Source organism: Seriola aureovittata, chromosome 4 (genome assembly GCF_021018895.1).
Source record: "Seriola aureovittata isolate HTS-2021-v1 ecotype China chromosome 4, ASM2101889v1, whole genome shotgun sequence".
NCBI lineage: Eukaryota > Metazoa > Chordata > Actinopteri > Carangiformes > Carangidae > Seriola > Seriola aureovittata.
The window spans coordinates 19,538,431-19,779,503 of record NC_079367.1 but is presented as its reverse complement, the minus strand read 5'-3'; the positions used below and the strand labels follow the sequence as shown (position 1 = coordinate 19,779,503).

The 241,073-nt window shown below is 39.6% G+C and overlaps 9 protein-coding genes and 1 long non-coding RNA gene across 28 annotated transcripts; 7 read left to right on the top strand and 3 right to left on the bottom strand.

The window, feature by feature from the left end:
• The first annotated feature begins 16,206 nt into the window (after positions 1-16,206).
• Positions 16,207-68,651, top strand: zgc:77784 (uncharacterized protein LOC402947 homolog). 3 transcript variants are annotated; one of them, XM_056374932.1, is made up of 26 exons: positions 16,207-16,906; positions 26,953-27,279; positions 37,210-37,367; positions 38,864-38,984; positions 39,087-39,225; positions 40,935-41,062; positions 45,256-45,380; positions 47,560-47,731; positions 48,163-48,368; positions 50,432-50,513; positions 50,721-50,889; positions 54,332-54,498; positions 54,842-54,963; positions 55,143-55,359; positions 56,228-56,346; positions 57,972-58,149; positions 59,585-59,803; positions 60,828-60,870; positions 60,962-61,098; positions 61,189-61,473; positions 63,017-63,152; positions 64,407-64,726; positions 64,945-65,061; positions 65,263-65,442; positions 65,790-65,911; positions 67,986-68,651. In XM_056374932.1, the coding sequence occupies exons 1-26, from the start codon at positions 16,852-16,854 to the stop codon at positions 67,995-67,997; spliced, it is 4,056 nt and encodes a 1,351-aa protein (XP_056230907.1). In that variant the 5' UTR covers positions 16,207-16,851; the 3' UTR covers positions 67,998-68,651. The 3 variants fall into 3 exon arrangements, with proteins under 3 accessions (XP_056230907.1, XP_056230908.1, XP_056230905.1); XM_056374933.1 differs by having other exon boundaries at positions 61,186-61,473; positions 65,281-65,442; XM_056374930.1 differs by having other exon boundaries at positions 61,186-61,473.
• A 1,901-nt stretch (positions 68,652-70,552) lies between these two features.
• LOC130168021 (uncharacterized) lies at positions 70,553-73,105 on the top strand. 2 transcript variants are annotated; one of them, XR_008827373.1, is made up of 3 exons: positions 70,553-71,166; positions 72,355-72,414; positions 72,537-73,105. It is a non-coding gene; the product is annotated as an uncharacterized LOC130168021 (long non-coding RNA). The 2 variants fall into 2 exon arrangements; XR_008827372.1 differs by having other exon boundaries at positions 72,355-73,105.
• Positions 73,106-74,016: 911 nt separating this feature from the next.
• Positions 74,017-77,069, top strand: lim2.3 (lens intrinsic membrane protein 2.3). 2 transcript variants are annotated; one of them, XM_056374076.1, is made up of 5 exons: positions 74,017-74,299; positions 74,950-75,142; positions 75,716-75,865; positions 75,951-76,085; positions 76,170-77,069. In XM_056374076.1, the coding sequence occupies exons 2-5, from the start codon at positions 74,968-74,970 to the stop codon at positions 76,229-76,231; spliced, it is 522 nt and encodes a 173-aa protein (XP_056230051.1). In that variant the 5' UTR covers positions 74,017-74,299; positions 74,950-74,967; the 3' UTR covers positions 76,232-77,069. The 2 variants fall into 2 exon arrangements, with proteins under 2 accessions (XP_056230051.1, XP_056230052.1); XM_056374077.1 differs by lacking the exon at positions 74,017-74,299 and having other exon boundaries at positions 74,591-75,142.
• A 112-nt stretch (positions 77,070-77,181) lies between these two features.
• On the bottom strand, positions 77,182-83,165 carry hspa8b (heat shock protein family A (Hsp70) member 8b). The gene is made up of 9 exons (XM_056374075.1): positions 82,973-83,165; positions 80,279-80,496; positions 79,997-80,202; positions 79,542-79,694; positions 78,791-79,346; positions 78,506-78,708; positions 78,188-78,386; positions 77,858-78,090; positions 77,182-77,739 (listed from the first exon to the last, which is right to left on the bottom strand). Exons 2-9 carry the CDS (start codon positions 80,481-80,483, stop codon positions 77,542-77,544), a joined length of 1,953 nt encoding a protein of 650 aa, XP_056230050.1. The 5' UTR covers positions 80,484-80,496; positions 82,973-83,165; the 3' UTR covers positions 77,182-77,541.
• Positions 83,166-88,587: 5,422 nt separating this feature from the next.
• On the top strand, positions 88,588-92,241 carry si:dkey-4p15.5 (zona pellucida-like domain-containing protein 1). The gene is made up of 10 exons (XM_056374228.1): positions 88,588-88,598; positions 89,067-89,182; positions 89,279-89,505; positions 89,935-90,119; positions 90,244-90,316; positions 90,398-90,495; positions 90,581-90,661; positions 90,787-90,958; positions 91,092-91,191; positions 92,105-92,241. The coding sequence occupies exons 2-10, from the start codon at positions 89,083-89,085 to the stop codon at positions 92,239-92,241; spliced, it is 1,173 nt and encodes a 390-aa protein (XP_056230203.1). The 5' UTR covers positions 88,588-88,598; positions 89,067-89,082.
• A 3,253-nt stretch (positions 92,242-95,494) lies between these two features.
• sytl2b (synaptotagmin-like 2b) lies at positions 95,495-116,549 on the bottom strand. Its single transcript, XM_056374847.1, is given in 21 exon segments — positions 95,495-97,586; positions 100,831-101,036; positions 101,129-101,231; positions 101,683-101,767; positions 101,969-102,130; positions 102,265-102,367; positions 103,317-103,486; positions 104,255-104,371; positions 104,466-104,560; positions 104,666-104,716; positions 104,806-104,919; positions 105,873-108,368; positions 109,387-109,598; positions 109,676-110,114; positions 110,236-110,338; positions 110,457-110,505; positions 111,775-111,886; positions 112,356-112,519; positions 114,261-114,324; positions 114,327-114,445; positions 116,318-116,549. Coding segments are annotated over 20 exon segments (5,028 nt in total). The 5' UTR covers positions 114,361-114,445; positions 116,318-116,549; the 3' UTR covers positions 95,495-97,437.
• A 1,296-nt stretch (positions 116,550-117,845) lies between these two features.
• picalmb (phosphatidylinositol binding clathrin assembly protein b) lies at positions 117,846-138,070 on the bottom strand. Of its 14 annotated transcripts, XM_056374127.1 has the most exons (23): positions 136,968-138,067; positions 131,646-131,788; positions 131,435-131,510; positions 131,216-131,318; positions 130,296-130,389; positions 130,006-130,117; positions 129,780-129,886; positions 129,633-129,674; positions 128,411-128,496; positions 128,143-128,266; positions 127,889-128,022; positions 127,259-127,359; positions 126,933-127,085; positions 126,416-126,499; positions 125,038-125,130; positions 124,707-124,817; positions 122,846-122,962; positions 122,716-122,746; positions 122,514-122,613; positions 122,263-122,322; positions 120,847-120,951; positions 120,344-120,449; positions 117,846-119,299 (listed from the first exon to the last, which is right to left on the bottom strand). In XM_056374127.1, exons 1-22 carry the CDS (start codon positions 137,095-137,097, stop codon positions 120,357-120,359), a joined length of 2,199 nt encoding a protein of 732 aa, XP_056230102.1. In that variant the 5' UTR covers positions 137,098-138,067; the 3' UTR covers positions 117,846-119,299; positions 120,344-120,356. The 14 variants fall into 14 exon arrangements, with proteins under 14 accessions (XP_056230102.1, XP_056230104.1, XP_056230107.1 ...); XM_056374129.1 differs by lacking the exon at positions 120,344-120,449 and having other exon boundaries at positions 120,799-120,951; positions 136,968-138,068; XM_056374132.1 differs by lacking the exon at positions 120,344-120,449.
• A 6,946-nt stretch (positions 138,071-145,016) lies between these two features.
• On the top strand, positions 145,017-152,329 carry zpld1b (zona pellucida-like domain containing 1b). The gene is made up of 10 exons (XM_056374514.1): positions 145,017-145,303; positions 146,663-146,883; positions 147,000-147,181; positions 147,585-147,657; positions 148,440-148,537; positions 148,895-148,975; positions 149,203-149,374; positions 149,466-149,571; positions 150,292-150,321; positions 150,556-152,329. The coding sequence occupies exons 1-10, from the start codon at positions 145,165-145,167 to the stop codon at positions 150,726-150,728; spliced, it is 1,275 nt and encodes a 424-aa protein (XP_056230489.1). The 5' UTR covers positions 145,017-145,164; the 3' UTR covers positions 150,729-152,329.
• A 2,248-nt stretch (positions 152,330-154,577) lies between these two features.
• si:ch211-229d2.5 (zona pellucida-like domain-containing protein 1) lies at positions 154,578-160,024 on the top strand. Its single transcript, XM_056374869.1, has 10 exons — positions 154,578-154,674; positions 155,062-155,282; positions 155,699-155,883; positions 155,986-156,058; positions 156,197-156,294; positions 157,829-157,909; positions 158,233-158,401; positions 158,495-158,597; positions 159,406-159,426; positions 159,593-160,024. The coding sequence occupies exons 1-10, from the start codon at positions 154,578-154,580 to the stop codon at positions 159,727-159,729; spliced, it is 1,185 nt and encodes a 394-aa protein (XP_056230844.1). The 3' UTR covers positions 159,730-160,024.
• Positions 160,025-193,349: 33,325 nt separating this feature from the next.
• On the top strand, positions 193,350-232,293 carry LOC130168353 (CD166 antigen homolog A-like). 2 transcript variants are annotated; one of them, XM_056375142.1, is made up of 16 exons: positions 193,350-193,645; positions 220,269-220,366; positions 220,606-220,822; positions 220,980-221,044; positions 221,465-221,552; positions 221,811-221,984; positions 223,504-223,628; positions 223,778-223,910; positions 224,259-224,371; positions 224,468-224,594; positions 224,819-224,940; positions 228,136-228,268; positions 229,078-229,107; positions 229,576-229,687; positions 230,394-230,529; positions 230,627-232,293. In XM_056375142.1, the coding sequence occupies exons 1-15, from the start codon at positions 193,585-193,587 to the stop codon at positions 230,494-230,496; spliced, it is 1,701 nt and encodes a 566-aa protein (XP_056231117.1). In that variant the 5' UTR covers positions 193,350-193,584; the 3' UTR covers positions 230,497-230,529; positions 230,627-232,293. The 2 variants fall into 2 exon arrangements, with proteins under 2 accessions (XP_056231117.1, XP_056231118.1); XM_056375143.1 differs by lacking the exon at positions 229,078-229,107.
• Positions 232,294-241,073: the final 8,780 nt, after the last annotated feature.

The window sequence follows — 241,073 nt, the reverse complement described above, 5'->3', positions numbered from 1 at the left end:
ACTGATAAAAAAGTCCAATTATGAATGAATGGTTTTGCTTCTACCAGTAGTTTAAAGCGTCATATTTATAAATTCTTCATATGTTTTCTATGCAAAAGCCTTGATCTGTAAAGTATCTACAGATTGCCTAAATGATTGCTGTGGAGTAAAAAGTGCCACATATCCCTGTGAAATGTTGTTGAGTAGAAGCATAAAGTGGCATGAAAATGAAATACTCAAAGTACAAGTAACTAAATTTGTACAATGCTTGAGTAAAAGTACTTAGTTACTTTCCATCACTGTCATAAGCAGTGACAAAGGGAGTGGGTCTGCCAAAAATGCTTTTAAGTAATTTCTCTCTTATTTCTTTGAAGTATTTGAGCTCTTTTTTTTTTTGGCATGGGCTATTTTATGACATTTAGCAGAGCGTCAGGCTCTTCTACTATTTTTCATTCTTTTTTCTCCTAAAACTGGCACAAACTGCTCACTTACTTTATGGGAGAGATGAGACGGGGGCTTGACTTTATACACTCCCATGAAGTTCACAATTGCTGTGGTGGTTTTGCATGTTTGAATTGTACTGACTGGTGTCCTGTTTGCTCTTTCCTTCCTAGTTGCATGTGTGGCACATAGGATAATTATGTAATATTATTTATTAATTTAAAGGCCCATTGTATGTTGTTTATATGTATATATGTTTTATATTTTTACAGACACATGTATTTCAGGCATGAGGCCACCTGTGAGGCTATATAAGCTGTGGGCGAGCTGCAATCTTCAGTTGGCAGTTAACGTTTAAATAAAGCAAATGAAGACCAGCTCACCCACAGAGCCTTTGTTGTTTGTCCTCACAGGCACTCATTTTTTTTTAAAGCGTGTCACCCCTGGAGTACAGAACTTCATGAGCGTAACACATGCAAAAAACTTGTGTGCGTATATGCTATTCAGAGTTTTATGTTATTATGATTCCTCTTGTTGTCCATAAGGGGTATTAGTTTAACCTGCCAGTCGGTGGGGCACTGGCAATTAAATATTCATGTGGAATCGGCCATCACGTAATACATTGATGAATATGTTCAGTATTCACTCTGCTGCTACGTGCTTCACTTTGTTCAGCAGCTAGTTGTTTACTTTGTCTGTCTGTAAGTAGTGCACATTGGGTTTGTAGAGCAGCTCTTTCACTGACAAGAGCTGCCTGCTGTGGTGGGAATGAACTAAAACAGTAAAATTGTGTCCCAGAAAACCATAAAAAAAGAGCTGAAAGACTCTGGAAACTTAGTGGGTGATAATTCTTTGTGGGTTTGACCCTTTTCAATTGAACACAAAGTAATTTCATTGTTAATATAAAATATAGACTAGAGCAGCTTTAAATAAATTCTTACTTTACAACAAAGAATGATAGCAGGATGTCACATTTCTTATTTACCTGTTTTGGTCCCTTAGAGGCCTCACGCCAGGTCTGTTAGAACAGTTTCTGTAAAAATAGCCTGATAGCTTACTCTGTTACTCTGAAGTCAGCCACAAGGTCAACGCAGTAATTTTTGTTTCAGAGAATAAAACTAATACTCAAAGTCAATGGTGCCTTTTATGTCCTCTGGAAACATTAAAATGATCAAAAACTCCCCAATGACAACACTCAAATAAACTCAGGTCCAAATAAATGTAATGTCAACTCAATTACCATGCATTACCTGATGTATTACAAAGTCTAATTCAGAGCAGAAATGACTTTTACAGGTAAAAGTCTCACAGGAAAACACTGTGCAGCCACTTATGCTGGAGAACAGAAGCTGCTGTGGGATTTTACATTGTAATGTAAGTCTGAGGTCCTGGCTCAGCTCACAATAAATGGGTCATCAGGTGAAATATTAATGTAGGTGGGGCGATGTGTTGTATTTTTAATGCAACATAATGGATTTATTACATGATATTAAGCTTCACATGTTTTCTGAGAGCCGAGGTTCACAATTAAACACGCAGGAAGCCACCGAACCTCATTCACACACATGAAGACACGAACGTAAGGCGTGTGTGTGTGTGTGTGTGTGTTGTTGTGTTTTTTATTTGCTTCAATAGAGTTACTGTCTGACAGGCAGTTATACCACTGACTTATTTATGTTGTTCCCATATTGTGGAGCCTGCTGTCCCCTGTCTTCTTCTATTGTTGTCTGATTTTAAGGTTAAACCTGGTTAAGTTTTATTTTGGTAAAAAAATGTGTGTGTTGTTTTATTCAAACAGAAGTCAAATTGGATTCAGGACTATTCAGTGATATGAGCTGTGAAACTTTTTAAAACATAATTTTATGAAGGCAAACTGTGTATTTCAGTAATGCTGTATCAATAAAATACAAATGTGTAAGTGCAAGGGAAGAAGCCTAAAGTGAATTATTAAGGGGAATTTTTCATTTATTTATTGTTTTAGTATATGTGTATCGTATGTGTGTGTTTGCTATTCCTTTGGGGGGGGGGGGTGTTGAGGACTTAGTGTTTAAGAGGAAACTATTATATACTGTTAAGCATTTTTTCAAATTATTTCTGAGTACATGTTTAATTTTTATGGGTTACAGTAATATTATTAGTGGATAACACACTTGCGATGCACTTACAAAAAAACAAGTCCCTTGGGAAATTACAATGTAAATAGTTTTTAAATCACGACGACTTATTATTTACTCAGTTGTTAGGAAATCCTATCTTCATGAAGGTTATAATGTTTTGGGTTTTGTTTGAAACTGTTTTAGAGAGGTGTGAACTTTTATTTTATTTTATTGTGTTCTAGTGACAGGTGTTTCTATTATTTTGTCTACGCTATTTATATCAATGAGGGCAGGACACATTAAAAAAAAAAGACACTCCTGTCTGAATGGTGCAATACACCTCTCTTGACTGAACACTATGACCTTAATGAAAGGGAGGAATTACAGGACTGATGTATTTGACTAAAGGTGTACCTAATGAACTGAGTGTATGTTTAAAAAAATACTGAATGCGATTAACATTTCATCATGCTATGTAGGAAAGCAGGAAATGTGTATAAATGGAAATGAACACTGAAAATGAAGACCAGTTTAGTCTTCTCTGTCGGGTGTAAGGACCTCCAGTCAAGACAAACACTGCAATAATGCAGAAAAATAACATGAATGTTTATTTCTGTAGCCTTAAATACACAAGTGCAATTGACCAACTTTTGAAACTGAAGACACTTGGATGATTTTGTATGTTTTTTGAAGCAGTTTTTATCCACAGTAATGTGTCTAGATTAACCTGAGCTGACATTAGATTCCCGGCCTAAATTATTATCCCAGTCCAACCCTGGCTGTACAGCAGGTGCTCCGTCTGTACCTTGTAATTATTTAATATCTACTGGGTAAGTAAAAAAGTTGGCTTACAGTGTTAATGGTAATTCTAAGTCCCCAATCCCCAGAGTGCAAATTTGTTTCATGTCAAGTGTTTTTTTGTTTATCAAAATGTGATTTTGATATCTTTATTTGTGTGCGAGTGTGTGTGTGTGTGTGTGTGTGTGTGTGTATGAACGTGTAAATCTTGGACACTTGAACATGAGAAACTTGATGTCACTGCTGTGTGTGAATAATTGATTGCTTGAGCGTGAAAGAGGCACCGATATGAAACTGCACAGCTTGCATGTTTGGGCCTTTCCAAAACCTTTCTCCTTCAATAAGCTACATTTTCTGTAGGTCAGGTACATTTTCAGAAATGAATTCAGCAGAAAATGTTAAAGAGTACCTGTGCTTTCACGAAGCGCACACATGATAAATTGCTGCACAAAAGACTGCACTGAAATGACAGAATTTAATCTTCGCTGGCATTTGGTTGGAAAAATGTTTCTGTGGTAGATTTCTTCAGTATCGCTCTGATTTGTGTCACTTTAAGCAGCTATCTATATGAGGAAAAACACTCCCCACTGTCTTCTTGAATACATCCATTGTTAAAGCTGGCGGAGACGCTGTTATCTTGCTGCCAGATGGTGGAAGATCAGCCTTGATAGTCTACTCCTAGATAGTATGACAGGGCTTCTTTGTGGTGACCATTCGCTGTTGTTGCACTTTGTTCCACTATATCATACTCCACTGTCATACTCCTCTCTGCAGAAAAATTGCCTGTTGTAACTGATATACTGTTATACACAACATTATTAGCTTGTTAATCCTGATGCTGCAGTGTGTAATTAACGTTTTACTCTTGTAGCTGCTCGAGGTGGACGTAGTTATAACTAGATATATATAGATTATTTTAGTGATACATTCACTTTCCCCTGAAGTTGTAGAGAAGTAGAGGTGTAAAGTAGCAGAAAGTAGTACCCGAGTACACTAGTGGAGTAAATGTGCTTAGTTACCCTCCAACACTGTGTATTTCACATGTATTTCATAAAACAACATGATGATGGATTACTGGTATTTCTACCAAATGCAAGGAGTTCAGATTTGTGTATTCTTTTGTGCCACCTAGTGGTGCACTCCTGAAGCACTGGAGCAGTCTTTGCCTTCACTCATCACCTCTACCTGCTTTCTTTTATTTTTAGGTTTTGGTGGGGGTGTAGCAGTCGGTTGGCTGCGAGAGAAAGCTGTGGACAGGTCAGCAGTCCCTCACAGGGCTAATACAGACTGACAGACAATCATTCACACTCATGCTTGTATATCTGCTGGCAGTTTTTTTTTTCAGTCTCAGCTCCTGACCTGCGTGTCTCTGGACTGAGGGAGGAAACACCCAGGAGAGCATGGTGAGAAAATGCAATGCCCTCTGAGAAAAGGCGACAGCAGGGAATCAGGCCTGTGACTCTTAATGTCAAAAAATAAATGTCAGTTTGTATACATTTTTACCAACCTAGACCTTAATGTAAGATCAGTAGACTAAAGGGGGAATTGATTGTAATAATTAAAAACAGGACAGGCCTTGTACAATGATCTAGAATCACATTTTTATTACACACTGAGGTGATTGGAGCTCTTATTTCCAGTCTCAGTTTCTGACAGTATCAGCTCTGTCTTTGGTAGCTCTGGTGGCTGCATCTTCATCTAGTTTAAAGAACAACTTTATCGTTACATTGTGTAGAATAACAGTTGTGGAAGAAGTGCCAATTCAACAGTCAACAAGTGACCTCTGTCAATAACATAACATATATAACATAAGACATGAGGTACAATGACAAATAACCAATACAGTAAAAGATACAGAGAAGCACCTTGTGTCACTCCTTAACTCTCATCTACTCCATCCCCCGTGAGTCTTTCTCTAAATTCCACAGCACATGCAGGAGATTTCAAAACTGCAAATTGTAAAGTGAATAAAGAAGCAAAAATAAGACTGACATAAGAAGAGTTATATCATAGCTCTAGCTGTGTTAAGTGCCTCCTTTCTAGCCTTGATTATAACCTGGCCTGCCCTGTTCACCCTGGCAACAGAGAGCTGATAAAATCTCTATCCAAGAGAGATTGTACTGATGAATAGAAAGAATGTACTGTCTATGAATATAGTTAAATCTTGTGGTTAGCGTCTCAGAGAGACATTTTGTTATTTGTTCCTAAAAACTTCTAACTGACACATTATACAGTACAAAAATCTAATCAAATCACAGCGAGTTCAGTCTGGAGAAACAGTTATATTCATCATAACATAAGTTTAATGAGTAATAATTCGATGTATGAAGGTCAGGTTTGTGAGTTTATGATTTAGGTTTTGTTAAGAACGAGATTCGTTCCTCCAAACTCTGGCCCAGTCTATAAATGATCCATTACTGGATGAGTAATAAGATGCCTTTCATTGAAAATACTTACAGCCTGTACAGTAGAATGTGATTGTAAATATAGAAAAAAAGAGTCGAAGGACAAATTGTATGTTTTCCTCAGATCCTGAAACCTGTATCATTCATAATGTCTCTTAAGCTGTATCCCTGAACTATTGAATTATTACCATTGAGGAGAGTTAAAGTAGGCTATTGTCCTCCAGAATTAATAAACTGTTAAAAAAATATTGTTTTTTTTTATCAAGCCAATTGAATATCCAATTAAATATCTATTTTCTGTATATAAAGCATTGCATAGGCTGTTATTTGACTGTATTTAAGTTTGCATATTGTGATGGAAAGGCCTGTTAACAAAATGTGGTTCAATTAAATTAGGGCTACTTTGTTCCTTTTCATTTAGCACCATGCTGATTACATATTTTCATCACCACTTGATCTCATCAATCTCATAAATGGTGTGAAACAAGTTTTCACCCAAATTACACAGCCCCGTCATCTGTAAGCACAAGGGCTCATCACACTTACGGTTTTAAGTCATAGTCTTTTATATTTTCACTGTCCTTGTTGATTTTTTCGAAAACTCCATGTTTAATTAAAAATAATAAGTATTGTACTCACCACTGCTTTAATTTGATTTCTTTCTTCCAAAGTAAGGCTTGCTGGGAAGTCCTAAACTGACCAATGAGCTTGCTCTCTGTCATTTGTGATCACCTGCGTGAGTTACGTCAGTTTTTTTCTCTACCTTTTAGCCAGAAGCGAGATTTCTTCAGCGAATGGACGATCCAGTTAGCACTGTAATATTTAGCAGGCCCAAAAAAAGCAACGCTCAGAAGAGGAAGGATAGAAGAGAGCAAGATGAGTTTTCTGCTGAAATTACGACATTAGATAACTTTTTACTCTCCACGTTTCTTACTGACACATTGTGTAAGCTTTGTAATGATTTGTTAATGTTTGTTGGCTGAAGCGAGCCCATTTTGGACAAGAAAAATTTGCACTTAGGCCAATCACAATTATGTTACCCTACTTGGGTCAATCCACCTGGTACACTAGTTGAGATTTCAAAGGATAAATGAAAACTTTGACCTGCTGGGGACGCTAGAGGAAATGTCAGAGTATCATATACATTCATCTTCTGGGGACCGTGAATATCTGTACCAGATGTAATGGAAATACCTTAATAGTTGAGATAATTATCATGCACTTTATTTCCAAAGCTGCTTTCAGGGCTAAAAATACCAACTGCATCAGGCTGAATTTTGGGAAAAATGTATAACATGCACAGATGTGCAGCTACAGTGGGAATAAAATACTGTCTTAGCTGTGAACATTATACATCGTTAGCAGTCAGTAAGCAGCTTCAATAAAGCGCTACAACAAGCAGATACAGAAGATTTTCGGTCTGTGATACTCAAACACAGAGCAGAAAATGTGTCTCATAAGCCACTTAATGCGAAATACTAGGGGAAAATTAGGAGTTTAAGAGTCTAATTAAAGTTTCTAGAACATTTTATGCTCCACGGTAACACGGGACTTCAAAACCCCGTGACGAATTCACAGCAAATATGGCAACAGGAGTGCTTTACTCATGCCATGCAGAATCAGATTCACAGTTTAGTGCCACTGATCATGGATTTTCACTTTTACCATCTGTAATGTTGTTGACTTGCTCTATTATGATGTGCCAGATTCTTCATGCACTAATGTTTGGTTGTGTTGCCAAATACCGTACCATTTTCAGAGCACGGTCAGTTTGATTTTACTTTTCTGTGAATCAGTTTTGGCCCGTTGCCATCCTGCCATTTCATATGAGAAAAGAATAAAGGCAGTAATGATAGTGTTGTTTTGAAGGATGTGAAAAATTGCGAAAGTTGACATTTAGATGAGAGACGTTAAAATCCACCTACACCAAGTCTCAGCAAACATAGATGACAGTTACTTCACTGACCTTGTCGAAAAATCATGTCCTGTGGTGAATACAGCTGCCAGACGCTTTGAATTTATCCTGCATGAGAAAACTTTGACACTTATTCTCACATAAAGATATCAGAAAGAAAACCTCACACGGGAATATTGGTGAGGTTTTGAGCTATAGAAGACTTAAATTAGAGATATGCATTTGCTCAAACGCCAAACAAACAAAAGAATGAATTATTTTTTTCCCTCAGTGAAGTGAAAATTTAACTTGCATATCTCGTAATTGACTTCTTTTAAATGAATTCCTCTCTGTTATAAAGGCCTTATTTTCCCACAAAGAATGTGCTGGAAACGCCTGTGTTTAAAGGTGACAGGAGTTTGAGGAATTCTCACTGTGAAATTGGAGCTATTAGTTTGCTGTGGACACTGACTGCTTCCTTCCTACATTTCCATTAAAAATGTAGGAGTCACGCTGACACGCTCATACTGTGCAGCAGAGCGCTGTGACAGTCGGGCCTGTGAATGATCTCGGAGGCTGTTTGTCTGTGAGGTTGGACGTCTGCCACATGTTTGGCGATACGAGCCCTCTGTGTAATGGGCTCTCTTGTCATTTATCAGTCTTTACCGTCATTACAGAGGAGATTAGATTTGGACGAGCATAAGGGATATGAAAATGACCTCGTCTGAGCCTGAGATATGCATCAAAGATTTATTTTTTTCAGGAAGAGATTATACAATTCTGCTTGTGCAGCACAATAACACATACTCTAAACCACTGTGTATGAGTTTCGATCTGCATTTCTACATTATAAAATTCCCTTTTTAGTCAGAAAACACTGATTCCTCACCACAAGATCATGCTGAGAATCTGCCCCAAACTCATCCTGCTTCTCTCCAAAGGCTTAAAACAGTTGTGATTCTGGTTTAATCTTAATTACCAATTTACTTCACACTAGCATTGCATCTGTTTTATGCTCTCCCCATGATACTGTACATGACGACAGTTTTGTAGCTCAGCACGACAGACAGACCGCCTGAAACAAAACACAGCTGTTTTCTGAAGATTTGCCTAAAATTTAGCCCAAGTCCATGTGGCAGCAAAATGTTTTCTTCTGCAGACAAGACAAACTGGATTAGGATTTACAGACAACACAAAGGAACATGAAAAGATGTTTAAAATATCTGGGAAATCACAGCTGAGCCTCGCCAATGTCATTGTACACCTCAGATGAGACTCTTTCTTTTTTAAATTGATAACAGCAGCCTGGAGAGGGTGCTCTGACGCACAAACTCATGATGAATTTCTTTCAAAAGAAGGAGAGAGAAAGCTGAGAGAGATAATGAAAAAAATGGAGCGTATGTACAAAAAGATTGTTTGCCATTTATGATGATATAATCCTGAATAATATGATACAGTGATACAGCGTTGTTGCTCCAGCAACAGTGTTGTGTTTGGTGAAAACACAGCTTCTTCCTCAGATGCTGTTTTAGTGTTTGATCTTTAGACTGATGAACAGTGGACAGATACATGAAAGATCTGCCATCAGTAGATGCAGGGAATACTAAACAAATTGCACTCAGAGTACTGTAGGTAAACAATTTGCTCCACCTCAACCAACCGCAACAGTAAAGGTGCAGGGTGAGTGAAAGATAAGACTGCGCTGTGGTGAATGAACACATCACACTTTGAAGACAAGCACAATAAAACATCAATATAACAATCAGAAAAATAGAAAGACTCGTTAATTCCCAACTACATCCAGTAATCTGAACATTATTAAAAACAAACAGTTCATCAATACAAGAATTTTCCAACTGGACACAGATTATCAGTGTTGTCTAACACCACATACCAACAGCTGAGAAGCTTAAACCACCTAAAAAATGACACAAAACTGTTAGCAGATTATTACAATCGTTGCTGAATTATTTTCTATGTTGTTGAAGATTTATCATTTAATTGACTAATTGTTGCAACCCTACTGTTTCGGTATTGATACTGAAATTCTGGTATTGGCAGTGATAGGCCTATTCAAACAACACATCCTGAACCAGGCAGTGAGCCAGGCAGAGCTGAATTTCTAGATGAATTGATGACAGAAAACAGAATTAATGATTTGAAAAACACCAAATATTCACTCTTTACATCTTCTCATCCAGTTGCTACCTTTTGTTTCTCTTATTCCACACTGACACATCGTAAATTCTGTATCAACTCATTCCAACTTTTCATTGAAGCTATGTGATAATTGCACTTTGTGAAATATTCAAACCCAGAACTCCATATTTCAGCCTTAAAGGTTTTGTAGCTTTTGAAAATCTGAGAACTTCAAGAGAATTTGAAATTAAGTTCAGTGGATTTGGAGCAAAGTTTAGCTGCACAGCACAAGTTTATACTTGTTTATACTCCATTATAGGTTTCAGTTGAATACCTGTGGGTTGAATTGTTGCTAAGACAAAGACAAATAACTTGAATGCAGCTTTGTGACATTGTGACATTTTTTTTTTCTCTGTTTTGTGATCATTTTTGGTCAAACAGATCAGTTTCATCCATAATGAAAATAATGTTATAGTTGCAGCCCTCCTGTTTTCTGTCTGTACATGTGTTTTCATGCTAATCTGGACTCACGCAGTTGTTTTTGCCTGTGAACAGTGTTGTCTTATGTTATGATTGTTCCTTGTTGTGCTTTAGATACACTGTATATCGCTGACTGGTAGATGCATTTTTTGGATAAGATATTTGATGCCTGGGGTGATGTTGGTGGTTGACCTACAAGCTAAAACTCAATTTAAAACCTGTATCAGTGCTGACTTGCACAGTTCCGCTCTCCCCCATTAAAGATGTAGTTATAGCTTCAGGCCAGCAGAGGGCTCGTCTGAGCCACTGATGGAATCAGCTGCTGCTCTGACCACTCTGTTCAATCTGAAATGATCCTTTTCCCCTTAGTAATTCAAGTACTACAAAGTACTAAGTACTACTTTCTTAAGCATTGTTGAATGAGGTCACAACAAATGTTCACATGCCATTGTGTGGGGTATGCTACATGCTGCACAGATGAAAGTGCACACAGTAAATGTACTGAAGAACATGTGCACAGAACGTCTCTGTGCACGTACACAACCTCTGCGAATGAACTCTGCTTCAACTCTGTTTTGGCCGTAGCAGATGCTAAACATATTTGATGTCTTCATCACAGAAACATGGAGAAGAGGCAAGACTTCAGGCCTGTGACGTAATCTTGTAGAATAGATAAATGGGCTCTCAAGCATAAGTGGCAATTACATGAGAGATCTATTTGTACCAAGCAATCAGTGGCTGAAGAAGTGGAAACTGAGAAGTCATTTTTGTTTCTCCATCATTTCTGCAAATATCAGAATCACTGGGTGTTGTTGTTAAGTGGAGCTCATCTCTTCGAAATTCAGTGTTTCGCAATCCCACAAAACAAGTTACATTTTAATTGCCATCTGATAAAATTCAGTTTTTTTTCCCCAAAATAAAAAACACAACTCACCAAACAAAGTTCTACATTCTCTAAAATCAGAAAACACAGCTGCCTGAAACTACACACATTATCATTATATGAATTACACAGCCACACACAGTAGTGGGATGCTGACAGATCACTGAAACTTGGCAGAAATGAAAAGTTGATGATGAATTCAGTCATTTAAAGTTGAGTTGCATCCATTCCTGAGGAAATTTATGATATATTGTGTTTGATATCACGTTTGTTGCTTTCTGCATCATTAAACACAAGCCTTTTAAAAAGGGTTGATATGACATTACTAAACTGTGGAACCCCACAAGCTTTTCCTATCTTAATTTTGAGTTACTAAATCACAATTTTCACTTTTATCTCATTTTAATTTACTATCTCACAACTTTCCATGAGCATTTTTATGTTTTTTTTTTTTTTTTTATCGTGATTATTTTTTTCCTCTTTTTATGGCCAGAATGGGATTCTACACTTTACAAATGTCAAGCACAATAAACTCGAAAATATTACGTTATGAAAAAAACACTTTCCAATGAAAATAGAAGGTACTCTTTTTCCACACTTTGACCATGACAAATAAATTTTACTTCTTATTTTGTATTTTTGGCATTATATAATTTGAATTTAGAATGATAACTTTTATCCTATATTTTTTATCGACACATTTATGATTTTTCTTCTAAATCCCACATTAATGACCTATCACATAAGTTTGATTTAAGGACTTTTTATTTAATAATTTTGACTTGGCTATGATTTGGAATTAGTTTCCATAAATATTTCTCATATTTATGTCTTACTTTCTGATCATTTTTAACTTTCTATGAGCATTTTTATGTTTTTATCATGACTAACTTTTCAAAAATGTTTTCGTCTTTTCCTGGCAGTAATTAGCTTCCATAATTTACAAATGTAGAGTGCAATAAACTACTCAAACCTTTCATCCGCACTAGTAACTGTCTTGAGAGCATGAACCATCATTTGGGAGAAAAGTACATGTCAAATGAGTAGAGAGGAACTGTAATATTTATCACACAGTGTACTGTACTGTAAGCATCCTCATACAGGCTCATTATATCAGTTTATCAGATGCAGCAGGAGTCGGGGCTCCTCCAGGGCTCTTCCAGCTCTGTGCACAGCTCAGTACAAACAACTCTTAGACAATGTGACACCGCCATTTAAGAGCATGACAAAAGAGGACCCTCTGCTGGCAAAGGGTTAGGTCCTGGAACATAAAAAAGAAAAACAAAAAAGAAAAAGCTGAACCTTTAAGCCAAATGTTGCAGCGATAAGAGCTGCTTACCTTTGCATTCTGGTGCACTGGATGTAAATGCCTTGCTGCTGTTGGCCCTGTGTGCTACTGTGACACTCAGCCTATAAATAAACTCTGGCGTCCTCCTGGCTATCTGAAGGTCCTTTGCACTTGCTTATACACACATGCACACACTCACCACGGGGAAACAAAAGCCCTGCTCCTGTGACTAATGAAATCTGCTGACAAGGTATCTTAGCAGGTCAGCAGCTCAGACCCACGACCATGTAAAGAGAGATAACAGGAGCTCAATTAGTGACGGCAGACAAGTCCTCAGAGGTTTTCAGCTTTTATCACTGCCACAAGTTCTTCTTTTGTGAAATATTTGGGAGTTTTTTTCTTCAGTGATTGTTGCAGCTTTACTGTGAGAGTAAAGCAATATGGAGAGTGTCATAATGAGATGGAGCCAGACGGTGATCAGAGACACATAAGGTCAGAGCCAGGGGGGTGAGAGGCCAACAGCTGAATCTCACATTCTTCACCGTAGTCAGACAGACTGCCACATCACACCATCTGTACCTCCCTGCACTGTCAACACACACACTAACACACACGCTAACCTACCTACAGCAAGCAGAAAAAAAGTGCAAGTGTCACCCTAAATCCTGTTAGATCCTAAAACAGAAAAAAGACTAAAGGAGGACAAAAATAATTTAGCTGCATCATTTGCTAAGAGCTGAAAACGTTTTCAGGACTTGTTGTAGTTCGATATCCCCTCATAAAACTACAACCGTGTCATTTTTACACCTTGGCTTTTGTTCAAATTAAAACAAATGAAGTGTAATGTGTTAATTAGTGAGCTTTAGAGAAGCTGACAGGGGGAATTCTTTACTGTTGGACTAAACTAAAAAATATCACAAAAAGGTTTTTGGCTTGGTTGAGGTGGAAAAGTTGATGAACTCATTGAAGTAAAATGCAACAAAGTGCAGTGGAAACAGCCTTAATGAACAAATAATGACACACATGTTTTGTGACTTATTATAAATCTCCACTGAAGCTTCCTCTTCCCTTAAGAGACCAAATAAAGTGGCAGACAAGAACATCACATCTGTGCGGAGCGATGAGGAGACTGCAATGTTACTCAAAGTAATACAAGAAACAAACATAAATGTTTCACTTCCATCATGTTTTCTACATGATATTGGCATGTTTTTAATTACACCACCTTGCTGCATCCTCTTCTGCAATGGTTTGATGGCACCCAAATGGAGAATTAGTCTCACCAGCTGCTGATCTAAATGAACTTTCAATATTTGCATAATGGTAAGGGATGGAAACGCACATTAATTCTTATTTTCTTTTGGAAATTCGGTTCAATTTTCATTTTCATTTGGATGGAAGCTAATGTTGAACTCTTTTTTCTGCATTAATCTAATGAGGTCTTTCTATGCATAATACTAGACTGATTGACTGTCACATTTGCTCCTGCCTGTGCAACATCCCATGGCTGGAAGGACTTAATTGAATGTTTAATGGCACCATGTAATGCACTAATGACTGAAGTTGAACAAAAGCCTGGTTCTTAAAAAAGCTTTCAGTTTGATGCAAGGTGCAAAATCAAGTTCTACTGGAGGACAGAACAGTTGCAAAACTGTGCAGTAAAAAAAAAGAAAGGGTGCCCATCATTAAGCAATGGAGGTAAAATGTCCTTTTTTACTGTTTTTGCATGTCCAGAAAGGAAGCACAACTCTACCTACTTCAAAGCAGAGGCCACTGAGAGATTTTCTACTGATGGTTTCTCTGAGGTTTAGTTGTAAATAAGACCACTGTTCCCATCTGACACCTCCAAGACTCCAGCCCCTCTCCATTTGAGATGCTTCTATTTTATGCCCTGTCCAGCCTTTGTGGCCCTTAATAATGTCCACACTTCCACGGAAACTGAGATTGAAGCCATTGTGGGGCCCTCTTTGTGTCACGCCTTGCTACAGACATCTGGACTCTTCTGTTGCCCAATTTCCAGTCCTATTCAAGGGGGACAAAGGAGAGAAGGCGTCTGACCGTCCAGAAGTCACTCTCTATCATGTTGGGTCCTCGCAGCCTGACATGGAGACAATGGAGTGGAGAGAGAAGAAGCAACAACACAGAGGAACAGGTCTGGTCTGCGTTGGAGGAGGGGGAGTGAATGAAACAGAGCTTGCAACCCCCCTGGGACCCGTGTGTGTCCGCAGCTCCCCGAGAGGAAGACCCGACCCAGCCCAGGCACCAGAGGCTCCAGTAGGGCCAGATTGTGGAGGAGTGGTTGTGAAACAACAGCTGCTTAATAAATCACCACAGAATCAGATGGTGGATGTTAAATAGCAGGACTGCAAAGATCTTGAGTGGTGAGGACGTAAGAGCGAGGTAACGCTCTCCAGCAGAAGCAGCAACAGCGGCGAGGACGATGATGAAACTGCAGAAGTAATGATTGTGTTGTGGGGTCGATATTGCTTCGCAGTGCAATTATCAATAAATCAGCGGCCATTGTCAGTGTCGAGTGTCAGAAAGTTTATTTATGCAGCACAAAATGAGAAAAGTGTCTCAGAAGGCCTCACAATTCTCGAATATTAGATCCTTGATTCTGAGAAGGGAAATCTTCCCTCACACAGGAAGCACCAATCATTGTTTAGCTCTGTTTCTTACTGCTTATTTTGCACTATGACTAGATTTACACACATAACACAAGAATCACGCTGCAGACTGATGAAAACGTCGTGGTGACGGGTGCAGTGTTGAGGAGATACTATCATGGCTGTGGTTTGGTTATGAAATACTCATGACAGTTGTTGTGCTGTTTCCAGGTAACCCGACACAAGAGAGCCGAGTCGGGGGCTGGACATTGCTGAAGAGGTATGTGATATGGAAACACTCATACCTGTTCTGAGAGTTCAGAAATTTGAGTTCAGTGAAAAATGGGAAAAGTGGCCTGCTTATGAAACCCATCACAAAGACACTGGTAACACCACTTTATAAAGAGTGAGAATATCACAGCTTGGGAAATAAGCTTGAAAAGAATTGCTCTTATGGTCTCCACAAACACGAAGTTTAAGTTTAAACCTAACCCAGTGTTTCCCAAGCTCTCTGGCTCCTGGTCTACTTGTAATGCCCCCATTGCAGATGAGGGTCTTTGTATGAATTGAGAGCAGTTCAACAAAGCTGTGACTTTGTTTTATTTGTTGAATTTCTTTTTCAGATGAGAAAAAAAGCAAAAATTCAAGGAATAACAGACGGAACAGTTTTCCTGGTTTTGGTCTCCCAACCCCCCAATTTGGAATATTTTGAAGTCTTACTTCAATGATAGATAATATCACATTTCTTTTACTTTGTGGTGTCCTTTGCCATCAGGGGTTTTGCTCAAGCAGATTTTATACTTGAACCTCTTCATAAAATAAAGAACGAATAATAATAAGTTAAACAAATTATTGAATACCCATTCATTAAAACACTTTCAGCAACTTGCATTGATTTGTTTCAATAATTTGCAGTCTTTTTAATGAGCGATTTTTAAAACTCAAATTCAATTTTCCAACACTAAAATGCAAAAACATCATCCATAAGCCAAAACTTGAGCCTCACTTTAACTCCTGTAACAGCTCCGACCCTGCTCTAATTGTAACTCTAATCCAGAAGTAACTATATAAGTTTTATCTCATCCCACTGTCCTGTGAGGACGGAACATACACAGAGATGAAGTAAGGACACACGCAGGGCGCAGATGTCGTGTCTGTCTCTTTAAAACACTGACTCCTGGAGGTTGGCGAGGATTTGTTGCGGATAGCAGGGAGTGCGCAGCTCGGGCTCGGCATGTGCAGCGCTACACATTCGCACAAACTGACGCTGCAACCTGCAACTGGCCGGATCTGAGTAGAGAGGGGAGAATTATTTTATTTATGACCGGGCTAAATATAGTTAAACCTCTTTTTTTGTTTTCAGCAGCAGCAGCAGAAGAAGCAGCAGCAGCAGGACATCTCAGAAAGAAGTCTGTCTGTCTGTGTGTGTGTGTGAGAGAAAGAGAGAGAGAGAGAGAGAGAGAGAGAGAGAGAGAGAGAGAGAGAGAGAGAGAGAGAGAAAGAGAGTGTGTATCTGCGTGTGTGGCCATGCGGGGACGAAGAAGTGATGCTGCTGAGTTTTGTTATTAGGTTTCTCCGGGGCGGTGCTGCCGCTGCTGCCGCTGATCCTGCTGCTGTCATGGGTTTCTGGGAGTGACATCAAAGTTTTTTCGGGGTGATTTTACTCGCTTGAAATATTCCAGCTGAGGCTCAAGCTCCAAACCAGCTCAGTTTACCTGCTCTCTAGTCAGATCTCGGCGCTGTTCTGTGACTGGAGGTCTGATTTTAATTGATAATCTGACACTGAGTGGACTGTCGAGAGACCGCTGACTACAGAGGATTTGACACCGGGAGAGTGTGGAGATGAACTTTGGAAATTTACTACTTGTGACTGTCTCATTCATTACCATCGCTTCAGGTAAAATATGAATATAAATATGCCCCTCTCTCTCTCTCTCTATCTCTCTCTCTCTCTCTCTCTCTCTCTCTCTCTCTCTCTCTCTGTCTCTCTCTCTCGCTCTCCCTATCACGCACACACTCATAGGGCATATGGCGTGACTGCCTCACAGTGTATTTCACTTGTCTTATCGTGTTTTCTGTCCCTCCAGATGGATGTAAATGTTGTGTTTAGCTGTATTTCAGACACGTTTCCCTGGCAGCTGTGGGGAGTGAACGCATCAAAACAACACACAAAACTGATAGTAGGGAAATGTCACACGTGCATTAATTTGTAATGTTTAAATACCATCGGTGAATGCCAAGAAGATGCACATTTCCTCAGTCAGATCTAAAGGTGGCCCCACGTTAGGCAGCTGAAGAGGTCAAACGAGGCTTCACTGTGGCAAAAGTGAAACCATTAAACTCTCACTTAAAGCTCAGAAACTCTCAGGGGCAGTGTCATAGTCTGACAAGCCCCCACTCTCCAAAAATGTTTATGGAGATGCACATGTTATTACAAAATGCTTTTAAAAGCTCATTGTTGATTACCTTTGAGAACGGGATTACACATTTTAACCATTGCTCTAATAACAGTTTAAATTTTCAAACCTTAATCCAAAGCCCAAATAAAAGCATGGCTCAGAAAAACAATTTATGGAGTGCAGATTGTTTTTTTTTTGTGTTTTTTTTGCATTCTCAGATTAATTGACACAACTTTAACATGAAAAAAATTTAGTACATTGTAGTTGGTGATGCATTTAAGGTCTGAATGGCGTGCTTCAGTGTAGCACAATAAACTGAACATGCAGTACAGATGCTGATATTTCAGAGTTATAAAAATCTGAAAACAATAGCCTATATACATTTTTTTTACACAAACACAACATACTCAACATTTTGGGTTAAAGGTACCCTGTAGAGTTTTTGAGCACTTTTTTCTGAGTGCATTTTGTTTCTATAATACATGTGCATGAGTGTGTGGTGGTGTGATTTATGTTGTACTGGTGGTTTTGCTCATGCTACTGCTGATTGAGAGTTGTTAGGATTAACACGCCAACAAAGGCAGTAAAGAAGGAGACGACTAGCAAGTAAACACAATATAAGTTACAAAATAGTATATATTATTAAAAGGCTGATATGGCTAACTTGCCTGTCTATATATCCAGCAAAACCATTAGCATTCATTTGGAGTCGTGTTTCTGGATATCTGGCAAATGTAAGTCCAATATTCAATCTCTTTTCAGCTTTTTTTTTGTCTCCACCAAATCGCGGGTGAATTATCTGACTCTTTAGCTGCTAAATGCTCTACTATATTCACGACCGACATGGTGACATTGTCTGTCTGCTAATTTGTGCTGGGCAGGCGGCGTAGAGTGAGTTTTTAGAGCAGTGAGAGTGAACCAAAACATTAAGGCTGGTGGGAGGAAAACCAAAACAATGAGCCCAAAGATGGTAAAATGCCTGATAAAGCTGAGCGGTACTTTCTCTGTGAGATCGTCACTCTACGAGAGACCCCTGTCACATAGAAGTAGAAGTAGTAATCCATTGTTAATATGAAAATATTGATTATAGCAGCTTTAAGAATTGATATGCGTTGAGCCGGACATTTTACAGTTGAAAAATAAACTTATCTTATGTTTCACATTTCTGCACACTGGACTGAAATGGACTATTTCATATGTTTGATTATAGGATTGATTACCGGGGTGAAATTAATTATTTTAATGTATTTTGATTAATGTACTGAATACTAGAACGAAAAAGGAGTTTTGATGCGTTGGAATAACTGGAGTGAAAAGCGCTATTTTCATGTATTTTGATTACGTTTGAATACCAGTGTGAAACAGACCATAGTATGGTTTGAAATGTGTTGGTACACTGACATGAAACAAACTGCTTCATATATTCTGATTATTGAATTTATAGGAGCTTGTCTTGTCTGTGTGTGTGTTCTAGTCTTTGTCCTGTTTATCTTACAATGTTATGTGTTACGTTGTATTGGTTGCACTGTCACTATGTAAAGTCTGTTTTTATGGACCCCAGGAAGAATCGCTGCTGCAAAGCTGTAGCTACTAAATTAAACTAAACTAAACCTCTCGATGTTAAAGGTACTTTTCAACACCCACACCATCTGCCTACATCTGTTTATCTGGAGTGAGTACTTCCTCTCATTCCCACCTCGATTATACAGCTCAATCTCGGGGGTGATGTGCCTTTTCATAAAAATACTTGAGAGAAGAGGATTCAAATGGGCTTCATGACCTCTGTGGGAGCTGTGTTCAAAGACAAATGCTCACTTGTAGATTTTATTCAGTAGTTTTTATATAAAAGAGGAAATGTGAGAGTTATGGTGACACATGGTAGTGTGTCCAACCTCTGTGTGATTGTGAACAGTCACCTTCAAAAGCTGCATTCAATTTGACATAGCCGCCCCCTCACACACACTGACATACACACTCAAAGAAACACACACATAGGCCTACACCAAATCTCAATTAATACACCATCAGTCTAGACCCTAATATATCTTATTGAATTTTCAGTTATCTCGAGCTGCATTCAGCTGTGGAACTAATTGATGCTAAACAACCTTTAGCTGGTGATTTGTGTCCTCTCTGTCCTCCTGCTCATTACTTAGTGACAAATATGGCTGGAGGCTGACTAAAGCCTCTTGCAGTCCCTCTTGATGAAATGACCACGCAAGATGATGAAACCGCTGCAGAACCTGGTCAGTCGTCTGATGTGCCACAGCCTTGAGTCATGTCGCCGGATGTTGATGATGTCCCACTTCTGGTACAGTCGCTGATGACATCATTTAGAGATTAGACGACAGGCGAGGAGGACAGTTGCCAAACAAAGGCTCCAAAAGCCCAGACTGATGCCAGAAGAAAATAAAACCTGACTTCTCTGCTTTGAAATTTAGTTTGCTGTGGCATGTTATCGCCCTCCCGCAGAGATTACTTGGCAATGTCACAAGAGCTCCTTGGATGTTTTTGGCCTTTTTAAGTATGTAAATGAATTGAAATCGAAAAAGACACGAGTAAATCTCAGCAAACAGCCCTACAGACAAGCTGCCAGCCGTCTACTGCCGTCTCACTTGTAAAGTGAGAGCATGAAAAACAAGTTAGTCTCTGAGCTTTCTCTGAGCAGGTAGATAGTTGTGTTCCTCCGCAGACATCAAGCTGTGAGCTCAGACAGGTTCAGGTATGAGTCTGGCTGTCGCTAAAAGGAACAGAGATCTGAAGCAAAACAGGACGTCCCTCTGTGGCTTTGTTGTTTTCACACATTAGCGTGACAGCAGTACATTTCTGCCCCCGGGGAGGATGCAGGGTTAATATTTGTAAATACTAATTAATGAAAGCGGCCCCCGTCATGGCATGCAACAGCTAGGAGCCAAGAAACGCCAAATATAGCCTGAATCAACAGGGTTTTACAAGACGTGATCTTGATCACCCCTTCAGCTTTTACCCCGGTAACTCTGTGTGTTAGATGAGGCAGAAATGTAGGAGATGCCACGAGCGAGCATGTGGGCGTGTGTCAGTTTGCAATTAGGACCAATGCAATAACTTGTCTATCAGAGCTGCGTGCGGCACTAATGGGCTTTCATTTGACTGTGGTTGCTTGCTTTCTCTGGAATTTTTTTTTTCATCCGCTTTGTGAGTAAATGGAGAAATTCTCACAGATCAGATGCAATCATGACAATTACCACATCTAATCGACCGTACACACATGATCAGATCATAATGAGTCTGCAGCTCTAATTCTGTTAATACCCCTGAAAAGAAAACAAAGAGTACCACACACTGTTCATCACTGACTGTTGACCATGTTTTTGAAGTGCATATAGATATACATTACCATACATACAGGCTATAGGCTCGTACCTGGAAAAAAGAGCCGCCATTCCAAAAGACACCAGCAGCACTACCTGGTCTGCATACAAATTAAAGCTGCTTTAATCAATTTTTATAACAGCAATGTATTAAACGACTGTTGAAATAAATGGGTTGCTTGTCGTGCGTATCTCCCTTTGGCTTCACACAGCTCTATAGCAAGTTTCAGCTCATTGTTTAGCTGCCAGGTCCAAGACTTCAGTGTTTTGGTTCACTCTCACCTTTCTTGTAGCATTGCTTTTTGACAGCAGCAGGGAATTGTTTTCAACAACAACAAAAAACTCTTACAGCCCTCTGCTCAGCACCAAACAACAGACCGACACAGTTGGCATCTATCTGGTGACCATAGTGGAGCATTTAGCAGCTGAAGAGTCAGATATTTCCCTCAGGAGATGGAGGAGACCAAAAACAGAGCTAAAATAGAGTGAATATTGGACTTTCAAAATTAATGATTGTAACTGGCCGGTAACTGCTGGGTGTGTACATAAGTGATTTTTTGCTAACAAGATCTGATGTTATGCCAATGTTATATTTACAACTTGTTTCCGCTGCACCCCAAGTCAAAAGATCAGTTACTGCAGAGTAAGTGAGCTCTTTCAAATATACCATAAATAAATAAAATAGACATTAAAGGCAATCTAAAAATGGAAAAAACGTCGAATAATCACAAAACTCCAAAATGCACATCAATATACAGATATATCAACTTGAGAACTGTATCTTAACAAGAACACCCTAAATCGACAGGGAGATCGACATGTAGGCCTAGTAATGAAAGGGAAGGATCTTTAAACACTGGAAGGATAACTTCAAGTGAATGAAAAGAGGAAACAATAAAAAAAAAAATTGGTAAATGATTAATAGATAGAAAAGAAAGAAAATGTGTATCAATGAGTAGAGCTGTTCAATTTAATTTACTGTATTTCTCTCTGAAAAGCAGCTCTGCCTGTCTCCCTGACACGCTCATTTGTACACAGGATGGCCTTGAGTGTATTCTACAGCCATGATAACCTTGCATGAGGCCAGCACACTCCCGTTCACAAAGTCCCCTCTATTGTACGACAGCTCAAGGTTGACTGCCATTCACTCTTATGGATTATCTTAGTTCCATTTTGCTCCTCGCGCTGAAGGTCTTTGAGCTTTCTAAAAGATGTCTTTAAAAAGGTTTAACTTATTTGTCTACTCAGACACAGCTTCAGCACAAATATGATGCCTAGCTCATGACTAAGAGAGTGTAACAGTGATTTGTAACCGTCAATGCAAGGCTCTCGGATAAATTCACGTGTTGAATTGGACAGTTTACTGCCTGTTGTGTTTAAGAAATCTGTTGAACAGTGCAGTGCTGGGATTGTTGAGCTGATATCGCATCTTTTGTTTTTGTTTTTTTTATCTGGCTGTATCTGTTCATTGTAAATCACTGGTTTTGTGTTGTACTGTCTCGTCACTAGAAGCAGTCAGTTATTCTGAAGTCTCTAAAATAATAATTTCATAACGCTGAATGTACAGCAAATTGAAGACATTCTTTACGTTGAAAATGCTGTAACTTGCTGCAACACATCGAAGGAAGCTTTGAATTCTGTGAACCGAAACAACAGCTTAAATTAACTGAAGCACTAGTTTGTGAAACATCTCTTCCTGTGTTTATGTAATTTGTTCTGAAACTCTACTACTATACGACATCAGTGGCTGATGTCCTCCCCTGCTTGTTCATGCCTTGTAAATGTGAAAGTCATTTCACACCAGAATGCCCCAGATTAATAATTTTCACACAAATCAAGGCGCACTCTAAATTCCCATGTGCACTTGGATATCTCTGAGGAGCCACTGTGGGCTCTAATGGGTTGTGTTTATGATCCGACTAAAACATACCTTTATAGAGGTCCCTATTACAGCCCGTGGTGTTTATTTTTCCCATGTCACAAACGGGAGCTGACAGAGTTTCTTTTTGCTGAAAGGTGCTCTCAACCACTGCACCACAATCTTCCTGTCATGAAGCAAACATTACTGTGAAAATATTCCTTCTCAAAAGGAAAATGTGTTGCTGTCGCGCTCAAGGTGGCTAAGACTTTTTACTGATTGCATACTTGTCACAGGAGTGGGTTGTTGCTTGTCACTTTGGCCACCTGAAGCTGTTTGCTTTTCTTTTTCCTTTTTTTTTGACAAGGCTATTTTCTCTGCAATACATCAGCATGGCACCACATCGATTCTCCTGCATGATAACTGGAGCTTTAATAAGAGCCCATTAATTTTCATTCATAATCCCCAGTAACCAAAACTGTTTCTAATACACTTTAAATTCTCAACTGTGTCTGCATAGTTGGAGTCATTAAATATTATTACTCTTAATATTTTCCAGCGCGTCTCTCACACTCCACATATAAAACGAATACAAGAGAATTTGTCATGGTGACATTTGATATTGTGCTATTCAGACCAGCTCCAAGCAGCCAGGACTTCACAGTACGTGCTGACACACACAGAGTACAAGGACGGCTGGATTTCATAAACACTGGGAAGGGAACGTTACACAACAGAGTGCCTCTACAAATGTGTATAATAACAGGATTCAAATTACTCATTGTTAATTGTTAATGGTGTTGTTAATGGTAGATTGATGGTTTTATTGTGTGGTTGAAGTGATGAGATAACGACTCATTTTAGCCTGTGTTCCCATTAGTGAATATGATGTAGGAGTCCGTAACATAAGTTTCTTTTTCTTTTTCCTTGTAGACTTTGGGGACACAAAAAGGAGCTGGTCAGAATAATCAATAACTATAAGAGACAAAGAACTGTTTTAAACAATGCAGGTAGATTACATGCAGTTGTCTCATGAGAGAGCCATCTGAGTGTATCAGGGATTACACAGATCTGCAACTGGTCTACTACGTTAGTTAGTTATGTTTTATTTATTCAAGAAAATCTCATTTGTAAGAGAGACCAGGGTGTGTATTTAGCAAACTAGATTTGAAATATAAAAGTAAAAATCCTTCACTTTCACTCCTATACTCGAAGTGAAGATTGAATACTGCATTAGCTGAAGCAATGTGATTTCGTATTTGCATTATTTGCATTTGAACTTTTGACAGGATGTTACACCATTTTTGTTTTTCTTTTTTTTTTCCGCATTTATCAGGGCTACAAACAAACAGCAAGAATAAATCTGGCATTGATGTTATTTGTAATTACTGTCTAAGCATCCTCATCAGCATTGTGGTGCTAAATTCTCCTAAGTATATGATTTCTACCAGAGGAAGACGAGGTACGTCAGAGGTCCAGCAGAATGTCTTGCAGCTGAATTTTGTTTGCATTTCAGCCAATTTCCTATTATTTAATCTCTATTTACAGAACACAAATAAAATGAAAAATTATAATTATATGTGTTCTTGCAGAATAACGCTGAGTGTAGTATATAGGATCAGTCTATGTCTGGCTATTCCTTCCCTGAACATGCATGTGATCAATCACAAGATTATTATTTCTCGCACACTTGCTGTAAGCGTATGCTATTTTTTCGGAGCAAGTCACTTGATAAATGTGTCTTATTTTTTTCACTCAGCTAAGAACGTCTTTACTCTTGAATTGGTAGTTTAGAGCGTCTTTAAGTGTGATTCTTAGAAGTTTGATAAATACGGGAATTGACACAAAACAATCATCACACACACACTAAAGTCAAATGTTAAAATTAGATCACAGTCAAAGAGACATTGCACTGATTTTACACACAGATATTAGTTTACCTGACAAGAACAGGAGGGGTACCACTGTGACAACAACTGTAATTTCTCATATGGCTTTCTAACATTTCAGCAACATGTCAGGTCAGAGAAAATAACCCACTACACAGACTACACATTTACAACATTATCACACTGTGTCATGAACTTTGAACATGGAGTTTTCATATTTCATATTCACATATTGAACTTACTTCAATAAACAGTTTCCAGCTGTAAAAACTGTGGGACATTTTCCTCGTTCCAATCCTCTGATACAACCCACCCCCAATTATAAGATATGCCCTCTGTAAACTGTTAAAAATCACTGTTAAATACATAAATAACTACCTGTTTCATATTGTGACAATGCTATGGTAAAGGTTTGGTTAGTTTCCATCATTAAAAGTAATAAAAACCTAAATTTATCAGGCCTTATTGTCATTACACAGTGTTACTAACCCTCCTGCGACTACCATCTACCATAAGCCCCATATGACGTGATCCAGGAGCCAAACTTAGGACTAGAAACTAAAGTCAGGACTTCTTGGCCTGTGCTGCATCCATTTTTTTTTTAAAGTATATTTTTGGGGCTTTTTATGCCTTTATTAAACAGTACAGTAGAGAGACAGGAAATGGGGAGGCAGAGAGAGGGGGAATGACATGCAGTAAAGGGCCGTCCGATGCAGGATTTGAACCAGGGCCGACTGCAGCGAGGACTGTAGCCTCTACTCATGGGGCGCCTGCTCAACCCACTGCGCCACTTGACGCCCCTGTGCTGCATCAATTTTGACCATTTTGTTTTTTAATCTGTATCTCACAAGTCTCTGGTTTTCATGGAAACACAATACTGTTCCACTGGAGTTGTTCTTTGAAGAGGTCAACTCTCTCTCAGTGTTTGTTTTTGTGGTAAAATCCAGTTAAGATTGAACAGGATGGGCGCTCACTGTGATGTAACTCCATTACATGAATTGGGATTTAAAACTGCCAGTGAATCCTTTGCATGCTTTAAAAACACGGTTCACCACCAGGACATCACAGGACTGTAGGGACACTGAATAATTTTCCTGTGGACAAACATTCAGATGTGTCAGCCTAAAGTACATTATGATATCTTTCAGCATTCAGGCATATAGCATGAAAAGATTTACAGTACGCTTGTTCTGTTCCTGTAAACAAAGTGTGCTTTTACGTCAGAAACTAACTGGAGGAGCTGTGGCACACTTTAACGGCTCGATTCATATTCATCCTCATCGTGCATTAGTGTTTTGAGCTGTCCTGGTTTGTGACCCCCGGGGTGTTAGCTCAGAGCGTTCATATTGCTCTTTAGATGTTAGCTTCAGGTTTATGCCATGATGGCGACTCCTGGCCGCGAGGATCAAATCAGTTCATGAAAAGACATAAATCTGCTCACAGCTGAAAAGTGCGGGGTTTATCCTGATGCCTCAGATTTACGTATAATGTAACGGCAACATGTGCAACAACAATGTGTGTCATTAGGTTACTCCTGACTGCTCCTCTCCGATGATAATGGAGGACTTTCATACCGTCTACATTATGTGCTGAAAATAATGCCTCAGACGGAGCAGCATAATAATCAGTGGCACAGTGACCATTTCATTTCCTTTCCTTTCCTTTCCTTTTTTTTTCTTTTTATTTGAGAGTGAGAGAGACGCCATCTGTTCCTCAGAACCAAACTAAAAGCCGCGGCATTTTGAATTATTCATTTTTCTAACTGTAACACATTGTTAGAGACATTTGGTCTTGCTCTAAAAGCTTACCTTAGGTCTTGAAGCAGTGTGCCTTTCCCTCACAGCTGAGGGAAGATAGTAATGGATCCCTGGAGAGAGGGATATGGGAGTTATCTATATCTCTCTGCCTCACTCATTCTCTCAGCTTGGGTCTCTCTTCCCTTAAATGCATAGGTCTGCCTGTCTTATTCCCACCTTTCCACCAGCTATCATCTCTGCCTCTGCAACAGTCCTGATTGACACAGAGATTGGCCATTACCACATCACATGGGTGATTGCATCCTTGGCACAGGTGGTGTCTTTTGTGAAAGTACTCTGCTTTATACTCTGTACTCTTTAGCAGAAAGCACCAGCAACCACCATGTTTTGCTTTTTGCAGGATATTGAAGGAACAAATGGGTGTTACAGGTTGTTATTGGAATGTGTGATGTTTTGCACCGACTTCAGAGTCAACCTTCAAAGAGAGTTTACCCATGATTCACTGCTTCGCTACACACAAATTTATCTAACACGCTGTCCGTGTCTTTGTCCGGCATCTCCAAAGAAAGATGTTGTTGCCTTTTAAATGGCTTTGTTGCTGTCTGCACTGTTACAAAGAGATTATGTGTGTTCGTGAATGATAGGTGGTCACCCTCATAGATAACATCTGTCCACATTTCCACGTTACAGGGTCCCGAGCACGGTTTGAGGACAGCACGCCACGGATAGTGGAGGACCCCTCGGATTTGATCGTCTCCAAGGGGGAGCCTGCCACCCTCAACTGCAAGGCAGAGGGCCGACCCACTCCCAGTATTGAGTGGTATAAAGATGGTGAGCGCGTGGAGACAGACAAAGATGACCCCCGCTCTCACCGCATGCTCCTGCCCAGTGGCTCCCTCTTCTTCCTGCGCATCGTCCATGGACGACGGAGCAAACCAGATGAAGGCGTCTACACCTGTGTGGCCCGCAACTACCTGGGAGAGGCCATTAGTCATAATGCTTCACTGGAAGTTGCAAGTAAGTCTCTATGTTATTGATCACTGTCCAAAAAGTGTGTGTGTTGTGTTCTTTTGCACTATAGATATATTGATGCATGTGTGTGTACGGTATACAGATGCTTCACTGTGTGTCCCAGATCTTTTCGCAGCCCTGTGGCACCTTTATGGAGGTCCACTGGAGAGTTGGCTGTGCTTAAAAATAATGACATGGAACAACCAAACTGTAGGAAGCAACCCCAAAAACAGATGGTGGTGTAGGTGGAGATAAATTCAGTAATAAGTGCTAGCCTGTGGATTTGTTCCTAATTTTAGCTTACTGCGAAAATAAATGAATAGATTTTGTCCTTGTTTTATTATATAAGGTTTTTAATTGCAGCTTTAGAAGTCACCATAAAAAACTTTTAGAGTGGGCTGTCCTGCCGTTGCCATCTTGGCAGTGCCTGACATCTGACTAACTCCTGGTCAATCCAAAAATTAACAAAGAGGTGGGGCGCACGTGGAGCTGAGACATTGTGCATGCTGTTTTGTGGCAAGCATACGCTCACTCACGTGGCACACCCTGAATTATGTATAACTTTCAAAAGCCCTAATACAATTTAAACAGGTGAGTTATATAAAAATTCACCTCCCTGTACATTTGTCATGAAGAAGGAAATTATCTGTAAAGACCGAAACTGTAAACAGCTGTAAACATGTTAATTTCTGCTGTAAAGTTTTAACGTGAGAGTGTATGAGGATTGAATCGCTTTTGGAGCCAGCGCCAAGTGGCCGTTCAAGGAACTGAAGTTTTCGGCACCTCGCCTTGGAGGTTGCTGCTCGTGTGAAATGAGCTCCCCCGTGGCTTCGCTCTTTAATCTTTGTTGACTCTCGCTCCCTAATTTGCTGTCATATTTCTACTTAATGTAATAAGGGCAAAAAGAGACCTAAATAATAATATTAATACAACAAAGGAACATTTAGGATGTCTCTTTTCATATTTTAGTCCAATATAACTATTGCTCATGACTGAAGTGGATTGGGTATCTGCCATGACGTGACCAATTCACATTAAATACTGTTTTTTAATGTATGGTAAATACATTTTGAATTTGGGAAATCTACTAGAACCAATAAAAGACCGGTATTTAATCAGATTCTGTTTTCCAAAACTTCGCTGTAACTGAACAGAAGAAACTCAAACACTCTTTGTATCATAGTGGATCCATTATGCTATGCACTTCACCAACACAGCTGTATTCTGTATATTATGTTCAGACTCAAAAACAAGTGCTTGAGATGATTTTTGTTAAACTCAAGTGTTTTGGAAAGCAGTAGGAGGCTCGTGCTTCTTGTCCTAATCGCTGTCTTTGTTGCCAGAGTCTTAATAATGGAGGTGGTGGTGAGTGTTTTCATGACTAATAGAGAAAAATATGAGAATAACACACAGGCTCACAAATGACTTGTACCTGCTTGACAATACTAATGATATCATGAGGAATTCATGTTTCATTTTATTTCATGTTTATTTAGATTACTCAATAAAAACATTGAAACTATGTATCATATTGTTCAATTCTAAAATTTAATTCAGACGTTTTAACAAATTCAATTAGGACAAATTACAATTGAAGATTTTTCCCCACAAAAAAGTACATATTTCAGGTTTCCTGCTTTTTCTTGTAATTTATATATTTTTTTAATAATTTTGAGGTTTGGACTGTTGGTCGGGCAGAACAAGTACTGTAAAAGTGTCATTTTGATGTCTGGGTAATTGTGATGGCATTCATCGCTATTTTCTGAAAAGTAAACATTCAATCCATAATGAAAATGATAGTTGTATGGTTTTCAATACATGGGCTTTTACTTGTAATTGAGTATTTTTACAGTGTTGTGTTTGTACATTTAATTCGATCTGAGTACTTCTTCTACCACTGGTTGGGGACAGCCATCTTGAATGTTTCTAAAGATAGCACAGACACTGTGACTGAGACCACCACACCTCTCTGTGTGTACCATCAAGATCATGTGTGTAAGCATACCAGGTATAGCTGTGTTTTCTTTGTATAGACATGTTGCTGAAGAGTACACCGGGGGATTATGTGCTTTCTCATGTCTTGGTGAGCGCACTGAGATAAAAACCTTCCACTATTAGCCGTGTGTATTATTTTCCCTCCTTTGGTCTAGGACACGTGCCATTGTCTTCCTTCCTTCCTAATTGTGCCAGTGTGGTTCGGCCCTGGGCTGAACTGCAGCTCTCTTTGGCATGAGGAAATGGATTAGTCAGTGGGTTGATTAGGGGAAGGAGCATAACAGATTAGCAAGGTCGAATTGTCCTTGTTAAAAAAAACACATAACAGCAATTTGAGCATGGTCTTATCTTCCACCATACTGAGGCTTCCTTACTGACAGTGTGTGTAAGTGCTCATGGCTGGCTGACCTCATCTGTAGCTCGTGTCCAAAAATAGGGACATCCTCCTCACATACACTGTATATTGGGAACCATAAGCAGCTGCAACTAATGCAAATATCCGAGCTGGGACAAGATACTGTCACATTGCCTCTTTCAAATTGTTGATAATGAAATTTCTCTTCGCGTGGAGCTGCAGATTACAGTACAGTCATTTTAGTAAAGGGATGACTCACCTGCAAGCACTGAGTGACTAAAAGTATTAATAAGTGTCTGTTTTGTTCTAATCTCATCGCCTCCGGCCAGTGAGGGCATATGCTAAGACAGCATGGTGGTGGTCTTAGACCCCCCCCCCCTCCCCTCTGTGTGAGGTTGTGCTGACTGTGGGGTAAATAGTGACCCAATTAGCTCTGGCAGGGAGGTGGGGGAGTATGCAGTGTTAATGAGCGGCCAGTTTTAAGCTGGTGGTCTTGCAGAAGTGTGTGTGTGTGTGTGTGTGTGTGTGTGTGTGTGTGTGTGTGTGTGTGTGTGTGTGTGTGTGTGTGTGTGTGTGTTGGTGGTGGCTGTGTGTGAGGCAGGAGTCTGAGGGACAACAGGTGGGAGGAGGAAAAGCTTAAAGCCCCCACTGAGTAGTAATTAATACCAATGCATCTGTTGGACTGTTAGTGCAGCTCTGAGTAGGACACCGGCACTAACCTGGTTTTAACCACATTAATTACTCATTAATTGTCAGTGAAGGATGCATAATGTATTGTGCTGCATGACAAAGAGTTTTCTCTGCAGTGTCCTTACAGACTTGCTCTTCACTCTATCCATGCTAAGCTGGAATTGCATCTGTGGAGATACACGTCTCTTCAGACCTACGTGGCCTGTGAGTCACATTGCTCTCGCAGCATTACAGCTCATTTCACAGTCAAGAGTGATATCAGAGCTGAAACATGTTGAGTGAATGCCAGGCGCTCATATGAACAGTGCTGCTGACTATTGTAATAAATACATTTTTCACAGGTAAAAGTACAAAAAATTGTCTGGGTTGCAAGTAGTAATGTGAATTTGAGTTAACATTCAAGGCCAGGATATGTGTATGTTCTGGAAGCAATAGTGATTAGCTTTGGCGATTAGCATTAGTGGTCCACAGACTTACATAAATATGATTAACATAAGCGATTCACACCGTCAGAGTCAGTGCAGTACAGCAAAATGTTTACTTAATGCATCCAGTAGTACTCCAGTAGTAACTGTGTTTTTATTTTATAGCTTTTGCTATTACCTATAAACTGTGTTTTATTTATTTAGACTGTGTAAAATTTAAGAATATTGCAGTAAGCTGATATAACCCTGTCCGCCTGTGGAGAATTACTCCGGTAGGTTGGAAAGCTAAGTTTATTGCCCAGCCAGCAAAGACTAGGTAACAGGGCGAACTAAGCTTCACGATAGAGCTCTACATTTTATGTTAAGGTGATTCCAGGCCTGTTCCCAGACAAGAGCGATAGCAGAGCTGAAGCTTCACAGGGAACCTCTGTAATGAAATGTGCAATTGAATTGCACCAGTCTGGACCCAGTGTTTCATTCTGAGCCTGTACCATATGCAGAGGAGCCAATCTGCACACTTCCCAAATCTCAACATAGTATGGACCTTTGTGGCTGATTTGATAAAAAAAAATCCTATTGGGAACTTTGCTCTATTTTTTTATTGCAAAGGTTGGGCGCACATTTCAGCCCAGTTCTGCCACAGGTGATCTTCTACAGCACAGGAAAATAAATTCCTCTTTCAACGCACTAATATCATTGTCTACACACCTTTCTTTTACTGATAGCTTTCTGGGAAATGAATGATTTGGGAACACAAACTACAACACCTTAATAGATTAATGTCATCATATTGATTGTCTTGTCACTGATGAATCAACGCACAATTTGAAATGCTCTGAGACTTACTGGTACATCCAGAGTAATAAGGTTAGAAATGTTTTGTTAAAGCACAACCTTGCGTATCTAAAGAGACATAGAGCCAAGTCAGTTCTTATGGTAGCTGAAGTAAAACTCACCATTGCTGACAACAATCCCCTTTTGTTTTTTTTTTTTAAAGTAAATTTTTTTGGGCTTTTTATGCCTTTATTGGACAGGATAGTAGAGAGACAGGAAATGGGGAGGCAGAGAGGGGGAATGACATGCAGTAAAGGCCGTCCGATGCGGGACTCGAACCGGGGCCAGCTGCAGCGAGGACTGTAGCCTCTACACATGGAGCGCCTGCTTAGACCACTACACCACACGACGCCCCATCCCCTTTTGTTTTAAGCCACAAATTTAGTTTAGCTTTATTAGTCCAACAGTGTGTATCTGACCAACAGTCTAAAACTTTTTTTTCTTATTCAGTACTATAGAAAATAAACCATCACTGCTCAATTATGTTGAGATAGCCATATTGAATACATGTAACACTACTATTGACCTGCGCAGGACAACAAATTCAATTTAACTTGATTATTGGTACATTCATGACAGTGTAACTCGTCCCCCTAATGTTTTAGCTAACATTACCCCATTTAAGGTGGGACAGGTTGTGTTTCCTATTATTTCCCAAAAAGCTGTAAGCAAAGAGAAGACACCTGTAGACAATGGCAGTTCAGTGAAAGGAATAAACAGAGTCACGCCCATAATTTAGGCACAATACTTACTATGGGGTTAAGAATAAGGTGGATGTACCTTTTGTATCTCTAATAATAGAGGAAATTATAACTGAGACAAATGCTCACTTCACCTCTGAGTCATAGAGGTTTGTGTCACAACATAATTTCTCAAAAGGATTCAAAAACCTGGATAGATTTCTTGGTTCAGTACAGTCAGTGCACATTTGCAGTTGGAGAGATTTAATGCCTAAATGCTTGTTGCGAGCAGCCCAAGGTCCACAAGTTATGTTTTTTGTATACCCACTGTTGCTCCCTTCTGGACTACCTCATGGTAAGGAGCTTGCTTTGCTCAGATATGCCAGCAGCAAGTATTATTCTGTCTTTTTCTGTCCCTTTTTTTTTTTTTTTTTTTTTTTTTTTTAACACCAAGCTGCCAGTGATCAGCTGACTTGCCTGGCTGTTGAAAAACCAGAATAATGAGACAGTAGGAGTGGAACAGAATATATCCCTCTATTCCTATAAACAGTGTGTTTTGTTTTGCTTTTACAGAAAACAAAAAAAAAAAGTAGGGAAACAAGAGAAGTGTCTTTTTCAAATTCGTGGACGTCTGCCTGTCTCGGTGAGGAGACGGTCACATGGTGTTGCGGGATTAGAATAAAGTAGGACAAATAAAAAATAAAACTTGCTTAAAAGGCTTTAGAGCCAGATGTTCCTCTTACTCCTGATGAGGGATTACGAAGGAATCAAAGTTCTGGTTGCAGCTTGTTTCTTGGCTTCTTCTGCTCTGCGTTCTCTTTTCACTGGAGACAATCTGCAGATATATATCATCCCTGATGAATTTGATTTAGCGTAGTTGTTTCTGGGTGCATTGAAATTGTCAGCCAAAATTTCACTCTGCTATTGTGCAAACCATCACAGCTATGGTTTATATGAGCCCTGTCAAGCCTTTCTAATAATGCAGAATTTGTTGTCCTCATGCAATGTCTGTTTGTAATTGAAACATCATTACATTTTCGGAAAGTGGAGGAATTTATGGCCAAAAGTTTCTCATAAAGGCCATTTGCCCTGGAGTCACTTCTTATCCTCCATCAACACAATCAGACAATGGATGGATTAAAGCAATCTCTCTTCTCTGTAGGCAAAGCCTCCATTAGCTGTGACAGGGCAGTATCATGGCAATGGGATTAGACCACCTCCCTAACGGGTTTATTGCTCTCAGAAATAAAAGAACAATAGGAGCCAGACACTGGGTTGTCTCAGGCTCTCAAAAATGAGCACTTCCACTGTCCTTTAACCTCTCCGTCCAGCCTCCTACCTGTCAGCCGTGAAAACGCTGAGCTTGGTAACTGTTCGTACATCTGTCCAGCCCACGCTGTCTGCTCCCCACACTCACTGTCACCTCAAGTTTAGCACAAAAGCTTTTTTTCCCTAACCTGTCAGTCACACTCACCCGTCATGTTTCTTTCAACTTGCTGGTTATGTAAATGGTCTGTGAACTGTTAAGTAATTTGCCCTGTGGCTGTTTGATTTTCAGCAAAGTCATAATCAATTAAGAAAAAAAAAAAGCGCCGTGCACAACATTAATCAGCCCTATACATACAATACAAAGTACGGATGGAGTACATAGAATTTTCTGGTGATTAATCTCTTCTCCTCCCTCTGCTCATTTTTCCAAAAACACTAACAGATGGCCTTTCTGCAGCTCCTCTCTACTTAACACTAGAGATAAATGTCACTTAAAAATCGAGTGATGAATATTCTCGGTGAGATTAAATCTCCTAATCTGTATATCCCTGTAATATTAAAGTTATGAAAATGAATGGGCACTCTCGGAATAGCGCCCACAGAAATAATGATGAAACCACTGAAAGTAATTTAGCCCTGGGTTGCCATTATTTAAGCTCACAGGAAGTGCCTTGGGGACTGTAAGGCAGGGCCAAACCTCAGCCGCCCTGAAGTAACCATGCTCCTTGTCTGAGCCCAGTGTGGACAGACGGAAGCGAGAGCGCGGAGCCTGGTTTAGGAGATTACTTGGCAAACCTAGTTGTGTTATGTTTGAGAAGTAAAGCTAGGGACAGTGGCCCTCATAGGGGGGTTGGGGTTTCTGACGAGACTGGTTGATCATCATCACATACAAACATCCGTGGGAAACTCTGTTTGGCATGGGGGGCTTTAAAGTCGGAGCAAGGAAGGATCACATTAACTTGAACACAGCTTCAAAGAAAATTTTGGAGCTAGTGTTGCGTAGTGTTTGGGGATATATTCTGCTCGCTGGCATGTGTTTCAACCCTCAAATGTCCCACTTTCTGAGAGTCTGTGCCTGGGGATCTGGGTTTCAAATGCTAAAGGTGTGTGCGTGCATGTGCATGTGTGTCTGTTTGTATCTGTGGGTGTATGTGTGTGCATTTCAGGGATTAGCTCTCTGCCCATAACTTTTTCACTTCAGTCACCATGGCAGTGAAACAAAGGTCTCTGTGCGCCCATCTAACCAGGCCTTACAGACGGAGGTCTAAAAATAATGCAGTGCTTTCAATTAGCCCTTCAGCTCTGCAAAGCATTTGAAACAGGCAGCCAAGTGAACAGGGTCGGTGTTATTTGGTGAACAGACCTTTGAGAGCAGGGTGAGTGCCTTTACTGGTTTTCGTTTCACCCATGTCTTTGTTATAGCTCCCGCAAAGGCTCCTAATTGTCCTGGATCTTTAGGGTGTTTTACTTCTCTGTGATATCAACACTATGCCTACAAGCTTCCCCAACCTCAGGTTTGTTCCTCCGATGTCACATAATCACCTTCTATGAGACGTATTACAGTGTTTGACTATGAATAATAATTAAAATATCACTGCAGCATAATGAGAGATTTAATAATGTCAGAGGTAAGAAGTTCTGAATGAGTCTTCATTTTGTAAAAGATTCCTCACTTTTCCTTAACCTAAATGTCAGGGCGTTAAAAAAAGAAAAGAAAAGAAAAACCCTGTTCTTCCATGTGGGAAAGAGAAGCCTTTCACTTAATTTCAATAAAGTTTCGTGTAAGAAAGCAATAAGTGTGATCGATCAACTTAATGTCACAGAGCGAGTTTAAAAAAAAAGGGGGAATCATGTATGGATTGACTGATGTCCAATTCAGACCTGAAAGAAAGGTTTTCTATTCATAGCCATTTACCCAAGACAATGATGGCCGTCAAATAAATGTGAGGAAGGATTTTCCCTCTTTAAATAGCTGTGATGAAGTCACTTCAGAAGAGCCTTGTGGGTATGAATATTGTACTAAAGGCCAAGGCTGCCATGTTGACACAGACCTGTATCAGCCAACTGGTGGATAATTAATGTGGCATAGATTTAGTTATATGTACTCATAGTAATTGGCTTAGAAGTAAGTGCTTAGTTAAGTTGATTTAAGGTGGATTACAGTAATGTCCCAATGAGACTAACTAGATTACACCAAGGTTTGCTAGTTACTCTTGCTATGCCTGTCGAGGCTTCTGTTCTAGCACGGTAAGTATGCAGTTCATAACGATAACGTTTCAAATTCGTAGTCATTTTTTTTAAACAATGGGTCTTTGGTTTATTTCTGATATTATTATTATTTCTCTTGTTAAATCAAAGCAGATGTTTTGTCTGCTAAAAGGAGAACTGTCACTAGCAAAATTGATCAACTATAGCTCACGTTAGCTAATGCTAACTCTGCAACTTGGTGGAAAGCTTTGTCTCTAGCTGACTTGTTGTATCATGCTAACTTACACTAGAACAGATAAACACACAGTTTGATCCATTCCTTTGAGTTTTTTCCATGAATTTTTGAATTTGGAAAGTATATAAAAAAAGACACTTCCCTCCAAACTCTTGACTGGCCTGCCATGTCTAATTTTGGTTTTTAACCAATGATTGGATGATTGCTTTTTGGGGTTGGGGTTTAGTGATCATTCAACCAATGATTAATAAGTGTGTAAGAGGGTTAATGTTTAGTTTGTTGCCACATTGACAGAAAAGCAGATGATCGTTCATCTTTGTATCTGTGAAAGTTCGCTAAAATATTCATGAAAGTGAAAAAGGAGATTGCATTGATTGATTATGCTGCAATGATAAACTTCGGTTGAGAAAAAAAAGAGCCTGTAGGCAACAGGATGTGGTCCAACATGACGACTGAAGCTGTTCATGTGTGTATGTGTGTGTGTTTGAAAATGTGAGCCTGTCAGCATTCAAGTATGAGTTTCCATTGTGCATGAGGTCTCATGAGAAGGATCCAGTTCACAGTTCACACTGAGGCTTTCATCTGTCAATCACAGCAAAAGATTAGAAGATATCAAAGGTTGCTGTGTCAAACTTCTCATCCTGTCGTCATCCACAGGGTGGCGGGAGTGCAAACGTCAGGGTTCACACAGGGTTAGACTTTGCTCATTCAGTGCTGATGTGATTTGAGTCCAAGCTGTGCTGCAGATTCGTAAGATAGCGTTTGAAATCAAAGATACAATCCTTTCATTAATGCAGAAGCCATTTTTTCCCCCTCACACATGAGCTAAATTATGAATGCACTGTTATTTGTTTACTCCATGTTGGACTGAGAGATGTGCATTATTCATCTGCTCTGACAGGAGAGACAGCAGAGTAGGACACAGGCCTGGGAAAACATTAAAACAGAGCACAGTCTAACAAGGATGTTGCCAGGGTTTTGAGCAGTCATGCACATACAAACACAATAATCGACGTTCTCTCAATAAGCGTGTTTTCAGCCAACTCTCAGCAAGAAGGGGGCTCGCTCAAGAAAACATGCCTAAATGATTTCCAAGACAAGTTGGTGTTTCTTTTGATGATAGCTGGTCATCTGTCTGTGCTGCTGCTTGCCGACCTGTGGGTCTGATTTCCAGGCTTTGTTTTAAATACATCAGGCAGACAGGGCTTCTGAAGCTAATTAGATTTCTTTGTGTTTTCATCTTAGTCCTGAGAGATGATTTCCGGCAGGCCCCGAGCGATGTGGTGGTGGCTGCTGGTGAGCCTGCTGTGTTAGAGTGTGTGCCTCCACGTGGACACCCCGAACCCACCGTGTCCTGGAAACGCAACAACGTCCGAGTCAGCACCAAGGATGAACGCATCTCTGTGAGTTCAACAAAAACACTGAGCAAGGACTCTCATGTGTCCTTTTCAAAAATAATGAGCAAATAAAAAAATATTAAACTTTGCTTTACCCTCTGGTGGCTCAGCTTTACAAGCTCATTTCCTCGTTAACTTGTAGTATTTACAATACCAGTCAAAAGTTTGTTTTTTATTGTTTTCAAAGATAGACCACAGTTTAATTCTAAAAGCAACATTTTGGGTAAATCTGTTTGAAATGATGCGCAAAACCTAGTACAGTGCATTGAGCATTTTAATCAGTGTAAGTGTCATATAGCCTGTGTGATTGTGTTTTTTCTAACTGTAAATAACAATGTTTAATGTAGTAGGTCAGTCAATATTCTGTATTTTTCTCATAATTAATAAACCCCATGAAAAGACCAAAACTACTAATGACCTGAAACTATATTAGCAAGTGTTATCTTTGTAGCCAAAGCTTGAGCTTGTTTCTCTGTGCCAGACAGAAACTATTAAAATTACATTAGTGAGCTTTGCTGAAAGCATTTAGAGACTGACTAAAGCATTGTTGGTTTTGATCTTTTCATGGGAGTTGCTGACAGTAACAAAAACATAGAATCTCACATCCTTATCTTTTAAGCAGAGAGCAAGAGGTTAGCCTTTTATTTCCACTTTTATTGTTTTGTTTTTCATTATTTTGAGGACAGTAGCTGATTTACAACATTTTAGTTTTTAACAAGTATTACATGAACTATAATGTAAAGCATCAATGGTAAGGGCCTTTCTCCAGAACGTTTTTATAAACCCACAATTTATTACCAACATTCTGCAGTCCTGGGGAAAGGCAGAGGCACACATTTACAATGGCAACGTTTCAAAGTGTTTCAATAGCCCATAATTCAATGCAATTGGTTTTCTCTAGCCTGGAAAATGTCTCTGATTCTGCTTGTCACTTTTGTTCTCTCCTCTCGCGTAAAAACCAACAGATGGACACGATCTCTGGTTGTTTTTGACAGGCATTTTTCATATTATTGAGATCTTTTACTTAAAGTAAAAAAAAAAACAACACCACACTATACAAATACTGCATTATAAGTAGAAGTAATGCATTCTAAATGTTAGTGTTTATGTGCATAAAGTAGCAAAAAGTTGTCAATAAAGAAAACTGGCCGCTGTGAGTGTCACAATATTAAATCTACACATCACATACTGATGCATTCAAGCATAAATAGCATATTACTTTTTTGGTTGGTAGAGGTGGAGATAATAGGCTATAAATTAGCATAAAATAAAAATATTCAAGTTAAGTACAAGTACCTTGATACCGGAGTAAATGTACTTACATTCCACCACTCTAAAAAAGCATACCACAGTGACTCATTCACTGTTTTGACTGTGAGCGATGAATGATTTATAAAATTTTTTCCATTAAAGGTTGGGATGATAGCATTGAGTTGTATCCATCTGGTGTCTTCATTCGGGGCACCCTGAACACTGAAGCTGTCACTATGCTGTTTTTCCAGATGCGTGGGGGCAAACTTATGATCTCTCACACCAGAAAGAGCGACGCTGGCATGTATGTTTGTGTGGGCACAAATATGGTTGGAGAGAGAGACAGCGATCCCGCCGAGCTGGTGGTGTACGGTGAGTTCCCGATGTTCATGCAGTAAATCTTTGTGCAGCAGTATCACATCTTTTAAAAGGTGCATAGGCTGGACATGTCTGAAAATTTCTCTCCTACTGCAGAGCGTCCTGTGCTGGTACGAAGGCCGGTGAACCAAGTGGTCATGGAGGAAGAGACGGTCGACTTCCTGTGTGAGGTCCATGGAGATCCTGCTCCCACTGTGCGATGGCGCCGAGAAGAAGGAGAGCTTCCCCGCGGGAGGTGAGAGTCACGGACATGAGCACAGACAAACAGAGAGTCAGACTGGTGATGCACATACAGGGACTGAATAAGAAACAGCTTTACCAGAGCCGAGTTGTGTGTTGAATTATTAGCACATGTGACCCAGAAAACATGTGGAGTAATTGTTCATTAATTCATGTCTTTCTATCAGTCTGCTAATATAAATTCATAAATGGAGGCAACCAAAGAGGATTCATTAGTTGGCAGAATCCTCCTGGGACCCGTTTCATCATGTTTTCCATCTGAACTCAATATGATGTATATTTAGCTAAGCCTATTAAATAATTACATTTTTTCACACAAAAAGTAATCACTTATATATTACTGCCAATAATTATATTATGTATGTGGGGTAGAAATTGCTGCTACACATTGTATGTCAAGCTGGAGTACTATCATTTATTTTTCATTATAATAAGCCATATGGTTTTGTATGTTTGAGTCCAATCATGGTTCCTAGATGGCATCAGCATTAATGCCTAAAAATATAGTTTGGTATTAATTAAATGTAACAAGGAGCGGTTTAGTTCTAAGGTAGTGGTTATTCTTCTAAAGGAATTTAGTTTTGGTTGGAAGCTAGAGCCAGTAGCTGATTAGCTTAGCTTAGCATAAAGACTGGAAACAGGGGGAACAAAATCTGCCTACAAGCACCTCTAAAGCTCATTAATGAGCATGTCTGTGCAAAAACTACAATGTAAAAAGGACATTTTGCCGAGTGTTCTAGACCCTTGACTATTAATTAACCTCTATCAATTACTTAAATATGTTAATTACTTAATGTTATGTACAGCTGAGAATTATTGACAAACTGTGATGTGTAAAAAATGTATGCATTCAGTAAATACTTCCAGGCCTTTCTGGATTCTATGTGGTATTAAAAAGATCTTGAAAAGTCTTTAACTGATCTCGTTGCGTGCTGCAGAAACCTTATATAAAGACGTTTACTTTTGTAGCGAGATTGTAAAGTATGACTGTGCCCATGTATCAGAGACCTAACAGATAAATGTAGGTATTGAACAGTCTCGCCAAAACCTGCTCAAGGTACAGAAAAAACAGTCATGGTGAGTTTATTTGTTCACCTTGAGAACAGCTAATTGAGATGATGAAAATCTTATGCAATTGTTGTTTTTCAAGTTTGTCGTGTCATTTATCTGTTTCTTCTCTATTATTTCTTTCATCCTTTTCTTCTATTGTGTATAAGTCCATGAAATAAAGTGAATTTAACTGATTTGATTCATTTTGTACCTTGCATGGATGGAGACAGCTGATTTAGCTCTTTGTACTCTGGTTGAACTTGGTTATTTAAATAATTCTTCTCTGCAAAGTCCATTTATCTAATCTACAGTTTAGAAATAAAATATTATTCCTCCAAAATCTAGTGAGAAATCCTCCAATGGGTTAAGATAATCTTACTTGTTTCTAATTGATTTTCAACTGTTTCAAGAATTTTCCTGGAACCAGCAGCAATATCTAAGGCAGACAGGACACATTGTTCTACTCGTTTCAAGATAATGTCACCTGATTGGAAAAAAAAATCTTTGCAACAGGCTGATTGACAAGGAAAGAAATGATATTATCTTGTACCACTGGCAGATTTTCCTCACTTTGTGTAGATTAACATGGCCATTTATTTTTTTGCTATGCTTCTCTGTTAGATCTTTCATTATCTCTCTTTTTCTCATTCCCAGGTTTGAAATTCGCAACGGCAACAGCCTCCGTTTGTTCCGCGTGAAAGAGCAGGATGAAGGGACGTATACCTGCACATCTGAGAACAGTGTGGGCAAGACAGAGGCCTCAGCCATGTTGCAGGTCCACGGTAAGAAACACATCATGCATACTGTATATGACAAACCCCCAACCCCACCCCACACACACACATACTTAGGCATGCATAAAAAAGCTCTCATACATAAGGTAACATACAGTCACATGGCAACAGCCTCATTCAAAAACCTGTCCCCATTTCCTGTCCAATTCTCTGTGTTTTTATATCAGTGTGTCTCTGTGAGTCCCTGTCCAGTGGTGCTGCCAGGAGCTTATGCTAACCCGTATGGATTACGCCATTTGACAGATGTTTGGGAGATGTGTGCTTTAACTCACTGCCAGAGAGCAGTCCCAGTATTAATAAGACATGACTCTCTCCCACTCTCTTCCTGCCTCTTTATCTCTCTCCTCTTCGCCGGCTCGCTCCCTCTACCCTTCTTTCCTCTCACTGTGTGTGTGTTGTGGTTTAAATTGTCTCAGATGACTTCATGAAATCCAAACCGAGCAGTTTCCCATTCACTCTGCTTCTTCTTATTCTTTTTTCTCTTTTTTTTTTTTTTTTGCTCTTTTCCATTTTTCATGTTATCACCAGTTTTGTTTTGTAGCTCAGCATTTCATCCATCTCATTAATTTTCCATCTCTCTCCATCATGTTTCAAACCCTATCATCATTCCAGTTGGCCCGTTCCGTAAGTTCACTTTCCATCTAATTCTTCTGTAAAAAAAAAAAAAAAAAAGACATTTGTGCTCAGTAATTTAGAGAAAAATAAGTGCTCTTTTCTGTATGGTATTCCTAATGGTTTTTAAACCAACAATCAATGCCTAATGGTGTAAATAAGTTTTTCCATTAGGTACTGACATGTTGACAACATGCCTGTTGCTGTAGTAAGGCATTAAGTAAGCCTCAGACAGTGACTTAATGTACACCAGATTAAGGACTATCTAACACACATCTGCTGTGTCGAGGGGAGTGTGTCAGGATATTGTGACACCATGCAAATCCCTCTCTTGTTTGTAGCTACAGCAGTTTAAAATGCTGCTGAAAGACTTTTTATTACGTCGTCACTTCAAAATAAGGGCATGGTTTGACCTCAGGTTACATTGCTATCACTCTATTATTATTCGTGCTATTATTATTATTACTACTATTAATCATTTTGATAGTTACACACATGTGCTATTATATACAGAACAACAATACAAGTTATTATCAAAGGAGCACTCCACCCAATCATTATTTCTCTATGATGACCTTGTGGGAATAATAGACAGAGAAGATGAAAATAATGATCAAAATTGATGCAGGCGGAGAGATTCTGACTTTTAGTCCGTAGAAGTTAAATTCCAAAAATACTGGATCCTGCATTTCATGTAATGCAATTGCATAGATTTATTTTGTTACACCTTCTATGAATGGTACACAGCCACATCTTTCTTCCATGCCCCCAGCTCCTTCAGAGCTGCAGAAGAAGATATTAAATCATACAATGTTTACAAGGCGTATTACTACTGCTCAGAGCTATGTATAAAATGTGTGTAGTGCTCCCTTAATAATAGTACTAGTAGTAGTAATAGCAGTAGTTGTTGTTGTAGCATCTCTTGTGTTAATTTTTACTATTATGATATTGTTACATTTTTGTCCATCTTTGGATATTTTTTTATTTTATTCATTTATCTTTGTTTAAAAACCTCAAGTTTAAGAATCTTTGTTTCAACAACGTCCTGGCCAGATTAAGCAGTGATAACAGCAGGTTATTGTTACACACTTATGTGCAACATAAAAGCGGTGCCGTTACCGCTCCGCTCCACAAAGCAAACCTCACACAGCTACAAAACTGCTGTTGCCTCATTTATTGCACAAAAGTGTGTCTTAAATGAAATGCCAGGAGGTTTTACATTCAGCATGAACTCAGGCCAGACAAATATAGAAGTGTGAATAACCCACCAAAAAGAAACACCTGACCCGAACTGCCTGCCAAAATAAACAGGAGAAAATGTGCATGAAAGGAAATGTTAAGCTCATGTTTTTGGTACATGTGAAGTTGCAGCAAGTTGCAGCAGACTGGACTACCATGTGTTGGAAACTAATTTTGGCAAAAAAAAAAAAAAAAAAGAAATCATGATTTCAGTAAAATCTGTCATCTTTTATTACAAAATACAGTAGTACGAATGTGGGGGCCAGAGTAAGATGGCTTTCCACCTTTGTCTTACCCTCAGGGTGTAATGAATGACCTAAAAAAGAGGAAATAATGATCACAGTGAAAGCTTCACACAGTAATTACAGTGTGCTGAGAAAAGAGGCAGAATATGCTGAGATATCAGATTGTGCAGAATTAGTTTTACGAAACACTACACTGATTACAATAACCGCCACAGCTTCCTGGACTTACTCGCTGTTTTGGTTACTTGAAAAGGAAAGGGGAGTTCACTGATGCTGCGTATGTTCAGTGACAGTGACTTAGATTAACAGACAGCCGCTCCCCTTACAGGAGGGTGTTGACCATTCTGATCAGCTAATGTCCAAAAACAGCAGATAAACAGTAAATCAGATTCAAAATCCATGGAGAATGATGATTCTTCCCACTTCAGACACCAATTTCAATCATAATGTCTCCTGTTGGGAAAGAAATCCAAGACCCCATTGTAAATAGAAATTATTGTCTACATGTAACTCGTTCATATGCAGCTATTTTACACACCAGGTAACTATTAACACAGAATATATCACGTGATCAAAATTTGAATACAAATTATGAAATCATAAATAAAGTTGCCAGCAAGAGTCAAACAGAAGAGGTGCCTTGAAGACTGAGAGCTGTCTGAAATAACAGAATACATGAGACCAATCTAATTCTAAAATACAATAAGTGTACGAGACTAACGCCACAGATTTGTTTGATGACATTACAGCATCTCAAAATAAACAAAAAAATCATCATCAGAACCCTGTGATGATGATGAAGCTGTGAGACATCTTCAGTGTTTGGGAACATGCTCTCGTTGAGAACATTAAGACATGAAACAGATGACTCAGTTTTCTTGTGTATCGAGCCAAATATGTGTGTGTGTGCTCCTGTGTGCATCTGCCTGTGCGTATGCACTGATTTATGAGTATGAATCAAGGCTATGGACGGTCTTCATCTGATGGCAAGTGTGAGCCAGATATTCAGACATGAGGTAGAGGGCAGTGGTCAGTGTAAATCCACAGAGGCGATGTGATGATGCGGATAGCACAGTGATCTGACCCGAGCTGGAAATTGGCAGCTCTGCTCAGACCTTTCCCAAAATAACTGAGTAAATGTCATCATGAAGGCGCTGCCTTGTGCTGTGATGATTAGTTTTTTCAGAGGACACAGAGGTGATGCCCCTCATTAAAGATGAGAGGGCGATGAGAGTGTAGTGACACATCTAAAGCTCAAAAGGTTAAAGAGAAAACTCTTAAATCTTGCTTGTTAAGAGCTAATGAGTACTTTGTTGACACAGCTGAGCAGTGGTGGAAAGTAACTGAGCACATTTACTTAAGTATTGTACTCAAGTTCAGGTTTCATGTACTTTTTTTCATGCCATTTTATACTTTTACTCAGAGTCAAAATATTGTTTTTGTTACAGCTGTTGTTACCTGTTACTTTTGATAATTAGGTAGATTTTTACATAAAAAACATACATTATGATGAAATTATGAAATACAATAAATTGTTAAAGATTAAACCAGTAATTCCCACAGAAAAGCAATATCTAGTTGAGACTCCTTGTCACATTTCAAATGTCTTTGAGGTATTTTTTACTCTTTAAATGACTTACATGGTTTAATTTAGATAGTTTGTTCCACGCCCAAAGTAAAATCATCAAATATTTCTCAACCGCCCCTCCCGCTGTCATCTCACGACCCCTCAAGTTTATCCTGTGGCCCTTTGGAGGGGCCCAGTCCCTAGGTTGGTAACCACTAGACCATTATCTAAGCGTGTATGAAGTAGTTAAAACTAGCTCCATCTCAGCGAGCTACAACAGTAAAGTGCTGCTTTCACAGCGGTGCGTCAGTGATCTATCTGAGCATGTATTATAGAATAATTCATCGCTTACTGTCTTTTACTTTTGATACTTTGATCATGATACTTTTGGTAATTTTACTTAAATGAATACTTCTTTCACCTCTTAAAGGTGTTGATTGCACAACTGAAAGACAGAATTGAAAAAGCAGGAGTTTTCATTCTTTAACTGTGTGGTGACATTTCTTTCCCTCTTCCAGTTCCCCCTCAGATTGCCTCAAAGCCCCGAGACCAGATTACCACACAGGGGAGGAGCGTCACTTTCCAATGCGGCACCACAGGAAACCCTCCACCTGCCATCTTCTGGCAGAAAGAGGGCAGCCAGGTAAAAGGCTGGAGCAGGGAACGAGACAAAGGAAAATATTGCAGCAACAGAATACATTTGCTCTTTAACAAGCCTTAGGTAGTTATTTATGTGTGATTAGGGGATTTTTTGAACCCTACTGATACTGTATTATTTATAATATCAATAACAAGAGATTCACACATTCTTTGTTTTAAAGGCGAGAATGATTCACCGCAACATGAGCAGGTTTTGTCTGAGTTAGGCTAATCATACTTTTTCTGACACTTCTTTCTCTCCAAGTGAAACAGGCGAGAGACGAACAAAAGAGAGCAGCACATTTGCATTTGGCTCACAGACATGAGTACAGATAAAATGTTGGAAGGCATTGCAGCAATGCGTTGGCGAGAAATGTTTCTGCTGCTAGCGACCGCGGTGTAAGAGAACAGTGACGGGGGTGGGTGGGTGGGGGATGAGAAGAAACGAGGGGTGGCAGGAAGTACACCAGGTGTGGAAAGTGCGTCTTCGGGGCAAACCTGCAGACAAACGCTGTCCTCCTTCCACATTGTACACAACTATAAATACCCTGTTGCTCAGCAGCAGCTGGGATCACTGAGTTGGAGGAGCAGCTTCAGATGTTTTTAGGATGTTGTCGGAGAGCAAACAGGAAGTTCAGCTGCAGATTTTGTGAATAAGCTTCGGTCTGCAGGATAGTTGATGCATTCCTTGGCTGTTTGTGGAGCTTTTTTGCTGTATTTGGGGGATTATCTGTAGCCTTATAACCTTGGTCCCTCCACTGACGTCTAAGCCTCTTAGAGGAATGAAATGGATGGCTGAATGGATTGATGTGTATCCCTTCCCCCTTGTTCACATCCATCTCGCTTACAGAAAAACAGAATGGGGCAGCTATAAAATGTCTGTTAGTGAGCATCATCCCAAAAACAACAAAACAACCCATCTCCTCCATTTCTGACCTTTGTCGCTGCTACGCTAGTGGTGATGTTGCTCTGTCAGTCTACTGTGAGACTGAAATATCTCCACAGCTATGGATTGGCACACAATTATTCACAATTACAGGTGTCATGAAATTTGGTAAATATTCAGGTTTCGGTTTGTCCAGGTTTGTTTCATGGTAACTAACAATTGTTACAGTAGCATGATGCTAAAATAAGATGGTGAACATGGTAAACATTGTACCTGCTAACATTAGCATTAGCATTGTCACTGTGAACATGTTAGCATGCTCACATTAGCAATAAGGTCATTACAGCCTTCTGAGCTGTTAACATTTAGACTGTAGTTGTTTGGCTTTGTTTAGAAGTTGATGGGATGTCCCCTGGATAATTATATTAGCATGTAACTGAAACAGTCAATTAATCAGTTAGTTGATCACAAGAAAATTAATCAGCAACAACACTGATAATCCATTATTATTTCACCAGAAAAAATAATATGCAGAGACAGATAAAATAACATGCAGATTAATCAGTAATGAAAATAATCATTAATTTTAGTCCTGCTTTAACATCTTTTTTGATAGTTGATTAATCATTCAAGTTATTTATCAAACCAAAACACCAAACATTTGTAGCTTCCATCTGTCAATGTCAAGATTTTGCTTTTGCTCTCTGGGTTTTGGATTGTTGTTTGGACACCAACTTGGGTATTGGGAAGCATTTTTCAGATGTGGAAATAGCACCTGACAGTCATGCTGTATGTGAGCCGGAACTGGACTGAGGAACCAGGCAAATTAAGCCAGAGGATACACAAATATGTGGCCCAAATGTTTGCCAGAATAAATTTTTTTTCAACCTGATAAGGATATTACAGTTCATCCTGAGTGGAATATAAACTTCTGAACCAAACTTCAAAGCCATATCAATCCAATAGTTGAGAGTCTGGACCATGCCTAAAAATGCCAAAAATTTGTTGCTTTGATATTCTCAAATGTGAGGCTCTAGGTTTTGGGGTTTTGTTTTTTTTTCTGTTTTATATGAGTGCAAATTAAATATATTTTGGTTTTGGACAAAACAAGCATTTTAGAGACGGTGCTTTGGGCTGCGAAAGGGATTTTTTTCACTGACATTTTATAGACTTAATTGAATAACTGAATAATGAAAACTAATCACCAGATTAATTGACAACAAACACAAATATTGCAGCTGGTAAACTGATTGCTGATGTCATATTAATAATCTGTTGTATGTGTTTGTGTGTTTAGATGTTGTTGTTCCCTGGCCAGCCTCCATCGCAGTCCGGTCGTTACTCTGTCTCCATGAGCGGAGAGCTGACCATCACTGACGTCCACCCCGAGGACTCTGGTTTCTACATCTGCCAGGCCATCAGTGTAGCAGGAAGTGTGTTGACTAAGGCGCTGCTTGAGGTGGAGGGAGGTGAGACTCCAGTCCACAGTCACGTTTGAACCTGGGAGAGAATTATTCTTTATTCTGTACCATCAGCTAATGAGGGGAAAACATATTAATTACTTAGTAGGTGCACAGCAATAAGGCTCATAAAGACCCAGAAAGAAGAGACCCTGTGCTGGATGAACAATGAATTTCAGGCTTAATGTTCTCTCTCAGGGAGCTTGTAAGCTTTTTTTTGTTTTGCTCTTTATGCAGCCTTTGTTTTCTGCCGACTAAGCATCTGAATATTCTCACCCTTTGCACTCTAATGGCTGGCAACTTTATGATCTCATTTTCTATAGGCCTCTTGTATGCCTTGCAGATATGTCTTTCTCCACTTTTCTTCACTGTATGGCTAAGTGGAAGAGAGGAGGCACCCCTATCATAATATTCTGCTTCCTCTCCACTCTAATCGGCAGGCCCTTCAGGTCGTGTACCGCCGATCATTCGCCAAGGCCCGTCCAATCAGACCGTGTCTCAGGGTGCTACAGCGCAACTGCACTGCCGTGTAATTGGAGGGCCCTCAGTCAAGATTTCATGGGAGAAAGATGGAGAGAGACTTCAGGGAAATAAACCTCGACTGACCTTGATGGATAATGGCACTTTGCAAATCACAGACATAAAGGTGTGTGTGTGGGTGGGTTTGTGTTGAGTGAGTATAATTTATTGGCGAGGGCATGAAAAGGATAAGTTTCCTTAAACTGAAGGAAAAACTGACAGTGACTGATGGAAATGACAAAAAAACTATGGAGAATAGTGTTTACTTTCTGTCTGATCTCTGACCCTCTTTTACTTTCTCCACACCCCACATGACAATTATTTTTTTTTTCTTTCTCATTTCTATTATAAATTCAGCTTTCGTTTGTAAAATTAAGGTGAGACTGAGTTTCAAAGACTGATCTCTCCAAGGCAGAGCATATCTCTCCAGCACAATTATGTGCTCATGCGGTGTGTAATTGTAATGTTAATGAAGGTGCTTGTTTGTAAATGCTAATGTGTTCTGCTTTGATGGAAGAGCAGTCAGCAGCCCCTTTGTGCTATAACCCCACCTGGAGGTCAGTGGGTGCACACAGGACGAAGCAAAAGCAGCATCGTTTTCGTTAATTGACTGGCCATAGATGATGAATTGTTTAACCGCATTTTAATTAAATCTGCTGGCCGGACTATGCTTATTCACTTCCCTCGTTCATCCTGTTTCCCAGCAGTGGTGCTCAGCAAACTTGGAGCATTAAGATTTGGTCCAGTGCACCACTGAGGCGGGGGAAATCTGCCATGCCAATGTGCTCAATGGAACAGAAGACATGCATTAGTGTGGCATCAAGGGGATGACAAGGGGGGAAAAAAAGAGAGGAAATGGAGATGACGAGTGAGGGACTAAAAATATTTACCCTGCTGATGCCCCTACCCTCCATCAATATTTCAGCAGTAGCTGGAGTCATTTAAGGAAGTTCACCTGCCCACACGCTGTGCTGTCTGTCAGCCAGAGGTCAACACTGCAGTGGATGATCTCATATGGTCTGATGATAGTTCCAGCAGACTGGCTCTCAGCCAGGACAGGGCTGGAGCAAACACCAAGAGTGTCAGTGAAGCATGTGGGTGCATGCAGTTCATAATGTAAACAGGAGGGTAGGTAGAGTGTGGCGCGGTGCCTTGTGGTTTGTAGAAGTGTAGTTCTTAGAGCTCCTGAGGCTGACGTGAGTACTACTGAGGGGAAATATTGTATATAATGCATGGATTGCATTTGATTTTAAGGATGGTGGCAAATCAGACAGCAGTGACTGAAAAAGTATTTAGATCCTTTGCTTAAAGCTGCTATAGTCAATATTTTTACATTAACGTTAGAAAAAATTACTTTGTATATGTGAATGTTGTCACCACAGAGAATTATCGCCTGACTCTGTGGTTCCCCTTAGTTCTGTTAAGTGTTTCAGCATCTTTTTTTAGCTCAGTGTTTTTTCGGTTTTCTGTCCCGTGACTTTTTTGGTTTAGTTCCACTGCTCTCATGCTCTGTTTCCTGATGCAGAAGCTAGACATTTGGTAGAGACCAAAACAAGAGCATGTTGTCCAGGTGGCACAGGACTCTGAAGGATGATAATCTTGCTCTGCATCTGTTTTTTAACATGTTCACCATATTGACTGCTAAATAAATTAAATTATATATACAGAGAAGGTAAGCTGAACATGTCAAATGTATCTTACAGGGAAGCAAACATTTCAACAAACATGAAGTATAAAGTTTCCAATAAATTAATAAAGATTTCATACTTTTTTAAATTGAGCTTCTCTGTCCCATTTTCCCACTTACTTGTACAAAATGACATACAGTACATGTTTGTCCTGGTTGAGGTGAAGCTAGTTTTAACTATAATTAACTACATGTATATATCATTGGGTAATTTATTCTATATTCTTCAACATGTTTTGTACAGTATTTACAGTTTTAATCTGTAATGAAATTTGTGACTGTTGCTGTTGGGTTAAATATACAGCATTACCCGCTGTGCAGTGGAGTACCTCAAAATTGTATTTATGTGTAGTACTCAGAGTAAATGTACACTGCCACGCAAATCGAGAGTCTAATAAGTAATAACATGATTTTGCTCTAAACATTCTTTCAGTCATTTACATAGATCCCAAAACAGCCTTCAAAAATTAAAAACTGCTTCAAAAATGTCTGCTGCTTGACAGGACTCGGACTCGGGGATGTACACATGCATCGTATCCAGCGCCACAGGGGAGACGAGCTGGAGTGGGATGTTGACTGTCAGAGGTACTCACACCAAAACTCTCCACACTCTGTCTCTCTGTTACACTTCACACTCTGTCACTCTTACACTGCACCTCCTGTGCTCAAGAAGCTACGCACTCATGTAGCCAAAGTCCTTCACAAGACCACACAGAACAAAATCCACTCCAGTTTCAGCGTTGGCCCCACTGTTGTATTTTAACAGCTCTGTTTTCTCGTTTTCTGTAACAGAAGATGGAGTTCCTCCAGTATCCAGGGCTTCTGAGTTCATTCAGCTTCCAGGGCCTCCGCAGAAACCTGTAGTGACTGAGGTGACCAAAAACACCGTCACCCTCACCTGGCAGTCCAACCCACATGAAGGCGGGGCCGCTGTCACCTCCTACATTATCGAAGCTTTCAGGTATGCAGTGACACACATATTCTTATTCCTATTACTATACTCAAGTCGAGTACCATTTTTCAAAGTATAACTGATTTGAAAATATTTCCAGTGATTTTGAGTTTGTAGATATAATGAAGGTCGAACGGCATATTGTAAAATGCTGACAATTATATATATATTTATTCATATGCGAGCCTGGTTGCCCATTTAATGTCTGAAACAGAGTCAGAAAAACTGTGTTGTCTTTCACAAGGCAATGGAAATGCTCAGTAGACATACAGTAAAAACATACAGATTGACTTCAAATATATGCACAGAGTTAATAGTGAATGATGGTATGGCTGTATAGGGAGTGGCGAAGTGCAAATACAGCATGTGCATTTGTTAGAGCACAAGTCCTTCACTGCTTGTTTGTCAATGAATAATTTGAATGATAGTGTTAATAGTAAGCTTTATTTATAGAGCATCTGTTCTAACAATGTTACAAGTTTGCTGCACAAGTGAAAAAAGTAAGTATGAGTAGAAACATCAGCAACGATAAACTCGCATGATAAGAATACATAAAATGAGGGAAGTGAAGATACAATAAAGCACAATACAATACAATAAAGTATAGATATATGTTTTAAAAGTAAAAGCAGGTTATTCCAGAGTCACAGAGGACCTCAGGTTATGAACAAGCCTATATGGGGGTCAAAAGGTCACTAATGTAAGATGCCGCAAGACCATGAAAAGCTTTATAATACTATATAATATGCTACAATTTTTCTACGGGATATCTTATTCACAAATAAATTGTCTTTTAGATGTGAAATTGGTTTTTTAGCCGTCTGGTTGTTTTGCTACTTTGCTAGCCATGGAAGCGTAAAAAATACATTAATTTTTCTTTTTTATTTATGTAACTTTTACCAAATTTTACTGCAGCCTGAGATAAAGTTCAGCACAGACAGCCTCCGCTTAATTTTCCACCCCCTTGATGAAGGTCTCACTATCTGTAGCTATTTCAACTGTATCCACACTCTCTCAGTTTTATTTGTTAGTTCAGACTATTCCCGGATAATGAAGTCTCCTTCATTTAGAGTCATTAGAGTTCGGGAATGACTCATCTCCGCCTGAGGGAGAGACAGTTCTGTTAAGTGACGTCCTGAAGTGAAACCGTGACACTCACTGCATCAGTGTTTAGCTGTGGGATCCCGAGGAGAGCCATAGCAGCTCTAACAACCAACCAGAGGCTTTAGTGAGACAGACAATGAGTGAAAGAGGAGACAATTACTGCAGTGGTCAGCTCAGCAGCTCTGTCCTGTCCTGGGGCAATTGAAGGAAGGAATGCCAGCCCAGTTGGAGAGTTCACTCATTACAGAAGCAGGAGAGAGGGTGCAGACCAAGTGTATAGAAACAAAAACACACAAAAGTCTAGTGAGCTCTGTGTGGGGAGAAAGCTCAGTGTGGTAGTCTTACATGCACAGCTGATGATCATGATCCGCTTGCTGTTGCACGCTCCACCACCGACAAATTGATTGCAAATGTTTGTTTTCGGGCATCAGCAGCAAGAAAGAAAGAAATATAAACCAATGTTTTTCTGTAATAGTATCTCTTCCTGTATACAGAACATAATACGTAAATTTCTCTTTTTGATTTAAAAGAAAAGAAATCTTGATGGAGGATTTATGTAAAAGTTGCCACTGCAGCTTGCACTCCAAAACTACATTTGTAGCTTTTAAAAAAAAAAGCAAGACGACTCTATTTACAAAACCATTTCTCCAGAGAACATTTGGTGAGAAAGGTTGTGGAGGAGAAAACATAGATGATAGGAAAATGCTGTGGCCTGCTTGTTGTAATTACTTCACCATTTTCTTCTCCATGGAGTTTATGAAAATGTTAAATTGTGCTCATGCTGTTTGATAGTCCCCGTCCCTGCACAGCATCGGGCTGTTTATCCTTGCTGGACTCATTCAGAAGCCGTCAATATAACCTGCTGCTATAAAAAGAAGGAGAACTTGTCATTGTTCTGTCTGCAAGCTGAGACTGACCATGTCCAACAAACTGCTAAGATGTATGGCAATGTGTTTTCTATTGTTGTTAGATTCCCTTGCATTTCTGACTGTTCTGGTTATTTAAAGGAGCTGTGCGACATTTTTTTGCTCACTTTCTTGCCGAGTAGATGAGAAGATTGATATCTGTTCGTTCAATGAGAAGCTACACCCAGGTGATGGTTAGCGTAGCATAAATACTGAGTGAAACCACAAATTTTCATTCTTACACTTCAGTTTTTGTACAGATCAAATGAACACGATTGAACATCAATCAGTGAGCTTTAAAAAAAAAAAACTGGCAGGCAGATTTACTTACTTTTGGACAGAGTCCGGCTAACTGTTTCCCTCCGCCTCCAGTCTCTATGCTAAACTAAGCTAACTGTTTGTAGTGTCATAGTTATTAGCTTACAGATTTATCTAACTCTCAGCAAGAAAGCCAATAATCGTATAAAAAGTATATATGTATAATATGAAATGAGTGTATTTGCCAAAAGTATTGTTTAAAGATCCTAAATAATGTTGAAACAATGAATTGATTAGGCAAATAGTCAAACGATGCAAAAAATGATTGCCAGCAATTTTTAAATAATTTATTAGGAAAAAATATCAATAATGTTTGTGAGGCTTGGCTGTTTTCCTGTTTTAAAAAATATATCATTTTAATTGACATGAAAATGTAATATATCTAGGATTGGACTCCTGGTTGACCTTTTGCTGTGGGAAATTGCGATGGGCATTTTTCACCACTGACCAAATAATTTATCAAATAATTGAAAAAAAATAACTTAATTATTAGTGCAAATAACCTTTAGTTGCAGCCCTAACCCCAATTTATTTATCAGCTTAGCTTGAGATATCACACTTTGTTTCTCATAGTCACAAAGTTTAAAAAAAAAATGTTTTTGAGACTTAATAAATGTGACGACTGTCGCTGTGACTGCCATATTGCCTATGTCTTGCCCAGCATGTAAAATTCAGATCTCTCTTTCTGACATTGTCTGTTCCACTTTCATCTATCTGTGCTATCAGTTTATCAGCAGTGGGCTAAGAGTTGTGATCAAACCTATTACCTTGTTATCTCAAAATTACATGATAATGAAGCTGTGCTTTCAAGATAACAGGAGTGAATGAATATTCACACAAAGAAGGAGGGCAGCACGTTTGCCTATTGAGAAAGCACTTATAGACTGACTGTCAGCTGTGTGTTTGATTAGCAGTGTCATTTTAAAGGCAGCAAACACCCTCCAGATAAAGATCTTTACCTTCAAGTGTGACACCATTATCGGACCTTCTCAAAACCCTTCAAACATTAAGTCATGATCAAAGTTGCTCGTTAAAACAGAAAATAAATAAATTGATATTTTGATATAATGAAATATTTTCATTGCCTTGTTTCTTACGACAAAATGTCACTTATTTTCCTGCAGCCAGTCAGTGGGCAGCACCTGGCAAACGGTGGCGGACCATGTGAAGCAGGAGAGGCACACAGTTGTCGGACTCTTCCCCAACACTGTTTATCTCTTTATTGTCCGAGCAGTCAACTCTTATGGCCTCAGTGACCCCAGCCCGATCTCTGAGCCTGTCAGGACGCAGGGTGAGTTACATAAGCAAAGATAATCCTTCCCTTCTGTATTATATGAGTCCTACTGTGCAATCTTGATTTCAGTTTCTATTTTTACAGAAAGAAATTAAAGATACTGAATATAGTGCTGAGGCAAAGATAATGTGCTACATGGGTTAGAAAAACTTGTTTCGCATGTGCAGTCTCAAAACATATTGCTTGCTCAGTGTGATGCTCGTCTGCCCTGAGCAATGTTGAACTTCATCAAAAAGCTTTTCCTTTTCTTTTTTTTTTTTTTTCTTTTTTTTTTTTGCGGGATAGCTTCAGTTCAGCTGTTTAATCGGCCCGGACTGAACAGGTTGCTTTGTTGTTTCAGATGGGAGTCCTACAGAACAGGGTGTGGACCACAGACAGGTGCAGAGAGAGTTAGGAGAGGTGTCTGCCTACCTGCAGAAGCCTGTGGTTCTCTCTCCTACCAGTGCCAGGATTTCTTGGACTGTGAGTTGAATACTTGGCTGATGAAAAAGCCCAAACATTAACTTCAAAAACTCCTCCAAACATGACTTGTCACAAACAGATTAACTTGAAGTACAAACACAGCCAGTTCCACCTTTGATTACTGATTTAAATGTGAAATGTGTTTTTGTATTTTTTTCTGTCTTGCCAACATTTATCAGGTCGCCCGTCAGTCTCGGTATGTCCAGGGTTACCGTATATTCTACCGGACTATCGGCAATTCCTGGTTGGTCCAGGATGTGGAGGACACGTCTGACCACAGTACCATCTTATTAGATCTGCATAGCAGTACAGAGTATGAGGTCAAGATACGCCCTTACTTCAATGAGCTACAGGGACATGACAGCCTAATGGTTCTGCTGCGTACCCCTGAAGAGGGTAAGAAAAGCTTATCAATTACTTTGTCATTAGCTCAGAAATGTAGAAATTTTCCTTTGGTAATTAAGAACTCTATTAAAGGGATTCAAGTTTTCAGACTGACTGGGTAAAATGTGTAACAGATAAATAGATGCCTTTGACATAGACCTGCACTCTGCACTCTATGGTAAAACGTACTAGCATATGAAATGTATTATTACAGCTGTCTATTGACTTTTTGTTAATGATTACCTTGAAATATATAAATTCACAATTTACTACATTTAAATATGTGATTCAAGAGTATAACTACACCAAAAAATTAAATCCACTAGCTAAGATGGTGGCTACTGCTACTCTGCTAAGCTAGGCTAGTTAGCCTCACTTTTAGCGTATAACAGACCACATTACCAAGAAGTTAGTTCATCAAAATGTATATATTTCAATGCCAACCTTAAACTTTGAGTTTTTTGTGAATAATTCTCTCTCAAGGAATTTAAGCCTTAAATAATAACAATGAGAAAAATAAAATATTTTTAAGTAGAGTTAAATGAAATTCTAAATAATAACTTCCTATTCATTTCCTGGAAATAACTACACAATTTGGTACATAATAGAGAGACAATGTTCAGTGAGTACACTTGTTTCCAATAATAAACAAGAAAATAAGTATTTATTTTGGTTTAAATGAAACTTCTTTTTTAACTTCATTTCCATTTTCTCGAAAAGGAAATTGTGCCAAATCACCAAATCATTCATTTGGGAAACGTCTTGGAAATTATTCAGATATTACTCACCTGTAAAACAGAGCATTATTTAGTCGTAATATATTGATATTTATTAATAATAATAATACTAATATAATTGTTCTTCTTTTCTCTTTCTCCAGTTTCAAGTGCTCCTCCACAGGCTGTATCAGTGGTGCAGCTCACCAACAGCTCAAGTATTAGCGTGTCCTGGGAGCCTCCACCTCATAATATTCAGAGTGGCATCATTCGAGAGTACAAGGTGAGACGACAGCTATCAGGCACATAATGACACCAGACTCCTGAGATGAGTGTTTATTCTCTGATGCGTATTTCTTCCTTTAGAACCAGTGACGCAGCTGTAGGCCGCAAAAATATAAGTGGGACAAATTGTTCTTTTAATCTATGGTGTTTGTATTTTTACGCAGTAATTACTCTGTGTTGCTCAAATTTGTTATTTTGATGAAAAACACTGTTTTTAATTAACAATTAGTAATTACTCATCACCTCTTATCTGCTGCCAGGACAAGAGCTGCTGCCACCAAGAGAGACAGAATTTTGTCATCAGATTCTCGGCTGAGCGCTGACTGTCTCTGTCATCTGTTTGCTCTGTGAAAAAACACTCATTTCTGATTATCTGTCTCTTAGCTTGAGCACAACACTGATTACTAATCATCAGGCTGCTATTCTTGGGAAGAAAAAACACCAGAATCGAACACGCAGTTCTATTGTTTTGTTTTTTCTTCCCATCTGTGTCTGCATGTTCGGCTCGTCAGCCAAAGGCAGGGATCACACTTAATCCACTTAAACGTTCAATTTTCGTAGAACTACACACAGTATTTTGTGCAAGCCTTCAAAGGCTTAGATGTGAAAAATTAAATGTCGAGTCTGTTGTAAGGTATTACCGGATATGTTTCCATTACGGCTCACCGTTTTCGATTAAAAAAAAGAACTTCACAAAAGACTAATTAAAAAGAAAGTTTACTCATTGTAGATTGTGCCGATTATACCTCAGGTGGAGAGAAGAACATTTACTCAGGAACTGTTGTAAATACTGAGGCACTTCTTCTTCTACACTATATTTTAAATGGAAGTATTCTACTCTTTACACCCCCCTACTGTTTTGGTGTGACCAGTAGTTTATATTGGCTAAGGTTAGCACCCTTAAGATAGATACTACTGAATAACCATTACTGAGTCAAACACGCTTCCTGAGATCTGCTGAAACTGTCAGTTCATTTAAATCAGGGCTTAAAACATTACTCTTTACTGCAGCTTACCAATATATTACATGCGTAACATCTTTTTAATCTTGTGTCATGTCAGCAGAGACTCAACTACAACAACTACCTCAGCTTACATCTTTTAACCTTTAAGTACTCATCTACCTAGCTTGTTTTTAATGTCTTTTATCATTATATATACATATATATATATACATTTAACTGGAAAAACAATTGGTAATGAGTTACAGGGGCTTGTTTTGAAGTGAGTAAAATTGAGGATGTATGCGAGAATATTTTAACATTATTGTGTTGCTGCTTTTACTTCAGAAATCTGAATATTTCTTCCACTGCAGGGTTATTTAAAATCCAACACGCATGAAGTCACGTACCGTATTTGCAACATCAGGATTTTAAATCTGGCTTTCAACTGTCATTGCATTGACATCCCATTCTCTTTCATCTCTGCTGCATCTTTGCTGTCATTCTCCAACTTGTACTTCCAGATAAAGCTTCAATGCCAAAAAATGAAAAGTACCCAGTTGGTCTTTTTTATAGTAACAGGACACATCTTATCACAGTGCGTGCAGGATAAATTAACATCTTTATGTGTTTACGTGTTTTAAACTTCACAAGTAAACCCTGTACGTCTGGTGTCAATCAGGTCTGGTGTCTGGGCAGCGACGTGGATCAGGAGAACCAGATAAACCGAACAGTGGATGGAGCGGTTCTGTCCATCCTGCTGACAGGCCTGCTGCCTGATGTCCACTACTCCGTCATGGTGGCTGCTGTGACCAGCCTGGGTGTGGGCGCTCAAAGCCCGCCTGTCAGCCTGCTTCTCAGTGAGTCACTCAAACTGTTACAGCGACTGCAGATAGAGAAATATGGCAAGATGTGCTCTCAGTCGGCTGAGTTTACGCACAGGTGGAATATGTGAATGTCGCTTGTGCTGTGCGAGTGACTTTACGACTGAGGCGTCATCAGCACCGTTGTTTTGAGTGTCAAAATGTAAAATGGGTTCGTCAGGAAGTGAAGCAGAGAAGTTTATTAAAACTGATCAACAACTTTTCAGATAATAGATAATATTTGGAGTATGAGCAGCATTCCATTCCTTTGGCTTTTATCATTTAAAAGTAAAAGATCTTGTTAGTTACATAGTTATCCAGACCGGTAGTGGCCCAGAGGAGGGGTGTTGCTCTTTGTGTTTTATGGGATATTTTCCTTCTCACTTTAGCTTTTACTGCATTCTGTATGGACTAATTTAACATTTGGAGAAACATATTGTTTATTTGCTTTCTTGTTAGATGAAAACATTCATATCACTCATGACTATACAGTAAATATGAAGCTACAGTTAGCAGGCAGTTAGCTTAGCTTAGCTTAGCTTAAAGACTGGAAACAGGGGGAAACGGCTTGTTTGGCTCTGTCCAAAGCTAACAAAATCAAACGCCTCTAAAGCTCACTCATTGAAACCTTATATATTGGTGGTCTAAGCCGTACAGAAACCAAAGTGTAAAACAACAGGTTTAATGGGGGATGTGTGCTGGACGGTGATAACAATTTGCTCCCAGCTAAGAAAAAGTCCAGTACCACTCCCTGTAAAAACACAAGTGAAGGCAGAGCACTGAAATCAAGCTTGTATTGGCTGATTGGCTCCAGCTGTTCCCAATATGCTTTAAAGTGATTGGCTCATTCACAGCTATGTAGCTAATCACTCTCATTCAGCTGTACATTACAGACATTATAAAAATCACACATACTGTTACTCTGACTAGCGCACTCATGCCGGCACTGTTTGCTGCTGCAGCTCCCTCCGCTGCTACAACCTGCTCTTTATGTGGTTTATCAAACCACGGGATTCCCATAATGCTTTGTGAATCCTTCTGTATATGTTCTGAAGAAAATGACAAGAGGGGGGTATATTTGTATCTCACCCTGCTACGCTCACTGGATCTTCATCAAGTCAGCTTTAGACACAGGCTAGCTCTCTTCTCCTGTTTCCGGTCTGAATGCTAAGCTAAGCTAACTGGCCACTGGTGACAACTTTGAGAGAGAGATATCAATCTTGTCATCTAACTCTCAGCAAGAAAGTAAATGTTTCCCAAAATGTTGAAATATTCCTTTAAATTGTCACTAGATCGTTGTTGCATAATCTAAAAGATACAGGAGGAAAGACACGAGCTAAAGTCATTTTTTCACAATAAAGATGACAGAGCACAGCTTTCTGCTTTGTCTGTGAATCATGTGGCTGCGCTGACTTGTCTGTTTTTCTGTCAGCTCTCCCACAGGACAAGACTACAACGCCCGTGAAGAAAGGTGGTAATCTCAGCATATCTGAGCAGATCACAAGCGTCGTCCGCCAGCCGGCCTTCATCGCAGGACTGGGCGTGGCCGCGTGGTTGGTGCTGATGGGCTTCAGCGGTTGGCTGTACTGTCGCCACCGCAGGAGGAAGCAGCTGGGACACTATACCACATCCTTCGCGTACACTCCAGCAGGTGAGTGGGAGAAGAAGCTATGACTTGTATCACGACACGTGCAGGGTGTTCAAAGTTTTAAATGGAAGGTTTAAAATCAAATGTGACTTGTTTTTAGAGATTATCCGCACCTCTGTGTATCTTTGATGTCAGATAGGTTGATTCTTAAAGAATGAACTGTAAAAAGTAAAAAATGTTCAAATGATGCGACCCAGAATGATTTTTAAAGACTGTCAGATGCACTCTGTCACATCTTATTCAGTATGTATCTTTTGTTCATGAAAGAGAGAAGTCACAAAAAAATTAAATCTTCAGCGCTTGTAGAACAAACCATCAGATTTAATTTTCGACAAGTGACAGTGACAAACTTCCTTATGGACGACTGGGGATATCTCCAGCAGCGATGAATGTTTTCAATTTTACTTTGTATTTTGCAAAGCAACGCCTGCACTTTCATCACATGCTCGGTTAATTAAAATGTATTTGTCCCCACTGGGCAGTTCTGATGGCAGGAATAAAGCAAAACACTGAAGCATATGTAAACAGTAACCACTACATACAGTTTATTTTAGAATATGCCCTTTGGCACATAAGCACGTAAACACATCAGTTGTTTACTGACATTGAGAGATATTTGTTCATGTTCATAAATACTCAATGGATGGCCCAAGGCCTTAAGAAAAACATATTAAATCAGATTTTTCCATAAATATTTCACAGTGACTATTGCTGCCGTACTAATGACTAAAGATTGTGTTATATCACATTTTAGTATTGATTCTATTATCATGTTAATATAGATGGTATCGATCTCCAGATACAGCAGTAAAAGCAAGAAAGAGCTGCATCAATTCATCAAATGGCATCTGCAATTTTATGTATTGCAGGCATATTTTGTTATATCGATTAAAATCTGCACTCTTGTGTGGGATAAACTGTCAGTCCAAAATGTATTCATCCTTCTGTGAATCTTTTGAAATCAATGTCAAAGGTGTTTCTTTTCTGCTCTAAAACATGATTTAGAACTAAATTCTTCTTCTTCCAGTTGGCTTCGCTCACAGTGAAGGATCTGGCATCATAAATGGAGGGTAAGATGAAGATCAGGATTTAATTTAGATAATATTTGCCACTGTGCGTTTTATGTAAAAAGCAGTGATATAATCTCACCTCTCTTTCCAGGCCAGGCTTGTTGGGATCAAATATGGGTAACTACCCCTGGCTGGCCGACTCTTGGCCCACTCCAAACCTCACTCATAACAACAAAGACTCAGTCAACTGCTGCTCTGGCAAACTGGACTCAGACAGATATTATAACAGTAAGAGCTCCCTGACTCTGAGTTGTTGATGAAATAGCATATTTTAGAATACTGAATAATAATGTAACACAGTCTTTTGCTGTTCAGCAGTTGGTATCATCAACTACCCAAACCAGTCAGAGAAACGCAGCACGGCGTCCAACGACAGTCCCATCTACAGCACCATCAACACAGTTGCTGAGGACGACCTGCTGGCATACTACGACACCTACTCCAGCACGTCCTACAACCAGGGTCCAGACCCGTACAGCAGCAACCCAGGGCTCTCAAACAGTGGGCTCGTGGGTCTGGAGCAGGACCTGGACCAGTGGACCATCCAGTCTGGTCAGTCTGGGTCTGAATATGCCAAGCTCCAGTACACCAAGAAAAGCAACGGTAAGGGGTAGTATACTACCTATGTAGTACATCTTATTTTTCAAGACAAAAGGGTCATTCACCTGATCCGAAACAGCTGGATTATGTAGGAGTATTGTTACCATTGTTACCTGTAGTTAAGTGTACATTGTACACACCATAGTATTTAAAACAATGGTTTTACGTTTGATGCATGTTGATACAGTTTGTATGGTTGGCTGCCAAACGTTGTTATGGCTTTGGTTAAATTCAAAGATTGCTGCTCCAGGAATAAAAAAAAAGTTACAGTGCAATACTTTGACCAGCATCGATTCATAAAGACATACAGCTTGTATGCCTCCTCCCACCTGTGCATTTTCATCATTGTCAAAACAAAATACAAATAATTACAAAAAATACTTCACACCAAGATGCCACAAACCCCAGCATTAAACAGACGAATTACACATCTACAAGATAAAAGCTGAGGACACAGATAAAGGAAAGCACTCACCTGCCCATTTAGATTTTTCACACAAGAAAAAAAAATTGATGTGAAACATCTAAAAATGCAGGTGACAAAGGTGGCATGTTAAAAACGATGGAAACAGATTCTTACAATTAACAGAAACACCAGCAAGGTCCAAACAACACAATCGGGAACTGGCAGGCAGAAAACAGGCACATGGCACAAAGACAAGCTGGCAGAGAACAACTGGAAACGAACCAGTATATATACTAGGAAGCGAATGAGGAAATGGGGGACAGGTGAGCAGGTGGTGGGAGGAGGGTCAGGTCAGGTCATTCTAAGGGCAGGAAAGGCGGGCAGATGGGAATGGCAGGGTCTGAGACCACAGCAGAATTAGAACATGTATGCACAAACAACTGGACTGACTGAGTGAAAGGATGAATGAGCAGAATGAAACTCAAAACCATGGCACATTTGAAGGTATCAAAACTTCCAGCTGCTCTCAGGGTGTAATCAAATACAATGATGTCAAAGTTACAGATTACAAATTAAGAGTTATTGTGGTCTCTTTAGTTATACAATCTGTTTCACACTGTTGAGGATATTTGCATGGCATCAATTGATGAAAACATAACGATTCAAAAAATTGATAACTTTTTGGGAAATGTATTTATTTAATTTTATTCTAGAAAAATCCTAAATATGTTTGCCATTTTATATCGCTCTGTGTTTCTTCTTAGTCTTGTCTCAATGCCTTTTTCTGTTGAAATGTGCTAAACTAATAAACATGCCTTGATTTTAGTGGTAACATACAGTGAATAGTAATCTAAAAGAATGGAAAGACTAAGTGCTTAAGCAGGTTCACATGCAATTATTCTAGGGAACCTGAAGGTGCTTCTTGAAGATGAAAAATTGTTTGTTTTTACTGACTAAAAAGAGCTATCTATCAGGCACTTATTGGCAAAGCCATGAGGAGAAGTGTTTTAAAAGCCTGAAAGAGGTTGAGCACATTTATTACTTAACAACGGCCATCGCTTTCAAGCTCAGGGGTCAGGGTGGAGACGAAAAAAAAAAAAAAAAACTCCACTATATGACACACTGTGTTTGTCTTTATAGACAAACTGGTAAAGCAGAAGTCCACTGGATCCTCGTCCAAGTCGCCTCCTCTCACCTGGGTGGATGTTCTGTCCCTCCCTCTTCCTGCCAAAGACAAGGGTCATACAAAGGCAGACAAACGAGAGGAGCAGCACAGGTGAGGCTTGTCACTACAATCTGAGCTCTACATCAAGGGCCCTTTTTCCCCTCCTCCAAGAGCTTTTTGTACTGCCTAATATTCATTCAGTCAGTTTATTATTAGCATCAAGGCCTCTGACTTCACCTACATGACAGAGAGAGTTAAGGAAGATGAATATCAAACCTGCCCTGTAACTCTGCCAAGGCTGTCAAACAAAACTTGAGTGAAGTTTTGAGTCTGGTGAGTTTTCGAATTAACAGCAGTTGAGTCCGCAGGCATTGAGTCGATTGGGCTTGGGGGTTATGGAGGGGAGCGTCTCCTCTAACAGGTTCTGACAGATTAGATTGTGGACATAACAGGGTGGGATCGGAGGGCTGTTCTGACTGTGCTGTGTCGTTTGTAATAACATTAGCCACCATCTGACAGTCTGGATTAGTACTTTTCCATTTCCAATGACACATCCGTGATTAAATTAGCCCCGACAGCACTGAAGTGACAACAGAAAGCACAGAGGTGGTTCTCATCTTCTGAAAGTCTGCTTTTTTTTCCTTTTTTTTTTTTTTTTTTAAAATCATATTTAATATTTTTAGCCATGTTAGGTATGTCTCTGTGGACGGCAGTGATGATTTGTCTGTCCACACTGAAAGACTGAAATATCTGTAACTGTCATAATTTGCTCATTGGGGTCCACAGTGGGTGAATCTTACTCACCTGTGTGAGCTCCTTTTTCAGGAGGTTAACAATTGTGTTTTTTTAATTTTTTCATGAAATGTCTCAACAACTGCCGTGAAATTTGGTACACACATTCACTTCCCCCTCAGGCCAATTTATAATCTCTTTGGTGAAGCCCTAATTAGCACCTATTTAGCACCTTCATCAATGTCACTTTAAATTTGTCCAATACTTATTATGATCAAACACCTCCAAACCAATTGACTTTATGATTCAGATCTAGTGCTACTTATCAAATGTTAGCACACTAAACTAAGGTAGTGAACGGGGTACAACAGCATTATACCTGCTAAACATCAGCTTGTTGGCATTGTCATTGCGAGTATGTTAGCATGCTGATGTTAGCATTTAGCTCTGCCGAAGTACAGCCTCACAGAGCTGTTAGCCTGGCTGTAGACTCTTAGTCCTGTTCTTGAATGATGTTTCTGCTTGAATTAATGCAGGTGTTATCATTTTATGTTTGCCAGTAGGTTTCACGTGTTCAGTGTTTCCCTCAGAGACACACACTCACGCTGCCGTTACTCACTGTCCGTCCTTTAGCTCTGAGGAGGAGGATGACGACTGGTGTCCTCCGCTGCCTGCCAGAACCTACCTGATGGACACATCCAGGGAGGAAGTGTCCAGCCTGCCCTCCAAACCAGACGCAGCAACACTGCTGACATCCCCCCAGCGAGACACACACAAGCCCAGCGGCAGCCCGCGGCTACAGCACTTTGACCTCTTGGCCCGTCACCACTCGAGTTCCCAGGTCTCCCAGTCCAACCCAGATCTGTTCACCAACACCAAGGCCCGGGATGGCAGTGAGGTGTACCACACCAACCAATGGGCAGACAATTTCAAGGGGGAAAGTCTTGACAAAGGTCAGTTTGAATTCAGTTTAATGTGGTACATCTTTGGAAATTGCTTCCCAAGAGGCAGCGCACAACCACACAGTGTCATGTATAATTTAGTTTATGATATCACCTCACAAAAAGTATTTGTACACGAAAATCATGTCGCATTTATTCAAAGCGCAGCTCAGTGTTCCTTAGTTTCCTCTAAGTGTCCTGAGGATGACATCAGTGTGCTTCCTTGTCAGGACAATCTCCTGCTCCAGCTGGCGAGTCGAACCCCGCAGCCCAGGCACACAGATCCAGGAGTAAGAAGAAAACGCCCAAGGAAGGACAACTCAAGCGAGAGCTACAGAGCCAAGCAGGTATGACACACTGTAACACATCTGACGTTGTGTTTAGGGTAAAAAAAATTAAATGGGGATATTACCTTTCATAAGACTCTTTTGATATCAATCAATGATATCAATCTTCTCTTGTAACTTGCAGCAAAACTGTCAAACTATTCTTTTCCTGTAGTTTTTCTCTCTGTGGTGCATTAATTATCAATGATCAATCATATGCAGAACTCCCCCCTCCACCAGCCCCTCCTTCTACAGACGACTCCCTGCAGCTCTGGGCAGATGTTTTGACCCGCAGCCGAAGGGACAGTGAAAGCAAAGAGGGCAGTGACTCGCCTACTCTCCAGAGGAGGGGAGAACATTTCTCCCAACAAAAGAGAGGAACTACAAAGTGGTTATCACAGGGTTAGTACGATATGTCATATTCACCTCTGTAACATCATTCAGTATCTGTCAACAGACTAAAAAAGATAATCTGTGAAAAAAGAACAATTTCCCTCCCTGCAACACATGCCATCTTGCCTCAACAGCTGGATCTCAAATAGATGTGTATTAATATTATTGTGATGCTTTATATAAATCCCTTTGAGCTTAGAAAGAACCAAATGCCACCAGTGTACGAACGCATATTATCCCGTAGTAATAGCTCTGCTTTTAGTAGCAGGGGGTCTATTTTCAGTCTGCCGCATCACTTAGGATTTAACCTATATAAATACAGCTGTAACTTTGAGTGATTTGTTTGTCATCTGCAGATGAGAATGTAATCCCATATGGACAGTCCAGCTTCCTGCCCAAGGTCCAGATGTCAGGCTACGGGTCCCTGGGTGGAGGAGTCTTTCCGCGACCCTCCACTGCCGGCCGCAGGAGAGATGAGGTTTGTGTAGACATACAGTAGGAACAGCTGAAGAGACACTGTCTGCATGGTGAGGGTCACAGACAGTTCATCAATAAACTGAGAGCAGTTTTAGCAGCTTGTCAACTTCCTTGAGACAGTGAATGGTTTCCTATGGCTTTTGAACAAAGGCCAATATTTAGTTATCCCACACTCAAGAAGAGTTTCCAACTGTCTCCAAGATGAATCTCCTGTCACAAAACAGGGGATTGCAAGATTATTTGGGCTGCTGTTCAAAACTCTCTAAGTTTTCTTGTGTGTGTAAATGTAGAGTATGCACATGAACAAGGGCGGTGTTTTAAAATAGGCACGTATTCTTTAATATATGAAGATGAAATAAATCATTAAAGCAAAGCTGCACTACACCCAAAGTCTGTCTGTTGAAATGAATCTCACTTCCTGTCCGCTTGAAAGATGGTAAAATGCTTGAAATTTGCTCAGTGACAGGAGGAGGAAAGTGTAATGAGCTCGATTTCAAGGAGGCTGGTGACGTAATGTTTTCACAGCTGAAGAAAAGAGGTCAGGATGTCAGTAGAAACCTTACAAGCCAGCTATGCATCCATTTATATGTTGAGTATGTCAGGTATCACTTTAAAGCTCATTTTGAAAGGATGGTTCAGCACCTCTTTTTGAGATATTTGTCACTTTACTGTTTTTTCATTTATGTGAAGAGTTAGTTATACAATAACAACATTTATCAAATAGATACAGTATAATCTCAGCTACACAGGAAAGTAGGATTACTTCTCTACTGCATTAAAGCGTGACCCATATTTAAGCACTGCAATATTATCACTCCAATATTATCACAGACAGTTTTTACTCTTCTCCACTGCATATTGATTTTGGCATACAGTATATGTCAGTTGATAAGTATCAAGAAATTGCAGAAAAGAACCATTACATAAGTCAAGTTAATTGCAAATTAAGCATATTAAAGCACGTTTCTGTCCAAGTACTGTTAAAGTGAATATTAGGAGTTGGTTCATGGAAATAAAAAGCTGGTGGTGCTAATTCTCCAGTCAGCTGCCATTAAACCATTTCAGAAGAAGAGGACACACATGAGACATGACATAATTCATGGTCAAACCCTCAAACGGACAAAACAATGTGGAAAACATGATATGACATTCATGTTTGTTTCATATATTAATTTGAGGAAGGCAGCAATCTCTTCATTGCTCTAGATACATTACGTCTGATGTTTTCGTCTCTCCAGTGGAGCAGAAACTTCAGGGGAAGTTTACTTACATGCTTCATATATGTAATGATTTATTCAACTTTGATATTTCGATTTTTTTTTTCAAATTATTGGTGTTTCCACCCAGGTTTTTCATGCAGAAATTGAAAGTGTGCATAAAAGCAGGTGATAGAAAAGCATTGACAAAAACAAAAAAAAAATTTAATTTAAAAAAAGAATCGACCCATATCAGAAATGTGGTAATGCTTTATTTTAAAAGGTCTTGAAATTACAATTTAGTTTGGTACTAATAACAGAAAAAGTTTGACAGTGTTATGTTGGTTTGATTTGTTGTGTTGAGTTTATTATTGACATCCAGATGAATTTCCAGGACAGAAATTTAATTTATACTGCAGTGAATATTTATTAGTCATTCATTTATTATTGGAAACTTAATTCTTAATTTATGCTTGTATGTTTTTCTCTAGAAACATTCCACATGATTACCTCTCCTGTTATTCCCTGAATAAAAGCCTCAAAGTTGAGCTATAAATAACTGGAGGTGCACCAACTGATCACTCTCTATTTGACCTGTTATAAGAACAAAATATGTGGTTCATTCCAGGAAAATTCTTAGAAGATTATTTGGAATAAACTTGAACCTGTAGAATAAAGCATTACCAAAAATGCTGCTGGCTCAGTGTGTGTATATGAATAAAAATATTGATCAGCCTAAAAAACAATCCATCATCGATCAGGCTCTACACTATTAAACAACCTCCGTGTTTCTGTAGCTAACCTGTGTTTAAATGACGCTGTCAGTAAAGTCACCTGCACCTGTTCAATTACTGTCTGTGTTGTGTGTTTTCTTTCCAGAACCTCATGTAGACGGAAGCTGATCTCCTTTTTACCCTCTGATTTCCTGTGTTTGCAAACCATCACTCTGTTGCCATGGTATCTTATGAAAAGCTGAAGACAAAAGGGAAAGCATCAAGGCTTGCCATCTGCCTTTTCACCAACTATTTGTATTCTTTTTTTTTTTATTTTATTTGAATGATTTAATCTTTATTTTTTGTGATTCCCTTCAACCCTCGTTCATGTATATAGACATCTTTACAATTTTTTAAAAGATGTGTTCAGATATATTACTAAAAATGGATCCGAGGGGGGGCGAAAGTATTGTATTTTTAGGCAATGGGAAGTAAATGTAACTATTACATCATTGTACAGCAGATTATTGAATGTATCTTCTGTTTACTCCTGACCCATGAAACCACGATGTGTGTGTGTTTAATGACAGACCAAAAAAGACAAGAGGTAGAAAATTTGTCAATAACCCATCATGTTGGTCTGGGTGTGTGTTTGTGTGTGTGTGTGTGTATCTGGGTGTGTGTGTGTGTGTGTGTGTGTGTGTGTAGTGTTTGTGTGTGTTACTGTTTTTTATCTCTCATCTCTGTGTGACTGTGTACTGTGGTATCCCTGTAGATCACCAGTGTGTTGTCAAGCTTTTTAAACTGACCAATAAAACATTTGTTACAAAAATGCTTCTGTCCATGTGTAAATTATAATGAATATTACATGAGGATGACTAAAGCATTTTTAGCCATGGCAGTGTCAGAACAGTTTGTCACTCCATCACTTTTGGACTGACATATCTCAAAAATGAATAGTTGGATAACCATGAAATTTATTTCAATCATTCTGTATCTTAATCAGAATGATCTGTAATTATCCGATTTTTTTAATCTACTGCCACCAGCTGACCTAAAGTTCACTGTGGGAAAAAAAAAGAATTTGTGCACATGATTCAATATTTCATGCTCGCTAATTAATATTTGTTGCATATGATTTACTTAATTATCCTCTTAATTTAGTATTTTATAATTTGCCTCTGCCTTTGGCATGGCACATTCACTCAGCCAAAAGTTAGAAGTAAGCTAATAAGACATTTATGAACCACTGGAAAACCCTGAGGCTGAGTTTTTACAAACTACACGACATCCGCTCTAAGTTCTTATGGCGAAACCGTCTGTGATCTTGTAAAATACACCTAATGGCTAGCAAAAATAATATGTTGTATTTAACAACCAAAATCTGAAGTGTATCCACATATAGGTCCAAGTTTAAAATAAAACTATTAAATCCAGTCAAAGTGAGTGAAGAGAAGAAGACAAGACTGAAGGTGATAAATTATGTTAAATCAAACTGTTCTCAAACCCAGTGCCATCAGCTGCAGCTGATACTGTGTATTTAGTGCTGATTAGCAAATGTTAGCATGCTAACATAATAAACTAATTTGGTGAACATGGTCAACATTATACCGGCTAAGCATTAGCATGTCAATATTGTCAGTGTGAGCAGTGTTAAGACACTAGCGTTAGCATTTATCACAAAGCGTGGCTATGACTAAGTACCTGCTGCCAACATGAGTTTTAGTTTTGTTATGTAAAATAGAATAAATATTTTAGAATTATGTGTCATTTAGCTCAGGATTTGTTTTACAAAATTTGCAGATATTTGTGATGAGATCAAAGTGAACAACAGCTGTCTGGTCCTCTTTGGTGAAATGAAAGTTGGCATATGTGTGTTGGATAATTCAGATGCCTCTCCAGAACAGGAGTAGCAACAGAACACAAAGACTGAGAGGACAAAAAGAAGACAGAGGAGTGAGCTCAAATTTTTCCATCAGAGCCAAACGTCCCTGAGGTCTGAATGAAGTCAGAGTGTGTTGTCTCATGTTTCCAGTAAAATGACTTCTCTGATACGAGATACTGAGCATGATTTGATGGTTTCTTCAGATAGCAGTATTGTGAGAAGGCATGTTTGTGAATATCGCTTGATGAGGGGAGGTAGCCTTCATCTTACTGTACAATTCTTGAAATTTGACAACTCTGGGATTTGAAAGGCTGTTTTCATGTCTGCACCTTCATCTGCTGAATGTGCCTGGTGTGGAAACTGAGTTGGACTCTACTGCCACTGGCAAACACCCACTGGGTCCCACCATGCCAGGAGGATAATGGTAATCCGATGCAATTTGGAGGGCTTCTACAATTTTATGCTTTTAGGCCTGTAGTGTGGATTATGGTCCCTGAGGTTTACACTACCACCACCACCCTCCTGCACGCACTCAGCCTCAGCTCAACCAGCCAGTGTGTTACTGAGGCCACGTCACACATGTCCACAAATGTACTCCACTGGAAATTTTTCCACATCAAACTGTAGATTGCATATTGGACTCCCATACTAGTTGTAATATTGTTCTTACACATCATAAACTCAGATTTAAGGTTAGCAGAGAGTAACTTTCCCCTCTCTGCAGATGAACAGCTTTCTTGTAATGGATATTGGTAGGACCCAGTTGCAGCACCACACACACACACCACAGGTACGATTGGTAATGATCTTTAATTATGAACCAGCAGAGAGAACACACAGGTGGGTATTAGGGGTAGAGGAAGGGGTCCGGGGCTGGAGAGCCGTGGGTCAGGTGAGTGGAGCGAGGTGACTGAGCTGGCACGCGCGCGCACACACACACACACACACACACACACACACACGCACACACACACACACACACACACGGGAAAGTTCGTGGACCCGAAAGCTGGGGCTGGCGGTGCAGTGCGTTAGGGAGCAGGCTGGAGACGTGGTTGAAGAAGCACGAGGACCAGAACCAGGTGAGCAGTCAGCGGGGCAGACGAACCAGGAAGGAGCAGGCAGGCCGGGTAATCATAGCCAGACGAAGGATCTGGAAACCAGCAGGGAAGAGCTCCCGTTGCGATGCTGGAGATGGAGAACGCCAAACAGCCACAGGGGACAGGCAGACGGGGACAAGGAAGCGCACAGGCAGAACTTGTGGTCGGGGACAGAAGGCTGAGGCTTTTACAGGGGCATAGAGACGGGGCAGGATGGTCAGGGACGAGCAGAGTTAATACAGGGAAGTCAGTCCAGAGAAGAAGTCTTGCATGATACTAAGAACAATCTGGCAAAGAGCGAGTGAACCGGGGATGCATATATCCTGTCCTGATTGGAGATGGAGTGCAGCTGGGGGCAACAGGTGAGGACAGTGAGGCTGATTAGAAGGTGTGGCAGAGTGGAGAGTGAAACAGAGGCAGGGTGAGTGGGAAAACACAGAGGTATAGCAGGCTGTGACATTTCTAGTGTCAAATTCTGCACATACATCATCCTGTACAGAGAAGCTCAAACGTCCAAGTGAGGCAACAAAAAGCAAAACACAGTTTGGAGTGGAGGGGGGCCTCAAAATCTGCATAATATGATGAACTAAATCACAAAAATCATCTACAAGAGTGATTTCCATCCATGGTTACAGTACATGTGCCTCAGGGGGTAGCTCCGTGTGCAGTTGCAAAGTGGTACACGGAAGATGGTTGAGTAAGTAAACTAATTTTAAAAAAGGTGAAATTATGGGTAATGCTTTATTTTACAGGTCCGTATATTCAAATGTATTTCAAAACAATCTCCTAAGACATTTCCTTGAAATAACCATACAATTTAGTACAAACTACAGGTAAAAAAAAAATCCAAAATCTAAAATATGATTTTATGAAATGCAGTGGCAAATAAAAAAGCTCGAAAAAAACCCCTTCAATTTATATACTGCATTCTACATCAGTAAAGGATGACTAAAAAAGGAAAGTTGTATTTGGAGTGAGATAAAAGGACACAGATAACTATCATGTCAGACTGAGCAGGTAAAATCCATAATCAACATTTACAGAACATGAATATATGAATGAGTAGAAATAGTTCTGTGGCAAAAAAAAAAACCTATTCGTGAGAGAAAATCGAAACACTTATTCAACCTTTGCTGCAAGACTAAATAAAAGGCACCACCTAGTGGTCGTAACTGAGACAACATGATGCCCAGTGACACCTTGTATTTTATTTATGGTTTTTACTAAATGCTCTTGAACTCAAAAGTGCTGCACTTGGTGTGAAATCAGATGTAAATTAGCAGGAGATACACTGACTGATATCTATAATAAAGAAAAGTAGGGTTACTTCACAAAGGGGACAGAGACATATTGTTTCAGGGTTTAATTTAAAACCATTATTTTAGAACAGCATGAAAAGACAACAGGAAACAACAGATAACTAATAGCGTGTGTCAGCTGGTCAGTTGCATTAATTACGTTAACGATGTCACAGCAGACATTTTGACTGGTCATAGTACATAAAACACAGGTGTTACTGATAACCTGAACGATCTTTGGTTGTGTTCAAGGTCCCAGTGAGCCAGTGGTAAACAAATCCAGCTCTCCAACCAAAATATTTGTCCTCTGAGGTAAGCTGAAGTTTTCACTTTTATAGTTTTAATTAAAATTTTTGCGTTGTTTGTCATAAATCTTTTTTATCCTCTAGATAACAATATACACAATAAAACTAAAACTGCAATAATTGCTGCAGTTTGCCTTGACGTGTGACAGTAAACCAGCATGTACGATACCAACACCCTGAAACTGAAGGAGCTACATGGAATTCTGTGAAATTAAACCTGCGCTGCGATAAAGGTTATTGAACATCAACACAAAGTGGTCTGAACAAGGAGACCTAAGTAAAATGAATTCTTTTTAAGCACTGGTCTAAAAGCTTCAGAGGAACTGATATTGTTATTGTAGTACCCTTTTACTGTTCCACACAAGTTTCATCAGACTTTACATACACATACTTTCATTTATTAACTCACTCCTGTTAAAAGAGTTACTTGCATTTTTGCAATACGTGCACCACAACCCTGTACAATTCATGATAGCAATATATGTGAAACTGCAGGTTTGTCCAGCTCTTGTTTGTATGCAATAGCCCAAAGTTTATATTTGTTTAGCTTGATATCTTTTACTTTTGTCTGTATCTGTATTGTCCTGTAGCTTTGTCTGGGCTGTGTATAAGTATATTGAGAATTACTGAGAAATGGGGTCAAGTTCCCTGTATGTGTCACATGTTTGGCCAATAAAGTTCTGATTGATTTCAGCTGAGTAATCAGCGGACATGCCTGGTATTTATGAGCTGATGATGGTTTTAAAGTAAAACTGAAAGCTTAAAGGGGCAAATGTTCCAGACTTTTTTTTGGATTAACTCTGTTCTTGAATGTGCGCTCTTTCCGATTTATTCTCAACTTTTCATAACTGAATATACCAGTAGCTTTGATCATGTTGTTTTCCTCTCTTTAATCTCCTGCTCTCTCTTCAACAAAGATAAATGACTTTTATTGCAGCTTTTTCACCAAAACTGTACAAACCCAGAACTCTATTAGCCACCCACCTACCAGCTCATCATCCTCTGCTCCGTCAGAGTAACCATATGCATTGTGTCCTGTGATTAAATGCTGTTGGCTGTGTTCAAGTTCACCATTATACGTGTTTTATTCTATAAATGTCTGAGCAGTTTTTCATCTGTTAATAAATGAATTCCTCTGGCTGTGCCAATTAAATGAAGGGTACTTAAAAATATGAGACTAAATCTAAAATTGATGGATGAACACACAATTTGTCTTCTCACAGTTATTATGAGGGATGGAAAGACATTAAAAGCACATTTCTCTGAGTGCAGATCCTTCATCATTTCTACCACATGCCTGAAAAAAAAGAAATGTTGGATTCACTTTATGTAGATGAGCACATTGTGCAATTTGAATTACAGAAATATGTATACAAGCTGGCACAGAGATTTGTATTTAAAGGCAGAAATGACCTGATATTTACTGAAAATAGTGTTGCTTTACCATTAGCTTAACAAGCAGGATTTACCAGAAACACATGAACTGGAATATAATTAAGAAATGAGTTTTTACATTTTTACCATTTTAAATAATCTCTGTTAAATGAATTTTTCCACAATACTATGGGTAAGCCTATTTCAGGCTGTGAGTTTACTGTGGGTGGTTGTGCAGCATTTTGAATTAAAAGCCCTGTGTCATCAGTATTACTGAGATGTGCACAGCGCTTTAACAGTTTTGTATTTTCAGCAGATTCCCTAAAACACAAAACTCATCCTCTGTGATTGGTTGTGGCTCAGCATGCCCCATTGTTCCATCAGCCCGTTTGTTCGCTTGGTTTCCTACGCACAAACAAAACTTTCCTGCTACCCTGGGCAATATTGGGCTCCTCTGTGCTTTGACAACCCGAAATATTGGAATCTCTGACTTTTTCTGAAGGGGAAAAAAGATAAAGGTATGTAATTAATATGAAAACATAATGTGTGAAATGTTATGTGCATACATTATGACATTCTGTATTTCACAGAGATAAAAACTGATTTTTTTCTGCATTTGGTGATTAACTGCTTGAACCCTGATTTTCCTTAAAATAGCTTTAAAATAGTGTGAAAACCCAATTTTTAAAAAATAAAATATTAAAACAATGTACCATGTTTTTACACCATTGACTCTAGTTGGAAAATATATACCTCAAAGATTGTGCATTATTTTATACACATTCTCGTGTTCTTTTTTTCCCCCATTCTTGAGCATGCCATATGTGGTGTTTTTAGAAACCCTACTTTCTTGGTTAGAATTTAACATAAATATCTGGGTTTGAAAAATGTTTGTCAGCACAACAAAAAGTGTTAGAGGTTAATGACTTGTCAGACTGAGCTGACTGCTAATGAGTAATGTTCCTATAAACAGATCTGTCTAGCTCCAGCATAACATTTGTGGCATCCTGCCAAATGTTTTTAGATATTGTTTTATTCATGTCTAGTGCTGTGCTCTGTAACAGGAAGTACCCACTGTAATTGGTTCAGCTGGGGCCAAATGTGACGGGGCCCTGACCTGCACTGTTTTCTCTCTCTCTCTCTCTCTCTCTCCCCCTCTCTCTGTCAGTCAGTGTTTTTTGTCAGGATGTACAGCTTCATGGGAGGTGGGTTGTTCTGTGCCGGAGTTGGGAACATACTCCTCATTGTCTCCACGGCAACCGACTACTGGATGCAATACCGTCACTCCAGCAATTATATGCACCAGGGCCTGTGGCGGTACTGTGTGCCTGGGAAATGCATGACACACACAGACAGCATTGGTAAGACTCGTTTGCGTCTTCCACAGCATGTGAGCAGGCAGGCAGATCCTCATTCATATTTATTAAGTCGCTGACAATCAGCCCGTGACCTCGGCACTAACCCTGATCAGCACTGGGGTTACTTCCCTTTGGGGAATTTTTGGGGTGTTTCATGTGCAGACTCAAGTGTAAAGAAGTTGGAAATTTATGTTACTGTCATGTAAATGTTCCCAAGAAATCCCAGATGTTTTTTTTTTGTAGAAATGCTGCATTAACGCAAGTGATTTTTACACAGAAATTGACTCTCCAGAGGAAAGGAACAGTGCGTATTTTTTTAAGTCTATCCCTATTTTACTCCTGTTAGACACAAAAGTTTCATTTTCAGTCATTTTTCCTTTGTTTGAAGCAACAACAGGGGGTACTAAGCCATTTCCAAACACTAGATGGCAAACTAGAGCTGTCTCCTAGATGAGGAAAAGCATGAATAAACATAACTTGACTTGGGTATATGACTCTGAATTCTTTTAGTACTGGGCCTTCTTTTAAGCCAGCTCTCTCAGGTCTCAGACCTCCCTTGTATATTCTCACCCACAGCGTATTGGGATGCCACCCGGGCCTTCATGATTCTTTCCCTGCTGGCTTGTTTCATTGGCATTGTGATCGGAGTCATGGCCTTCATCCACTACTCCTCCTTTGACGGGTTTGATAAGACATTTGCAGCCGGCATCCTCTTCTTCATCTCCTGTAAGCTCCTCACCTCATTACATACATGCAAGTCTATCGTTAAGATGTTTATCATTTAAACCTCATGATTTAATTTTTTTTGCAGGCTTCTTTGTGTTGCTGGCCATGGCTGTCTACACTGGAGTGACAGTGAACTACTATGGTAAACGCTATGGCAGCTGGCGGTTCTCCTGGTCCTATATAATGGGCTGGGTGGCAGTGGTGCTCACATTCTTCTCAGGTATGCATCCTACCACCAAGACTTGTTGTTGTTTACACTACACATTGTACCTCTTCTCTTGATAATCATATTGCTTTCTTCCAGGTATCTTCTACATGTGTGCCTACCGGATGCATGAATGCCCAAGAAACTCTAACTCACGCTGACCTGCCAAAGACTGCCAAACACAACACTGGTCCATAATATACGACCGAGAGGAACCAATATCCCAATGAACTTTCCAACTTCCTGTTAAACTAAATATTCATGATGAAGCAAAATAAATAAGAAAAACAATGGCTTTGTTGTCTACTTTGTCTCTCTGCATTAATAAGACTTTAAAATATCGATGTACAATACTATCTGTGACACCAGTATCGGGCCTCATGTGACTGTACTTGACATCAGCAAGTGAATTTGTTAGTTTAAGACTAGTTACTGTTTAGAGTCATATATCTGTGTATGGAAGATGTAATTATTTCCATTTGTAGCAGTAAAACTGGGGTGTTTTTTTACAAAGTTATGAGTAAAGAGCTAAATGACACACACGTGATCATTTAATTTCATGATGTTCTACCAACAACATCATCAATGTCCTATTTAAAAACTAAGTGAACCTGAACTCAACAAAGACAATCTTTATCACTTGATGAAGTGCTTAATAAATCTTTATCACTGTTGAGGGAGTATTGTAGCAGATGTTACAGACAAGTGTGTGGGTTAGCTTTCAGAAGTTTAAGGACACAATGAAGTGGTCAAAAATTATTAAACAAAATGCATTTAAACGTCTGTATTGCAATCTTATTAAAAAATCAATTTAGTTCTCTTTATAGATAGGTAAAACTATACTTTCTGACAGATAACATTTTTACTGCAAAATCCACTCCACTTTACAATCTTATTATTATTATTTTTTTTTTTTTTTTTTACGTGTCTTTTCAGGACAATACTAGTTGTAAATAAAATATAGACTAACTAAGTCTAACTGAAGGAGGACCACATGACTGTATTAATTCGGATCTTCTCTCATCCCTCTTCCTGTCTCAACACCTAAAATCAACAGCAGTGTATATTGTCATCGTAGCTGCTGTAAGGTGATGAAAAGAAAAGGTATGAGTCCAAAATGCAAAACGCTTTTATTTATTCTTTAGTTTCAAAGTATTGCACAACATCCATCATTTCGGCCACAAAATCAGCTCATGAAGAAAAAAATCCTGCTGTGGTAATGCAATCATGGACTGGTTTAACAAAATGCAACATAGACTCCTGGAAAAACTGGCAATCAAAAAAGCTACAATGGAAGTGCTGCCCTAAGTCTGGCATAAAAATATGATCAGATAGATCCCAATAGAGGCGTGGTAAATGGTTCTGAGTATAACAATTTAGATAACTGTGATATTATGAACATGATCACCCTCCACACTAACCTCGAAAGAAGAAAGAGAACAAGCTCATGCAAGTCTAGGCAACCTCTAGTTTAGTCGACCTCCTCGATGGTGGGGCCGGAGGATGCTCCTCCTCCGGGAGAACCACCAGCTCCGGGGAAACCGCCTGGCATCCCTCCTGGCATTCCCCCCGGCATCCCACCTGCACTCTGGTACAGCTTGGTCATGATGGGGTTACACACCTTCTCCAGTTCTTTCTGCTGGTGCTCAAACTCATCCTTTTCTGCAGACTGAGAAGAGAAAGAAGGGACATTTCAGTATCAATCTGATGTCAGTCTGACAATTATCTTAACACTTAAGCTGTCAAAGTTTACAACCACAAAACTGGACTACACTTCTGACCTATACCTGGTTTTTATCGAGCCAGCTGATGACCTCATTACACTTGTCCAGAATCTTCTGTTTGTCCTCATCGCTAATCTTGTCCTTCAGCTTCTCATCTTCCACAGTAGACTTCATGTTGAAGGCGTAAGACTCTAGACCGTTCTTGGCAGCCACCTTCTCTCTCTGCACATCATCCTCAGCCTTGTACTTCTCCGCTTCCTGGACCATACGCTCGATGTCCTCCTTGCTAAGGCGACCTGAGCAGCAGCAGTGCATGAATGAATGCATGAATTTAATAATGTACTAATCTCACATTTATGATTGATTAGATACATTGATTACTTTATATGTTACCTTTGTCGTTAGTGATTGTGATCTTGTTCTCCTTCCCAGTGCTCTTGTCCACCGCAGACACGTTCATGATGCCATTAGCGTCAATATCAAAAGTCACCTCAATCTGAGGAACCCCTCGGGGAGCAGGGGGGATTCCAGTCAGCTCAAATTTCCCCAAAAGGTTGTTGTCTTTGGTCATGGCCCTTTCACCCTCAAACACCTGTGAAAATAACATCAGGTCAACCCATCAATGAAGATTTGTTTGAAATTTAAGATGTTCTCCAAAATAATTAAGTGTTCTTTTTAGCTAAATAGAGGAAAAAGCAGTGGTGGTCATACCTGAATGAGCACACCAGGCTGGTTATCTGAATAGGTGGTAAAAGTCTGGGTCTGCTTTGTGGGGATGGTGGTGTTCCTCTTGATGAGAGTAGTCATGACTCCTCCAGCAGTCTCAATGCCCAGAGACAAGGGGGTGACATCAAGCAGCAGCAGGTCCTGCACATTCTCAGACTTGTCACCTGACAGGATGGCTGCCTGCACAGCTGCAAAACAAATGGATAAATGTGTAGCTTTTTATTATTACAAGTTAGAACCATTATATTTATGGCCAAACAGGGACCACACCTGCACCATAGGCTACTGCTTCATCTGGGTTAATGCTCTTATTGAGGTCCTTCCCGTTGAAAAAGTCCTGCAGAAGCTTCTGGATCTTGGGAATACGAGTGGAGCCTCCCACCAAGACAATATCATGGATTTGAGCCTTGTCCATCTTGGCATCTCGGAGAGCCTTTTCCACAGGCTCCAGGGTTCCTCGGAACAGGTCTGCATTCAGCTCTTCAAACCGGGCTCTGGTGATTGAGGTGTAGAAGTCGATGCCCTCGTACAGAGAATCAATTTCAATGCTGGCCTGGGTGCTGGATGACAAGGTGCGCTTGGCCCTCTCACAAGCCGTGCGCAGACGACGCACCGCCCTCTTGTTGTCGCTGATGTCTTTCTTGTACTTGCGTTTGAACTCAGAGATGAAGTGGTTGACCATGCGGTTGTCAAAGTCTTCTCCGCCCAAGTGTGTGTCGCCTGCTGTGGACTTCACCTCAAAGATGCCGTCTTCAATGGTCAAGATGGAGACATCAAATGTGCCGCCGCCCAGGTCAAAGATGAGGACGTTTCTTTCAGCTCCAACCTGTAATTTGAAATGATTTAACCGTAATTTGACAAGAGTATTGGATACATCCACTTCTCAAACTTCATGTTGAAAGTCTACATTACTTCAGTAGTTATAAGTAAGTACATAGTACAGGTTGGACGCACTGTAACAAAAATCCTTAATAATTAAAACTTTACCTTGCTGAAACCTTTACCCTAATAATTATTTTACCTTTTTGTCCAGGCCATAAGCAATAGCAGCAGCAGTCGGCTCATTGATGATACGAAGCACATTAAGCCCAGAAATGGTCCCAGCATCTTTGGTAGCCTGGCGCTGAGAGTCATTGAAGTACGCAGGCACAGTCACTACAGCATTTGTTACAGTCTGCGAAAAGGAAATGGTTGCATGTCACAACAATTAATGGGAAATTAATAACATTTTGAACAGTAGTTATGCATTTTTTCATTGTATTAAGTTAAATTGGATTTTACAGATCTGTAGTTTAAAACAGCAGAACTGGTAAACAAGACACAAATAGAGCAATGTCCTCTTTATATCTTGCAGTCAAAATAATGGGACTTGAGTTGGTTAAGGTGTGTATTACTCATGCAAACCTCCATGTCTTTAATCAAAATATAAAAAATTGTAAAAATGTATTTTGTAAAAACTAAAGCACACAGGTGTACCTTGCCAAGGTAAGCCTCTGCAATCTCCTTCATTTTCAGCAGCACCATGGAGGAGATCTCCTCTGGGTAGAAGGTCTTGGTCTCACCCTTATACTCCACTTTTACTTTGGGGCGTGAAGCATCATTAATGACTGTAAAGGGCCAGTGTTTCATGTCTGACTGGACAACAGTGTCATCAAAGCGACGTCCAATAAGACGCTTTGCATCTGAGAAGCAAAAGGATACCATTAATAACCAGAAACAACTAATCATACTTGATTTTTCTAGAAAAAAAAGTCATACCAAATACTGTGTTGGTGGGGTTCAGTGCCACCTGATTCTTGGCTGCATCGCCAATCAGCCTCTCAGTGTCGGTAAAGGCTACATAACTGGGCGTGGTCCTGTTTCCCTGGTCATTGGCAATGATTTCCACCTTGCCGTGCTGGAACACTCCTACACAGGAGTAGGTAGTGCCCAGGTCAATACCAACTGCTGGTCCCTTAGACATGGTTCCTGAGAATCTGAAAGTAATCAGTAGTTAATCATACACTGGCACTGAACTGAAAATCTGGATGTATGACACGAGTAACTTAAGCTCTCCTTGACTGCTATGGTGGCTACTATGATGCACATTTGTTGTATTGGGTAATGAGGCTATTATCAGAGTCTGAGCTGCTCAAGCAGAAGTGGAAAAAAGCTGCCTCAGTGAAGTGAGGGTCCACAGCACCTGTTTTCAAGCCTCCCCACTTTTGACAGCTTGGCAACGGCTGCCTTTATTATGGCAACAACAGAAAACAGGGAGGCAACAGCCTTTTCTAGGAAGCAGGTTTTCAGTAGCCTGATTGATAAGCTGATCACCTTTCTTTGATGAATCGATGATCAAATGCATAACTGGTCTGATTCATGCTCCTCCGGTGTGCGCATTTGCTGCTGCTCTTATATGATGGTAAACTGAATATATTTGGGTTTGAGACAAAACAAGCAACTATAACATGTAAACTTGAGCTCTAGGACCTTGCTACTTTCTATTTTATTATAAATATTTATATATTAAATGCTGTTCAAAACCATGATAAAAACCATATCAACCCTGGAAAAGGAGCTGATGATTTGTTCCTAAATTGACTCAGCAACAAAATTGTCACGATGACTCAGTGAGCAGTATTTTCTTGGAACTGTTTTTACTGTTGCTACAGTAGCAGAAGATCAATATACTGTAATGTTAGCCTACTGTTAAGCCACATTGGAGGTCACTACACCTAAAGTAGGAAATGGTTCTCATGTTGGTGTGATGGGCCTTGCTAGGAGGGAACAGAGACATTGTAAGGGGGTGCACATGACAGGGGGTAAGAAGTTTGGATTTCTGTACTTCGATTCAGGAAGTAAAGTGCATATCAGAGTGAAACAATTAGTCATATAATCAATTAGTCAATTGGAAAAGACTAGCAGGAAATGAATCAGCAATTATTTGAATAATCGTTCAAATGTTTTCTCGTTCCAGGTTTCTCAAATATGAGTATTTGCTGCTTTCCCCTGTCTTTGGGGGTTGAAAAAACAAAAAACAAAAACAAAAACAAAAGAAACAGACATTTGAAGACATCAATTTAGGCTGACGGGACTTGTGATGAGCTGTTTTTTAAAACTATCAATTTAACATTTTATAGTCTAAATGGTTATTTAATTTATAGATAATGAAAATATTCCTTTTTGACAGGGAAGATAATGGAGAAATTTAAGGAAATTGACCTTTTTGTCATGTACTTGATAATTTTTTTTACATAACATTTATTTGTCAAAGTCCACATACAAAAAACATTTTTCTCATACAAAGACAAGAGGTTTACTAGATTCAGCTCATTTCCATTGTCAGTCCCTGGGTAGGTAAACACAAACTTATACAACTGATTAATTTAGAACATTCAAGTTCAAAATACAGTGAATACTAAATTAAATAACAGATCCAAGTGTACAGACAAATTTAAGTCATGACACCCAATACTATGCAATATATATAAATAATCATTCCCGCTCAGCCCCAATTTCCAGCAAACCTTAACCTTTATTGGTAGGCTACACTTATTTTATAAGATTATCATAGGTTTTATTTATGTAAAAATGTATCTGAAAAGTAACTAGTAACTTTACCTGTCAAATACATGTGGTGCAGTAAAAAGTACAATGTCATCATAAATGCCTAAGCACCTTAAAAATTTAACTTTAGTACTTGAGTAAATGCACCTAGTGACTTTCATTATTACACAGGACAAAATATAGGCATCTTTGAGTCTTTTTTGTGTAGGTTTGTGCAAAATCTGACTTACATTTCTATTTTGCAAGACAGACACTAATGAGAAATATGCAAGTTCATAGTCTTGATAGTGTTAACACAGTTCAACTTGGTTAGTATGTGTTTAAAATAATTTGGCTCAGAGGGCAAGGGAGTGCATCCTGCATCATTAGCTTTAGCTGTCAACAGCAGCTCCAGTACAGGAGGGCGTGTCACCTATGATTTCAGGAGGGTGGGAATTTTCTGGGTCATTCCTTTCACTTCCTTGTAACTTGCACGCAAAATTTCAAGACGCCATGAAACCTCTTCTGCAGACGTGCATTACTTCATGTGGCATATTAGCAACTTTGCGAACCAAATCCTGAACCAGCGTGTTAACAGCGTCATTTCATACATGTTGTTTGCCATGTTATCTGTTTAACTGTTTTGTTATTGTTGTATGTAAAATGTTAATGAAATGCCAAACAGGTTAAAATGCATAATGACGTTACAATAATTTAGTTCACAGCATCAATTAGTACGAGAAGTTGGTAACGATAGACGATAACTAGCTCAAGTTTAAATAACGTAACTGTAGCAGCCGTTAACACTTACGTCGCACATGTTAACGTTAATTAACGTTAATTAAGTTAATGTAATGTTAAAGTAGTTGACAACCTCTGTGCAGTCAAAGTTATAGCCTAATACATCGTCCACCTAGCTATACTCACCTCCGTTAAATTCAGAATCTGTCGTTTTATCGGGTTAAAGTTACAGTGGCTGTTCCTAATACTGGAGGTTGGCCTCTCCCTGAGCGACTCTCTCGCTGTCCCCCTCTCTCTGTCAGTGTGACGGGTCCCGGCTCCCCGCTGTCAGTCGCTGTGTGGGAGCGGCCGCGCCTCCTCAACATCATTCCCACTCAGAACTCTCTGGAACACAGGAGGAGCGATGCCGGCCAATCCTCTCCCATCAGTCTCTCTGCCTCTCTCAACGGTCCAATTAAAAAATCGGTCTGTGCATTTCCACAGCAGTTGCTACCAGGAATATGCATAAATGGATTTTGAGAAAATGAGCCCCTGCAGTGCAAATGTAAAAGGTTCCCACCCCTCTGTGCAGGAGCCCCAGACTGAAAGTGTTTGTCATGATAATTGCTCATCTCTTTTTGGTCATTTAGTGGTCATTTATGTCTCTTTTGTGTTTGGTGTGCGTCATTTTGTGGTTGTTTTTGTCTCTTTTTGGTTGTTTTGCACATCTCTGTGGTCATTTTTCATGTGATTTTTGGTTGTTGTAGCCTAAGTCTCTGTAGTTGTTTTGCATATCTTTTTCATCGTTATGTCTTTCTGTGGTTATTTTTGGTTGTTTTTGTATGTTTTTGACTGTTCTGCATCACTATGAGAGAAAAGTAAGGCTTATTCTAGTGGTTCGTGACATGGGGAGCCCCTTAAGTAGTCCCAAGTCCCATTGCTGGAATAATCTGCTGTGGGGCCCCAGGAAAAAATTAGCTGTTCTGTCCCAATGATCCTGTTTTCCTGTGGCTCTCTGTTCAGTGTGTTTTTGTCTGATTGAACACTACATTATACCCAGATTTTCTGTGTGGTACTTTAATTAAACACAATTGAAAAAAAAAACAATGGATACTACTCCATTTTACTGGATACATAGGACTCTGAGCAGGGGAGTTATTCTAAAAAAGTAGGCTGCTTAATGCATGAATGCATTTGAAATGGAGAAGCCTTTATTTTACAGCGTGCTCCTGTTCATTTTACTTGAAAAAAGGATCTGAGGCTGTCTTCCACCACTGAAGAAGAAGAATTAAAATGTTATATAACTGTTTGCAGTCAGTGAAAGTACCAGCATACTAAAGAAAGAGCAGATTAAACCACACCCATAAGTGCCAGGTGAAAACCCAGTGAGTCATTTTAGAAGCATAAAGGCTCTGATATGTTGGTTAATAACTGTAAAACACATAATCTGATGAGCAACAACAAATATTTATGTGAGAATAGAAACTGAGATCAGGGTGTGGAAATAAAAGTGGGTCACAGATCATCAAGTTTTGTATCAAATACTGGGATTGGTTTATCATTTAAAGTACAGTACATTCAAAAGTTGTGTCCTGATGTGACCTTTAATAAAAGAGGCTTCTCCTGTGTTACTGTCACAATATATGATCCAGCTCAGGTGTTGCATGTGTTTGAGCGTGTGACTCAGAGCATGGTCTAATTACAGTCAATAGGCTTTGAAAAGAAATCTATTGTAAGGTTAAACTAAACAATTTGATACTTTCCAGTTAATTTGACCCTGAGAAGGTGCAATGGATAAAAAAGGAAGGAAATGATAGGATCAGATAAGATAGATCTAAAAAGTATAAAAGTAAAATGTATACATATGATATGTTTACGCGTGCATATATAAAAAGTAAAAATTAATAGAAAATAACATCGGCAAAAAAACTAAACAATACATGTAACACATGATAGAAACTGTCCCCTGAAATTTACTTTTAACATATTGTGTGGTCAAAAACGGAGGGATCAGAAGGATCAGATAAATTGTGCAGTGACAGGTCTGAACATCATCATTTATTTTGGCACTTAAGTTACCAGCTATGCTCGCTTGTCAACTTTTGAACTCTCAGGTTATTACATGTCTCTACGGGCTAAGGCTAAAATCAAATGCTGACAAATCCATTATGTTAATTTAGAGTGGCAATAAAAAACATGATTAAAAATTTTATGAAAACATTGGCCCTTCACTGTGTGTTATGTAATTTAGGCTGTGAAGGCGGAGCCGGCCCAAGCCTTTATGGGGTCCTAAGCATAATTGGATTTAATCAAGGGCGTATGGTTTGGTCTCAACATTGGTAGAAACAAAACAAAGAGATTTACTTTTTAATGTAGTCAACAAGACGGTTTATTAACATATAAGGTCTAAATTTACATTAAGAAATGCCCATACGAAAATGTGATATATGTAAATGTGTTGAATCTCCATATATGAAATATATGTACATATGAAGTAAAATCATATATATACATACAGTATAGCATATATATGTAAAAATTACATGTTAAACCTGTTAGAAATTGAAACAATATCATATATTGTCATATATGTCTAGCTAATAGAAACATGTATTTGTCTGTTTACATTATATGTTTATATTATAGACATACGTTGCATAAATATATATCCAACCCAAAGCCTGTCAGTACATGTTCATTATATACAGTCAATATAAAAGATAGATATGTATAGTTAGATTTAATAAGAAACAATTAAGAAAATCATATAGAACATATAGAATTTTAATCAGCATGTTGTTATAAAAAAAAAAAGCTGCATTTTACTAAATAAATAGAATAAATAAAAAGCCATAGTATAGTAAGGCAAAAAAAAGTCATAGCATTTTAACACATTACAGTCGACTGTTAACCTGATGTGCATGTCTTTGGAAAATCGTGCTGCCACATCAAAAAGTCATAGTATAGTAAGACATTAGAATGTCATAGTATAGTAAATCATAAAAATATCATTGTACAGTGAGGCATAAAAACTCATTCTATAGTAAGACGCCCCCCACCCCCAGGCCTGGTGGCCATGAAGCCCTAAGCAGCCGCTTAGTTTGATTATGCCTTGGGCCGGCCTTGGGTCTGAATATCATAATGTATTTTGGCACTCAAGTTACCAGCTATGTTCACTTGTCACCTTCTGAACTCTCAGGTTATTACATGTCTGTACAGGCTAAGACTGAAATCAAATGCTGACAATTCCATTTTGTTCATTTAGGGTGGTATTAAAAAATATGATTAATAATTTTATGAAAACATTAGCTCTTCACCGTGTGTTATGTAATTTAGGCTGCAAACTATATTTTTCACAATTGTGTTCCCATGAGTCCCTTTAGTGGATTCACCATTGAACTGCCTTTACTGTTGCATCCCTATAGACAAGAAACTAGTTTTGCCCCCTGAGACACATGACTACCATTCTTGTTTCAATGTAAACATCAATACACACCTTTGTTCCCACTTAGAGTGTATGATGTCTATTATTCCTCACATTTCTGTGAATCACATTCCTGGACACATGAGAGTGTTATGTACAGGCATGTGTTATGTACTGACATTGTTACCAGGATGCCTGTTGAAAAAGAGGAAGGATAGCATGCTTCAAAAAATGATTCAAAGTATGGGAAAATTGCAATTACTGAAAGTGTTAAAAGCCCAATTAACAATAATTGTTTGTGGTATTTTGTGTATTTTCAAGTGTGTACAGTATATGTGTTCCCAAGCTCAAGAATGAAGCTCCATGCACAAAATAGTCTGGGAGAAGCCAATATTTTTTTCATGAGCCAATTCCATTCACTGAATGAAGACCATTCTATAAGGCTGAAAGCTTAAAAAGCTTGTAAGTGGACTGAGTTAAGATTATTTTGGTTACAGATAAAGGTCTGTGTGTTTAATGATTTTAATAATTATGTAATTCTCTGCCACTGAATGTGGTTTCTTGCTGGTAGCAGTGGTGGTGATGGTCGTTTCAGCCGTCATTGCATTTATAATCCAAGAGGTTATAATATGTCCTCTAAGCAGCACTACTTCCTCAGAGCAGCCTGGATGCCACAGTGACTCCCTATTGGGAAGAGACAAGATGGTCGGCTGGACCATTACCATGCTAACTTAGATAGATAGATAGATAGATAGATAGATAGATAGATAGATAGATAGATAGATAGATAGATAGATAGATAGATAGATAGATAGATAGATAGATAGATAGATAGATATTAGGCAGTTCTTGTTCTTAAGTTGAAGAAAAGACGTAATAGAAATATAAGCAAAACAAGAGTTAACATTGGTGTTGCTTTCCACGGAGACAGCTCTTGGCGAGTAAAGGAACAAATTGATGCAGAACTCGCAATTTTTCTTCTAAAGTAAATAGCTGTTGCTGGGTGACCTAAACATACCTTTGGCATTTCTGCTCTATAATTTCTTGTTACTTAATAATCTACACACCTTAATATGATGATACTGATTTATCTGTGATAAGCCGGGCCCCAGAATCAATGCATCACGGCAAAACTCACAATACATGCTGCTGGTTTGTTTGGCAACACTATCTTTCCGAGGCAACACAGTGTCACCGATACAGCGGCATCTTATCTGTGGTCTCTTCTGATGAAAATTTTTAATGCTCCATGTCTACATGTCAGCCTATTTTTTTTTAATACAAAGTGAGGTTAAGTTCATCCTCAAACTTCATCTCTGTCAGAATGAAAATCATCTGTTTTCCCATTCAAGACCTGCAGCAAACACTAACTGTATCCGCTCCTTTCTAAGACAGAACATTTGTGTTTTTGATCTTGGGTCCTGACCTAAATGTGTTCACAATTCCCCAGGGTGACCACATTTAGTGCTTGTGGGTCCAAGTTTTGAAAAAATGCGCCTTCAGTAACACTGATGGCATGGCTTGCAGACAAATGCTTATTTAGACAACAAAAGAGAGATTAAAACTGGCATTTGAAATCGGATACATCTAAAGTAATCCAACAGGCACCTTTTTCAGGCTGTACCCTCATGGTGTATTGTGGTGGTACTCTTTAGGGACGAGTTACTCAGGAGGCCCTTTCGTGTTATGATGCTTCACAAAAGACTTTGGATTTCTTTCAGATAGGTGTGTCCTCTCTTTGCAGACTGTACAAAATAGCACTGAAATTTTCTATTTACAGTTTACAGCCTGAGGTCATAACAAAAACTGATTCATTACAAAACAAGACTTTTATCACATTAAAAGATCTCAAAAGGTAAAACTTGTGATCAGATCACTGATCCTGGTCTTTCATAGGCCGATGAAAAATTGTTACTTGAAACTTGTTTTGTTGATTTTACATAAAATGTAAGAGCTAAGCATTTCAAATGCAATGTATTTTTTAAAATGTACAATTTCCAACCTTTTGTTGAAATATTTAATTATCATTAACTTCTAATACCTTAAGTATATTAAGCTGATAAAACGTGTGTAGTTAAGACAAATTCCTCTTTGCATATATATGTAAAGTGTTATTATCACACACACTCCATTACTTAACACCAGAAAAAAAGTCTTGAGGTAGGGAACTGACAGTTACATTAACATAAGGGGAGCTGGAACCACTTGTCATGCCAAACCGCATGAAGTTTATTTTACATTAATTCTTATTAAAATTCAAAAATTATACAGTACATAAAATATGAAAATGTTAAAAGCGCATCTCATATTACACTATTGTCTGAGATGTTCCCCTCACACACCCCTTGGAGGGCGACAGTATAAATGGAGAGATCTGGGAGTGAATAGACACAAAATGAAGACTTACAGGTGAGTCCCTAGATTAACTTTATCAACTCTTTTTCCCACTAGTTTAATACTTTTGGTCATATTTATTTATTTATTCTATACTGTATGAAAGAGCCTATACTTTATTAAAAAAAAAAAAAATTTTCTTTCCATGTCAATGATGGAGAAAGTGCCTGGTTATTTCTTACTTTCTTGACATGCAAAATGCAGTGTGATATGTTTATGTCCTGTGCAAACCTGTGCAACTGAATGTAAGGGTATCAGTTATTTTATGTTGAAGAACATGGAGCATGTCTTTTTGTTTTTCTTTCAAGTGACTGCTTACTGTATGATGCATGATGAGGTTTAAGTTACTCCATTATCTTTGTAAGCTTTTTCCTCATCTTCACAAGGGTAGATAAAAAAAAAATGTTTTTTTTTTCAAAGCACTTTCCCTTGAAAGAAGACAGTGAATGCATTGGTTGCCATTGTTTTGCTGTTTTCTCACAGGTCCACACTCAGAACAATGAGGCTGGTCATCCTTGTGTGCCAGCTTGGCCTAATTCTGAGGACAGAGGCCCAGATACCAGATGATTGCATTACCAGTAATACAAACAGACCTCCAGGTTTGTGACATACACATCAACAACATCTGTATTTACTGTTATTTTCACACATATACTGCAGTTTGATTTATATCCTCCCTTTTTGATCTCTCCTAGAAAACTCTGACATAACTGTGGTCTGTGGCACTGAGCATATGGACCTGAGCATCTACATTTGCCCAGTGTACCAAGCTCTTTACAATGAGTCTTTGATGGTCCTCAATAATGAGTTAAACAAACCTGAGTGTTTTGGGACTGCTGACTGGAGCGTTGACCCACCAGTCTTAAAATTCAAAATCCCCATAAGTCAAACTGCCATCTCCGCCTGCAATAGTGACTTTAAGGTATTCTTGACAATAGCTCTACCTATTATTTTCATGTTTACATCAGTTTAGCAACCATGCCTCCTAGAAATTGCATTTTTATATTCAACCGATTTGCAGCAAACTCTTCTGTTATTGAAAGAAGGGAAATAATTACGTTGTTATTCAACATAATATTGAAAACTGTTGAGTTGTATAGGTAGTGTAGTGTGTAGGGTTGAATTGGTGCATATCTATCCTCAAATTTACTGGAAGACCTCATGCTATGACAGTAAAGAAGATTTTCCATTACATAGGAATGTTAAAATAGTTCAGAATCTCTAGTGAATAGAGTGTAATGTGGTAAAAGTCTGTGTTTTGGTATTAAAACCAGACTTCCTGCATCAAACCATAAATCAGAAAACTGATTTGAACTGTTTTCACCAAAATATATGTTTTCTTTTTCAATAGATAATCAATGAGGTTGGGAGTGGAGAGTTTTCCGACTTCTCAAATGTCCAGTTCGTCAACATTTCTGGCATCGTTACCTCCGTAGACCCCTCTGCGGGTATGATCACCTATCGCCCACAGATCCTGTACAAGTTCTCCTGTCGTTACCCAATGCAGTATCTCCTGAACAATACTGAACTGGGCGTGTGAGTATGCCAAGTGACACCCTCAATAACACCTGCACTGTGGAATAAGCAGGACTGAACCACATTTTTACTCATCCAAGTTTTTTTTTAACACATAATGTTAATTCTGTTTCATTCAATACAGATCAGGTGTCAATTTTGCCATACGAGACAACAATGGTAGCTTCATCAGCACGCTGAGTATGCAGCTCTACGAAGTAAGACCTGCTCTAGCTTTTAGAAATGGGCTGAGAGTATTCTTTAACATTTTATAACTTGATTTTGTTCTTACTTTTCAGGATGAACAATACCAAAAGACCCTAAATATCCCACAAACAGGACTCAACCTGAAGACCAAGATTTATGTTGCAGTTAAAGCTACGAATCTAACAGACAGGTATTTAGGTTTTGCCAGCTTACAGTAAACCACAAGTTCTATTAAAAAGAAAAAACATTTAAAATCCACCTGTCTGTCCTGGAAGGTTCAACGTGCTGCTGGACAGATGCTACGCAACAACAAGTCCGTATCCCTTCCTTAACACCTATTATGATCTTTTTGTTGGGTGAGTCTCATGTTTGTAACCACAGTATATAATACCTTCCACTTACTCTGACACTCAACTCCAAACTAGCGCTTTGTACTTCCCCATGTGCAGTAACACTACCTGTCTCTTTTTTTTTACCCAAGGTGTACACGTGACGCACAAACTAAGGTGGAGCTCAATGGGGCGTCTCAGAAGGCATACTTCTCCTTTGAGGCCTTCAGATTTGTTGAGCACAAGAATCTGACAATTTCCACTTTCTACCTGCACTGCGTCACCAGACTCTGTGAGGTGTCTTCATGTAGCGCATTACTGCCTGTGAGTAAACTTTTTTGGTAAATTCACCAGACTTCCTTTATGAGTTCCTAACATAATTTTAAGATATCACAAATCGGTACATCATGTATGTAAATCGTACTGAGTTTGGTTCGTCTTTACTAATTTTCAACAGAACTGCGGTTCCCAAAGCAGGAGAAAGAGAGAGACTCCGCCTGTGTCAGCCAACACTACAGTCACCTCGCCCGTCATACTTGTGGGCAAACAAAGCAGTGGTGCGTCTTTAACGCAAAATACAACAAACATATCCTTTTATTCTATCATCAGAATATAAAGTAAACAATATAATCTCAAAATAAAATCTTGATTTGCTCAGTTGATTAAATCTGACTAAAACTTATGATAAATAAAATTAACCAGGGCCACAATGACCATTTTAATATCTTAATATCCTTATATGAGTAGTTTTACATTCTGGGGATACTTATTCATTTTTCTTGCTGAGAGTTAGATGAGAGGATCAATACCTCTCTCATACCTGTACATTAGAGCCAAAAGGTGGTTAGCTTAGTTTAGCTTAGCATAAAGACTGGAAATAGGAAAACCACAAAATGTAATTTATACACTTGCATGGATTAAACAAAGGATATATTTTAGACATGTGAATCAGTGAGCTTTAAAGGTGCTGTAGGGGGCATTGTTTTTAACCTTTGGACTGAGCCAGGCTAGCTATTTCAGCCTGTTTCCAGTCTTTACGCTAAACTAAGCTAAGCTAACTGGCTGCTAAACTGATGGAAATGGGAGTGGTATCAATTGTCTCAGGAACAGTGAATAAATGCATTTTTCAAAATACAAACTTTTCTTTGATCAGTTATGTTATTAAAGACAATAAAAGAATCCTGTCAATTACTGACCATTGTTTTGGCTAAATCTTTCAGGAGATTCTCCAACTTTCTTGGCTTCTCATGGTAAGAATCTTCATTATGAGTATGTGACGTGTATCTGTCATTCTCTGTGATTGTTTGTCTATATGAATACAGCGTAATGGCCTGGGTAAAATTGTTTTTGATGGACTACCTTGTTGGTTCATATTCATTCAGTAACTGGCAACATTATTAATTACTGTTAATTAACGATGTATATTCTCGTGTGATATCTTTATTCTTTTCTTCATCCCTGCTCTTGCAGGTTTGGCATCTGAGAGCAACTACAGCAGTCCTGTGGTGGCTGTGATTGTATGCATCGTCATCCTAGCTATTATCCTCGTCGCCATGGCTGCATACTTTGCATTATACATCAAGCGGAGAAAACCAGTCATCCAGTAACATCCACAGACTGAGAGTGGTGTCCCTTCACTTATTTCACAAACTGACAGTTTTCCATTTCACATACAAAGCATTATAACACAGTGGTCAGCGATTATCTAGGCAAGCAACTTTATAATCATTTCGAATCACATAGTTTATAAATGTGGAGATGAGGGCACAGAATCTGTTATAATAATTGTGTATTATTGTATTATTATATGATTAAACGTTAGCTTTAATCATGTTGTCAGTCATATTGAAGTATTAACTATTGGTGGTATCTTTTGTAATCAGTTAGAAATGGCTCACTTTTCAATTGTTTTCAATGAGAATGATGAAGAAAGTAGTCATGCTTTATTGTTTGACAAAACACATCATTAAACTCTCAGTTTTAACTTCGTCTCTTATGGCTGAACAGACTGAATGAGAGAAAGCAAACAGGTTGGTGTAAATGATGAATAACTGGGTAATATAAGTGAAGTTGGAAACTTGTGTCGATTATACTGATCTAAACAACAGTTTCTGCTGTACTGTGTCAGTTGTAATTACTGTACATTGAAATATGTGATTAATGTAGAAGACTAATAATTTGAATGTACTGCACTGTACATGTGCTTGATAGCCAGAGTTTGTCCCAAAAGACCCAGGTTATCTGTGTGTCATTTTGACTAGTCATTGATTTGGTCATTTCCATTATTGAAGCATTGAACGAAAATAGAAATTTTAATAGCCCTGAAGTGGCTCTTAATTTTATCCAATCTTGATGCCCTGTCTCATAGAGAAGCCCTGTGTCAAAATCTAGTTTTAAGACTTTGAATATCAATCAACTCCATTATCCTTAAATCTGCAGGAACAGATTTTTTTTTTCCATTTGGGGGCAGCAAAATCAAGTTGTGAACATTGACATATCACAGATCAGATAGGACCCACACGCAAACTCATAGGGCAGAGACAGGATTAAGGCAAAACAAGTGAATTTACTAAAAAACAGTCTGTTCCAGAGTTCAAATCCAAAAATCAGTCCAACCAAAGAGAGGTACAGAGGGATCAGGCAAAAACTCACGATATATTAACCACGACAGGTCAAAATCTGGAAAAGGTTATATATATATATACAGCTCTGGAAAAAATTAAGAGACCACTGCAAATTTTTCTGAAATCAGCATCTCTACATGTGACAGCCATTCCATTCCAGTGTTGAATTCCAATACAAGCACACCTCATTTTACTTAATGAGGTACTGATTAGGTGATCACCTGAACCAAATCTTATTAAATGAGGAAAAGTATAAAAACCACTGCTGTGGTCATCACTATCCTCTTGCAATAGGACCAGCTGGATGGCAAAAACAGTGCTAGTAGTACCTCAAAAGTAATTGGAATCAAAAAAAATAACAATTGGCCGTGCCAAAAGAGTTGAAAAGAAAAGTTTTGAGTGAGGAAAAGACGGGTTCAATTCTGGCTTTACTGGCATAGGGATACAGTGAGTGTCAGGTTGGTTCCATCCTAAAAATTTCTAACCGGGATGACCGTCAACTTGTTCGAATGTCACTCAGCAACCATAGGATGACATCAAGTGGCCTACAGAAAGAATGGTAAATGGCAGCTGGGGTGAAGTGCACAGCGAGAACGGTTCGAAACAGGCTCCTAGGGGCTGGGCTCAAGTCGCAAAAGACCATAAGGATTGGACCATAGAGGACTAGAGTAAGGTCATCTTCTCTGACGAGTCCAGTTTTCAGCTTTGCCCAACACCTGGTCGTCTAATGGTTAGACAGAGACCTGGAGAGGCCTACAAGCCAAAGTGTCTCGCATCCATTGTGAAATTTGGTGGAGGATCGGTGATGATCTGGGGGTGCTTCAGCAAGGCTGGAATCGGGCAGACTCGTCTTTGCGAAGGACGCATGAATCAAGCCACGAAGAAGGTTATCCTGGAAAAAAACTTGCTTTCTTCTGCTCTGACAATGTTATGATCATTTTGTTATTCCACCAAATATTGATTTCTGAACTCTTCCTAAGTTAAAACATTAGTATTGTGTTGTTTATAAATGAATATGAACTAGTTTTCTTTGCATTATTTGAGGTCTGAAAACACTGCATCTTTTTTGTTATTTTGACCATTTGTCATTTTCTGCAAATAAATGCTCTAAATGACAATATTTTTTGGGGAATTTGGGAGAAATGTTGGCAGTATTTGATAGAATAAAACAAAACTGTTCATTTTACTCAAACACATACCTATAAATAGTAACATCATAGAAACTGATAATTTTGCAGTGGTCTCTTAATTTATTCCAGAGCTGTATATACACTGTTGCCCATAAAGTTGGAATAATTTTGTTTTCAGACACAATCCTCTGTTTATTCCTATTTAAATGCATCAGTAATCACTTTTGACCAGGTGCAATGATTACATTATGTGTCCCAATTACCCAGGTGAAATGAAATCACATTGTCACAATCATTTGATGGAAAGAGGTAAAAAATATTTTATTCCAACTTTATGAGCAACAGTGTATATACACAAACTACAATCTGGCAAACAACAATGGCAAAGTGACTGGTACATATACTGAGGAGTAAATGAGCAAATGAGCAGCAGGTGTGTAGCAGAACGAGCAGGCTGGGAGACAATGCAGAGGGAGTGCTAGTGGGTGGAGACTGAGGGCAGGTGCTGACTGGAGAATGAGCAGAGGGGTTTGTGCAGGATAGACAGCAGGAGGGTGGGGGTCAAGAGGGGCAGGAAGCTCCAGCAGAGTCCAGACTTTGTTGTAGTGTCCCCTGTCTTTATAATCAAAAGGATCAGAGCTGGTTCATAGCTTCCATTTATGAATCCAGTAAGAATCGTATTACAATGTTGTCCTATTCACATCACCTCAACTTTTGCAATAAATGAATGCGTTTCAGTGAGTTACCATTATACTTCACATCTCAAAAATCACAAGCTACTGGGGATGCTACATCTAATATTGAAATAGCCATGTCAGATGGTGCTACAGTCACCTTGCCTGCCACCCTCATCCATCTTCTTTGCAGGTGTATCATCTGTGAACTTACAGCAGGACTGTAGTGGCTGTAAGTGCCTGCAATGTCATCTTAACTATTTGTTTTTCCATCTGAAAACCAATTATTCAGTAAAATCCTCGGAGGGAAAGAGATATTACATGTAGTGATTGAAAAAATTTGACCTGCGCCAGCCACTTTCCACTCCAAAACTTCCTCTAACATTAATGAGAATTTGTAGAACAATAAAAAAGAGAGACTTGTAAAAGATGTTCAGTATTTAATTTCTTTAATCCCACTTGTGGTTAATACATTTAAGTGCAATAGTCCATCATACGTCAGATATGCTGTCAAATTACATTTATTACAATACTGTCAACATATGTGTTAGTCTAAGAAACTAAGGTTTTCAGAAGATAGAGATGCTTCAGTGAATAAAAGGCTGTAATAACAGTGTGAGGTGACACAAGATAAATACAATATAGGAAGATTGGTTTCTTAAAGGTCCAGTGCAATAAAAATACATTACCCAGTGTTTTAGTATTACTTAACAAAGGACATGCCAAAATAAAGTTACCTACGGGAGATCTAGACCAAAGCTATATGGTGCTGGGCTTTAAAAAAAAAAGAAGAAAAAGAAATACTTGAGAAAATAAATACTAAATCCTGAAATGTAGAATCTGATAGACTGATTTAAGTACACAGAAATGTTCTTTTTCTATTTAAAAATAAAGTCACCCTGAACCTTTTCAACCATCATTATTGTGGACATTTGAGTGAAATCCCTTGAGAAAATATAATAAATAAACATCAATAATGTTTCAGTGCAACAGCGCATTTTTGCTGTTGGCCATCACATTTCTTACTGCTGCTGTTTGTTAATATTAGCCTTGCAGAAAGCTAACTGTGATCACTGTATGTCTTGATAATTTGGCTTTTAAGGTATTCAGGTAGTGAAGAGCTGTGCTGCATGCTGGGAGCAAGTAAGACATTGCTTTAGAAATCAGAGTAGATACTTACACCTCTGGAGAGCCAAGAGTGTGAATCCTGATTCTGTTGCAACATAAGCTTTTATTCAAAAGAACAATATGTAATTTAAACACTATAATGGTTCAGCTTTCACCTTTTTCAAGGCTTTCAAACATGAATGCCACTAGACAAAGAGCAAGAGTGTAGTATATAGGGCATCGTAATCAAGAAAAAAAAAAGAGAATTACTACCTCGCAGCCAACCACTCAAGTTGCAGAAAATATGGTCACAGTCTCCCCTCCCTGAGTTTAGATAGATAGATACTTTATTCATCCCCTAGGGGAAATTCATGTGTCCATTATCTCATTGTTGATAATAATAACAACAGTTAATAATAAATAAACAATTATAATTAAATCAGTCCATTTCCTTTGGCCAAGTTGTTGTATAGCCTGATGGCAGTGGGAACAAAGGATCTGCTGAACCTCTCTGTTCTGCAGCATAGTGAGATGAGACGTTTGCTGCAGCTGTAGCTGCTTCTCTGTCCTGCCAGAATGTTGTGGAGAGGATGGTTGGTATTGTCCAAGATACGTGGCACAGAGGCATAAAGATGCTTAGTGTGGATATTAATTATAGCTATACTTTTCTATGAACAGATGCTCTCCCAGAATTACTTGTATTTCTTGTGTTTTGTTACCTTTGTTATATGAAAGTCAGTTTTGAAAGGTTTTTATTGGGTGTTTATTGCAGTGTGATTGCTGTATGGTTTCTTGATTACATTTCGCTGAGTGCCTCTGTGCTGTTTTTTTGTTCAGTGACATTCTTGCTTGAAAACCCTTTAAATGGCTAAAACATGTACCTGTAGATGTCTTTAATTTCTTTTTTACTTTGTTTCCTTTTGATAGTCACAGTTGTGTGTCACTCTCCAGAGGTGTTAGTTTCTTTTGTAATATTATTTCCCCTTTTCCTGAAACACCTGTAGAGTTTCAACAAAGATCTGAAAGTGTTCACAATGCCACACTGTTTAAGAAATCACTTTGTCAGGTGGCTCCACAGGTTGCTGTAAAATTACAGCCACAGGGTTGAGTCCTAATTTTTCACTCCAGTGTCTTCAGTTTATTTTTCATCATATTTTTTAAATCTAAATTTAAATCAGAGCACTGGATTGTTAAAGCAATTATTTTAATGTGTTTTTACCTTTCAAACATAATATTGCCTTTGCACTTGCCAGGTGTTTTACCTTTGCTTATTTGAAAGCAGTTTTTGCAGAGTTCACCATTCGTAATGGGAGTACATCCTCCACCCATTCATTAGGGGTAGCCATCATGCGCTCCCACAGGGCCACCTCATAGGGAGTTGAGTCCATCCAATCCACCAGTGCTCCATAACTTTTGCCTACAGGGAGAAATAAAATCATTAAGTCTATTTACTGATAACCTGTGTTTTTTAATACTTGGCCATTCATACAGATTTTGGAATTTTGTTAATGTGTATATGTTTAGCTTTGAACTCATTTTAGACATCATTGCAATTCATTTTTACTTTCATAGCTTTTATTCTGTTTTATATTTACCATTTCATAATGGAAGTGAATGGGAAGAAGAGTTCAAGTTACTGATATGTCAACTTGTCTCTCTTCTACATACTATGATCTACAATCGTTAATCAAACCTTAAACAGGTCACAGTATGATCACAGTTGTATGTGATCAGTCTTGTTCAGGTTTCTGATTTCTTTCATACTCTTTGTTTTGTGAATTTATATTTTACACAGTTTTATGTTCTTTTAGATCAATTGATGTTTATTGGCCCAGTCAGAGACTGATCGAGGTATCAAATGTAGCTGCTGTTTAAGTTTTCCAAACAAGAAAAAATGTGTTGAGTAGCTCTCAGCCCTCAGTCGCTGTTATTTTTCACACATTATACATTTAAATGTGAATCTATGTCACTGAGAATGTAAACATCAAAACAAAATTAACCGGATGAAAGAGTTTATCTTCAATTTCCCATTCACTGCCACTACAGCTGAAATCTTTCTGCACAAGCACAGCTGTAAACTGCAGTATTTGAATATCATGTACACACGACATAACAGCATACTCAGCCACCGTTGTTGCAACTTAAGCTGTAAAAAATCTAAGTGATAAGATATTTGCTTTGTGAGATATGATTGTCTATATAAGAAGCATCATGTATCCTTGCCTTACCTAAATGGTTGTACAGCCAGTGAACACCTGCACAGTTGTTTGGCTGATTAGCTAAATAGTCCATTTACTGGACTCAAAATGATCCCACAATGCAACATAAAGAAAGTGTACCAACCAGGAGCTGACTACCATCATGTGTCCAAAAAGATTTACAGTTGCAATCAAAATTATTCAACCCCCATTGCATTTTAGGTTTATTGGCAAAATTTAAAAATGTTCAGGTGTTTGCAATAAACAAATTACACAAGAACAGTTTAAATAGTTAAATAAAACTAATATTACAAGGATTTTATTCAAATTCAACACTAAATCCTACTTTCAATGACTACTGCAGTCTCAAAAATATTCAACCCCCTGAACAGAATTCCTCATAAGAGCACACATTAGCAAATCAGGTGTGGTCTCAAGCACACCTGATGCAACCAATCAAGGGCTTCATTAGTTGCATCACGTGTGCTTGAGATAGAACACCTCAAATACCTGGACTGTTGACGGTGATGTTTCATTGCATGTTAGAAATATGGCTAAGTCAAGAGAATTGTCCAAAACGTTCAGAGAAGAGATCATTGCCTTGCACAAACAAGGAAAAGGATACAAAAAGATAGCAAAGGCACTGAATGTTCCTAGAGATACAGTTGGAAGCATAGTTCGCAATTTTAAAGTTAAAGGTGGCTACACTACCTGGATGTGGCAGAAAGAGGAAGCTATCAACGGCTGCCACCAGAGTCCTGAGGAGGCAGGTGGTCAAAAACCCTCGACTGACTGCAAAAGACCTGCAGCAAGACTTGGTGGCAGCAGGCACTGAGGTTTCAGTTTCCACAGTAAGGCGCATACTAAACGCTGAAGGGCTCCATGCCCGAACTCCAAGATGTACACCACTACTGACCCAAAAGCACAAGAAAAGTCGGCTCCAATTTGCTTAAAAAAATATAAATAAGCCAAAGAGGTTTTGGGATTCTGTTCTGTGGAGCAATGAAACAAAACTGGAACTTTTCGGGCCTATGGATCAGCGGTATGTCTGGAGGAGGAAGAATGAAGCATATGCTGAAAAGAACACCCTGCCTACAGTGAAGCATGGCGGTGGCTCAGTGATGCTCTGGGGCTGCTTCGCTTCCTCTGGCACTGGAAACTTGCAGCGTGTGGAGGGCAAGATGGATTCAATCAAGTATCAGGAAATCCTGAGAGAAAATATCATGCCGTCTGTGAGGAAGCTGAAGCTTCTTGAACCCAACTGAAAATCTCTGGTGGGATTTGAAAAAAGTGGTTGCAGCACGTAAACCTAAGAATATTAGTGAACTGAAGGCCTTTGCCCATGAGGAATGGGCTAAGATTCCTCAGGAACGCTGCCAGAAGCTGGTGTCTGGCTATGCATCACGTTTGCATCAGGTCATAACAGCAAAAGGGTGCTCTACTAAGTACTAAAGATGCTTGTCATGAAGGGGTTGAATAATTTTGAGACTGCAGTAGTCATTAAAAGTGGCATTTTGTGTTGAATTTGGAGAAACCACTTGTAATATTAGTTGTGTTGAGCTATTTAAATTGTTCTTGTTTGATTTGTTTGTTGCAAACAGCTGCTAGTTTGTACATTTTGCCAATAAACCTAATTTGCAGTGGGGGTTGAATAATTTTGATTGCAACTGTAGGTAAAGCTTAAATGATCAGTTGATGTACAGAAATTAAATTTGTTTGAGGCAATATTCAAGCAAAAATGCCAAATGTCGCCTAGTTCCAGCTTCTAAATTGTGATGCTGCTGCTTTTCTGCACTGTTAGTTGGACAAAACCAGCAATTTGAAGACTTCACCTTGGGCTTTAGGAAAGGGTGATGGGACGTGATCAACATTTTTGCTGACTAAAAACTCTTATAAATGATGTTCTGGAGATATCCCTGCAAATTAATCTCAACACTGCAGAGTATAGGGAGTAATTCCTGAAAACTGCAAACGTTCACATTTATTACATTTTCTTATTGGTTACAGCAGAGACAGGTAAATGAGCACTGGCGTGTATGAAATAGAAATAAATACCTACAAAATGGAACTGTAGAAAAAACAATGCCACCACTCAGCAGGAACAATATTTTAGGCATATGAAACAGTGAATGTGTCATAATGCAACTCTGTTATTATGAACTCCTCTACTGTACTCAGATTTTATTTGTCTTTTTAATGAGTTTTCTTTTCTTCTTGGCAGGCAGAAAATAATTTTAATCTGACACACAATATGTCGGATCAAAATCTCTGTATAGCAGGTAGTGAATGCAGGTTAAGTGAATGATTTGACGGCTCAGTGGTCACTGATGCTCCACAAAGAAAAGTCTCAGTTTCAAACCACACTATGGCTGCCTGACGGATTTTCACCAGAAGTGCAGTTTTCTAGTTTATATATAAACCAATATGATGCTCAAGAACTGGATGGAGCCCTTCCACCAATACCTGTTCCAGCTCCGAGCCTCAGGCCCCCCAGCAGGTTGCTCGCTAGCCTGTCTCGGTCCCAGACAGTGAGCTCCACACAGGCTTCCGATAGATCAGCCTCTCTGATGCCATCGTACACCATCGTGTGGTTAAACACTGGATCCACTGTCCTCCGCAGCACGCGTGTCTTCTGCCGACTCTTCCTGCTTGTGTCTGGCAGCACAAAGCTTGAGATAACGAGGAAAAAAGGAAATATGCTGACTGATACAGCAGAAAACTTAAAACTGATCCTTACTTGTGTAGAACATATTGAGCGTACCACTTCACATATGGGTCAATGGTGGCCCGGATCAGAGGCAGGTTCTTGCATTCCTTCACCCAAATGTGAATCTCTCCGGTGTTGGGACCATCTTTAGCTACACCTATAAAGAAGAAATGACACACAAAATGTTTATGCCCCAGGAAGTCAAAGCTCAGTAACTACATTTTGCTTGATCAAAACTGAGTCAACATGTGAATCTGACCTTCATATAAACTGTTATCATGCCATAGGCATTTGTGCTTTCTAGTTAAACCAGAGTGAGTCAAGAGGCAGTAACAATACTCTGACTGTTTAATTACTGCATTCTGGCTTTGTTTTCCTTTCCAGGCTGCAATAAATACACTCTGGCTTACTGCACTAAATAAATGCACTAAATGTGTATTTCCCTAGCTTTGACCAGTCATTTAAAACGGCATCTTAGTAATTCAGTTTGTGATTCCACTAAACTAAATAAGCACAATTTATAACATATCATCCAAATCAATATTTACCTGCCTAGCTAAAGAAAAAGTAGTTCAATTCTTATTAACGTAAGACTGTTGTGTGCAGACCTTCACTGTGGGTGATCTGTGGCAGGAAACGTACGGCGAGCCTCATCTCTCCTCGCCCATTCGATGGCACTGGAGTGGGTGTAGTCTGAAAAGTTTTACAGAGGATACTTTATATAAACAGTGCATCCAAAAATCCATCATGAAGCTCCAAGATTCCTTTGTACACAGGTTACACAATGACTACAGTGCATGTGATATAATCAGCTCAAATAGACTCCAGGCAGGCTGACCACATTCTTAGATAAACCGTGGATAAAGCAGCCCGTATGGGTGTTTTTCTTCTTACCCTTGCTTTCAGGGCTAAGTCATTCATCTGGGTGTGGTCAAAGTCCCACTTGGAGAGGTCCACGTCTACCTCGCCGAGGAAACTGTTCCTGCCAAAAGTGTCGTTATGCCAAACGGAGAGAATGAGCGTCTGAGTTCTGAGGTACTCCATGCGAACACGATACTGTAAGGACAGAGAAGAGGGAGCTGCTTTTGTTTGCTGATTGTCAGGCACGCTAGGTATTAAACATGACAGTGTGAGAAAGTATCTGTGTGTGTTTAGTACAACTGGCATTATGTGCATCTATGGATACTAACTCTGAGGATTTCATTGAAAGTTGGATTTAGCGTCTTCTTTTTTACAGATGTTTTCCTCTTTCCCAGATTAGCTTTGTCGGGTACCAGGTAGCTTTTGACATACCTTAAAAAGCACAAACACATTACAAAATCTCCTTATGAAGTGTGGCCTCTTTGTAATTTATAGTACAACACATATGTACAATAAAATATAACTAAGCCATACATCATTAGATTATGTTCTGAAGATGTTATTCACCAGTGTGCAGACATATTATTATTGATTTATCCCCTGCAAATATTCCGTGGTTGCTGATGTCAGACACTTGAGTTCAGTTTTTTAGGTTACTTAGAGAATAAAAGAAAGGAATGGAAAGCAGCACACTCATAACTCTTACTTCTTACACCAGTGAAGTAACTTAAAGCCCTTGAAAACCAATAATTTCCCTGTAACATAAAATATTTGAGGAAAAAAAATATCCTTTATTATTATTTATTAAGAGTTTAACCTTAAAAAACTCAGCTCACCTGCTTCATTGGTACTATGTATGATAGCGACCAAACGACTGACCAAGTGTCATCAGATTTTAACTCAAATGTCCTTAATTCTTGATAGTTGCCCGAAAGTAAATAACATTATCTTTTTACTAATGAGCCCTTCCCACTTCAAACGAGCAAACTGTGTGTGAGGTGACCATGAGCTTGACCTTTGACCTTTAACCACCAAAATTTAATCATTCATTCATTCTTGGAATGTGAACGTTTGTGCCAAATTTAGAGATATCCTGTTTACAAGAATAGGACAGATGGATGATTGGACGGATTTGTAGCTGTAGTCGGATTGGTTAGTTGAATTGTAGCCTCATTCTGATTGGTCGATTTGTCGCCTTGTTCTGATCTGATCGATTGGTGAGTGTGAGAACTCTCCCTTCCTGTGTTTGACGTCTGCCCACAGGCCAGCACTTCTTTAGAATAGGTGTGTGTTTTTCTTCAGGTCATCAGTTTTCAGAGAATGAATGCTACATACAGTATGAAAACATTAATCTGAGATGGATTGCAGGTACAGTACTCACGGATCCGAGCGACCCCTCTTTGGGTCGACTGCAGCCAAGTCTCGGCACTCAGCCACGAAGATGTGAAACTCCCTGAGCCTCTGAATGTAGTTGATGGAAAATTGGATATTTCCCTGAACCTCCACATTCCCAAAGTCCCCGCTGTACATGGTCATTACACTTCCACTCAACTACAAACACACACAAACAAGCAACCAAACATTTTATTTTACCAGTGATATATGCATTACCAACTGCAATCACTACAGAACAGTGATTTGTGAAAAGTGAATCTGTCTGTTAGAGATAGATGTGAAGGACAGAACTTTTAGTCAGAGTTTGGTGCAGTGGCGGGGCAGTTAACAAGACGTACATTTGCAAAACCAACAAGTTAGTCCTCATCCTCACAGGCTTTTCTCATGCAAAAAAAACACTGCTTGAAAACAGTTGGGGAGAAATGCAATTGAAGTGGCTGTTTTTTCCCCAATGGTCACAAGGGGCAACAATGAGCCCATCCCACAATCAAAAACACACTTGGACAACAACAAAGACAAGATTCATGCTTTATCTGAAATGTTTTCAAACAGTGTTTTTAGTAAAGACTTTAAGGATGAGGACAAACTGGTTTTGCAAGTGTACATCTTGTTAACCTCAGCACACAGTCGATTACTGAAGCTTTTCTAAAGGAGACCTCCAGGACTGTCCCAAACATGGCTAGTGCCTACGATGAGTCTGATGGTGTTGGAAACATTGTTTATACTCTTATAAACTGAGAGGGGCATAACATGTGTCTTGTGGACTGAAACAGTGATATTACTCCTAACAAAAAACAAACTATGGGTTAATATCAGTCACAAATTAGGCTTAAAAACCAACAAGCAGTGCAGTTTAAGAGAGGAGTGTCTGACTGTGAAGCGTGCTAATGTGTTAGCAATGCATGCTACTGTGTGTGAACATACAGAAGACACAGACGCCATGCCAGAGGAGCTGGTGAGGTTAGTCATCGAGGTGCCCGTCATTAGTCTTCCTCTATGGTAACTATCCTCGCAGGTGGAGTCAGTGTCCCTGCCAGCATCCTGCAACACAGACAGCAGGCACAGAAAGCTCTGTGCACAGGGATGCAGAGCACGCTTTGACCTACTGGACTAAAAGATGCAGGGGTTGTTTTACCTCTTTCTGCAAGAACGAAGGAACTGATTTGCTCATCTTCTTCAGGTGGTCTGGATCCGAAAATAAAGATGAGGAAGGTGACGGGATGGACGATACTAAAGAGAGGTTGATTGGAAAGCAAAATATACTCTAAATATACTCTTTACTAGAATGCCAGTAGCAAAAAACATCCATAATGAAAAGGATTGGGCAATTTTTACCATCACTAATGCGTCTGAGGTCAGAAGTTGGGTCTTGTCTTCTTTCTTGGCCTGTGAGAAACAATCAAAGGAATCTCTGTCACGCAAAACTATCAGTGCATTTGGGAAAATTTTGACTTTGAAGTTGTTGACATGCTCACGTGGTGATAAAGATGCTGTGATGTCCTCCATACTTTTAGCCAGATTTTTAGGCCGAGCCTCTGCTCGCCTCAATGCTTTCCTTATAGGGTTTTGGCCCTCATCATCATTTTCGCCTGCAGCATGTATTGGGGGAAGAAAAGCTGTGATTAACTTGGTTTGTTTGTTGGCTTAAAGACAGTTTTCCATGCTCAAATTAGTTGATGCAGCAGTGCGTCTAGCTATTGACATGACGGGCTAACATAAAATCCTGCACGTAGTAATGTAAATACCAAGTTTGAGGGATATATACAGGTATAGCCCTTGATTCAAAAGCATTAAAACAACTATGAAATAAAGGCACTGAAGTTGCAGTTCGGTGAGACATCTGTTTTTCTTCGTGTGGTGCCTGTAAAGTTAGAGCTATGTATCGCCCAGCCCACAGATTAAACATAGGCAGGTGAGCGCAGGTACACACACTGTTTACAGAGATTTGCTTCAGCCAACACAGATAATCCCACACGAACATGATATCAAGGATACTGCTGGATACAACCCAAAGTGATCTATGACTATGTAAACATTATTTATTATGTAATTATGAAATTTTATCGAAAATCGGTTTACTGTTGACTGTATAGGAGATTTATGCGGCCTTTAATGTTTGACTTTAACTCGTTTTATTCTCAATATTTACTGCTGATTTGATTTTTTTTTTTTTAAATCTAATTTACTGAAAACGTCTGCTTGTGTTTTAATATTCAGTATCTTAATTCTTCAAGATAAATGAAACAGCTTTACTGATTGGAAACAAGTTCATCTACTTTGAAAGATCTTTGCAAAATATTCCTCTTTTTCTAAAAATAAAATTTAAATTCATCTGTCATTTAAATGCCAACCTTTAATGTCCTGTTTTCTGCCCGACGACCACATCTTTAGATAAAAATGACAGTTTCAAGAGCAGCTCATATTCAAGTGTTAGCTAGTTAAGGTAGCAGGAACAGCATGAGATTTGTATTATCGTATTATTATTTGTATTATTATTTGTATTACACTGTCAAAAAAAACAAAATCAGAGGTTGGCGCTCACGGTTTGAACTATTCCTCGAGTTGGACCAGGTTTCCGACGTGCTGCTCACAGACGACTCCTGGCCGGTGTCTGAACTGCTGTAGTTCGCCCACAGGGGGCGCTGACTCAACTTGTTGCCCTTCCTAGTGTAACGTTCCTCCGAGCTCACTGGTGTGCTGGCTCTCACTGGTCCGCTCATGTCAAATTCATACCCGGACTTGCCCTCTGACCCCTCGTCCTTCACAGCTGGGGCGAGAGAGGTGTGGACGCTGGTCTTATCCGTCATGCCCAGGTAATGCCGGTAGTCTCTTGGAACAAATGCACGTGCGCGTGGAGCCAGAGTCTCGGTGTCTTCGGTGTGCTGCCGTTGCTTCCTGCTCTGGGAGTGGACAGGGCTCACATCCATTTTAAGCTTGCCTTGATCTTTTTCATCAGAGACAGTCAACGAAAACATGCTAGTGGCGCGACGCAAAGAATTTCCCCGACTGCTTGAATTGCTAAAGCTGTCTTTTCTGTTCTTCGCAGAACGAGCCTCTTTTCCTGAACTGCTTTGTGGTTTCGTGGGTTTCTCCTCTCTACCAGAGTCTTTTGAGCTCCTTCTGGACTCTGTTGTGTAGTTAGACAGGTTGTTTTTGCTGTCGTTCATTGCTCTGGTCCCTGACCCCATCTGTCTATCATGTGGCGACTTGGATCTACTCTGCGGAGGTGGAGATGATTTCATGGCAGCTGGTCTTGTTTTCTCAACGGCGGAGGACAAGCGGTAAATCTCTGGGTCACCACTCTTTGACTCCTGAGATGGAAGCTGGCCACTTATTGACTCTTTCCTTTTAGGGCTTTTGGGTTTGTCAAACGAAAACGTTCCCTTGGTATCTGACGTGGCCTCGTCCCAGAAATCGCGCAGGGTGTTGAACTGAGTTCGGCTAGTGCTGAGGCTCGAGGGCGACTTTTCTATTCTCTGATTCAAAGGAAGAACAGTGAAATTATGATTTCTGTCTTCCTCGTCGCTGCCTGAATAATTTCCAATTGACCTCAGATCGTACTCTGACTTTGTAAATCTTTTATTCAGTTTTGCCTGATTTGCACCTCGGGCGACTTTACCTTCCCCGAGAGTTTTAAGTTTGCCGGTGTAAAACATGGGCCTGTTCCTATCCTGCTCCCAGAAAGATTTGAGCTGCTTGATCCTCTCTGCTGTAGTAGCTCTGTCTTTATTAGACACGTCCTCTTTTTTTTTTGAAGACATGCTTGATTGCATGCTTTTGTCCTCACTGTCTCTCCTCTTTACGTCTTCACTTGAACCTCTGCGAAGCTGTGCTTTAGAGGTGATTTGCGCATCATTCCCACTTTGCTTGTAGTCCATATACGGGCTGTTTCTGGAGAAATACGGCTTCTCAGAGTCTGGAGTGTCCCTTGTCTGGACATATGTATCCAGCTGAGACACGTGCACAGCTTTTGACAGCTCTTCCTGTAGTGGGGTTTCTCTTGGTTGGGAAATACTGTCAGGTCCTGGGTTTGGTTTGACTGAAGGGACGCTCTCGGACTCTGGACTCAGTCTGGACTGGGTGGTTGTCCTTCGCTGTGGACTGAGTCTGGTTACACATAAAATCTCAGTGTCTGAGCCTTTCCTGTCAGACACTTGGGGGCTGGATAGCAACTTTAAATAATCTGAGTTGTATGTTGCGTCATTATTGTTCCTGTGTGATAAAGTATTCATCACCAGACAGTCTACCTGCTCGTTATTACTTAAGTGAACATTGTCTCCGGTATTTTCCTGTGGACTGATTACCGGTTGTTGTTCTCTTTCATTCCCATGATTTGAGGCGTACTTATCATAAATCCCCCTCCCACTGTATATTCCAGAGGGCATATCAGACACTGTGTGGGGCTTGTTCGCGTTCTCCTCGTCTTTCTCTGCTGAGAGGTAAACAAGTTTTGGTCCTTCGTCGCTGGGTGTGATCGATTTGCTGATAAGTATTTTAGGGCCCATGTTGCTTTTCTCCCAGAATGACTTCAGATGAGAGATTTTGGGTGGTTGGCTTTCATCATCATTGTCGTTCACTTCCTGCAACCGCATTCTTTCTCTGGTATCCTTCTGCACCTCCTCTCGTGTTTCAGTCAATTCCTTGTTGCCTGTTTTGTCTGTTGCTCTGAACTCCTTAGCCTCAGTAGTCTGTCTTTGTAAATGGCTTCTCTTCATTTCAAGCATGTCTTTCTTTCTATCACCTATAAAATCCCCAGCATCTTTTCTTACCGAATCTTCACTTCTTAACTTGCTGATTTCTACGTGTTTGTCAGAGCTCTTTGTGGCCTCTGGACCGTCGTCTGTATTCAGCCAATCACTGCTGTCTGTGCTGCGGCTGAACCAGTCCAGCACCTTGGTGATGGAGTCCTCCTCATCACCAGTGGGACTGGTCGTCTGAGTGGATAACTTGAACGCGTTTTTCTGATTTGATTTCTTCAGTGCTTGCTGATCAGACTTATCAATGAAGTTGAGATCGTAAGATACAGGAAGATCTGGATCTGAAAAGAGAGGTATGAAGAGAGATGTAAATACTCGTCAGAATATAGTCAGAAAGCTAGTACCCTCAGTCTCCTTTTTATTCTTTAATTAAAAAAAACAAAACATAATCAACAGCTCATAGACAAACTTAATATATCATGTAAAACACCTATTATTTTAACACTGTATTCGTCACTTCCATCCTACTAGAAATATTGAGATAAATGGGGACTTTTACTTTTTTAGCTGCACTTATGTCTGTCTCTCGGTTGGTTGAAATATCTCAATAATTATTGGATGTATTGCCATGAAATTTTGTACAGGCATTCAGAGGATAAGTCCTACAGGCTTTGGTGACGTCTTGTCTTTCCATCTAGCACCATCCAATATTTTTGTTTTAATGACCAAATACCTTCAGAACTAATGACATTCTAATTATACTCAGTGGTATGTTATGTTTAGAGCTAATTAGCAAATGATAGCATGGTAACACTCAAATTTAACATAAGCATATCAGTTGTGAGCATTGCTAGCGTGATGACATTTGCATATTTTGCTCTACCGGAGCCACAGAGCCGCTAGCATGACTGTTCTTCACTGGCTGCATCCGTCTGCATACACCCATGGGCAGTGAATAAAGCATTACACTAATGTTTAAAGGTAACACGTGAATCAGTGAGTATTTCCATCAGCTACCTCTATGCAAATATATTGACAAGGACGTGACAAGATTACATAATTATTTAAGCACTAGTCAAACATTATTTCAGTGGTTTCCCCCTTGAGGACCACGGTCCCAAGGCAAATCCGGGGTCACTAGGGACAAGAAAGAAAACCCACTTTCACCAATCAGACTTCTAAAAAATCCTTAAAATGCAACAACCTGAGAGGAAAACGTCACAGTTTTAGGTTGAACTGCTCACAGATCATACGTAGCTTCATATTTGGGACCACTGCCTTAGATGACACTGAATAACTAGTTAAAACATACCTTTAACTAGAGTATGTACAGTCAAGTCTCTTCATTACTGAACTTACCCACAGTGCTTTGAGTCAAACTCAGCTCCTCCTGCCTCGTTGCTGTTCCCACACTGCTGCTGTGTTCTCTGCCCGAGTCCTGAATGCTGCTGGTGTGCAGGACGACAGCATTCGCCCCTGCATGTTCTCTTTGGGTCTGATCGTCTCTTTCATCGCTCTTCTGTGGGGTTTCTCTCTCAGTTGACACTTCACCTCTGACGTATGTGACTGATCTGAAATTGCACAAGTAGTTTTAATGAGTTTTGATTGAAGATTTGCGTAAAAGACTTGCAAGGAATTTTCCACTGACCTGTCTCTTGTTATGGAAGGTGGGTTCCTCTCTTTCTCCAGACTAGAATTAGAGGAAACGTGAGATACAGCAGGCAGTGGCTGCTGGGAGGTTTCATCTGTAAAGCTGGAAGGCTGAGCAGGCTGAGACGCCGGCTTAGACACCAGAGCTGCACTTTTCTGAGGCATTTCATCCTGACTTTTCAGGCAGGACTGGGTAGAGCTCCCACTGGACCCACGCTGGATGCTTCGTCTTGGGGCAGGAATGATCCCCGCCGGCCCTAGCTGAGCGTCTAACCCCAGGCCATTGGTTTCTGTATGGCTGCTACGACGTCTTGAGAGAAACGTCCTCTTCTTTGGCACTGGTTTGAACCCTACAGAGGAGCCCTCTGATGTCATGGAGCCCCCTGAAGTCTGACTGGCATCCCCTGCTGGGTGATTCTTCAGTGGAGATATGGGATCTGAGGGAAACACAGAAGAGCATAATTTCTGCACTGCTATTACTTCACACATTTATTTTCTGAGAATCATGTTGTTATTCCCTATTTCGCTGCCTTGTCAGTTTTAAATTTTAATTCAAACCTGTCTCAGATGTCTCCTGATCCCGACCAGTCGACATGTCGCCATTATTCTCAGGTGGCTCAACAACAATAAGGGATGCACGGTTGAAAGGGTTGTGCCTTGGCTTGAAGGAAAATATAAATAAAAGGAATGTTTTAAATCACAATGACTGCAATGTAACTGTAACAAGTTTGCACAAAAGAAAGGGAAAAAATACACCAAAAAAAGAAACATATACCTACCGTTCTTGGAGAGCGGATGGCTGAATTTAGATTCTCTTTTTCAGCGTCACTGGAGAAAAAAATTGAAATGTTTAGTCGGGAACAGTCAATTTAAAAGAAATACAAACTAGAGATCATCAGGTGAGGTTACACAGATGAAGAACGTTGTGTATGCTGCTTAACAGTATAGTCTAACTGTGTGCATGACTGGGGCTTGCTGGCTTGTAAATAACGCTGATATCAAGAAGAAAAATATTTACCCGAGTAAACGAACTCCAAAAGTATGAGAGAACACTCAGTAAGATAAACTCACAATAAAATAGCTGGTCATTTCTCAATACAATACAAGAAAACAAATATTTAATTAATTAATTGATTGGATTGAAAATATATTTTTTGCAGTAATTCAATTATCAGACAGCAAATAGAGTTTCATTCTCGGGTCTATTGTGTGTTTGGGGAATTTGTAGCCCTCTGTGGAAGCTTGGCCAAGCCAAATATTGACCATACTGTTATATAAGGGAATTAAATGTGTCCCTGCTATGACACGAAGTTACTCCACTACACATACATTCTGTAATGTTTGCTAAGTTATAGTCTTAATAAAGAAAGCATCGTCCGCTGGAGTAAGCTGTGCACTGTGAACGTGTTCATAATTTTGCAATAATCAAGTTACTCTCAACAAAGTATAAAAATATCATCACAGGCAAAAGTGCGACTGGTATTACCCAAATCAGTACCACAGGACAGTAATATCCTGACTCTCATTTCAGAAATAACCTCGACACTGACATCAACAGTCACTTCTCATTCAGTAATTAGCCGAGGGCTCTATCGAGTTAAACACTAAGCTAAACTTTTGATCTGTTCTCCCTCGTATGTCAGACCACATCCTGAACTGCTCAGAAGTGTAGCTGCTGCCGGGCTGTAAAACAAGACGTATTCCCAGTCAGCACCACCTATGTTTGCACAGGCTGAGTCACAAGACACCACACACACTGCGCACACACATACACACTGATAGACTGTTAGAGAGAGAGAGAGAGAGAGAGAGAGAGAGAGAGAGAGAGAGGAGCTGCTTGGGGAGTTTGCTATACTTTGTGAACTAAGTCTTCACTGTGAGAGATTTCAAGGGAACAGTCATACAAGAGTTGAATAAGTGTGGTCAGATATGTGTTGGTCCAATCAATGACTTGTTTACATGTAGATGTGACTCGCCACCTTTTGAAGTCTCCAAACCTTACATTGTGGCAGGCTTGAGAAGAACATGGGAATAAGACAATGAAGAGGTTATAGACACACCGCTGGGTAAATCTATGTATGAGAAATCACTGTGTACTTTATCTCCTGTGGCTGCAGTGCCTCCAAACATCTGGCAGGCTTTGGTGGAGCGACGACGTCCAAACCTCGACTGCTGGGCGTTTTGGATCTTTCGATTCTGAGAGACCCCTCTGCAGGAGAAAGGGGAAAGCTGAGCTGAGCTAAGCTAGTTGTTTCCTTTTTTTTCACCTGTTATCCAGCAGTGGGTTGTGTCCTCTGAGGGGTTTTTAGGATTCCACAGTTGGCAACGGTCTGCTGCAAAAGGATTAAATGTTTGCCCGGGGTGAAACTAACATTTATATATCACGTTTTTTTCACAAAATGTGCCAATTTACACTGGTCTTCTTCTCTGCTGTAACATGCGTGAGGTCCACTGTGCAGGCATGAGCAGAGGCTCAGAGGGGGTCGGAGTCAAACTTTAGTTTTGCCCGGGGCAACATTTTAACCTTCTGGGCAGAAAACAGGCATCTGTGGAATCATGAAAATACCTCTGAAGATTGAACCGGCTGCTGGATAACATTTGTGACTGAACCATGACAAGCTGAAGTTACGAATGTGCTCAAAAGAAAGCCCTTTGTCAACAGTGGAGAATACACACACCTAAACCAGAAGCCTTCCTCTGTTTCATGGAGGCCAGGATGATTTCCGAGCCGTGGATTTTGTCCATGTGTCTGCGAGACTTGGCCTCGTAAAACCACTCTCCGGTCAGGTATTTCAGATGGCTTTCTGACTGTGAGCTGCTGTTCAGTATTTTCTCCAGTTTCCTGTTGGGAAAACACAAAGGAAACATGTACAAAAGCTTAAGTGAAGAGGTTTTTCTGTAGAGTCATTTATAGTTCTTTCATTCACTATGTTAATCCTACCGGAGTGCCATTTCATTCTGAATGAAAGTTATAAGAAAAAAAAAAAAAAAGAAGAAAAAACTTAACATGATATTGTGCCTCTCCAGCACAGTGGCTGCAGAGACACAAGAAGACGCTCTATTGTTAATGAACAAATACAAGACAACACTCGCTTTAAGCTGCACTCAATGGAGAATCTGACACCGTTTTTATTCAGTTTGAGCAGCACTAATCTCCAAATATGAGGTGAAATATAAAACCAAGGACAGAGAAAGAAGAGACAAATCACCACGGGGTGTTTTTGAAGTTGTTAGAGCCACATTCACAAATGAGTTTCTGTTCAACTGATAGTTTTGTTTAAGATTTATGTTGGAAAAGGGACCAAAATAGTAGCCAAGAAGATTAGGTTTCATTTTGTCCTATGATTTTAACAAAACATTATGTTATTATGTTTTATACTGTTTTTAATCATCTACTTTTTTATAGTACCAATTTTTTTTCCTGCTTCACCACTTCTAGTTGTCACTGCTTCATCATCAGCTTAATATAACGTTTGCACATGATCTGTCAAAGAAAAGGAATTCGGAAAACATTTCCATCAAGTTAAAATTGAATTAAAGAGGAAAAAAAGGAAATTCCTGCGTCTTTAAATGACCGCTCCAACGCATCTTTCCTCTGGATACTGAACCACAACAGTCATGTGAAAAAAGGGTAGCACATTATTACAGGCCGTTGGCTTAATCCTTTTACACTAGACTGGTCGGGACACAGCGAGCATTCAGCCTCCCGCTGATGAAAAAGCCGGCCGGCCAATTCCATTAAACTCACAATGAGAAGCACATTGTTTCATGACATTCTTGACTCTTGAAATTGAAATGAAGCACATCCTCAAAAGAGGAAACGTTTGGGTTTTTTTTTTTTTTTTTTTTTAGTTAGTTTATATGCATTATGAGTGGGAATGAAGAAGTTTTTTTTGGGGGGGGGGATCAAAGCAGACACGAGATCTGTTGTTTGTCTTAACGTGCCCTGAACATACACTGTGAGGAATGTCTGACGCCTCCCAAAGGTTCGACGAAGAGCTTGGGAACAGCCGACTGTAACTTTAAACTGCGGTATTTAACGTTTATCTTTAAATCCAAGCTGAGACGAGGCGGATCAGGATTTTCTAGCTGCTGAATTCAACTGTGTGGTCATCGGGCTCTTCACAGGTGAGGTGTCTCTCACCATCACGCCTTTAAGGGTTTCTATTCCTGTCTGTCAGAGCAGCATGATCCCCTCTTCTGTGTCGACTTCAACTTGGCTGTAATCTAATTGCTCATCTCACATTGAGGCTTTTAAGCGATGGAGGCAACTTGTGTATCCGTCCAAGCTGTTATTGTGTTATTCTATTATGGCCAGACAAGTATCATCTTCACTGGCATGTTTACTGCCCCACAAAGGCCTCGTGTCACAAAACAGGCAATGGAAAGACATGGGGGTTCTTATTAAATCGTTAAAATGACATTAGATGAATAACATGACATTAGTTCAAATGCTGGCATTCAACATTTCAGCTCATGTAAAATAACTCGAGGAGAAAAGAAACATTCGCTGAAGGATTTCAGAATAAGATTCTTCTGTACTTTGACTGAAGCCGGCCTGAAAGAGTCGCATATTTCTATACCTGACTCTTTCCTCCTCAGCCTTCTTCAGTTCGGCGTCCCTCCTCAGCACCGTCATTATCATCCCTGCTCCTCCTCCGTCAGGTGGCTCAGGTCAATCATGGTTCCTCCTCCTCCTCCTGCTTCTCTCAGCGGGCAGATGTGGGAATGTTTGGCAGCAGGTAACAACCACCAGCTGGGTTTGTCACTGTCAGACAAAACACATGGCAACAAATTCACATTGTTTCATCCTAAAAAGACAAAAAACAAACATGATGTTGCTCCCAGGTTTCCATAGTTTACAGCTATAACACTACCAAAGGACAAAGAGAAGGGAAATGGCCTTTTTGGAAAACTTTGGAGGAATTTTTCTTTTCTAAAAATGTGCACCGTAAATTTTAACAGTCATAAACTGCTGTTTGGTGAGTTGTGTGATTGTGGATTATGAATGCAGTGGCACCCAATAGCTCCATTTACACCAAAAACATCTGCAATACTTGAAGCAATTCCACCAAATGAGCTGTGATCATCACGTAATTAAATAGATTTACTCAATTATTGTACTTAAGTAAAACTTTTGAGCACTTCAATTGAGTATTTTCCTGTTGCTGTATTCTTCTACTGCACTGAATGTGAAAAAGGTAACATTATTCAACATTTCACACAAAAAGCAAAGATAAGAGAAAAGTAAAAACAAAAAAAAGTTTCCTCACGACCCCAAGGATTTATCTTGTGACAATTAGGGGGGGGGGGGGCTGAGCCCTAGATGGGAAAGCACTGGTCTAAACTAGCTAACTGTATCTAACATGGTTAAAACCAGCTCCACCTCCAGCAGCTACACCACTAAAATGTTGCTTTTATTAAAATCTAATGTCATGAAATATGATGTATCAGTACTTAATTATTTCCAGTGCAGGACTTTTAATTGTAATAGAGTATTTTTACAATGTTCCGTAGGTACTTTTACCAATGTGAAGGATCTGAATACTCTCCCCATGCATAAAGTACTGAAATGTATCATGTGTCCTCCTTTTGCATGTTTACTCAGGAAACTGGTTATTCACACAGCAGGTAAGAAAGACACTCACTGACTGTCTGAGCTACAGCTGTCACGATATCAGATATTCACTTCATGATTATCGTGGCCAAAACAATTTACGATAACGATATTATTGTGATTTCTTTAGAAAATTTGAATAAAATCAAAATCAGTATCAGTCAAATTCATCTTTAACTTTGTTTACTGTGTGTTTTTTCTCTTTTTTTTGGCAAATCAATTACACTCAAATATGAGGCCTAACATCTCCTATCACAATATTATCATATTTGTATCATCAACACGATATCAGTATTTCATTCTTTAAATATGATGGTTACCATCAATACCAGTATATCATGACACCTCTAGTTAAAGCATTTTTTAAGCTTAAGATACACTTTGACTTTGTCAACAGTAAAATGATAAAATGTAGTCTTTTCATGCATGTTATTGTTCAGCTGCAGATTCTGAGATACAAGTGAATAACAATTGAAGACACAAGACTGAAAACTTTCCTTTGTCTTTAAGTTGTTTTTCTCTGATTACCAAATGTAATTTGATTTATTTGATAGAACTGCTTCCTAAAGTTAAAAAAGTGGCTTTAGAGGAAGCACACATTGCAGTCTTTTTTTCTTTTTTTCCCCCAATGTCCAGAATTAACGATTTCAAATCTCTACATTGAATCGTGAGAATAGAAAATTATCTAAAGTAAGGGTTACTAATCATTAAATCATGTAACTGATGGTATTTTCTGGTTTCCTTTCCAGCGTAGACTTCAGAGTTTCTATGAGCATATGTACAATGTAAGCAAACTTGAATAAAAGTGACACAAGTTTACCTGCTCGCTCCTACATTTCTTACTCTCAGGAGCCTCGGAGGCGACTTGCTGCGTCTTTAGGTACAGTTTACTTTCTGACTACGAGTGTTTGACATGTGGCCTACCTTACAGGACACCTGCAGGCTCCTATTAAAACGCTCCTGTGTTTCCCATCTGGCTGTAGTTAGAAGATAAAAATGCAGGGGCTTAAGCAAAGTGTTTACCTCCTCCACAGGTCTGTAGCTGCTGCTGGATGAGCTGGAGTCTCCGGACAGGACAGGCGGTGAGGAGACGGGAGGAGGCGGACTCAGTGCGCATACAGTCTATGGGAGGAACTGACCTGTGCATCACACGGCGAGAGGCGAAAGCAGCTTTTCCCACTTTACCGTTTATCCATCGTTTAGGTTTGAGACTATTGTAGATGTTTATGGATTAAAACTGTACCTGTGTATCACATCAAACTGAGGTGGGTCTGTGTAATTTAAAGACAGGGCGTGTTGATACATCAGTGTTGTAATAGCAGGGAGCGTCCAGCAGGTGTCCTCAGTTTCCACATGTTGATAATAGTTTATTTGACAAAAGGGTGTGAACAAGAGTCAGTGATGTGAACATCCCCCTCAGGCAGGCAAGACCAGGTGAGCCTGAGGTTATTTCCAACAGTCAGGGACGGATTATTAGAAAATGGGCCCCAGGGCACAGAGAGGTAAAAGGCCCCATGCCCCACCCACATAGAACCCCCAGTCTGAAAGTTTGTGTCTCTTTATGGTCGTTTTGCATCTCTATGTCTCTTTGTGGTCATTTTGTCCGTTACTGAGCTCTCTGACTTCCTAACCAGAAATATTAACTAATCGTACAGAGGCTCTGACCCTGGGGTCCCATGACCCTTCGGTCCCCTAGGCCTGTGTTCATTAGACCCATTCAGAAATCCGTCCATGTATACTTCAATTACAAGTTCACAATACAGCACTTTTCTCCATCTCCTCTGCATCATTTAAAGCCTTGAAACTGGAGTAGATGGGAAATATTCCCACTGCGACCCTGATGTCATTCCATGATTTTCTGGGAACCTACATCAATTTAACAGCTGATTATCCAACCTGGTTTGCTATTCATCCACCCAGACAGCAGACACACAAAAATAGCTGGAAACCAGGCTGTGGCAGTGGCTGGAAAATCCATTCTAGCATATAATGCTCTCCCCTAAATCATTGTTAAGGGATGTGTTAACTACAGGATGAGTAAACCATGAATCATGCTGCCGGATCATTACTTTAGGTTACATATACTAGGATGGTGGATTAGCATTTTTTGCTTGTGACCACATAAAATAGTGCAGTGTACTTGTGACCGGTCATCACATTATGGTCTTTAGTGTTGACATTGTTCAACTAAGTGGGATTATCTTTCTCAGATGCTTCACTTGGATTTTTATTGGCTTGAGGTTGTGAATGACAGGAAATGAATCCAGACAGTCTTGTGTTTAAGCCCCTCAGATATGATTTCCAGCTTTTTCTTGAAATTACACTGAAGTGAATATTTTGAGCTTCTGCACTGTTGGTCAGGGAAAACAAGGACTGTAGATAATTGTGATTGGCATTTTTAACCATTTCCTGGTGCCCTAACAATTTACTGAGTAATCAAGAAAATTGATTTTTATAAAAGTGTATCTTTTAGGTTTTCATGATGTATTAAATCTGCCTCTTTGCCTCCAGTTAAACAACAAGTTATTATTATTCACCGTGACAAAACATATGCAACAGTTTGTGGAAGCTGCTCTTTATTTGTAAAAGAAAGAAAAGACTTCAGTCATTGTCTGCTACACGTTCTAATTACATAAAGAAAAATATCTGCGGAGACAAACGCAGAGAGTATCCTGAATCAAACTTAGGTAGAGTCAAATTTGATTGAATTGCTTTCATATTTCATACATCTTTCACTTTTGCACTCAAAGAACAGTCAGTTTTTATATACACAGAGCGCCGATCAACAGCGCTCCTCCACTCCAACCCGGTCCTCTGGTTCTTTTATACAATTAAATTTACATCAATTCTGTGACCCATTCTCCCATTAGCGTAGCGACTAGCTAACCAGCAAGCAGACACACTCCATCCTCTCATAAACCCCCCCCTCCCCTCCCCCAACTCCCACTGAGGAACTGTAGTGTGGAAAGATGTGTGCAACATGAAGACAACTCTTTCACATTCAGAGTAACGGCAGCCTTGAATACGGTCAGTGAGTCAATGGCATGCCAAGCTTAAAGCAAATGGAGCCCACCACCCAGTGCGACGATTCAGATTCGTGGATGAAGTGTTTCTCAACAAGACAGGAAACTGATCCATTGCAAAAAACCCTAGGCACAGAATCGACTATATACTGTTTACTGACTCATACTCTAACCCCTGCACTTGAAGTACAATGGAGATTGTGAAATCTTTCATCTAGTAAAAAAATTTCTTAACACAAAACTCAGAATATTTAGTGCTCTATCATTCCGCTTAATAGGTGTAATTTATATAACAGCTATTTTTAACTCTACCTCTCAATGATAGTCAGAGATCCTTGTTTAATGCTGAAGCACTCCCACAGGTGTTCAATGTACTGTAGATTTTACATTATTATTTTCCCCAATCTTAAACCAATAATCATAAATAAATACAAACAACACACAAGGAATGTCTACTGTAAACACGGTAAAAAAGACAAAAACTAAACAGGTGTAAACGTCATTAGCATCACTACTTAGTGACAGTTAAATAACTGTAGGGAATGGATGACTGATGATCGGATCAAGAAAGGGAAGGACTGCTCTCCTTTTTCTTCCACCGCCTCACTGCTGAACATCAAGCCTTTACATCCAACCACAGTATTTTCCAAATACATAACATCAAAGTTTCTCAGCACCCAAAACTATCTTTACAGATTACACTGTAAAATGGATAAGGAATCCTCTTAAGGGGGTTAGACAGCAGCATCACTCGACGTCTCGGACAAGTTACAGAATAATGGGTGTGAGCTATCGCCAAACGTCATTTGGACATGGTTACCATGGTTTCTGACAGTCGTTGTACCATTGTGTTCTTGACATGTCTGTATTTGGGGGTGTGTGAATGTTTCTCTGAAGAGTTAGACTGCAACGAGGACAAAGCTTTGCTGCTAAGTGCTTCATCTTCCGAGAGACACTTTTCTTCAAATTACATGAACTGCATCTGCAAGAAGGGCAACACACAATGTTAGCGAAAGGATAAAATGTGAATGGAAGTAATTGTCAAGTAAACCGACCGTTCACTAAAACCCTCCTCAGAACAGCACTGTCCATGTAGAGCTTATAGATGTGACATACATGATACATATTTTTTTTTTTTTGGCTCAGTGAGACTTTGACTTTCTGAGGATATCATTATCTCTGATGTCAATTCCAAATAGTCCATAATTAATAAGTCCAAAAAGGCGTTCCTTATAACTTCAGAAGTTGCCTGAGAATCATCACGTTTACTAGTTTTCTTCAGTATTAAAGTTCAATCACTGATAATTCACTGATAATTGTCACTACACCCAATGGTACATAGCAAACAGGAACTGTTAATAGTTAATAATAATATTAAAAGTAAAACATGAAAATATTAACAAGTATAAGCTAAGCAGCCAAACAGGATCACGTTAGAATGAAATATGATTTTACATTTTCATTCTTACAAGAAGAAAGACGTTTTTAAAAAAAATGTATTTCCATGACTTGTACATAAATCAATTGGTCAGGATGGAGACTTTGTGTTTGTCGGCCTTAGCCTCAGTCTCTCAGCATACTTAAAACAGCTTAATGAGCTGAAAACATTAAATAAATTCAGGGAAGTAACATTAGCTTAATTAACTATATGTAATAAAATCATTTCAGCCGGTAGTTAACACAGTAACTTAGGGAGCCAGAGCTTAGCGAACGGTCAATTAGTTAAATTCAGCAATGGCCACAACGTTCAGAGAAAAACAGGTTTGAGCAATATGTGATGACAGTGGAAGAACAAAGGGTCAGAATGAGTCTGGCTATGTGTTAAAGATGTGGTCAACCCATCAAATCCAGCAAGAAATCCAAGCAACAAAGGCCAAGATTAAACAGAATAAATAAGAAAGATACATGTAGCACATAATCAGATGAATAACACATCAAGTATGCAAAGATAAAAAGAAACAAAAGGGCATTAGCACTGGGCATGCAACGCATGCAGGTGCATCCGCAAGCAAAGACCATGCTGTACCTAAAGAGATGCTCTACAAGAAATCCTTGAGAGAGAGGTGTGCAAACGGGTCCTGTCCAGGGGCTCGGAGAGGACTCTGGCTGGAAGGACTAGAGGCTGCGGAGGGCTATTTCAGGAAGAAATACAGGAAGTAGGAGGACCAGAGGAGAAGTCAGAGAGTCAGTACAGAGACTGTAGGAGGGATGAAATTAGTTTGGAGAAGCTGTGATGTATGAAAGAAGGGTTAATAAAAAGTAGATGTTGGGGAAAAACAGGGAGTCAGAATGATGGAGATGATTCACAGTTTTGTCCCTTTCAGCTCAACAGAGTGAAGGGTCCATTGTTAAAACTGTCATCATCTTCAGCAGTGTTCACACTGACAACAAGGCTTACACAGTGACTAACTATGGTACACGTCACAGCACAAGGGATACACCTATTTACTCAACCTGATAACTGTGCAAATATATACTGACTTCATTGTGCATCAGCTCGGTGCAGTAGTCAGACTGCCGCGCACCCACCTGAGCACTAGACACAGAGCCAAAGGGGTTGGGTGGCCTCATCACAGGCTGGGTGTACATCATAGTTGGCGGATTCATCATCCCCATGGAGCCCATTTGTGGAGGCTGCAACGTGTTGCAGAGAGATCAGAGAAGTTGCTTCAGTTATACAGTAGTTCAGTCGTTTGCTTTACAGATTTACTATTGACAAAGCAATTTCACCTTCAGGTTCATTTTGTACTTGTTCTGGAGCTTTCAATTATATCACATGATCTTCATCAGTTTACCCAGTTGTGGAGGAATTTCTTCATTTTGCTTCCACGTTGGCATTTCATGACAATTGTGCAAACTCCATCTACTGATGAGGCTAATGTGTTGTGATGAAAAGCTCCAGAACTGCTATTAAATTGACCTTGAGGGGAGATTGTACTCGACTAGACTACTGTTTCCACGGTCAATTAATTCATTTTGAAGCTTAAAAGCACTACTATATGTGTAGTATTTAGCATCTTAAAATATTTTTTGTATGACCACTGGGGGGAACCAAACTCAAGTGGCTTTTGTTCAACTAAAATTAGTCATTTGTAACTATTCTAACCATGGGTGGATCAGCAAAACAACAGTGGTACATAATCACTTCAGTTTCTGTTACTGGAAATGAAAAAAGTTTTTTATTTTAATTTCAAAAGAAAAAATAATAAAAGACAGCCTTGTGCCTGCCACTACTATGAAATATTTATAAGCTGAGCATGCTCGAAATAACAACTATTGAAAATCCTCCAGTGTTCATTTTATTTATGAAACCTGAGAGAATATTCATAATGGCAAAACAACAGCTCACTTGACCTAGTTTAACTACATTTCATTAATTCTCTAAATGATAAGGAGCATGTAAAAAACAAAAGGCATTTACTTAACATGAACCATGGCCGCCATTAATTAATTACCAGGGGGCCCTGGGGCAAAAATTTGCTGGGGCCCCTACAGACCCCACACACCAGATTAAGTTAGGAACATGCACCATATGAGCGCCATATGAGCCAAATTCAAATCAGCATGAAAGATCATTCTTGACCTTGAGAATATAGTTTGACAAAACAAATCCCAATTCTTATTAGCCTCCTCTTATGCTTTCAACTACATGATACTGGTCTTCATCAGAGAACTGAGTTACAAAATGATGTGAAAACATAACAGCTACTAAGTTCACATTTCAACATTTCCATCTCCATGACAACTGTCTGCTGATGAAGACTGTGCAATAATGGTTGAAAGCTCAGGAAAAGGTAATTCAACCAAATATGAACTATTTGAAAATAATTAAATGTAATGTAATGAAATATCTGATTAATTTTTGACTTCAGAACAAAGGAGGAGTGAACAGAAGCTTAAATGCTACTAAAGCTGCACACTCTGTGTATTTGCTGTAATACTGACCATTCCATATCCCATCATGCCTGTGGGTGTGGTGGCAGGGAAGGCCATGATTGACGGCGGCTAAGGAGACACACAAACAGGCCAGTGAGAATTTATAACACGAATGACCTGATAACAGCTGTGTGTATAACAAATGTGTAGAAAAGAGCATCACATTACAACAACCACAGTCATTTGGCAGTAAAATAAGACGAGGATGAAGCAGAAACAGGTTGTCGTGAGCACTACACTGAAAGGTCTGTGTGTATCACCATGGAGACGGGGTTCCAGGTCGTGGTTGGCGCCGCCTTGGGCTGCCAGTTGGTGCCACCGGTCATTCTCTTCTCCCCCGGCTGGCTCCAGTGGATGTCACTGTAGATTAAGACAGTGGATGTTAGCACCAGCTTGTATGTGCCCTGAAAGCACAGAGCTGCTGCTGTTTCTGTAACAACTGAGCGACGATCCACCACTTACTTTTTCATTGTGCCGTTTCCAATGCCAAGGTCTATAAAGGAAATTCAAATAGGAGGAGTTGGATGTCGTTTTGTGCCTTTGTAAACACTTGCTTTAATTAGTGCAGCTTAAAGCAAAGCAGCATACTCACTGCCGACAAGGTTAGCCAGGGAGGAGTCAAGGTCATCTGACACCAGCTTCTCTGGCTGCTGACTGGACGGCTGGTTGGAGCCGGCAAGAGTCGGTTTCAGGATGCCCCCAGTAATATCTGACAAGACAAACAGAGCCACTATGATTCGTCGGCTGACTCAAACTATTTTCATAACTGAATAACATATCTAAGGATTCGCTGATGGACTGTTGGTTTGACAGAACATATATAATATATAAAAATATATAATAATATATATTCATAATAATATAAAACACGATCAGCTGGCCATGTAATAAAGTACATATTGGGGAAAACGAGTGCTCACCATGATGACTCACTAGGAGGACAGGATGACTGAGCACAGGAGCTTCCTCAAAAGAGGAGACATAAAACACCCAGTAGCCAGACGCTTTTAGAGGCCCAACATTCACTGATGGATTTTTCTTTTATTGGAATTGATCAGGTCAGTTTAGACCCAGTGGGGGTGACATTTACCTTTTTAGGAAGCCAAAAGAGGCATTCTAGATTTACAATCTGAATGACTGAATATTTTAGCTTCAGAGAGTTTTTAAAGTCATTTTTACAATCACATAATAAAGTTTTTTTTAGTGTTTAACTGGTTTAACTATCTTTTAACTGTATTAGCAGTTTAAAATACTCAATGTTTTATATTACATTCTTCGGTATTATATTATTTTTGTGATGGCAGTTTGACAGTGACAAAAAACAAAACAAACAAAAAAAAAATATATATATATATTTATAATTTTATTTTTTTTTAATTTTATTTTGAAACTTCTGGGCTGAAGGCTGGCCATTCTGCGTGTCTAGCTCTCATTGGATAACTGATAAAGAAATTCTTGCAGAGTGTATGTAAGCTGTGTTTTTTACACATTGTGTGAAAATCCCTATTGAACCGGTGAAAAAAACTGGTGAAATAAAGACATTTCTTCCAGGTAAACCAGCAGTGTTGCCAAATTACATTGAACACACTGCCTTGGGCAGTGTGAAATTATGACGTGCATATTTTACAATTTTATAAACAAAACAATGAATAAATAAATCCATAAAGTACTTGGCAGATAAATCCATAATGAAAGTAATCATTAGCTGCAGCCCTACAAAACAGCTAAACCTTTTATAAGTCACTAACATCAGAAAGAATTCTCTTAGTGGGGTGAGAAAATTTAACTGCTATGCAGCAACAAAAAAAAAAAATTAAAAGCTTTTTTTGATTTAATCTCTAAAGTAAATTTTTCAAGATTTTTTTCTGGTTTCTCATTTTCTCTCAGTGTTGGTCAAAGACAAGAACATAGTGGTATTCTGTACTTTTGGGCTGCTTGCAGATACTAACAGAGTGTAGTAAAAATAGCGCAGAGAAGAAAACCGCCAGTTCTTGCACCGGTGACTTACAAGATTGGGTCGAGTCGTAGCAAGTGTTTCAGCTGTATCTGATGTCAGGACCAGACACAGCTCTCTGAAACAAATTACTGCTATCATGATTTCCCTGGTATTGCTTCAGTCAACCATAGCTAGAGGTGATCCATCAAAAGCTGGTGAAAAACGCAGTGAACCATCCTACAAAAGGCCTTTAGATACTGTTGCCTCCTTGTCTTTAAACCTTTCACGTTTGTCTTGTTTTCTACACGACTCCTTTTTTCAGCTGAGTGACTTATATTTGATTTTCTTTCGTGCCGAACACAGAGGTCAGCTTCATGCAAGAACAACCTTTAATTCATCATCTGCACATTACAATAAGGCTTGCTAAAATAAATAAATAAATAAATAAATAAATAAACACAGAAACTTATTGCACAGGTATGGCATGTTTGCTTATGTGTGAATGTGAAATCCTCACCATCAGAACTGACGCTGTTGCTGCCTGTGGCTTTGGCTCCAAAAACTGACTCAAAGTCCACTTGGAGTCCCCCTGCTGACTGTTGCGGAGGGCCCTGTGGTGTTGAGTATCCTTCATCAGAGGTAAGAAAGATGACAGATGCAGTTACAGAGTTGCATAATATGAAATTACTGAAAACTAGCCACTGCTTGGACTTTTGGTTTCTGCAGTGGCCTGTGTAAGTACAGTGTCCATATATCAATCACTGGATACTTCTGCCGAATACCACAGGCTTCTCTACAGAATAGAAAACTAGCATTGATCTACTGCTGTATGTTCTTCAGTACTCTACCTCTGAATAGACCTGCTACAGTAGAGGGCTCAGAGGGGAAGGGAGCCTGGTGTGGGAGGTGCTGGGCAATGGACACTGGACCACAGAAGGAGTCTGACACGCCACAGGAAGCAAGAAGAGGACGACAAAGAAGAGAAAGAAAAAGAGCAAAAGGAGAAGACATTTCAAGACCAGGCCAGAGAGACAGGTGGGAAATGACAGCAATACAGGCAGGAAGAAGACAGCCAACAACAACAACAACAACAAAACTCTTGTAGTTGTGTAATACTAAGTGTTTGAAACAATTTAAGAGTTGTAGAAGGATAAAACAGTGCAGAGCATCATAGCAACCCTGAGGCAGTGACTGAAGGAATTAGTTTGACATTTTGGGGAATATGCTTTTTTGCTTACTTTCCAATTGATACCAATCTCCTTTCTGTACAGTAAACAGGAAGCTAGCTAAAGGAGGCATTAAGACCAAAAACAGCCCTGCGTTAAAACAATGTTGCTTCAAGTAGAGCCAGGTACAACGTTTATGCTGGAGCTGTCCTGGTTGAGGCTTTTGCATTGTAACCCCAAATAAATAAGGGTCACACTGGTCGCATGAAAAAAATGGCAACAGGTAACAGCGGTAAGCAGATAGTCTGGCTCTGTCAAATATGAAAGAAAAATATACCTACAAGCACTTCTGAAAAAAAAAAAAAAAAAATCACTAAAAGCTGCCTTTCCAGAAAAAGTTCCAGGAACTTTTCCTGGGGTAAAAGTTCCTCTACTGCATTGACACTTGCATTTTCCACAGCGAGGCCAAAGCCCTGGGAAAATTAAACCAATTAATCCACTGAGGTGTCAAAAGCGCGACAATCACCTTTCATGTGATTTGTACAAAAGAGGACAACAAAGCCTCAACTTTGCTGTTGTCCATCGGTTGCAAAATCCCTTGGGCAGTTCCAGCCCGATTATGGTCGGCCACAAAATACTACTGCCCGGTGTATGACAATACTACAGAAAATGCTAGCATACTAATTACACTGGTGCTGGTTGCTGGGTAATGGTACCGAATGGTACAGAATTGGCAAGGTGCTGTTAGGCAGTTTTTTCTTTACCTCTGGACAGAACCAAAGGTTTCCAGTCTTTATGCTAAGCTAAGCTAGCCGGCTTCTGGCTGCAGCTTCATATTTACTATACAGACACTGGAGTGGCGTCAATCTTCTCATCCAACTCTTGGCAGGAAGGCCAATGCGCACATTTCCTAAAATGTCAAACCTTTCCTTTAATATGAGTTTATGTCCACATCGCTATCATAAATATCAAAAAAATGGGGCCCTGGGGGTATTTCACAGGATCCTATGTTTGCCAGGGCTCAGGAAACATAGGCTGAGATGGTGAGCCATCATAGTACCTGAGATGGAGTGTTCTATCCGCACTGTGCGTTTGTAATTGGTTGAAACGGATGAGTTTGTGTCAATAAAGGGATTGTAACGATCTGGAGAATCAAAAATAGTGTTGGTAAAAGAAAAACAGGTTTATACTTAAAGCTCTACGGCATGTTTGAATTACAATACAACACCAAACTGTTCATTAAAAGAGACGACGAAAGGTAACTGTAAAGCAACATGGGCGTATGGCCGCTACGGTGGGACATGGAGGGTCCTAGTTTAATACAGAAGAGGGGATAAGGTTTGCTTTCACTATAAAAAAAAACAAAAAAAAACATAATTTGAGCTTGGTATGAACTGCAATGGTGTGCATTTTACAGAGAGACATAACAAAGATAATTTAGACATCTGCACAGACAGATAATCAACACTGAAACTACAGCAGCACAGAAACATGCAAACTAATCATGCGTATACGCGACTACAGAGAAATGAAGAAGAGCAACAGGACTTTTGAGGAGAAACAAAATGAGTCATTACCACCAAACATTTCATGACCAGGTGTCCTAGAGGGAAAGCTAACACCGTCTGAAGACACGACAGGTAAGTGAGTGGCATCGACAACGAGTTTTGAGAGGAAAGGGTTGAGGTTTGGCATGGAATCATCTCCAGCTTCAGCAGAGGTGAAAGGATCTAGGCAGGCAGAGGAAAGAGAGACAGAACAGAAGAAGACAGAAGAGAGTGGAGAGGAAGAGGTGGGCATCAGAGTCAGACAACAACAAGAGAAGGAGAGCATGCAGAACAGGTCTCCCAAGTCCAGAAAACACAGAAGTTGGGTTGGAGGTGTCGAAGAGGCAGGTCCTTACCTGCCCACGCTGTTGCCACTGGAAGCCCTGTTGAGCCCGATTGCATGGAGGGCTGGAAAGTTGACTGCAGGTCAAAAAGGTCACTCTCCATCTTCACCGCACTGCAGGGAGGGAAACCAACAGACAGATAAGTTTTCACCACTTTACAAGCACCCCCTTTCTGTGCACACGCCCGAAAACCCTTTGTGAAAGAGTGAAATACACTTTGTATTGATATATTCTTTGTGTTTTACAGGCACTCTTATTACAAAAGAACGTTTCACAGCTTATTTTTTTTAACTTAAAATGTGGTGTCATAATGTCAGCTATGATTAGTGAAATGAATATCTTTGGGTTTCTCAGTAGAACAAACAGTTTGTTTGTACTGAAATAATAACAGGTATTATATATCACTTTTTTCAATTAAGCAAGGAAATAATTGGCAAATTAAAAGATTATGAAAATAACTACGACAACTAAAGCAACTTAAATGGAAATAAATGTGTAAAACTGGATTTTAGGGGAGTAAAGAAACAGTCAAACAAACGACGATATTAAAAAAAGGAAACGCCTTATAGGAGCATTCTTCAACGGTCTTTTCTGTGTTTTTTTTAAACTAAACAAGTGATATACAGTAAATCCAGGCAGTACCCATTCGAGCAGCTGGGTGTGGAGAAGAGGTCGATGGCTGGTGCTGTGCTGATCGTGCCTCCGGTGGTGGAGATAGGTGATGTATCAGTGGTAGCGAAGGAGGGCCTCTTGGAGAGCTCCTTAAGCCTCTGTTCCTGGATAATTCAGGAGTTCCAGCTCAAATATACACGCAACAAAGAAACTGCAGACATGTTTATTCAATGTATATATAGTGTAAAGTTTTTTTGTTTTTTTTCCCAAATAGAATTATGAACCTTCAGAGCTTTGAGTCGGGCCTGTTCCTCTTCGAGAGCTGCCTGCTTCTCCCGCTCATCCACTTTAGTGAAAGACATCCCCGTGCTGGCCAGCGATGAGACTGCATTTGACAGAGTGCTGGCCCTGGAGGGAAAAACACAAATTCACACTAGATGCAGCTTTTGCTGATCTAATAACGCTTCATAATCTTGCAGCAATATGGACGGAAATAAAAGCAGACTCTGAGACTGAAAGGAAAAGATGAGAGTGATGGGAGGATTATTGTACCTGCTGGCTGCAGTGGAGTCTTTGACCTTCTTGCCCTCTAAAGAGGCCAAGTGCTGCTCCAGAGCTTCGAGAAGGCTACTGGGAGCCTGCCGTGATAGAAAACACAGAGTCAGCAAGTTCCTGAGTCACAGGGAGTGTAGTCTATATGGACATCAAGACCATAATGGACAGTGGTGGGCAACCAAGATAGAGCAGAAAACACTACACACCATGAGATACACCACACCATTCAATCTAGGGAGTATGTAGACAGCCAATTTACACCTTTGATCGGGAGGTTTAATTTTGCTCCACAAAAGGTGAACTACAAGCTTTGGGCTATTAGTTACCCACCACTGATCGATGACTGCATTCCAGCCCAAAAGCTACTTTGGATGAGAGTAACATCTGTGTGGGATGACGTACTGCACCACGGCACTTTCAACAACCCGGGCGTTGTTGAATTGGTCGTGTCTAAGCACAACGGGGAAGCCATTTTTACAGTAAGATGAGCTACACTGGATTTACACCTCAATAATGAGACCAAAGTGAACAGTATTTTACCACAGCGAGAGTTTTTTCCTTCAACTGTTTTTCACCACGATGTAGGAGACAGAGTCAGAGCAGAGGCATGCAAAAAGACAACACTGAGGCAAGTCACGGACATAGAAGAGTGAAATGATAGTACTTACACAAACTGTGAACTAAAGTGGAAAGATAAGGGGAAAATACAGAATATAAAGGTGGTGACAGTCAGAGGGGAACGCAATTTAGATCGGGGGTTAAAAACATCGATGTAAAATCGGTCCCCACAGCACAACAGCATGTGCAGCTTCTTTTAAATTAGGACACATGTAACTGTCACTGTGCACATTTACTCAGGGGCTTGCCATTGTAAAACTTAGTGTGGACTTTACACCTTTATTTACTGTAAAAAGAAGGAGAAGAAGAAGAAGAAGAAGAAGAAGAAGAAGAAGAAGAAGGTAAGGATAAGAAGAGGAAGAAGAAGAAACAAAACAGGAGAAGAAGAGACCACCTCCTCTGGCGAACATGCGCTCGAGAAGGAAATCATGCAATGCGTCTTGTTTTAAAGAACATCTGTGTTGGATGTACTATACTGTCGTTGGACAAAGACAACACTGATGGAAAAAAGAGCAGTTAGAGTTGGAAGTAAGAGAAAGAAAGCAAGGAAAGACTTCCTATTGAGAGCAGAAATCCTGTGTTTTCAGATGGCTCTGCTTACCTGTGAAAGGTCTGGAATGTCGCCTCGATCGATTCCCACCTGCTGTAAGACAGAAACCCCAGGAAACCCAGTTAAACCCAGCACACAGTTCACTCACTCACAGTGGCATATGTGGAAAAAGAAAGACAAATATTTAGTGTAAGTTACCTCTGCTACTTTGAGGAACTCTGATATCCGAGTCATTCGGGTGAGAAACTTCTTGTAAATGTCCAAACCTTCTTTACACTGAGTCTTCTTCATGTCAAAGTATTTCTCTGTTTGGTGTCAAATATAAAAAGATTTCATTTCCAATGGAAAACCACAAAATATTGGGACAAAATTAACCAAGGACACAGAGAAGGTAGAAACTGAAAGTGATCCTTGAAGGTCTTACCAAGCAGGTTGATGATGCCTTCATTGTAAGCAGCAAAAAGCCGGATGGAGTCTTTGAAGAGGAGCATGAAGGCTGCATTGATGACTCCATTAGTCAGCTCGTTGGCATTGACCTGAGGGAAAGCAATCAGCCAAGACATTTATCTCGAAGCTTCTCCAAAGTGATTTGTTGCCATACAAAAAAACACAGCGCTACTATACGTGGACTCAGGTAATGCATCTGACTTTGTTTGCAGCGAACTCGGCACAATCTGCACACGCGAGCTGCAGGAGGCTTCACCTTAAACTCACATTGAAATCGAGAAGAGCGTCCATCTGGTTCTGAATAATGGGGATAGTCTTGAGTAGCTTCTCTGTATTCATGGTCCTCATTACGCCGTCCACTCTTTGTGGACACATGGGGAGTTGAAGCAGGGGAGGGCACAGAGGAGGGAGGGAAGACGGGAAAGCAAACAGTGAAGCTCTTAACACATGATAACAAAGTCATTCTTGGTTTACACTGATTGTAGGGCTGCAACTAACAATTATTTTCATTACCGATTCATCTGCCAATTATTCTCCTGATTAATTGTCTTCTTTGTAAAATTGGGAAAAATAAGCCTTCATAATTTCCCACAGCCCAAGGTCAGGTCTTCAAATGTCTTGTTGTGTCCGACCAGCAGTCCAAAGTCCCTAAGATACTGAGTGTCCTATCATGTCTGACAAAGTAAATCATTAAATCCTCACAGGTGTGGAGCTGGAACCAGCAAAGGTTTGGCATTTAAGCATAAAATGGCAAAAATGATTATCTTATCAAAATTTGAAAAAAAGTGTGTATATACATACATACATATGTGTGTGTGTGTGTGTGTGTGTGTGTGTGTGTGTGTGTGTGTGTGTGTGTATATATATATATATATATATAGACAGTAGGGTTTAAAAAATTTTGATAGTCACATAATTGGTTCATTTCTCTATGTGAGGATTTGATGTATTTTCAGTTTTTTGGGACAGTAGTTAAAAATCAAGTTATTTAAAGACTTTATTTTGAGCTCTGGGGAATAGTGATGGCTATTTTCATTAACCTATGCCATTTTTCAGACTAAATTATTCATTTATTAATCATAAGAATTTGAGAAATAACATAAGTCTTTCTTTTTCACATATATAAATATAGAAAATACATATTTACAATTTTAATTTTGTAGAATCCAAACACTGTTTGTCCTTACCCGCGTTTCACTTTAGTGAAGTCAAAGGCAACCTGTCTGTATGAAACAGCTTTCTCATTCAGGTATCGACTATACCTCCTGATAAATGTGGACATGTCATAACCTGGGGAAAAAAATTGATAGTAGGAACTTATGAAAAATCATTTCTTTTTTAAATTGTGTATGAATTCATAAAGGCTTAGAAGTGAATTCAACAACAGCCACAAACCCAACTGTTACCTTGTAACCCACTTTTGTCCAAAAAATTACTGAGGTTGAAAAGTGTATTCCTTGAAGCCAAGTACTGGACAAAACGCTGCAAGAGGGAGAAAAAAAAAAAACACAACGAAAACAAGGTGTTGATTAATAATACATTCGTAATCTGCGGTGAGGTTATTTAACTCTTTTGTAATTTCTGATATGGTTAAACCACTTTGCTGAAGCTTCTCACCTCGTTGCCATAGACCATGAGGTGGTGTGTGGTGATGAGTGACTTAAACACAACCACCCAGCTGGTGTTGGTGGTCCTCTCAAACAGCGAGTCCGCCAGTTGGGGAATGTTGACGTTCATCTCGTTGGTGCAGTGGATCAAATCTGAAACAGGAAGATAAGTTCATGAGACCACGAGGTTCAGCTGATCATCATCAGGCAGTGGATTTGTAATAATCTAAATAATAATATGGTGCTATGTGGTGATGTGTAATTAGCGAAGGCTGCAATACAGGGTCACCAATATTAAACAAGCTGCTTTAAATATCAAAGCTACAAAAACAATGTGTCTGAAGAAAAAATTCGATTGACAGAAAATGAATCAGCAACTATTAAGATAATTGAAAAATGTCCTGCTTCCAAGCCTTCCATCCATCCATCCATTCATCACCTTAGGATCAGGGAAATCATGATGGACATTTTGTACTTTTTTCTGACATTTTATAAACCAAACGGTTAACCCATCAGTCGAGAAAATAACCTGCAAGTTAATCAACAAAGAAAATAATCATTAATGTGGCCCTAAATACAGATGTGATACACTGTAGCTTGAAAGCTGCATCATCATGATATGATTAAATTAACAACACAGCGTTGTCCATTCACGAGTGTCAGACTGTGCTGCTTTCTGATTTACTGACACGGTAAGATGATTTTTCTGATGTATTTTCAATGCCAACAAACATTTTTTAAACTTTTAGTAAATGCTTTTCATCCATAAGGACAGAGTTAGTCATAGATAACCCCATGTACTGCGAATTTATTGTCAAACAGGCCTCATGTTGAGGTGGTGAGCAGACAAACACCTGCTGCTGCCTACTACTAGTGTTTGGAAGAAATACAGTCTCTGATGTGACTCATGCTTCTGTGCAGTTTGTTAACCTGTAAGCAGCGTCAACATATCCACAGATGACTGTTCATTACTATATTTAAGTGGATGCTGAATGAAAAACAGTTTCAAATGCTTTAAAAAAAAAAAAAAAGAAAGAATATCCATCTAAAGAACATCACATTTCTCCAAAAACCAACATACGACATCATAATCAGTTTAGCGGAAAATTTATACCACATATGCCAAAGACTTGCTATTCAAATGCTAGTATTTGTTGTTGTTCTTTGTTTTATACAATTGTAAACTAAATATCTGTTGGACTGTTGGTATTTCAAAAGTATAAAAAAAAAACCAACAAAGAAAAAACCACATTTCTATATCTTATTTAGTCGAAATATTTTGATGGTTCTGGCTATGGATGCCCCCCCCCCCCCCCCCACTTTTCTATATATTTTATTGTCCAAATGTCCAATGGCTACAAAGTAATCAACTAAATAAAACAAAATGAATCGACACATTAATTGATAATGAAAATAATCCTCAATGGAATCCTTACTAGGCCTGTACACTAAATAACTGGAGGTATGACAATGCTATTATTCTATTCAAAATACTCTATAACACTGAGTAAAATGGGGCAACAGGATGTTTAATTAGGATGTTTTCTAGATAAAAACATAATAAATAAAATCACCATCTTACAGAGCCAAAGCAAACAGGGATCTCAGCAGCAGCAGTCGAAACTGAAACTCTTCATTGTAATTCATAATTTGCAGCATAACATCCTTGCAACAGACTGACATAAGGTGCAGAGCATTGAGATGTTAGCCACACATGCTCTGTCCCACTTCCTCTGCTCATATGCTCATCTTACATCCATGTGCTGGTTGAATGATGTTTGTCAAAGAAGCCGAGCCCATCAGTGCTAATGACCCCACCATTCACAGCACTGATCAGACTGACGGGGTAAATTGGGCCTCTCTTTCTGTCCTATATTTGACTTTTTCAAAAGGCAGGGGGACTCTAAGTAGGACAGGATAACCTTCCAGAGAAGCAGCAGCAGCAAGCATGGGTGGCTGAGCTGCCCAGAGAAGACGACGATGGAGAGGACACGATCAGGGAGGAGGAGGAGGAGGATGAGGAGGAGGAGGAGGAGGAATATGGGGGAGGAGGATGAACTGACAGCACTGTCATATTGCTAAATATTCATACTGGGTGACGTTCTTGATTTCTTATTGAATCAAGTCATAAGACACAAATGAATTAATGTAACAGCCATGACAATGGGTTATGTTGCTAAATTATCAATTACAACATTTTTCTTTTTCTTTTTTAGATATTGTTTGACATGATATGAGCCATTGCAGTATTGGATATTGTTGGAAAGCTATGGACTGGCCACTGCCATTAATCCTTGTATATTTCAGCTCTTTCTAACATTGTCATATTTGTTGTTTTAGATTATTTTTGTGTGTGTAAATGACTAAAGTATGAGCACGTCTGTTTTAAAACTCTCTTGCCTGAAATGATCAAATCACAGTGACTTAATTCAACTACTTTAAGAGTATTTGATAATATATTTTCAGTTAAGAATACATTCTGATTTTTTCTGATATCCAAACCAAAGTAATGAACTGTGTTTCATATGATGTAATACATAGATAATACCAAGCTCTTCACACATGTCAAATAAATGTCAAAAACTAAATTTAGAGACAACTGTGAAATACTGTCACTCTGCTTAAAGTTGATCGGCTGATATCGGAACTTTTTAAACGCCCTGATAACGGTATCGGCCCAAAAAAATCAAATATCAGTCGGGCTCTATTTACAACATCGATTTATCACCCAGCAGCAAAAGTGACTGATTATCAAAAACTGTCAAGAGCCAAAAGCTGACATCAGTTTCATAATCTTGTTTGCTTAATTTTTCATAGTTCATTGGACTCAAAAATGTTGCCGAAATTTGCTAATTTTTAGGCCAATTTTTGTATGACTGCTTGTATTCAGACCAACTTTAACACTTAAGGACATGGTTTCATTTATAAAATGTGTTTATGTATTTCTCAAAGTAAGTTAACGAGTTAAGTATTGTTTTGGTATAAAAACTGCCCTGGTATGATATTGGCACTAGTATCAATAAGTAATACACTTAGTCAATTGATCAAACAACAGAATGTTGATTCAGCAACTATTTTGATAATCGATTAGTCATCTATGTAACTTTTCAAGTAAAAATGCCAAACATTCCCTTTTTACAGCTTCTTGGATGCGAGAATGTCGCATTTTTCACCAAATTATTGATCATTTTCATTAATGTGATCCATGTCTCTTATTAGAATTTTTTCTGTGTCCGTGTCCAAAAATATTCACCACAAATATCCACAATCACAGGTGAAGACATTTGATTTCTTGAAACGTTTCTTCCACAAAGTATCATGACGTGTCTGGAGCCTGGAACATTATACACTGATTCAGTATCCATCTTTTTCCTGGATCATTACTGAACTCTAATGATGAGGCAGTGCCTTCATAATACCACTTTCACTATGGCCTTCATGCATTTGCAATTTGCTAGTAAACAGAAAACCTTTTCTAGAACTGCAATGATTAGTCGATCGACAGAGGATTAATTGGTAAACATTTTGATAATTGAATAATTGTTTCAGTCATTTTTTAAAGCACAAAATTCAAATATTTGCCGTTTCCAGCTTTTCAAATGTAATGATTTGATGCTTTTTAGTCATATACAATAATAAAGTGAGTATCTTTGGGTTTCGGACTGTTAGTTGGGCAGAAGCCTTTGAAGACGTCACCTTAGTCTGTGGGCATTTAATAAACTAAATCATTCATTAAAAAAATTATCGGATGATTGATCGATAATGAAAGATCTTTGGCCACTGCCCTGATTCTTTCTATGAAATTGGGGCACCCTCGTTGTCGTTCCCCATCTGCCGCTCTTCATTTCCAGTATTGTCATCTCTCTAATAAAATGCAGATAATCCCCCCAGAAATATACTAAATAATACAAAAATAATTGTTCCTACTGTATCTGAACTGGGACAAGGAGATAATGCTGGGGAAACATTAAGCCCACCAAAAAGAATCCATCTAAACTTATAATACAAACTTGCTGCTGAGTCTTCCTCCTCCTGGCTGTCACTCAAACCGGGAAAAGCCTCCCTTATGTTTCAACATAAAGCAAGAGGACACCATGTGATTATCTATGAGCTTGTAGGCTGTCTGTTCTGTGTGCACTGAGACACCTCAGTCACGTTGGATTCCTGGCTGAATGGTGATGAGCCAACGGGGTGTCACTCTGCCAACTTCCACTCATCTCGCCTCGGGGGAGTCACCAGAGTGGCACAACAGGTGCGAAGCCTGCAACTATAACATCAGGCCAAAAACATTCAACGCAATGAACCAAAATTAACCAGTTAAGAAATCCATATTTTTGCTATAATTCATCTCACAGACCATGTTCACGGGTCCGGAGCCTGAGGACACCGTATCCACCTTTTTCCTGGAATGCTACTGAACTCTTTTGATGATGCAGGGCCTTCATATAAAACCACTTTCATTGCTGCCATCAGGCATCTCCAAGTGCAGATCGATATGTAGAAAATCTACCTCTGCATCTCTGAGTACAGACAGACACTGACTCCTCTGACTATGAGTGCATCAGACATGGATTTAAGCTCTAACGCTTATGTCTGGGTGTAGATGTAGCAGCCTGTTGTCATGCCCTGAGCACTCCTCACCCACTAACTAACTAACTATTTTTTTGCCAATACATTGTGTCCTGAAGCATCATGACCCCACCAGGAGAAACAGCAGCAGGTATCAGATTACTCAATCACTTCACTCCAGTGCAGGAACTGAGCTGAGACAGACACTTGTCCGGCTGCAGGTGCACCACCAAGATGGGAGATGAAATTGGATTGCAAGCATTCCTGTAAATGTTGATTCAGGGCCTGTAAGTGCAGGGGCCCACCTGCTAACACTGGCTTTTAAAGCTTACCTGTCAAATACATATTCCCGACTTGCTGCTACGTGGACTAAACACTGAAGCTGTAAGTCAGTGGGTAAATAAATATGAGAAACAGAAAGACAAGAGAGCGGATTGGACAAAACCAGACAGCTAGACAAGCTAGTTTGGCAGCAACTAAGGGCAAAAAATAAACATTACATTTTATATAAGCATTCATAAAGGCTGCTACAGCTTCAAAACCTTCCTAATTATGTACAGCACTATGTCAACAAGGCCTGTCCTCGATGTTAAAACAATATAATCTCCCTGACATGAACCAGCAGTAGCATATAGCCTATCCTGAGGCTTTGAGGCCTGTAGCTCCACCATCGCCATAACTCAGCCCGTTTAGCGGCATTTCACTGAGAGGGAGCCTGCCGTGATATCACTTGAAAACTCGTGTGCTGTTTAGAGATACTCACAATCCAAATGTTTCTTTTTCGGGCCCATTATTTCGTGAGTGGTGGCCTTGCAAACAGTTTTCGACACGGCGGATCCCGTTACACTGTGCTGGGCTGCAGTTATCCTGTCCGTAATGCTCTGCCCCGACATCTTCGCTCACTCAATGCAACAAAAGACTTTAAAAAATGTGAGCTTCGCCTCGGGTTATCTTCGGATGTGAGCTTCAAAATAAAAAATAAAATAAAACCTCCACCTCCTCCGCAACCTTACCGGAGCCCCCCTTTCTTTCCCACCTTGGTGGAAATAAAAATCAAACCTAGGCTATGGCAGACGCGGACCAGAGGAGGGCGGAATAAAGAGAAGCGGAATCTAACAACAACAATCAAAAAATGTTAATTTGTTTCTTTCTTGTTGCGCCGCTCGCTTCCGTCCAAATGCATTCAGATTTCAGGGATGCAAAGTCCACTCGCTGACTCATCCGACCCGGGTCTCTGTGTCGCTCTCATCCCGATGTGGCACACCGGATCCCTGCGTCTCCTCTCCTGCCTGCCTCCGCCGCTCCTCCAGTCGCCGCCGCCGCTGCTACTGCCGCCGCCGCCGCTCCACCTCCTCTTCCTCTTCCTCTTCCTCCTTCTCCTCCTGCCGCTGCCGCCGCTGCTCGCTGTGAAAGAAAAAGAGCACTGAGGTGGGGAAATGGCGGGCCTCGCTTTGCTTAACTCCGAGGTGTAAAAGGCTCAAAATACAGCTCTGCAGACCCTGAATCAGATAGTACACAGCTGACTTCCTATAAGCCCCGCTGCGGTGCAGGTGTAGCTACACCAACTGACCGCAGTCCAGCTGGGAGGGAGAAAATTCACAAATGCTAAATCACGGGAGGTCTGTGTTGTTTGAGGAGTGGACACTGATAAGAGCACAGGGAAAAGCAGCAACAGGCCACAGGCCTGACAGAGTGAAGAACAAACAAGACTTTTTGGATGCCTTGATTGTCAGTGCCATATTTATTCAGGGGAAACTTGAATTTTTTTTTTGATACTGTGTCTTTCCTAAATGTATACAGTCCAAAAGATAAATGTTGATCTTTGCAGATTATGACATTTTTATAATAAAAAAATAAATACCTATAAACCAGATTTCTGACATGTTTATGGCCTAATTTCCTCAGAGCAAAAGCCTTAAATATTTTGGTGTGACAGTGTTCAAAGGATAAATTCACCCTGACCAAGTCTGGTTTCCCACCCAGGTAAAGTGGGCAACTGCCCCAGGGCCCAAGACCCCCATGGGCAACAAATCCCCCTGGTTTACTGCATGTCTCTTGGCTTTTTGTCATTTGTAGAGGGGGTCCTATATCTATATCGAAATCTACTTTTAAGACCTTAACTAGTTCAGTTTGACAGAACAATGCCAACTCAAGGTCCACATATTGCAAGCTTTTCCCCCAAGCTTTCAACTATTATCTCACAGTCTTCTTCACCAGATGGAGTCTGTTCATTTGTCGTGGAGACGGATCTGTTGAAATGCCAACTCATTGTCTGTCATTATATCATATAATTTTACTTAATAACTCAATTTATCCAGGAAGGGGATATGACACGACTGAAAGCACAATAGAAACCAAGTCAATGGACCAAGAATGAAGATATATTGTTTTTATAGAGTGTATTTTCCTAAATTAATCTGAGCTGTCAATACTGGATTAACCAGTCAGGAGCTTTTTAACTGGAAAGTTCTGGGGTTACAGTAAATTGAGACTTCTTATGGACAGTAGTCTATAATATTTAGAAATATTGGCAGTAACCTTTACCATAATACAGTATCCTTCCAAAATGTAAGTTATTATTCCAGTCAGGCTAATATAACTTCAGACTGAGTATCAACAAGAGATTTTACATGTTTAACGCCTGGTTTCCTTAGAGAAAATGCTTTTGGTATGACAGTGTTCAAAGTACAAATTCACCCTGACACAGAAAAATGTCCAAAGGTTATTTAAAATAAAGGCTGACACAGTGTATTACAGTGCATTGAGTTCTGAGACTATGTGTTTTTTTTGTTGTTTTTTTTCAAACTTTGTGATGTGACACATGAATATTGTTAAAAATATGAATAAGAAAAAATAGTTATGAAAGATACAAATCCAAGATAAAACGCCTGTATACATATGATTCTCTCATAGAGACATTTGGAGAGTGAACTCTAATCCAAAGGAGGCACAAAGAAGTGATGAATTTTCCTGTGTTATTCAAATGTGTTTTTATTTCAGTAAAGCTTTGCTCACAGAAGACAACTTGATTGTACTTCAGACATCACATATGAAAAATGTCAATTCACCATGGATTTTATGTAGATGCACTTCAGCAAGTCCAAGCTGCTTTGTTTTTATAAAACTCAAAGGTTCTGGGGACTTATGGAGACCTCTCATGAATATAAGTCTATAAAACTCCACATTCACTCTTTCCAATAATGTATTCAGTCTAAAATATCAAAAAGAGATGGATTTTTTCTTTGTTTTGAATATAAAATAAAGGTTATTGATTCCTTTTAGCAGCTAAACTGTTGAAGGGATAAATCACCCTGAGATTTCCCAAAATGATTTAGTGGAGGCCAAAATAATGGCAAACAACTGCCTTTAAAACAGCACACTTCAGTCTACAGGATAAAAACGTCAAGAATTTAACAAGTAGTGTGTAGCTTTTAGTTCTCGCTGAAAAGTTCAGTGGATATGTTGAGGCATACTGTCAACTACAAGTCATTTACTTAAGTAAAATGTGTAAGTTGCACTTTAATATGCTTAAAGCGAAGTAGTTCATTGTTTATTTCAACAGGTAATATGAACATGAAAATGTCAAGCATTCAAATTTTAAAGAAAGACAAAGACCACAGGGGGGCAGCACAATGCCATGATTATCTCCAAACATGAAGTCTACCACAATTCTCCCCTATATGTTATCAGCTAGAACTATGATACTTTAGGTTTTAATGTAGCTGAATCTCAGTTTTTGACTTACTATGTGAAAATCCTGGACAAATAAGTAAAATCTGAAGTAAAATCATTTAGTTCTTCCCCAGTCTGAGGCTTTGTTTTACTGCCTCACCACTGATTTACACCCAGCTCAGTCTGAAATCACAGCTGCCAACGTATTAACTGTAATCTCAGTTGACTAATCTAGTATTTTGAGGCAGCAACACGTGAGGTCTTGGCCTGATTTATGAGTCTTATAAACAGTAAAAAATAAAGTGTTAATTTGAGTTTTTATTAGTCTACACAAACAAAGACATTTGCCTTATTCTCTTGGATTCTTCAGTCCAGTTATGTGGCCACAAAACCTCTTTGACAAGGTCACGGTATTGAAAAGCAGTTCTCCTCACATGTTGTTCTCTTAATAAAGGGTTGGGTTTCATACATAAACAATAAGTGAGCCTGTTGTTTTTTCCCTTCTCACCTGGGAATTTTCACAGCTTTTCAGCCCAACAAAAGGCACAGGCAGACGCCTCTGCAAACATATACACACTTCAAAAACAATGGTGGTTCATTTATTTTTGATTTCAGAAGAGATCGCCTTGAGAAACTCTTTTTTCTTTTATTAACCTGCATCAGTAGTGCATTATAAATTAAATTCTTATATTTACTATTTACTTCATTTTTTTCAAATTTATGTGCACCACTTAAGTCTATGATACGAATATCATCTGTGGCGAGAAATAAACAATATTTTTACCCACATGCATTATAAATATGCTCTTCTGCTGTGGTAAAAAAAAAAAAAAAAGATAGAAAAAAAGAAGTGTTTTCTGACTTTTCGAAACATTACTCACTGAGGATCAAATCGCAGCAGGGCCTTTGATGAGGGCTCCACTTTCCTGCCTGTGATAAAACTGGAGCGTCAGATTACAGCCGCACTCTCACGGGTTTTGTGATGCAGCCCAGATTGTGTGATTTAGATGTCTGTTTGTTGAGTCTGGATGTTTCAGGTTGATCAGATAAAGACGGCTATATCAGGCAGATCTGAGTGTGGCGGTTGGTCCTGCGCCATTAAAGTCGACGACCTGCAGGAAACATTCACAAAGCTCCAGAGAGTTGCACAGAGACGCGTGGTATTATAACTTAAGATAAAGACAGCTTTCCTGCAACATTACAGCTGGTAGATAAGGTCTAGCATAAGGTGAAAGACAGCAGCTGCCTTTTTGTTATTATTTTAATGCCAAATTAAAAGGTTATGTTTAATGAAAATGATAATGAAGAAAAGTAACAGGGTACACAGCACGCTGAACATTGTTTTGGAATCATGTGTGTGTGTGTGTGTGTGTGTGTATGATTTCCAGTCTAACTTTATATCTTAAAGAAAGTCATGTGACTGAAACACAAGCACAGAAGTGGAGAACGTGGCTATACAGTGGCTAAATAGGTCATTTGCTGGGTGGGATTTGTAAAATAAGCAGGATAGCAATGGGTTCAGCATATGTATTCATTTCATGTATATATGGCCATCTGATCCCGTCTGCTCTCAATGGGACTTGTCTGCTTGTAAGAGCTTCATATTTGATTTCAGCCCTACCTCATCAGAGGGGCAGGTGAGCAGGAGTGAATAGCAAATACCTACAGCCAGCTGTGTTTCCCAGGGCTCTGCAGGGCCAGCAGGTGCCTGAACGGCCCCAAGTGCGGATCTGAGACTGACACATGAGGCCAAAGGCCAGGATGAGTCTGAACACAGTGACGCACAGGAGATGTGTTGGATGAGGGCAACTCTGCCATTGGTGGGGAGGGAACAATAATCCAACATATAATGTTCTGATGTGCTCATAAATATCTCTGAATGTGTAAAATGTTCCAGATTTTTTCCCCCTCAAAGACAGAAACAATGTGACTGCAGCTCAAAACACTGATATATATTTACTTATTAAATGTGGTTCGATTTTCAACCCTTGTGTTTTGTCGACATGACTTACCCATTTGGGCTCCTGTGATCACCACTGTATGTACAAAAAAATAATAATAATTGCAAATTCCATCCACTTTTTTTTCAATAATAATAATAATCCTTCACTTTGCCACAAACTGGGTCTTCACAATTGATGAAGGCCATAAAATAAAGCAATGACCATGAAACAGTGGTTCTTAGGGGCCCCCAAGAGTCCTTGAGGGGGTTCCAGGGGGTTCTCAGTGAAAAGGGGAATAATTTATTTTCACTATAATTCCATCCTTAAGTAACACAGTGACAGAATGTATGACTATTTGGGTCATGGGTTTAAACGCTTTCTCTAATGAAACATCTAAAGGCAAAAATGTTATCTGACGGAGGACCCTGGTACAAAATGAAATGGGGGTCCATGTTCTAATTTGTGTCAGTTTAGGGGTCCTTCATATGAAAAAGTTTGAGAACCACAGCCATGAATCATTGTCATTGCACCAGTTACCCTAGAGAACCTCCCTGTAACCCCTAATGTATTGTAATGTAGAGCGGCAGCCAATAATGCTTTTCATAATCAATATATCAGAATTTTTTTTAAATATCCAATTCATTTATCAATAAAATGTCAGAAAAAATATAATGTTTAAAAATGCCAACCATTCTTTCTTGAGGCCCAAGTTCACATTGCTTTTGTTGAGTCACAAACTCAAAGATGTTGATTTTATTATATTGAAAACTGGGAAACAAGCAAATACTGTATTTACATTTGAAGGGCTGGAACAAGTCAGTTTTTGATATTTTCTGATTCAGAAAATGACTTGAAGGGTTTTTCAGTTACCAACTAACCAGTCAACAGCTCTGGAGTATTGGTTGGGTTCTTGGTGCCAGAGGGAATAATGAAGCTTCGATAGTCAGACCATGGAAGTAAGGTGTCATCTTTTGTTGTACACTTCTGATACATGACATCAGTTCAAAAAGTTTATCTGCAGTTGTCCTGAAATTAGGCAAAGTCGTTAAGTGTGAATCTGATGTGAAGGAACCCCAAACAGAAGATTAGAGTTAAGCTTCAAAACAACTGAGATGGGAACGCAGGGCCTCCTTAACCTTGTAGGTGATCCCCACGGCAAAAAAGAGCCGTGGGCCCTTTTGAATAATTCCACATCTGGTTACTTAGTGTATATGCACAGAGAAACACATGAAGACAGTGGTGCACAGAAATATGTTAATCTGTACATCTAAAATTTCATGACAAATAGTCAAACTCTGTCTGCTGAAGAATATCATTTGATATGGCTGACAGCTCCAGAACAGCTGCTAAATGAACCTTGTGTTGAAATTGTTGTGAGTGCACCCAATCAAAACAGGCAGTGTTTGTATTTGCTGCTTGGTATATTCTGACTTTCTGGTGAAGAAAGAAACCAAAAATAGAACATAAGTTGGAGGTTCTGTCATCAGCCAGAGAAATACAAACTAGACTTTTATTGATTGAAACCACAAGTCAGTGACACAGAAATTGCATTAATTTCTTCTTGGGGCCTTGCTCATAATCTCATTATTTTCTAACAGCAGGTTAGAAAAAAAAAAAACTCCAGTACTTTAAAAGATAAATCTGCCACTGGTCTATATTTTTTTCATCTCATTAACAAATTGCATGAAAACATCGAGATGAATTGATCCCACAGTAAAAGATTACCTGCAAATACACAGCAAAGGGTCACACTGGGCGACATATTCCTTCCCTGTGACAAACTGTCGTTTACTTTAACCGGTCCCCTATACGCCATCCTGTACTCACTCATTAGAGCACCAAATGTGTATTAATCCACAACTGGAAATAGTCCCTTACATATGCTCTATTTACACCTGTATGAGTAATGTTTGCTAAAAACTACAGAGCAGAGCTGTTTAAGGATTTATTTTTGCCCTTTTAAAAATGAAACTGTTATATTGGTGATTGATTTTTAAAGATTAATATCTACAGTGGTAGCCAATGGACTGAGTGTGGTCGCAAGTATTTAGCATTTATTCTGCAAGTATTAGGAGATGGACTTTGGTCTTTTTATGTGATTTACACCTATTTGGTAGTATATTAAGGATACCTAGCTAAAGCTAACACAGTCAAATACAGCAGCTCTATAATAAATTCCACCTTTATGGAGATTATAATGTTCAGTTTGTGTTCAAACTGTTTTAATTCTATGGTCATTTTGGAGGCTGCAGTGTTGACAGTGAAAAAAAGGCCCCAGCATCACACTTTACACCTCTTTAACTTTACAGATCAGTTTAGAGGTCAAAGAACTTTAAATCTGTAGAAGATGAAGACGTTCTCTGTTCTGATACAAGTTGAACATTAATGTAACTCGTCTTTGGTTAGATGGACCGCAGTAACATCAAGGTTAAAATTGTATAAAACAGACTCAACAGATTTTACCTTCTGTAAGGCTGAACACACCACACTGTAGCTGTATACATCGCTGAATACCTTTACTCTAAGTGATGCCTTGTGCATCAAAATTACCCACACACAGCCCTGCATCAGACATGAGTTGACTTTTATGTTCATGTGAATGTGGGCTGCAGCGGCAGCCGATGACAGCTTAATTCCCGGGCAGGGCCCCCCCCTGCTGAGGCCCACCGTTTGTGCAAGCTGACAGACGGAGATCAGACTGAGGAGAGATGAGTGGGAACCCTCCAAGTACGCTCGGGTTTCTGGGCAATGTGAAAAGATTTGTCCAGGCCATTCAGATCTGACGGAGTTTCCCATGTTCTGCACTGCAGCGGGTTTTTGTTGAAGTGTTTGGATAAAGAGATCCTCTATCTTTTTCATCTTCGCACCCACAACAGATAAACCTAAGGCTGACATTGTGTTTAGTTTAGGCCCTTGATGCCACCAAAACTACACAGCACAATGTTGAACTTTTCTCTCGTCACAAACCAGGCTAAGAGGAGTTCCAAACAATTACTTTGGAAAAGGCAGGAAACAGGTAAACAAGTGTAGAAAAAATAGAAGTGACGGTAGAGAGAGGGGAGTGGGATGAAATGAGCTGGAAAGAGGGGTGACCTCACTTTAAAAGGGGTTGGCTAATAGAGGTTTTGGGACAACATGAGCGACTGAGGTATAAGGGGGCAGAGGGAGCAGAATAAGAAGGATTGGGGGACCTGGGGAAAGAAGGTTGTACTACTTTGATAGAGGTCAGAGTGTGCAGCAGGCGAGGCAGGGGAGCACTGTTTTCAAACATCTAATTTTGAGATAAGTGCCGTTTTTTAACACATACCTGAGGAATGTGGTTAATGCAATGTTGACCTTCTGAAGATGACAGTGAGCAAACCTCTCTTAGGTGCTGAAATGACACGAGTGCTCTTTATCCTCCTGCTGATGAGTAACGCTTCTTCAGTCTCCTCACAGTTTAATGGATACAACTGTGACGCCAACTACCACAGCAGGTTTCCGGGTGAGAGGACTACATATAACTCTTTTCAGACTGTATATTCTTTGCATTTTACATTCTGACTGCAGATATTGAACATAATGCTTCTGTCAATAGTGGTAAGTGTTGGAAACAGCTTGCTCTGGTATTTTGGCACATGCTGTGCACATAACCTCCCTGTAGTGATGTGATACATGCAGCATTTTACTTTAAAACATAAATTCATAAAGTGTGATTACTTGATTTTACATTTAACTATCAAACTGGCTCCACAAGGCTTTGCTGCAATTATTTTATGCTTATATATTGAATGCATCGATGTTGAAACACTCATTTAAAAGATGATTCTTTATGAAGAGTACTATTTTTGATACTTTGAATACATTTTTCTGATAATACCCTTAAGTAAATTTGCAATGCATGGCTTTTATTTTTTATGGATTTCTACATTGTGGCATTGGTACTTTGTATTTACGCATAAGTAAAGATTCTGAATACTTCCTCCACCTCTCTTCAGAGGGTAGACAGAATAATGTAAACTCTTCATGGATAAGGAGAAACTCTTATCCTGAGAAGTGTGTACTAGTTTTCATTGTCTACTACTAATACTACTATATGACTACTGAAGTCTTGTTTTAAATGAGTCAGCTTGCTCCTTCAAAGCTAAGAGTCCTGGGCCTCTTTTCATCAAGCTGCTAAAAGTTTATTAAAATTATATAAAATTATTATAATTAATTATATTAATTATTTTACTACTTGAAAATATTCTTAGATTTAAGATAGGTCTATTAAGTTGGTTCAGAGCAGATCCCAGATGGCTGCAGCACAAATAAATCAATACTGGTTTGGCTGATCAGTTTCCATGCACCTTTATTGTCTGCACTTGTTTTATGATGAAAACCAGCTGCAGTATTTCTTTCCCGCTCCAGTTTTATATTTCTCTTGCTTCCATTTCAGACATGGTGGCAAGGATATTAACAGTTTTACACAAACACATTTTACTTTTTTTTTTTAAATAAAAGCATATCTCCCAGAGGTAAAAGAATGAACAATATGGTAGAAGTAGGGTAAATTGTTGTCTCTGATTAGCTATTTGTGCTCTGAGCATACATATGATTAATCATGTTATCACTTGAGACTTGCTCTTTAAATGTTACTTTTACACTTTGGTGTGAGTAAGTTGCTGGGTAAGTGGGTCTTACTGTTCACACGAAGTGGAGAACTGAGTGATAAATATAGGCTTTGGGATTTCATTCCCACCATCTAATCAGACACTATTTGATACCTGAATGGCAGGTGAATACTGGTGTGATGGTAAATAAGCAGGGCTAATTGTCCAGGGTACCTATGGCAACTGACCTTCCTTCCTCTCCGTTCCTGCAGGTGAGCGGGACATCAGTGTGTACTGTGGGGTTCAAACCATCACCTTGAAGATCAACTTCTGCCCGGTGCTTTTCTCCGGCTACACTGACGCAGATTTGGCCCTGAACGGTCGCCACGGTGACGCCCAATGCCGAGGCTTCATTAACAACAACACCTTCCCCACAGCTGTCCTGTTCAGCATCAGCCTCAGCACTCTGGAGGCCTGCGGTAACAGCTTGGTGGTAAAGAATACACAAACACCAGAACATGCCGTTAATATGTATACTGGGTAACTTCGTAATGTTGTTTATTGACTTGTGAGAAACAAAGTGGCTGTCTGAAATGTTTCTCTCTGCAGGTCAGCACAGCGTACGGTGCCAATGCCTATGGGAACATGTCTCTGGTGCAAATTGGGAATGTCTCAGGCTACATCGACACCCCTGACCCGGCATCTATAATCAGCTACCTGCCCGGTTTGTTGTATAAATTCAGCTGCAGCTACCCGCTGGAGTACCTGGTCAATAACTCACAGCTGGCATCGTAAGTTGTTGCCAAAAAATCTCTCAGTGTCCAAAAGAGAGTTTGACCTTCCAGGAGTTACTCAGTGGATTTGATGTTTTGTTTTATTTATGTAATCAAGAGCGCTGTTCATTGTTTTCCTAAACTGTGTTGAAGTAAATCCCCTCGTTTAAAAGCCTGAGTGGGTTTGTATGTTATAATATTGTGAGAATCTTTAATTTTAGGATATACATATTTCTAAGGACTTAGTTGCTAAATTACATCATCTCAACTGTCTTTCAGTCACGTAAATACTATAAAATAAATATAATATAACTTTACATCATCAACCCCTGTTTTCAAAATGTTGAACAATGTCAAGTACAGCAAACTACACTAAAAAGATAAAAACAGCATTGAAATAAATGTGTTGAACTCTTCACAGCTCCTCTGCTGCTGTATCTGTCAAGGACAGCAACGGTACATTTGTGAGCACGTTGAGTATGATCCTGTATAATGTGAGTTCACCGCCATGGGCAGCTTGTTATATACTATCACTTTCATTGCAATTCATAAACTATGAAACTTTTAATTACAAGGTTCAGAGGGATATTCGAAGGAAATTGAGTTCATGATCTTTGGGATCATCATTTCACCAGATTTATTCCTATAAGACTGGTAATAATTCATATGTTTCTTATTGTCAACAACTCTCATGAAAAATTAATGAAAATTGAGTTGAAAATTGAGTTCATGATCTTTGAATCATGTTTGTGTTTCCTGTTAATGAATCAGACAATTTCTTGACCAGATTTACTGGTATAAGTCTGGTGATATTTCATATTTTTCTGTCAACAAATCCCCTGAAAAGACCAAAAAGAACAATTAACTGAGTGAACATATAGGCACTTTGCCTCAAGCCCACATACACTGTCCTGTCCTGCTGCCATCAAAACTCACAAGAGCATCAAATGTGTATTAATTCGCTATGGAAAATAGTTCCCAACAAACAACAGCACTATTTTCTCCTGTTTTTTTCTATAAATGAAAGTATAGTTACCTGCTTTTAAATGTTAGTGGGTTTGGGGCCGAGTGCTGCAGACAGGGAAGGAAGTAATTAACTATTGAGAGGTAGACGTTGTAGATTTCATTCCTTTCATTGAATTTGTTTGACAATAGCGTAAATCTAGAATACCACCAGCCTTTTATTACTTAAAGCTCATTATGTCAGAACTGTGCTGCTTTCAAGTTCCCAGCTTCATGTTTTGAGTGAAAACTTAAGCTTTTTCTTTCTCCACAGGATTCAACATACAATCAACCTCTCTCTATTCCCATGGCTGGACTGGCTCTGAAAACCAGAGTATTTGCTGCTGTGAAAGCCACAAACTTAGACAAACGGTACCAGATAACGTCTGATCATTCACTACTGAACTTTGATTTTCTCCTAACTTTCAAACGACATGAATCTGTACAGAAATTTCGCTCACGCAGCAGATATTTTGCTGTTACAACAACATCTTCAGTGACGCAGGGATGATGTTTTTGTTAATCACAGCATCTTTCCCATCGTCATTTATACAGAATTAGTCCTTATGTTTTGTTCTATGTTCTATGTTTTCCTACATTCATCATGCCATTATGTTATTATTCTAAGTGAAGGCGCCAGCTTGCAGCAGAAAAAGCCTGGTTTGTATTTTCCCATGGGCAGTTAGATCTCTATCCTTCATCCCATCTTACAGTTTTGTCCCTCCGCAGGTGGAACATCTTGATGGACTACTGTTACACAACCCCCTCAGGGAATCCTAATGATGAACTCCGCTATGACCTTTTCTTTGGGTAATCTTGCTTTTTCTCCCCTCACGATAATGACTTGATAAACCACAAAAGGGAGTCATTAGCTATTCTGGTCCTCCAAATGGCTTATCCTCATGAATGCCACTTTTTTTCTTCTCAGTGAGCGCTTAAGCATGCATACAGACATCAAATCTGTCAATTTCACAGTGTGCATGTAATACATATGTTCATGTATGTGTGTGTGTGTGTATCTGTCTCTTTTCACACAGCTGCTATAAAGACCCGCAGACGACGGTTTTCGAGAATGGGAAGAGTCAGATGGGCCGTTTCTCCTTTGAGGTTTTCCGTTTTGTTAAACACAGACACCAGAAGATGTCGACCGTGTTTTTACACTGCGTCACCAAGCTTTGCCGGGCAGACGACTGCATAATGCTCATGCCAGTAGGTGTAAAAATCATGAATCTCAGTATTTGGACTTCCTGTGTGTCTCCTGACCTTAATGAGGACTGCAATCTGATGATGTGATTGGCAGATTTGTGGGCGACGGCGCAGGCGGGATGGAGAGGAGAGCCTTGATTCCCGACCGGCTGCATCTGGGAATGCCGTCATCACCGCTGGACCAATCATCACCAGGAGTGGTATGAAGGATAAACTGCCTCATAAAATAATATTCAGACATTTTGGAGATACAATTATTCACTTTCTTGCTGAGAGTTAGATACCACTCTTAGTTTGTCTGTAAAATGTGAAGCTACATCCAGCAGCTGCTTTGCTTTTTTTAATATGTACAAAAAACCCCACAAAGAATAAAACTGTCATATTGTGGTTGGTCAGGCACAGTGACATTGTAACTGTTGCACTTGAAATAGCTATTTGTAAGCCAACATTAGCCATGACAGCTGTTTACTTACCAGTCTTGAAGAGAGCTTCAGCCATTGTTGTGTTTACAACATAAGAGGTAGTGTTACTTCTTCATGGCAGACTGGATGCTAAAGTGACTCAGTATTGGAAAGTGAAGAGACAGTCTGACTGGGGAGGGGGCTAGCTGGATAGCATTCTAACTTCAAAGAAGTGATAGAAGCAAAACAGAAAAACAAAACAAAAAGAGATAAGATTGGCATTGCTTTCCACTGCTGGGGACATTTTTTATTATTTCAATATGTTAATAAGCAAGTGATCTGATTTTCTTAGTTTTGGACACAGTCTGTATTTCTAGTCTTTATGCTAAGCTAAGCTAACCAGCTGCTTGCTGTATCTTCTTATTTAACAGACAGCCCCGTTAAGTTAGATAGATAGAACAGTGAATCCACAGAGCTGTAGAAATGACTCTAATAAACACTTTTGAAATTATCTTTCAGATGAAACTCCTGTGAACAACTCCCAACTTGGTAAGCTCCCTTCCGCAATGTTACGAAACATAAAAAGGTTTAAAATATCATCTGTGACTAAAGCTAGCAGACACCTCCTATGGAAATGGATGATTGAAGGCAGCAACACAAACGTGTCATTTCTTTTTCTAAAAAAAGAAAAAAAAGTAAAAAAGAGCTCAGGTCATATTAAACCCACGTCAAACAACATGTCTGTTTTAAGCTTCTGCTTTTGTTCATCTTTCCACCCACCAGCATCTGGAGACTCCTTCCATACAATGAACCCTGTGACCAGTGCTCTGATCTCAGGTGTGGTTATCCTGGGTGGAGTCAGCGTGGGCTTCGTCCTGCTGTCACTTCACCTCCTGCAGAAGTCCCGCCTCCCAGCGTCCACGGTCTCAGGTGTTTGGAACCCCAGCTTTAAATGAATAAACATCTGTATGAAATAAAATCTTTGAGTAATACCTTCTGTTACAGCCCATGATTTACAGGGTAATTTTATTGTACGAGTCAGGTAGTTTAAAATAAGATGCTTATCAGTTCCTACTTGTACTGAAATGTAGGTACAGTAGAAGAAAACATGACTTTGGGTAACAAGAGAGTAAGATAAGATAGATAAGATAAGATAAGTTAAGTTAAGATAAGATAAGATATACTTTATTGTCGCTGTGGGGATATTTGTGTTGGGCACAAGTGCTACATACAGCTGCATACAGGCTAGATACAAAATAGGTACAATCTCCATGACACAGAGTAAGCATAATGCACAAATGTGTGAATGTGTCCCTAGAGTATACACTATTCCTAGATGATAAAAAAACAGAGTGGAAAGTGGAACATATCTAAAAGAATGACAACAATAAAAAGGTGAAAAATGAGTGTGAAAAAGAGGAAATGTTGATAAATTACATATCCAAATGAAATAAAACAAGTTGAATAATATTACACTGAGAAGTAATAATTGGACGTTTTAGAGGAAAGTAGAAATTCATTATTCTAGAGAGCAGGAAACAGCTACACATTACAATAATGACTGTTAATGAGAGAAACTACAATTTGTATTTTTCATCACAGAGTAAGGATAAGGACTGTGGACTGCAGTATAATGTGCAGCTGTTCTGTCTTTATTACATATACTTTAAAAGTCTTGTCATTTTCCCCAAGTTCAGTTTTGTTTCCCTGTGGGTGCCTAGTATTTACAGAGACACTTAATGTAATAATGTATTTCTCCTTTCCGCTAAAATGCTCAATTGTTGTTCCATGTTCCACAGAGTCTTGTTTTCTTCCACTGTACCTACATTTAAAAATCAGTAGCAACTGGTCAGTATTGTTTGTACCTCATTCATACAATGAAATTACACTGTAATTTAATGCCCTGTATTATAAAATTCTACTCACTACTACTACTGACAGTATGTTGGGTTACATAGACTTAAACACACCGACACTTTGCATGTGTTTCTATTGTGTGGCTGTTACAGTGTGCATGTGTGCTTTCCTCTATACACACATTATTAAATTCATATTGTATTGTTTTAGGTCTTGTATATTTATTACCTTCAATACCTCATCATATTGTTTCGTCAATAACAGTTCAACAAACAACAGTTTTTTACATTTCCTTTTACACCATGAGTTAATGAAAAAAGCAAAATTAGAGTGAAATCAAAATATATGTTTTGTGTGTTTTTTGTTTTAATGTCAAAATGTATAGCTGTTTGTAGTAGTATAACCTTGTACAATAATAAAACAACAAATAAGCATTATGCAGTGTTTAAAAACAAAACAAGAAAGTTGATTTATTGTTGTATGTTTTAATTCAGTTTCAAGCTTTGAGAAGTTTGAGAAATATGTTTAGGGTATGTACATTCTTTGTATCTGGCTGTAAAACACTTTGTAAAACATGTAAACTTTATTAAAGAATATTTGAACATGTTAAGAAATTTTCGATTAGAAGATTGACACCACTCTGGTGACTGTACGCTGGCTATGAATCTCCAAAGTGTAAAAACAGGAAGTTGTGGTTCTACAGAGGGTTACAACAGTTATACCATGCTAACATGCTAATTGGTGAGGCAAATCTGGTTAGCTTTTGGACAGAGCCAACTTAGCTGTTTCTCTCTTTCTACAGCCTTTATGCAAAACTGTCCTCGCTGTTGCTACATATTTATCACAAAGATACAAGAGTGAAGTCAATTCTCTCATCTAACTCTGAACAAGAAGCTAATATTTCCCAAAATGTTAAACTTTTCCTCTAAACAGGTATTTTAAAAGAAATCAAGATCAGTTGAAAAAAAGGATCTCAACTTGGTCCTCTTGTTCAGGAACGTCAAAGATTTGAAATCAAAAGTCAAACGTTTGAAAGCTCTTGAATAGAGTAAGTAGACCTTGAGTTGAAGTTGTTTTATCAGCTGTTGTTTCGAAGGTCAAGAACAATCCCACTGAACTGAACTCTTATATTAAAATCACGACTGGTTTCGTGGATTTAAAGATGTGTCTGAAAATTGTATAATTGACCTATTCACCATTTTTGTTAAGCAGATCTTTGCTGTCGAGTGAAAAACACGTGGTGATTGTGAATTTTTCTCATTAGCTGAGTTGTACCTTAATGGGTGGAGGAAACCTTCTAGTTCATAAACTAAATGTACCACTGAAAAACTTGGTGGCTCATCTGAAAAATGCATATCCACAAATTTAGCTCATGAAAATAATTTGTATGTACAACTTTTCTTTGGTCTTATCTGTGAAAGTTTTCCAAATGTCGTGGCCTCGTGGGTGTCCAGTCTCCAGGAAAATGAACAAAAATACCAGGCACTGCCAGAGCTCATTTGATCACTGCCAGAATTAATCTTTCAATTTTTGCCGTATTGATTTTCTTTTCCGATGACCTATATAAATGTCTGTTGGCGGCAGCTGAGTATCACGTGTCCTCCTCTGCGGTTGTTTTTGTGACCCGCGCGGCTCTGTTGCATTCACTGCTCTTTATCACCCTAATCCCTCATTTCAACAGCCATTTTGTGATGTATTCAGCATCACAATGCAATCATCCCCCCTCTCAGTTTACTATCAGTGATAATTGATTAAACCCCCCACCCCCCCATGGAAATGAGGCTGGGATTTGGCTTTGAAAGTTGAAGCCAAGTTCAGGTGAGTCAAGAGCAAAGAAAACTTATTTTGTAAAGACCTTGAGGAACACATATATGTGGGTGTGTGTGGGCGAGAGGTCAGAACGTCTCTCAGCATATTTAAGAGCACACATCATGACAATAACAACGTGTCCTGCATTTGACAGTGTAGTTTCGTGCGTATGACAAAAGGTTGTCGGAGACGCCCATCCTCCAACTTGACCCCAATCAGAGCTTTCTCTTCCCAGGTGGCTCACCTGACAAGATCAGGTTTCTAACTGTCCTTCAATCATCTTCTTTCAGTTAAACTTCTACATTAACACAATTTTAAATGATGCTCCAAATAAATGGGAATTTCCAGTTTTACTCTTAAGCACAAATATTCTGACATAGATCTTGTAGTTACGCACGGCTTAAACATGATGAATGTCAGTCACGTTTTCAGTGTGACTAAAATGTTTGCTGCCAGTAACGTGACTAAATTATGAGCATCAAAAGCTCTTTTGTGCCAATCTGTCAAATTAAGGGTCATCCCAGTTACATTAAACCAACAAACACCTCAGAAGACAACAGGGCCTCTTTCCTCTATTGTGCGTGAGGTCTCAGCTGAATAGAAACCATACATACCGTTACTTTATTAAGTTTCATATTAGTAGGCAAAGGGGGCTGCATTTCACACACAGAGTCACAAAGCCTTATGGACATTGTTTAAGCATGTAACTTTGAAGGGCACTGTGTTTGGTTTCATCATTTGCCTCCAGGAAAGGACCACGGTACCTCAGCCACAAAAACTGAATTGTTCACACAAACTGAGACAGCCCCACCAAAGTGACATTGACCCTGTTTCCATCCAATCCTAAAACAGTGATGTGACCACACAGCGCTCGTGTTCACCATATATAAAACAGCCCACTGCTCTCTTATCCTAAACCAGCAAAGGGACTGAGGAGGTAAGATCCTGGCTAAGATAACAGAAAAGTTTCCTTGATTGACAGCTCTGGATTAAGCATCTAATTTTTTTTACATTAAAATTACCTCAATGGATTTTTTTTCTTCTACATTGTGCTGGATTTTTTTTTTATTTTTAGTTTTTGCTGTGTTTGACATCTGTTGTGTTTGCCTCAGCTTTTTCACAGAGGCCAGAGCAGGGAGATGGCTTTATTCAACTTCCTTATCTTGACCTCCCTGTGTATTGCGGGCCGAGAGGCCCTCAGCGTATCTGACTGCGGAGTGTTTGCCAGAAGACCAGGTAAGATGACTGTGACCTTCAGTCTCACATTCTGGTTTCAGGCTGAAGGGGTCGTATTGATTTTAGTTCAGATGTAGACCTTTAGGAAGGCCGTATTGATTTTAGTTTTCATCCAGATATTTAATTAGCACACTCGGTAGAGTATACAGCGGAAACATAGATGTTTAAACAGACTTGTTTAAACAATTTAGTTCTGGTGCAACTATTTTTTTTAAATATAATCTTTTACCTTTTTTATTGTATTTTTCTTTACTATAATATGTGCCCATGAATTGTACATTGTGTAGTTTGTATGTTGAGCTAGGTTCTGAATTGCTAAATTCTATTCATATGAATGAAAATCATTTCAATATGTTTCAATGATAACGTCAACTTCATCGTCATCAGAATACACTGATATTACCGTGGTGTGTGGCACATCTGCCATTGAGCTGGCTATCCAAATCTGCCCGGCTATCTACACCGGATACAACGCGAGCTTACTAATCCTGAACCGCATCCGGGACAATACGGACTGTCAGGGGACGCTGGACACCTCGGTGGCACCTCCTGTGGTCAGATTCAGCTTCCCCATCAGAGTAGGAAACGCCTGCGGGAGTAATTTCTTGGTGAGTATTGCATCAAGTATCCTGATTTCAAGTCTCGAGGGATTGTGATCATGGAGCTTGTTAACCTTTAGCTGAGGAGGGTTAGAGCAGATTAAGGAAACTGAAAGGGTGTCTGAATACCGTGTTCTTCGCCCCAGCAAGAGGAGGCGGAAAAGAAAAACGTTCAGGGTAGAAATAAGAGGATTTCAGCCAGAAATACAGCAAATAAGATGAATCACTCCGCTCTTGACTTCATGTAACACACATAGACGCACTCCCACCAGCCTCCTTTCTGAGGGGAATGAGAAAGTTAAGAGACTTGTTCCACTTTCTTGTTGTGATTTCATCACTGCTGCCTGCTGTGCCGAGAGACGTTGGCCACCATTTATATTTAACTATTTCTTAAATAATTATGTTTCTCTTAAATAATTCCTCAGACCACGAGCGCACCAGGGACCGGAATATTCTCAGACTTCTCCAACATCCAGACCGTCAACGTCAGTGGGGTGGTACGATCCTTTGACCCCACTATCGGGACAATCACCTACAATGCAGAGCTCAAGTATTACTACTCATGTGCTTATCCACTGGAGTACCTCATCAACAACACCCAGGTGGATGTGTAAGTGCACAGTTAAAATATGTGGGTTGAAAACATACATCAACACCTCTTGCATTTCACTCTTGCATGAGAAGCGCGGTTTGATTCCTTTTCTCCTCGCAGGTCATCCTCCTCCATTGCTCTGAAAGACAACAATGGGAGCTTCATCAGTACTCTCAGCATGACCTTGTACCAGGTGCCACCTTACACCTGTCTCACACACTCATTTCCACCTGGGGCCAATGTAAATTGTAACTCTAGGAGATTAATTTTATGTAACAGCTTGTATAATTTTGGATCTCAATTTTCAATTGTTCTTCTCTTCCTCTGCCAGGATCAAAATTACACCACGCCCCTCGCTATGCCACCTCTGGGTGTCGAACTGAGAACAGACATCTACGTGCAGGTGGTTGCAGCCAACCTGACATCACAGTAAGAACCATTATCATTATATCACATCTGCGGCTTTTTCTTTGTCTGCTTCAGACCGGGAGCTGTATTTATCAAACTTTGAAGTATTACATTAACTAAGTACATTCACTCAAGTACTGCATACAACTGCTCTACTGCATTTCAGAGGGAAATGTTGTACTTTTTACTCCGCATATTATGAACTCTAGATACAAATTTACATCACAACATTACAACAAAAACATCAGCTTGTGAAATACAATATTATTATTATATTATTATATTATAAAGAATGAACCAGAAGTTGTGAACTCAGAGTTGTGACCTTTTGTCATGTTTCATGTGTCTATAATTTGTTAGCAGTTCTACAAAAGAGATATTCACCCTTTTTTAATGTAAGGAACAGTTTGAGGTCCAAAGAGGTCAAATTATTCAATGCTTCACAAAAAGAAGCAAATTAGATAAAAATTGAAAGATTTTCACAAGCCCTCAGATTTCTCTTAAGACCCTTGGAGGGCTCGAGCTCTAGCTTGAAAACCAGTGGACTAAAATACCAAACTTTATATAAGGAATTTAAAATTCCACATTGACTAGCTACTACAGTAAATGGTGGTTATACACTAATACATCAGTTTTAGTAATGTAACTGTAATATAACTGTAAAATGATAAATCACTCACAAAGGACCTTTTTCTTTTACTTTGATAGTTTAAGTGTATTTTGCTGATCAGACGTAAGAAGTGATAAGAAGTTCTTATTTTAGTGGTAGGAAGAAGACACATTTATAGTTTACTATACTATACTAGTTTACTTATTGATTTGTTATTCTGCACATTTTTTTAATATCATTTTATTTGTGTGAAATGCTTAATATCTGCAGTAGTAGCCTATTTAACACGAATTTAACATCAATCTTTTTCTTTTTGAGGATATAGAAATAAAGATGAAATGATGGGAAATTGTCTAAAATGGGAACAAAAGGAAAACCCAACTGAAGCAGTAAAAAAAAAAAAAAATCAGATACTATAATATGGACAGTTTAGTATCACACTGACACATGCAGACAATGGAGAAGCAGGGAAAGAGAGAAGGGGAAGCTTTATTCTTTATTCTTCACTTCAGCTAATCTATTATTCATCATGACCATCCTGATATTTTGTACATTCCCTCCAAGGCATGTCTTAGTTAGTGTGTGATCACCTCTGTTTCCATACTGCAGTCATCTGTGATAAGCTCCTGACCAACTTAAGCAACCTCTGGAAACCGCCATCAGCCTCAAGCGTTTTTAAGTCATAACAAATTTGATGGACATCTTTTATTCTGAAGTCTGTGAGGAGGAATAAGTCTAAAATTTCTCTTTTGGCAGTTTGATAATTACAGGTGTTGGATGTTGGTAATGCATAAGAATCCTGATTGAATGGATAAATAAATAGACCTTTTCGACCTCCTAGTCTCCAACCACATTACTCTGTCTTGATAGATTGTAAATTTGAGGATTCCACCTGTGACCTGGAGTCTCTGACTCGGTGCTGGGGACCTCATTCTTTCTCCACAGGTACTTTGTTCTTCTGGACCGATGCTACGCCTCAGTGTCTCCGCAGCCCACAAACTCCACCTCCTTTAACCTGTTTGTCTCGTAAGTCAGAACAACACTTAATACTTTTTTTTGGCAGAAAAGTGTGAGCTGCCTACTTTTTGTAACTTGTGAATTTCTTCCAGTCCATCGAGGCCTGATAATGTTTTCTCGGTCCAGCAGTCGAGCTTTAAACTTAAATCTTTACACATATCTGCAGGTTTCCCTCTCCTCCAATGTAATAAGTAAATCAGAGCTACATCCAAATCCAAAGGGAGCCCTAGACTAGATTTTGTCTCCCTGTCTTTCTATCATTAATACACTGCCTGTATGTATCCGTGTGATGTGCAAATGGGGCAGTTGTGAGGTTCGCCTTTTATTGAAAGGTGCTCCATAGATCAGCTGACCACCATGCTGGAAAACGGGGATAGCCAACAGGCCCGCTTCCACTTCCCTGCGTTCCGCTTCATTGAGCAGCAGAATGAGACCATCTCCACCTACTATCTGCACTGCATTACCCGGCTCTGCGAGAGAAGCACTTGCAGCACCTTCAAGGTACGAAGGCCTCCGCATGTATTTCAAACCCAAATCTCCAGCTCCAGCCAGATCCTCGTCAACTCATGTGTCTCCAACTGGTCTGATCCACAGCAATGCAACAGGAAGAGGAGGAGTGTGGAGACCACTGTCGTCCAGGAGAGCATCACTGAGCCGTCTGTGCTCACAGTGGCTATAAGGGCCAAGACAGAGAACCGTATGTACCTTCTTTTTGTGCAAAGTAGAGTCAGACAAATGATCCCTACACTGTGGTGATGGCTCCCTGTAGCTTTAACAAGGCAATGCTTCTTTCTAACAGAGATCTTCCTCATTGAAACCACTGACATGACATTATGTACCTCTATACAAACATCACTCGGGTGGCTGTGATCTACAAAACTTAAGTTTGACATTTTGAGAAATGTGCTTATTCACTTTCTTGCTGAGAGATGGATGAAAAGATTGACACCACTCTCATATCTGTCAGCTAAAATGGAAGTTAAAGGTAACAGCCGGCTAGCTTGGCTCAGTATAAAAAGCAACAGGAGGAAACAGCAAACCTTCCTCCTCCATGATCAACACATTATCATCTTGTTTGATTAATCTATGCAAAAATCAGTAGTAGTATAAATGTTGAATACGAGGGTTAAAGTACAGAGTTACCGAGGCAAAGTTGTGGTTTCACATGGGGGTGTCGGTAGGCCTTTTGTCCCCAGTCTTAATGCTAAGCTAAGCTAACTGTGCAGGCTGTTTCTTCATACTTAACACACAGATATGACAGTTTACAGAAAGGTTAGAAAAATATCCTGACTCCTGTCTTTAAACTTTTTTTTTTTTTTAATGATCAGGCACCTGTATAATAGTGTGTAATAGTTTCAACAAATGTGTAGTTTTACGCGACTCATCACATGTCTCCGACTTTTCTTTTTTGCTTTTAATCTCTAATAATAATATCCAAAATATGAATATATGAAATGAGAATATCACTCATAATGAAATACTGACTGTTTCTGTCTTCCTTGCAGCCATTCTCTCCAAAGAAGAGGGTAAGTATGTTATTTACTCACTTGACTGCCATGAGAACAGCCATTCACAAAGTTTCTTCTAATTCGATTCCTCCAGAAATGAAAAAACATTTCTTATCTGCATCAAGTCATAACGTCTTCTATTTTGTCTGTTGAAATAAATGGTGTCACTCTCATTTGTGCACAGCGCTGTCTGGTGGCCAGTCTGATGGCATGGGCGCGTCTGTTGGCCTGGGAATTGCCGTGGCCGTCCTCATTGTGATAGGGCTGGCAGCCATTTTGATGGCGGCATCTTTTTATCGAAAACTGAAGCAGCTAAGCTAGCAGCAGCCCGCAACGTTGATAAACAGGGGTCAGCACAGGCTAAATGACATAATGAGTTTGACAGTATGACATTCACATACTGGTGGAGGTGCATAATGAATGTATGTAGGACTCTGCTGTACTGAACCAGACTATTGATTAGAGCACTTAATGTTTCTTTCCAATCCTTCACAGACTCTTACAAGTTATGGAAGGTGAAGTCTCAATAATGGTGGTATTGTGGTGGAAAGAAAGAAAGAAAGAAAGAAAGAAAGAAAGAGAGAAATTGAGCTGTCATCTTAAAGAATAGTTTCACATTTTGGGAATGGATTAAGAAAACAAGATACAGGATGTTAATTACTGAGACTTAAGATACAACAGTCATGAAGGTGGCATCAACCTTCTCAAATGACTTTTGTCAAGAAAACAAAAATGCACAATTTCCACAATGTTGAACTATTCCTATAACTTTGCAAAGCACGTAAAATGATGGTAATATATTAGAATATTTGCATTTTTGTCTCACATTAAATTTGGTTTACTGTCAGCATGTAAATATTCTTTGATTCAAGTACTCAGACTTCTTGTTTATTTGACATGCAGTCCATGAATAAACATGAACCTGAATGACATAGATGGAGGATTACTCACACTGTAACAGTTTCTACTTGTGATGGTTTTACAAGCAGCATACTTTATTTTGTGACATGTTGCATGATGTATGTAGAAACATGTCTGTAATTAATTAAATTTTAGATGTAAAATGAGTGTGACATTGCCCTGCATTCTGCTGGTCATACTGACGACATGGTTTACTGTAAAAAAGAAAAAAAAAAAGGTATCGTATTAAATGTAATGATACCAAAAGAATGAGCAGGTAAATTTAGTTGTTTATTTACAGAATTTACTTGTTATGTATGAGGTTTTCAAGCCTGCATAATATCAGGGGAATTTACTTAGTTGTTATCCTTGTACTAATGTATAATATACTGTGGCAACTTTTCTGAGAAAGTTTGTATGCTGCTGTGTATATTTGTGCCATTATTTTCTTGTCACGCACGAATCATTACTATTAAAACTTGCAGGATATGAAACAAGAGGGTTATGTCTTCCAACAGCAGACACTCCACATGCTCCATGCTACAACCCTATATGTTAGAGAGCATTTCACAGTCCACATGAAACAAACATACAAGAAGGCTTTGGTTATCTACAGTTCAGTCTGGGGATTTAAAGGAAATGAAAAGGATTAATTCATCAGTCTGAGTATAACTGGAACACACACTTCTGTGTTGTTTTATAACTGAAGGAATACAGATTGTACAAAAAGTGGAGCTGTTCAATATGAATATCAGTGTTTCAAATTCATACTTCCTGGAGATTCCTTCACTTTGAGGTTTGGTGTGCTTTGCTGTAGAAGCACAGAGGACTTATGAAAGTTTGTGTTGAGGTTTATGGAGTGATGTTTTTGTAATGATCCTCCACTAGAGGGTGTCTAATCACCATTTTTTTAAATCTGATATTTTCAGCACTCTCTCAACTGTGTACCTGCCCACAGTGCGTTTAATTAATTCATGTTGTGGATAGGTCAGCAGCTAGAAATGTAGTGCATGAGAATCAAGATATCAGTTTCCAATCAGGATCAGGACTTTTTTTTTCTTTTGCGTATTTCTCCTCAAAGCTAAGTTGTATCAGCCGTCTGAAGGGTTGGAAAGTTCATGGGCTGCCTGTATTTCTGGTTTATGTGGTCATGAGAAGGTAAGATTGATGTTTTTCTGAGTGACCCAGCGAAAAAGCGGGATGTCTCCTCATGTACACCCTAAAATGAACAAGCAAAGCAATCAGCTGGCTTGACAAATGATCTAATTACAAGTTCCTGTCTTGTTAAGTAGGCCATGACAAACTCCACGACAAGACGACCCACTTTGAAAAATAAGGGGGATAAATCAGCTGAGCTGGAAGTTAGTGCTCCATTAGGACTGCAGTAACTGTATGTTGTGGACAAATCACCCTTTGTGAGTTCCCTGTAATTTAATTAAAAAAACAGGGATAAACGCATGCTCTGTTGCTCTCTAATGGTGTGGACATTAACCTTTGGATCCAGCTGCTTTGCCCTCTAAAATGTTAATAGCCGTGGGGGAAACGGAGTGAAGAGCAGCTAGAAATTTGTATTGCAGTTGCTGCATGTTGCTCCTGACAGTGCATATTTATTGTATCTTATCATATTTAAAGTCAACTCATGTTGTGATACATCTTTGTACGCAGCACTTGTATTGCTGCTATTAAAACTGTTTATTTCAGACTATTTTCTGCAAAAGGCATGAAATCTCTATATGAGAATGAAACTGTGGTCTTTTTTTTTTATTTTTTATCAGCCTCAACGTTTTGGTCGGTTTTTGGCCTCAGCTGAAAGAGTAATTGTCCTGTCATTTAAATTCTAATTAATATGCATATGAGTCTTTCTGTGGGCTATACATTAGCTTTAGTGGACAGCAAAATCATGAAAAATTGATGGACCAGCTGTAATTTAGGGCAGGCATATGAACAATAAGACTCATGGAATATGATGACTTTGAATAAACTGTGACAGTGTGACAGTTGTGCTAATAGGCTGATGTGATGTGCTAATGTGCCAAAAAAAAAAAAAAAAAAAAATAGCTGATATGGGTTCAAGGCAGGTAAATGTGAAAAACTTAACAAAGGTACTCTGCTGGAAGGTCCGGCTGTTCCATTAACCTTTTGTAATGACTGAAGCTTGGAAACTGTGAGCAGAGTGTAATGTCATGTTCACGTCATATCAGAAAAAGCAGAAGAACGAGAGACCAGGGCAACATGTCTTTGCTTCATCCTGCTTCTATTTTACAGAGTAGTTCAACATTTTAAGAAATACATTTATTTAATTTTTTGCCAAAAGTTATGTCAATGAGATGATGGACACTACTGTCATATCTGTCTGTTAGCTGAACCTAAAGCTAAACTAGAGACACTGTTAACTTATCTTAGCATAGCATAAACAGTGGAAACAGCTAGCCTTGGTTCCAGCTCACCGATTAACACGTTATATCTCGTTTAGTTTAGTTATTCAGAGGTGCTGCTCGTCACATTTTGCTACCTTTGCACAGAGCCTCAATTCCACGCCTCATGCTAAGCTTAACTTGGCTATAGGCTAGTTTTCTCCCCCAATCTCCATTTCCATTGTGCTGAGCTTCTAGTTAACTATTTCCTAGCTTCAGCTAATGGACGGATATGATAGTTGTGTTGATCTATTCATCTACAGTAACTCTCAGCAAGAAAGTGAATAAGTGTATCCATTCAAGCTGTAATTGCGACAAGGAAAGTCAGACTTTTCTGACAGCTCTAAGTTTGAACAATATCAACCATGGATGTCTTATATTGGCAAAAGTCTGTTCTATTTAATTAAACCAAGATTTAAAGGTCTGTTTACAGGTCTTGTAAACCTAGTATAACACATTCAAATCTCCAACTGAACTGTCAGTGGTCAAGTTGAATTATGGGCAATGTAGGTACCAGGTTTTGACATGGTAGAAGAATTAATGGGAAAAAAAAGATGATATCTCTGGTTCTGCTGAATCAATTTTTATGCTTTTTTAGACTATCCATCATGAATCAGAAAATGTAAAACTGACATAACTGTCGAGTTATTTGATGAATGTTGAATGTTCACAAGTCCTTTAACTATGGGAATCTTTCCTGTCCTTACTTGCATTCCCACATGACAGGAATGTAGCAAGAGCCAGACTACCTGTTTCCCAAGATAAACTGACTGTCTCCTAACTCTTGGCAAGAAACTGAATAACTGTCTTTGCCCAAAATGTTTACTATTCCTACCTTGCGGCCATCAAAATGGTGGATACTGGAGCTTGAAAAAAATATCCTACTAGTTATTTCAACAAGAGCTTGATGAGATTTTCTCAGTCAGCACTTGGTGTTTATGTGATACAGTATGAATGCAGCGTATGCTCAAGCGTAGGTACAGTATCAGTGTATGCGAAGGGGTTGTATTAGCATTGGCCCAATTAGTATTGAGAGTGGGACTAGACAAGGGGTGAAGGTAGGACAGCAAAAAGCATTGTTGAGGGTGTTTCACCAAACTCTCTGTGCTGGTGTTCACGTGACTGTAAATGTCTTACAAGGGAAGATTATTTCCAATCATTGATCACTGTAAAATGTAAGACAAAAATACAAATCAAAGGAAGGGAAGACAGCTTGAGCCTCTCATGAAAACAGTTTGATTGGCATGTAGCTTGAAGCATAATGTATGATGTGCGAATATGAACGCTTGAGCCTGTGATAATCATTGATTTTCTAAAGTAAATCAGTTGCCATGGAGATTCGGAGTCAGACTTTAAGGAAAAACTTGACTGGTATAATTTCAGAGATAGAGAGTAAACTTAGGGCCAATCAGACTCCACAGAGTTCAGCTCAGTTAAATGCCAACAATGAAATTAGCTGTGATAATACACTGGAACAAGAGCATCAAAAGTGTGACTCACTTTTATTAAAATTAGCAGCAAGATACTTTTTCGAACCATTTTGTGTACATTATGTGGATCTGACAAGCTCCCCCCTGAAATCAGGAACCCTGATTGCCACTTGTCAAGGTTTGCGAGGTAAGTTGGACCCAAATGCAGCCAACACATGGGAGACGGTGCAGGCAGGTTTATTTAACCAGAAATCCAGACATGAACAGACGTGAACAAACCCTGAACTAAACAGACAAAGGGAAGCACAAGGACTATATAGACAAGGGAGGCAAGGGTGATTGAACACAGGTGAAACACATTAGGGCGGGGGCAGACAATCACCACAGACACAGGACCAAGACAGGAAGCAAAAACACTGACACACATGGAAACCAATTACAAAATAAAACAGGTGCAAAAGTTCAAAACAAAACTAACAAAAATTGTCTGCCATAGCAAACCATGACACCACTAAAACGAGCAGGAGAATCTGGAAAAAAACGTCAGGACACAAAGTGCTGATGAAACTAAAAAGGGAAAGAGAGGTTAGACATGCTTTGTGACTGGTATAATAAATAAGTCAATAACCAAAAAATACACACTGCTTTGCAAAAAGTAAAGAGCCTCTAATAAATGGGCTTAGTGCCTATGTGTTTCAACTCATAGTCTTCACCAGGGCACGTAAAAAGTGTCTGTGCATTACATGTAACATTTTTTTATTTTTTATTATTTTAGATATCTTTGATGAAAAAACATTTTATAAACTTTTTTTTATGACAGAGTAAACTCTAATTGCCTTATGTTCATTTTCCGATGAGAAATATTGGCTGTACTGTGGGGTCTATTGGGAAATAGAACAATTTTACATCAGCCACTAATAGACTCAGTCTATTGACTTTTTTTTTTTTTTTTTTTTTTTATTGTTAAACAAATTCAAGATAAGATGAGTATTTTCTGTGTGGCCAAAGCCTGATGTAGATTATGCCTCTGTGCTAAAGAGACTTGCTGCCGCCACCTTTATGTCTCTGCTGGAATATGGCAATGTTATATACACTGTTATATGCATCTTTGCAATACTTACACACACTGTATACTAACCCCTTAGCCCTTACTCACTATTGCTCGTCGTATGCTCAGATTGGATGGTCTGCCCTCTCCACCTGTAGACTCAACCTCTGGCATATTCTTATTTATAAAGCTATTCTTGGTTTGCTTCCATCTTACCCACACATATCCTTCAAAGAAGTATGGAAGGTTACTGTCATTGCTCCCAGGACTTTTTCTACTATCTGTCCCTAAAGCCCGCACTGAATTGGGAAAAAGGGCATTTAAATATGCTGCTTCCTCTGCTTGGAATCAGTTGCAAAATTACCTGAATCTCAGAGAGCTGGTCTCACTGGATGCATTTAAAGTATTTCAAAAGGCTTGAAGGCAGGTACATCTGGCTGAAGATGTTTTGACTCATATTTCTCCTGTTTGATCCCTGATACTAATGACTTGTGACACATTTTTGATGAATATTTTTTTTTTTTCATATTTTATGATTCTGTAATTGATTCTTTATTTTCACTGTAAATTGTTATATGTGTGTCTTGGCCAGGACAAGCTTGTAAAAGAGATTTTTAATCTCAATTAGACTTTTCCTGATTAAACAGAGGTTAAATAAAATAAATAAACATACACTGTCCTGTTGCTAAAAATACTAATTGTTGCTCCAAATGTGTATTTGTTTGAGTAACATTTGTTTAAAAAGAAGTACAGTCGTTTTACTTTGCCTCTTTAAAAATAAAAGTATGTATTGATCACCCGTTTTTAAAGCTATTGTCTTCAGTATTAAACAGAAGTCAGAAAGTATTGACAGATGGACTAACTCACTGCGGTTGTTTTTTTTCTTTTCAGGAGATTTGTTGACAATAACAAATAAATATTACATTACCAGCCTTATCCTTTCACATTTAAATCTGAATTCATTATTGGTTGGTCACAATGAGCTGTGGCCACCTGATGCCCAATATTCTCAAAGCGTTTACTTCTGGTTTGGCCTTCACCAACTCCTGAGGGAAACATCTGGCTCTTTAGCTGCTAAATGCTTCACTATGTTCACCAGTTAATTGCTAAGTTTGTCTGCCAGAAAACAGCTGCCTGCTACAGATGAAAACTGGGCTTTGGGCTGTAAAAAACAAAAAATAGCTACATGATGTTAAAATGCTGTGTAGAGCTGAAGGAAGCAGCAGAGTTGGGTGATGATTCTCTGACTCCTCACATTACAGAGCCATTTGATCCACTGAACTTTGTTATAAATATACTGTTGTTTATGTCTCCAGGACCTAATTACACAATGCATCCGGTAAAATTACAAGTAGCTGCAGGTCTCAGGTATGCTGACTGAGGAAAAACAGATTAGAGAATTTGGTCTTCATGCAAACTTGAGTCAGAGCGGAGACAGCTAAAATGTCAAATCCCCCCAAGGCAGAGTAATCCCATTCTGGATGAGCAGCTTCGGTCTTTCTCCAAACTTGCAGATAAAATCCTCTCAAAGGTTTTTCCAGGATTTCTAGATTATCAGAGGATGCATCCCTTGCACCTGGGTGAGTGCAAAAAAAAAAACACTGGAATTCATCTAAGAAGAGCTGGTCACCCAAGAGAAAAGTATTAAATATCTTGTGCCTGACCACTTCAGACTCCCTGAAAGTGTCTGAGAACTCACTCTGCAAGTTGAGTTTAGTCGAGTTTAAAAGTCTCTGAGAGAGGACCCAATGTCTATTATTGTCCTCCTTTTAGAATTATGGCAATTTATATTCGGGATCTTTTCTTTGCCTGAATTTGGATTTTCCATTGTTGCATCTTGAATAAATTGCCTGAAAGTGAAAAAGACCAGCATCACCTTGTCCCACTTCATCTTAACTTATTTGTCAAGCTGTCTATCATCCATTCAACAGGGGACTACTTGTTAATGATTGATGCGGCACCTCTTAATGTGATGGATGAATCGCCTGCTGCATGATGGGATGGGGGTGAGTCACCCACCCCACCCCCTCCCCCACTACTCTCCATGTAAGGGAGACACACGCCTTGTGTCCATCGTTGGAGGAACAAAGGCACATTCAATTTAAGCCCCATCAATAATGTACAGCTGAGGAGGCCTTTTGCTATGGGAGCTGATGTAAAAAGTCAGTCCATTGTTGAGGTGACGCAATGATTTTGACTGGTTTATTATTATCTGGATGTGTACACTGAGTCATGTATGGTATGGATGGTATGGATTTTATTTATTGTTGCATGGCAGCATCACTGTGATGTCTGAGAGTCCTCTTGAGCTGCTTTGTTTCTCTGGAGGCTGCAGCCCAGGCGCTGGAGAATATGTCAAAAGGAAGATAAGAAGAATGCCACAGTTTTTGATTTATCACCCATGTCATGTATTTGCACATGCTGTCTATAAAAATGAAATGTTTGCATTAAGTAGAAGCTGGACTGAAGCTGGATTGTATATAAAAGCTGACATTCTTAGAGTTTGTTTTTTGCATTTATATGAAAACACCTAAAAGACACAGCATGATAACAGTAAAGGAAGAGGTAATAAAGGAAGCAAAGAAAAAGAATCTCTGAACTATCAAGTAATAAAATAGTGAAATAAGTTCGCTGAAACACAGGATTATCAAAATAAGCCTTAGACAAACGAAGATACAATCACTGATCATGTCTTTACAGAGTGAAGGAGTGTAAAAGCGTAATGACAACCAGAAATGTCCCATGTGAGGATCTCATACACAGCATCCAATGGGTAGTGTGAAGGTCAGGGTCATAGGGTGGGGAAAAACTGAGATGTGCTTTAAAGTAATCAATATCCATCCTAAAATGGAAAGAGAAAGGGCACCAGTGATGCAATTGTTGGACATGATGTTATCTGTTTTGTAACAGTTAAAAATGATTGCACAAACAGAAAGAGAAGAGAAATGTGCTCTGATCTAAATGGGAAGTGAGGGAAGCAGGACTCACATGTTCTAAGTTTTCAGATAAAAATGCTTTAAAGTTCCTCTCCAGACATGTTTTAAACTGTATGCAAAATACTCTGCTATGATTAATATTTTGTTTAGCATGGGATTCCCACATAAAAAGTGTGTGTGTGGGGGGGGGGGGGGGGGGGGAATGGAAGACTCTATTCTGATTGGTTAGTTGATTTACAGCTGTATTCTGATTGGTTGGTTTGTTTGTACTGAAGCACAAATGTCAACATCATGGTAGAGCAAGATGAAAGTCAGTAGGCTTCATCTTCCAGGGATCTTGAGCGTCTGTACCAAGTTGATATTTCAGTCTGGACCAAAGTGATGGAGCAACCAACTAACTTTGCCATTGCTAGAGCCCTATCACTAGTGTGGCTGAAAATGAGAGACTGCATAACGTGACGCTGGTCCAAGTGGCCTGGCATTTGTGGCAATCATATTATTGTTACCTTCAACAAGGCCCTCACGTTTGTCTGTATTAAACTGCAACATTTGTTCAAAGGTCATGTAGACAGTGAAGGAGAGTCTCATCTGTGTTTTAGGTATGGATCAAAAGATACAGTTGTATTTTCTGTGTAAGAGTTGAAGGTGAGGTTATGTCTTTAAGTTAAGTGTCCCAAGGGTAAGACATTACAGGAAAACATAAATGGACCTAAAGGGGAACCCTGCAGAGGCTTTTTCTTTTTTTGACTCTGAGAGGATCAAGAATTTCCATTACCAACAGAGAAAGTCAAACTGCTTTAAAGCTGTTTGATGCCACTGCAGCGTCAGGGAAAGTCATATGATCAGTGGTGTCAAAAGTCACACTAAGGTCTGGAAGGATCAAATCAGATGTGTTTCTTCCATCAGTTCCTAAAAGACAGCCATTTAGTGCTTTCATAAGTGAGTTTAAAAGCAAGTCTGAAACTTCTCAAAATGATTATTTCACTTCCTGAATGAAATCAGCTGATTGGCAATTAACTTTTCAAGGACTACACATAAAGTTATCTCTGTCTCTTTAAAGAGTAGATGAAGACTTTCACACTAGTCAGACGCTTGGGTGTTGACTTGGAATAATATGTCTAATAGGCATCCTGGTGGATATCTTTGTTGAATGTCATTCCAGCATTTCTCTCCCCATATTTTCTGCGTTGCAATAATTTATAAAAATCTTCAGATCTTTTTATTGTTCATCAGTTAGAAGCGAACACCCGTCACACCTGTTCACACGAAGGAATCTGTCACCCATTTAGCCCATTTAACCTGACACCACCATGGTACTCAGAGGGCAAGAGGACACGCCGCACTTACACAAACAACTGCATCCCCTCATACAATACAAATGCCCTTCGACACCACTCGCTGAGATGGGCAGCTTTTCCTCAAATCCATCTGTGGCCATTGGGGAGCCTGTGGGGATCATGGTTCATAATTCATAGAAGGAGCCAGACATCCGGGGAGACACAACCCCAGGCTGAAAGGGATGGGGCGGGGTTGCAAGGATGAACCAACCTGTTTCATTATGCATTGGATCTCTGACTGACTGAAAAAGCAAAACTGTGAGAGCAAACCCAGGATCTGTGATTTTTTCCGAAAAGCGCTGTGAATTTGGGTTATTAGCTGAGTCAGATGCGCACACACTGTGACACTGTCGGCTGGCAGAATACACAGAATATACAATAATTGCATGAATTCCTATGTGAAGTAGACTCCACTTGGTGTTTGCATGGGTCAGAGATTAAGCTGGATGAGCTAGAGAACTCCTGGGATGTAAAGCAGTGACAAACACAACTGCACTAAAGGTTTTGATAAATCCCCTTGTGAAGACAGACTCCCACTTCTCTGTTAAATCCTGCAGAGCTGCATTCTCAAGAGTTAAGAGTGATGACAAATGCTAATAGGATGCTGGAGCCAGAATTAAATTTCTCTATTTCTACTAAAGTCATGTTTTAGGTGAGGTTATTATTGTTTTATAAGGTGTAGTTGTCTCTAATGTCCCATGTCTTGGTGTTGCAAATTTAATGCTGCATAAGTGTAAAAGACAAATGTCCTCTACAGTGGAGAGTAGAGTTGTATTAAATTGTAATCCATTTGTTTTCTTCACCCAGATAGTACAGGTTGCATGGTACAGTAGCATAGCAAGAGAGATCCAGAGCTCTGCAAACCAGACGCGTCCAGACATAGAAATTAGTCTCTTTTTTGTTTTAGGCCATTTTATTCCTTAAACCTTCGGACTTTGGGTTCTCAGGTTTGGTAATTTCATTAAGAAATTCCTCTCTATCTGTCGCCGACACTGTGCCAGGTGTCTGTCTATATGCATAAAGTGTTGCAAGTGGATACATGATACCCAGTGGGAGCAGGAAAACAAACCAAGTGTAGCTGACATGTTGTATTAGCCTTGTTGCTAATGGTCAGCTATAGCTTCTGCTCTCAGGTTGCGTTTGAGCCTCAAATTTGGCTGCATTTGTTATTTATGAGTTGCGTTCAGTTGAGTTGGCTTTTAAAGCTGCTATAATCAATATCCACAATTAACAATGGACCAAATGACTACTACCACAAGAGAATTATCACCACTTTCCCTCAGCCCTGTGCTGTGATTTAATATCATTTAGCTCATTATTTTGGTCTTACATGCCTGTAACTTTACTGGTTCAGTCTCTCTTCAGCGATTGTTTTCAGTCACAGCAGGCAGCTGTTTTCTGCAAAAAAGCTTTTATACCCGTCTTTACCCTCCCTGCTCTGCACAAAACAGTAGACAGATACAGCTAGCGACTAGCTGGTGAACATATCGGAGGGCGTGTGCAGACCTCCAGGGAGCTCAGCCTCACAACCAGAAGGCCTCATTTTTGGATTCCACCCTGCTGGAGTGCCCTTGAGCAAGACAGTGACCGTGCCTGCTCTAAAAGCCCCACTCTGATGCTGACGATCACATCATTATCAGACTGCTTTAGATAATTGAAAGCGACGCAAAGCTGCTTGCATCCCGTCGACAAATTCCTCCAAGATTTCAACTGATTGATTGATCATTTAAAATGTTGAGAAATATTTTTAAAGTATGTTAGTAAGGACGGATACGATAAAGATATTATTGTACTGTGTCTATCCTTGACAACAGTGAGGTCATAAACAGCAGACATAATGGCTAACATCACATTTCCATTATGGAGGGATGTTTGCTTCATCAAAAACACGCTACAAAACTATCTCACACATTAAAATATATTTTCCACCTTTAGTGTAGCAGAATGATGAACTGCGTTTCATGCTCTTCATTTGTCTCGTCTGTCTTCATCAGCGTTTTTTTTAAATATTCTCTCATTTTCCTCTCTGATAGAGTGTGAAAGAGTGATTTCTCATTTTAAGGTGCAAACATTCACTGACTTTCCTTTGTCTTGCCCTCTTACTTCTTACTGCAGCATCTGGCTCCTTTTGTCCCACTCTGACGAACTCTTCCTGTTCAGTTTTGTATCGTTTGAAACATTTAACAATGAATTAATTACACTGACCATGATGCATCTTCTCTTAGTTGTTTTTCTCCCTCCATTGGAAATAGCTGCTTGCTGATTGGGCTGTGAATACAATAATATGACTTTTACCCCCCCCCCCCCCCCCCCCCCCTTCATATTGTATGTGTGCATTATAATTATGCACATATTCATGTTTATATAATTACGGAAATCCAACTTCCTTTGTTTGCTGTTTATTTTCTCTTTTCATCTTTCTTATACTATGTGTACAGTACGTGTCTGCTCCTGTGGGTGCATGTGCATTTGATTTTGCAAAAGTAAACACTCCAAGTTGAACATGACCTCTTTGAAGTCACTGTTCACTTTACTATGGGAAATTATGGCATGTTGATTTGTGTGTTTGCGTGTGTGAGTGCGTGGCAGAACATTTGCAAAGATTTCCTACTATTGAGTTCAGTGTTTGAATGGCAGCAGCAGTTACATCAATAGGAACATATTGGAGAAATGTCTGATTTTCTCTGTGTATAGTTTATGATCTTTCTTGCTCCACAGCCACATGAAACCTGCATAATGTGACTAAGTGCCTCTGCTTTGCTAAAATACTTTCCCATGATGAATGCATGGTCAGTGTATTGTAACACTTTGCAACACATTTACAAATAGCACTCACTGACGGTGACAGCCATACCATAGGAAACCATGTCTACAGTCTAATGCACTACATGGTTATCCTGCTGAAATTTCCATCTCTTACGGTCATTAATCTGTTTCATTCATAAGTAATAACTTCCTCTTTTTACTACAACCGTAAAGCAGCACTTATCATAAAATCTATATGCTGTCAAGATGGCTGTAATGTAAACTACTGAAGAAGAGAGACACTCTTGTGGTTAGCACTCCAGAAAGTAATCAATAAGTACAAGGAACTTAGATTTATTACAATAAAAGTGTCATTTAAAAAAAAAAAACACATCTGTATAAAATAGGACCTGGGTATATTTGCAAAACCTGACTCAATAAAAAAAATATATTTTTCATGAGTTCTACATAAATTTATAGTGTCATTTTCTCATTCAGTTCATGCTCAATCTGCTGTAAACTTAATAAACAATCTCGCTTTTGCATGTTTATACGAGGACTGTTTTAGAATTAACTGGAGGCAAAAATGACTAAGTATGTGCTTCACTACCTCCTGTTCCTTACCCTTTTAAAATGCTGAAATAGTGCAATGTCCCTGTGGGAGTTTCTGAGGAGGGAACCCAAAACACAGCAGCTTCAGTTCACAGAGAGCTGCTCCCATGACACATTTGTACTGGAGAAGGGGATTTATCCTGTTTTGGGGGAAGCAAGATCTGAGATCTCAGCATCTGCTCTCCAGCTTGGCACTGTGAGTGCTGGAGGCAAGGCACATCACCACCGTTTGATTAAAGATTTATACCCTTTCAGACATGTTTTCTCTCATTTTTAGCAAACCTTATCTGCTGCATTTTGCTGAGAGCTATTTAAGGTGAGGGAGTGGCTCCTGTCTGAATTGTTTTGCTACAGTTCTTCAGCATCTAGAATCCCAAACAACAGAGGTTTGGATTTTTAATAAATGTATTCAGATCGAGTTAAATATGCAGTAATAACGGATATAATGGGGCGATATTAGAGGTATTTACATTTTCTCATATTGAAACAGAGCAAAAATCATTACATTTTGAAAATTCTATTGATTTTCAGCCTTGGATTATCTCCAGTTAATGCATGACTGGACCGGAGTTGAACTTCATTCACCCTCTATTCTAAACAAATGTTTAAAAGCCTCCATTCAGCAGATTTGCATTTGAATCGGGGATGGCTCTGCACTGTCAGTAAATCATGGTCCTACTATTCTGGCTGTTGTACTAGTGGATTTTCTACCCTCAAATTCATTTAATAAACATACAATTTTGAAAAAACACCCCAAAGAACAATATTATATTCTGAGAGACGGCGGTGCATTTGAAAACAAATTGATAAAAGGTGAATAATATGACCCTTAACAAGCAAAATCCCAAACAGACACATTTGAGGATGCACCTTGCATTCCCGGCAGCATTTGGTTGTTTATTTACCTGATTACCTTGAAGTACAGACCAAAGAAAAGCCAGCTGATGTCGCGTCCGGGTAATTCTGTGATACAGTTTAATGACACAACATGTTAAATGTCAAACGTGTTAGTGTGTGCTTCTCCATTTAAGAGAAACTGCTTCAATAAACAAGTATACACACCGACACTTGAGACTACAGCGTGAGATTTTCACTGTAAACATGTTGTAAATATGGTGTGTCTGAAATGTTTACTGGGCACCAACCAGTGCGTAAAGGGGAAGAAGTGCAGGCAGTAGGAGGGAGCTGATTTCAGTTTAGGAGGGTGTGACAATATTGAAATTTGGATGCCCACTATCTACCCCAACCACCTCCTGGTGGCTCACTGCCAGTAGTAAATGTAGTGTTTGATTCATTCATCCTTTTTCCCAGGTTTAGTCAACAGCAGTAATGCACAATATTATTATTGCAATATGATTCCCCTGTCTTTATGTACCAATATAACAATGCAAATAAATTACACCATAACTAATTTTATTTCAATAAATCAGCAAGGCCGTCACTTTGTGTTGAAGTGTCCCCAGTGGAATTGACACCTATGAATATCAGAAATGTAATACGCAATATCAGTCGATCAGTCGCTTTGGTCCAGACTGAAATGTGTCTGAATGGATCGACATATTCATGGTTCCCAGAGGATGAATCCTACTTACACTGGTGAGCACATGAATTTGAAAAAGTTGAACCATCACAAACTCTGAATGCAGCAGCAAATATAAATCCTGTAGACTTGTTTCTGTTCCCTTAAGATCATCAACGTCAAATCCCTAACAACATTACTGCGCTTTGTAATTATAGAATATTTTTTCATACAAAATATTATATTACATATAATATTTATGATATTTTATGTGTTTTATTGATTTATTATGTCCCTTTTAAAAACAGAATCATTATCCCTTTATTTCTTTCTTTATTTATATCTTGTACTTACATATACAGGTATGTCCCAGAAAAGGTCCCCATTATGTGGAACATAAGTGCACCGCATTTGCTGGCTGTAATCTTGTGTTACTAGATACACGGCTGGCACAGGCCATAATGTGTTTTGAAAACAGGGGACTGACTTGTCTCAAATGGAAAAACTAGCTCTGTTCTTGCTGTTGATTTCTCTGCACCTGTCCCTACATTGTTACCGCTCTAAATTTACATATAAGGATGTATGAAACAAGTCAGGGCGAAATTCAGTTTGAAAATATGAACTGAGGTAAAAGAATCAGAGGCAGAAAATGGCAAGTATAAATTATAGCTCTAGATAACAAAACACCACTTAGAAACATTAAACATCACAGACTGATGATATATGAGAGGAGTAATCTTGCTTTAAAGGCTGTTGGTTCGTATGCACCTGAGCGGGCTGTTTTCTACCGAGGGTGTCAGTCTGTCTGTGCCCTGCAGCCTTGGACAACACCAGTGACTTTTAATTGGTCTCTCTGTCAGAGAATCAAAATGCAGAGCTTGCTCTCAGCCCTTTAATTCTCCACTGGTTTGCAGGAGTAAAAGCTTTAAGAAGTTCCACTTTCTTATAAAGTCATAATATGTAAATGAGGGAGCACAGGATGTGTATGTCATGGCAACATTTCCTTATTAGATGTAAAATTGGTTCTGCTGATGTTTTGTAGAGAACTTCAGGGATCAAGGTGACTGAATAAGCTCTTGTTCATCAATATTTCGTCAAAGAGCAACACAGAGCCATAAGATCATTTCCACAAAGAGGGATATAAAGAAATATGAGATGAAATATTAAATGAAGTAGTTTCTGCAGGCTTCGTGATTAACCTGTGGCTCAGAGTGCTTAATTTTTTTTTTTTTTTTTTTTTTTGACTCATCTCAAGTGAGTGAGTAAGGGATGAGTGTGGAAGTTGTGGACGCCGATTCATTACTTGGGAAACTTGATGTACTTGCTCACAAGCACATCATTGTTGCTCTGAGGTCTCTGGAAATAGAGGTCTCCTCTTTGAATTGTAAAGGGTACCGGCTGTCAGGATTCAGGGTAAAGGCTGGGGAGTCGACCTCTGACCCCTGTAAGAGGAATGCGGCCGGTGTCAGCGGGGGCGACTTGTTTGGAGGGAGAAAACGTGCCAGAAGGCCATGTGGGAGCCTCAGTAGTTAATACCAGAGAGATCACCCTGGGGATCATTTAATGGAGATAATATAACATGACAATCAAGGAACTTTTGTTTTGTTACAACCTGCCTTAAATTTGTAGTTTTGGCCAAGATTTTCTGCAGGGTTACAACATTTTACTCTCAAACCTTTTTTGTTACTCAATAACATTTTATTCACTAAACCAACCCCCAGTTTCATATAGTCATCTAAAGCAAAATTAGCCTACAGTCTATTACATGAGAGAAGTCTTTTACATTTAATGGGTCAAACCTAATCGGGAAAGTAGATCTGTACAATATAAAGGATGTTTACAATAGACTTTTTGAGCAATAATTTTTTTAAAAATCAGCTGCAGACAAACTGCTAAAAATGTATCTGCAGGGCACAATTTGTAATAACACTCTGCTTTGACTAACAATTTTATATTTGATAGAGTTTTTCCACAAAGATGGCTGGTCTCTCCTCTTTGCTGGAGTTGCTCTGGGTGAGAGGCGGAGGGCCGGGGTGGGCTTCTTGGTGTCCCCCAGGCTCTCTACCTGTACGTTGGAGTTTACCCCGGTGGACGAAAGGGTTGCGTCCCTGCGCCTTCGGGTCGGGGATCGGGTTCTGACTGTTGTCGTCGCTTATGCGCCGAACAGCAGTTCAGACTACCCGCCCTTTTTGGAGTCCTTGGGACGGGTGCTGGAAAGTGCCCCGAAAGGGGACTCCATTGTCCTACTGGGAGACTTCAATGCTCACGTGGGCAATGACAGCGTGACCTGGAAGGGTGTGGTGGGGAGGAACGGCCTGCCCGATCTGAACCCGAGCGGCGTTCAGTTATTGGACTTCTGTGCTAGTCACAGCTTGGCCATAACTAACACCATGTTCAAACATAAGGATGTCCACAGGTGCACTTGGCACCAGGACACCCTAGGTCGCAGGTCTATGATCGACTTTGTAGTCGTATCATCAGACCTGCGGCCGCATGTTTTGGACACTCGGGTAAAGAGAGGAGCAGAGTTGTCAACCGACCACCACCTGGTGATGAGTTGGATCAGATGGCGGGGGAAGACGCTGCGCAGACCTGGCAGGCCCAAACGGGTTGTGAGGGTCTGCTGGGAAAACCTGGCGGAAGAACCCGTCAAGATGATTTTCAACGCACACCTCCGGCAGAGTTTCGACCACATCCCTAGGGCAGTGGGGGACATTGAGTCCGAATGGGCCTTGTTCCGCTCTGCTATTGTTGAGGCGGCTGTTGCAAGCTGCGGCCGCAAGGTAGCTGGGGCCAGTCGTGGCGGTAACCCCCGTACCTGCTGGTGGACACCGGCGGTGGGGGAAGCCGTCAGGCTGAAGAAGGAGGCCTACAGGGCGTGGTTGGCCTGTGGGTCTCAGGAATCAGCTGACTGGTACCGGCGGGCCAAGCGGAGTGCAGCTGCGGCAGTTGCTGAGGCAAAAACTCGGACGTGGGAGGAGTTCGCTGAGACAATGGAGGAAGACTATCGATCGGCTCCAAAAAGGTTCTGGCAAACCGTCCGACGCCTCAGGGGGGGAAGGCGGCAACTCGCTCACACTGTTTACAGTGGGGGCGGGGAGCTGCTGACGTCAACTGAGGATATAGTGGGACGGTGGAAGGAATACTTTGAGGAGCTCCTCAATCCCACCAACACGTATTCCGTAAAGGAAACAGAGCCAAGAGACCTGGGGATGGATGATCTAATCTCTGGGGCAGAAGTCGCCGACGTAGTGAAACAACTGCACGGTGGCAGAGCCCCGGGGGTTGATGAGATCCGCCCTGGGTATCTCAAGGCTCTGGATGTTGTAGGACTGTCTTGGTTGACACGCCTCTGCAACATTGCGTGGACATCGGGGGCAGTGCCTTTGGAGTGGCAAACCGGGGTGGTGGTCCCCATCTTTAAGAAGGGAGACCAGAGGGTGTGTTCCAACTACCGTGGAATTACACTCCTCAGCCTCCCTGGTAAGGTCTATGCCAGGGTACTGGAAAAGAGGGTCCGATCGATAGTTGAACCTCAGATCGAGGAGGAGCAATGTGGTTTTCGTCCTGGGCGTGGAACTGTGGACCAGCTCTTTACCCTCGCTAGGGTGCTGGAGGGAGCATGGGAGTTTGCCAATCCAGTCCACATGTGTTTTGTGGATTTGGAGAAGGCTTACGACTGTGTTCCCAGGGGCACCCTGTGGGGGGCACTCCGGGAGTATGGGGTGGATGGCCCCTTGTTAGTGGCCATTAAATCCCTGTACCAAAGGAGTGTGAGTCTGGTTCGCGTAGCCGGCAGTAAGTCGGACCTGTTCCCGGTGAGGGTTGGACTCCGCCAGGGCTGCCCTTTGTCACCGGTTCTGTTCATAACTTTTATGGACAGAATTTCTAGGCGCAGCCGGGTGGTGGACGGGTTTGGTTTTGGTGGCGGGAGGATCTCGTCTCTGCTTTTTGCGGATGATGTGGTCCTCCTAGCTTCATCGAACGCCGACCTTCAGCTCTCGCTTGGGCGGTTCACGGCCGAGTGTGAAACGGCTGGGATGAAAATCAGCACCTCCAAGTCTGAGGCCATGGTTCTCAGCCGGAAACGGGTGGATTGCCCGCTTCAGGTCGGGGGGAGGCTTTGCCTCAGGTGGAGGAGTTTAAGTATCTCGGGATCTTGTTCACGAGTGAGGGTAGGATGGAGCGGGAGATCGACAGGCGGATTGGGGCGGCGTCAGCAGTGATGCGGACGCTGAATCGGTCCGTTGTGGGGAAGAGGGAGCTAAGCCGGAAGGCGAAGCTCTCAATTTTCCGGTCGATCTACGTTCCGATCCTCACCTATGGTCATGAGCTTTGGGTAATGACCGAAAGAACGAGATCGCGAGTACAAGCGGCCGAAATGAGTTTCCTCCGCAGGGTGGCCGGGCTCAGCCTTAGAGATAGGGTGAGGAGCTCGGTCATCTGGGAGGGACTCGGAGTAGAGCCGCTGCTCCTCCATGTCGAGAGGAGCCAGTTGAGGTGGTTCGGGCATCTAGTGAGGATGCCTCCCGGACGCCTCCCTGGGGAGGTGTTTCGGGCATGTCCCACCGGGAGGAGACCTCGAGGTCGACCAAGGACACGCTGGAGGGATTATATCTCTCGGCCGGCCTTGGAACGCCTCGGGATTCTCCCGGAGGAACTGGTGGAAGTGGCTGGGGAGAGGGCCGTCTGGACCTCTCTGTTGAGGCTGCTGCCCCCGCGACCCGGATCCGGATAAGCGGGAGACGACGAGACGAAACGACGAGGGTTTTTCCACAAAGATGGTCAATTACCAAGTTAAAATTTTGTACAATTACATCCAATCTTTCTACCTCACTGACAAAAAAAAGAATGTGCAAATATTAATCATTTCAAAAGTTAAACTGCTGGCCACAAGATGTTGCCTACTTCAATAAAGAAAAAAAAAAAAATTATTTTCTGTGTGTAATCACATCCAAGCTCCCAGACTGGTTGTGATGTCAAAACATGATTTTGTTCTTACTTGTCATAAACTGAGATTAAAGGTGAGCACAGAGAAACTTTCCCCCTTCAGCAGATTCATTTCAAAAGACCTTTCTAGTGTCAAACTCTGCACATACATAATTCTGCACTTGAAGGTCAAAGCAAGTGAGGTAACAATAAGAAGAACACATCTGAGTGGAGGGAGACTTTTAGAGCTTTCTTTTCACTTCTCCTGAGAATCACATTTACATGCTTCTATTTTGCTTTGCCCGATGTGAGGGAAAAATTATTTGTTTTTTTCCACTCAAAGAGGTGCAGCGCTATGATTGGGATGGATGGTGGATGCAGAGAGTGCAGGACTTTGGTGCTGAGGATCAGAGTAACCTTCGCGTAACTTTAACCAAGCACTCTGAGTTGCCTAAACATCACCATAAAAATAGGGAAAACAGATGAAACACGTCTTTTGCAGATATGTCCATGAAAAACGTTTCCCCATTATTTTAGAAACACAAATCTCTGCAGGATCATGTTTTTCTCTCAAAACATACAGTACATGCTATTGAAAATTTATTGCATGCAAATGTAATTTCTTGGACACAGGGTGGTGTTTAAAGGTGTACTTCAGTTTAGTCTTGCTTTGTCATAAAGCTGATGGACTGATTTATGAAAAAAATGGTTGAAATTGATGCTGCAGAAACTGAAATATTCTGCGTTCTAGTCCCTCATATGGGTCAGATTCCAGAAACAGTGGATCACTTTCCATGATGCAACGGTTGCATGCTTTATTAGACCCTTCAGAAAGTTTAGAAAGAGCCATCCAATACCACCTACGACCCCCACCCCCCACCCCCATGTTAAGTAAAGTTTTCTTGATGTGTTAAATTGGTGAAATATCCCTTTAAATATAATATGAGCCTGGTGGTTGGTTGACAGTTTGTCTGATCTTCTACAGGGAAAGTTACAGGCCCTCAGATTAATGGTGATCAAAACAGGACTCAGTTTTTTTTAATTGTTTGGGTCATTTTGGGAAATAGGATTATTTGTTGTCTTTTCTAGAGTTAGAGGAGAAGACATCTGTTGTCCAGACATCACATGGGATCTTTTCATTTAACTCTAAGGAAGAAATAAATGAGCATATTTCCTAAAATGTCAAACTGTACCTTTAAATTTTTTATTACACTAGTGTAAAATTTTGAGCAAGAAAGTTCAAAGCAGATTTTTTTCCTGTCAGCAGAATCTCTTTAAAGATGTTTAAACGTGTGGCAGGTGCTGCATACAGAGGAATTGTAGTACACATATGTATCTATCTCACACCTCACACTCTTCCCCCTGTATTCTATGTAGAACACAGACCAACCATTACCTTTGTTATTTTGGTTAATATCACACATTGGACATTACCGAGAGCAGAGGCGCTGGCAGGTGAGAACAGGTCATCATGCTGTCCACGTATTAGACCAGATTAATGGTTTGTTGTCTTCGTGGCAGTTGCCAAGGCTGCTGGAAGATGAATGAAATGTGACTTGTTTCTACAGAAAATGGACACCAAAATACACAAAGATGGAAACCTAAATAGGTTGTCTAATTAGAGATAGCAGTGGGCAGTCCTTCTCATTATCAATCCATACAGCCTCCCGACGTGAAAACAGCTTTGACGTCGGTGAGTAATTGCATTACCCCTCACCTCTATCTACCCTATATGCAATGCAGCAATTTGCAATAGGAGTGCCTATTTCCCCACACGAGCAGAGAGTAAGAAAGGCCATTTCCATGTTACAAGCACATATTCAAGCGAAAATACTGGTATTTCTTTAATATTATAAGCCACTTACACTAACATATAGTTTAGCTGCTAGCTTTTTTTTGGATATTTGAATGTGTTCTTAATACTTTTCAGGCAATGTTTGATTTCCATTTATTACCAAAGGGGAACTGATAGTCTCAGTCTGATATTTGATGTCTGATAGTCATCTGCAGGGAAAAGTGCTGCATTAAGTAGTATAAAATCAGTATGAAATCAAATCAGAATATGACAAATATTCACTTGCAATAGATTTGGATGAATATCCAGTCTCCGCTCACATAACACAAGACCATATTCTACAGCCATGCTAACAGCTATGTGAGGCTGTATATAGGCAAAATGGTGGTTTGAGCTAAAGGCTGTTTTCACAATGATGATGCTACAATGCTGATATAATATTCAACCTCTTCAGAGTTTAAGTTTAGAATCTTAGCATGCTAACATTTGCTGATTAGCTTTAAATGCAAAGTATACTTGAGGCTGATGTTTTGTGGGTATTTAGCCATTAGCCAATTAATTCAAGTCATTACAGTTCATCCTGAGGGAAACATGAATATCTCTATCAAATATTAATTGCAATTCATCCAGCAGTTTAATCAAAACCACAAATATCATCCTCATGGTTGTGCTAGAGGAAAATTCAGAAGATCTTCAGAGCAGGGTTCCTGATCTGCTGACGATTAATGTCTGTACAAAATTTTGTCAAAATCTATCCAGTATTTCTCATGGCATGGCTAAAAGGCATCAAATCCTCACACTGGAAAAGCTGGAACCAGTGAATTTTTGGTTTTTGACTCAAATGATTAATCAATTATCAAAACAGTGGCCAACTGATTTTTTGTTCATCTATTAATCAACCTGTTGTTTAAGCTGTAGTTCACCAAGTGACATGTCAAATCCTAGATATCAGAGGGTCCTTGAACGCACCAATGGACAGTCAGTATCTGATGCAAACGTATCTTTCACAAAATCAGAGGTGGCAAGTTGTTCACAGTGATGGATTACCCATGTCCCATGTTAGTTTCAAACCTCTGCAAGCTAATTTTGATAGGGCACTGAAATGAATGGAAAATAATGGCTGGCAAGAAGAAGGAAATCAATCTACAACCTTATGGTTTGCGCTGGGAAATAGCCAGTAATGAAAAGTATACACAGTCTGTGGCTAATGAAATGGAAGAGGCAAAACTGCTATTATGATCCTTTAAAGGCCTCTATAATAATATGGTACCTGCAGCGGAAACTCATTCAGCATCAATAATATTAGCTTTGATATTAAATACTTTGCGGTATGCATGTTTGGAGGTGTGGCAGGTTCACAGGAGGTGTATGCAACCCATTAACCATGAGAGAAACCCAGTCTGGAGATGGCTAATCTTGTTTTACTTTGCAAATGCATTTGCTTGCACTTAATTGCAGCTGCAAGCAGCCTCTGAGTGGACGACGATACAAATTTGAGCGATTGTTTCGGCTTCTTTTGACCCTTTATGAATGTTGGGGTTAATCTGGTTAAATTACTGCCAAATAAATTAGATTATGAAAATTTGGTTATCACAGAAATACCACTGATGTAAATCAGGGACGAAGGAAAAGAGGGTTTTCATTTAACAGCTGTTACGGGCAGCGCAAAGGCACATACAGCTTTTGATGGATATGTCAAAATAATATCCCTCACAGGAAGGATTTTTAAAAATAGGACCGTTGGGTCTTTTTTTTCTTTTTTTTTAGGGCCGAATGGTTTTCTTACAATGACTTTCTTACAATGAGGTTTGAATTGTTGACTCAGATGCTGCAGAAACTTTCTCTGCAGCGCATGATAAGCTACACCTCCTGATTCAGCCTGACAGCAGCCCAACAAGCTAATAATGGTTCACATAGACATTTACGTTTCTCTAAATGTTTTCCATTTAAGTAATACAAAGCTCGTTTTTGAATGGCAGAATGTGTCGGGTTGACTGAAATGTTCATATAATGTTTTTCCACCGTGGGCCTCACAGAAAATCCTTTCAATTAGACTTAAAGCTGCACTAGTCAATATTTCTTACATCAATGGATAGTGGATTGGAAAATTATGTTTAATGTGAAAGGTGTCACACAAGTGACCAGCAAAGACTTATTACCTGATTCTGCAGTTCACCTCAGCTCTGCAGTGTTTTAGCATCTTTAAACCAATAACCGAAACAGGTTATTCTTTTGGTTTTCCACCCCTCAAATTTTTGGTTTAGTCTCTTCAAGCATGTTTCCAGGCGCTGCAGACAGTTGTTTGTCAGTTTGTTTCTCAGGCAGTTGTTTTCAGTGACGAAGCTCTAAAAACTGACTTTACACCTGCACAGCACAAAACCGCAGGCAGAGTTAGCTAATAGCAGAACGATGATGATGATTGAGATTGATTATTGGACTTTCATTGGTCAGGAGGCCCGAAGCGTGACTCCAAATAAACACTAATGTTCCTCTGTGTCTGCTGGATGTGTAAATAGGCAACTGTTTGCTAACAAGTTCACAAATAACACAAATCACTCAATGCTGCTTATGCATGGTACAATTTTTCCAGTATGAGTTGCACTTTTTGATTGAGAAAATAGATTAGATACAGAAAGAACAGAAATTCAACTCGAGTTCACTTTTTATTTGTTACTTATTTAACTCGGAATCAAATCAGTGGCTGTTGATCAATTATAATATTTTGACATTTAAAACTGGCCAAATGAACTGTTTAGAAATTACAGGCATTCATCACAGCCCTCAAAGTATTTCTAATAAACACAACCTGTGTCTAGAATTATGAGGTTTTTCTGCCACTTACTTTACTTTTTAAAAGGATATTTAGAGCCAATCAGCCTCAGTAATAAGAGGTCATGAAATTCAGAGCTGTCTCACCAGAGCAGGTTTGGGTTGAATGGCGCAGCTAGCTAATCTCCATATGAAATGCATACAACAAAGGGGAAAATTAGCTGCAAAGAGTAATTGTTTAGAATGAGGCATGGAGAAAGTAAGCACAGGAGAATGGAGGCGGCAGAGCAGGGACCAACAGCTTTAGTAATGAACTACCCTGTAAATGTCCCATGAGTTCACACACACAAGCTGTTTTTGCCCAAAGCAATATATTAAAAAAAATAGTCAGAGCTTGCAAGATTAATTCCATGTTGATTTCCTAAATAGGATCAGATTGAGGCGTTGAACATGCAGAATCAAACCTGGAGCCTGGAGAATTTCAATGAAAAAGCTGATTTAAGTCTTTCTTGTCTATAATTTTTTTTTTTTTCACCATTTAATGCCATAAGCAGGCCTTTGTCATGGGAATCATTTGATCTTAATATTTTTTATCACATGGCAGTAAATAAATCCACAAAAATTCACAACTAGATTAACCAAAACAGCACAATATCATAATAAGTAGGACCCCAAAGCCAACACAAGTCAAATAGGTCTGTTACCCGAGGGATGTCACGGTCATTTAAATGTAAACACGAACAACAGAGCAAAACATGTAGACGCTAAACAGAGGCAATGTATACAAGGACCGATTTTAGATATGTGCTTTTTTTTTGTAATCCATGACATGGCCTCAGGCAGGTTTTGGGTCATTTGCATTCTTTCAAGCAGTCCTGCAACAAAACAATGCCAAACACCGTGCCCTCCTCCGACAGCGAGCTTCCACAGCAGCCAGCTCTGCAGCAATCCGCTGCCTCTCTCTGCAGCTGAAGTTGCATTGTCATGGACACGGCATGAGGTGGAGGGAAAACTGGTCAGAAACAGAGAGAGATTGTTATGGTAACATCTGTTTGTTTGGAGGTGTGGTGTAAATGTAGGTGTGGCTAATTGCACTATGTTCTCCTTAGGTCACCGCCAGTGAGCATAAACTCTACGGCTTGTTATTTAGAGCTTGCAGGCGTTGAAGTGATAATGTCAGCCCGGCTTGGGCCGACAAACAGACCACTGCTCCTGTCCCAGACTGGTATAAACCCTTCAGGGCAAAGATGCTCCAATCCCTCCACATTCCAGAGACAGGGGGCTTTAGTCGACCCACCTCTGCAGTGCAACCGCCTGTGTTTAAACAGTCTTAATCAGATCTATGTGTTGGACTGTTGAGGGAAGGGCTGGATCCGCATTGTTGCCTTAAACAATGACCGGCTTTGCGGCTGCGGTGTGGGGTGACACCTGTAAGGTGCTCCTTTCACACAATGCAAACAAGGTTTAAGGAAGTCAGTAAGTAAGCAAACTTTATTTATGTGACGCTTTTCAAAACAGGAGCAACCAAGAGCTCTCCAGACAGGGGCCAAAGAAAGGACATGAAGATTGACGATATGCCAAAATGTGGGAGCATTTAAACCAGAAAAAATAAAGGTGTCATCACATTATAAAGCCAAAGTGATTACAGTTAAATGCTGTTTTCAATTTGAAATCATTTAGCTCTAAATAATCTTTCATTAAGTTTAATTTGTTTTAATTTGTTACCATTATTTCAATCCTCGGAAATGCAATATGTTGTGATTCAGCTCTGTCTGCAAAATGATTGGCTGGTTGTTTGGTTTCTGTTAGTGGCAATTCAAACTGACTGATTTGATGACTGCAGGGTGTGGAAGATGTTTCATCTAGGGACTTGCTGAAGATATCCAGCAAGCACCTAGCAATCAGGAAAGTCTGAGGAGTAATCAACCAGCGTCTGATGACAGAAATGTTTTGGAATCACAGAAATCTGGTAAAGTAGCCGACTGCAACCTCAAATTAAGGGCAAAAACAATGAGCAGTATAACTGTTTCACCTCTGAGCAACTTGATGCAATCAGGAAATTCAGCAAATAAATGCACGTGTATCATCAATGCATGCAGCATGTTTATTTGCGAGTGACTGTCACCAACTGCAGGGACCTGCTCAAGGATCATGAGCAGCGGTGCATTCAGAAATCTGACACCCTCTCAGAATAAAAGACAGCCCAGAATTTATGCTCATCTCTGCTGGAGTTGAGCATAAATTCAGAGAAGGTCGGGGAGCTACAGATGTTTATTTCCTTTGCTGCAAACTAGCTTAATTGGAGATAAATGCAGGCAATTTTGGATACCATACTTATTTCATACTAAACTGAAACAAATCAAGAGGGGGCTTGATCAGCAAAAGCCATAAAAAGATAAAAGCACGAAGCCTCTGCTTTCAGGTAGACATTTAATCCAATAAAATGTACTAACAAGAAAAAGCTTGAAGACATCAGCACCCAGGAGTTTGTTATGTGTCTGTCAAGGTGCAATATGTCTGGTCAGTGGTTAGACACAAAGAAAATTCCATTTGCTATCTACCACTCGCAGTTGTATCAATTTTTAAAACCACCAAGTTTTATTTTTGTACATTGGTCTGATTTTATATTCCCTAAAATGTTTGCACAAACAAACCTACACGCGTTTAGATTGATTACTGACCATTTGCTAGTCTAGACTTTTATCATCAATGGGCTCAAATGACGTGAATGTCTTGTGAATTTTCTCCCAACACTACAGTTCCCTTCAGCTCTTTAGAGTGTTTTAGCGTCTTTCAGCTCATTGTTTTGGTTTTTCTTGAGATAATATTTAATTGTGTATTAAAAACCTTTACGTCATCATTTCAGCTTTGCTAATATTAAACTCATTTGTACAAGCCGACATAACCAGGCTCCACAGGCGCTCAGTGCCATGTCATGAAACCTCTCAGCACAGTCCCCTGGGGGCATCTGTGGGAAACTGTGAGGTGTCACTTTGTGATATGTTTCCCTCTGTTCATGGGATCAATATGTGGAACTCCATACCTCCTGATGAATGTTAAAACCTAAGTTGAAATCATTTCTCTGGATCAGATGTAGTTATAGATGATCTACTTTCAGGGCTTTTTTGTTTGTTTGTTTTTATAGTATTTTATTGTATTACTGTTTGTTCCCTTTTTTGTTATTCGAATAAAGTCCCAACTAGGAGGTAGCTTAGGCATGAATGCTAAGTGCTACTGTATCTGGTTTTTGCCTTAACTGAAATTTTAAATGAACTAATAAATTTGTTTCTAACAAAGGCAGCAAACAATTAGCATAGCTACTTTTATCACAGTTGACAAATAACCTCCCAAACTCTCCAAAGCTCATCTGGTGACACATTTTTAAATGAGAGCAGGATTATTGTAATGTATGTAAAGCTCAGAAACAGAACATAAAGGCCTCAGTGAATGAAAGCTGGAGTTTTTCTTCTTCTACACAGTGCAAAGCCACATTTTGATGAAATCTCAACAGTCTTTACTCCCGGTCCATAAATGGCACCAGCTGATTCAGTTTTTGTGGGAGGAAAAAAAAAAAATGTTCATCTTTTATATTTGATTACTTTGTCATCTGTTTGATATTCTTGACATACCCTTTTCACTCCAATATATCAAGAGATTGTATCTCACTTTAGCTGGTATCCACTCCTTCTGCTTTAAAGATTAACTGGCAAACAGAATGTCAACCTGCTTTCACCATTACTTTGTAAAAAAAAAAAAAAAGAAGAGAGCAAAAATCAGTAGCAAACGATAGCACAGCACAGACAAATTATTCCAACAACTTTTGCTTTGAAATCCCTATATGCCGAGGAGTTCAAACTTTTTAATTCTAATAACAGAATTGCCATAACATGACTTATCTTTTGTTTAAGAGTTAATTTCATGGAACATTTGGGCGTTTTGTATCACTGTGAGAAAGTGGCTGAAGACGAATTCCCTAAATATTCACTGCTATATTCAAGAGGAATAACAAGAATCCGCCATGCGTGTTTACTCTGGGTTGTTGTTCAAAGCATCAGCCTGCAGCAGGCGGCATTTAACTACTGCCGATTCCACTGACAATGTGCCACCATTTACTGACAAACCAACAAATAGTTTGAGGCTTAGGTGAGAAATAAACAATACTGACAGCTGACAGATGCCTGAGTTGTAGCAGACCAGCCTACATCTTTCTGAATAATTTCTCTACCTTTGATGTTGCCAGTGAATTACATTTATGCATTCACAAACAGGTAATTTGGGAAAAACAGACACAACCAGCAGCCAAGCTCAGCAGACTGGGTCAAATATATCACAAGCCAACAGCTGCATCCAGCACATCGCCCAGGCAGAGACAGACTGTGAGCATTTTACTTGTAATACATCTGAACTCTATTTTTCCCTCAGCCCCTGTTGTAATTGATTCTCCCTCACAGGTTTTTATCCACAATCAACTGGGTTTGTTTCCTCCATTTTTTTATATGAATTCCTCAAACAATCCTTGTTGCTTGATTTAAGGTTCTCAGTTTGAAAACTTGGTCTCCCTGTTTGGTCAGAAAGTATCTTTTCATCGCATGATAAATATTCTTTTATCGAAATCATCACTGTTGATCAAGACTTTCTTTGAAGCCTTGATATAAATATTAAAACAGGCTGTGTGCCTTCATCTAAATGTCAGGATAAAGCAAATGTTTCATACTTACAAGGCACTTTCTTACTAGAGATGTACCTTCTTCAACCCATTGTGTAAGCATAATTTGTGTAATTTCCTCTTATATCATATATTGCATAATCATTAAATAAATTCATCGCTGCATTTGAAGAGCTCGCCCTTCTGTTAATGCCTATGAAAACTGCAGTAGCTTCTCTGTAGCATATTTCAGGCAGGTCGTAGGCCTATAGGCATCGCTTCCTCTCACCGAGCACAATGGTTTCACAAGGAATTTGTCTCGGTTATTTTGCGCCAACATGCAAAACAGTTCCACAATATAGGATTAACTGACTAGAGGCAGGATAAAAACCTCTCGCCTGATGACAGGACACACGGTACGACATTAAGCTATAGAAAATGCAATTACATGTTCAAAACGGAGGTGCAGCCAAAACACTGTTGTTTTTCATGTGTGTTAAAAAGATCTTTACATCTTTGCACACTAAATTTTATAGCATTAACTGGCCCAATTCTGGCATTTCAAAAAAGTTAAAAGTGTGTTTACACATTCATTTTCAACATCTTAATGAGTTCAGAAATACTTTCCCTGTAAATTAAGGGGAGACGAGCATGGCAAAACCAACTTTTTTTTTAAATTATAGTATTTTTATGAAATATCATAGCACTCTATTACTGCCAGCCACTCTTTCTTTCTCTATTCACACTGCCACTGTTCTACTATAAATAGATTTGACAACAGAATAATAAAGAGCCATGAAAGAACGAGAGAGAATACATGATATAAAAGCGAATGCCAACCAGTGGCACTGAAGCGTCAGTCAACATTGTTGTGATAACACTTCAAAGCTCAATGTATCTACACGCTTTTAAGTTCTTAGGACACCAGATTTTATCCTGTTTAGAGGCAAAACTTGGTGTGTGAAAACTTAATCAATATTTAAATATTAACAGTGAAAATGTTCAATGTGAGAGGCGTTGTTCATAGGTTGAGTGTAGCAGTATGGCTTTCAACGTACATTCAAAGCTATTTGTCAATAAAAAAAATGCTACAACTCCTCAAGACCCAAGTTCCTGCGTCTCCCCTGTGCTTCTCCAGTACAGTCCAGACTCCGCTGGCTTATCTGTAAAAGTCAACACATGCCAGTGCTATGTGGCAATAGTGAAAATTACAAACAGTTCCTGTGTGATAACACACACACACACACACTTTTTTTTTTTTTCCATTTAGCTTGTGATGAATAATCTGTTCAATCATGTTTGTTTTCTGAATCAGTTTGTAAAGGAACTCTCACACAGCATCTGTCAGTAGCTATTGTACCAAACACAACTGTTTACATACACAACATGGAAAAAAGACGTAGAGAACATGTATACCATTGTGTATATGCTAAATGTGTTTTGCACAGTTGCCCTTTCAAACTGTCAGAAAAATCACTACCTCCCAGCATTAGACATGTCATTTAGTCTCCTCACTTGATTTCTGTTGCAATCAAGACTCAGTATCAATTGATAGGCTCTAATATAAGTGAGATAGGAATGAGGAGCTCAGACAAAGAGATCTATTCTCCTTTTCTTCGTGTAAATGTGAGGATTAGTTTGGGGGAAAAGTTAGGCTCTACAGAGAACAATAAAATCAATAAAACACAGACTCCTCACAGAAAGAGAGGTAACTCTGCATCGACTACAGGCTGCTCACACACTCAATCAGATTAACTAATGAAGCAATTATTGATCCAAAGTGGGGCTGCTGGCCGGCACAGGAATGGCCATTAAGTGGATCTTCCCCTCCCTTGGCCTTGCTGAAAATGTCAGGGTCACTCTGCTCGCTGCTTGACACAGTTTACTGAAGCTCAATCTGTAGAAGACTAATCACTCGTCTGCCTCCGAGGAGCGGTTCTGAAGGGGCCAACACCTCCACAGGATAGGGGAGAAATTTGATTTTCCCAAAACCTGGTGAGGAGCCAAATTAACCTGTGCCATATTTGCTGCTGTTTCAATCGTGCGAAAATGAAGGAATGCAAAAGAGAACTGATGACTGCAGAGCTGCAAATGAGCATGCCACGCTGCACCGCCAGTTCTGGTTACTGCTGTTGCTGCATTTATTCTGACAAAGCTGAATTGAATTATCTTTATATATGAAACATACCTATGATAATTAGTGTAGGCCTACAACACAATCCAGTGGGGGAAGACAGAGAGAGAGCGGCAGAGAGAGAAATAGAGAGAGAGACAGAGAAAGAGAGAAAAAAAGATTTCCTGTCTGCAGTATCCCTGAATGTCAAAAATATGTACTTTTATTGCCTGAGTCCATGGCAACACAAGGTTGTTTGTTTCCATGCTCATAGCAGGAGCAGTGTCACAAGATGTCTCACAAGATGTCAAAATAGGAGTGCTCATTCTTTCATCAAATAAAAGACAGCAGGAGCTGGTACAGTTCCTCACTATGACACCATATATTGTGATTCATTATTCTGTGTGTAATCTCTTTCTCCAGTCATGGGGACTGACTGAAAATGTTCTCCTGTGAATACAAAATCAACCTGAGCTTCAGCTGCATTCATTCCAGTGAAAGGCAAAAGCATGACATGAAGTTTAAGGACAACTAGCTCACAGGATTACTGTAGATTCTCTGGTTGCATGAATTTAAGGTTGCTCTGTTTTTGTTGTTTCCGTGTTGTTCAATATTTCGTCCTTGACCGGTCCCACCTGAAATCCCAATTATGACCAAGATGTTATTGTTTGGTAATTGAACATCACGCTCCAGGCTTGGTCATCAGTCAGTCTCATTCACTTTCACCCACACGGGGAAAAAAAGCAAATAGTTCTTTTTTTTCTCTCTCTGCGCACTGAGGCAGGAAAAATATTGCTTTGCGGTTAACTTCTAATCAAATTGCATTAGGTTTTCACAGCCTGTGCCCTCACTCCATTTGCACAAACCATCACAGACCTACATGAATTTCACACCCAGGGTGAGGAATACTTACTTCTTCACCCCAATAGATTTCTCCCCCAGCCCAACACATACTGTGCGCACATGCAGACACACATTTTGTGATCAGACAAGCATGATCATGCAGTAACAGCACAGTGGTAAACCATTTTATTTGCAGCAAGTGTGGTTTTAATGACATTTTACATGCTCTTTTTTTTTTTTTTTTACCAACTTCTGAAATAGACTCGCTGAAACTGTCACTGTTATGCCTGTTTAAGAGCCTGGTTCTGCCACAGAAAACAGCCACATCTATAGTCACAATATATTCGTCATCACGTGGGAAACCTCACCCCAACAACAACAATCTACGCAAGTATATGAAACCAACTGCTGACATGCAGTCAAAAATAAGTTACAAGTGAAGAGAAGTAAAAGCTCTCTCAGTGCCAAAGCACTCACATTAATTCTAATTATTAGCATAGTCATTATATGGATATCAATTATTGTCTCTTGAATGTGCTCAGTGAAATAAGTGAAAAGTAAGGAGATATGTGCAAGGATTTTAATAATTAAATAAGGCTAAATTATTTATGACGTAATTTCTTCATTATAATTAACCTTGGACCTACATCATATAGCCTGTTATAACATGAATCTTCTGTCCTCTGCCTGTGAGGCACAGAGCAGCGAGACTCCTGCATGAAACAAGTCTAAGCCAGGGGCTGATTGAAAGTATGCCTCAGTGTGTGTGTGTGTGTGTGTGTTTGTGTGTGTGTGTGTGTGTGTGTGTGTTTCTGTGAGTGCATGTATCTGTAAGTGTGTGAGAGTGCATGTCGGATACAGCAGAAGTTCCTCAAGCACTGTGGTTAAGTACAATTTTGAGGTTCTGGCACATTCCATCGTAGGGGATGTCTACTTTAACTGTACATCTTAGATTCACTGCAGTTTAGACGATGGCTGTATTTTTAAGTTACTTTGCAGATTCGGATTTCTCACTGCGATAAGCTCATGAAATGTCACTGTTGTCGGTTAAAAATAAATTAAAAAATCTAAATGTCAACTTTTCAGAGCAACAGTTTAGCCAATGAAAACCCCTCAAAATTATTAAAAATCCAAAACAATTTTCCTTTTGTGGGAGGTTTTAATTCCTCATGCATTAACCACTCTGACATACAGACCATCTGTTGAAAGACAGCTGAAACAACTGGTCAATTAATCAATTAGATGATGGACAGAATATTTAATGCAACTATTCTGAGATTAGATTGGTTGTGTAAATGGCAAAAGATTCTCTGGCTCCAGCTTCTCAAATATGAGGATCTGCTGCTCGTCTTTCCTGTGAATCATCTTAAATACCTTCAGGTTCTGGATTCCGAGTGAAAAGCCGTGAAATTGTGATTTTAATTTTTCACTATTTGTCTGATGTTTAATCGACCAACTGAGTGTCACCGCCAGATTACTACTTGAGTACAATTTACTACTAATCCTAGCTAATGTGTGCTTTTACCTCAGCTAAGTTTTGTGTGTGTTTGTGTGTGTGTGTGTGTGTGTGTGTGCGCGTGCGTGCGTGCGAGTGTGTGTGTGCTTGGATTTGTGTCAACATGTGTGTGCATGCAGCATGTATGGGTGGGGTAGGGGAGTTGGAAATGAGAGTGAAGGGGGTGAGAGAGAGGGGAAGGTTGGGGGGGCGGGTCGGGCGGGCATGAGGAGGGGGTTGAGTTGAGTTGAGTCTTAAGAAAATGGGCGGGGCGGGTCGGAGGTGGGGGGGGGGGGGGTGTTGGGGGGGGGGGGGTTACTCGTGTGAGAGTAAAGAAGGGGAGAAGAGGAGGAGGAGGGGGCGGAGCTGCAGACAGTATCCCCCGCCCTCGCGCTCGTCTGTGTGCCCCTCGCAATTACCTGTTCCACCAGAACTGATGTGAGCGCGAGTTGTCGAGCACATGCCACGTTGGGAGAAGGGCCAAAGCTGAACTGAACTGAACTGAACTGAACTACCTTTCTTGGCTCGTGAGGACCGTTTGCATTTAATCCACCTCTTTAAAAAAAAAAAAAAAAAAACTCCAGGTGGGTTTAAACAAACCTCTAAAACACACACAACCGACCGAGGACCTGAGAGACTGGCAAGGATGCACTTGTTGTCCGCCTGCTGCGTGTGCGCCCTCCTCATCACCACGCTCCTCAGTCGAGGTAAGCCATTGTCTCATTAACCGGCCGGTGCTGCTGGTCATGCGGAGTGCGCCCGTGCACATAGAGCCGCAGGTATGAGCAGAAAGTCCCGGCTGTCTGTCGCACGCAGGTGCCATCAAAACTTGAGCCCGGCTTATCGACCATATTTTTTGGGGAGAAGTGGAGCAGTGTCGCCGGTGGTTTTTAATTATAAGTTAGTGAGCTGTAATATAGTTTGTGTTAGTCGTAGTACATTAGAGTATTTATTCAGGGATGCTCCTTTTATGTGGTTCAGATTCATATTTCCCTCTTTTTTTAAATGACAAAATCGTGCAAAATCTATTTTTGGTGTCTTATAAGCCACATATAAGAGAGTGGTTACTTCTCTCCTCGAGTTAAATGAAAAAAAAAGCTAAATCTATCTTTTGTTCTTTAAAAATCACCTATAAAGAGACTTAGTTTCTTATAACTCCACTCTCCTCAATAAAAGGTGTATTGTTCTATCTAATGTTATAAATGCATGTTCATACCTGTGAAAAAGTGACTTTTCTGTGTATAAACTGCTTATGTGACATGAATTTTAGCCAGTACAATGAACTGTACCCCCCCCCTTTTTTTTTACTCCACATCATGGGAGAGGCAGTGAGGTACTCATCATCACCCAGTCTTCACATGTGCTCATGCCATGATGTCATCATGATGCTCCTCATTTTTTATGTGTTTTCTCCCTTGTTAACTCAGACTGTTGAGCAGAATGATGCTGCGTGCACATCCTGTCTGATTTATTGTAATTATGGGCTGCCTGTTGGGTGGGGGAAAGCGCTCCTGACAGGATCCTTCTAGTAATTACACATAGGATAGGGCTCATTTTGGACGTGGGCAGTTGTATTGGTTTGTCCAAGTGAATGTTTCCAAGTTCTAGCAAAGAAATGTGGTTCTGTGTGCTGTGATGGCAATGCAGCAACTTGGTGATTTAAAAATATGCTTTGAAAATTAGATTACGTTGCCCGTGGTAGCTCTCTGGAAAGAAGACGAAACAAGGACAAAGCATGCCTTTAAAAGCTCGTCTGTTTGTGTGAATTTTGTTCTTGGTATTTAATGTGCAGAGGACGTCAAAGCTGCTCTGCAGGTTTCCTTGTTGTCTGCTCCCTCAGGCCAACAGGTAGCAGCACCATGTGCTCAGATCACTCAGCCAGACCATTAAGCAAAGCTGCACAGGAGCTCAGAGTACTCCCTTGGATAGCAGAAGGGCGGAGAGGTTGATCTCACTGTATTCCCTTCCACCTCATCACACCTCGGTGACGCCTGTTGTTGTAAATTAACACCATGCAGCACCTATCAGTCAGGCTCAGGTGGTTTATTTGAGAGGAAACGAATGGCCCTTTTAAGGTGTCTTTACGCCGCTGTGCCGCTGCAGTGCCGTGTGCTTGAGAGACTGGAGGAGAGTGCACTGAGTTGGTAATGAGGTTTGACTTTATGGTTGTCCACACTGCTGTGTGTTTAGCAGACATGCTGCCTTAGGTCATGGTCAAAATATGTGTGTGTTTGCTAACTACAGATGGATTGAGTTATAAAAAAAACCCCAGAAATATTCTTCATCTTTTTTGCCAGTTTGGTCAATATGGGCAAAATCTGACTGAAGGGGATTATTGTGTTGTGGATTTCGCAATAAAAGAAATTGCATCGATATGTGTAATAAAAAACAGGCCTGTGTTTATTATATTTGAACAGATGAAAAAGTAACAGCTCCAGGGACTTCAGCGTTAAAGGCCGAGCTACAGCCTCAACCAGATAGAACAGAAAAACAGAGCCCTGAATTAGTCTCAGAACAAACAGAAAGATGCATCTGTTTTTTTGTTCGCTCCCTTGTCTCCACCCTTCCCCCACCACCACCATCCTCACCACCCCACCTCCTCTCCTGAACAGACAGGCAGCGCTCGGTGTCACAGCTGGTATTACTTGTCAAGCAAGTGGGGCTCTCCATTTTGCTAATGGACTAATCTTTTGCAGGGGTCACCCAATTTCACCTGAGATAGATTCACCATCCTTTCTGTCATCTTTAACTAGGTTATATGCAGGCGTGTCTCATGAATGTTGTTGTTAATGCACTGGCAAAGGAAGGGACGGCTTTAATTGTATGTTTGGGTTTCATCTAAGATTTTGTATAACTGTATATTTGTGTGCTTGTGCACGTCTTGTCTTGCTCATAGCTGGGTTCTTCTTGATGTTTGAATACTGCTTGCGGTTGTTTCTTCTTTGAAAAGAGATTTCTTTGTGACTTACAAAGTATTGTATCCCTTCATGCAAAATTCAGATGTATTCATGAGAAGTATGGCAACTCAACCGAATGATGGCTTTGAATAGAAATGCTGCATCTGTACTTCACTTTGTACTATCACTTTAAGACTTTCTCTCTTAGAGTACTTTATTTTTTTCGTTGATCAAATTCCGCATATGGCTAGCTGGCGAAGCTACAGAACACAATCGATTTATGAGTAACTGAATAAAAACATGAGGAAATGGGAGAATCTTCAGAATGTAAGTCAGCAGGAAAATATATGTAATCTGACTGACAGCAAACCCCTAATTAATCAATACTTCCTCTCAGTTATTACAACAGAAATGGTTAACATGGCCTCAAACTAGATAGCTAGACAAGTCAATACCCTGCTGGGGTGCTTAACCCAAATTTGGCAGCTCATTACATCTCTCAAAAGGCTCTGTAGGACTCAGTCCTGTGTTTAGAGCGAAGCTGTGAAGTGGATTCTTTTCTAGAATTACGCAGTTTGTATGCTCATCTTTTTGATTGGGAAACAACCTGAGTAGTGAGTAGAAAGTGAGACAGATGCCATCACTCACTCAAAAATCACAAAACCAGCGAGATGTAAAAAAGAACCAGATGTTCAGCAAGGAGAGCTGAGTTTGTGTGTGCTTGTTTGTGTGCATTATGTGCTCCTCGGGCCTTGACCAGAATAAGAAATGAGTGGAAATGTGAGCAGAAGGCAGAGGTGGTGCTTAAGGGGGAAAAGGTGGACACTTTCATTGGCTCCTCAGACAACGGACTGGCTGTTCAGACAGGCCAGATCACACTGTAAATTACAGGAGCATTAAGATGGGGAGCCCAGTGTCACCTCCCATCAGGGAGTGCAGAATTCCTACCAGCGCCCCTGGCAGCAGCGCTTTACAGCCTGGATGTGAGGAACGAGCTTAATTAACTACTGACATGGTAACTTTAGCTTTAAATTACAAGTAACTAAAAATAAAGATGAAAATTTGGCTGATGTAAAGCCACAGAAAGGCTAAAAATATCCTTGAAGTTATGATGAAATTAAAACGTGGCTGTTACATAATCTTTGATGTAGGATAAAGAGAGGTTTTATTGCAGATGTAAAATTTGGAAATTTCAGGATCATCATTAACCTCCTTTGCTTCTGTGAGGGGAGAAAAATCCAGTGCATCCGTTTGCCGCCTAGTAACACATACATCTTTACCATACGGTGAGGTGACTCATAAAGTAGAGCTAAAATGAAATGTTGATTAATCCATAGTGTGAGACTGTGCAGATAAGAGCACAGCTCTGATGTAACACAGTTCAATATAGACATGCACTACTGTTGTTTTTTTGTCTTTGCCTGCCCTGCACCCATCACACTGTCGGTTGGAGTGGTGCACACACACACACACACACACACACACACACACACACACACACTCTAGTTTCTCTGCACCCCCAGCAGAACACTGAACAGGTGGAGGAGTGTTGGTTTTTAGGGCCGTGAAGGGGGCGAGTGTCTCTTTATGATTCCTGTTTGTGTGTGCAGTTGTTGAAAGAAGTAGCAGTTTGTTCCCATCACTCACATTGCGCAAGATGATAACTTTAACTGCTTCACTTGATTATAACTTGTAGAGGTAATTTTTTTTTTTTTTTTTTTTTTATGAGAAAGTCTCTTAAACAGTTTGAGTGTTGTTTATGTTTTTGTATTCCTTCCAACGTGTCATCACTAAACCAAACTCCACCTTTAGATTAGACATAGTTAGACAGCAGCGAAGATATGTGAGCGACCTCGTGACCATGCTGAGCTTCCTATATGTCGCAGGGAGCAACTCTCTCTCTGCTGGATTCACAGAGCAAGGAGGCGTATGAGTAGCTTTGCCTTGAGGAAATGAATGGACTTGGGTGGCAAAAGTAATCACTCTCAGACAATGACTCAATAAGGAAAAGGTCTTTTGTTCGCCTCTGACAGTTTTACACACAGAATTATCAGTAAAATAGCAGCAAGTGAATCTTAATTACAGTTTGGTGATTGGCTTGTCCCACTTTTAGAGCCAGAGTGTGAGGTATATTCAATTTTTATATTCTCAGCTAAAATTCATTCCTCAGCTGTCTATTTTTTTTTAATTAGCTTTTGCTTTCATTTGACCAGGTTGAGAGAAGACATTTGAATTTAGCACTTTATTGACCGTTTACATGTGCTGTTTTACAGTTTACGTGTCTAGACAGAGGCGAGATCATGTAATAGAGAGTGAAACCTTCATAATGTTTTACCAAACAGACCTAACGTCTCCGTTTTCTGTTTGCCATTTTCTCACTTTCCTTATTTTGCACACAGGTTCCTGGCTCTGCCATGCAAAATAATGGTTTATTTGTTATCCGAGGGGAGGGACCAGAGTTCTATTGTTTCAGCTATAAAGAAAGGCTTAACAACAGGAGGGAGATGACTGTGCTATGTAGTAGTGCTTCTTTTATGCAGGAATACCCCCATTGAAATGCATGAAGGTATCCTTGGTTTTGGTGAAAGACCAACGGCACTCTGAAATTGGGCAGCCCTTGTTTCAGAGACAAAAAGTGAGGTTGTTTCTGTCTTTTGTCATTGACGCAGCCCCCAGCTTTCACTGGATTCCTCTGGACTCCCGCCGACTATATTGTGAGGCTGGCGCTTTTTAAACAAATGAGTGTATGATAGCGACTTCTTGCTCCCGCTCCTCTCTTTGTCATTAATATGGAACAGCACACACCCCTCGGAGAGGGCACAGAGTAGCTGCTGCCTGTCCCTGCACTTCACATGTGCAACCTGACTGGGGCGGTGGGGGTGGCGGTGGGGAGGGCATCTCTCCTCCATATGAAAAGCCTGTGGCCACACCCATCTTTAACAAGGCCCGGATCTTTGTTCAGATTCTCCATTAGAGTCATTGCTCTATTTTAATGAATTCTTTGAGAGGCCTCCATTAACTGTGATGGTAATCATTCAACCCCGGAGAATATTTAAGGAATACCATAAAGGAGCACATGTGTATGGAAATCCAGGGGTGCTTATGTGGCCTTTTGTTCTTGTTAATTACATTTAATGAACTTCTTTTTCTCATTAAAATGTATCTTATAGATAAAACAAAGACAAAGCAGTGACACTGTTCCCACCACTGACAGCAGATTGTCACCACATGGGAGCACCAGCAGCAGGGGCTCCTCCTGACCCAACAAGAGGGTCAGTAGTGAACCTCTGATATTTATGCCTGCACTCCAATAAAGTAATTATTTCTGCCTATTTACAACCGTCAAGTGGGAAGACAGGAGGTTTGCCATTGTATTAAACCTTTGTTTTGACTTTGTCTGACACTCGGGGACGTCAGTCAGGTTGACATAGCTTTTGTGCAAAAGGTGAAACATTAATTTCAAGCTCGCGGCTAACTAACAACATGGCATAGAGTTTTGTTCTTCCCATTCATTTCTGAATCAGCCTCTGTTGGGTCCAAAGCTCTTTTGCAATACTGAGAAGTCGCTCTATTCATTCAGATGCCGTTCAGCGGTTTTTATCATTCATGAAACATCGCTCTGCTCCCTGTTACGTCCTGCCTTTGGGACCCAACAGAATGGTCTTGTGTCTCCATTTGACCTCAGTATTCACATTCTTGCCATTTTAAAAGCTGTTTCTTTGTGTTGTGCCAATGTCCACCATCCTTCCTTCATAGAGTGCAGCAGCAGCCTGCAGTGCCTGGAGCTATCTTTGATTACATGCTGCTTCGGTTGAACTTGTAGGAGACAGGAGTTTTCATTCAGGGAGACTCTCTTTCACAGGGGATAGCAAGAGTGTATCTCTGATTGGAATTAAAAGCCTGTCATTCAGTTAGTGCCTGAGTGAGAAACAAGATAGAAGATTAAATGGTTGGCCCATCTCTCTGGGTCATCAATGTATCAAAACACTTGGGACTACCCTTGAACTCTTCCAGAGGTCTGAAACATGCTCCTGGATACGGTCTTTAAATTTGAAATCATGATAGGTTTTCAAATGGCCTTTCTTCCTTTCTTATGACGCTATTATCTTACATTTTATTTCCTGGATTTCAAACTGGTTTACAGCAGCAAGAAAAATGATGTGAACTAAGTATGCAAATAATGCTTTCTGCATTAAATGGTCTGGTTTGTATCTTTATTGAACACACCCATTAAACATTCATACTGCTGGTGGAAATAACCAATAACCTCAAAGTGGTGTTTTCTGTGGCTGCTGATCAGACCTGCACACTGTTCAGGACGGAGTTTGGACCCGAACGACTGCCTCACTTCAGACATATTCTTAGGATGTCTGGTGTGAGCGGCTCTCTTCAGGTCAATCCACAGCATCTCTACCAGGTTTAGCAGATTTACTTTGATGTTAAGGGTCATTGTCCTGTTGCATCACCCAACTTCTACTGAGCTTCAGCAGGCGGACAGCCCCCCTGACATTATCCTGTTAGATACCTTGATAAACTTAGGAATTAGTTTTTCCCTTTGATGATATTGAGCTGTCCAGGCCCAGAGGCAGGAAAGTTACAAAATCATTATGTTACCAACACTGAACTTCACCTTTAGGATGATGTGCTGTGGATGGCATGCTCCATGATCAGCAGAACTCAAGTGTTTTTTTTTTGGTTTTTTTTTTACATGAAAGTTACCTGAAAGTATTTTTGCTATTCCCACTTACCCCATAAAGTACAGATAAGAGTACCGTTAAAGTACCGGATTGATAAGCGGGAGCAGTAAAAGTATTAGTGCTGTTAAAATCTTACCAATACCCATCCCTATAGGGCTCATATACTTTTTCCAACCCCCACTGTGAGCGTTTGAATAGTGTTTTCAATATAGACTAGAACAATATGATGATTTGTGTGTTATTAGTTAAAATAGATTGTGTTTGTTCATTATTGTAATTAGGATGAAGATCTGACCATATTTTAAGACAAATTTATACATGACTTCAGATCATTCCAAAGGGCTCACTTACTTCTCCTTGCCAGTGTAAATATCGGATCCCAGCCAGGAGCAACTTTGAAAGTTGCCAGGGAGTACGTGGAGAGACTGTGGAGTAGACCGACTCATTTGAAAAAGAGTTTAATTAAATATATATAATAAATAATAATAAATTCACATATTTTTGGTTTGGAAGAAAATAAACATCCATATAGGGATTACAAATTAGTGTGATGCTTAGGGAAAATGCATTGTCACAGTTAGCAGCGAGCTGACAGCCACAACAACAGGTTAATGGCACAGCACACACCTCCCACCAACCTGAGTCAGCAGCTCCACAGTCTGTTCAAGGCAGGATTGTTGCACCTTTATTCTGCCTCACTCTTGCTGTATGAAAGGTATGAACGGGGGGGGGGGGGGGGCATTGTTGCTTTGTCTTTAAGCCAGCAGCGGAGGTCTGTGTAAAAAGGGAGAGCCGACATAATGAGTGGTCTTCATAACAGCAATAGAGCAGGATCTCTGTGTCAAAGGGGCTAGTTTTAACACCCAAATGGCATGTGTTAAGATAGCAAAAGCAAGAAGGATAAATGGTTTACATAGTTAACCAAGAGAGGATAAGCTTTTGAAATATTTACCTGAAATTAATGCACAGTTGAAACAGCCAAAAGTAACAGATCAGCTGTTGAAATATTTACCTTTTGAAGTCATAAACAAACAACTGAAATAATGAACTTGAAGTAGATAAACAGCTGAGATAAGTAGCTTAAAGTAATATATACTGTTGAAATATTGAGCTAAAAATAAACATTTGAAATAGTTAGCTAAATATTGGATATAAGGTTCTTGGCAGAAAAAATGCAAATTTGACTAAACCAACATAAACACTGACAATTCAAGTTAAAGAGTACTTGAGCTCATCTGATTGGAGTGTAGGGATATGCCAGACTCCTATTCATAATTGGATGATTCAGGGAACAGGTTAACGTGTATATTAATGAAAATCAGTTATTTGACTCACATTAATGCTCCTTGCTATGTACATACATCATAATTTCCCATTCCTCATTTGAAAGCAAAAAATATCCCCATTCCAGTCAATGGGAAGTTAAGATTTCCATCCATTTCCCGGCCTCGGGGCATGTACATTCAAATATGAAAAAACATGATTAATTGAGAAGAAATGTAATCCTGCAACAGATTACAATATGTCACTCTTTACTATCTTGTAAAGTAAACGCATCAGCAGTAGCAGCACTATTTCCTTAGATTTAACCTCAGTCTTTATTCAAAGAAGTCAAGTGGTGACTTTTTGCATGGCAATTATCCCACTTGCGATGTTTTATGTGATGCATGACTTGTGGATCTGTTAGATGTTTCGTGATAAGACCCTCTGCCTTGCTGCTGAGTATTAAGCTGTTCCTCTGCCAGGCCTTACGAGGAAGGTGAAGAGATGCTTGTCTGGTAATTGGATGCAATACTTAATTTTCTAATGGAATGCCTTAAGAGGTCAAGAAGCCTTGTGTTCCTTGGGAGAATTTCTAAGCATTACACATCCCACTGGCGCAATTTAAATTCCGACTTTTGTTCTGACTTATCCTCTTAGTAAAAAAAAAATTCAACACGTAGGAGTCTTGATTTTAGTCTGGCTTGACTGCAGGGTGGTTGGAAAAGAAAAAAAGCACAACTGTTTAATAGTAAACTCACAAGCAGGCTGTCTACCTGATGCCCTTGTCACATAAAACTTGTATTAGTGCCATGCCTGGCTAGTCTATAGAGTGAGGATGTTGTTAAATGAACTTTGCAGTGTTTAATTTTGAGTAATGAAGATGCCATAACCCATTATGCTACCATTCATTTCTCCCCCTACAGAAGTAGTAGATGCAGAGAAGATGACACATCATTTCCTCATATAATGAAAGTGATTTCATTTGAATGCACAGGGTCACACAGCAAAAAAAAAAAAAATTGACAGTGAAAAATGAACAGTATTTTTTTTTTTGAGTGTAAGGTAGGGTCATTTAGGGTAAAGCAACCTGGATTTTTTGCTCTTTTTCTGAGGAAATCTTAGGATTACCTGCCTCAAATTGGAAGGCTTGCTACAACATGCTCATCTGTAACAAGAGCCAACACAAACACATACAGCAAACCAAGACAATATCACAGCCACACTTTGTCATTACAAGAATATTTGTTCAGGCAATAATATCTCCCAGTGGGTTTCTAATAATTGGACAGCTTTGTTACCATCCTTGCTCAGGGCGGCATTTCTTCAGATATCATGCATGAGTAAATATATGTCTTATTGTCCTCATTATTGTTTTGTGTTTACTGCATTTTCACATCTCAGGTCATTACACCTGCAAATATGCATGTTCTTCATATTAAAAACTGAAGACAGTGGAGACAGGTGAGAAATTAGTTTTTAAAATGTAATTTTTCCCCCTTCTCGCTCTATTTGTAGTGAGATTCTTTTTGACATTAAGCTGAGAAGTTTTTCTGAGAGACTCAGAGTTTATTCTGTGATGCTGTATCTAGGCACAGAAGTACGCTACCTTGAGCTAAATGCTAATGTTAGCATGCTCAAGGTGATAATGATAGCATGCTGATCTTTAGCAGGTATGTTTACCATGTTAACTCTCTTGATGTCATGTCACCATATTAGTGTGTTAACATGCTAACATTTGCTAATTTAGTTTAAAAAAAAAAAATCGACCTGATGATAGAGCTTCCTGGAAACTTGATTTGAAGTTATTATAAGTCATCTCAAGGGCAACATAAATATCTGTGCTAGGGCTGCAACCAATGATTGTTTCCATTATCTGATTATTTGATTATTTCCTTGATTAATTCATATGTTGAATAGAAAATAGTCAATATAAACATCATGAGAGCTCACGTTCATGTCTTCATTGCTTTTCTTTTTTGATCAACGCAAAGACATTCAATAGACTACCATGTGAGACAGTGAATAGCAGCACATCTCAATGCTAGAGAAGCTGGAACCGTGAAATGTTTGGCATTTTGACTTGAAAAATTATGATTTATTTAGAATCAGAATAGACATTACATTACATTACATTGGTATGTGAGAATTTATATCAGAGAAAATGATTATTCAATGAATCCGAAAAATAATTAAATGATAATGAACATAATTGTTAGTTATCGCCCTAGGACAAATTACAATTGTGACAATATGGTGGTGCTGGAGGAAACTTTCAGAAAATTTCATGTCAAGCCATCCAATAGTTGTTGAGATATTTCATTATGGACCAAAGCTTGGCAAAAAAAAAAGATATTCACATCACATATTTGCAGGTACAATTTCCACCACAAGTTTTTTTTTTTTTTTTTTTTTTTTAGTTTTCTCAGTCACAGTGAAGGCACTCCTAATTATCAGGGGTGTTTTTGTTCTGTTACAATTTATAGCTTTTGCCCTCAAGCCCCTGTGTTTTTCGTCTGACCCCGCAGTAGAAGCAGCTCATTGCTCCAGAAGACTTTCTGAACAATGTGTTGACTCAGTTTGCTTGAAGGGGGGAAGTCAGTGTGAAACATTCCCATGGAGACTTTTACCCCTGAGCTCTGTGGGCCACACTGTAGATATTTTTGATATCTTGTAGATATGTTGCAGTGATAGAAGAGGTGTTGGCACATTTTCCTTATTGACAGTTTTTGTGTAAAGCGGGGTGTATCTCTGCTGCTCGTTGCCTGTTAGATCTGCAGGGCTTCTTCTGCTCTTGTTCTGGATGCACTACGCAGAACAAGAGGCAGAGGGGGAGATGTTATGTGCAATGCAAGGGCGGATGGTTAAAAGCACTTACCTTGATGTATGGCTTCTCTCCATGTCATGATGGAGGAAGAAAATGTAATAGCCACTACTAATGAAATTATTATGCCTTAGAGGACCCATGGACCCGGGATGACGGTGACATATGCTGAATTACATAAACTCAGAGCGGGGTTGTCTCATCTTACAGAAACAAAAGACACTGATAAAAGAGCAAGATTGGGTTTGTTGTGACAGTTTCATCCGTTGTGTCTTTGAGAAAAGCAGGATAACACTATTTGTGACCTTACTTCAACAAAAGATAAATTGTCTTTTGGACGTAAGTGAATTTATTTCACATAAGCAAACACTTTCCCCTTTATAGAATACCCAAATTCATCATACACAAAAACCAGCTTGGCGCCATTGTTAAACCTCTCAGCCAAATCACGTTAGCGGTTATCCTGCCACATATGTCTGAAAGTCCTGAAGTTGTAGGGAGACTCTGTGGTGTGACAGTGCATGTTAATCTCCAACCTTTCATAGTGCTCCATCAAAGCGGACATTGGTCCATGGGTATTAAATGTGAAACCACACAGATTTGATGTGCAAGCAGGTACATAATCCTTTGTATGTATTATCTGCATTCCATGTATTCCTCCCACCGCTCTCTGCTCTGTTTAGCCAGCCGAGGCTTTAGGACCCCCCCAGAGCCAGAAGCTGAAGCAGGACAGAATTTGAAACCGTCATGCCCTCTTAATACCAACCAGGCTGTTTGGCTTATTGGAATGGGGAGCATTGCCTGCTCTGTTTCACAGTGAAGGGTTAGAAGGTCAGGTCTGTCATTATGAGTGCACAACAGCATACACGACTCTTTGCTCAACTAATGTGAAAGTATCAGCCTCGCCACGGCAATTACCAGAGATGAAGGCTACATAAGACGACTGCTGAACAAATGAAAATATCTACCTGTTAATATTTCTGTTGTTTACAGCCTAACAAGGCATACATTATTGATATTGGAGGTTAGGTAGCGGCTGTGCATTAAATCCAGACAATAATAAAGCTATTTCACATATTTCAATTAATCATGCCTCATGCAGCGTCTAATGAAGCACTTTAAGATCGATAAGTGGACGCTTTCTTGTTTACCCACGTAGAAAAGTGATTGGGCCCTGGGCTGATTCATCTCCCTCGTTCGCTGCTCTGGTCAGGGTTAGCTGTATGTGGGTTTGTTGCCAGCTCTGCTGTGCAGACCAGGATCCTTTTACCTTGAACAGGGGTGTGTTGTGGCAGCAGGTTTGATTGGTATCCTCAGGCAACACCTACAACTGTAATATGGTCATACAGATAGTATAATAGTAAACACAACTGCTCCCCCAGGACCAATGGGCTACCAAATGTTCAAAGGATTTTTTTCTTTCTGAGGCAGTTGAGGGTGGGGGCAGGGACAGGGCGGGGCTACTTTTACAGGAGAGAGAGCTCTTGTGGTGCAGACAGACAGACAGGCAGGAACTTGTACTAAAAGCTGACTGCAGTTGAGTAAATACCGGAATTTGTAGCTGCCAGCTGGGCAAATATTTCAAAATAAAAAAATAATCTAATTCACCAAATTTTCTACCAGTAGGAAGATGCTTTTAGTCTGATGGTGTGCTGCATGTTTCCATCTTGAGCCTCCTGTAGGGCTCTCTCTGTTTGCATATATAATACACTGAGCATGAGTGTTTGTCATGCGTCCTGGCGAGGGCTGCAACTAACAATTATTTCCATTACCAATTCCACTGTCACATTTCTGTCAGAAAATAAGGGGTAAATGCCCATCACATGTCCCCCAGAGCCAAAGTGACATGCAAATTGCTTTTTTTTTTATCTGGCAAACAGTCCAAACCCCCGAAGATATTTAATTTGCAATGATATAAAACAGGGAAAAGTAGCAGCAAGAGTGTTTGACATTTCTACTTGATATATGACTTCTATGATTGATTGAGAGCTGAAACAATTAGCTGATTAATGGATCAACAGAAAATTGATCACTGACAGCTTTTTATAATCGATATTTAATTTCAGTCATTTTTCAAGCAAAAAATGCCAACCAGTCTCTAGTTGGAGCTTCTTTGCTTTTCCCTCTCTTATATCACAGTAAAATAAATATCGTCACGACCGCTGGGCAGACATTTGAAGAAATCATCATGGGCTTTGAGAAATTCTGATGAGAATTTCATTACGTTTCATAAACAAATGATTATTCAAACAACAAAAGATTCATTTGATCGATCAGTTATGAAAATGATCATCAGTTGCAGCCTAATGTTGTGAGGGTTTGTAACAGTTCTTGGCAATGGCTACAACAAACAATGAATTTCATTACTAAATAATCTGTCAAATTAATTTTTTTTCAATTAAGTAATTAATGTTTGAGTCTATAAAGTGTCTGAATAAGTTATAAATTTCATCTGAAGTTACATAGCTGAAGGTGACATTGTTTGTTTTGTCTGACAAACACGCAAAGATCTTCAATTTACAGTTATATAAAAAAAATTATATATATATATATATATATATATATAAAGAAAAGCAGCAAGTGTTAGATAAATGACAAAGTGAATCAGTTACTTTCTGTCAATTGATTAATCGGTTAATCGACTAATTGTTCCACCACCAGTCTTCCTCTCATCCTATTTCTTTTACTGCATGACATTAGTGCTGAGGAGCCTTTAGGCTAACAGTAAAATTGATTACAAATGATGTTCGATATCTAATCCAGAGAGCAGACACTTACATTGGAAGTCAGTCCTGCTCTAGTTGGCTGGGTTGCTTTAGGCAAGCGAGGCTGGCAGGTTTATGGCCTTTATGCAAAAAAACTGATTCCCCTGTCTGATGCGATATCTCTAGAAGAGACCTGGTGAAACGACGAGCACTTTGATGTCAAGGAGGTTGTTTTGAATGTGTCAGGAATATTTTAAAACAGCCTATTAACACATCTGGCAGAACATTTTAAGAAGTTGAAGATTTATCTCTTGCAATCAGATTTATAGATACCACTTCAAACTCTTCAGTCATTCAAAGGGCAGTATATTCATTAGACACGTTACTCACCGATAGAGGCTTCATCTGAAGTATCACGCCATCTGTTGCACCTCTTTAACCCTCACATTTATTTTATTAGACCGTAAACATTTATTTCATGATCGGTTTGACTGCATTTTCAAGCCTTAATTTGGTTAATTATACATCACTGTGATTGCTGGAGGGAAAGGGTCTACAATTTTAATTACATAGGCTGGAAAAAGAGATTTCAAACAGCAAGTCCTACCCTCTGAGAAACTGTGAGCGTTTATCTGTGCCTCATAATCTTAAACCCAGAGAAAAAACACCAGGGAACCATATGAACCATTTGATCAGATACACCTGTTATCGGGTCTCTGCTGAACTCGGATGCATGCTGCTGAAATGTTGTGAGTCTACGTGGATACGCTGAAATCCCAAAAATATACACTGCAAACATGAATCAGAGCTGCAGATGGTGTTTTCACGACATGCGTCGCCTCTTCTGTTCTTTTCTATCACACGCACCCAAGGCGTAAATGTGTGATTCTTCACGTAATGTTCTTTGTTCTCTGTTGTGTGTTATTGTCATGTAAAAAGTGTGCTTTATCCGTGCTCCTGCGACAACTGGCAGAGATCGACCAGAGATTTAAAAAAAAATTCTTTTGGATTTAAGATTCAACTCAACTTTAGCCTCCAAAAATTACTCTTGGAAATGTTTCAGCAATTGCGAGATTAACTGCCTTAAACTCAAAGCCTGTGCGATTAGCAGGGTTGTTGCATGTGGATGCAAGCTCATCATTAGGCATGAGTGAGCCGCACAAATTCAATAATGCTTGTAGGATCCTCCAGTTTAATAAAGTTTGAAGGCTCCTTGGCATATGGAGAAAGTTATCACATTTAAATTACTCTGAAATAATTAAGAATGAATGAGTGGTTTCTAATCACATGTCTGACTTAACTGAATTGAGAGTTAATAGGCCTCAGCTTTGCTGTCCTCTACACAAAAGCCACGTTTGAAATAAACTGAGAAGCAAATTCAATAGGAATCCTTTCTTTGGTGCTTTTGGGTATATATGTGAAAGTACAGAGTATTGAATGACAGTTCATTCCTAAAGATTATATTGAGTTGAATTGTTTATATTTATTCTGTTGGAATTGAAGGTTACTTATCTTTGCACAAAATGTGTCCATTTTGTGGGTTTCTTTAAAATGTTGAAAAGGTTTAAATTCCCTGTTTGACCTGTCACAGCCTATAGAAGGCCTTTGAGAGAGATGCACTCAGAATGACATGGTATGGCTACTCGCACGTGTCTCAACCCTAATTAAAATGAGCGCTATCAGTGCAGGAGAGGCATTCAAGTTGGTAATGCCCGGTTTTTCCATTTTAATAGCTAGAAATTATTTGATAATCCCATTTTGTACATAAACCAGTGATTCGCTTGCAGGCTGTGTCTATTTTTAGGAAATTACTTTGAAGGGAGGGAGGGTGGGCTTTTATACCTTTTGCAGTGATGGAGTTTTTTCAAATTCTTACCTGAGAAACACGATTATCGTGACACAGCGGAGATGTGCGGATCCATTAGCTTCCCATAGTGTCTGCTACTGACTGGGAATTTAAAAAGTCTGTTTTGTTCATTCATAGCCAAGAGACTTGAGTGAGGTAATGCCAGCTCTTCTGGAAAGGAAAGGAGGAAGTCACTGTCTAAACGTTAGGCAATTAGTTGCATTAGGATGGGTTAATGGATAAGTACGAAGCGCTGTGGCTGTGCTTTGTTAATGGTGTAATGTTGCCTTTAATGGCACGTCGTTAATGGAAGTTGTTGGTGGATGTTTAGAGTCAGGATTGTGAGGTCTCCCATGATCTGCCTCAAGTCTACACACAGGCATCTCACAACCACGTCCCCCCTCGGGTCACCTGCCCTGTGCCCCTCAAATACATAATTCACAACATAATGGACATGATGTCTGAGTGCACTTACCACCCGTTCACTCCGGCAGGCTGCTGTCTTAAAAGCAGTCCCTGCACCCATGCAGCTCATCTGCTCATGCAATTTATGACATTTTTAAAGAGGGTTTTACAGACACTCGTGTGGTCGAGTGTATATAGGGGAACATTTCAAAGATTAATGATCATGCCATAAGATCAATTTCTAGGAAACCTTATGGCAAGTCATTTAGAGTGATAATCACCCTTCTTGTAATGTGCCTCTGTCCTTCCCATCTGTCTCAACCACAGAAGAGAAGCAACACATTGACTCTGCGATACTGCCAATGAAGCATATACAAAGTCTATGTGTTTGTACATGTACACATATTTTCCTTACTAATAGTGTAGACATACTATGTTCTTACGTGTAATGGTAACATTTATTCATGCTTCCTTTATCTCCATTACCAACAAAAATCCCCCCTCTGAGATATTAGTTTTCTATAAAGTGCTTTGCTGAAGCTCAACTGAACAATTTGAGTGAAATCAAAGCTGAATTGTCTGCTTTGATTGCGCTGTCAGCATCTTTAGAGCGAGACAGTCAATTAAAGGAACTTGAACATCATTTATTAAAAACACTTGACAATGCTTTCCTTTCAAAAGCTCATTTCAAACTTGGTTGCTAATCAAAGGGAAAAATGCAAGACATTTTTGAATCTGTTGCAGTTTTTTTTTTGTATTCTGTAAATCTTTAGATTATGTCTCTTATTATCCAGCTTCAAAGCTTGAATGATAGTGAATTAGGAATGATGCTGAAATTCAGATTGGTCTTGGAAATATGAGAAAATAACTAATTTTGGCAATCTACCTTGGCAGTCTGAGGTCTATTTTTTGTTTGGTGCTGTGTTTTTCCTATTACCTCGGGCAACGCTTCAGACACAATGTGGCATCATGTGGAGATATTTTTACTTCAGCCTCAGTAAAATTTATCGAAAAACTTTACAATCTTAAACACTAACAGGAAATGTCTATTCCCTCATAATCACAAACTTTCCTAATCATTTAAACTCAGCTTATTTCCCTCATCAGGAGCGTGTGGTTGGAACAACAGCCTGACCACCGTCGCCACATATTTGATTTAAATGTTGTTAAACTCTGATTGGTGCATGGAAATATGCAACATATCATCTTTCTCCAACTGAGCCCCTCCCACTTCCAATCAGTGACGAGAAGAAACACAAGTGGTGAAATATTTCTAATTAAATAAATGTAAGTGTTTGAACTCCATTGAGTCATAGTTACAAGTGGAATCAAAAATATATTTTAGGAGCCTTGAAAACTTGCATTCAGCATCACACCATTATGTTTCTTTAGGGAATTAACTATTAATTACACAAGTGGCTTAAAAGAGCTGAAGGCAAAATAAATCCTTCCCGTCTTTTTCCCTCCTTTCTTTGTCCTCTCATCTCAATCCCTTACGAGAGACGGAAGCAGCAACGTGATCCCTCAGCAGCAGGTCTGCACAAGTACTGAGGACTCCTCGGGACGAGTCTGAAATCAGAGAAAATGGAGCCAGCATTTTCAGTCACAAGGCAACAATGGGATCCCGACAGGTGGGACTACAGGCAATGCATTAGCCCTGTTCCCACCTGCTGTTGTCTGTAGGTGTGTGGTGACCACACATGATGCAGCAAATGAACATTGTTTTCCTTGCCTGAGGGGGAGAGATGTATCTATATGTCTCTCTAGAAGTTATGTTATTTATTTCATACTGGAAACTGCATTTTATATTCAGCAAGAGGGGGGTGTAAGGCAGGTTAGGCTATTCAATGCTCAGGTACACTGAAGTAAAAAGAATGTTATTTTCTAGAGCTTTACTCCTCTGTGCCTTTGCATTCTTCTATTTTGTAAAACCTTTTACATACATATTGGACTTTTTGCCTGTTTGTCGTGAACATGCAGGGATTATCATGGGTTCTGTGATTGGGTATTTTGTTTGCCAAGCATGAACGCTATTGTTGGTTTGGACTCGCAGTGGTCTAAAAATGTCCATGCTGCTATAGTCTATTAAGCATAATGGCTCTTGTCCTCCATAGGGCGAAGGAGGGGAGCCATTATGCTTAATAGACAAAGACTTATTATACTGTGTGTTGTATCCACCACACAGTTCTCCAGTTGCTGTCCATCCCTTTCCTTAGCAGTACACAGGCTTGTTTTTTTTTCCTGAGGTGGCAAACATGACTCCTCACAGTGTAGACTGTGAAAATGTGAGGGGTTTGTATTTATTTTATTTTACACTGATTTTTAAGGTTGTCCTGTTTTTGACAAAAAAAAAAAAAAAAGTAAATTAAAAATGATTTGTCAATTTATCGATTTGTAAATCACACAAAATAAATTGCAACTGTTTTGATAACGGAACAATTGTTAAATTGCTACTAGTGTTCCCCAGTATGAGGATTGGCCACTTTTCTATTTTTGGATGAACTGCAACAGTGGGGGCAGCCCTATAATATACTATGGCTGACTGACTGACTGACTGACTGACTGACTGACTGAATGATGGAGTTACACCATTGGTCATAGCTCTTTCCAAATGAACAGCGCCTTTGACGCTACATAAACTTTTCAGACCCCTTACGCGACTGTTTCTCATGAAAGCACTTTTTGGGCAAAGCTACTTTTCATACACAAGCTCTTAACCTCTGCAGGCACACATCTCTATGCTAACTGCATAGCAGCTGAGGTGAATGAGCATCTGACTTTCTCCATGAGTGATCATTTTACAAGTAAATAAAGCTAAAATCCCAGCACAGCGTTTGTCATGATTTATGATTTAACAACAGAAACAGACAGACATGTAAATGAGAACAGCTTTATTGGAAATTCGGCTGTATTAAAATACTGTGTATGTGATCACAGAGTAGAAGAGAAGCAAACAAATAAAGGGCTGAAACACTAGGCACAGAGATGTGTAACTGTAAACTGTTACTACAGTAACAGTAAAACTACAGTAGTACAATCATAGTTTTATTCATTAGTAGAGTTAAATCTTTGGAAACTGTGTTTGAAGCAACATATGCAATCATTTATTTTCTCAGTTAATCAATTTGTCCTTTCGTCATTAAAGTTTAAGAAAACAGTAAAAAAAAAAATGCTTGTCATAACATCCTAGAGCCCAAGGTGATAAATTTATGCTCCTGTTTTTCTGCCAGCAATAGTTGAGAAAACAATCATATCATCACATATGATAAGTTGCATGAATGATTGGAATGATTATCAACATAATTGCAGTTAATTTTCTGACAACAATGATAATTGTTTCAGTCTTGAGTAGATTGTAAAACGATCTTGTGATATCTTATTGAGGGCTATAAGTAAACAGTATCTGAAGTGGATGACTTCATTCAATGTTTGAGGACACAAAGTGAAGTCTCACCTATATGTTGCACAAGAGAATGTCTCATACACATGAAAATAAATTGGTCTGCTGTACACTTTACCCATTCAGTGTTATATTAATATCAGACAATATCATATGCTCTTTTCCATCTTAAAAGTAATAAATGTCACATTTCTAATGGAACTCATAAGTAAATATATATATATATATATATATATATATACATTATAAATAAGAATCTGTATAGAGTAAATCACTTATTAAAAATAAAGAAAAGACTTGACAGGCCTAGTACAGCTGTACCATAGATGGAGCCTATGGGCAACATTGTCAGAAAATGAAACCTTTGTCCCAAGTCTGTCCATAAATGGACCTTTTTTTCAGATTGGTTCCCTCTAAAAGACCCTCACTCCGCTCTGAAGGTCAACAGACGCAGGGCAATATCTTTAGGGTGTTGGGTAGCTTTTTGTGCCTTGAAGCAGATGGTGTGGCGTAAATTGAGGTTCGGGAAATGGCTCTAAATCTACACGTCACAGACTCTGTGCAGTTCCTTTCACATAATATGGCTTTTGTCAATCCCAAAGTATTTGAGCAAGATCATACCTGCTGCTTACTTTGGAAAAATAGATTAATTTAGGCAGCTTGTCAACGTCAGCATTAGAGCTGAAACAATTTTGAGCAATTATTCAACAATTAATTTTATAATTGATGAAACATTTCACCTGTTTATCAAGCTGTTTATCAAGCAGTTTATCAAACGACAGATATTCTTTGGTTGCAGCTTCAAATAGACTATGCAATGATTTGTTGCTTTTCGTTGTCTTGGGTTTTGGATCGTTGATTCCATAAAATAAGGCGACTGAAGATGTCACAGAACTGCTAATAACAAATCGGGCTTGTGAATAATGAAAACATTGTATTGACCCAAATATAGGACAACCCTGCTTATGAGCCAACTCGCCCCGATCACAAATATTAACCTCGTGGAGGCACTCCATGAGGAAAATCAGAGAATCACCAAAGTAATTCGGATGCTTCTGGAGACCATGAATGTCGGAGAAATCAGTTTAAAAGTTGAAATATTTCAGTCTTTACCAAAGTGGTGGACCAGCTGACTAACCGACATGAGGTCATGTCCATCCCTTGAGCCAAAAAAAGTGTGTAGTCAACCCACAAAAGTGAGAGAGAGAATGTATTGAAGAAATACCACCCTGCTCTCACTGACATACACACACAACAGAGCATACAGGACAATTTGTTGTGCACCCTTCAGTCACTCAGTCCTGGAATTTATTTATTTATTTATTTTTTGTGTAGCCAGCTGTCGACAGTCCGGAAAAAATATACAGGCCGATGCCCTTAGTTTTATGCTATAAAGACACTGACAGGCAATTACAGTAGGCAGGAAAAAGCAAAATTATAGAGCCCACAATGTCGACGATTGGAATGGTGCTTCCATGGTTCAGCCTGCAACAAAAAGAGAAACCGTGTGAAAGGGATGTTGTGCAAGTGCGCTGTCACTTATCCATCAGTGACATGATTACATCCCTTCCCTTGAGAGAGACAGATGCAGATAGTGAGGATGTAGCGATGTAGTAAAAAAGAGCTGCTAGCTGGTTTGGAAGACTGCCCCAGCATGAACCGATACTGTAACAGAATTTAAATACAGTCATATGCTTGTAATAGTCAGTAACGCAGAGTGAACAGAGTGACAAAACAGCAGCCTATAGAGCTCATATATATTACTGAATAGCTACAAGGACGCTTTGGGGCCCCTGGTGGGAGAGAGTCATTTTCCCTAAACCGTCCGACACCTCTCCGCATGACAGAAGTCCCTCTATTTTTTGTGACAGCAAGCAATGAGAGATTTAGCTTATTAAATCACTGATCTCTTCTCATTTCAGTTACTTGATATGGCTAATCAAAATTCAGCACTTGTTAAATTATTAAAGGAAAGACAAGGATGAGAACCAGAATGTCACGGAAGGTTAGGTTTTCTTTGATTTCTCGCTTCTTAGGCAAGCACCATTCACTATAAGAATCTAGCCTTTCCTCAAGTGTTATTGATCTAGTTGAAGTGGTTCTGTCTGCCCCCTCACTGCTGAACCGCTTCTGAAGCGAGGCTATTTGCCATCAAGTCTTTGTGGACATGCGCCATGGGATCTCCATTCACTGCACAATCCTCATTTTCAGCGCTTAATAAGTTTGGGCCTCCGTTTTCTTTTGGATGTTGCAGCTGAAAGACGTGCGCACACACTCCAGGCACACACGCAAATACAAATGGGAGGGCATAAGGTAGCAAAACAGGGATATAGAGACTAGTGTGGGGAGGCGGCTGATTTCCCTGGTGAGCTTATATCTGAGCTGTCGTCACCTGTCTCTTCTCAGGGATAGAGGCGCCTTAATCAGGAACATGAAAGTATCTCCTGTGGTGCTGCCTCCTGTCACTGTCTCTCGCCTGTCTATTACTTGATTTACCATCGCCAGAGTATTAGCTAATTTTTTGTGTCCAGTATGAGAACTCTGCTTTTAAAAATGCAGGGGAATTCACAGAAAACCTGGCCAGCCACGTTATTTTTGGGCTCAGAGGACCAAAGTGCCAATGAATGATTTCTAAATGACACAGACCCAAATCTTTTGCTTGAGGTCCTGGACGCTCTGAGCTCTATTTACCAGCTTAAAAAACATATTCGATATGTTTTAAACAGCTTGATACTTCATGAGTTTAACTAATTTAATAAGAATTGCTTATAAACACAGTTTTGAAAGTGATGACATGTTCCTGAAGTCTCGTATTAAAAAAAAAAAAAACTTCACACATTACACATTACCTCTCTTTGGAGTCTGAGAAATCCTAGCTTTAAAATATGGATAAATGCAATGGTTTTTCAGATGTGTTATATCTGTAATTGGTGTTGACAGTAGTTTTTGCAGCGCACTATCCCTCACAAATCCCAAATAAATCTAGTTCTGTTTTGGGGTTTTTTAAAAGATTTCTCATCACCTCAGTGGTTAAACTGACCCAGAACATGAGTGACGTCCTTATAATCTCTGTTCATGTATGGCTTCCTGGCCAACAAAAGAAACACATGTCTGGTCATGCGTATTCCATATAGCATAACATTTTCAAGTTTTCCTTAATTTGTGTAATAACAACGCTATGTACACACTCATCAGCGGGGGAACCCAAACAATTAAGAAATGATCCAATCACAAAGAAACACAAGGGTTAAACTGTCTTTCATTCATTGTCATCATATAGACAGCTGTTAGAATAGATCATCTTTTTGTACGCTTTGTGTGCGTGCATTTGTTTCTCAATGTTCAAGTCACACTGTTCACCTACTTTTGTTGCACAGGATTACCTTATCTCAATAAGCAGCAGGAGCTTTGTCTCCTGTAACTCAACATGTGTGCTTAGTTCTCATTGTGTAGCAGTGTAATCTGTGCAGATAAAGCTTTCTCCTTAATACAGACTCTTTTAAAGTTCTCAGAGAGACTGAACACGGCTTTATTTGAATATTCAAAAATGCCTATTTAAATTTGAAATGTAAGGAGTCCATTATACAGGAAGAGCGATAACCTTTCCAACACTGCAGTGCATGCAGCGTAACCTGAATATAACTGACTCTTATTATTTAACCACTGCAAGATTCAGCAGAGCAGGCTGTGTTGCACTCTCTCCTGAGAAGTCTCGACACTAAGGCACGGCATATGTAGACCTGGTTGGCAACCAGATTCAGAAAAACATTTGGATGTTTGCTCAACCATCAGTGTTCTGGCACCAACAGGTGCACCCAGGTGTAGCACATAATCAAGTTGCTGACAGATTATTTTGGACACCCTTAAATAACTCCTGAGGTGAAGTGTAGGAGTTTAACATCAGATGTGACACATATGCAAAACCATATGCCCGTGTCTTGCACAGAGAGCTCATTAACTGCCTCCCCTTAATAGATTCACAATGTCTCCATTTTCCTTTTTCTGCCCAGCGTGTGCAGTCGTTTCAGGCTGGACCAGAGACCTGCACATCTGAATGAAGCCCATTCAAGCATGAGAGTCAGTTTCATTAGATTAACATTAGAAAGGCAAAACAAGGCAGTGTGGCGTAGCTCCATCAGAATGCTGTGTTCGCACCAGCAATCTGCGTTACTGTTTCAGGTGGATCGGGCTGATGTACACCCGGCTGCCAAAAGCTGGATGTTAGCAGGTACCAATTTACGGTCCAACAAACTGCCCATTTGCCACTCTTAGTTGGAGAGATGGAGCGTACAGTGCGGCTGCTTTTCAGCTGCATGACAATCAAATCTAACTGAATCAGACACTTAAGAAAATAATTATTCATGAATACATCAGAAAATGGGCAAATACCTGAAGTTGTGCAAGACACCAGGTGATTTTGACGTAGGAAAATGACTTACTGAGCTTTTAAGCCTTTTAATTCACTTTATAATACTAGAGGAACCGATTCTGGGTGTGGCAAATCACAGACAATGAGAAGCATCACTGCAGGAAATAGTTTTAATTGCACTTCAGTTGACTAGTGACAGAGCTTATCCCTGTGTTTGGTGATGAATTCCTGGGAAAACTGTCAGCAGCTGAAATGTAGTGAGGTTTGTTTTGTCCCGTGCTGTCAGCATTAAATGTCGCTGAGCCTTATTTAAATGCAGGGTTGGTATATCTATGTGGGTGAAGTGCTGTGGTGGTGCAATGGGTTTCTCAGATAGTTTTTATTAGGTGGGTTTCACTTCTTTGATGCTCACTTAAGCAGTCCCTGCTTCAGGGATAAAGCTGATAATAGCCATAATAGTCATCAACACGAATATAACTTGCACCTTTTTTAAATCCCATTTGTTCTCGCCTGTGTATATTTAGCTTCCTGTCTATGTACCTGTAAAAACACCCATCAGTCTAGCTCTTTTCATACGTATGTCGTAGTGAATTATAGACTTCAGTCTACCCAGCAACAGCCAAGGTTTTTTTCTTTTTTTTTTTTTTTTTTGGGTGATTTATTGAGTTACAGTTTGTTATGACCCGCGCAGGAATCTGGTCTTTTCCAACAGAATAAGATTTTATTTGTGGGGTATTGTACCATATATAATACTATATAGTATCATGTAATCATTACTGTATATAAGGTATGAGGTGGGCCACTGCAAATATTTTAATTGTCAGGTACTTTGTCACACATAAGTAACTGAACAGTGCATAAGGCTCTATGTGTGTGTTTTCTCCCACTTGTTGCTTCTGCCCTCTCCCACAGCAGCATGTTGGCTTCTGTCCTCCTCCTCCTCTCCTACATCTCTCTCTTCATTAGCTACAGCAATCCTTTTCCTGACCCTCTCTCTCTCTGCTTCAGCTGCAGCAGCGCTGGTTGTAGCCTGGAAATATACAAAACAAATTTAATTGGATAGTTAATCACAGCGGTCTAACTGCTCAGCTTTCCCACGAGTGTGCTCTTAAGTCTCTAGATACTTTCGCTAATACCTTTGGTACAGACTGGTCAGAGTTGAAGAATTAACATTACCGTTAGCCACTTGCACAGGCAGTCGATACTGACTAGCCTAGCTGGCCGTGTTAACGTGCATACACTACCATGACGCGCAAATAGAGATCATTAAAAGTCAGCAATGTATTAAAAAAAAAGAATCACTTAGTATCTATGACAGCCACATTTCAGTAACATTCATGGTGTTATTTGGCTAAAAAGTGTTTGTCACATAGATAAGCAAACAAACAAGATAACAACAAGAGTGTTGATTTGGAGGCTTTAGAGGTGCTAGCAGGCAAATTTGGACAGAGCCCGAGTCAGTTTTGAAACTCGGCAGCAGCTTCATATTTCAATCTTCTTGTATATTTCTCTGCAAAAGAAATAATTGTTTTTTCCAGAATGCCAGAGTGAGAACAGTGGCCACAGGGCAGAGAAGCCATATAAGTAATAGCAACAGCTGAAAACAACTTGGAGCATAAGGCGGCCCCGCCTTGTTTCTAATCACTTTGTCTGTTGTTTGTCGTCTGCTTGCTGGAGTGTCTTTACAGATGGTGGTTAGTTCAGTGTCAGACTTGATGTTGTTTGAGAGTTGACAGCTCAAAACGATGACTGAAAAGTGTGAACTGAGTGTCAGGAGGACGGCAGCGGCAGCAGACTGTTGACTTGAGGCAAAACTGTTTGATATGTTTGTATCTTTAGAAAAGTGATACATCAGACCGGTACATAACTATTTTATGAACTTGTTTAATTGTCTCGATGTTGAAAACGACACTCGACGACGGGGGGGGTTTAACATGTGGGAAACAAAACAGACGTTTGCGCGCCTTCTGAACTTGCCCGCTTACATTCCACTGTGCAAATATGCCTTCAGGGTCCCGGTTGTTACTTTGTCCTGATGTAGACAATGGTAACCATAGTAAAAGTATTTACTTTCATTCAAACAGGATTCAAATGAGTATCACACACAAAGCAAATGAATTGACTGCGCCATCTTTGCACCACTCCGAGGAAATCTTTAATAGTCTGATGAGGGAAAGAGAGAGTACAACTTTTGTTTCAGTGCAGAAATGACATTATAGTTTGCAGCTGGTTCTTTGTGCATGAATATAATCAGACAATTTCAGGGTTGAATGCACACAGAATATTCAAGCATCTTAATTGTTTGGCACTTTTCCTGTAAATACACAAATGTTATTTGTCAGTGATTCAGCCGATAGAAATTACTCTCATTCACTTTACTGAGCTGCTGACTAGCTGTTTTGGATTTTAGCTGTCAGATGTTCGTTTCCACACAACCACTTGTGCGTTTTCCTCAGCCTGAACTCTGAGAGGTCTGAAATGTGAATGTGAATACAAAAAACTGAGCAACACCTCATTTTCAGTCGGGCCGTGGCAGTCTCTTCTTCCCTGCAGCCCTCTAACCCCTCGTAGCAGCCCATTGAGAGGCTTCTGCTTGCACCCTCCTCCCATCCCCCTCTCAAGCACTTTGTCTCCATGGCGATATTTTCAATGAAATTTAGGGCAGGAAAGGTTGTTTTCTTTCCAAAGGAGCTGTAAAATTAGCAGAACTCTATAGAAACGGCTATTCTTGGTGTTTTTAAGCAAACAATAAGTGGTATTGATGAATGTTGGTCAATTAAATACAGGAAGGGAGGACTCTTGAAGCATTCGCAGTAATAACGGATTTCGATTTTCAGTCAAAAACTTTCATGCTGTGTTGGAGCTGACCAGATTAGCCCCTCTGAAAAAGTAACTGACGAATGTGGCTTTGCTTTTCTCTTTCCCAGTCAGCGGTTTGGACACCGTTATCGGCATGTACGGGGAAACACTCGAGATCCCATGCAACATAAAAGCAGACGACGCCATCATCACTAAATGGAAATATGTAAGTCACGGCAGAGGTCAATGGATTCAAAATGGTGAAGGCCGTCTGACACCCACTTATCATGTCTGAGCCACACCCAGTCTGAGTGCATATGCTGTGCATTAGACCATGCATCTGTCCCTCCATATGACAGTGCACGAGCTGAGGGTGGGGAACAAAACACTGTGCTTTTATTTGAATTGGATGCCAGTGCCATATGTGACAGGCATGTAACAAGTGCACTCTCCTCTGCTTTCCAGGACAAAGGAGAAGGTCTTCCAGGAGACCTGCTGGTCAAGCAGACAAACCAGAATGCCGTAATCACAGCCACTGATGAATACAAGGACCGTGTGAGCATGGCCGAGAACTCCAGCCTGCTGCTTTCTGCAGCCAGGCTGACTGACCAGCGGACTTTCACCTGCATGGTGGTGGCTAGTGCAGACATCACAGAATACCCAGTTAATGTGGTGATCTACAGTGAGTACAAGCTGTCACAGGTCTAAAATAACTTTCCTTTTTCCTTCAGGTAAGGTGCTGCTGTAACTGACAAAAGCAACACGCAGCACACGAATCACTTACAATAACATCCTGCTCTTTAACACGTTTTTTTTTTTTTTTTTCAAATGTGTTTCAGAGATGCCAGAAGGCCTGGAGATTTCTGACAAAGCGGAAGAACTAGAGATTGGCAAACTTACTAAGGTGGGGTTTTTAATGATAAACATTGCTTATACCTACATTATTTTAAGCAGTAAATTATCATGGGAAATCCCTTGCTTGAGCGAAGGTATCTTGAGGCATAGCAGAGACCACGTTACTACAGTAATGAGTTCTTTGAAGTGATTCTCATGAATTAGTAAAGAGCAGAATCCCCCTCCTGCAATTAAAATACCCAAAGGATCTGAGGGGCTTTAGAAATGCTTTGGGCATTTCAGGGTCTATTGCGCAGAAAACTCCTCAGTCCTCAAATGGTGGCGAGGCACTAAAAAGCTAATTTGCTCAGATGTTTAGTCATTTATAAAGATTCATGAAATGATGATTATTTTTTTCAATACTTTTGTCTCCGAGTGCAGGTTTTCTTTTTCCTCAAGTTGTGATCTTTTTTTTTGTTTTGTTCCACAGCTAGGAACATGTGTTGCACAGGATGCCAATCCAGCTGCAAACATCACGTGGTTAAAGAACAATAAACCTCTGGTGGCTGATGGGAAAGGTGTGTGTTCCTCATCTTGTTGCATGTCCTTAAATACTACTAAAACAGCTCTTTGGAGTGGTTTGGACAAGTTTGACATTTATAAACAGCGCACAGACAGATGTTTTTATTCTTTCTGACTGGGAAAGTCGCTCTAAATTATCCTTCAGTGATGAATTGCGCTGTGCCTCATCGACAGTGTGAGTACAGCGTTTTGGTCATTACGCCATTGTTTTCTTGTTAGGGGTTTTCAGACAGAGTTGTTTGTTTTCTGTCTAGGGATTTCCATCCAAGCCTCTGTGCTGGTAGACCCTGTTACTGGCCTCTCAACCACTTCCTCCATACTGGAGTACTCGGCCGAGAAGGAAGACACGAACGCTCAGTTCACCTGCAGCACTCAGCACACTGGGGGCGCAGAGCTGGTTTCCTCTCCAGCGACCTTCACCATCACATGTGAGTCACAAAACTCTGCCAACAACATACGCTGAACATACTTTCTGTTTGCAGACGAGCAATTTCGGCACAAATTAAGAGACTAAAATGTTGGTTGGTGATGACTTTTTTTTTTCAGTTTTATCATCACTTATTTGATTTATTTGCTTCTCCTCTAACTTTTGCAAGGAAACTGAAAAAATATATTTACCAAAAAAGTCGAACTGTTCCTTGGCATATGTATCTCTCAATTGTCCATCACCTTAGGTTTTTTGGCACAGATCCAAATGCAGCTGCAGACTAGAAATCCTTAGGAAAAAATAGACAGTTGAAGGAAGTAGATTCTCTTTGAGTACGCTCCAGTTTTGTTGAAAATATGAGAAGTTAAAGAAACAACACTGCAGCAGAGAGGTTTTCTACTTTTAGAAAATCACTCTGACCATATAAGAATATTTTATTAGTATCTGTGCCTTTTTTCTTTCCCATATTGTATAGAGTCAAATCTCAATGTGTTTTTTGATTATAAAGCAGATCATGGTGCTATATTTATCAGAAGAGAGGCTCTTCTGATTGGATCTCCAACCTGTTGTTAGTATAGCTCCAGACACTACATTGAGATGGTTTTTGGTTCTTAAAACTACAAATATATCTTGTTATTGATATTAACACACAAAACACCAGGAAATTGTAAAATATGGGACAGTTAACACTTTATAAACACTTCTTTTTGTGCTTTTTGTTGTCAAAAAAGCACCACTGTTAAACAGCGGAGCTTATTTCAATTCTGAGCTTCAGTCATTAAAATGTTTTATCGACTGTAATGAGGTTTTGTGATATATTTGGCAAGTGCAGCTGCCAAATGTTATTTAATATGACTTAAAAATACAGTCAAAGTAACACTAGTCTGACAATTTGATTAGAGTCACATATTTTCAACATCACATGCAGTTATTCGCCAGGCTTTTCAGGGTTCTTTTCAGCAGCGGCTCCTGACCCACAAGCTCTCAAAGAAGACCACAAAAAACGGACTAAAACTGCCGCCTGTGTAATTTTTCTGTCTACACTAATACTTTTCCCTGTAATTCTTTTAGTTCTAGCCAAGACAGAAATCTGAAATGGCATCTTTTATTTTATATAAAATGAGGTGTGGATTGTGTAACTCTGTAGTGGAATTTATACCAAACGCAACATTAAATATTGAAGTTACCTGGAAAACATGGCCTTGAAAGTAGAACTTATCAATGCTGGAACACTTTCTTACATGAAATGTGAAGAGTTTGACTCAGATGGAGCAGAAACATTGAGCTTTGAAAGGATTGTTTGGTTGAGAGAATATGACTTCAATTCAACCATCTCCTCAGCTGGATTTTGAAGTTGGTCATGACCAGTACTGATGCACAAAGTCAGAGCTCTCTGTAGTGCACTGCCACAGTTGGTATCTGCAGTCCTCGCAGTCAGCCGTACGCTGCACTTGTTACTCCGGCCACACTCACATACATACATCCCCTCTCTGACCTTCTATCTCCCATTTTCTGCCCAGACTCCACAGAAAACATTGTCCTTCAGGTCATTGCTCAGGACCCCCTCGTAGAAGGAGACAATGTGACTCTGAAGTGCGTTGCAGATGGTAACCCAGCTCCTACCAGCTTTAACTTCCACCTTAAGGTACACATCCTCATCAATATCTCACCAAAAACAGAAATTCCTTCTATTCCTGCTACTATTGCATCTATAGATTTATGATGCCACCTCTTCTTTCCTCTTATAAGGCATCCTAGACTAATCACTGTTTGTCTGATTGTGTGTCTTTGAAGGAAGAAATGGTGAAAGTGGAAAATGCAGACACTTACACCATCATGAATGTTTCACGTGACGCCAGTGGTGAATACAAATGCTCCCTCATTGACAACCCCATGTTGGAAGCATCTGAGGACATCACAGTAAACTGTAAGAAACCAAGATATTGATACACTGTGTGACTGAATATTTGAAATTACTGAAGTTATGCCACCCACCAGCATTAATGTCTGTGTAATTTCTTTTCTACCTACACCTATTACAATGAAAGTGGGAAGTGTGTGTTAGAGAAAAGAAAGTCGTAATGCATCTCTTTGCCAGCCTACTTGTCTTCCTGTGCATTGTGGGGAAAAGTGTTATGTCAATCGCTCTGCCTCTAATAAGCTGAATCTGCAGGGCTGTGAGCCAAGTGCAGGGCTATATGGTTAACAGCAGGAATGTTTCAACCCTCATCAGGCCTCTGAACCGTGTTTTCACCACTTTCCTCTCTCTTTTTAGACTTAGACATCAATTTAAGCCCCTCTGGGAACATCGTGAAGAGAGCTGGTGAGGCCTTAAATCTAACTCTCCGGATTGATGCTTCCGGAGAACCAAAGGTCTCCTGGACAAAGGTAAAAAGCAATTGTTTAAACTGCAAAGTAAGTGAATGAATGAAGAAAAGTTTGTGCTTTTTATTGACAGTGCTGATATTTTATCATTCAATTCAGGACAATGTTAAAATGGATAAAGAGCCTAAGTTTAAAACGCTGAGTTACTCGGACTCCGGTCGGTACGAGTGCGAGGTGGCAATGGGGCTCCTCAGCCGAAAAGCTTCTGTTGAGCTGCTTGTTGAAGGTAAGGGTTTAAACCAAACTCGGAGATTTGGGGAACTAAGCTTATTTGCTTTGTTGCTAAGAGCGAGATGAGAATATTGATACCATTCACATACCTGTACAGCAAAGATGAAGCTACAGCCAGTGGTGTCTTATCTTTTCATCAGACTCTCGGCAAGAAAGCAAATAACCATGACCAATCATTTTCTCATTCAGATGTATCTGAAGAATTACATCCTCTTGCAGGTGCTCCAGTCATCAAACAGCTGTTCAAACGCCGCGGTGAAGATGGCCAACATAAAGTCTTGATTTGTGAGGCTGAAGGTTCCCCAAAGCCAGCTGTTACCTGGAGCATCAATGGCACCTCGGTATGCAAACTCACACTCTTGCACTGATAATTGTTACAATGTCAGAAGGTCATAACCATCAATTTCATTTAACTCCACAAATATTTATCTCACCTTCACAAAATTCAGTGAGATTCCCAGCACAGTTACATGCAGGATTTTGTCGATAGACACAGTTAACAAAATCAAATGTGCTGTAAGGCTGAATGCAAAACTCCAGTATACTTGCTTGTGTCTGAGTTTATTCGTGGTGTTCATGCTAGGGCTTTCACAATATCAGACCACATCGATCACCACACGATTATCGTGGCCAAAATAATCCACGAAAACAATATTGTCTGTATGATGATATAGAACGGTATCTATAGAAAATTTTAAGATAATAATAATGATGATAATGGTAATTCTGATAATAATAATGTTATCAAATTCGTCTTTAGCTTTCTTTGTTGTGTGTTTTGCCTCTTTTTTGGCGAATGAAATGGAGAGTAAGGAGTCTCCAGAGTCTGTAACCATAACTGTACAAAAGCACACACGACGAACAGTTACACTTCACATATTCACAGTATAGTGAAAGGGCAACCAGATGAACGTATAAACTAAAAAACAACAAGGCCGAACATTTGCCATCATGATAATATCTTATGTGTATTATCAACACAATATCAGTTTTTCATCAATAGCAGTATATTTTAACATCCCTAGTCCACACCAGGGGGATGAGCGTTGGAGTTGTGCTGATGCAACTAAAAAACTCTGTAAACTGAATAAAAAAAAAAACATACTGTGGGAACATGGTTTTTGGTTGACAAACAACCCTTTTACCTTTGCCAAGTTTGTCCACTGCCACTGTGTATAGCCCATACCATAATTCCCCACTTTTTTTCAATGACGTATTGTTTACAAGCACAGTTTAAAATTGTAATCCTTAAGATTTCGATCCTGGTTTATTTGGCAATGTCCCCGGTTACCATAGTAACAGTAATTGTGTTTTAATACTACAGTAAACAGTTGTTGAGCGGGTGCTTTATCAAACATACAACAGAAGAGCAACTGGTGCATATGTTTACAGCTCAACCAAGCAAACTCGAGTAATATTACCGACAGCAAAGCTGAGTTATGTGCTGCATCGTTTTTTTGTGAATCACTTGTGCATAGGTAGGCCGTTTGAATAGCCACTAACGATGAAGAATACTTAATTAATTAATGTAAATACGACGGGCTGTTGCAGAAAAAAATCTCGACCATATATCATATCAAAATCAGGCTTCGATTTAATCAAAATGTCAAGGATTATAACTTTAAAGCTGAAATCTGTATCTCTTGACTTGCTGACACCCACTGAAGCCTGTCCTTTGTTTGAACCAGCTATTGCAAAACCTAGAAAATGTGAAGTTTGACACCGCTGAATAACTGAGCCTAAAAATTTACCGTTACTGTCATCTAAGACAATTTACAAGACAACAAGCCATAACAAGTTGATTTTTTTAATTTCATATTGTAGAGAAAGAGTTTCCCCCTATAAGCTTGATTAAAACAAACAAGATGGATATCAGCTTTAACAAGTGGCTGCACATCCTGGTTAAGTTTTCAAATTATCATATAATTTAAGATGCTTTGAATGTTCCCTTCCTTTTTCAATTTAAGGCCATCATTCTTTTTCTGATAACTCAATACTGGTTGTCATTGAAATGAAATAAAATTGTATTTGTATGGCCCTCAATCATAGCAAAGGTTTATATAGAACAGGTCTAGACTCTTTATAATATTGCTTGCAGCAGAGACCCGACAGTCCCCCATGAGCAAGCACTTGGAAGAAGTGGCAAAGAAAAATTCCTTTTTAAGGGGCAGAAACAGAACAGAACAGAACCCGGCTCATGGTGGGCGGCCATCTGCCTCAACCGGTTGGGTTGGGGGGCGGAGGGCTCAAATTCAAATGTAAAGTATCAACAGGTTTGTCTTGTTCAACAGCTGCTGTGACATCTCATCTTTGGACAGCATCTAAAGTAGCTCAGACATATTGAAAATTATTTCTATCAGCAGCCAGTGAATGGTTTTGATACACTTTGTGGATATAGTATATTTTGAGCTATTTAGGTGTCATCAAACAATTTCTTAAAATACACTCGTTCCTGCACTGAATGCGCGGACACTATAAACACTTCCAGAAGCAGCAAAGACAAACCACCAACATGATCATGTGGTCGTTTTAATGTAATGGTATTGTTTCCCTAAGAACAAACCTATGAATAACATGAGCACCGATGTGAAGTGATGTGACTAAACACAGACTGTCTGTTTAAGGCCTCCTCCCTCTGGATTCTGTGGGCGAGCGAAAATAATTCAAGGTTTGCCAGTGTCTTGGTCCTGAGATAGTTCATGCTTTGCTTTTGTCGCTCTCTCTGTACTGCAGAGTGACTGAATACGCTCTGGCATGAGCATGGCGGTTTGCGCTGTTAGTATTTTTTCCCCAGCTGTCACAATTTTGAACTTATCTCGTCCAAACATTTCTAGGTGGTTGTGCTCAGTGTTTTGGAAGAGTAAATTTCTTCATTTTCTCTGAGGTTCAAGCACAGTATTTTGCACCAGACTGTCATGAAGACAAAAATTGTCTAGTTCTTAAATGGACCTTTTTTTTCATCCTTTGTTTCTGTCGTATACCTGTGTGCACACTGATAGCAGAACCACTCACTGACACAGTGTGAATTACATATGAACCCGAGGGCTTGTGTGGGATGGTTAGAATTCTTTTCAGTCTATTCAGTCACTGTCTCACCGCAAAAATGACCTCAAAAACCTGAACCTGTGTGTAATAATTAATCAATTCCAAAGGTGCACAGGACTCTTTCACCAGGGGACAATGCATTTTGGAGATAACACACATTTCTACATTTCAGTCAAAGTTTATTTTTTCTCCTTTCAGCATATCCTTTAAAGCCTATTCAGTGAGAGAATAATTTAAGACTTGAATACAGGCTCAGTAATGGGTATTTACAAAATTGCCACATCCTTTTGTATATGTAGAGGATGTGAAAAGGGTGTTGCCACTTTGTCTTTGTGTCTGGGGTTTTCCTCTGAGACTGAAGTGTCTATATCCCAGAGGCACACATGCTGTGTCTTTGTCAAGAAAAGCCTGAGTCATTTGGCGGACCAACATCGCCTCCTAGTGGTACATACAGTCCTAACATGTGTGGGTTTTTTTCTGTTTTTGATCAGCCTGATGAGAGTCCCTTCGTCAATGGAAAGATCACACACAAGATCACAGTTGTGCCTTCTGCAAATCTAACTGTCTCTTGTACAGTGACCAATGAGTTTGGCATGGACACCAGAGCTATAAACGTGTCATCCTGTAAGTACAAAGTGGTAATATGGTTCTCTCATCTCTGTCCACTAAAGCCAAACTACGTAATCTGTCTTTGTAAATGTTTTTCCTACTCTGCTCACAACTCTTTCTGTCTGCATGCTGACTTGACATAATGTTGAAATGCTTTAATAAAACTACAATAATTCAGCAGGTATGTACTTGAGGGTAAACCCATCTAATTTAGGATATTTTATCTGTGGACTTTTCACACACCATTCAGGGCTTTCATGACATTTGTGACATTCACTGACATAAACTTTGTATAATCAACCAATTAGTTGACTTTATTTCAGACTTGTAGTCCAAATTATGGAAAGATAAGTGATATGATATCAGAAGAAAAACATAATTAGATACATTTAAAAGCAAAGATTAATGCTGCTTCTGCGGTATGAACAGATTTTGCTTTGTTTACAGTAATATCTGTGGTGGTTTGCCTTTTGATGATCACTGAATGAACATCTGACTTTTTTTTATCATCTCCTATGTCACTGTCAAAACGGAACTGATGCATGCACTTAGCACTTTTTGTACACACTGTTGTCCCAAAGCATGCAGTGTTAATACCATCCTCTGCTTTCTTGCTTACTCATTCCTGTGTGTTTGGGACACTCACACACCTCGCTCGGTGTGTGTATGTTGGGATGCTGGGTTTAATCTGTTCCCTCTTTGGACTATTTGCATGCAAAAGTAGAATAGAAGTAGAATAGCAATTTTCCTGGACATCAGTCTTGATTTTGTATTTTTTTTTTTCTTTTGGTTGGACGTTAATTTTATTTTATATCTGATTTCAGTATTTGTGGAGGTGAGAATGGATAAACAAGGTAAGTTGTAGCAGTCTTCTTGCTTGTAAGAAACGGGAGGGGTGGGGTGAGTAAAGACTATGGGGGGATCAAATGTTGCTCACTGAAAGAAGGATCTTTATCAAATATTTACCTTCAACATCACCTTGGAGTGTGCTACGGGAAATACAATATTTGGACAGTGTTTCTGTAGATAAAATACAGTTATGAAGGAGGAAGAGGAATGGAGCTACCAGCATCCTGACAAATTGTCAACATTGTCCATAATCCCACTGGCTGATGATGAAATGAGTCATAAACTAAGAATTTGTTCCATTAACATTTAACTCAGTGAGTCATAACCATGTACCATGCGGATGTGTCCATTCATCAACGCACTTATTGCACATAATGACTTTTTTCTTCCCTGTATTCACACTCAATCTGGCTGGAGTTTCCTACTGAGACGTGTGTCCCAGGTCTGATGTTTCGGTTTTACCTTTGTTACAGACCAGTCGGAGGATAGTGACCAAACCAAGTTGGTAGTTGGAGTTGTGGTCGGTCTCCTCATCGCCACTATGATTATAGGCCTGGCATACTGGGTCTACATGAAGAAGTCCAAGTAAGAAGTCAACAGTGAACCTTTTGAAAAATGTTAATTGTATTATATGATAATGATGCTAATCTTCATAAAATTCTTGAATTCACTACTTCACTTTTGCAATGGTCCTGACATGTTGCCCAGTGAGCTAATATCACCTGTTTTGTTTACATTTATCTGGGCCTCCTGTCATTATATTCACAGCCTCCATTTTCTTTATGCAATATGACAATTTTCCACTATTAAACCGACCAGTTATATTTTCACTATTCAATAACAGTTGTACTGACTCAGTTTATACTATATGTTATTGTTTTGTTTTTATTTTTTTAGAGGTACTGAACAAATCAAGCTTTATTATTTGATTAGTTTAGGTGCGGCATGGTTAAAGTATTAAGCGATAAATGTTATTTTGTACACTGTGTGTGCAGCTAAAAACACATGTACACATGAGGAGTATAAATGTATAGTTAAGCACAGAACATGAAGCAGTCTTATATTTTCCAAATTTAGGGAATTAGCTCTTGATCATGAACACATACTGTAACTTGCTAACATTAAGTAAGTGCTTAATGGCAGTACAGGGATATATGCCTCTCCCATTTAATGTAAGTGGACAATGTATTTTAGTTATTATTCTACACAGTGTAGTATAGACAACACACCATCATAAAATGTACAGTTGACTGTAAAGGGAAGAATTATCAACATGTTTTATTCTAAACAGGCAAGGCAGCTGGAAGACCGGTGAAAAGGAGAACGGGTCTTCTGAGGAGGAGAAAAAACTGGAGGAGAAAGTGGAGGAGAACAGCCAAAAAGCTGAGGTGTAAAGAAACGGCAAACATCCTTTGGGAATGTGAAAGGTAGGCAACAAAACATTTCCATCATGTGCTGAAATAAACATTTACAAAGTAATTCTCTTTCAAATGACATTGTTTAAATGTCTTATTTTCTTTCCAGTGAGAACATGGAACTTTTGCACATTTCTCTCCACCTCTGTCTTTGGGAAAAAAAAAAAAAAAAAAAAAAGCGTGTACATTGGGATGAAGATGGTTTGGATGGATTTGGTTTCAGGGAGAATTTTACTAAACAGCATATCCAAACACCCCCCGAGCCCCTCGACCTCTCACCCCGCCATTCCTAAAAAAAAAAAAGAAGAAAAAAAAAAAAAGAAATGAATGGATACTGTATGTGATATACATAACTCTTCTGCACTACTGATACATGTGTAAACTTGTCTACTATTAGGGTTCATGTTAGTTAGAATGCATTTTGGGAAACTGAGAAAATTCAAGTCTTTTTGGTTTTGTTAGTTGACGCAGGTAAAATTACTACTAGACCAGTTTGCCTTCGCTGTTAAGGATGTGTAGGCCTGCATTAGTCTATCTTTGACTCGAGGGACATCATCACCATCACGTCTTAGTTTCACAGTCATCACAGTCAAACAACCTCTGCCTTCAATATGGGTGTGCTAAATCTGTTCATACCTGAATTTTTGTTTCAGTTTGTTCGTTCAGCCATGAATAAAATATTGAAATCGAGATGAAATTCCTAAAAGGGCTAAGGGTATATTGTAATACTCGGTATTAGTTATAGATGGAAATATGATTACATGTTGCATTGCAGGAAATAGGTGATGTGAGTTTCTTTGGTGTTACATGCTTTTCTTGTTCTTTGATCGTGTGTACCTCCTGGAGAGAAAAAATTAAATTTTTTTGCTCTCTCTCTCTTTTTTTGAAAAAAAATGTACTGTACATTCAACATAACCACTGTATTTCACAAGCACGTAGATTATTGAGAGAATGTATGTGCATAATTCAACTCATTTTACTGGCTTTAGTTTGGCTGCACAGATTGTTTTACGTAAACCTGTTTTCATGCTTTTCCCCAAGAGAATGTGTTTGAGCCTGTAGTAATGAAAGGATACTTTAGTTTACCTGTCAGGGGTTGTAATTGAATTCTCAATTTGTGCTCCATCAGAGTTGAGGTATGCTTGTTTATCATCTAGCCATGGCAGAATTTTGTAATCGAGGACACAGAGTGGACAGGACGTTTGTCTGAAAGTAGTCGTTATGATATGTTTGCCTTCTATTGCAAATCTACCTGTAATTGCTTCAGTTTGTGATGTGCACTAGGGTTCTTTTTTTTTTTCATGTCAAATTTGTGTAGAATACGACGGAATACACGCAGCTGTACATGTCACAATTTTGGTCTTTTATGAGCATTTCCTGAATCTGAAAATGTATCAAGACCAGGATGTAATTGTGAAATATGTGGTTTTAATTTTCTTTTTGCTATTTATATTGAACAAGAATAAATGTCCTGGTAGGCAAATTCAATAATTGACACAGAATTCACATCTTGGATTTAAACCATAGATAAATTGCTTGCAGACTTTACAAAAATGTAATTAAGTTCTGAGTCATCAGTGGGTTGTTCAGCGTCTGGTTGAATAATAGATTCAGCATGTTGTAATCTCAGACCTCCAAGCTGCTGTCTACCTTATGTAAAACCATCAAATTGGAAGAATGACCAAAGAAAGTGAACGTTGCCATGCAAGTATTGTAAATATCTGATGTTTGTTTTTGTACTTTTGTTTAAAATAAAGTGTACATTTGGAAAAGTTACGTCCACTGAATATTAATTATGTTGTTGCAGTTTTCATGCCTTTCAACTGAGCATCTTTTGAAATAAAGAGCAACATGGTTCCAATTTTTTTTTTTTTCACTTGTAGAGATGCAGAGAACATCTGGAATAATGGTGCAGAATGACTGTATAATGATTTGTTGTACAGTAATTTTTGCAAAACTATGAATACTTTAGAAAAAAAAACCACAACAGAGTAGTATCTTTTGCTTTTACTTTAAGTACAATTTTGAATGCAGCGTTTTGACACTGTGCTATAGCTACTTATGCTAAAGTAAAGGACAATGGCAAAACAATATCTTTAGAGTCTATTTTGACTCTAATTTGTATTGGTGCCCCTCAGGGGTTTTAATATTATGTCACAGTGCACAACACGATGAAAACACCATTAAATTTACTGAGTGGAAAAGGTCTGTGAGCACATACATGTACGGAAAAGACAAGAGTGTTGGATTTCACTGGTTCTGCATTTTGAGCCATAAAGGCCTACAAGGACATGGCCCATGCCATTAAGTTAAAGATATCCTGAATATTTAAAAACAACAAACAAACTATTTTCTACATCAACTGGAAGCATAAATTTACTTTTGCACACAATCTAATCACAGGAAATGCAAGGTCATTTACAGGTCACTAGTGTGCTCAGTCCCTTGACCCTGTGGCTAATCATATGCACTGGCACAGTGCATATGATAAGTCATTATCTTTAACCAGCTTCCAATTAGCCAGTTGTTACTTGTGTCACTGTGGCCAATCAAGTGTACAAAAAGAAATGTAGGCGTCGGCATATAAAATGCCGACCAACCAAAATGAGCTTCTGCTGCCATCCTGTGGCCAAAGAGTATACTGTGACAAACAGTGGTGGAATTAGGGAAAAATCTATTAGATGTTTTTACTTTTTATTCTGGGCACAGAGACTCCACTGAAGGTGGAACACATAAGCTACACAATGGAAATTTTATTAAAACTTGGAGGATATGAGGATACATCACAACTAAACTTTAGGACTCGTGGGGCTTGTCACCAAATCTGCTTTTTAATCATTTCAAAACTACAGCTAAAGTGTGGCTATTCCTCTGACACAAAGAGTCTAATGAACACTTTTATATCCAGCAGATTAGATTATCTCAATGATCTCTGGTGTACTCAAAAAACATGATCAGAATTGATTCATCAATCTGCTACTGACTGGGCCTGGAAGGAGTGAACATTTAACACATTTTAAAGTCCTTACATGCAAAAGTGTTTTAGTTGTTCCAAAGCGCAGGACAAAAACCTTTGGTGAGGTTGCTTTTATGTTTTATGCTATGTGTTGATATCTTGAAACGTAAACTTAAAACCTGCTTCTTGAACCCACCTCGAGTTAGAATGTTTAACTTTATTTAATCATTGATTATATTGTCTTGATGTTTTAAAATGTTTTACTCCCTTTTATCTATTTTATTTGTTATTGTCATTTATCTGTTTTATTGTTTTATGAATCTATTTTTATCTACTCTATTGAGTTTATTATTAAATTTTCAACATTTTCATTTCTTATGCGCATAAGTCTCAGAATATTTTACTGTTTGTTTCTGTCATTATCAGCTTGTGATCCATCTGTAAAGCACTGAATTGCACTAACTTGTAGGAAAGGTGCTATGTAAATAAAGTTTAATTGCCTGAATGATATAATGAAGTAGAGCCAGGTGACTTGTTAACACAAAGGAAATTTTATTTATTGTGTATGTGTATGTATTGTGTTTATCAGTAGCATCTCTCTTTATGATGGGAAAAAAAAGTTCTGAGGCGTGCAAATGACTGGAAAAGTCACTGCAACAAATTTACATTTATGTTGAGGATGATGGATGTTCATAGAGTACAGCCAAATGTATGAAGTGTTTGATTGATTTGGATTACTTGAACAACTTGTGAGCAACAATGGCTGTGAACAACACTCTGTGGATGCACCGATCATATAGTTAGCCAACATACACATTGATACTGATCCAGTTTCAGTATTGGATTGTGTATCACTAATAAAATGGCAGCTATGCACCATCTTAACAATGGGCCAAAATAGCTAATTTTACTTTATGAAACCTCTTAGAGACCTAAAGTAATAAAAACAGCAACATACATTATCTGATTACAAATAAATCAGGATGGACAGTTCGCCATTAACAGCACATCTTTAGGAGTAAAACCAGCACTATGTTTGGCAGGTTAATTTCTGAATACAGTCTTTATATTTTATTAAAGCGTATAAAACAGTTATGTCCATTCCTTTCTCTATCAGTGTTGAAATTCAACAGACAGTCTTATGTGACTGTGGCAGGGACAGAAAGTCTTCATGTTGTCCACAGCACTTTGGATACAGAATTAGGCATCAAAGTATAGTAGATAGTTTGCAACTGATAGAGGTAGCATCAACATGCAATAGGCAAATACATTTTCAATTATATTTTTCCAAAACACAGTTGCAGTGATGTTTTGTAAATGTCCAGCCACTCAATGGTTTGAATGATAAATGATAAATTGATGATAATTGATGATAAATGTCCCTACACCTAACAAATAAGTTAGTCAAGTTAGTCACAAGTCATCAGTTGACAGTTTCACTTTCCAGATCACATAAGTCATGCTTGTATATTACCTGAACCTTGTGTGACTGGAGGCTTTGGGAAAATAACGAAAGGTAAGTATCGTTCTGTATAAGTCATGTACATGAAGTGTAGATTACCTGCACGTCCCTGCTATAAATGCCATGTGGTAGCCCACATGTGGCCTCTCAGAATCTTCTAGCCCTGAAAAGTTTCAGAGTGACCAGCATGAGTCATTCAGGTATTAACAGAACTATAGTTGCCTTTGCAGCTCCATTCTTTTCATTCCTTCCTGACTGAACAAAGTGGATGACTCTTTCCTGTAGTGTCACAAGGAACCAATAACCACCTACTGGTCAACCTGTAGAAGCCAATGGCAGAATGGTTGACGCTAGCATGGATCCAGAAGCCACATTATGGTGGTAGAACCTCAAAAATGTGCAAAGCGCTGTCCAGAACGCTGCTGCACAGATTTCCTGTTGTGACATCCCTCTCATTACCGCCCAGGACGTGGCAACACCCCTTGTCAAGGGACAGAAAACATCTGAGGGGACAAGTTTACTTGCTACCTCATTAGCCTGTTTGATTGTCTCAACAATCCAATGGGAAAGCCTCTGTTTAGACAGTGCCTGTCCCTTGGTCTTTCCACTGTAGCACACAAACAGTTGCTCCGAGCAACTAAAGCTCTGTTTTACTTCAATGTATAGTCGCAATGCCCGGACTGGACACATCAAACTTACTCTCTCCCCCAGCTTTGATCTAAAAGGTGTGGCATGCTTCCAATTCTATGGCTTTATTAATATGGCTGGGGGAGACAAAGAGATATTGACCACAGTGACACCCCCCCAACCGTCTGCCTTCCATTGCAGGCACGTAGGAATGATAGAAAGGGCATGGAGTTCACTCACACACTTGGCTGTTGTTCTGCCAACAGAAAAACAGTTTTCATTGATGTCTCCTGTCATGGCTCAGGCTGTGAATTAGTTTGTCTCTCCCTTCCCTTGTGTTTCCCTGTGTCTTCCCTGTTCTCCCTTGTGTCTCCTCCTCCCCTGTTTGTCTGTGTGTGTGTGTGTGTGTGTGTGTGTGTGTGTGTGTGTGTGTGTTGTCTGTATGTCTAGCTCTTCTGGCTCCTGGCATTCCTACACACCTGATGGCAATCTACTCATCTCCAATGGCTCCAGTATGCCAGCTCACCCTTCACTCCTCACTAGATTGTTCAGCCTGCTGCAGTGGTAGCAACTCTCTACGCCTCCTAGAATTTACATGAGTTATCGCTGTTTTCCCTCGTGCTCCTTGCTCCTCACCTGTTAAAGTACAACCTCAGACCTCTATCTTCAGCCAGACGCCACCTCACCACCTCCCCAAACAGCCAGCCTGTCTGCCTCCACCCTCACCCTTCACCACCCTTCAACCACCTTCAACAATTTACCTAATAAATACCTTGTGAACACTTCAACTGGGTCCTGTGTCTGCATCTGGATCCAAACATTACCTTCACGTCACACCTCCATTAAAGTCCCTCCAGGTATATGTTCAAAGGGTGATTTGCTCAAGGCCTGCAGGACCAGTAGCATGTTCCAGGTACCCTCCCGGCACCAAGCAGAAACTGTGCCACCCTGTAATGCATGGCAAATGGCCTGCCAACAATATGGCTATGGTTCAGTGATATAGCTGCCACATGAACCATTGAGGTTGAAGCTTCAAAAAGACCCTGCAAATACTGCAATATGTCTTGCAGAGGGCAGGAGACCGTGTATAACACCCTGTCCCTGCACCACGAGGAAAATGTAGCCCAACAGTGTTTATACATTGTCCTTGTAGAAAGAGCCTGTGCACTCCGCAAGGTCTCACAAACTGAGGGCTCAAGCCCATTCAGGAGTGGCTGATCCCTCTTAATGGTCATACCTTGAGCTGAAGGGGGCTCAGAAACAGGTGCCAAACCTTCCCATCCAACTGGGACAGGAGGTCCATCCTCACTGGGAGATACTAAGATTCTTTGTCCAATAGACTGATGAGTGTGGATAAACAAATGCTCAATTGCCAGTTGGGCGCGCCCTCAGGACTTTGTTATCTGACAGCTTCACCCTTTGGAGAGTGGGCATTATCAGAGGAATCGGATGGAATGCTTAAATGAGACCTCTCAACCAGGTGTTGGCAAGAACGTCTATCATAAGTGATTCGTCCGCTGTGTTGGGTGCAATGAGCTCTTCTCTCAATTTAGACAAATTCCTGATGCGTCGATATGAGGAAGGACCTTGTATGTATCTTGTTCTGCCTCCTGGAATGAGGGGGCACAAATAAGCCAATTGTTGAGGTAAGGGAGAATCTTTTCTCCCTTCAGGCACAGTGATGTTGCTGTAAAAGTGCGAGGAGCAAGGGACAAACCCAATGGAAGGTGGGCAAACTGATAGGCTTGACTTTGAAAGTCAAAGCGGAGAGACTTCCTGTGATCTGGGTGAATAGGAATGTCTTCAGGTCTATGAAATTAACCACTCTCCTGGAGTGATAGTCTGAAGGAAGTCATTTATACAGGGCATCCAATATGGAAGGACCTTCAAATAAATGTTCAACCTCCTTAGGCCTAGTACAGGCCTGAGAGAATTGTCTCTCTTTGGTATGTGGAAATACATGAGTAAAACCCATCATTCTGTGTACATGGGTGTACTAATGTGATGGTCTTTTTGCCTGGGAGTGTGGCAGTCTCCTGCAACAAACACAGGGCATTTATGAGTCGGTGACCGAAGTAACCTTGACCCCTGTGGGTGGTCGGGGCCAGTGGTGGAAGTGCAACCTGAACCCCTGGGATATGGGCTGGTCCATTTTCAAAACCCATGCATCTTCGGAATTGGTTGCCCAGTAATCCAGCTGTGAAAATCTGCTCACCGACAACTCAGAGCCCTCAACTTGCGCCCCTGTACCCACTGGGACTGATGATGTTGAGGTTGCTCCCTTCTGGGCTGAAGCCGACTAGCGGCGGGTCCCGTGCCCTGATGACCCCAGGCATCCAAAGCCTGGCTTGACTGCTTCCTGCACTCGAATGTTCTTCCTGCCTCCGGCCCAAACAACTAGCCTGGCACAACAGGAAGCTCATGCAGAGTATTCCTACAATCGTCAGATATAGGCGCCTGAGCTAGCCACACCTGATGTCGTGTCACAGTGATGGTGGACATTAAGCGGCCAAGTTCCCTGGACATCAACCCAAAGGCATGAAGTGCCGTGTTGTTTGTGTCTGTTAACTCTCTCCCTTCGTACACGTCATTCTGGATGACTACAGGAGTCCGCTGCCATCCTGTCCAATCTAAGCATGGGCTGCACACAGCGTTGAGAATTCTCCAAACTGTCCTTAGCTTCCGCACTTGCAAGCCCCACCCAATCCAAGTAAGAACTGCAGCTGGCCGCAGATGCGATTGTATCTTCCAGCAAACTTACCTGTATAATTTAATGCAACTAGACAAACGATAAACTAGTCCGTCAGGCAAAACCCACCTGCTACTATCCTGCCCGAAATGCACTGGCTGCCAGGCAATCCAAGTGAGAACTGCGGCTGGCCATAGATGGGATTGCTGTAAAAATAAACAGTGTTGTTTGGAACACAACAAAGTTTATGTGAAGAATACTTGTGATAAATAGCTATAAATTTGACTTTATAACAAAACTAATGTACTTTCCGCTCACTAAAATGAGCATGTACTTATTTCTAATACTGCACTGGCATATTGTTTTTGGTCAAGTCAGTCTTAGATCAATAGTCATGTGCCCATATATGATATATGTTTGTCTTGCTGTAATCATTCCTCCTGGTCAAAGTAAGTGATATGAGACAAAATCCACAGTCCTCTCTATCTACAAAAATTCCAAATTTATCTGAGGGTTATGTGATGTTTCAGATATCTGAGTCAAACAGGTCCAGTGGATATTATAAGTTACAGTGGAAACACAAAATTTAACATCTGGGAATTTCATACTAAAAAGACTGCTAATATATCCACTTAATTTGTCTATGTATGACCTTGTGGCCTCATATTAACCTGAGATAAACATAGAAATTATTTTTTAAACAGAACAAGTATTGTGGATTTTGTCCTCGATCACTTACATTGGTAACATGTTAGGAAGGCATCTCTTAATGGTCAGTATGGACAGTATATGAATGCATCAATTAGTTTTAAAAATAATAATAATAATTATTATCATTATCATTATAATGATAATAATAATATAATAATAATAAACATACATACATTCACATTGTCACATTCCCATCTCGGTCTCCGTCCAACTGATTTCAAATAATGGATACAAATAGTTGATCACTTTCTTCTAGTTGTATCACATCATGCAGCTTATTGTGGTTTCATTTGTTCAGGTTTTGGGATATCTGTGTTGGATTTCTGCTTCCACCCCAGATGGAGGTGAATGGAATTTTGTTTGTGGTGCTGACAGTGATAAAAATATATATCTAAAAAAGTTTAACAGCCACATCTTTTTTAGAGTGGGTGTCCACATTACTTTGGATAATTCTATCCTGTTCATAAATACAACTTCGCTCTCCAGGGCCTGAAATTTCTAGCTCTTAAAACCTTTTGTCTGTTTTCTCTGTTCACTAGTCAGACAGGTCCTGACTGTCTTATCCACTCATGAGACTTGTCTGACTTGTGCGACCACATGTGCTTTCCAAATATTTCTTTCCTCTGAATTCTATGACTCGACAAGTGCATTTAAATGCCAATCAAGAGTTTGCTAATTGTGATCTAGCAAAAACTTAATCTATTAGCAATAACTTAAAACATTAATTCAAACTTTCCTATGTGGAATAGCATAATTTTCAATTGATGTGGCTTAATATCATTTCTAACAGGTCACTATATTACCCACTATTCATCTTTGCATAAATAAAAAAAAGTTTAAATTTTCTAAAATCTTATTTAATGTTTAAAATGTAGTGTAACTATCAGTAAACTCACAGACATGTAAATAAAGTCATTGTATTATTGCAGTTTATGAGTTATACAGCCACAATGTGTAATACTCAATTCCCCCTTCCTGATATTCAGACCAGATACCTCAGTATAACCTCTCTTTAACTAATCGTATCATGTCATAACTTTTCCAGAAGTGTATCCCAGACTGTGAACATGTACTTAAATAAATGTATGTAAACATAGAGAGAAAGTGGAACACCCTCTGCAAAAACAAACTGTCAAATGCCCTTGTTTGACACACTGTAATCTTAAATTCATAAAATATGCCAATGAATATTATGCCTTAAGAGCTCAAAACTGCTTTTTACACCCACAAGAAGTAATGAATACATAATTGATAAAATACAACTATAGGAAAATTCTGGTCAATAGGCCTATGTATTTATTTTGGGAAATTTAGCTACCCATGGAAAGTATACATTTAAAAACATTCTCATAGTGGGTATTTTTTTTACAATGTATGTTCAAATGTGACTACTTTTGGGACAACAAAATAATAAATAAATAAAGACTTTAGCTTTTTGCCTCCAGAATTTTATTCCTGACAGTGCAGAGAAGGGACTGATGCATCATTGGGAAATTATTTTAGGGTGACCGCGGATGTGTTAAGGTGTTATGACTGCATTCTATAATCCTGGCTGACTGTAAAACAAGATTGATTAAGTTATCCTTCAAATCACCAACAACAATGGCGGAATGTAGCTAAGTGCATTTATTGCAAAGTATTGTAACTCAGTACAACCTTTAATTACTTAACTGAGTATTTGCATTGTGAACTACTTTATGATTCTACTCCATAGAGTTCAGAAAGAAATGTTACACTTTTTACTACATTTATTCAGCAGCACAAGATACTTTTATATGATAGTTTATAAGATGGTTACTATTTAAAATATTATAAATATGATGCTTTGTTATAGACTACACTACCCAATATATATTAAACAGTTAAATTAGCTCCACCTAAACCAACTACAACACTGAAGTACTGCTCATATGTTAACATATTTATTATAATGGACTAATGATATAATAGGATAACACTATGTGGCTATTCATTGGTATGAATACTTTTATTTTTTTATACTTAATCCCATATTTTCTTGCTAATACTTCAGCAAAAAGTTCAGTTTCCAAGAAATTGAATTGTGTGTTATTTCTACTTTTACCTAAATAAATTGTCATTTATTTATTTTA

What these genes read in the sequence shown, in the direction of transcription:
- picalmb (XM_056374126.1), bottom strand. Translation starts at nt 137,097, where the DNA reads ATGTCGGGGCAGAGCATTACGGACAGGATAACTGCAGCCCAGCACAGT. An exon ending in ACGCTCTTCTCGATTTCAAT is followed by an intron (nt 130,118 to 130,295) that starts GTGAGTTTAAGG and finishes GCTTTCCCTCAG; the next exon opens with GTCAATGCCAACGAGCTGAC. An exon ending in TGGTCATGAAATGTTTGGTG is followed by an intron (nt 126,500 to 126,932) that starts GTAATGACTCAT and finishes TTGATTCTCCAG; the next exon opens with ATCGTTACAATCCCTTTATT.
- si:ch211-229d2.5 (XM_056374869.1), top strand. Translation starts at nt 154,578, where the DNA reads ATGGCTTTATTCAACTTCCTTATCTTGACCTCCCTGTGTATTGCGGGC. An exon ending in AACAACACCCAGGTGGATGT is followed by an intron (nt 155,884 to 155,985) that starts GTAAGTGCACAG and finishes TTCTCCTCGCAG; the next exon opens with GTCATCCTCCTCCATTGCTC. An exon ending in TCCTTTAACCTGTTTGTCTC is followed by an intron (nt 157,910 to 158,232) that starts GTAAGTCAGAAC and finishes TTTTATTGAAAG; the next exon opens with GTGCTCCATAGATCAGCTGA.
- si:dkey-4p15.5 (XM_056374228.1), top strand. Translation starts at nt 89,083, where the DNA reads ATGAGGCTGGTCATCCTTGTGTGCCAGCTTGGCCTAATTCTGAGGACA. An exon ending in TGAGTATGCAGCTCTACGAA is followed by an intron (nt 90,317 to 90,397) that starts GTAAGACCTGCT and finishes CTTACTTTTCAG; the next exon opens with GATGAACAATACCAAAAGAC. An exon ending in TATTATGATCTTTTTGTTGG is followed by an intron (nt 90,662 to 90,786) that starts GTGAGTCTCATG and finishes TTTTTACCCAAG; the next exon opens with GTGTACACGTGACGCACAAA.
- lim2.3 (XM_056374076.1), top strand. Translation starts at nt 74,968, where the DNA reads ATGTACAGCTTCATGGGAGGTGGGTTGTTCTGTGCCGGAGTTGGGAAC. An exon ending in CATCCTCTTCTTCATCTCCT is followed by an intron (nt 75,866 to 75,950) that starts GTAAGCTCCTCA and finishes TTTTTTTTGCAG; the next exon opens with GCTTCTTTGTGTTGCTGGCC. An exon ending in GGTGCTCACATTCTTCTCAG is followed by an intron (nt 76,086 to 76,169) that starts GTATGCATCCTA and finishes GCTTTCTTCCAG; the next exon opens with GTATCTTCTACATGTGTGCC.
- zgc:77784 (XM_056374930.1), top strand. Translation starts at nt 16,852, where the DNA reads ATGAACTTTGGAAATTTACTACTTGTGACTGTCTCATTCATTACCATC. An exon ending in GGCAGAAAGAGGGCAGCCAG is followed by an intron (nt 45,381 to 47,559) that starts GTAAAAGGCTGG and finishes TTGTGTGTTTAG; the next exon opens with ATGTTGTTGTTCCCTGGCCA. An exon ending in TGGGATGTTGACTGTCAGAG is followed by an intron (nt 50,514 to 50,720) that starts GTACTCACACCA and finishes TTTCTGTAACAG; the next exon opens with AAGATGGAGTTCCTCCAGTA.
- LOC130168353 (XM_056375142.1), top strand. Translation starts at nt 193,585, where the DNA reads ATGCACTTGTTGTCCGCCTGCTGCGTGTGCGCCCTCCTCATCACCACG. An exon ending in TGTTGAGCTGCTTGTTGAAG is followed by an intron (nt 224,595 to 224,818) that starts GTAAGGGTTTAA and finishes ATCCTCTTGCAG; the next exon opens with GTGCTCCAGTCATCAAACAG. An exon ending in GTCTACATGAAGAAGTCCAA is followed by an intron (nt 229,688 to 230,393) that starts GTAAGAAGTCAA and finishes TATTCTAAACAG; the next exon opens with GCAAGGCAGCTGGAAGACCG.
- zpld1b (XM_056374514.1), top strand. Translation starts at nt 145,165, where the DNA reads ATGACAGTGAGCAAACCTCTCTTAGGTGCTGAAATGACACGAGTGCTC. An exon ending in AATAACTCACAGCTGGCATC is followed by an intron (nt 147,182 to 147,584) that starts GTAAGTTGTTGC and finishes AACTCTTCACAG; the next exon opens with CTCCTCTGCTGCTGTATCTG. An exon ending in ACCAATCATCACCAGGAGTG is followed by an intron (nt 149,572 to 150,291) that starts GTATGAAGGATA and finishes ATTATCTTTCAG; the next exon opens with ATGAAACTCCTGTGAACAAC.
- hspa8b (XM_056374075.1), bottom strand. Translation starts at nt 80,483, where the DNA reads ATGTCTAAGGGACCAGCAGTTGGTATTGACCTGGGCACTACCTACTCC. An exon ending in CAGAGGCTTACCTTGGCAAG is followed by an intron (nt 79,695 to 79,996) that starts GTACACCTGTGT and finishes TCCTTTTCGCAG; the next exon opens with ACTGTAACAAATGCTGTAGT. An exon ending in GCTGGCTCGATAAAAACCAG is followed by an intron (nt 77,740 to 77,857) that starts GTATAGGTCAGA and finishes TTCTCTTCTCAG; the next exon opens with TCTGCAGAAAAGGATGAGTT.